The sequence below is a fragment of the Pelophylax lessonae genome (assembly GCF_965119305.1).
Source record: "Pelophylax lessonae genome assembly, chromosome: 11".
In the NCBI taxonomy this organism is placed as follows: Eukaryota; Metazoa; Chordata; class Amphibia; order Anura; family Ranidae; genus Pelophylax; species Pelophylax lessonae.
The window spans coordinates 230,457,817-230,746,174 of NC_138778.1; the positions used below are offsets into that span (position 1 = coordinate 230,457,817).

A 288,358-nucleotide genomic window follows, 5' to 3' on the forward strand; every position below is an offset into this window, starting at 1 on the left:
GGATGAAAAAAGGACAAATGGACAGCATGTGTGAAAGGGGCCTTATTGTATCTAAGTTTTCTTTGTTGTCGTGCTTCAGTTTTGTTTATTGTTGCGTTTCAGTTTTGTTTCTTATTGTATTTTAGTTTGTTTATTTTTGTGTTTTAGTTTTGTTTCTTTTTGGATTTAAGTTTTGTTTGTTATATTTTAGTTTTGTTCCTATTGTATCCAAGTTTTGCTTGTTGTCGTATGTCAGTTTTGTTTCTTAGCGCCGGTTCACACTACCGCGACGCTATTTCCCGGGGCGACCTCCGAGATCGCGGTGCGAGCAGCGCGCCGCGACCTCGGAGCGGCCGCCATGGACTTCATAACATTGAAGTCTATGGCGGTTGCCTCCTGGTCGCCCCAAAGAAGCTCCGGACCCTTTTTCTAAGTCGGAGCGACTTGTGTCGCTCCTATTAGAACGGGTCCGCAGCTTCCCTATGGGAGGCGACCTGCGGCGACCTGTGAGGTGACCAGGTCGCCTCACAGGTCGCCTTAGTGTGAACGGGGGCTTATTGTATCTAAGATTTTTTTGTTGTTGTGTTTCAGTTTTGTTTATTGTTGTGTTTGTTTTGTCATTGTATTTCAGTTTTGTTTCTTATTGTATTTTAGTTTGTTGTTGTGTTTTAGTTTTGATTATTATGCTATTTTAGCTTTGTTTATTGTTGTGTTTTAATTTTGTTTGTTGTTTTTGTTGTTGTGATTTAGTTTTGTTTCTCATTGTATTTTAGTTTTGTTTGTTTTTTGGTTTTGTTTGTTGTCGTATTTTATTTTTGTTTGATGTCCTGTTTTAGTATTGTTTGTTGTCGTGTTTTAGTTTTGTTATTGTATTTTAGTTTTGTTTGTTGTTGTGTTGTAGTTTTGTTTGTTGTCATGTTTTGGTTTTGTTTATTGTTGTATTTTATTTTTGTTTGTTGTCGTGTTTTAGTTTTATTTTGTGTTGTGTTTTAGTTTTGTTATTGTATTTTAGTTTTTTTTGTTGTTGTGATTTAGTTTTGTTGGTTGTCGTGTTTTAGTTTTGTTTCTCATTGTATCTAAGGTATGTTTGTTCTCATGTTTCAGTTTTGTTTATTGTTGTGTTTCAGTTTTGTTTATTGTTGTGTTTTAGTTTTGTTTCTTACGGTATTTTAGCTTTATTTGTTGTTGTGTTTTATTTTTCTTTGTTGTTTTTGTTGTAATTTAGTTTTGTTTCTTATTGTATTTTAGTTTTCTTTGTTGTTGTGTTTTAGTTTTGGTTTGTTATGTTTTGGTTGTGTTTCTTATTGTATTTTAGTTTTGTTTGTTGTTATTATTATTATTATATAGGATTTATTTAGCGCTGAAAGTTCATGCAGCGCTATAATACAGTAGGAATCAGAGGGCCCTGCTCGTTATTGCTTACAATCTAAGAGAGTTTGTTGTCGTGTTTTGATTTTGTTTGTTGTCGTATTTTAGTTTTGTTTCTTATTGTATTTTAGGTATGTTTGTCGTGTTTTAGTTTTGTTTGTTGTTGTGCTGTCGTATTTCAGTTTTGTTTCCTTTGGTATTTTTGTTTTGCTTGTTGTGTTTTAGTTTTGTTTGCTGTTGTGTTTTAATTTTGTTTTTTGTTGTGTTTTAATTTTGTTTGCTGTTGTGTTTTAATTTTGTTTGCTGTTGTGTTTTAATTTTGTTTGTTGTTGTATTATAGTTTTGTTTGTTGTGTTTTAGTTTTGTTTGCTGTTGTGTTTTCATTTTGTTTGTTGTTGTATTATAGTTTTGTTTGTTGTGTTTTAGTTTTGTTTTTTGTATTTTAGTTTTGTTTGTTGTGTTTTAGTTTTGTTTGTTGTTTTGTTTTAGTTTTGCTTGTTATTGTTGTTTGTTATTGTGTTGTGCTTTGTTCATCATTGAGTATAATTGTATCTTAATCATTTCTCTTCGGGATTAACCACCTGCTGACCACTCACAGTAAATATCCGACACCCATGTAAGTCTCTCTACTCTTACAATTCAGTGGCTCACTCTGTGTTAGGATTGGCTATCCATAATATCTGACATGCTTAGAAAAAAAAAATTCGAATAACCCAATTTTTTGGGAAAACGATATTATGACAGCCTGCCCATTATATTATATATTGAAGAAATTGCGTGTTACTCGTAATGTTTAATCAAAAGTCAAACTAGGTCAGGGGTGTCAAACTCAATTTCATCGCAGGAGGCATCAGCATTATGGTTGCCCTCAAATGGCCGGTTGTAGACCATGTTACTAAAAGTATTGGGACACCTGCCTTTACACACACATGATTTTTAATGGCATCCCAGTCTTAGTCCGTAGGGTTCAATATTGAGTTGGCCCACCCTTTGCAGCTATAACAGGTTCAACTCTTCTGCGAAGGCTGTCCACAAGGTTTAGGAGTGTCTATGGGAATGTTTGACCATTCTTCCAGAAGGGCATTTGTGAGGTCAGGCACTGATGTTGGACGAGCAGGACTGGCTCGCAGTCTCTGCTCTAATTCATCCCAAAGGTGTTCTATCGGGTTGAGGTCAGGACTCTGTGCAGGCCAGTCAAGTTCCTCTGTGACGGTGGCGGGTATCAGATACCTGCCCTTCTCACTAACTCATGACCAAGGACCAGCCAATCTCACACCCTGCCTTCACTTGCGTAACAATGCCACTCTCAGCTGCACCCGGCACATAGATTTTCCAGCTTGCGGGACCACAATCTAGATGCCAGCAGGCTGAGAGCGATTGTCACCGGCTAATTAAGCAATTAACCCTTTCACTGCCACCACCGCTACGTTATGAGCCCAACGGACGCTCGTAATTTTAGAAATACCAATTATGACTTTAGAATAATCATCTGTAACATGCGCTGTCACAACAGACAGGAATGTTCAGAGGGTTTATTCTATACAGTAGCACTCTTCAAGAGACAGGTTCGTTGTTAGTTTGCATTAGGAGCTTTGGGACAAGATTAACACTTGGGGACTAAAAACATAAAAGCACAATACACGTTAGGAGGGAAACCCTTGGGGGAATCAAAAATGGAGAAGGATCTGGGAGTCTTGGTTGATGATAGATTAGGCAACAGCATGCAATGTCAAGCGGCAGCTGCCAAAGCCAGCAGAATATTAGCATGCATAAAGAAAGGGATGTATTCTAGAGATAAGACTATAATCCTTCCACTTTATAAAACTCTGGTCCGACCGCATCTGGAGTATTCTGTCCAGTTCTGGTCGCCAGTCCTCAGGAGGGATGTGTTGGAGCTGGAGAGAGTCCAGAGAAGGGCAACTAAACTAATTAGGGGATTGGAGGACCTTGACTATGAAGAGCGTCTACAATCGCTCGATTTATTCTCCCTGGAGAAGAGACGTCTGAGGGGGGACATGATAGCAATTTATAAATATCTTAATGGGGATCCCAGCTTAGAAAAAAAGCTGTTCATTCGAAGGGATTGCATGAGGACTCGAGGGCATATAATGCGATTAGAGGAGAAGCGTTTTAACCTCAGGCAACGTGGGGGGTTCTTTACTGTTAGGGCTACAAGATTGTGGAATTCTCTACCACAAGAGGTGGTTTCTGCGGGAAGTATGGTGGCTTTCAAAAGACTCTTAGACTTACATCTCAAGGATCAGAACATTCAGGGGTATGTGAGATGATTACAGCCACACACACCTACACAGGTTGAACTGGATGGACTATTGTCTTTATTCAACCTCACCTACTATGTAACTATGTAACACTTTTCCGAATAAAGGTTAATAATAAAAAGGTTAAAATTGGTGCAAATAAAATATTTACAGAAAAGGGTGTTTCAAAGAAATAGCGACATAATTCAGCAATTTAGAAAAATAAGATATAGAATTGAGAAGTAAGGATACTTGCATTCAATGTCCTTGGTGTTACCAGAGTTCAGAAGCTGAGCCAGTGATCGGTTCTCAAACTTGATAGATATTCTTTCTTGATGTTACCATGAGAACTCCTAACCCTGTCTGCTTCTATTTTTTTCTCTGAGACCGCACTACTTTACTAGGCTATAGGGACGCGCTTTCCTGCGTTACCCAAGCCATGTGGTGTGTGCATGGCGTACATGGGTGCATGTGCCGCCGTTGCCATAGAGATCGATGACGTAGCGAAGGGGAGTGGGGAATGGAGATCAGATGGAGACGGAGACACATGGGCTCGGCCACTGGTGATATTCACACTACTTTCAGTTTATTGCTCGAAAGGACAAAAATATTTGTGTGAAATGCACACTATGTCCAGGCGACAAGTTTCTTTCAACTGCTGCCAACTCAATGAGCAACCTTTCTAAGCATTTGTCAGCCCAGCATGGCAGTACAAAACTTGTTGCAAAAGATCTTGCTGATCGGTCACTTGAAGGAGTCACTCAGCCGACCCCCGCCTAAACAAGCTAAGCTTTTCTCAAGCCTTGGAGCACAGCAGGTAACACAAAACGAAATGAACAGGCTAGTTGTAGGGTTCATTGTAGAAGACATGCTTCCCCTGTCAACCATTGAATTGCCCAGGCTTAGAAAAATAATAGATAAAATACCCACTGCTCGCAGTCGCAAGCCAACGTCCGACAGGAAAACATTTTCACGTTACATGGATAAGTGTTATTCCGACATGGAATCGAAGCTTAAACCACTTAAGCCCCAGAGGATTTGGCTGCTCAAAGACCAGGCCCTATTTTGCGATTCGGCACTGCATGATTTAACGGACAATTGCGCAATCGTGCGACGCTGTACCAAAATTAAATTGACGTCCTTTTTTTCCTCACAAACAGAGCTTTCTTCTGGTGGTATTTGATCACCAGTGCAATTTTTTTTTTTTTTTTTGCGCTATATACAAAAAAAGAGCGACAATTTTGAAAAAATAACAATATTTTTCACATTTTTTTATATGAAATTCTCAAAAAAAAATGTAAAAATCCAAATATTTTAAAATTTTAGGCCAATTTGTTTTCTGCTACATATTTTTGGTAAAAAAAAATCGCAATAAGCATATTTTGATTGGTTTGCGCAAAAGTTGTTGCGTTTACTAACTACGGGAAAGATTTATGTAATTTTTATTGTTTTTTTTAACTAGTAATGGCGGTGATCTGCGACTTTTTTTTTGTGGAACTGCGACATTGCGGCGGACAGATAGGACCCCTGACTGACATTTTTGACACTTTTTGGAGTACCAGTGACATTACTACAGTAATCAGTGCTATAAATATGCACTGTTACTGTCAAAATGACACTGGCAGGGAAGGGGTTAACTTTATTGGTGATCAAGGGGTTAAGTGTGTCCCTAGGGGCGTGATTCTAACTGTCAGGGGCGTGGCTTGTTAGATCATCACAGAGACATACGATCCTACATAGCAGGATCACATACACCTCTGTGATGATCTAAGGGAGAATGACAGACGGCTGTGTTTACATCAGCCGTCTGTCTTTCTCCCTCTCCTGAGCGAGATCGCGAGTGGCCGGCGGACATCGGAGCCGCTGGTCACATGCGTGGGGATGGCAGGGAACGAGTGGGGGCGGGAGCGTGTCGCCAGCGGCGCGCGCTCACCCCCTAGAGGCTCGTGGGCAAGCGACGTACCGACATGTCACTTTGCCTGTAGGGGGCTGACTTCCGCAGTATATAGTCGTGCGGCAGTCGGAAAGTGGTTAAAAGAATGTTCGAGTCCCTGGATCATGTGTGTACCACTGCGGACATTTGGTCCGCCAACAACAAAAGTTATTTAGGAATGACGGTGCACTGGATAGACAGCATTAGTTTTAAACGTAAAGAAGGCTGCTCTTGCCTGCAAGAGAGTGAGAGGAAGACACACTTATGATGTCATAGCTAGCGAAATAGAACAGGTTCATTCATCCTTTTGACTATCACACAGGGCCGCCATCAGGGGGGTACAGCCCATACACATGTAGGGGGCCCGGGTGTCCTGGGGGGCCCCAAACAGGGTAGGGTTGCCATCTGTCCTTGCAATACCATTCAATTGTAAGCTCGGCCAATCCCTTGCAGACTGGCACAATGTAGGGGGTCCTGCCTCACTAGCCCTCACACACAGCTGTAGACCCTGCCCTCCCCTGTTCTCCAGCTGTTCATGCCTGGACAGGAGGGGCAGCATTTACTAGAACCGTTCACCTTTATTTTCCTGGGATGGAGACAATGGAACTGGAGGAGGAGGAGGACATGGGATGAAAGAGGACATGGGAATGGAGGAAAAGTAGGACATGGGATTGAAGAAGGATGACGACATGTTTGGCGGGCCCTGGGGAATGTTGGTGGTTAGGTCCGGGGGGGGGGATGGGGGCCAGCCCTAAAACTGTGTCACTGATAATGGCAGCAATTTTGTAAAAGCCTTTAGAATATTTGAATCCCATCTTGATGATGGGTCTGACTCTGACGAGCCATCTGATGAGGAGGGGGAGGAGGTCACTTTTACTGATGTTGCCGAAGCACTCTCCACAGAATCAGATGAGAGATTTTCACTGCCGCCTCATCTGCGCTGTGCATCACGTACACTAAACCTCATCGCAAAACATGACCTGGAGAAATGGCTGACCAGTAACAATGACTGTAAAGCAATTTACAGAAGTGCTCTTGCCAAGTGTGTGTAATGTTCCGGTACCTCTGGTACCCTTGCTTCCATATTTCTCCTCTCTTAATTGCGTCCCATCTTGTATAACAAAGGACGCATATACCTTTAAGACCGGATGACATCACTGTTCTGTTTTTTTACGGTTTTGTACCAAATTTATAGAAAAGATGGGGCTTTACGGGCCAATGGGAGGAGAAGGATCAAATAACAACACAAATATAACTAAAAAAGTAATTTTATTTTACATATTTAAAACAGTGCATGGGCATGGGTGCCCGTATCAAACACAATTAAAAGTGACAAACATATAAAGTCGCATTGTAGAAATACTTCCCAACAAGGGAGAGCTGATAGCCTGGGTCACAGGATGACGTAAGGGTCTCAGATGGAGCACGGTCTAAGGGTCCCCAGCAAGCCGACGCGTTTCGCACAAGGCTTCCTCAGGGACAGAGAGACCAGAACAGACAGATATTTCCGATGCGACTCAGGTACTGGCAGGCAGGACAAAATGCAAGAAGGTGTCGAAAACAAAAATGGGTATAATTCCTGTATAGTTTCCCCAAGTGACAGCAGTAATACTGAAGCTTTACTGAAACAGCATATATGCATATGTATCCATCTCCGTATTCAGGGCCTGACTGGCTACTTCATAAATCTATACAGATGGTATACAGCCACAACATATGGGGGCATCCCAGCAATACGATATATCAAAACTCCTATGTATTATAGGCTCCATAAACAGCCAGGGCCGTCTTTAATATTGTTTGGACCCTGGGCAAGCATTTTCTTGGGCCCCCCTGACCATGCAATTTCGCTGTCTACCCCAAAAAACAACCACATACTCTGTACCCACCTGTCCACAGCCACCTCTGTATCCCTCCCGTCCACAGACACCTCTGTACCCCCCTTGTTCACAGCCACCTCTGTACCTCACTTGTTCACAGCCACCTCTGTACCCCCCCTTGTTCACAGCCACCTCTGTACCTCCCCCCCATCTACAGCCATCTCTGTACCCTCCCTTCCACAGTCACCACTGCCACCCCCCCTTTTCCACAGCCACCACCACTGTACCCCACCCCCCGTCCACAGCCACCTCTGTATCCCCCTGTCCACAGCCACCTCTGTTCACCCCCTCCCCTTTCCACAGCCTCCACTGTACCCCCCCTGTCTACAGCCACCTCTGTTCACCCACCTGCCAACAGCCACCTCTGTATCCCTCCCCTGTCCACCTCTGTATCGCTCCCCTTTCCACAGCCACCTCTGTATCCCTCCCCTGTCCACAGCCACCTCTGTATCCCTCCCCTGTCCAAAGCCACCTCTGTATCCCTGTCCACCTCTGTATCGCTCCCCTGTCCACAGCCACCTCTGTATCCCTCCCCTGTCCACAGCCACCTCTGTATCCCTCCCCTGTCCACCTCTGTATCCCTCCCCTGTCCACCTCTGTATCCCTCCCCTGTCCACAGCCACCTCTGTATCCCTCCCCTGTCCACCTCTGTATCCCTCCCCTGTCCACAGCCACCTCTGTATCCCTCCCCTGTCCACCTCTGTATCCCTCCCCTGTCCACAGCCACCTCTGTATCCCTCCCCTGTCCACCTCTGTATCCCTCCCCTGTCCACAGCCACCTCTGTACCCCCCCGTCCAAAGCTGCCTCTACACCCCCCCGTCCACAGCCGCCTCTGTACCCTCCCTGTCCACAGCCACCTCTGTACCCCCCTGTTCACAGCCACCTCTGTACCCCCCTGTTCACAGCCACCTCTGTACCCCCCCCCCCCGTCACCTCTGTACCCCCCCTTGTCCAAACTCACCTCTACATACCCCCTGTCCACAGCCACCTCTGTACCCCCCATGTCCACAGCCACTGAAAATGAAAACCATTGAACTAGTTTAGTGTGTAACAGGGTTGAATTGGATTGGAAATCAAACAGATCTGCACTTTTTTTTTTCTATTTTGAATAAATACACATGAACGTTTATCCAGTTTACATAATGTAACGCTCTGGGTTCTTAGTTCAATGGGGCTGGATCTACAGCTGCAGAATTCCACTCAGTAGTCTTTTAGAGATATGTTAAATCACCTGATCCAACACTCTTGACTCATCACAGTGGTTCAGCCTGATTCAGTATGCACATACACAAACACTCAGTTAATGATGTTGCAGGAGTGATAGGTAATTATGCAAGTAGTAGTGAAATGATACACTGAAGGTATAGGCTTTGAAGAGTGACAGTAGATGAGGATAAGCACTCAGATAGTGATGTTGCAGGAGTGATAGTAGATGATGATAGGTAGAAGTAATAGTTACAATGGATAACACAGGTATGTTAGTCTCTTTGTAGGTGTGTGGAGGTAGGTTGGTAACTGATGCGAGAATCGGATATAGCTGGTAACCGATGTGAGAATCGGATAGGGCTGGTAACTGATGTGAGAATCAGCTAGGCTGGTAACCGATGTGAGAATCGGATAGGGCTGGTAACCGATGTGAGAATCGGATAGGGCTGGTAACGGATGTGAGAATCGGATAGGCTGGTAACCGATGTGGGAATCGGATAGGCTGGTAACCGATGTTATAATCGGATAGGCTGGTAACCGATGTGAGAATCGGATAGGCTGGTAACCGATGTGAGAATCGGATAGGCTGGTGACCGATGTGAGAATCGGATAGGCTGGTAACCGATGTGGTGTTCAGAGGTATGCACAAACAGAGTTGCAGGGTAACAGATAGCAGTAGACACAAGAGCTAGCAATCTAGTTCAGTAATGCAGGTGATAGATACTAGAAGGCATGTATCCTAGAGCTAGCAACAGTTCTGTAATGCAGGTATTAGTTAGCAAGTGTTGTTGATAAGAGGGGGTCCCCTGTGGGGTACTTATCAATAGCCAGTAGTGAGGGAGTGCAGGACAAGGTAGCGAGGCTCCGGTCAATCCAGGTATAGGGTATGTAGCTGGAAGATTCGGCAGCGTCAGGTTAGGCAGGTATCAGGAGCGGTTGCACGAACAATGTGTGAGTGCAGACCGTCAATTGAAATAGCCACTCAGTGCGGCGCCTGATGATGATGTCAGCCCTGTTAAAGGAATACACACCTATATGCGTTCCACCTACCTGAGTGGTGGAACGCAACCCGGAAGTGAGGAGATAGAAAGGCACTGAGAGTGCCAGGATCTTACACATAGAATGCTACAAAGCCAAATCATGTTTTTATGGGTTCCTAAATTTTGTGGCTTTCTCAAGACAGTTCTGCATGGAAATATTCAGGAGAATAAATGATTACAGGGAAATAAATGGCAGTTTTAAACCTTTAATATGAGGCAACATGGTTTTAAAGCTGAAGTTTAACCATTATAAAACTCTCTCTCACTTTAGTTAGCTAACCTGTCTGTTCTGAAGGATGTCCCATGTCATGCAGGCAGCTAGATCTGGGGAAATATTCAGAGCAGGAAAAGATTTTAGTACCCCAAATATCCACAGCCACCTCTGTATCCCTTCCCCCCATGTCTACAGCCACCTCTGCACCCCCCCCCCCCACCCCTTTACAGTTCTCACCTCTTTTCACAAATTCACCCCATTCCACTCACAGTTCTCCTCACAGTCAGTGCAGAGATGCTGCCTGCACAGTTCTGTTATGTGTGTGCTCGTGCTCTTTTCCCATCACACACACAGTGCAGTCTCCGCCTATCAGAGCAGCCACAACACTTCACGTTCTGTGCTATTGAACTCTGAGAAGAGGAGGGGGGAGGAGGGGGAAGCACGGAGAGACGCTCTGCCTCACTCCCTGTCAGCTGAGCCAGCTCTTACACATAGAGCCCGCAACTGTCCTTCTCCTCTCTCAGTGCCTTTCTTGTGCAACAGCAAACGGGGGAGGATGGGACAGCTTAATTGACCGCTACAGAACTATTCAAGGCTCCAGGGGCAGCAGCTTTTTGGGCCCCCAAAAATGACAGGGCCCTGGGCAAATGCCCCTTTTTGCCCTATGGTAAAGACGGCCCTGTAAACAGCATATAGCAGACATGAGGCAGGTAGCACTTCAAAGTGTATCAAATATCAACAGTAGGGGGTCCTTATAGACGCCAGGGCCTCTAGCGTGTCCTCCGCATGTGTGCCTGCCTGAGACTTTCCCAAAGCCTGTGTTTTGAAACGTGTGTGTTGACATCATTTTAAAATGACCCCACCATAGCCTTCTTTATCCTGTTGTTTCTGGATTTTACGGTGAGGCATATTTCTTTGTGCAGGAGGGGATATTGTTCTTTCATATGGTTCAATATTTATACAATAAACTCTATGCAGAAAGAGTAAATGTTTGTCAATGTATCTTCTTCTACACGGTAAATTAAGAAAGAGGAAAGTAAAGTAATAAGTAGTGAAGTTACTTTTCAAATGCAGTAACTAGTAAAGTAATCTCATTACAATTTACAGAAGTAACTAGTAACTAGTAACTAATTACATTTTTTGAGTAACTACCCCAACACTGGTTCCCAGGTTGATGAAGGGAATAACATGAGCCTAGGGGGCTGACAATAACGGACAAGAAACTAGCAGTCATGTTCCCACAGCTGCAGCATACTGCCAAGTTTGCCCCAGTGACGAGGAGGGAGGGAATGATGAGGTAATTGACTGTACTTGGGTGCCTGAGAGAACAGAGGAGGAAAGTGAGGGGAGGAGGAGGAGTTAGCACAACTCCAACAAGGCAGGATGTGCTCCAGGGGCCACCAGAGGAGTAGCTAACCTATTGCATCACACCACAGAGCTTCACAGGTGCAGGCTGCTGCAAACGCCCCGCAGACTTCCAAAAGTTCATTAGTGTAGGATTTTTTCAACACATGTGCAGTAGACCGCAGCATTGCTGTTTGCAATATTTGTCTGAAGAGGATCAAGTGTGGCCAGAACACCAGCCGCTTGGGCACCACATGCTTGAAAAGACATATGACGACCTGCCATGCAACAGCACCTGAAAGAGCTACAAGATAAAAACAAGCACACTTCACCTTGCTCCTCATCTGGGATCTCTAACCCTACTATACCTCATGTCTTCTCAAAAACCTGCATTGAGAGGGATGATGGTATAGCAAGTGCCACAGATACTTGCACCCAATCTGCTAGCAGTACACCACCTCTTGATTTCACCAGAAGGAAAATTTCACTACCCCAGTTGCTGAACCGTAGAAAAAATACTGTCCCAGGCATCCACATGCTCAGCGTCTTAATGCTAGCTTGGCCAAATTGCTAGCACTACAATTGCTAAGCAAAAAATTTGGGGGAGCATACCCATGTATTTCTTAAGCTGGTGCAGCTATGAACCAAAAGACATGTATATTAAAAAAAGAGTAGCGCACACATGCAAAAGAAATTACTACCAAATTTGAAGACAATCCATAAATAAAAATGGGGATTTGGTCCCACCATATGGCCATATAGTGCTCAAGCCCACCACTACGTCAAAGTACCCCATTATCAGTGGGTCCTACACTATCCATGAAAAAGAGATGAATCCAGCCTTTCTAACCCTTGGAGATAATACTCCTTGCTGGGAAAGATGTGCAAATGCACTACAGGGGACTTCTCCTATATCCACTTGATAGTGGACACTGATAGAGTACAGGTGTGTATGGGGGGTGGGATGGGAGCACTATATGGCCATATGGTGGGACCAAATCCCCATTTTTATTTATGGATTGTCTTCAAATTTGGTAGTAATTTCTTTTGCATGTGTGCGCTACTCTTTTTTAATATACATGTCTTTTGGTTCATAGCTGCGCCAGCTTTAGAAATACATGGGTATGCTCCCCCAAATTTTTTGCTTGTTTATTATGTATTCAGTCTGACCAGACTACTGAGGTTGAGCAACCCATCCCACCCCCCACACACACCTGTACTTTATCAGTGTCCACTATCAAGTGGATATAGGTGGAGTCCCCTGCAGTGCATTTGCACATCTTTCCCAGCAAGGAGTATTATCTCCAAGGGTTAGAAAGGCTGGATTCATCTCTTTTTCATGGATAGTGTAGGACCCACTGATAATGGGGTACTTTGAAGTAGTGGTGGGCTTGAGCACTATATGGCCATATGGTGGGACCAAATCCCCATTTTTATTTATGGATTGTCTTCAAATTTGGTAGTAATTTCTTTTGCATGTGTGCGCTACTCTTTTTTAATAAGCACTACAATTGCTGCCTTTTCATCTGGTAGACTCTGCCCCCTTTTGTGAATTTGTGGAATGTGCTGTACCACAGCGGCAGGTTCCAAAAAGACATTTCTTTTCGCATAAAGTCATTCCAGCTCTCTACCATCATGTGCAAGGTAATGTTTTGGCCTCACTGGACAGAGCAGTCAGCAGGAAGGTTCATATCACTGCTGACTCTTGGTCCAGCAGGCATGGGCAGGGACGTTACCTTTCCCTCACGGCGCACTGGGTAACTCTGCTGGCAGCTGGGAAGGATGCAGAACAGGGTTCAGTGCTGGAGCTTGTTTTGTCACCACGCCTCCAAAAAGCTAGTGCTAGTTCTGCCACATCTAACTACTCCACCTCCTCCTCCTCTTCTTCCTCTATGTCCTCTCCTGCGGAATTGCCCTCTGAAGCAGCAGTGCTCCCTATGCGTTCAAGGGGCTATGCAAGCAGTCAGGCTAAAAGATGCCATGCAGTGCTTCAGTTGGTCTGTCTAGGGGATAGGAGTCACACCAGGGTAGAGATACTGTCAGCTCTGCAGGGGCAGGCTCAGAGATGGTTGACGCCACGACAGCTTGAGCCAGGAATAGTTGTATGTGACAATGGCACCAACCTTCTCTCCGCCCTCCGACAGGAACACTTGACACATGTTCCACGCTTGGCACATGTCCTGAATTTGGTGCTGCAGGGTTTCTTGAAAAGATATCCGGGCTTACAAGATTTCCTGAGGCAGGCCAGAAATGTCTGTGGCCATTTCTGGCGTTCATACAATGCCAGTGCTCGGCCAACTGACATTCAATGGGAAGTCAACCTGCCCACCAACCGCCTCATTTGTGACATGCCCACCAGGTGGAACTCAACATTGGCAATGCTGCAGCGGCTTCAAATGCAGCAGAGGGCCATCAATGAGTACCTGTGTGAGTATGGCACAAGGACAGGCCAGCTCAGGGGAGCTTGGCTTCTTTTTACTACGCCAGTTGCTAATGATAAAGGATGCATGCACTGTCCTGTCACCATTTGAGGAGGCCACAAGGATGGTGAGCTGGGATGATGCATGCATCAGTGACACTATCCCTCTAGTCTACCTGCTGGAGCGCATGCTTCTTGGAATCATGGACAGGGCACTTGAGGCAGAACAGCGGGAGGAAGAGGAGGACTTCCTTTCCTCACAATGCACCCTTTATGCAGATATCATTCCTGCAGGGACACAAAGCACAGAGGAGGAAAAGGAAGAGAAGGATGAGGATTGTGGCAGCATGGATGTAGAGGATAGCATACAGCAGTCTTCAAGGGATGGTTTTCATTCCCAAGAAATCTCAGGAGTTGGGGAGAGGTTGCTCCTGACAATGTCATCCTTAGTGACCCTGAGGACTCAGAAGCTCATGAATCCTCAAACTTACGTTGCATGGGCTCCCTGATTCTGCAAAGCCTGTGAAAGGATCAGAGGATTTGTGGTATCAAGGAGGGGAATAATTACTGGTTGGCAACCCTTCTTGATCCACGTTACAAAGGTAAGTTTGCAGTGTTCATCCTGCCTTCGCAGAGGGAGCAGAGGATGAAACATCTTGAGGATGCCTTTGAGGAAAAATTTGTGTAACACCTTTCCAGACACTGGGTGGTTAACATTCTCTGGACGTGTTTCTGAGGCATCGTTCAGCCAAAGGAGGAGTGGTGGAGAAGGCAGCCGGCTGACCGATGCCTTTAAACAGTTCTTTAGTCCTGTCAGGTTTAAGCAACCATTGGCAGTATCTCCATCATATGGTGCATGATTATCTAGGGCCAAGAGCAGACTTTGAGACCTTTCCAACTGAGCATCCACTGGGTTACTGGGTCTTGAGAATGGACCACTGGCCAGAACTTGCTCAATATGCAATGAGGCTACTGGCCTGTCCTGCTTCCAGCATACTTTCCGAGCGGACATTCAATGCTGCTGGAGGTTTTATAATGGACAAAAGAGTGCGTCTGTCCACAGACTCTGTTGACCAGCTGACTTTTATCAAAATTAATCAGTCCTGGATCAACAGCAGCTATCAAGCCCCTGATGCTGATGTAACTGATTGAATTTGCTAGGGGTCTGCCAGACCTTGAAGACTGCATATGCTGCATATCCTATTCCTCAATCTTGATTCTGCTAGCTTCCAACAATGTTTTTGGTTTAGGTCACCACCAACACCCAAGGCCTAATTTTTCTGCACTTGTATGACAGGTGCATACAATTTAAATTTCGTATGTCATTTTTAACAGCAGGCCCTGTCCCTGTGCCCTGCGCCCAGCAAGAGTAACTGAGGGGTTACGGTGTTAAGGCACCACCAACACCAAAGGCCCAATTTTTCTGCACACGTATGACAAGTTCATGCGATTTCAATTTCGTATCTAATTTTTAACAGCAGGGCCTGTCCCTGTGCCCAGCAAGAATAACTGTGAAAAATTACGGTGTTCAATTTTTCTGCACCTGTATGATAAGTACGTGCAATTTCAAATTTGTATAGAATTTTTACCAACAGGGCCCGTTCCTGCGGCCAGCAAGAGTAACTGTGAAGGGTTGGGGTGTACAGGCACCACCAACAACCAAGGCCCAATTTTTCTGCACCTGTATCACAAATACGTGCAATTTCAAATCTAATTTTTTACAGCATGGCTAGTTCCTGCGCCTGCGCTTTTTATTTTAATTTTTTTGGTGAGGGTTCCCCTTAATATCCATACCAGACCCAAAGGGGCTGGTATGGACTAGTGGGGGGGGGGGGGGACACCCCACGCCGTTAATTTCATTTTTTTTATCTCTATTGCCAGGAGCCGACAATACATTACAGCCGGGAGCAAGTTTAAATGACATAAACACTGCACTGCACTGATTATTTATTTGCGCAGCACTATTTATTTTAAATTGTCTACACTGTTATGAGAAGTGGAGAGTCTGCAGCAGATAGCCTATTAATTTAGAACCTTGAGGTTGCTCGCAGGATCTATTCATTTACTAAGTTTAAATGAATTTTTTCCTTTAGGGATGTCAGTATTGCTGCAGCAGGATCCATACATCGTACAAATGCGCCACTTTACAGGAAAATTAAGGGGGCCCTCCAGGCACAATATTTAAAGGAATTTTTTTATTTTTATAGTTTCACTTTAAGCATCATTAAAATCACTGCTCCTTTAAAAATGATAATTTTTAAAAAAAAATGTTTAAATTGTTCCCCAGGTCAGTACCCGGACCCCCGTACACTTTTTTTGGGCAATAACTTGCATTTAAGCCTTTAAAATGAGGACTTTCGATTTTTGACGTTCGAGTCCCATAGACTTCAATGGAGTTCGATTGTTGGACAAACTTTTCCCGTCCGCGGTGTTCTGGTGCGAACTGAACAGGGGGGTGTTTGGCTCATCACTAGTCATTGCACACCCTGACAACAGCAGCCGCCTTTAAAACATCACGTCGCCTTAGCAGGAAATCCACTTACCTTGCGAGTGGGAGAGGATTAAACACACGGCCACCTTGATCCTCCTATACCACCATCTGTTTGGTTTCCTCACCCAGCACAGCGCCATCTGAGGTCACATGACTTGGACACAGATGTGTCTGTGATGTTGGCGCAGCTCCCAGAATCCTCGCTGGGGTCGCTGTTCTCATTTTTTTGTGTGAGCCGAGAACGTCCATCAGAGACAATTCTCATATTGTGAGGACCTCCAGCCCAGAACGGTCTTACACATTTCATCCACATTCTTCATCTAAAGGTTGGATGGATGAGGAGCAGAGGAAGCCAGGGCCCCCACATCCCACCACCACCCCTCGAGAGGGGGAACTAAATCAAAGATTTTAACATTTGCACAGATTGGACAATCATAGCATTCATTGGACAATCACAAGGACTGGCTGGCTCTCTGGTCAGCAGTGGCGGTTGGTGCTCCATCAGTCAGGGGGGGGGGGCGGCGGGCGGCAGACGGACCCCCCAATCACTTCAGCCCGCACCACCATATCCCCCAGTGCCAGTTTACTTACCTTGCTCCGAGGGACTGACAGGCGGCGACGGCTTCCCCCTCAGTCTCCATGTTCCCTCTTGGCAGCCATCTCCTCCCTCCTTCTTGGCTAAAAGGATGCCTTCTCCTTTCGGCCAATCGGGAAACAGGTCTCAGGATCTGCTTCCTGATTGGCCGGGAGGAGAATCAGTGTGGCAATAGCGAATATTCATTCGCTATTGTCACACATCTGGGTGGGCTCAGGGCGCAGTGCTCTTCACCCCGAGCCCACCCTTTTTTGAAGCCTATTAGAGCCTCTGGCTCCAATCACGTTCTTTAAAAAAAAATAAAATTTTAAATCCCCCATTGGAATCCATGCATCCGGTGCCCTGCATGTAGATTAGGGGGCCGGACGCGTTGATGGGGGGGCAGCACCCCTGCGCCCCTAATGGATGTGAGGGCCACCACTGCTGGTCAGCATTGTGCAAGTAACAAAAGGTCAGAGATAACACAAATCCTAATTGTCTCATTTTACCCTTGAGCACTATCCAGACCTATGAATGTTTTTTTTTTTTGTCACTCGGTATTTGCGCAGCGGTCTTTCAAACGCCATTATTTTGGAAAAAATTAATTTCACTGCATTAAAAAAAAAACTAAACGGTAAAGTTAGCCTAATTTTTTTGTATATTGTGAAAGATGATGTCAGGCCGAGTAAATAGATACCTAACATGTTACGGTTTAAAATTGCGCACACCTGCGAAATGGCAACAAACTACGGTCAATAAAAATCTTTATAGGCGACGCTTTAAAACATTTTAATGGTTACCAGTTCAGAGTTACAGAGTAGCTCTTTTTTAAATTATTGCTCTCGCTCTGGCGATCGCGGCGATACCTCACATCGTAATTTCCGGTCACGTGCCTAAAGCTAAATTAAATAAGTTTCAGACTCTAGTAGATATACAAAAATTTACTCATCAAATAAGCCTCAAAAAATATTTTATTCAGATCCCCATTGTGAGAAATAATGTTGAGGCTACATATCAACATACTACAATTAGAAATGCTTCTTTGATGAATCCACCTAATAGTGGTAACCATCATATTAATGTTTTCAAGGATCTAGTGATGAAAGACTTGGAAAAGATTCCTATTAAACAAATTAGGAACAACACCGAAGACAAAATAGGGCTTAAAAAACTATTAGACAGACACGACCTCGTAGTGAGACCGGCGGATAAAGGTGGAGGCAGCGTTCTATTTGATAAACCTGATTATATCAACAGAATACAGAACATGTTAAACAATTCTTCCACTTATACATGCCTTCTAATAGATCCCACAAACAAATACAAGAAAATTCTCACTAACTTGATTAAATATGGATATGAACAAGGGATTCTGAATAAAAAAGAAAAAGAATATTTGGTACCCAAAGCTCCCAAGATTCCTATTATATACTTCTTTCCAAAGATACACAAAGATTCGAGAGATCCACCTGGTAGGCCCACAATAAGTGGGATAAATTCCCTTACAGCAAGAGTAGGAGAGTATATAGATTTTTTTCCACAATCTTTAGCAATACAAACCCCAGCATGTGTGAAAGACACCCAACAGGTCCTCAACTTATTAAATTATATAATACTAGATGAACATACTTTTCTGGTTACAGCAGACGTAGCGTCTCTGTATACGAACATAACACATGAGGATGGGTATAGAGCAATGAAAAGATATTTAAATGATAGTAACATCCCGAGATTACAACAATAATTTATCTTACAGCTCTTGGACTTTTCAATGCATCACAACTATTGCTGGTTTAATGGTACATAGCTTTTACAGACAAAGGGAGTTGCCATGGGTGCTAAATTTGCCCCAAGTATAGCCAACCTATTTATGGCAAGCTGGGAACCATTTTTGGTAAAGAATGGAGTAATTTAATATTCTATAAACGCTATATAGACGACATTTTACTGTTGTTTAGGGATGATGAGGATTCTTTAACAGATTTCATGTCTCACCTTAATAATAATTCTCTCAACATTCAATTGTCATTTACAGATGATAAAAAAGAAATACACTTTTTAGATCTAAATTTATTTAACATGAATGGGAGAATAGGTACAAAATCTTTGTTTAAAAGTAAGATCGAAACAGCTATATTCCTATAGAGAGCTGCCATCATCCTACATGGCTTCAAAATATCCCTAAGGGACAATTCTTACGTATGAGACAAAAGTGTCAAGCTCTTGAAGATTATCGTCTGCAAGCATCTGTTTTGGAGAAAAGATTCTTAGAAAAGGGTTATAATGCTGTTTCTCTAAAACAGACGATTGAAGAGGTATCTCTTTTAGATAGAGATTCTTTATTAAAACCAAATAATATACATCAAAAGACATTTTTTTTTTGCCCATTTATCACCAATTTCTCTATTCAACATTATCAAATTTAAAAAAAATCATTCAGAAGAGATGGAATATATTACAAGCAGACCCTGTCCTCAAAACCTCACTACCAACTAAACCTGAAGTTTTCTTCGGACATGCACCCAACATTAGAGATAAAGTAGCTCAGAGTACCATTAATCCTCCTGTTAAACCTACATTTTTTTGCTGAAATAAAAGGCTTTTTCCTTGTAACAAATGTATGATTTATACAGTCAAAAATAGTAGAAAAAGGAAAATTACTAAATTTTCTTCCACTGTCACCAACAAAGAATATGACATCGATGATTTTATATCATGTGAATCGACTCACGTAGTTTATCTTCTTGAGTGTCCTTGCCATAAACAATATAGAAAGAAAGATTATATAATGAAAGATTAAGAGAACACGTTTATACAGTAATATTAGAAAAAGCTACAGACACCATAGCCTTTCTCTTTATGATAGAACTTGTCATAACAGAGATCCGAGTTCTCTCCAATTCATAGGGATAGCTAAATGATAACCACACTGGAGAGGATGCCATCGAACAAGAGAAATTTCTAAAATGGAGATGAAATGGCTACATGAGATTAAATGTTATTCTCTGATATTATCTAATGTAGTGTGGGATGTGAATTGTTTCATTGACACCCGTTAGCAACCATGTCCCATTTCATATAACGTATATATTTTTCATTTTATTTTTATTTTATTGTGTATAGCTTATTTATATTTGCCCACCTTTTAAAATAACACATATTTTAATATATATTTTATATGTATATATTATATATAATTTTTTATGCTATATTTTTATATTTTGTGTTTGGTTTTTTTCACCTGGCTCCAATATTTATTTTTTTGCTATTATATACCTTTTTTTTTTTATATTTCATTACAATATATAAAAAACTTTCTTCTTACATCTAGTTATAAAAAATGTAATATCACAACCACACTGTTTGTTGGTTTATATTATACTTGAGCGCAGTGGAGGTAGATTCCTCTGCCTGCTTTTTTGCGGAGTGGAAAGGATGTTTACATCGGAAGTGTAGAAATCATTGATAGTTACGTCTTTGTTATTGTCAGCAGAACCGGAAGTGACGTTCCGGCCGCGGCTCTACATTTCCTCCCTCCTCCTACCTCTGAGTAGAAGGAAGTAATGTTAACAAGATGGCGGCGGAACCGGTGTTCCGTTAAAAAACCCTACCCATGAAAATTCCCTACCCTCGTCACTTCCGGTTAGGGTATGTCATCAGCTGAGCCGCTTCCCAGTGCACATGCACGCACAGTAAATGATCTCGGCTTCCGTGAAAAAAACCTACCCTTGTTCCCAGTCCTTAAAGCGGCGGCTTCCCATCAAAATATCCTACCCTCGTTCCCCGGCGGGTCCAGAAAAATTTAAAAGTGCCTCCTAATGGAGGAAAATGTATATATATTAGTCGAAATGGAATGATAAAATATATATATATATTTAAAATTTTCCTCCATTAGGAGACACTTTTACATTTTCCTCGACCCGCCGGGGAACGAGGGTAGGGTATTTTCACGGGAAGCCGACATCATTTGCTAACCCAGCGCTTTAAGCACTGGGAACGAGGGTAGGGTTATTTCAAGGGAAGCCGTTGTAACTTTAAAAAACCCTACCCCATGAAAATTCCCTACCCTCGTCACTTCCTGTGTGAGCCGATCATTTACTGCCTGAGCATGCGCACTGGGAAGCGGCTCAGCTGATGCATGACCTACGTGCACCGGAAGTGATGAGGGTAGGGAATTTTCACGGGGTAGGGTTTTTGTAACGTTACACTGAAAATGATGTTCCCGGCCGTTGCCCTATTTTCATCCTCTTGCTATTGCTGATGAATGGGCGGCAAGATGTCGGCGGAACCAGAAGTGGTGCTCCGGACGCCGTCAGTGTCCACATCACCCAAATTGAGAGCCAGGTGGAACTACCTTATATATACCTGCACCTTGACATGCACCCTTAATGCTCCTGAAGAAGCGAGTGGCACGAAACAGCCGAAGAGCAGGGCTACATGTCAGAGGTCCATAAGCCACCATTCTTACTGTCTGGTGGCTTTATATGTAAGTGCTTTTATTTACATTTGCACCATATGGATCTTTATTTGGATTTTATATCCAGCTTGTATTAGCTACTTTTGATGCTTTTATTAATAAATATTACACCATGAGGAGATTTCTTTTCTCTTATGCCTGGTGATTTCGTATACGTGTTTGGTTGTAATATCTGAGGAGAATCTGTCCTCTTGAGGAACAAGGAGATCACTTCCCGCCTGATCTATCCTGCTTTGTCCAACACCCGGTACACATATTCCATACGCAAAAGCTGTCCTAATAAGACAGCATATTGGTCTGGTGAGTCTGCACTTCTTACTTTGGTGGAGGTTTACATGGTGGTGTCTGTTTAAATCACATTGACACTTAATACCATCACTTTTATAGATATATTATTTGATGGACTTTATGTTTTTTGATGGCCTGGATCATCATATATTATCTATCACATTAAGTTACTATTTTAGCGCTGCAACCTTATTTTATTTGTATAATTTAGTAGGGAAAGTTCCACCTTTTCCTGTAAAGGCATATTCTACTAGAGGAGTAGGTGCCTTTTGGGCACATCGACATCAAGCCTCTATGGCTCAGATTTGCAAGCCATCTGATGGCTTGGTCGTCGGTGCATACGTTCATTCATTTCTAGTGGATGTTGGGACCCAGGAGGAATCTGCATTTGCAGTGTACTGCAGGCAGCGGTGTAATCCTTTTTTGGGGGTCGGATGGCGGTATTTTTTGATGTCCCCCCTCCCCTCAGATACATTGCTTTGGGACATCCCATATGTTATAATTATGGCTCTGTGTCCCGTGATATACAAAAAGAAAACTTGATTTTTTAATACAAACCTACCTGTAAAATTAATTTCTTGAAGTACATTATGGGACACAGAGGTCCCTCCCGTCTTTTATGGGGTCTTTATTGCTTGCTACAAAACTGAGGTACTTCCTGTGTGGGAGGGGTTATATAGGGGGGCATCAATTCTGATTGGTTGCCAGTGTCCTTCACCTAAAGGTGGCTATATAACCCAAATGTTATGATTTATGGCTCTGTGTCCCATGATGTACTTCAAGAAATAGATTTTACAGGTAAGTCTATTAAAAAAATCATTTTTTTTACTTTCTGCTATAAAACATACCCATAAAAAATGAAAAAAAAAAAAAAAATCCAATTTCTTTATAAATTTAGGCCAATATGTATCCTGTTTGTTTTTGGTAATAAAAAATCCCAATAAGCGTATATTAATTGGTTTGCGCAAAAGTTATAGCAGTATATACTTTTTAATTTTTTTTTATATACTAGTAATGGCAGCGATCAGCGACTTATAGTGGTATTGCGCCGGACAATCTGACACTGACACTTTGCAGGGACCAGTGACACTAATAGAGTGATCAGTGCCAAAAATATGCACTGTCACTGTACTAATGACACTGGCTGGGAAGGGGTTAAACATCTAGGGTGAATAAAGGGTTAACTATGTGCCTAGCCAGTGTTTGTGTGTACCGTACGCTGCTTTCACTGAGGGATGTGATGGATTTCATTCCCTGTTTCGAAGGGAAAGAAAATCTATCACCCCCCCCCCCCCATCAGAACGTAGCTCTGCCTTGATTACCAGGCAGATCCGTATTCTGTGCAATTTTCCAATGATCGGCGGGTGTCGGCAGACATCCATTTGCTGGCACCTGCTGATCGGCTTCTGCTATGACACGGCAGAAGTGGGGCGGCATGCTTGCGCCCCCTACCTGGAAGTTCCAGATCATATACTAGGTACGTGATATGGCACAGAGAAGCCGCTTTGCAGTCCTACATCCTCGGGATGCAGTCGGCATGTGGTTAAATCATTCAGTCTATTGGTTAAATGCAAGCAACTAAGTATGGTATCAGCCCCTGGCAGTCCATGTACAGCAGGGCTGGAGTGTGAGAGAAAGAAACATGCTGATAGAAGGAGAGAGCAGAGTGACAGATGGATGAGCTCATCAGTCTGCGGTTTCCCCTTTTTACCATCCAATCACAGGCTGGGGACAAGACCTGTCAGTGTTACTGAACTGCAGCAGAGAAAGATCAGGTAGACAGTTCTGTGCAAATATGAGGACTGCATGGACAGAAATTCCAATCCTTTGCCAGAGAAAATCATTCCATTATATATACAGTATATGTCTACTGGGTATTTCACAGTTTGTCCAGAGCTCAGCTTTAAATGTCCTCACTGTTCAGTTGCCTCCAACTGAACGATGATTCCAGGTGGAAGTCTTCCTTCTCCTGCAACTTGGCCAACTCAAGGAAAACCTGGGAAGAAAACGGCAACATTTACAGATGAGACGGCCTTTTCCCACACCTTCCATCCCATAATACAGCCAGGCAAATCAAGCAAGTCAGCAAAGCTTGTTGTGAGATCCCTCAACCATCTACCAGATCAGATCTCCGGGGCCTTCACAATGTCATCTGCAGATGTCCTCATCCTCCCATAGCCTGCATAGGTACTACCACACTACATACAATCCATCTCTGGAATGGTCTAATAAATTACATATTTCCATATAAAATACCACGTTGAAGGAAATTTCATTTTTAAGATCTACAGAAGATTCAATAGCAATGAAAAAGAAGAGATGTTCTCTCCAAATCTGTGGTGTCACCTGCTGGAGGGTGGCCTGGGAGAAGCTGTACTCCTCGATGTTATACGTCTTCTTAGCTGTAGAGAGGAAGATACATGAAGGAAAGTCAGTGCCACATCCTGAGGATTCCTTTACATCATGGTCATCCTCATCACAAAGTGTAGTGCCTTACCTTTCTCCAGCTGCAGGAAGGCCTGGGACAGGGACTGGACGTTATCCATGGGGATGTTATAGACCAACAGCGAGGAGAACCTGCCGAGTAAAGGCTGACATAAGTTCACATCCCATCAAACAATCCTACTAGTCTAAGAAAGCTAAGGGGGACTTTTCACCTACCCAACAATTATGGCACTTTTCCACTGCAAGTACCGGCTTGGCTCCACTTGGCACTGCTTGGCCCAGCTCGGCTCAGTTTGCTTTTCCACTGCGTGGTACGAGTCAGCACATTTCAGCACTGTATAGGCTCTACTCGGCTCGGTTTGCTTTTCAACTAAAGTAGTAAGTGGGTGGGATTACAACGATTCTCTGACCAATCAGTGGCTAGTAGTGACAAACAATCAAGGCTGCATGCAAAGGATTGTGGGATATGGTATACGTACGGCCCGCTTGGAACCCCAACCGAGGTGGTACTGTTTAAGCGAGCCGTACCGAGCCGTACCATGTAGTGGAAAAGCGCCGCTGTACCAAACTGCACCAAACCGTTAGTGGAAAAGCGCAGCTGTACCAAACCGCACCGAACCGTTCTAACACGTACCATGCGGTGGGAAAGCGCCTTTAGACTACTACCAGGGGCTGACTGGCAACTTTCGGCACAGGGGGCAAGTACAAACCAGAGGCCCAAGATGCAGCGACTCGGCCCCCCATCCACTCTCCCTCTTATCTGCCTCCTCCTCACCCTCATTCCAGGCTGAAGCTACGTTACAGGTACTCTCTACCCACCGGCCAAATCCGGGTTCCTGACCTGGCCAGCAGGGGGCAGTTAGGGGGAGCTGGGACAGCTCAGTCGGAGCTTGCCTGGGGAGGAGAGTCTCCAGTGGGGCATGGAACTGGCCTCTGCTCAGACACAGTTTACACCATCATTGCTGGGGGGGGGGGGAGAATCTGTCCACAGGACAACTATTAGTCGTGCGCTCCACAAATCTGCCCTTTATGAAAGAGTGACAAGAAGAAAGCCATTGGTGGAAGAAAGCCATAAGAAGTCCTTTTTGCAGTTTGTGAGAAGCCATGTGGGGGGGGGGGGGGGGGGCACAGCAAACATGTGGAAGAAGGTGCTCTGGTCAGATGAGACCAAATTGAAGTTTTTGGCCTAAAAGAAAAACGCTATGTGTGGCAGAAAACTAACACTGCACATCACCCTGAACACACCATCCTCACCGTGAAACATGGTGGTGGCAGAATCATGTTATAGGGATGCTTTTCTTCAGCAGGGACAGGGAAGCTGGTCAGAGTTGATGGGAAGATGGATGGAGCCAAATACAGGACAATCTTAGAAGAAAACCTGTTAGAGTCTGCAAAAGACTTGAAACTTGTTTTTTACTGTTATGTGAGGCTCCATTAGAAAGACTTTCTCCTAATTTCAGTCCTGCTGACAACGGATACACCAGACAGGGCATTAAATCTCCAACTGTGCCACCAATAGAAAAATAAACCTTACAGGGGTTCAAGCCTTCCCCTATTCTACCAAAGAAGAGCATTTTTATTTCCATCTACTGGTTTCAAATTGTCCCATCAGTGTCCTAAAACTATCATCCAGTGACAGTTACATTTACCTTTCGCATTAATTAGCGAATTTAGAAGGATCTACAAAACTATTTTTTTAGAATAAGATTGTAAAGTTTAAGATGAGACATTACCAAAAGTTGCCCAAGATTAGCCGCATTACCTGTCCTTCTTGGCGGCTTGTGGGAAGAGGCGGAGGACCTCCTGGTGGATCACATTAACCTGCTGGGTGTCCTTCAGTTTGATCTCCAGGAGGTAACCTTTACCGAATTTGCTCTTCAGATGCTGGATGGATCCGATACACCTGAGAGATAAAATGCTGCCATGCATTATCACTTTCTACGATACCCTTACACATCAAATGGGAAGTCAATGAGCCACAGTTCAGGGAACCCCTGTCATCCTCTATAGGAACCCTTGGGTCCCTGTAACCCTGGTTGAGAATGGCTGCACCAGGGGTACATGGCTTAATACTGTTTCAGATTGATTCTCAGTGCATTACTGGCGTATCACCTGAACTCGGTCCTAAAATTCATTTTCTCACCTGAGGTTCCCTGACACCATGATTGCCACGCGGTCACACACAGCCTCCGCCTCCTCCATATAGTGTGTGGTCAGGATGGCACCTCTCTCCTTGTTTTTGAAGGCCGCTCGGATTGCTCTCCTTCAGTAGATAAGAAACACGGTGTCAAAGTGACTATTGGTTGTAGACACCAATGATAGGAAAGCGTCTTAAAGCAGAGACATTAGCTGCTAAGCCCTATGACTTACATAGAGAGAAGTAAAGCATAGATCAAGAACCTGGAGTGCCAGGTGGCCATGATGACCACAAAATGAACATCTGTAGGGTAAACAGGCTTTGGTCTGGTCTGCTGTTTGGCACCCGATTCCAACATCTCTGAATTAGAGCTAGAGGATGCCCCACCGCTGCTTGCATTGCCATGTTCTGTTGGCGAATTCATCAACATGGATGAAGTCTGACCTTCCCCATGTGGGGTAAAGGGTGCCAGAATCAATGGACTTGATTTATTCAAAAGCGGACACCCCCTTAAAGGTAAGTCCTTCATCTGCCTGAGACCAGACTCACCAAAGCCTTTGCTGACCTTTTGGATCCAAACCAGTTGAAGGTTCGTCCAGGAAAACAATGGTGGGATTACCCAACATGCTGATGGCAAAACACACCTAAAAAAGAACAGAGAAGATTCAAAAGGGCAGTTCCAGCTTTTATCATGTTTGTTTTCAAATGCAACTGTGCCAAAACTACTCAGTCATAACATATATGCTAACAGGAGAACAGGCTTGAACCAGTTCTGTACAGGAAAGCCACCACTTTGATCCAACACCATCCAAGACAATGACGCACCTTTCTGGAAACCCCGGCTGAAAGCCTCCTGGTAGGTTTTTGCAGATGATCCTTCAACTCCAGAGCTTCAGCCACCCTACAAAGAAACCAATAGCAATTTAGTTACCCTTTATAGGACCAAGTCATTGATGAATTTGTTTATACGTATGGAAAACAAAATATACAATGAATGGGAGTACAAGATTGTGAGCCATCTGAAGGAAGGAGACGGCGGGACAGAACTCTTTGACAAAAATGAGCAACAATAAGTCAAGAAAGACATACAGTCAGGTCCATAAATATTGGGACATCGACACAATTCTAATCTTTTTGGCTCTATACACCACCACAATGGATATGAAATGAAACAAACAAGATGTGCTTTAACTTCAGACTTTCAGCTTTAATTTGAGGGTATTTACATCCAAATCAGGTGAACGGTGTAGGAATTACAACAGTTTGTATATGTGCCTCCCACTTTTTAAGGGACCAAAAGTAATGGGACAATTGGCTGCTCAGCTGTTCCATGGCCAGGTGTGTGTTATTCTCTCATTATCCCATTTACAAGGAGCAGATAAAAGGTCCAGAGTTCATTTCAAGTGTGCTATTTGCATTTGGAAACTGTTGCTGTCAACTCTCAATATGAGATCCAAAGAGCTGTCACTATCTGGCTGAAAAAACAAAACAAACCCATCAGAGAGATAGCAAAAACATTAGGTGTGGCCAAATCAACTGTTTGGAACATCCTTAAAAAGAAAGAACGCACCGGTGAGCTCAGCAACACCAAAAGACCCGGAAGACCACGGAAAACAACTGTGGTGGATGACCGAAGAATTCTTTCCCTGGTGAAGAAAACACCCTTCACAACAGTTGGCCAGATCAAGATCGCTCTCCAGGAGGTAAGTGTATGTGTGTCAGATCAAGAACACTCTCCAGGAGGTAGGTGTATGTGTGTCAAAGTCAGGAGAAGAGTTCACCAGAGTGAATACAGAGGGTTCACCACAAGATGTAAACCATTGGTGAGCCTCAAAAACAGGAAGGCCAGATTAGAGTTTGCCAAACATCTAAAAAAGCCTTCACAGTTCTGGAACAACATACTATGGACAGATGAAACCAAGATCAACTTGTACCAGAGTGATGGGAAGAGAAGAGTATGGAGAAGGAAAGGAACTGCTCATGCTCCAAAGCATACCACCTCATCAGTGAAGCATGGTGGTGGTAGTGTCATGGCGTGGGCATGTATGGCTGCCAATGGAACTGGTTCTCTTGTATTTATTGATGATGTGACTGCTGACAAAAGCAGCAGGATGAATTCTGAAGTGTTTCGGGCAATATTATCTGCTCATATTCAGCCAAATGCTTCAGAACTCATTGGACGGCGCTTCACAGTGTAGATGGACGATGACCCGAAGCATACTGCGATAGCAACTAAAGAGTTTTTTAAGCAAAAGAAGTAGAATGCAATGGCCAAGTCAATCACCTGACCTGAATCCGATTGAGCATGCATTTCACTTGCTGAAGACAAAACTGAAGGGAAAATGCCCCAAGAACAAGCAGGAACTGAAGACAGTTGCAGTAGAGGCCTGGCAGAGCATCACCAGGGATGAAACCCAGCGTCTGGTGATGTCTATGCCTTCCAGACTTCAGGCTGTAATTGACTGCAAAGGATTTGCAACCAAGTATTAAAAAGTGAAAGTTTGATTTATGATTGTTAATCTGTCCCATTACTTTTGGTCTCTTAAAAAGTGGGAGGCACATATACAAACTGTTGTAATTCCTACACCGTTCACCTGATTTGGATGTAAATACCCTCAAATTAAAGCTGAAAGTCTGCAGTTAAAGCACATCTTGTTTGTTTCAAATCCATTGTGGTGGTGTATAGAGCCAAACATATTAGAATTGTGTTGATGTCCCAATATTTATGGACCTGACAGTAAATGGTTTATTTAGGCCTCTGTGTAGATAAGATAAGGGTGAAGCCTCGGTGTAGATGAGATAAGGCTAAACCCACATCATATTAGTTAGGGGAACCATTAATGACAAACAATATGGAGGAGGAGGAGAAAGAGGAAGTGGAGTCAGGTAACGGTGCATGACTCAATATACCGTTTAATAGCGCAGACTGTGTCCTCCTTATTCATGCCCCTGATGGCAGCGTAAATCTCCAGATGTTCCTTCACGGTGAGGTTGGGCCACAAGGAGTTGTGTTGGGGGCAGTAGCCCAGTGTTGCAGAGTCTCCTGCATTGCCCAGTAACACCTGTAGGTGGCAGTCAGGGAAAGTGAGAAAAGAGACTTCAAGAGGGCCCATAATTAGAATTGCATGTTAGTTGTTCAGTATGTGAAAAATTACTTTTCTCCAGCCACCTATCTTTTTAGGGTCATTTATCCTTTTTTGTGGGGTCAGTTAGTTACTGCTTTGGTCTACCTCATAACCGTGACAAGTCTTAGAAGTTCCCCCAGCACAAGCCCTCCACTCCTACCAATTTCCCATCTCACCTGTCCAGCCGTTGGCTTCATTTCTCCTGCCAGAATCAGCACAGATGTGGTCTTCCCAGCTCCATTGGGCCCCAGAAGTCCCAGGACTTCGCCTTCAGGAGAAAAAAAACGAAATAAAGAATAAAACGAATAAAGAACTGATGACAATCTCATTGGACCTCTTTTACAAAAGTATCTGAAATGCGAAAGATCTCTATTTCATTCTAGCATAAGGTGACCAGACGTCCCCGGTTTCAGGGGACAGTCCCCAAAATGAGGAAACTGTCCCCGGCCAAGTTTTTCCCTGGTTTTGTCCCCAGATTCATGGCCAGATTATTATAGACAGGGCACCCCATGCTGGCTGAGAAACAGCCTGGTGGCTCGGATGCAGACGCCCCCTGCTGGACAGTTTCACTGCCGCTCCTGCTGCTTTTCAGTGGAGGAGAGGCAGAGCCAAAAATTGACTGTGTAGAGGGCTGAGACTGGGAGGTGAGCAGATTGGGGGGGGATCAGGTACACAGGTGAGGGCAGTGGGGGATCAGGGGGTCAGAGCTGATGCGGCTGAATGGAGAGATGGGGAGTTTAGCTGTTGTGGGGGAAGGGCTAAGAGGTGGCTGCAGAGATAATCTGTGTGAGAAGGGTGCAGAGGTGAGCTATGGATGTGGGGGCAGAAGTGTCCTCTGTGCATAGCAAACCTCTGAACACTGCGCTCTATGCCTAACACCCTCCTGTATATTATGCAATCCTGTGCCCAGCGCTCTGTGTATTATGTAGTCCTGTGCCCAGCACTCTGTGTATTATGCAGTCCTGTGCCAAGCGCTCTGTGTATTATGCAGTCCTGTGCCCAGCGCTCTGTGTATTATGTAGTCCTGGGCCCAGCACTCTGTGTATTATGCAGTCCTGTGCCCAGCACTCTGTGTATTATTCAGTCCTGTGCCCAGCGCTCGGTGTATTATGTAGTCCTGTACCCAGCGCTCTGTGTGTTATTCAGTCCTGTGCCCAGCACTCTGTGTATTATGCAGTCCTGTACCCAGCGCTCTGTGTGTTATTCAGTCCTGTGCCCAGCACTCTGTGTATTATGCAGTCCTGTGCCCAGCGCTCTGTGTATTATGCAGTCCTGTGCCAAGCGCTCTGTGTATTACGTAGTCCTGTGCCCAGCACTCTGTGTATTATGTAGTCCTGTACCCAGCGCTCTGTGTGTTATTCAGTCCTGTGCCCAGCACTCTGTGTATTATGCAGTCCTGTGCCCAGCACTCTGTGTATTATGCAGTCCTGTGCCCAGCGCTCTGTGTATTATGCAGTCCTGTGCCAAGCGCTCTGTGTATTACGTAGTCCTGTGCCCAGCACTCTGTGTATTATGCAGTCTTGTGCCCAGCGCTCTGTGTATTGTGCAGTCCTGTGCCCAGCGCTCAGTGTATTATGTAGTCCTGTACCCAGCGCTCTGTGTATTATGCAGTCCTGTGCCCAGCGCTCTGTGTATTATGCAGTCCTGTGCCCAGCGCTCTGTGTATTATGCAGTCCTGTGCCATTTGCCAATAAAAAAAAAAAGTATATCCCCGGATTTAATTTTAAAAATCTGGTCACCTTATCCTAGCAACCAGTTAGATACTTTGCTTCATTCTACTAAAATAATGTAAGGGCAGCAATCATCTTTTCATTATTTTCAGATATCAGTGAAGAAGGGAAGAGCTCCAAACAATGGAGGGACATTTCCTTTCCATGTCCGGGGTCAGATTGTAGGAGGAATTTACCTTTCTTGACGCAGAATGAAATGTTCCTGATGGCCGTCCTCTTCTTTTTCTTCCTACAACATCTGCAGATGCCTGACCTCTCCTTAAACTCTTTGTGCAAGGCGTCTACCAGGATGGCGGGGCTCTAAAAGGGGAATAATCAAAATTTAAAGTAGAAGTCCAGGCAAGAACTAAATAAGCTTTAAACTGTCTCTGCCTCCTTCTAACTCCGATACTATCTACCCTGTAGAAGGAAGATGCTTATACTTACCCATTATGAGGGAGCTCCGGGTCACATGATCACCCCAGCGGCCGGATTGAGGGGAGAGGTGGGACAGCGGATGCCCCATAGTAGACCTATGAGTGATGTCATCTCACCACACCCTGCTCTCTCCTCTCACCTGAAGCCGGCCGCTGGGGTGATCATGTGATCAGACCTTCACACCTTGAGAATAGGTAAATTTATGCTTCTACCTTCTATACCAGGGGTCTCCAAACTTTCGAAACAAAGGGACAGTTTACTGGCCTTCAAACTTTAAAGGGGCCAGACTGTGGCCAGCGGGAGTACAGAATGCCCTGGCATCAGTGGGAGTAACTAATAGGTTTGTTGGTCAGTGTGAAGAATAGTGACCCATCATTGGTGTCAGGGGGAGAATTAGTTCCCCATCCCAGGTGTCAGTGGGAGATAGAGCGTCCCATTATTCATGTCAGTGGGAGGAATAGTGCCCCATCATTATTATCAGTAGGAGGAATAGTGCCCCATCATTATTATCAGTAGGAGGAATAGTGCCCCATCATTATTATCAGTGGGAGGAATAGTGCCCCATCATTATTATCAGTAGGAGGAATAGTGCCCCATCATTATTATCAGTAGGAGGAATAGTGCCCCATCATTATTATCAGTAGGAGGAATAGTGCTCCATCATTGGTGTCAGTGGGATAATTAGTTCCCCATCTCTGGTGTCGGTGGGAGGGACAGTACCCCAATGAAGGTGGCAGTGGGAGGAAAGGAACCATCTTTGGTGCCAAGGGAAAGAATAGTGACTGATCATTGGTGTCAGTGGGAGGAATAGTACCCCATTGTTGGTGTCAGTGGGTGAAATAATGCCCCATTGTTGGTGTCAGTGGGATGAATAGTGCCCCATCATTGCTGTCAGTGGGAGGAGTAGTTTCCCATCATTCAGCTTCGGGTGTGGCTGCTGGAAGGTTCTCTGGCTGTGTGTCTGTTGCTGCTCCAGGTGATCTGTGTAAGAGGGTGTGAGGTGAAATCCCTCCCAGCTCTCCTGGCCCCCTTCTGGGGAAGCCATGGAGGCCAGCAGGGCCTCTCCTGCTGGAGGCTCTCAGACATCCCCTGGGCGGATGGATGGCACCCCTGCTCCTGTGCAGCCCGTGGTTGGTGATCTCTCTGCACCTGGTGAGGATGAAGATGCTGGATCCATTCGGGAGCGAGTGGTGGCCGGGATCAAAGTCCTCAATAAGGAGAGAGACAAGCTCTACAAGCTTAGAGCGGATTTAAAGCGCCTGAGAAAGCAGCGTGAAGGCTTGTTCAGCAAGAACCGTGGATCAATGGATTCAGAGGTCCAATTAGCGAAAGTCCGTGTGGATCATCAAGAAACTATCGTGGCCATGATGGAAGGCAGGGATGGTCCCTTCAGGGAGAAGTTTTGCAATGAACGGAGGTTTGCAAAGATGGAGGTGGAGGAGGAGACCCCCGGTTCTGACCCCCTTCCCCCTCAAGGTGAGGTAAGCAGCCCATTGCCATCTCAGGGCTCAGGAGGCATGTTGAAAGTTATACAGGTAATGGAGTCTCCAATGCAGGAAGATCAGCTGGTGTTTGGTGATGTGGAGGACTTACCTGAGAGTGTGCCTGATAAAGTAAAGTATATAAAGCCCCAGCTTACAGATAAAACAGTTTTTGTGCCTTTTAGCACCTTGCCTAATGATGGGTTTCCTAATGACACTCCGGGTGATTCCCCTATGCTCAGCAATGTTGTGCCTGCTGCTGATGTCTCTAAACAGGAAAAGTTGTGTTTAAAAAATGACATTTCTGCTGAAGAACCACAAAACCCAGAAGAGCCGATTAACCCCCCTTCTGCTGAGCTTAAAACTATTTCAGTCACTGTTGAACAGGACTCTACAGCGCAGCAGCAGGAAACATCTGGTACTGCATCAGAAACAGTTATCCCTAATAACATTGCAGGCATGGTGGATCCCACCATTATATGTGGAACTGATAATGCTGCTTGTTTAGGCCAAGCTGGTAAAAATAATAATAGTAGTGTACCTGATAATGTGACATCAGTGTGGGGTCTTGGCCCTAATAAGCCTACATTTGCACAGGTGGTAAGCTGTGCTCCTGGCAATATCACCAAGCCAGGGTTACAATCAAGGAGGAGCTCTGCTTCTAATCAGGGTTTTCCCTCGCGGGCTGCCACTATGAGCACCATTGGATCTGGTATTGGATCTATGGCTTCTGCTGGGGGTCCAAGGCGGAACGTAGTCCTCCTTAAATGGGAAGGTGGTGCAGTCCCTCTAGCAAGGCGTATGGTGGTGGACCTGATCTTAGATATGGGTTTTGGGGCTAATGACCTATATGCCCTGATACATGTGGCTGGAAGCCGGGAATACACAGTTAGTTTCACCAGACCAGAGGGTCTTGACTTGTTCTGGGAACGATATATGGCTCGGTGCAGGTCAAGACCCGAATGGGAAGGTCTGGTGCCAGTGGCAGTTTCCCAAAGGTCAACAGTGAAGAAAATTACTATTGTCCTTACAAATGAGAGTGTTCCTGCTCGGGACTTAGAGGTCTGGTTGAGAAATTATGGGGATGTTTTGACCAGGCCGGATAAAATTCATGATGAGCGTGGCATCTGGACCGGGGGTTGGTCGGTAACGGTCAGGTTGGCTAGGGATGGGAATGTTGTCCGTCACCTGCCCTCCTCTGCCTTTATAGGGAGGGATAGGATGACCATTTTTTATCCCGGTCAGCCAAAACTGTGTCACCGCTGTGGAGAAAAGGGGCATTTTAGCTCCTCTTGTTCAGCTCTGATCTGTTCAGTGTGTCGGGGGCAGGGTCATGTGGCCAGGGACTGCACCCAGGCGATAAGGTGCAACCTGTGCCTGCGCCTTGGCCACCCCTACAGCCGATGTCCTGAAGCCTGGCATAATATGGATAGAGAGGTGATAGATGATCTGTTAAGGCTGGACAGGATGGAGGATGAGGCCCCTGTTGTACCACCCTCCTCTGCGGTGACTGACCCCCCTGGTCTTGTGCAGGATCCCTCCCTAGTCCCTGTGCCCACCCCTCCTGTATCTGTAAGTTTTCCTTCTGTGTCTGTCCCTGTGTCCCCCCAGCCTACTGTACCGGCTCCTCTTGTGTCAGAATCTGCCAAGTCTGTGCCCCCTGAGTCAGTTATTCCCGATCAGTCTTCCCTTCCTAAGTGTGACCTTAAAGAAGCCCCCCACCCACCAGGAGTGGTAGAGGGTACCAAAAAGGGTGCTGCTGCGGCTTCCTCTGTAAAGAAGTCTTCTGTGAAGACTTCAAAGAAGAAGAAGAAAACAAGAGATGAAAGCATCTCTGAATCTGACCTTCAGTACCTGGAGGAGAGAAGGAAGGTTGTGAGGCGGAAGAGACAGACGGTGAGGACGGAACAGGGACAGGATGCCTCAGTGACTGTCTCCAACCGTTCTAGGGCTTCTGCTTGGGATATCTCCTCATCTGGGGATTCTTCTGAGCAGAATTCAGAAATTGAAATGGAGTTGGAGGAGGCTTCAAGAAAGAGAGAGGCTTCTGGTGATGAGCAGCAGAGGGGAGCTAAGAAGCAATCCACCCAATAACCCAAATGGCGGTTCCCCCTCCGTTAAAAGTGGTGACAATAAATGTCGCCAGCATTAAGTCGGTAAGAGCTCGTTCTATGGCCTTATTTTTGTTCAGCCAATTAGATGCTGAAATTTTATTTTTGCAGGAGACTAGGCTCACCTCCTTGGCAGATATTCATATGGCCAAGAGAGAGTGGAGGTATGGTCCATCTTACTGGTCTCTTGCGGCCGAGCCTTACGGCGGGGTGGCGGTGTTGTTTAAAACCGGCATGGTAACTGTCCGGCGGGTTATTGAGGTGGAGATTGGGAGATGTATGGTCTTAGACGTTCTTGTGGGAGGGCAGGACCTGCGCCTAATTAATATCTATGGGCCGCACACAAAGTGGGACAGGAAATGCCTTTTTACAAGGATCAAGCCATTTCTTTTTACATCCCGGCAAGTGGTTTTTGGAGGTGACTTTAATACTGTGACTAGGCCCAAGGACAGGAAGGACTTCAATGACCGGCTGGGATATGATAGCGTTTTTTTAAATAGTATGGTTAGGGATGCTGGTCTTGTGGATGTGCACATTAAGCACCTCCCGGATGACACAGGGTTCACCTTTCATCGAGGTAATAGTCAGAGTAGGATAGATAGGTTTTTTTTGAAGGAGGCCTCTGCTTTCTCACCCCCAGTGGTGCAGGCGGTGGAGTTCTCTGATCACTGTATGCTATCTGTGGTCTTGAATGCTTCAGATTTCCCTCAGAGGGGCAAAGGCATCTGGAGATTAAATTCGACTCTCCTTGAGGAAGAACATGTTAGACAATCCTTTGAGGAATTCTTTCAGGCACAGGTGACCATCCTGGACTTTTGTAGCAGCAAGGCTGAGTGGTGGGAGCTGACCAAAAAGAGGATTGCTGGATTCTTCAGGGGCCTAGCCAATAAAAAACAGTTTAATAGATACATGACCTACCAACGTTTGCGGAGGAAGCTGGATATTCTTGTCTCGAGAGGAGGAGATCCTGGGGCAATCTCTGAAGTGAAAATCCTCCTCAGGAAGTGTCAATATGACCGGCATACCTCTTTGGTTCTGGAGCGGGACTATGGGAAATACCACTCGCCTGACCCCTACCAGAACTGCAAACAGGGTGTAGCTGTTAAGATGGTCGTTGGCCTTAAGGATAGTACAGGTTCCTTGACAAAGTCCAGGTCAGGGATCCTGGAGGTCGTGAGGTCTTTTTATGCTGAACTTCTTGGGAGGAAGGAGCTTGACCGAGACAAGATGGAAAGCTTTTTGGACTCTATTCCAGGTCTAAATGGTGGAGATGTCCCTTTGATGAATTTGACAGAAGAGATCACAGTTGAAGAGGTGACGAGGGCAATTGAACAGCTTGCCATCAAGAAGTCACCTGGACCGGATGGTCTGACGGCTGAGTTTTACAAAGCCTTTAAGTCTATTCTGGCCCCACATTTGGTAGAGATTTTTAACAGTTGTCTTGCTGAGGGGGTGCTTCCCCCTTCCATGAGACACTCAGCTGTGATTCTTCTTTCAAAAGGTAAAGATCCTTCGATGATTGAGAATTGGCGCCCCATCAGCCTTCTCAATGTCGATAGAAAGGTGCTGGCGAAGATACTTTTCTGGCGCCTATCGGCAGTAGCAGAGTCTTTGCTTTCTCGCCATCAGCACTGTTCGATCCAGGGTAGGAGCACCTTCACAGCGGTTTTAGCTGTCCGGGAGGCCTTGGAGCAGTGCAGGGCTGCAGGCTGGGGAAAGTATCTACTGGCATTGGATCAGGCAAAGGCTTTCGATCGTGTCAACCATGAGTACCTGTGGTTGCTCTTTAGTAAGTACGGTCTGCCGGGTGGTTTTGTCGATTGGTTAAAAGTTTTGTATAAGGGGGCAGAAAGCTTCCCTCTTGTTAATGGTTGGGTTGGACAGTCCTTTGAGGTTGGTTCTGGGGTGCGCCAGGGTTGTCCGCTGAGTCCCCTGCTCTATGTGTTTGCAATCGACCCCTTCATCAGGAGGCTAGAGAGCAGCATGTTGTGTGGGGTACCAGTGGGAATCCCGGGTGAGCCGCCTTTGAGGGTTGTTGCCTATGCGGATGATGTGTCAGTGATTGTCACTGGGACAGATGAAGCGGAGGAGGTGGTCTCTCTGACATCACGGTACTCTGAAGCATCAGGCTCCAAGATCAATCAGGAAAAGAGTGAAGTTTTTTGGATGGGAAAGGAAGGTGAGGGGTTTGATCTCCCGGACACTTTTCCAGTGCCCCAGGAAAAAATTAAGATATTAGGCATTGAATTTGGACCTGGCGATTATGGCCTCAAAAACTGGGAGGGCAGGCTGGAAGTTGCCAATACTAAGGTGGTCAGCTGGAAGAGATGGAAGTTATCTCTGAGGGAAAGGGTTGATCTGATTAAGACTTACCTGATACCGATCTTCTTGTATGTCAGCCCTGTCTGCATCTTGCCAGTGTCTCTCTATGCTAGGATCTATAGTGTGTTCTTCCAGATGCTGTGGGGGAACAGACTGAACCCCATCAAGAGGAATGTCACCTATCTATCCAGGAGGGAGGGTGGCTTAGGTATGGTCAACCCCGTTCTTTTCTTTTCACTGCTATTTCTCAGGTTTAACATTGGTAGTATGCTTGCAGTGGAACCTCCTGGATGGGCAGGCATGTTTAGATCTTGGTTTAGGCCTTTTCTGCGACTTTGGGAAGAAGGTGGCCAAGTGAAGAATCTCAGGGGTCATCGTGGTCAGCTCCCAGCCTATGTCGCTCCGTGTCTGAAGTTGCTGCGGCAGTGGCGACTGTCGGCTGAAGATCTCAGATCCGCTCCGAGGAAAGTCCTTATGAGCCGAGTCTTGAGTGAAGTCTTTCATGACCCACTGGCCTTAAGGGATTGCCCAGGCCCAATTTTGAGGGAAGGGTTAAGATTGATTAATTTGGCTAGAGTCCCCCTTAAATTCAGGGATCTGGCCTGGTTGTGCTTCCACGGGAGGCTCTATGTTCGGGGCAATTTGAAATTCCGCAGTGGGATGGATCGTGGTTGTCCTCGGGAGGAATGTGCAGGTGAGGAGGAGACTATGGACCATTTTCTGCTTCGTTGCCCTTTTAACATAGAGGTATACAAACAGGTTGGGCGGGCCCTCGGTGTTCCTTTCCTCTCCAGGCTGGGTTATGCTGAGTGGGTGTACGGAGCATTCAATACTGGTGGGGGCTTTTGTTTGGATACACTTTTTTTAGTTAGTTTAGTAGTCCGTTATTACACATGGAACGCACGGTGTCAGGTCACCCTTCGGCGTAAAATCCTTCCTGTTCAGGTGGTGGTGTGTGACATTCTGCATGAGGTGGGGAAGATTCGGGCGCTTGAGAGAGACAAGTGGGGTCAGAGGGCTTGGCTGAAGGCGTGGAGGGGTTTCAAGCCTCCCTGACTGCCAGGAGTCTCTTTCCCGGGTGTGGCTTTCTGTCTCTTATCACCCTAGATTTTTTCTTAATGCTCAGTTTTTGATAAATGGCTGCATACATAGGTGATGGGTTGTGCCTCTTAGGCCCTCTCTGCTGCTTTATGTAAATAGTTTTCTAAGAATGTTGGAAGTGGATTATGTATATATTGTATATATTCTGCACATGGATGTGAATTCCTTTGTTTTTTTTGTTGGAATATTGTACTATAGTTCTGTTTTTTACTTTTGTATAAAATATGTTGCTTGATTCTTTTCAATAAAAGATCAATAGTGCCCCATCATTAGTGTCAGTGGGAAATTGAATCCACCATCATTGGTGTCAGTGGGAGGAATAGAACCCCATTGTTGGTGTCAGTGGGAGAAAAAGAACCCCATTGTTGGTGTCAGTGGGAGGAATAGAACCCCATTGTTGGTGTCAGTGGGAGGAATAGAACCCCATTGTTGGTGTCAGTGGGAGGAATAGAACCCCATTGTTGGTGTCAGTGGGAGGAATAACGCCCCATTGCTGGTGTCAGTGGGAGGAATAGTGCCCTATCATTGGTGTCAGTGGTTGAATTAATCCCCCATCATTGGTGTTAAGAGGAGGATTAGTGCCCCATCATTGGTGCCAATGGGAGGAATAGTCCCCCATCATTGGTGTCAGTGGAAGGAATAGTACCCCATTGTTGGTGTCAGTGGGAGGAATAGTACCCCATTGCTGGTGTCAGTGGACGAATAGTACCCCATTGTTGGTGTCCGTGGAGGAATAGTGCCCCATTGTTGGTGTCAGTGGAGGAATAGTGCCCCATTGTTGGTGTCAGTGGAGGTATAGTGCCCCATTGTTGGTGTCAGTGGAGGAATAGTGCCCCATTGTTGGTGTCAGTTGAGGTATAGTGCCCCATTGTTGGTGTCCGTGGAGGAATAGTGCCCCATTCTTGGTGTCAGTGGAAGGTATAGTACCCCATTGTTGGTGTCAGTGGAAGGCATAGTACCCCATTGTTGGTGTCAGTGGAAGGCATAGTGTCCCAAGGGCCAGATAAAGGTAAGCAAAGTGCCACATCTGGCCCAGGAGCCACAGTTCGAGACCCCTGTTCTATAGGGTAGTTAGTATAGGAGTTAGAAGGGGGGTGGGAACAGTTTAAACTTTAGTTGGTTCTAAGCCCAGACTTCTATTTTAAGGGAATATTTTCCACTTTCTTCAGTTGCTCCAGTTTATGTCCATCATGTTAACTGGAGAAGAGAGACTACCCTTTCCTGAGGCCGCAATTATTTCTATATGTTGTCTCCTCCCAAATCATGTCTATAGCCGGTGTTCTTCCATAATAATGCACTTCACCAGGTGTGAAGGAACTTTGTTTTACCTGATTAAGAAATGAGACGGAGTGTTGTCACCCAGCAAGCCGTGCAGCCACTCCCACTGCAAGCCTGATGTGAACATTCAGATGGTGTGCAGGGCTGAAGCTCAATATAAAGCAGGGTTATACGTGTTTGTACTAAACATGTACAGTAGATTATGTATAAATATTACCTCTTCCTCCTGATTTGTCGTTTTCAAGGAGTTAACCCTTTCTCTCTCAGCCAGGACCTCCTCATCAGCATCGTCCAGTTGCTCGGGATTCTGGGTGAAGGGATGTCCTCTTTTGGTGAACCTGATTGTAGAGAGGAAAGTATCAGGCCCCCGTGTTGGCTGTAGGGGCTCCTCCAGTTGAGGTTCCCCCAATTACCATATCAATATGATGTTTTCTTCACCCACCTGAACACCGGATCTTGTTTCAGGCTCCTCGTTCCGAATTTCCATTCTAAGAACCACAGAAGGCCCCCCAATATGACAATCTGAAGGTACGGCTGAAGGGAGAGAGAATCACTTATTTGACTTCTCTAGTGCAAAATTAGATTTCTTTTAATGGGAACTGTAACGGAACCGTGACCCCACAATGTGCTTGTGTGCTTCCGTCAGAATAGCTCTTCCTTCAGTCTTGAACATAGATATCAGATATTCTAGCCGCCCTCCCCCCCAATACAAAACTAGCCGAGAATAGCTTGTATAAGAACAAACATCACACCGAATATATACCCCACCAGGTCAGGTGCCTGATTACATTATCCTATGCAGATGAAATTGTGTACAGAGATATAATTAACATATCTAAGGAACAACCAACACAAACAGTATTCTACTTTCCCACTAGCAACTAATAGATGACAGTGATTTAATTCACTTAAAGCGAAGTACCACCCAAAAGTGGAACTTCCGCTTTAGGCAGTTCTAACCCCCTGACATGCCACATTTGGCATGTCATTTTTTTGGGGGGGGGAGTGGGTACCTAGTTTTGACAGGTACCCGCTCCCACTTCCGCTCGGAGCGCCGCGGTGCCCTGAGCGGAAGTTCTCCTCTCCCCCTCCCTCCCTGCAATCTTCTGGGACATGTCAGAGGTCCCAGAAGATTGCCAGCCAATCACGACGCGTAGCGCAACTCGCGCATGCGCAGTGCATACCTGGCTGTGAAGCCGAAAACTGTCAAAGCCGGGTGCCCACACCAGTGATGCCGGCGCCGCAGACAGAGAGGGAGAAGAGCGAGGCTCCGGCGGCCGCATCGCTGGACCGTTGGACAGGTGAGTGTGTGTTTAGGCTGGAACTCCGCTTTAAGCTAATTAACTAGCAGACTTGCCGTCATTGAGCTCATGAAGTACAACACACATTATTATAACTGTAAACACATCCCCACAGTAGACAATAGGTGAGTTATTCAAAACAATCATCAATGTGTGGAAGACAGATGGTTGAGCTGGTGAGATTAGCATCTGCCATGAGTCTGACTTTGTGGAGCAGTCCCCCTATTGGCCATAGGCAGCCAGGCCTTTAACATGGATCCTAGGCCTAGAGTCCCAGAGTCTGTGTGTCTTGGGGAGATGTGGAATTGAATGCAAAGTAACATTACTCCAAAGGTCCCCCCCCCCCCCCAGCATACACCCCACAAAGAGCAGTGTTCCCTCACAAGTTAGGGCCCATAGTCAGTAGGCAAGAGGTTAGCCTGCAGTCCCCTCCAAAAGCCCCTGCCCTACGCGAGTTTGTCACAGGAACCCTTTGTGATGTCCATGGGAATTTCAACCGAAATTTGAATACAAATTGAGTTTGAATCAAATTTGAATCGAATTTGAAAACAAGAATAGAATAAAATAGAATAGAAAAATAACAAATAGAATAGAAAAGAATAGAATTAAGTATATAAGCACAGCTTGGAAACCCCACATGACCCCCTGGGGATCTTTAACCCCTTTCGTGCCCACGCTATAACCAAAAGTCAGCTACAGCACGGGCCTATATTGCCGGGAGGGTGTCCATGTAGGTCCTCCCAAGCATGCGCTGCCTACAAAACCTCTTTGGGGCGCGGCAGCGCCTTCTGTGCTCAGCGAGTCCATGAGGCTTGGCTGATCACAGATCAAATTAAGGGCCCGATCCCGCCCCCTTATCACGTGATCAGCTGTCAGCCAATGACAGCGGATTGCAAGATGTAAACAGAAGCCGGTAATCAGCTTTTTTTTTCAGCGTCAGGAGTAAAAAAAAAAGCCAATTACTGACTTGTGTAAATGCGACATTGGTCCCGCAGACGGAGAGATACTGCCGCCTCATCAGTGCCCACCAGTGCTACCTACCAATGCCCACCAGTGCCACCTATCAGTGCCCATCAGTGCTGCCAATCAGTGTCCATCATCAGTGCCATCTACCAGTGGTGCCTATCAGTTTTCCCTACCAGTGCCCATCAGTGCCATCTATCAATGTCCTTCAGTGCCGCCTATCAGTGCAGCCTAATTAGTGCCCATCAGTGCCACCTATCAGTGCAGCCTCATCAGTGCCTCTTGATCAGTGCCCACCAGTGCCGCCTCATCAGTGCCCATTAGTGCCACCTATCAGTGCCACCCTATCAGTCCCACCTACCAGTGCCCATTAGTGCCACCTTAACAGGGCCTATCAGTGCCCATCAGTGCAGCCTATCAGTGCCCACCAGTGCCACAAATCAGTGCCCATCAGTGCTGCCAATCAGTGTCCATCATCAGTGCCATCTATCAGTGGTGCCTAACAGTTTTACCTACCAGTGCCCATCAGTGCCATCTATCAATGTCCTTCAGTGCCGCCTATCAGTGCAGCCTCATTAGTGCCTATCAGTGCAGCCTCATCAGTGCCTCTTGATCAGTGCCCACCAGTGCCACCTCATCAGTGCCCATAAGTGCCACCTATCAGGGCCACCCTATCAGTCCCACCTACCAGTGTCCATTAGTGCCACTTTAACAGGGCCTATCAGTGCCCATCAGTGCAGCCTATCAGTATCCGTCAGTGCTGCCTATCAGTTACACCTATCAGAGCAGCCTCATCAGTGCCGCCTATCAGTGCAGCTTCATCCGTGCCTCTTGATCAGTGCCCACCAGTGCCGCTTCATCAGTGCCACCTATAAGTGTCCATCGGTGCCGCCTATCAGTGCCCATCAATTCCACCTTATCAGTGCCTATCATTGCCCATCAGTGCCACCTATCAGTGGTGCCTATCAGTGCCACCTATCAGTGCAGCCTCATCAGTGCTTCTTGATCAGTGCCCACCAGTGCCGCCTCATCAGTGCCCATCAGTGCCACCTATTGCCCATCAGTGCAGCCTATCAGTGCCCATCAGTGCCGCCTTATCAATGCCTATTTGTGCCCGTAAGTGCAACCTATCAGTGCCCATCAGTTCAGCCTCATCAGTGCACATCAATGAAGGAGAAAACTTACCTGTTTGCAAAATTATATAACAAACTATATAAACCTTTTTGTTTTTTAAATTGTGGTCTTTTTTTGTTTGTTTAGCAGAATCTAAAAGCCCCAGTAGTGATTAAATACCACCAAATTAAAGCTCTATTTGTGTAAAAAAAATGATAAAAATGTAATATGGGTACAGTGTAGCATGACCGTGCAGTTGCCCGTTATGGAATGGGGTAAATTATTCCAGGTATTTTCGCATCGCATGGAATGACATTTGGTTTGCTCTGTAAATCCTTGCTCTCACTTACTTTTTCATCCTTTGTTACATCTCAGTACTGCTGATCTCATGTGGCCCCTTTACAGCCACTTCCTGTCTACATGCACTCCAACAATGGCTGCATTGCACGGGTTTCCTGACGGTGACAATGGTGGGCCACACCTTTGTAACTTCCGGTGAAATAGCCTCTTGGAGTGTCCCAGAAACATGGAAGCAAACATACCATACCCACCCTCAACTGCAAATCCAGCTTGGAGCCAGTGCTCTGGATGGGGTTTCTCCAAGTTCACATAGCGAAACCCATAGTAGGTTCAAGCCAGCTACTTAGTGTAGCCCATAAAATGTAAATCTTTATTAGCTACGTTCTAAAACACAACTAACGCGTTTCGACTATAACAGCCTTCCTCAAACTACAGTTTTTGTGATGCGCGAAACCCGTTAGCCTGACACAAGTTGTATTTTGGAATGTAGCCAATAAAGATTTACATTTTATGGATTACACGAGTAGCCGGCTTGAATTTACTATGTCCTGAAAGCACCTCCTAGGCCTCATGTACACTGCAGCTGCTGAGCTCACGTTTAGGAGCAGTCGGGTTTTATTTCAGCCTGACCTCTCCTCCATGTTATCTTATGGCTCCATGTACACTCAGTCCTTTATAGGAGTTTAGAGGAAGTTGAGTTTACTGACGTTTTTTTGGAAGCAGATAAACCATGTTCAGCACTGTAGATTACTGGCATTTCAAACGCCAAATGGTTGTAACCCGCATTTATGCGCATTTGCGTTTATAAGCATTTTTAAAGCGGAACGTGTAAAAACCACAATTTTCACCACATGAAGAGAGAGAGATGGATGGAGATGGATGGCAACTTGCCATTGCCGCGATGCTTTGTTTCACGGCTGTGGCAGAAATGATACCCCTTGATGAACGAGAATTCAAGTGAATGGCTCCGCTCTGCATTGCATACGGTTACAGGGTGCTACTGCAGGATTGAAGGGGTTAGAGCAGGCGGTGAGGAGGTGATACAACACCTCCTAACCACCATTTTTAACAGCCATGTATTTGATACCTAAAAAGACCCTTGATGTCTGACTTTTGAGACACAGAAAGGGATTGAGGACATAGAATCCTCAATTCCTTTCTCTCCTGTCTCATTTGCACTGAATGAATGAACTGGAAGCGCTCTGTGCAGGTACTCCCTTTTCATTTACAAACTGAAGCACAGTCTGACACAGCCTGGGAGTGAAGCTGGCTGTGCTGCAGGGGGAGCCACAGAGGGATTGATTTCAGGGATTGCCCTGATCCCATTCCAGCTACTCCAATCCCCCTGTGCTCCCCCTGCACCAGCTGAAATCTGATGGGAGGAGGAGGGAGTGAAGCTGGCTGTGCTGAAGGGGGAGCCACAGAGGGATTGGTTTCAGGGATTGCCCTGATCCCCTTCCAGCTACTCCAATCCCCCTGTGCTCCCCCTGCACCAGCTGAAATCTGATGGGAGGAGGAGGGAGTGAAGCTGGCTGTGCTGCAGGGGGAGCCACAGAGGGATTGGTTTCAGGGATTGCCCTGATCCCCTTCCAGCTGCTCCAATCCCTCTGTGGCTCCCCCTGCACCAGCTGAAATCTGATGTGAGGGGGAGGGAGTGAAGCTGGCTGTGCTGAAGGGGGAGCCACAGAGGGATTGGTTTCAGGGATTGCCCTGATCCCCTTCCAGCTGCTCCAATCCCTCTGTGGCTCCCCCTGCACCAGCTGAAATCTGATGTGAGGGGGAGGGAGTGAAGCTGGCTGTGCTGAAGGGGGAGCCACAGAGGGATTGGTTTCAGGGATTGCCCTGATCCCCTTTCAGCTGCTCCAATATCTCTGTGGCTCCCCCTGCACCAGCTGAAATCTGATGTGAGGGGGAGGGAGTGAAGCTGGCTGTGCTGCAGGGGGAACCACAGAGGGATTGGTTTCAGGGATTGCCCTGATCCCCTTCCAGCTGCTCCAATATCTCTGTGGCTCCCCCTGCACCAGCTGAAATCTGATGGGAGGGGGGAGGGAGTGAAGCTGGCTGTGCTGCAGGGGGAACCACAGAGGGATTGGTTTCAGGGATTGCCCTGATCCCCTTCCAGCTGCCCCAATCCCCCTGTGCTCCCCCTGCACCAGCTGAAATCTGATGGGAGGGGGAGGGAGTGAAGCTGGCTGTGCTGCAGGGGGAGCCACAGAGGGATTGGTTTCAGGGATTGCCCTAAAACCCTTCCAGCTGCTACAATCCCCCTGTGCTCCCCCTGCACCAGCTGAAATCTGATGGGAGGGGGAGGGAGTGAAGCTGGCTGTACTGCAGGGGGAGCCACAGGTTCAGGGATTGCCCCCACCACTCTAATCAACACTTGTTTGTCAGGTGCCCAGGCCCCCCCTATCGAACTGACAGGGCCCGGGCCTTGTACAGGAGGTGCTGGCTGTACTGCTCTGGTTGTCACCCTATAACAGGAAGTACCTAAACAAAGATTTTTGTGGCAGGACCACCAGGAAATCATTCAATGACAATGCAGATGTAAACCTACTATAAAAAACATTAACATATGAAGGTTTCTATGAGGATTTAGTGATGAGGTTTTTCATATAGTTTTAATGCTGAAAGATCAAAACGGCTGCTATACTTACAATTAGCAGATGAATGTACAGCTTTCGTTCGGTTTGCAGATGAATGTACAGCTTTCGTTCGGTTTGCACAGTTTCCATATACACGGCCTAAAAAGATACGTCACTTTATTATATCTGGTATACAAAGAAGTCCTCGCTGCACATATCTTACCAGACCTCAAAAAAGTGTACCTTTCCCCCCGAAAAAAATGCAAATACTGTGGGACATAAAAAATTGTGTAAGATGAAAAAATTGCGTAGGGTGATGTTACGCCAAGTAAATCGATTTTACACGTTTTCACTTTACTTGGTAACATTCTTTGTAAACATACCGTGCATCCGGAAAGTATTCACAGCGCTTCACTTTTTCCACATTTTGTTATGTTACAGCCTTATTCCAAAATGGATTCAATTCATTATTTTGCACAGTAATTTTCAGATCTCTCCAGATATGTTCAATCAGGTTCAAGTCTGGGCTCTGGCTGGGCGACTCATGGATATTCACAGAGTTGTCCCATAGCCACTCTTGGCTGAGTGCTTAGGGTCGTTGTCCTGTTAGAAGATGATCCCTCGCCCCAGTCTGAGGTCCAGAGCACTCTGGAGCAGGTTTTCATCAAGGATGTCTCTGTACATTGCTGCATTCATCTTTCCCTCAATCCTGACTAGTCTCCCAGTTCCTGCTGCTGAAAAACATCCCCACAGCATGATGCTGCCACCACCATGCTTCACTGTAGGGCTGGTATTGGCCAGGTGATGAGCGGCGCCTGGTTTCCTCCAGACATGACGCTTACCATTCAGGCCAAAGACTTCAATTTTTTGTTTCATCATACCAGAGAATTTTGTCTCTCATGGTCTAAGAGTCCTGCAGGTGCCTTTTGGCAAACTCCAGGTGGGCAGTCATGTGCCTTTTACTGAGGAGTGGCTTCCGTCTGGCCACTTAACCATACAGGTCTGATTGGTGGAGTGCTGCAGAGATGGTTGTTCTTCTGGAAGGTTCTCCTCTCTCCACAGAGAAATGCTGGAGCTCTGTCAGAGTGACCATCAGGTTCTTGGTCACCTCCCTGACTAAGGCCCTTCTCCCCCGATCGCTCAGCTTGCCAGAAGAGTCCTGGTGGTTCCAAACTTCTTCCATTTATGGATTATGGAGGCCACTGTGCTCATTGGGACCTTCAATGTTGCAAAAATGTTTCTGTACACTTCCCCCAATCTGCGCCTCCATACAATCCTGTCTCGGGGGTCTTCAGACTATTCTTTGGACTACTTTGCTTGGTTTGTGCTCCGACATGCACTGCTAGATGTGGGACCTTATATAGACAGGTGTGTGCCTTTCCACATCATCTCCAATCAACTAAATTTACCACAGGTGGACTCCACTCAAGTTGTAGAAACATCTTAAGGATGATCAGTGGAAACAGGATGCACCTGAACTCAATTTTGAGTGTCACGGCAAAAGCTTGAGAAGTCCTGCAAAGAAGAATGGGAGAAACTGCCCAAAAATAGGAGTGCCAAGCTTCTAGCATCATACTCAAAAAGACTTGAGGCTGTAATTGGTGCCAAAGGAGCTTCACCAAAGTATTGAGCAAAGGGTGTGAATACTTATGTACATGGGGTTATTTCATTTTTTATTTTTAATAAATTTGCCAAGATTTCAAACAAACTTCTGTCACGTTGTCATTATGGGGGATTGTTTGTGGAGTTTTGAGGAAAATAATGAATTTAATACATGTTGGAATACGGCTGTAACATAACAAAATGTGGAAAAAGTGAAGCGCTGTGAATACTTTCCGGATTCACGGTATCTTTCTTTTGTTCAATGAACTTAAATTGTGAAAAAAAAGATACCAAACATGTCACGCTTTAAAATTGAGTACGGGAAACGGTACCAAACTATGGTACCCGAAATTCTCCATAGACGGCGCATTCAAAGCCTTTACCAGTTACCAGTTTAGTGTTACACAAGAGGTCTGGTGCTAGAATTATTGCTCTTATTGTGACGGCGATACCTCGCGTGTGTGGTGCGATCGCTGTTTGGATATGCGTGCGCGACCGATGCGTGCATTTGCCTTTGCGCGGGAAATTTTATAATTTATTTAAATTTATAATTTATTTTATCTTACATTATTTTTTAGCCCTTTCATTTCTTTTTCTTTATCAACTTTATTGCTATCACAAGGGATGAACAACATCCTATGTAACAGCATGGTCCGGGACAGGTCCTCTTTACGGAGTCTATCTTTTTCTGGCACTTTTTGTTTACAAGTTTAAATAGGTATTTTTTGCTAGAAAATTACTTAGAACTCCCAAATATTATACATTTATTTTTTAGCAGAGAGCCTAGGGAATAAAATGGCGACCGTTGCAAAATTTTTATGTCACACCATAATTGTGCAGCAGTTTTTCATACACATTTTTTGGGGAAAAAATACATTTTAATGAATTAAGAAAAAAAAAAAAAAAATAAAACACAATATATACCATATTTTTTTTGTAAAATGTGAAAGATGATGTTAGGGCAAGTAAATAGATACCTAACATGTCACGCTCGTGGAATGGCAACAAACTACTTAAAAATCTCCGTAGGCAACGATTTAAATGCCTTTAGAGTTACAGAGGAGGTTTACATAAAGGATTACCATGCAGGAGGCTTTCTCTTATTGATGAGAGCTCCAGCCATGGACAGATGGTGCCCATGATTGTTATATCTATTACCTCCCTGCCTCAACCCTGTATGGGATAATATTGAGTATATATCTCCTTTGCGTTGGCACCCACCACATTTGAAATGAGGGTCAGCATTCGGATGAGCGCTTTATAAGGCTACTTTAGCCTACTACAAAATTAAGGAGTTATGCGGCCATCGTTATTGCTATATAGAGGAAAGTCACTAATATTTGGATATATGGAGATCTATGTAACCATTTGAGGATCAGATCAGTATAACTGTTGATACTGCTGTTAGCCATTTGAACTTGACATCTGGATATAGGGACCCTGTTGTTCTATCCTGCCACTCGTATCTTTGCGCGCAGCGCGAAATATCGGTCTTGTTCGGTCTCTTTGGCCCTGACGAAGCCTTATGCGAAACACGTTGGCTTATTGGGACCCTCATCAGAGACTTGCATCAACATCTGCATAAAAAATTCCATATTTCCTGGTTTAGGAAACATATTTCTGTACTACGCTTTTTATCCTATTTGTTATTGTTGTATGGGACTCTTTTTCTGGGGTCCCTTAATTTTGTACATTGTTTTAGACTAATAAAATTATTTTATTGTATATGATTGCCTTTGGTCCTCCTTCTCCCAAGTGGCCTTTAAAGCCCCTACTTTTTCTCTTTTTTTCGCATATGTATATTTGGGGTATGGGCCTACCTACACGGTAAATCTGGTTTATCGCTCTGGTCCTCCAAGGTCATAGAGGCGATCAGAGGTGCTTACTCTTTGACCACCTATGTGAGCAGCTGGCTGCAACGTTGGATCGTTTCTCGGGCGGAAACGGTAAGTCCAAAAAACAAACATTGGTGAGCGGCAAAGGAGGGGGGGGGGGATGGGGTCAGAGTTGGGGATGTGTCAGGACATCTCCTCCCATTGCTTTGGAAAATGTTTCACGGCTCATGAGAAAGCCAACGGCTACAAAAAATGATACTGGGGTTATGGATGATATCTTCAGCCATAATCCCAGTACACCACTTGCAATCCACAACATATATTGATTTACAGTCTGTATTGCGGTCTGCAAGTGGTAAAACCCCAGATCTCTCCTCTGGCCTCCAATGCAGCTGATCAGATGCCGGCTGATTTAATTGGCTGCTTCACTGGCCAGTAACAGGCCAGTAAACAAAGAACCCAAGCCGGCAGTGATGAAATCCTCATTACTCCCGGTTTCTGATGTTACACATTGGGAGGAACAGCATCAGTTCCTCTCACTGTGTTCAGTGAAGTCAGGACTCAGGAGCACGTGGCAAAGGCGGCAGTGAAGGCGGCGGTGGGAGGGAGGGTCCCCCTTCCACTGCCTGTAAAAGTATTCCAGTGGCTCTACAGCTGCAGCGATGACCGAGATATCACCCTTCCCGACCAGCGATGTGTCGGTACGTCGCATGGATGGGAAATAGTTAAGGAATATGAAATTTACACATCAGTACTTACCAGGTGTGAATAATAACCCATGAGGTTGGCGGGTGGCACCAAGAACAAGTAGAGGAAGTAGATAGCCTCCATGCCTCTATCATCATTGGGGATGAAAGCTTCCATCAGAATCTGGATAAGGGTAGACTGCAGGAAAGAGAGATGAGGATAAAGTATCAAACGTATTCCTAGAACACACGGACAGGAAGCACCAAAAGAATACTAATAGAAGGCAATAGCATACTGACCAAAGCTGGGGACATTATGTTGCACTGAGATAAGAGGAGCAATAAAACACAATTATATAATGCGCTCAGGCTGAGCAGAAGAGGTAGTTGTAAAAAAAAGGCAGGATCTGCAACCTATAATGCTGAAGTTGTTCACAGGTCATAGGGAGGGGCACTTTGGCCTTTTTTTCCTTGGGTGCTTGAAGACCTTGTCCCATCACTGACTGCCCTGCTAAGCAGACACCACAGCAAGGTTGTGTACTGAGCAAAGACTATGGCACTAAATATGGGCAAAGATTTCGTAAGGACACAAACAGCTTTTCGAAGACAGTGGACAGTGAAGGCCAGGAGTAATCAGATATGAATCTGAGCCATGTCTGCTGAAGAATCATTTTATCCTATAGATCTCCTTCAAGAAACCACCATAATCTGGGCACCTGACATCTTATATACTTACCAAGATAAAGAAGAAAGACCATCGGTCATTATTAATTTTTTTCTTCCCAAGAAGTGATGCAATTACGTAAACATTAAGGACCACGGCCATTCCGTAACCCAAAATTTCCATAATCTAAAAAAAAAAAAAAAAACAACTGTAATTGAAGATATGGAGAATATAAATGGAGGGTGAAAATATGTAATACATAAAGTAAGCATGCAAATCCCAAGAAGAAAAACCCCAAGGTGAGCAAGAACACTCTTAGGTGAGTGGGCATCTCTGAAGACGGGTGGGAACACCCCAAGGTGACAGAAAACATCAAGATGTGCGTGAAAACCTGAGGGGAGTGGGCACCTCTTATGGCGAGTCGGAACACTCCAAGATAAGAAAGAAAATCCCAGATGATTGGGCACATCCAAAAGATAAACAGACACATCCCACAATGAGCTGGCACCTCCCAAAGGTGAGTGGGAACACCCCAAGGTGACCAGAAATACCCATAGTGAGGAGGAACGTCCCAAGGTGTTCAGGAACAAACCAAAGGGAAGCAGGAACATCCCCAAGGTAAGTAGGAACACTCCGATGTGAGTGGGAACATCCCAAGGTGAGCAAAAACACCCAAAGGTGGGTGGGAACATGTCAAGGTTAGCAGAAAAATCCTAAGATGAGCAGGGACATCCCTAGGTGAGCAAGAACACCCCAGGGAGTTCAGGAACACTCCAAGATGAGTGGATACATCTCAAGGTGTGCAGAAACACCCAAGATGGACAGGAACATCCCAATGTAAGTGGGAACATCTGAAACTGCAAACATTTCAAAGTAAACAAGAACACCTCAAAGTAAGTGAAAACATCCCATGATGGGCAGGAACCCCCCTTGGTAAGCAGGAACACCCCAAGGTGAGTGGGTACATCCCCAGGTGAAAAGGAACACTTCAATCTGAGTGGGGACATCCAGAGGTGAGCAGGAACACACCAAAAAGAATGAGAACACCCCAAGGTTAGCAGAAACTCCCCTAGTGAACAGGAACACCCCAATTTGAGGGGGAACCCAAAGTGAACAGAAACATCCCAAGGTGAGTGGGACCCCCCTCCCCCCAAGATTAGCAGGAACATGCCAAGGTGAGCAGGAACATTGCGAGGTGAGCAGGCCCCCCCTTCTTTCTCAAGGTGAGGAGAAACTCCCCTAGCGAACAGGAACACCCCATTTTGAGGGGGAACCCAAAGTGAACAGAAACATCCCAAGGTGAGTGGGACCCCCCTCCCCCCAAGATTAGCAGGAACATGCCAACGTGAGCAGGAACATTGCGAGGTGAGCAGCCCCCCCCCTCCTTTCTCAAGGTGAGGAGAAACTCCCCTAGGTGAATGGGAATACCCCAGTTTGAGGGGGAACCCAAATTGAACAGAGATATCCCAAGGGGAGCAGGAACTCACCTAAGTGAATGGGATCACCTCAATTGGAGGGAGCACCCACAGTGAACAAATACTGTACATCCCAAGGTGAACAGGACACCCCCTCCCAAAGTTGAGCAGGGACATCCTAAAGTGTGTAGGAACACTACAAGGGAATCTGGAACATCCCAAGGTAAGTGGTCACATACTAAGGTGAGCAGGAACATCCCAAGGTGATCAGAAACGTCCCGATGTGAATGGGAACATCACAAGGTAAGCAGAAACACCCTGGGCTCAGCAGGAACAACCCAAGGTGAACAGAAAAGTCCCAAGGTGAGTGGGAACACCCCGTACCCCATGCTGGGCAGAACCATTGGGAAAGGAAGGGTCAAGGTTTTTGTCAATGGACTTTTCAAGAGATGTAAGTGGCCAGACTAAGTGAAATATCAATGATGAATGGTATGATCCTTTCCTTTAAGAATTTTCAATTTTGGAACCTAAGACAATTACAGGACTATGGAAACTCACAAGCAGCCCAAGCTCCCAGACTGGATGAAGCCCTGCATAGATCACATAGATGATGGTGTTAACGAGGAAGAGCAGCAGCCAGTAGAGGGCGACGTCCACCAGGGCTTGTCCACACCAGTACGCGGAGGGGAAGAGGCCAGACAGACGCATCTGGGAGCGAACTTTATTCTGGAAGAGAGAGGACATCATGGCATTGGGTGGTGGCCAACAAAGAGAAACACAATTCATTATATTGCTGACATTTATTGTAGGATTCACTTGTGCAAGACCAGTGATCTCCATTCATCAACAGGAATGCAGCTCAAATCATACATTTATGAGGGAACATTGTAGAATATTTGACCCATGTGGGTAAGAGGCTTAAAGCAGAAATTTGGACTCTGGGCAAACAAACACACAGATGAAATACATATGTGGAAGCCGTTTTACCTGCTCCCTCAATGCCCAATCACAGGCTGGGGGCAGGGAGGTGACCAGGCTGCACTGCTTAACTGCAGTAGAAAAAAAGTCTGGTCACCAATCTGGCTATTTTTTCAGACAGAGCTTTGTAACGCTCAGAAGTGGATGGACAGTCATACGAATCCTTTGGCAGACAAAACATTTCCCATATTTGAGGTTCCTCTGTGTATTCAGCCCAGAGTTCAGCTTGTGAGTATCAATCTAGCGATGGATTTATAAATACTTTCACTCTAGAAGTTGACGGATGGGGGTACTTACTTTTACATCCTCCATGCTGCTCATTGCAAAGTGGGGGGGAAGTCCAGAGGCAAATATTAACAGCAAAGATGTTATAAAACGAAACTCATTAGGCAAATACCACTGGCCCTGGAGAAAGAAAGAAGAGGTCAACAATGTGGCTTTGTAGATGACATGAAAGCAGACTGAGCTTCAGATTTTCTCATGAAAAAAGTAAAACACTACGTAATTATGGATGGTCTAACGGTCTAAATGGCCTGAGCATGAGTTTGGGCCGAACAATTGCCTGTTCAGCCGTTCGCCGAACACCCGAATTTGCAGAGTGTCCGCCGGTTGTGCGCCCTGACGAACACCCTTCAGTGCACGGTGTCCACTGCCAGCTGATCACCATGTAAACACAAGACGGTTATCGGCATTCCTTTCCTCACACTGACAACATGAGGAGAGGAGAGCCAATAACTGGCTTGTATCAGGGCACTAATTATCAGTGCAGTCCCAACAGTGCCCATCAATGCTGTCAAGCAGTGCCCACCAGTGCTGCCAATCAGTGTCCACCAGTGCTCCCAATCAGTGCCCATCAGTGTAGTCTCATCAGTGTCGATCAGTGCTGCCAGTCAGTGTAATCTCATCAGTGTCCATCATTGCCACCTATCAATGTAGTCTCATCAGTGTCGATCAGTGCTGCCAATCAGTGTCCACCACTGCTACGAGTCAGTTCCCATCAGTTCAGCCTATCAGTATAGTCTCATCAGTGTCTATCAGTGCTGCCAATCACTGTAGTCTCATCAATGTCCATCAGTGCTGCCAATCAGTGCAGTCCCATCAGTGTCCATCAGTGGCACCTATCAGAGTAGTCTCATCAGTGTCCATCAGTGCTGCCAATCAGTGTAGTCCCATCAGTGCCACCTATCAGTGTAGTCTCATCAGTGTCCATCAGTGCCACATATCAGCGTAGTCGCATCAGTGCCACCTATCAGAGTAGTCTCATCAGTGTCCATCAGTGCCACCTATCAGTGTAGTCTCATCAGTGTCCATCGGTACTGCCTATCAGTAAAGTCCCATCGGTGAACATCAGTGCCCCCTATCAGTGTAGTCTCATCAGTGTCTATCATTACTGACAATCAGTGTAGTCTCATCAGTGTCCATCAGTGCTGCCAATCAGTGTAGTCTCATCAGTGTCTATCAGGGCTGCCAATCAGTGTAGTCTCATCAGTGTCCATCAGTGCCACCTATCAGTGCAGTCTCCTCAATGTCCATCAGTGCTGCCTCAGTGCTACCTATCAGTGAAGTCTCATCAGTGTCCATCAGTGCCACTTTAAGTGAAGTCTCATCAGTGCTGCCAATCAGTGCTACCTATCAGTGCACTCTCATCAGTGTCCATCAGTACAGCCTATCAGTGCAGTCTCATCACTGTCCATCAGTACCGCCTATTAGTGCAGTCTCATCAGTGTCCATCAGTGCCACCTATCAGTGAAGTCTCATCAGTGCTGCCAATCAGTGCCACCTATCAGTGCAGTCTCATCAGTGTCCATCAGTGCCACCTCAGTGCCGCCTATCAGTCCAGTCTCATCAGTGTCCATCAGTGCCACCTTTCAGTGTAGTCTTATCAGTGTCCATAAGTTGTAGCTGTTAATCTGCAGTTTTCTCTTCTCTTCATGCATCTGTTCAAAGTGCTGAATTTATAAAGCTTGTCTGAGAGTTCAGGAAAAGGGGGTCGGAGAGCCGAAATTACACTCTACAGAGCTCAGTGAGGAAACTCTGAAAGCTGATTGGCGGAAAGAGACACCCCCCCCCCCCCTTCACACAGCTCACAGGAACAGCACTGAGGCTGTCAGTCTGCTGGAAGTCCCTCCCCTGTCACCATTTTTCTCCTGGTGTCAGGAAAACTTTTCACAAGTGGTTCATGCTGATAGCAGAGGAAGGAGGCAGCAGACAGAAATGACACTTAGTGCTCTGGACTGAGACAAGTGCACACTATAGAGGGATATGCTCTCCTCAGATTTCATGTCTGAGGTTTACAACCACTTTAAAAAGAGTACAGAGCCAAATATGAGGTCACAGACTTCCCAGGTTGCTGGGTAACTGGGGAAATTTGATTGGCTGTGGAAGATTCCCCCCCACCCCCCAACATCTTTATGGGGGTGCTCTGTGTTTTTAGGGGAACCAATTTTTAGGTATGTTGGGGTTCCAGTCTCAGCATTGAGGAAAAGACAGAAGTGTTGGGGAGCCTCCAGAGAGGTACTCACAGGTACGACGGGGTCACTCCACACCCTGATCCTCTCCGTGGAGTTATAGATCCTCATAAAGGCGTTACTGATAATATTAACCAATACCGGGAGGATATTGTGTGCTCGGGGGTTTCCGATTATTCTGAACCCGTAACCCTGAAAAATAAACATTGAAAATGTGATCAGTGATCTCTGTACAACACCACAGTATATGTCAGAGCTATATATATATGTATATATATATATAATAGTGTGTGACTGCGGGGAGACATTAGAGTGTACATTTTTGTTTATTAAAAAACTTACAAACATAATAAAAACAAATTTACATATATACAAAAAATACATAAAAATGAATATATACATAAATAAACAAAACCCAACAAGCTTACATCAGCAAATACCAGAAAAGAAAATGTCTTTTTTCCCCCCGAAAATAACATAAATAGAACTACAGTATCTCAGAAAAGTAAGTACACCCCTCACATTTTCTTAAATATTTTATTCTACCTTTTCATGTGACAACACTGAAGAAATGACACTTTGCTACAATGTAAAGTAGTGAGTGTACAGCTTGTATAACAGTGTAAATTTGCTGTCCCCTCAAAATAACTCAACACACAGCCATTAATGTCTAAACCACTGGCAACAAAAGTGAGTGCACCCCTAAGTTAAAATGTCCAAATTTGATCCCAAAGTGTCAATATTTTGTGTGGCCACCATTATTTTCCAGCACTGCCTTAACCCTCTTGGGCATGGAGTTCACCAGAGCTTCACAGGTTGCCACTGGAGTCCTCTTCCACTCCTCCATGACGACATCACGGAGCTGGTGGATGTTAGAGACCTTGCGCTCCTCCAGCTTCCATTTGAGGATGCCCCAGAGATGCTCAATAGGGTTTAGGTCTGGAGACATGCTTGGCCAGTCCATCACCTTTACCCTCAGCTTCTTTAGCAAGGCAGTGGTCGTCTTGGAGGTGTGTTTGGGGTTGTTATCATGTTGGAATACTGCCCTGCCCCCCAGTCTCTGAAGGGAGGGGATCATGCTCTGCTTCAGTATGTCACAGTACATGATGGCATTCATGGCTCCCTCAATGAACTGTAGCTCCCAAGTGTCGGCAGCACTCATGCAGCCCCAGACCATGACACTCCCACCACCATGCTTGACTGTAGGGAAGACACACTTGTCTTTGTACTCCTTACCTGGTTGCCGCCACACACACTTGACACCATCTGAACCAAATAAGTTTATCTTGGTCTCATCAGACCACAGGAGATGGTTCCAGTAATCCATGTCCTTAGTCTGCTTGTCTTCAGCAAACTGTTTGCGGGCTTTCTTATGCAGCATCTTTAGAAGAGGCTTCCTTCTGGGATGACAGCCATGCAGACCAATTAGATGCAGTGTGCGGTGTATGGTCTGAGCACTGACAGGCTGACCCCCACCCCTTCAACCTCTGCAGCAATGCTGGCAGCACTCATACGTCTATTTCCCAAAGACAACCTCTGGATATGACGCTGAGCACGTGCACTCAACTTCTTTGGTCGACCATGGCAAGGACTTTTGTCAGTGGAACCTGTCCTGTTAAACTGCTGTATGGTCTTGCCCACCATGCTGCAGATCAGTTTCAAGGTTCACCATCACTGGCCTAGATCATCTTTGTGTAGGGCAACAATTCTTTTTTTCAGATCCTCAGAGAGTTCTTTGCCATGAGGTGCCATGTTGAACTTCCAGTGACCAGTATGAGAGAGTGAGAGCGATAACACCAAATTTAACACATCTGCTCCCCATTCACATGCGAGACCTTGTAACACTAACAAGAGCCATGACACCGGGGAGGGAAAATGGCTAATTTGGCCCAATTTGGACATTTTCACTTAGGGGTGTACTCACTTTTGTTGCCAGCGGTTTAGACATGAATGGCTGTGTGTTGAGTTATTTTGAGGGGACACCAAATTTACACTGTTATACAAGCTGTACATTCACTACTTTACATTGTAGCAAAGTGTCATTTCTTCAGTGTTGTCACATGAAAAGATAGAATAAAATATTTATAAAAATGTGAGGGGTGTACTTACTTTTGTGAGATACTGTTTATACAAAGGAACATTTTATTATTTGTAAGCAACTAAATGATGCAAAACGCAACCCTACTTCAAGCTAACAACCCCCTCAGGCTAAGGAATTATTACAAATTTAACCCATGCATGCAGCCTTTTTCCCCCCAAAAAATCTAATCATAACAAAATGTAGGGGGCATGAAAGGAGAGAAAGAAAAGCTGCACACCCAGAGACTGACAGACAGCAGCTACGGGGACCTGACATTCCTCCACACCTTTATCCAGGTCCCAAATCTTCCCAACCTCATCCAGAATACTGTACACAACCACCTTGACAAGAAGAGTGGAAACCTGACACTATGCACTCCGCGGGAATTAATGGACTACTAAGCTAACTAGAGAAAGTGTCTTAAAATCAAAATCCCAAAGGCTCCGTATGACCCCCAGGACAACGTCAGATTGTGACAAAACGTATCAGGTTGAGTGACGTGCTGACGTCACCGCGCATCTGTGATCATGGTAGGATGGGCGTTTGTGTACATCTAGCTGGCTTTTTGTCTATACATGCGTTTTATGCTATTTTCACTGTAAGTGCCATCTTTTATACCATTATTAAAGTTCCGTACGATATCACACTATGGCGAGTTTTTATGTCTTTTGGGGAATGGCAATTAGTGTGATCTTGAGTCTTGCGATTTGAGGTCCGAGGAGGGCTACAGCTGTGATTGCATATTGTTTGTTTATTCTACGTTCAGTGCAATTTGTGAGTGGTGGGATTTGCCAAGTCTTCTTTTTCCGTGGATGAATCAAGGCCCTGGCTGGGCTTGGCCGTGGGTGTTTTTTGACCTTGTCACGGAAGCATGAACCAGACGTACAACAACAGATAAGTGAAAATAAGCAAGCTTTATTGAAAAACAAGCTATAAAGCAAAAGTCCAAACAGATGGCGAAACCGATGCAGAGTCTTTGCGAAGCCAGGGATCAGGAACCAGCAGGGTAGTCAGACGAAGCCAGGATCAGGAACCAGCAGGGTAGTCAGACGAAGCCAGGATCAGGAACCAGCAGGGTAGTCAGACGAAGCCAGGAACAGGAACCAGAAGCAGCAGCAGTCTTAGAAGCATGTGAACACAGGAGGACCAAGCAGGGAACTGAAGCCACAGAACTCCTATATATATGAGCTAGGCATCCAGCTCCTCCCAGTGGGAAGGAGGAGCCGCAGGGTGGGAGGCTACAAGAAACCCAGAAACCAAGATGGCCGCCAGCACATGTCAAACGAAGGAGAACAGCAAGAAGGTAAGACCATGACAGTACCTCCCCCTCAAGTGCCCCTCCTCCGCGGAGTAAAGAACGGTTTCTGAGGGAAGCGTGCGTGGAAGGCTCGGAGCAAGGCAGGAGCATGGACATCTGCGGAGGGAACCCAGGAACGCTCCTCTGGACCATAACCACGCCAATGAACCAAAAACTGCACCCGACCGCGGACCAGGCGTGAGTCCAGGATATTGCTCACCTCATACTCCTCACGATTGCCCACTCGGACCGGACGAGGCCGAGGAACCGAGGAAGTGAAACGATTACACACCAGTGGCTTCAACAGGGAGACATGAAACACGTTGGAGATCCGCATGCCAGGAGGAAGCGCAAGGGCATAGGCTACCGGGTTTACCCTGCGAAGCACTCAGAAGGGACCAACAAAGCGAGGCGCCAGCTTGGGAGTGGGCACTCGAAGGTTGAGGTTGCGGGTGGACAACCATACACGGTCTCCGGCCTGGTAGGAAGGAGCAGGCGCTCGTCTGCGATCAGCCTGGAGTCTCTGGCGCTGCGCAGAGACCTCAAGGGACTTCTGGATCTGTACCCAAGAAGCACGTAGGACGGAAAGGTGATCCTCCACAGCCGGAATATCCTGGGGAGAGAATACCTCCGGTAACACGGCAGGTTGGAACCCATAGTTGGCCATAAAGGGAGACGTCCCAGAGGAAGAGTTCACCGCCGTGTTCCTGGCAAACTCGGCCCAAGGCAGGAGGTCAACCCAATTGTCTTGGTGATCGGAGACATAGCAACGAAGGAATTGCTCCAAGGCCTGATTGGATCGTTCTGCGGCCCCATTGGACTGAGGGTGGTAGGCCGAGGAGAAGGAGAGATGAATCCCCAACTGGGAGCAAAAGGCGCGCCAGAACCTGGACACAAACTGACTCCCCCGATCCGACACAATCTCCTTGGGCAAACCGTGCAACCGGAAGACCTCCCTGGCAAAAATCGTGGCCAACTCCTGTGCAGAGGGTAACTTCTTGAGAGGAACACAGTGGCACATTTTGGAAAACCGATCCACAATCATGAGAATGACCGTATGGCCTCGGGATGCAGGGAGGTCCACAATGAAATCCATCCCCAGGTGTGACCATGGGCGCTCCCCGGTGGCTATGGGTTGCAGAAGGCCCAACGGAAGGTGCCGAGGGGACTTACTCTGGGCACAAACGGAGCATGCCGCTACATATGTGGCGATGTCGGAACGTAGGGAAGGCCACCAGAACAGACGTGAAACAGCCCAGGACAGCTGATTCTTTCCAGGATGCCCCGCGGTCTTGGAGTTATGGTAGGTACGCAACAACCGAGTGCGCAACTCCTCAGGCACAAAACATCTGCCGTTGGGTCTCCCAGAGGGAGCACCAGATTGAGCCGCCAAAATCTGCTCACCCAGGGGAGAGGTCAGGCTGGTGCGAATGGCGGCCAGGATCTGATTCGGAGGTATGACCGAAGTCGGAATCGACTCCTCCCTGGACAGGTCGGAGTACTGCCGTGATAAGGCATCCGCCCTGATGTTCTTGGAACCGGGTAGGTAGGAGACCACGTAATTAAAACGTGACAAGAACAGAGCCCATCTGGCCTGACGTGGTGTCAATCTCTTGGCCTCAGAGAGGTAGGTCAGATTCTTGTGGTCCGTCAGGATGAGGACCGGAACCACCGAACCCTCGAGCAAGTGCCTCCATTCTTTAAGAGCCTGCACGATGGCCAATAACTCCCTGTCACCAATCTGGTAGTTGCACTCCGCGGAAGACAGTTTCCGGGAGTAAAACCCACAAGGAAGCAGAGGACCCTCTGGTGTTCTACGCTGAGACAGAAGGGCGCCTACTCCCGTCTCAGACGCGTCCACCTCGAGGACAAAGGGCAACCCAGGGTTGGGATGCGACAGAATCGGAGCCGACACAAAGGCGGACTTTAGAGCCTCAAAAGCTCGGATGGCCTCGGGCGGCCAGACCTGGGAATTACTGCCCTTCCTGGTCAGCTTCGTGAGAGGCTTGGCTAGCATGGAAAAGTCCCTGATGAACTTCCGATAATAATTGGCGAAGCCCAAAAAGCACTGCAGGGAGCGAAGACCACTGGGTTGGGGCCACTGTAAGACAGCCGAAACCTTCTCAGGATCCATGGAGAACCCCTCAGCGGAAATGATGTAACCTAAGAAGGTTACCTGGGATCGGTGAAATTCGCATTTCTCAAGCTTACCGAACAGCTTGTTCTCTCGTAACCGTTGCAACACTCGTTTGACATCCAGAATGTGGGTCTCCATGGACTCAGAATATACCAAGATGTCATCCAAATAGACCACCACACACTGCTGCAACAGGTCACGGAAAACATCGTTGATGAATTCCTGAAAGACTGCGGGCGCATTGCACAGCCCAAAGGGCATAACCAAGGATTCATAATGACCGGTCCTGGTGTTAAACGCGGTCTTCCACTCATCGCCCGCCTTGATCCTTACGAGGTTATATGCCGCCCTCAGGTCGAGTTTGGTAAAGACCGTGGCCCCTTTAAGGCGATCGAACAGCTCGGAAATCAAGGGTATCGGGTAAGCGTTCTTGATCGTGATGCGATTGAGACCCCTGTAATCGATGCAAGGCCTCAACTCACCGCCCTTCTTTTTCACAAAGAAAAATCCAGCCCCTGCCGGGGACGAGGATTTGCGAATGTGTCCGCGTGAAAGCGCCTCCCTCACGTACTCCTCCATGGCCTCATTCTCCGCTACCGACAGTGGATAGACCTTGCCACGAGGAGGAACGGCACCAGATTGTAACTCGATGGCACAATCGTATGGGCGGTGCGGAGGTAGGGCAACCGCGCGCACCTTATCGAATACATCCCGGTACTCCTCGTATTCAGGGGGCAACAGAGAGTCCGAGGAAGTACACAACAACTTGACAGGCCCATGGATGCAACTAGCCCCACACTGCGGTGACCACGAGAGGATCTCGGCCGATCTCCAATCGAAAATCGGATTATGCTTCTGGAGCCAGGGGTACCCCAAGACCACCGAGTAGTGTGGAGACGAAATAACCTGGAAGCAGACCGACTATCTGTGGACGGCACCAATGGCTAACCCCACTGGAAGGGTCTCATGAGTCACGTGTGGCGGCAGAAGGGGTCTGCCGTCTATCGCCTCAAGAGCCAGAGGAGAACCTCGAGCCTGCAGAGGAATGGAATTGGCGGCAGCGAACACACTATCAATGAACAAACCACCAGCACCAGAGTCCACCAACGCCTGGGTCGTCACCGAGCCCCCGACCCAGGAGAGGACAACAGTGATCAGTGGTTTGTCAACACGGGAAACCGGGGACGAGGAGACTCCACCCAAGATCTGCCCCCGACAGGATCTCAGGTGCGAGCGTTTCCCGAACGGTTCGGACATGCCAACCGAAAATGCCCACCGAGACCACAGTACATGCACCGGCCCTCGCGTCTCCGGAGTACCCTCTCCCCCTCGGACAGGCGAGCAAACCCCAGCTGCATGGGTTCACCCCCAGACAAGTCATCCCCAGGAGGCGTGGGAGGAGAGGGAGGCACGGGTGGGACAGCAAAGGTAGGCGCCAATCTGTTAGGAGGCCTCCGCAGACTCTCCTTAAAGGAAGGTCTCTCCCTGAGTCTGGTGTCAATCAATATCAGGAAAGAAATAAGAGACTCGAGCTCCACTGGTAGGTCCTTAGCTGCAACCTCATCCTTCAAGGCATCCGAGAGACCATGAGAGAAAGCAGCGACCAGAGCCTCATTATTCCAGCCCACCTCTGCTGCCAGGGTACGAAACTCAATGGCGTATTCAGCTACGGATCGTGAACCCTGTCTGATGGACATAAGGAGCTTCGCAGCAGAGGCAGCACGAGCCGGCACATCGAATACCTTCCGAAGAGAAGCAACAAAACCGGAAAACTCGGCAACCACCGGATTGTTGTTCTCCCATAAAGGGCTGGCCCAGGCCAAGGCCTTGTCCGAGAGCAGCGAGATTAAGAAGCCCACCTTTGATCTCTCAGTAGGAAAGGCATGTGGCAGCAACTCGAAATAAATGCCCACCTGGTTAAGAAAACCTCGGCACTGAGTTGGCTCTCCCCCAAAGCGCTGTGGAAGGGGGGCAGAACCGGACATACCCCGAAACACCGCAGGCGCAACAACAGGTGTCGGGGTAGACTCTGGCGCAACAACCGGAGCGGCAGTAGGAGCGGGCCCAGGAGCGACAACCGACCCATCGGCAACGGGAGCGAAATGAGCCGTGCGTTCAAGCAGGGTTTGCAACGCCACGGCGAACTGACCCAACAGGTGATCCTGCTGATCAAGTCTGGCAACCAGCGTGGGTAGTGAGGATGGCCCTGTACCGTCAGAATTCATGGCCTGTGGTACCGTGCGTTCAAGCAGGGTTTGCAACGCCACGGCGAACCGACCCAACAGGTGATCCTGCTGATCAAGTCTGGCAACCAGCGTGGGTAGCGAGGATGGCCCTGTACCGTCAGAATTCATGGCTTGGTCCTAATGTCACGGAACCATGAACCAGACGTACAACAACAGATAAGTGAAAATAAGCAAGCTTTATTGAAAAACAAGCTATAAAGCAAAAGTCCAAACAGATGGCGAAACCGATGCAGAGTCTTTGCGAAGCCAGGGATCAGGAACCAGCAGGGTAGTCAGACGAAGCCAGGATCAGGAACCAGCAGGGTAGTCAGACGAAGCCAGGATCAGGAACCAGCAGGGTAGTCAGACGAAGCCAGGAACAGGAACCAGAAGCAGCAGCAGTCTTAGAAGCATGTGAACACAGGAGGACCAAGCAGGGAACTGAAGCCACAGAACTCCTATATATATGAGCTAGGCATCCAGCTCCTCCCAGTGGGAAGGAGGAGCCGCAGGGTGGGAGGCTACAAGAAACCCAGAAACCAAGATGGCCGCCAGCACATGTCAAACGAAGGAGAACAGCAAGAAGGTAAGACCATGACAGACCTTTTGAGGTCTCTGCAAGCTGGTAAGAAGGCAATCTTTATGGTGGCTTTTCAGTGGCTAGTAGTGACTGCATGCAAAGGATTGTGGGATATGGTACTGGTTATGGTACCTGTTGGAACCACAATCGAGTAGGTACTGTTTTTGAGAGCCGTTCGGTTCCATGCAGTGGAAAAGCAACGCCGTACCGTACCGAACCGTTCCTACACTATACCATGCGGTACCAGCAGTGGAAAAGCACAAAAGCGAGCCGAACTGTTCGGTTCCATGCAGTGGAAAAGCGCCAATAGAGTCTGCCATGGAATGAGCGCCAGGCCAAATCCCCAAACTTTAAAGGAATTCTCTCCAGATTAATCAAACGTAGACCCTCCCTCATTACAGGGTCTGGGCAATCCCTCGAAGGCCAGTGGCTCGATAAAGGCAGATTCAACAACCCTCCTCTTTGGGGACCTTCCTAGGAATAGACTTCAATTTCCTCCGCCATCATTCGCCACTGCCGAAGCATTTTCAAGCACAGGGCAACATAAGCGGTGAGATTACCATGTTGGACCCTCAGGTTTTTCACTGTCTCACCATTTTCTCAGCTCTGCAGAAAAGGCCTAAACCAGGACTGAAAATTACCAATCCAACCAGGGAGTTCCTCTGCCAGCATGTTACCAAAATTATGTTTCAAAAATATCAGAGAAAAGAAAATCACCAGGTTGACCATACCTAGGCCACCCATCCACCTGGCAAGGTAGGTCACAGACCTCTAAATAAGGTTCGGTCCATTCCCCCATAACAGCTGGCAGAAACAGCTGTAGATGTAGTGGTGCAGAGACTGGTCAGAATTTGGTTTGCCTTTCGAAACACATACTAATAAACTAATAAAAAGTTGCCTTGCCTTATTATCATGAGTGACCTCTATAGCTCCATTGTAGGCTGTAGTGTTGTCCATGTCATATGGACCATCCACAACATCCACAGCGATATCTTGAGCTGTGACACCATAAAGGAAGTTGTCGATGGGGACACCTATGAAGGGGAGACAGTACTGTATGTTATGATGACAGTTACATTTATGGAGATATAAGCGGTGATGATAATGGATCTATGGCATTCCTTACATCCTGGTACTGTTTTCTCCAAGGCGATTCACAGATATTGTATGTATGTATAAGTATTTTTTTTTACCAGTGTTGTTGTTGACCAGAAGTTTGGTGTAAAATTTGTGTTCCCGTTCTCCAGGTCTCCGGAAATAAAGGTGCGGAGTCATCTCCCAAGCTTGGTAGGAGGTATAAACTTTTGTCAGTATGATGTTGGTGACCATAGGAAGGATGAAGAGAGCCAGTAGAAGTAGTCTGAAAATAGACATGTTATGTTAATACATGGTGGGGGGGTGTTATGTGCATGGAAGTCTCCTCTAGAAATTGCTTCCTCTAGTTTCTGAAAAGTCATGCGGTTTAAGTTAAACAATTCCACCCATTTGAAGGACATATTTTAATATGCATGCCTGTTCCTAATATGACCACTCCAAAATCACCATGTCCTAACTGTGCACACCCCAAGATTTCCATTTCCTAACCATGCACACCCCAAGATCTCCATGTCCTAGCTGTGCACACCCCAAGATCTCCATGTCCTAACTATGCACATCCCAGGATCAGAACATGGAGATCTTTGGGAGTGCATAGTTATATGTACTGTAAATATAACTATGCACTCCCAAAGATCTCCATGTTCTGACTATGCGCACCCCAGGATCTCAACATATAACTATGCACACCCCAAGATTTCCATATCCTGACTATGCAAGCCCCAGGATCTCCATGTTCTAACTATGAACACCTAATCTAATGATCTCTGTGTCCTAAGTACCTAGACCCCAATATCTCCCTGTCCCAACTATGCACACCCCAGGATCTCCATGTGCTGGCTATGCACACCCCAAGATTTTCATGTCCTAACCATGCACACCCCAGGATCACTTTATCCTAATTAGACACACCTCATGATCTCTGTGTCCTAAGTACATAAAACCCATTATCTTCATTCCCCTAACTATGCACAACCCAGGATTTCCATGTCATAACTATGTTCACCCTAAGATCTTGTGTTCCAACCATACATGCTCCAGTACCACTATTTCCTAACTATACATACCCCAGACCCTCCTTGTAACTATGCATCCCCTGACACCTCCATCTTCTAATTATACACACCTCTTAAATTAAGTATACAAAAGAGTGATGAGGACTACTTACAGCTGGCTAAGTGTATAAGTGCAGTGACCACTAGTAATTGTATTTTTCAACATCGGCAACACCAGATATTATTGGAGGCCAATGACATCACCTACTATACGTACATGGATCGAAAAGTTTGCATGTTATGTATAAGCTTCAAGTATCGAATCCTTGCCACAGCCAACACCTGCTGTCTCCACAGTGCCATACCACTAATGGTAGGTGTACCGGAGTCTGACATCAGAAGGGTTGAATCCTCTGGCTCTGAGGAGAAGTGATCCCGGTCCTCTTCATCATTTTGTTCATGGGCAAAAACACTGTAATCTGACAGAGTCAAGAAAGTAAGGGTAAAATGTATCAACTATCCTATGTTATAATCACCTGTAGACCGGAAAAAAAGAGTGGAAGTACCAACGCTGTATTTCAGTGCACAGTTCTGCCATCCTTCCATGTTTCAGGCTGTGGGGGCTGGAGGGGGAAGTGTTTAGGCAGCTTACAGGAAGATTGAAAGTAAGGAGGACACAGCAATATGATTATGATCCTTCATGGCTGAAAGTCTATCTTAAATCACTGAGCTGGGGGGATGTTTTGCCTTTGAAGTGTTGAACATTTAAAACACATAAGAACATTGCTCACCTCCTTTTTCAATCTCATCCTTTCCTTCCAGTTTCAGGAACACATCATCCAGCGTGGTGATAGAGATGCCATAAGTCACAATTTCCCGTCCAACGCGTCCCTCCAGGTCAGAGAGCAGAGCTTCAAAAAACAATTCAAAGCATTTGAAAATTCTCAAAAAGTAGGTGAGAATCCATGATATGGTGGTACGGTTTCAATGCACATTTGCAAAGAGCCTTTCTGCTTTTTTTTATAGCAGGTTTTATTTAGACCTCCTCTGCCAGCTGGGAGGGTAAAGCAATTTTGTTGTGTTCCTGTACCTGGGAAGGTGTCTATGTCCTCAAAAGGTAGGGTGAACGTCACATCCTCGGCATTCTGCATGCTGAGTTTGGCATTGGAGACGTGCTGCGTTATGAGTGATGTGATGGCCTCTGTGTCACATGGCGGGGTCACCTGCATCCTGATCACCCAAGGAGACACAATAAATAGAAAGGCATCAGACAACATTTTCCACCAATATTAACCCCTTATTCCTGAGAAGACATCAACCCTTTAGCTGGGCAAATAGGTTTCTCTAAGATTGCAAAGCTATAAACAAAAAACTGACCTAAGTCAGTAATGGCCGGAATACACGATAAGAAAATCGGCCGAAAATTTCCATTCAGTGGAGGTTCGGCCCATATTCTACTCGTTAATGCCCAGCCATCAGTGACCGATATCGATATTGTGAACGAAAAATCCTGTTTGAAAAAACCGAAAAATTCTGTCGTCTTGTTTGCGAACGAACGATATTCTATACGTTGGTGTTAAGGTCGTTCATTTAAAATCTGTCGAACATCATCACGCATGCACTGTTTCGATGGTCAGCGGTCAAACGGTCTGGCGATATTCGGCCTGTGTATGTTGGCAACGTTTTCGACCAACGAACACTTTTTCATAAGTCGGTGGTCGAATGATCGGCGATATTCGGCCCGTGTATTCCAGCCATAAGTCAGCGCTCACTGACTCACAGTGGAAGGTAAAATGCATAGACCATATGTGCAAAAAACACACAAGCATATATAAACATATAAAATGGTAAGGCAAACAATTCTAAAGAAAGAGGGGGGGGGGGGGAATGTATATATAACAAACAAGTCAAAGATGGGAGTGCAAAAACCTCATTTATGAACGAAGTCCTTCAACAGTCCGGAAAAAATCACAGTGTAGATATTTCCTTGTAGTGGATGGTCATGGAGTCCAAATCAAGGTGTATGTGGCATATAGAGTGCAGGCAGCTCCTCTGGAAGTGAGGGACCCTCCAGGCATATAGCAAAAAAGGAAGAAGACAAAGGGCGCAAGGTCACAATATAGTATGAGAAATATGACAATTTATTGTAGTGACTTACATGTACAAACGATCCAAAATACAGCCGGTAAACCATGAACAACGGTCCTTGCAATGGGACACATCCGGGATGATCAGATTCGGGGACCTGCTGAGCGATCCTGTGCTGTGTGGCAGTGTCTATGATACAGGTGCCGGTTGCTGCTGTAGGTGGCGCAGGCTCCCTGGATGGGCAGTCCTCCTCCTTCATCAGGCCTGATGAAGGAGGAGGACCTCCGAAACGACGTTGCGGCCCGCCCTCCACACTCTATCCAGCTCTCTGGTTCCTGTCAGATTCCGTGGAGGAACTGACAGGTCGCTGACATCACTTCCGGTTCCGGGTCACTGCTTTAATCGACCCCGCTGTACACAGACATCTGCAAGGCTGCCCATCCAGGGAGCCTGTGCCACCTACAGCAGCAACCGGCACCTGTATCATAGACACTGCCACACAGCACAGGATCGTTCAGCGGGTCCCCGGATCTGATCATCCCGGATGTGTCCCATTGCGAGTACCGTTGTTCATGGTTTACTGGTTGTATTTTGGATCGTTTGTACGTGTAAGTCACTACAATAAATTGTCATATTTCTCATACTATATTGTGACCTGGCGCCCTTCGTCTTCTTCCTTTTAAGGTTGCAAAGGTCACATTTTAAAGGGACCACATTGCACCTGCAAAACCATCAGGAGATCTGGTTTGATAGCAACACAATTGATGGTGTGTGCCAGAATGACCAAAGGAGACTGGGACTTGGAATCCAAAAGTGTCTATAAGGAAGGACTGTCTGTGATTCTCACCACAACTAAGAAAATGTTCCATTTTGTGGGACGAAACAAAACCTTCCTTCAGTTATGAGGCCAGTCATGTTTGCCAAACCCCTTAAAGGGATTGTGTGAATCCTCTGCTAAATCCCACCACTTTACATTCTGCAAGTTCCTTTCTGAAAGGCTTTTCCTCTAGGTTTTGGGTGCTTACCTCAAGTGATAGCCAATGCCCCATTTCCTCTTCAGAAACAAGGAGCTTCCAACACATTTCAGCCTTCCTTTGGAAAGCACGGCCTTACGGTCTGCAAAAAATTCAGACGATGACTATGAGATGTTGATAGAGGATTAACCTTACATTCACTGAGGGTATTCTTGTAGGAGCAACCATAATCCTATCTATGGGTGGGTGTTAGGTGTTAGCATACATGTAATAAAGAACTATGTTTCTTCCTAGTCTCCATAAAGATTGACCGAAAAAAATTGTTGGACAATTTTGTGCTGTATAACAGATATTCTACTATAGAACAATCTATATACCATTGCTTAACCCTCAGAAGTCATGGTACTGAAAACGTAAGAAGATTTTTTTTTTTTGTTTCTCTTGTGCCTGTGAGAAATATAAGACCTTTTGGTCTTCTAAAGCTAACATAAAAATATGGAAGGAATTTGAAAGAAAGAAAAAATGAAAAAGTAAAGGAATTGATAACTTGTGCCACTGATGCGGTTGTGCATGTACTTGAGTGTCCGTGCGGCCTTTAGTATGTCGGCTGCACTTCAGACAACTCCAAGTCTGACTAAGGGAACATAGTACCAACATTAAAAAAGGTGAAAAGAATCATATGGCGCTTTTCCACTGCATGGAACCAAACGGTTCGGCTCGCTTTTGTGCTTTTCCAATGCATGGTACGGTGTTGGAACGGTTCGGTACGGTTCGGTACGGTACGGCGGCGCTTTTCCACTACATGGAACCGAACGGTACGGCTCACTTAAACAGTACCACCTCGGTTGTGGTTCCAAGAGGGCCGTACCGGTACCATATCCCACAATCCTTTGCATGCAGCCTTGACTGTTTGTCACTACTAGCCACTGATTGGTCAGAGAATTGTTGTTATCCCACCCATTTACTACTTTAGTGGAAAAGCAAACCGTACCAAACCGTACCGAACCGTCTCAACACCCAGTGGCGTAGCGTGGGTTGTCAGCACCCGGGGCAAGGCAAGTAATTTGTGCCCCCTAACCCGCGGGATTTTAGCACTCGAGTCTCTTCCACTAGATTAGTTAAATAAACCCTTACCCCCTAAGCACATGTATTGTTTGTTATGAAAATACTGATGTAATTAAAGTAAAATTAATCTAAATACAAGTTTGAATGACCAGCGTGCCCACTTTCAATGCAGAGAGACCAGCGTGTCCCCTTTCAATGCAGAATGACCAGCGTGCCCCTTTCAAAGCAGAGAGACCAGCGTGCCCCCTTTCAATGCAGAGAGACCAGCGTGGCCCCTTTCAATGCAGAATGACCAGCGTGCCCCCTTTCAATGTAGAATGACCAGCGAGCCCCCTTTCAATGCAGAGAGACCAGCGAGCCCCCTTTCAATGCAGAGAGACCAGCGTGCCCCCTTTCAATGCAGAGAGACCAGCGTTCCCCCTTTCAATGCAGAGGGACCAGCGTGCCCCCTTTCAATGCAGAATGACCAGAGTGCCCCCTTTGAATGCTGAATGACCAGCGTGCCCCCTTTGAATGCAGAGTGACCAGCGTGCCCCCTTTCAATGCAGAGTTACCAGCGTGCCCCCTTTCAATGCAGAATGACCAGCGTGCCCCCTTTCAATGCAGAGAGACCAGCGTGCCCCCATTCAATGCAGAATGACCAGCGTGCCCCCTTTCAATGCAGAGAGACCAGCGTGCCCCCTTTCATTGCAGAGAGACCAGTGTGCCCCCTTTCAATGCAGAATGACCAGCGTGCCCCCTTTCAATGCAGAATGACCTGCGTGCCCCTTCCATTGCAGAGACCAGCGTGCCCCCTTTCAATGCAGAATGACCAGCATGCCCCCTTTCATTGCAGAGAGACCAGCATGCCCCCTTTCAATGCAGAATGACCAGCATGCCCCCTTTCATTGCAGAGAGACCAGCGTGCCCCCTTTCATTGCAGAGAGACCAGCATGCCCCCTTTCAATGCAGAATGACCAGCATGCCCCCTTTCATTGCAGAGAGACCAGCGTGCCCCCTTTCAATGCAGAATGAACAGCGTGCCCCCCTTCAATGCAGAGAGATCATCGTGCCCCCTTTCAATGCAGACAGACCAGCGTGCCCCCTTCAATGCATAGAGACTTACCTGCAGCGGCGGCTTCTCCTCAGTTCCCTGCATCTCCTCGAGTCCTCCTGCCTCCTCCTCGGCCAATGGCATGCGTTCGCCTTTCGGCCAATCATGAAGAGGGTCTCGGACCCACTTCCTGATTGGCCAGGAGGAGGATCCGTGTGACAATAGCGAATTTTCATTCACTATTGTCACACAATGGGTGGGCTGCTCTGCGCCCTGGGTCCACCCTTTTTTTGAAGCCTATTAGAGCCTCTGGTTTTAATCAGGTGATTAAAAAAAAAAAAACACTCTGTGACAGCGCCAGCCTGCTGACTCATTCGCTGCTAAACTGACTGAGCAGTGAGGAGAGGCGGCATAGGCGGGGCTTGGCTTGCAACGCCACCCAACTCTACACCAATGGACAGGTGAGGCACAATCCAGCCCCACCCTGACCCGACCCGCCATTTTCAGCATTAGGGCAGCCGCGCTGGACATCTCCCAGCCTAAAGATGGAGGCAGCAGCAGACAGTGTGTGAACTGTGTATGTCAGAGTCAGACAGACAGAGTGACACTGCGGATGCGCCCCCCCCCCAGATGTTGCGCCCGGTGCGGCCGGCCCCCCCTGCCCCTCCCACGCTACGCCACTGCCAACACTGTACCATGCGGTACCATGCAGTGGAAAACCAAACCGAGCCAAGCAGGGCCGAGTGGAGCCGAGCTGGTACTTGCAGTGGAAAAGTGCCAATAGTGTGTCCAAACATTCTAACCAATGTCATAACAAGGACCCCCACTGGTTTTAAATTCTGGGGAATCGAGAAAGTTGAAATCTTCTTCAAGCAGTAAAAGTGATTCTAAAGGCTCAAGGTTATTCAAGGTAAAAAAAAAAACGTCTCTGTGCAGCAGCCCCCCTCAACCCCCTATAATACTTTTTTGAGCCAAATCTCGATCCAGCGATGTGCACGAGTGCCTCAGCTCTCCGGGGACTCTGCCTCCACATTAGCTGAAACAGCAGCAGGAGCCATTGGTGAATGGACACGCAGCTTGGAAGTGAGCGTGCTCGGGTGCCCCCTTTTTAAGCTGCTTCTCTGGGGGCACTTGGCAGGAGGGAGGGGCTAGGAGCGTCGGTGAGGGACCCGAGAAGAGGAGAATTGAGGCTGCTCTGTGCAAAACAACTGCACAGAACAGGTAAGTATATATGTTTGTTATTTAAAAAAAAAACAGAGACTTTAATATCACTAAGTCATAGAGAATCTTATTGGATTCATAGAACTAAAGTACTTGTCCCTAATGATCTTAATATAGAATTCGATTGACATTTTTTTTTTTCATCAGTGACTTATGAATTGCAATCTGGTTTCAAAACATTTTTATCTTTTTCATAAATCTTACCCAGTTGCAGACTTTGAATGTGTGACACGAGCCCAAAAAAAAAGGCCATTATTGTACACAGGACATGTGTAGTACATCTAGTCCTTCAGCCCTGCTTCCGAGACCTCCCCTGTCTCGGTACTTAGCAATTCAGCTCTGATTAATCAAAGTAGCATTGCCCAGTACAAAGAGAAGGTCCTGACAACTGGAGCTGTCAAAATAAAAGCAGTCTGAAAATATTTATCAACAACATTGCTCAGCCACCAAAACAGAAGGGTAAAAAGAAACAATGTTTCATTTGTGTCTTTCTGTTTATTCCTTTGCAGATGAAATCAGTTAAAACACAAGTAAAAAAAGTTTTGTTTTTTTAAATTAAATGTTTCTGTTTAACCCCTTTGTTTACTCCAATCAGGCCTAATTAACTCTTTATTCTCCTCCATTCAATTATTAAGTAAGGGCAATATACCAATTCCTGCCCCACAGCAGCAGGATCCACACTGATTGGCTTCTGAATGCCTTTTGAATGCACAGTCTGTGTCTCTGTCAAGGTCTTACCTTGCCTTCCTGTTGGCAGCCATCTTGGACATGTGTCGCTCAGAGATGATGTTGCACACATGACTATATATTACCTGATGACTTGCAGTCCTTGCCCTTGTTTGTGCTCCAAGGTGCATCACTGCTAGCAGTCTTCTGTTCTCCGTGTTCCTCCATGCATGACCTGGCTTGGATGACGACTTTCCTGGCTCTCGATTCTGTATCGGCAGATGACCCGGCATCGACAGATGATCCGGCATTGGCAGACTACACGCTACTGGACTCGACCCCGGCATGGATGACTACCCGCTTCTAGACTCGATCCCAGGTTGGATGACTACCCGCTTCTGGAATTGACCCCGACTGTTCCAGATTTCTCTCCACACTCTTGCTGTACGTTTATTGTTGTTGACCTAATAAACTGCTTTATTTTACTTGCATCTTCCTGTGGTCTGGTTTCCTGGCACCCCAACAGTCTCTTAATTAATGCTACAGTCCATTCTGCCATTACTTTTGGTTGCAGATGACTGCTTTCCAATTTCCTTATCACTATCTCCTAAATTTATTCATCCCATTGAAGTTTAGATCTTCCTTTAAGACATCGTTACAGCTCAGTTAATAGAACTTTATATGCAGGGTTATTCTGTAGGAGGACTTTACCATACCTAAGTCCAGTCAGGGAGATAAAAAAAGGACAGGACGTTTTTCCAAACTGGTTTGGGTCTCTGTTTTCATAACAGAAATGTTTGTAGGCAGGTGCCTACAAGGGGAATGTTTTATGCTAGCAATTTTGACAGACTGCCCAGGTTAGGTAAGGGTTAAGCTGTGAGATGCCAGGTCCCTGGGCTTTTTGGGTACTGCCTTCTTTTCCAGGTGCCTGGGCTCAGGGAACTGCTGCTCCATAGGGTCTTCCGGGAGTCTGTGGGGCACTGAGTCACTGTTCAGGACCGCACGGGAAGCAGCTGGTCTGCATTACAAGGGAAGATATAAACCCGTAGCAACCTTCATCTGCCACCCTCAAGTGACTCACCAGGAATAGACACTATTATACATGGACTTCTTTCTTTCCAGGAATGCCTGGACAGCCACAGAATTGTTAGTCGGGAGGACTGTGTTACATTTTATTCTGTACTGTTGCATAGGCTCCAGCAGAGTTCTTTGAAATGTTTTAAAGCCTGGTCAGAAATGTATAAAAGGGGTGAATGATGGATTCTGCAGTATGAAAAAACAAGGCCTGTAAAGCACACGTGAGGTATGAAAGCAAGGCCTCTACAAAGGGTTAACTTGACAGAAGGCATGGAGGAAGAGAACAGTGGCCATGGGTAACCAAATACTGGTGGAAAGTAAACGGCAGCCTGAAGCCTGACAAAAAGCATGGTACTTGGCATGGCGATGGGTGTCCTGGTAGTGAGGGGGGTCAGTATCCTGGCTCTATCCCCAGCGTCAGTGCCCCAAAAGTTAGGGACCAAACCCACGTTACGGAGGCCCACGGCCTGGCCGCATGGTATGGGAGAGCAGCAGGAGTTGTTAGGTGCATGCATGAGGTCCACACTAAGTGCACGGCAGGACCCCATTCTGTGAATTGGTGTAAGGTGACAGAGGTATGCTGGACAGGTGGAGAGGACATGGGCTTAGCAATACATTTAACATAAATGTTCCTTTTGAAATGGCCCCCTGAACCATGCAGCAGGATGTTTTACACTAGACCCATACCTGCCAGGATGTCGGCTTCATCCATAAACTGCGTGCTGAATAAGGTGACGTGACCAGCCTTGCGCTCTTTGAGAACAGACCATACGTGGTGCCTGGAGAACGGGTCAAGACCGGACGTCGGTTCATCCAGCAACAGAACCTGGAAGAAGAGGAAGTTTAAGGGAAATTAGGTTTTATATAAGAGATGTTTTCTTTAGATAATTCTGCAGACACCTAAAAACACTTATAGGGAGATTTAAAAAGTTATTGTGCTCAATTCATTAAATAAAAAATATTTCAGGAAGATCACCTCGGGGTCGCCTAATAGTGCAATCGCCAGTGTCAGTTTTCTCCTCTGACCTCCACTCAGTTTCCCAGCTTGCAGATGTTGAAAGTTAACCATGGCCAGGTCTGAAACGACCGCTTCTACCTAGAAAATACATCTTCTTGGTGAAGATATCTACATTCTCAGTATGTCTGTATTTAACACATATTAATATTTATCCTACCTGAGATTTAATTTTTCTGTTAGGAATTCCTTTAATCTTTGAAAAGACCTCCAAGTTCTCCTTTACTGTTAGAAGGTCAAAGTTTACATCGAACTGCGGACAAAACCCGATCTTCCTCTGGATCTCCTGCCGTTGATTGAAGTCTGATAACTGATAATTATAAATGGTGGCAGATCCTACAACAAAGAGGCAGATGGGATTGATGGAATGAAAGGTTACATCCAAAACTGATACTTATTATTTGGACAGGTACCTGTGGCTTGGTTCACATTTTGGCTTACTATATAACTCTTGAAGACCTCTGTGACCTTACTAGCCTCTAATACAGCAATTTTTCAACCAGGGTTCCGTGGAGCTAAAGGGTTCTTCCAATAGTTGCTTGAGTTGTGGTTGATTGACCTACCATTTCATGGTGTCTGCATAGTTCTAAGACCAAAGCCACTTGGCAGAACCAGCAGCATGACACCGTTGTTCCTTTTATCTGTCTGTAAGGTTTGCATTCCTCCTACTGACCACCAATGTAAGGGTTACATTCTTATTACTGATCACCAATGTAAAGGTTGCATTTTTATTACTGATCACCAATGTAAGGGTTACATTCTTACTACTAACCACCAATGTAAGGGACATTCTTCCCACTGACCACCAATGTTCCCAATTTTTGTTTATTAAAAGTCTTGCAATTAATAAGCATAACATCAACATACATAAATAAATGTATACATATTTACATGACAGGGGGAAAAAAAATACATAGCAAATTCTGCTCTCAAACAAAGTCTGCCTTTACAGCAAAAACAAAACTCACATCATGAACATGTCATTACCGAGGAAAGGCAGGTCTGATATTCCTCCACGCCCTTATCCAGAATGCTCAAGGCTCCCTGCCCTTCTCAAGACCACGAATCTTCCCAACCTCACCCAGAATATCGTACACCACCACCTCGACAGGGAGGACTTTCTTCCGCAGGGTAATCTGGCACCGTGCATTCCACATGAAGTAAGGACAACTATACTAACTAGAAAAAGTGTATCCAAATCAAAATCCCAGAGAGTCGGGAATGCCCCGTACACCCACTCTGCATAACTCATGCGATAGAGATGCCTAGAGCCCTCCCCACCCTTTTATACACCTCTATGTTAAAGAGACACTGGAGCAAAAAGTGGTCCATAGACTCCACTTTACCAACACACTCCGCTCTAGGACTTTCCCGATCATCCACAGGGCGACGCTTCAGGTTCCCTCTCACATAGAGCCTTCCATGGAAAGCTAGCCAGGCTTGATCTCTAAACTTCAAAGGGATTCTTCCCAAGTTAATTAAACGCAACCCCTCCCTCATTAAGGGGCCTGGGCAATCCCTTAAGGTCAGCGACACACTGAAAGCAGAGCCCAAAATCCTCTTCTTCAGAAAGTTCCTGGGGAGGGACTTTATATCCCCCACTGTCACCTGCCACTGCCAAAGTATTTTCAGACATGGGGCAACATAAGCCAGAAGCTTGCCATGTCGAACTCTCAGACTTTTCACTGGCCCGCCATCTTCCCATTATCGCAGAAAAGGCCTAAACCAAGATTGAAAAATACCCACCCATCCCGGGGGGGTCTCTGCTAACATATTACCAAGATTGTACTTTAAAAAAAGCAGAGAAAAGAAAACTATAGGGTTGACCATTCCTAGACCATCCTCCCGCCTGGACAGGTACGTTATATTGCATTTGATCAGGTTCAGCCTATTTCCCCATAACAGTTGCAAAAAGCAGCTGTACACCCTTGCATAGAGGGATTCCGGCAAGATACAGGCAAAGCTAATATATAAAAAGATTGCAATCAGGTAAGTTTCAATCAAGTCAACCCTTTCCCTAAAGGAAAGTTTCCATTTCTTCCAGTTTGCTACTTTGGCATTGGCATTCAGCAACCCGCTTTCCCAATTTCGATGACCATAGTCACCAGGACCAAATTTGATGCCCAACACTTTAATTTCCTGCTGGGGCTCTGGGAAGGCACCTGGAAGTTCGAAGCTTTCACCCTCCTCACCCATCCAGAAAACTTCACTCTTTTCATGATTGATTTTAGAGCCAGAAGCCTCCGTGTACTGCTCTATCACAGAGACCACCTCCTGCGCCTCCTCCATTCCAGAGATAATAACAGACACATCATCGGCATAGGCCACGACCTTCAAAGGCGGCACACCAGCAATTTCCAAAGTCACGCCGTACAACGATCCACCCTCTAACCTTCTTATGAAGGGGTCGATTGCGAATACATATAGCAGGGGGTTCAAAGGACACCCCTGGCTCACACCAGAGCCAACCTCTAAAGGCCGTCCAACCCAACCATTAACAAGTGGGAAGCTCTCAGCCCCTTTGTATAATGTTTTCAGCCAATCTATAAACCTCCCCTGCAGGCCGTATCTACGAGGTAGCAAATACAGGTACTCATGATTGACTCGATCAAAAGCCTTCGCCTGATCCAATGCCAGCAAGTTCTTTCTCCATCCAGCAGCCCTGCATCACTCCAAAGCCTCCCGGACAGCTTAAACTGCTGAAAAGGTACTTCTGCCTTGGACCGAGCAGTGCTGATGATTGGACAACAAATCGCCTGCTACTGACGACAAGCGCCAAAAAAGAATCTTCGCCAAGATCTTTCTATCAACATTGAGAAGACTGATGGGGTGCCAGTTCTCAATTATTGAGGGGTCTTTACCTTTTGACAGAAGAATCACAGTGGATTGCCTCATGGAGGGAGGGAGAGAACCCTCTTCTAAACAGCTGTAAACCTCCGCTAAAAAAGGAGCCAGAATGGACTTAAAACACTTGTAAAATTCAGCTGTCAACCCATCTGGCCCAGGCGATTTTTTTGGTAGCTAGCTTCTCTATAGCACAAACTACCTCATCCGCTGTAATTGGTTCTGTCAAATCCATTAAAGGCAATGTACCATTTCCCAATCATGGAGTAGAATCCAGAAAGCTTTCCATCCTGTCCCGACTAAGGTCCTTTCTTCCCAGAAGGTCTGCGTAATATGACCTGAAGATCTCCAGGATCCCCATACTTTCCCTCAGACCTATGACCGTCTTAACTGCTATGCCTTGCTTACAGTTCTGGTAAGGATCAGGTGAGTGAGTGGTATTTCCCGTAATCTCTCTCCAGAACCAAGGAGGTATGCCGGTCGTATTGACACTTCCTAAGAAGAAGCTTTACCTCAGAGATCTCCCCTGGATCTCCTCCATATGAGACAAGACCAGGGCTTTTTTTCAGCTGGAACTTGGTGGAACTCAGTTCCACCACCTCTGGCTCAGGCCCTCTGTTCCCTGCTCACCACTATCAGTTGTAAATACAGAAATCCAGCTTTTGTGTTTACAAGTGACAGCTTGTCTCCCAAATGGCTCCCATAGATCTGATCTCCTGAGTGGCTCCCACTAAGTGCAGGATGGGGACAAGAGAGATGCAGGTGCCTGTGGTGCAGTGCGGATGCAAACACCCTCACTGGATAATCTCCCTGCAAGTGAGAGAGGTGGAGCCCCCTACAGTGTGTGGGGAGGTACTAGAGCTGGTTGGGTGCTTCAGCTTAATGTAACAACAAAAGTAAGGTGGAATATGGTGGAACTTTTAAGGAGGAGGAGAGTGGAGGGGGGGGGGGGGGTTGCATGCATAGGTCATAGCTGAAGAGATGTGGTTAGGGAACGCAGAGGTAAGCAGCGATGGAAGAAGGCTGAACACTGCATTCTGTGTGTTGCACACCCCTGAACTCTGAAAACTATATGCAGCGAACAACTGAACAACTGAACTCAGCACTCTGTACATAATGCATCCTCGAACTCTGCACATAGTGCACCCCTGAACTCTGCACTCTGCATATAATGCACTCCTGGTATTTAATACCCCTTTAAGACCCTTCCACTGTTAGTGAAATTCGACCACAGCCTCTATTTGATGCGGCTTTGGGAGTGTGTGTGGTGGGGGGGGGGGAGGTTTTGGGGGGACCGTGGTTGAGTTCCTGCACCTATTTTCTGAGAAAAAATACCCTGGACAAGACGATTAAGCTTCCGCTGCAAATGCTGGTAGGCAATATACATACCAAGCTGCTTCTTACTTATGGTCTTGAAAAGTTCAATCGCCCTTTGTTTCACAAGCTCCCACCACTCTGACTTACTGCTGCAAAAGTCCAGAATAGAAACCTGTGCCTGAAAAAAATCCTCAAAGGATTGTCTTACCTCTACATCTTCCAGGAGAGCCGAATTCAGTTTCCAGGTACCCCTTCCCCTGGGTGGAGTGTCCGAGGCATTCAGAGTCACAGACAGCATACAGTGGTCAGAGAACTCCACTGCCCTCAACTCAGGTCCAGAAAGAGTTCTCCTTTAAAAAAAAAAAACCTATCTATCCTACTCTGACTATTCCCTCTCTGAAATGTGAATCCTGTGCTGCCAGGGCAGTGCTTAATGTGCACATCTACCAGGCCTGCTTGTCTAACCATATCTCTAAGAAAAACGCTATCATAACCCAGCCTGTCTATGGAGACCCTCCTGTCTTCAGGCCTAATTATGGTGTTAAAGTCACCTCCAAAGACAACCTGCTGGGATGTAAAAAGGAAGGGCTTGATCTTTGTGAGGAGGCATTTCCTGTCCCATTTTGATTGCGGTCCATAGATATTGATCAGGCGCAGGTCCTGCCCCCTAACAGAGACGTCTAAGACCATGCATCTCCCCATTTCTACCTCAATTACCCGCCGGCACGTTACCATATCGGTTTTAAAAAGAACCGCAACTCCGCTGCAAGGCTTAGCCGCAAGAGACCAAAAGGAGGGACCGCATCTCCACTCCCTTTTTTGCTAGATGGACATCGGCCAAAGTATTGAGCCAGGTCTCTTGCAAAAATAAAATTTTAGCATCAAACTCACTGAGCAAAAATAAGGCAATATCACGAGCTCTTGCAGATTTCATGCTGGCGACATTAATGGTCAACAACAGGAGGGACAGACTCGGGGACCACATCACCATGGGAAACAGACACAGGAGGGGCAAGTTTCCTCCCTAACTTCAGCTACTTCATCTTCTATATCAAGCCTCTGCAGCTCAGTCTCCAATCCTGGCAAGTTATGCAGTGCCTCTGGGCACTGGCTATATGGATGACCCAGCTGCTGGCACAAATTGCACCGAATCTGGGTGCATTCTCTGGCCAAATGGCCTAAATCCTGGCACAGTGAGCACTTCTTGATGGTGCAGGATGATGCAAAGTGGCCTTTATCACCACATTTATTGCACAACTTAGGCTGACCTTGGTAGAAAATGGTCAGCTTATCCCTTCCCAGAAAGGCTGAGCAGGGAAGGTGCTGAACTACATTGCCCAGCACCCCTAATTTTAGTGACACTGTCCAGGCCCCTGTCCATATCCCATGCTCATCAAGAGCTTCCGCAGTGGAGTGAGGACCTCGCCATATCGGCGTAGCCATACTATTAAATCAGCCTCTGGTATGGATTCATTACGCACCAAGATTGTCACAGACTTTATCAAAGGCTGCCTTGAAATCACTTTTGGCACCAAACCACTCCACTGCAGAAGTCCCTTGCACCTCCTAAATCTCTCCCAGAAGAGATCCAAACTTTCAGGTTTCACAAATGACAAATCAAATTCATAACTGCCCACCGGGCAAATTAAAGCAAAAATATCACAAGCTTTAAACCCCATTTCCAAAATCAACTCAGCCACCCTCCCCCTTACTGGTGGGGTTCCATCCCCCTCCCAACTCAACTGAACCACATTCCTCCTCCTATACCCACTAACCAGCCCCCCACCAAACCTCCCTGAATGGTGATTATTAACAAAATTACCACCGTGCGACTCCCCAAAACTGAAACATAGCTTCCTATATTCCTGCCAGCAGAAGATCCATCCGTTTGTTTTTTAACATCTGACACACACCTAGCAGATAACGATTGTACAGATCCGGGATTGATCTGTACAATTGATTAATCATTCCTCTACTGAGCAGGGGGAGAAATGTCATTTTTATTTTTCACAGCAATATTAACCCCTTCACCACCACCCACCACATCCAATGCTTTAGCAATATTACTGCTGTCATTTTCTGGCACATCCATAGTTCCTGCTGTCTTCACAACAGTGTCCATACTCACCGCTGTACTCATAATGATTTCACCTCCAACAGGTATCTTCTCCTCCACCAGGACAGGGCTTTCAGCTGATGATAGTGAAGGCTGCTCCAAAACAGCAACAGGAGAAACATTACTGACAGAGACTTCCATGGCTGCCTCCACTGCACATGGTGCACTGTGCTGAGCCCCTCCCCCACCAGCCCTGGAACACAGGGAAGCTCATCTGAAAGTAATGCAGATTCTTTGGATCTGGCAGCCTACTTTCCACATGCAAGTTTAGAGGCACTACTGGTCTCAGCAGACACATTAACAGAGAAAAAACGTATCTGCAGTGTTTGCTGCAGGCCCATCCGCCTTCTTCTGATGCATCTCTGTCAGGGGTTTTCCTTCCATGTCTGTACAGGGATCTTTCACTGCAGAAAATTCAACAGGCAGCTGTTTGCAGAGCTCCTTCTCACCTGGGACACCATCCATCACAGCAGGGGGGGCAGACTTGTTAGAAGGCAGCACGGTGTACTGTGATTTCTCCACCAGTAATGCCTTAGCTGGTCTGTACCTTCTCTGCCCATCCTCAGGGACTTCTGAAGGGTCGTCAGTAAGGGCAAACGTGTCTGCTGTTAGGGGTGGCTCCATCTGCTGAATGAAAGTCAGGGTGCCATGTTCACTCTCAACCCCCTAGCTGGTTGCCCCTGGCGATTCCCAGGCCTGACATGGGGGGAGAAGCCGATGGAGTCGGGTCATCCCTTACCTGAGGCTGCTGATCCACAGAGCTTGCTGGTGTCTGGCTAGCAAATCTCCTCTCATTATTAAACATTTCTGCAAAAGCTCCACTCCTGTCTTTCAGCTTTTCCAATAATAAAGATTGTTTCTTTACTTTCTCTTCCATTTGCTGTAATCCCGGCTTCATGGCCAAACGATTCTTACTCCAGGCCTGGCAGTACTTTGCTCTGAAGTTTTTATGTTCAGCTTTCAAACATTTCAGTTTCTCCTCAGCTCTTCCAATCGCCCAAAAACGGTCAATGATCTTCTGTCTGTAGTCATCCACATCCTCCCCAGGGCCTGGACCCACAGTCAGGTCCTCCACCTCCTCCTCCTCACTAGGCCCTGTGTCATCAGGGGGATCCCTCCCAGGGCCTCCCCTAGGATCAGGCATTGTTCCTGGGCCAAGCTAGCAGGCAAGGCCCAGGCTTGAAAAAAGGCTGGTTCTCAGAGAGAGCTCCTTCAGTGTGTCCTCCTCCTTCTTCCCACTGACCACCAATGTAAGGAACATTCTTCCCACTGACCTCCAATGTAAGGAACATTCTTCCCGCTGATAACGAGCATTCTTCCCGCTGACCACCAATGTAAGGAACATTCTTCTCACTGATCACCAATGTAAGGAGCATTCTTCCCTCTGACCACCAATGTAACGAGCATTCTTCCCGCTGACCATCAATGTAAGGAGCATTCTTCCCTCTGACCACCAATGTAACGAGCATTCTTCCCTCTGACCACCAATGTAAGGAGCATTCTTCCCACTGACCACCAATGTAAGGAACATTCTTCCCACTGACCACCAATGTAAGGAGCATTCTGCCCACTGACCACCAATGTAAGGAGCATTCTTCCCACTGACCACCAATGTAAGGAGCATTCTTCCCACTGACCACCAATGTAAGGAGCATTCTTCCCACTGACCACCAATGTAAGGAGCATTCTTCCCACTGACCACCAATGTAAGGGACATTCTTCCCACTGACCACCAATGTAAGGAGCATTCTTCCCATTGAACACCAATGTAAGGAACATTCTTCCCACTGACCACCAATGTAAGGAACATTCTTCCCCCTGACTGCCAATGTAAGGAACATTCTTCCCCCTGACTGCCAATGTAAGGAGCATTCTTCCCACTGACCACCAATGTAAGGGACATTCTTCCCAATTTTGTTTATTAAAAGTCTTGCAATCAATAAGCATAAAATCAATATACATAAATAAATATATACATATTTACATGAAAAGGGGGGAAAAAAATACATAGCAAATTCTGCTCTCAAATAAAGACTGCCTTTACAGCAAAAACAAAACTCACATCATGAAACACATCATTACCGGGAAAAATAATCTTAATAAGACTCACACCACCACACCAGACATCAAACCTGTGAGGTCAAGAAACAAAACCACTCCCATTATGCATGCAGCCCTTCTTCAAAAATGAAGATATTAACTAACAAAAGCTAAGGGCGTGAAAGAAATAGCATAGGAAAAAAGCTTTTCACCCAGAGATGGACAGTTCACCAAAAGCAGGTCTGATATTCCTCCACGCCCTTATCCAGACCGCTCGAGGCTCCCTGCCCTTCTCAAGCCCCCGAATCTTCCCAACCTCACCCAGAATATCGTACACCACCACCTCGACAGGGAGGACTTTCTTCCGCAGGGTAATCTGGCACCGTGCATTCCACGTGAAGTAACGGACAACTATACTAACTAGAAAAAGTGTATCCAAATCAAAATCCCAGCGAGTCGGGAATGCCCCGTACACCCACTCCGCATAACTCATGCGATAGAGAAAGGGGATGCCTAGAGCCCTCCCCACCCTTTTATACACCTCTATGTTAAAGGGACACTGGAGCAAAAAGTGGTCCATAGACTCCACTTTACCAACACACTCCGCTCTAGGACAATCCCGATCATCCACAGGGCGATGCTTCAGGTTCCCTCTCACATAGAGCCTTCCATGGAAAGCGAGCCAGGCTTGATCCCTAAACTTCAAAGGGATTCTTCCTAAGTTAATTAAACGCAACCCCTCCCTCATTACGGGGCCTGGGCAATCCCTTAAGGTCAGCGACACACTGAAAGCAGAGCCCAAAATCCTCTTCTCCAGAAGCTTTCTGGGGAGGGACTTGATATCCTCCACTGTCACCTGCCACTGCCTAAGTATTTTCAGACACGGGGCAACGTAAGCCGGAAGCTTGCCATGTCGGACTCTCAGACTTTTCACTGGCCCGCCATCTTCCCAGCATCGCAGAAAAGGCCTAAACCAAGATTGAAAAATACCCACCCATCCCGGCGGGGTCTCTGCTAACATATTACCAAGATTATACTTTAAAAAAAGCAGAGAAAAGAAAACTATAGGGTTGACCATTCCTAGACCACCCTCCCGCCTGGACAGGTAAGTTACATTGCGTTTGATCAGGTTCAGCCTATTTCCCCATAACAGTTGGAAAAAGCAGCTGTACACCCTTGCATAGAGAGATTCCGGCAAGATACAGACAAAGCTGACATATAAAAAGATTGGGATCAGGTAAGTTTTAATCAAGTCAACCCTTTCCCTCAAGGAAAGTTTCCATTTCTTCCAGCTTGCCACCTTGGCATTGGCATTCAACAACCTGCTTTCCCAATTTCGATGACCATAGTCACCAGGACCAAATTTGATGCCCAACACTTTAATCTCCTGCTGGGGCTCTGGGAAGGCATCCGGAAGTTCGAAGCTTTCACCCTCCACACCCATCCAGAAAACTTCACTCTTTTCATGATTGATTTTAGAGCCAGAAGCCTCAGTGTACTGCTCTATCACAGAGACCACCTCCTGCGCCTCCTCCATCCCAGAGATAATAACAGACACATCATCGGCATAGGCCACGACCTTCAAAGGCGGCACACCAGCAATGCCCAAAGGCACCCCACACAACGATCCACTCTCTAACCTTCTTATGAAGGGGTCGATTGCGAATACATATAGCAGGGGGCTCAAAGGACACCCCTGGCGCACACCAGAGCCAACCTCAAAAGGCCGTCCAACCCAACCATTAACAAGTGGGAAGCTCTCAGCCCCTTTATATAATGTTTTCAGCCAATCAATAAACCTCCCCTGCAGGCCGTATCTACCAAGTAGCAAATACAGGTACTCATGATTGACTCGATCAAAAGCCTTCGCCTGATCCAATGCCAGCAAGTACTTTCTCCATCCAGCAGCCCTGCATCGCTCCAAAGCCTCCCGGACAGCTAAAATTTCTGAAAAGGTACTTCTGCCCTGGACCGAGCAGTGCTGATGATTGGACAACAAATCGCCTGCTACTGACGACAAGCGCCAAAAAAGAATCTTCGCCAAAATCTTTCTATCAACATTGAGAAGACTGATGGGGCGCCAGTTCTCAATTATTGAGGGGTCTTTACCTTTTGACAGAAGAATCACAGCGGATTGCCTCATGGAGGGAGGGAGAGAACCCTCTTCTAAACAGCTGTTATAAACCTCCGCTAAAAAGGGAGCCAGAATGGACTTAAAACACTTGTAAAATTCAGCTGTCAACCCATCTGGCCCAGGCGACTTTTTGGTAGCCAGCTTCTCTATAGCACGAACTACCTCATCTGCTGAAATTGGTTCTGTCAAATCCATCAAAGGCAATGTATCATTTCCCAATCCTGGAGTAGAATCCAGAAAGCTTTCCATCCTGTCCCGACTAAGGTCCTTTCTTCCCAGAAGGTCTGCGTAATATGACCTGAAGATCTCCAGGATCCCTGATCTGGACTTAACCAGGGAACCCGTACTATCCCTCAGACCTATGACCGTCTTAACTGCTATGCCTTGCTTACAGTTCTGGTAAGGATCAGGCGAGTGATATTTCCCATAATCTCTCTCCAGAACCAAGGAGGCATGCCGGTCGTATTGACACTTCCTAAGAAGAAGCTTTACCTCCGAGATCTCCCCTGGATCTCCTCCATACGAGACAAGACGATCAAGCTTCCTCCGCAAATGCTGGTAGGCAATATACATACCAAGCTGCTTCTTCTTACTTATGGCCTTGAAAAGTCCAATCGCCCTTTGTTTCACAAGCTCCCACCACTCTGACTTACTGCTGCAAAAGTCCAGAATAGAAACCTGTGCCTGAAAAAAATCCTCAAAGGATTGTCTTACCTCTACATCTTCCAGGAGAGCCGAATTCAGTTTCCAGGTACCCCTTCCCCTGGGTGGAGTGTCCGAGGCATTCAGAGTCACAGACAGCATACAGTGGTCAGAGAACTCCACCGCCCTCAACTCAGGAGCCGAGAAAGCAGAGTTCTCCTTTAAAAAAAACCTGTCTATCCTACTCTGACTATTCCCTCTCTGAAATGTGAATCCCGTGCTGCCAGGGCAGTGCTTAATGTGCACATCTACCAGGCCTGCTTGTCTAACCATATCTCTAAGAAAAACGCTATCATAACCCAGCCTGTCTATGGAGACCCTCCTGTCTTCAGGCCTAATTATGGTGTTAAAGTCACCTCCAAAGACAACCTGCTGGGATGTAAAAAGGAAGGGCTTGATCTTTGTGAAGAGGCATTTCCTGTCCCATTTTGACTGCGGTCCATAGATATTGATCAGGCGCAGGTCCTGCCCCCTAACAGAGACGTCTAAGACCATGCATCTCCCCATTTCTACCTCAATTACCCGCCGGCACGTTACCATATCGGTTTTAAAAAGAACCACAACTCCGCTGCAAGGCTCAGCCGCAAGAGACCAAAAGGAGGGACCGCATCTCCACTCCCTTTTTGCTAGATGGACATCGGCCAAAGTATTGAGCCAGGTCTCTTGCAAAAATAAAATCTCAGCATCAAACTCACTGAGCAAAAATAAGGCAATATCACGAGCTCTTGCAGATTTCACGCTGGCGACATTAATGGTCGCCACCTTTATCAGAGCGGGCACTGCCATCAGGATGATTGGGGTAGTCGTTTCTTAACCCCCACCACACTCTCATTACCCGAGACAGCTCTTTTTACACTATGTGACTCCCCCTCATCCATAGATGAAATGGATAAATCGGATACTAACTCCTCCCCTGATAACACAGAAAATGAGTTGCCAAGAGGAACCCCTCCTGGCTCTAACTGTAAGGAGGAAACGACCGCTTTACTGGTTTTCCTCTTTTTCTTTTTCTTCCTCCTTGTCCTCTCCCACCCCTCCTCATCCGAATCCTCCACAACAGAGGGTGAGACATGGGACATGGACACCCCTCCCTCAACCCCATCGACCCCACCACCATCCAGCACCCCTGCACCCTCTTGGCCGCGTTTGCGGTGTCGAGAGACAGGGACTGGAGGTGGAGTAGGCCGAGGGGGAAGATCCACTATACCCGCCCCCCCAGCAGCTTCCGCTAGTCTGGAGGATCTACGCACAGTAGATGTAGGAACAACCACAAGAGGGACAGACTCAGGGACCACATCACCAGGGGAAACAAAATCTGACACAACAGACACAGGAAGGACAGACTCAGGGACCACATCACTAGGGGAAACAGAATCTGACACAACAGACACAGGAGGGGCAACAACAATTTCCTCTCTAACTTCAGCTGCTTCATCTTCTTTATCAAGCCTCTGCAGCTCAGTCTCCAATCCTGGCAAGTTATGCAGTGCCTCTGGGCACTGGCTATATGGATGACCCAGCTGCTGGCACAAATTGCACCGAATCTGGGTGCATTCTCTGGCCAAATGGCCTAAATCCTGGCACAGTGAGCACTTCTTGTGGGTGCAGGACGATGCAAAGTGGCCTTTATCACCACATTTATTACACACCTTAGGCTGACCCTGGTAGAAAATGGTCAGCCTATCCCTACCCAGAAAGGCTGAGCAGGGAAGGTGCTGAACTACATCGCCCAGCACCCCCAATTTTAGTGACACTGTCCAGGCCCCTGTCCATATCCCATGCTCATCAAGGACCTTCCGCAGTGGAGTGAGGACCTCGCCATATCGGCGTAGCCATACTAATAAATCAGCCTCTGGTATGGATTCGTTACGCACCAAAATGGTCACTGATTTTATCAGAGGCTGCCTTGAAATCACTTTTGGCACCAAACCACTCCACTGCTGAAGGCCCTTGCACCTCCTAAATCTCTCCCAGAAGAGATCCAAACTTTCAGGTTTTACAAACGACAAATCAAATTCATAACTCCCCACCGGGCAAATTAAAGCAAAAATATCACAGGCTTTAAACCCCATTTCCAAAATCAACTCAGCCACCCTCCCCCTTACTGGTGGAGTTCCATCCCCCACCCACCTTAACTGTACCACATTCCTCCTCCTATACCCACCAAACCTCCCTGAATTTTGACTAATAACAGAATTCCCACCACCCACCCTGGTGTGACTCCCCAAAGCTGAAGCATAGCTTCCAACATTCCTCCCAGCAGAAAATCCATCAGTTTTTTTTAAATTATCTGACACACACTTAGCAGATAACGATTGCACAGATTCGGGATTGATCTGTGCAATCGAATCTTTCCTCTGCTGAGCAGGAGGAGAAATGTCATTTTTATTTTTCCCAGCATTACTAACCCCTTCACCACCACCCACCACATTCATTGCTTTAACATTGTCATTTTTTATACTTGCTGGGATATTTATTATTGCTGTTGTCTTCACAGCAGAATCCATAGTTGCTGCTGCACTGGTAAGAACTCCAGCTGTCATCTTCTCTTCCACTAGGACAGGGTTTTCAGCTGTGGAAATAGCATTCTGTTTTAACACAGCAGCAGGTAAAGCATTGCAGGATATTTCCATTGCTACTTCCACTTCACTTCCAGCACTATGTTGATCCCCTCCCCCACCAGAAATCAGCTGGTCAAACAGCACTGGAAGACTGGGAGGCTCAGGTGAACATGAAGCATGCTCTTTGGAGCTGGCAGCCATTTTGCTTGCTGTGGGACTACTGGTCTCAGCCAGACCAGCAAAATCCATGCCTGGGGTGTTAGATGCAGGTCCATCCACATTCATCTGATGGTCCAGGGATTCCTTGGTCAGGGATTTTCCTTGCATGTCTGTCGGTTTCTCCACAGCGGTAACTCCAATAGGTAGCTGTATGCAGAGCTCCTTCTCACCTGGGACACCATCCACTACAGCAGATGGGGCAGACACGTTGGATGGCAGCATGGTATACTGGGATTTCTCCACCATTACTGGCTTTGCTGACTTGAATCTCCTCTGCTCATCCTCAGGGACTTCGGATGGATCATCAGAAAAGACAAACCTGTCTGCTTTCAGGGGTGACTCCATCTGCTGGATGAATGTCAGGGATCCATGTCCACTCTCAACCCCCTGGCTGGTTGCCGCTGGTGATTCCCAGTTCTGGCATGGGGGGAGAGGTGCAGAGGCAGATGGAGCCGGGTCATCCATTAACTGAGGCTGCTGATCCACAGAACTTGCTGATGCTTGGCTGGTAAAATGCCTCTCATTGTCAAACTTTTCTTTAAATGCTCCACTTCTATCTTTCAGCCTTTCCAATAATAAAGATTGTTCCTTTACCTTTTCTTCCAATTCCTGTAACTCAGGCTTCATGGCTGTGCGATTTTTACTCCAGGCCTGGAAATACTTGGTTTTGAAGGATTTGTGTTCAGCCTTCAAAACTTTAAGTTTTTCTTCCGCTCTTCCAATCGCCCTAAAACGATTGATAATCTTCTGGCTGAAGACATCTGCATTCTCACCGGGGCCTGGACCCACAGACAGGTCCTCCACCTCCTCCTCACTAGGCCCCGTGTCATCAGGGGGATCCCTCCCAGGGCCTCCCCCAGGATCAGGCATTGTTCCTGGGCCAAGCTAGCAAGCAAGGCCCAGGCTTGAAAAGGGCTGGTTCTCACAGAGAGCTCTTTGGGTGTGTCCTCCTCCTTCTTCCCACTGACCACCAATGTAAGGAGCATTCTTCCCATTGAACACCAATGTAAGGAACATTCTTCCCACTGACCACCAATGTAAGGAACATTCTTCCCCCTGACTGCCAATGTAAGGAACATTCTTCCCCCTGACTGCCAATGTAAGGAACATTCTTCCCCCTGACTGCCAATGTAAGGAGCATTCTTCCCACTGACCACCAATGTAAGGAGCATTCTTCCCACTGACCACCAATGTAAGGGACATTCTTCCCACTGACCACCAATGTAAGGAGCATTCTTCCCACTGACCACCGATGTAAGGAACGTTCTTCCCCCTGACTGCCAATGTAAGGAGCATTCTTCCCACTGAACACCAATGTAAGGAAAATTCTTCCCAATGACCACCAATCTAAGGATTGCATTCTTCCTACTAGCCACCAATGGAAAGGGCAATATTCCCATTGACCCTCTTAATGTACTGCATAAGGGTTTCCAAGAGCCAAAATATTATTTTAAAGGATCCTGCAGGGTAAAAGATTGAGAAAGGCTGCACTCATGTAAATGAATAAGATAAGTTTTCATGCTGAGAAATAAATATATTTCTGGTGGTCCTGATATTTAACAAGAGGAAACTTTTACCGCTAGTGGCTCCGCACATCCCGCTGAGTATATTCAGCAATGTTGTTTTTCCAGCTCCGCTGTGACCAAGTAATGCTGTGATCTGTCCCTCATAAACGTTGAGATCGAGACCTGTGGGTACAGAACACTTAAAGGTCTATTTTAAAGCATTTGCTAAGTGAATGTCTCAGCATTTGCATAGCTGTCATGAATAGTCTCTGTAATGTGTCTAATATCATTAATTTCCTATGATCGTCAGCTCCATCTACTGACCATAATGTTGTATAGTCCTGAAATAACCTAATCATGAAAATACAGCTTTATAGCCACTAGATGGAGCTGATAAACAAAAATATATTATGGATGCAGGATATAGAATTACTCTTCCACTATTCTTTATTCTATTATTTATATTCTTGGATAAAAAAAAAAGGTCATTTAGTTTAAATTAGTAAAAAGTAAATACGTATCTATATGGTCATGAAATGATAACACATTTAATGTGTGATGAATATCAGTGGTCTTCAAACAGCAGCCATTAGCTTTTAGCTTGCCTTGGGACACCATTCCTTGCACAGATAAAAGGCACTATTGCTCCTACTGACACCAACAGTAAACTGGCCCTCTGTTTAGAAAGTTTAGCAGCTCCTTCTATACAAGATAGAAAAAAATGAATTCTATTTTATGCCAAGGATCCAATGTTCATCTTGGGAAATGCTCATTTTTATTTCAGCGTATCGTTTACCTTCCTTCTTTTCTGCATTCTAAAAATAATCAATAAACTAATCTTTGAAGACACCAGCTTCACTATGAACCTTCTCCCTCACATACTATCAAGTGTTCCATGGAAGAATGGAGGAGAGCCCTTCCTCAGTTTGAAATGGTGGATCTCCAATAATAAAATACCAAGCCTTATTCAGCTAGCTCAAGGTACAAGGCTGTCATCTCCTTAAGGTTAGGGACACTGAAGTAGACACTTATTGACCTTCTACATGGAAGAACTTGTACTGTGAGATAGGGAACCTCGAAAAACAGGCAACAAAAGTCACGTCACCTCTTAGCGCCTCTGTCTTATCATCCTTGTCGATGTAGATTTTCTTAATGTTGAACATTCTGTAAGGAAACAAGTTTTTGAAATTTAATGAATCAAGAAGTATTACATTGTTGGCAGCCACAAAAACCTAACAGAGCTTCTTCTAACCCTCCCAAAATTGATATGGTTTTGGCTGGCATGATCTTTAAGGTAGACCTGCCAGGCAGTGGCGTAGCGTGGGTTGTCAGCGCCCGGGGCAAGGTAAATAATTTGCGCCCCAAACACAAACCTACAAGACCAATACAAAGACCACTACACTAACACCTACACTGACCTAGCTGACCACTACAGAGACCTACCTTATTCCTGCACTAACCGACCTGATCACTACACTGACCCCTCCACAAAACCCTACACTGACATTCCTGAATTCTACACTGACCTACCTCACACCTTCACTGACACTTTCACCAACCTCCTCTACACTGACACCCCCTACACTGACACCCCCCCATACACTGACACCTACACTGACCCCCCCTCCCACACTGACACCTTCACTGACAACTACACTGACTCCCCCATACACTGACAACTACACTGGCCCCCCTACATTAACACCTACACTGACCCCCCTTCACTGGCTCCCCTACACTGACCACCCCTACATTCCCACATACACTGAGACCTACACTGACCCCCTATTCTGACCTCCCTACACTGACCCCCATACACTGATAGCTACACTGACCCCTACACTGACCCCCCCATACATTGACACCCCCATACCCTGACACCTACACTGACACCTACACTGACCCCCCCATACACTGACACCCCCTACACTGACCTCCCCCTTACACTGACCCCCCTACACTGACAAATACACTGACCCCCCATACACTGACACCTACACTGACACCCCCTACACTGACCCCCCCCCATACACTGACACCTACACTGACCCCCCCCTACACTGACACCCCCCTACACTGACAACTACACTGACCCCCTACATTGACCCCCATACACTGACACCCCCTACAGTGACCCCTCCACTGACCCCCCCATACACTGACACCTACACTGACCCCCCCATACACTGACACATACACTGACCCCCCCCCATACACTCACACCCCCTACACTGACCCCCCTTACACTGACACCTACACTGACACCCCCTACACTGACACCCCATACACTGACACCTATACTGACCCCCCCCATACACTGACCCCCTACACTGACAACTACACTGACCTATCTCCCCCCTCCCATGTCCACTTCCCGGGGCCCCCGGTGCAGGCAGCACATCACTCACCTCTTTCTGTGTTCAGACACTGTAAACTTGAAGAGGGGATCTGGAGCGGAGGAGAGACACAGCGTGTCAGCAGCAGCAGCAGCCAGCATGGAGGCAGCCGGCCTGGACTGCAGGGAGAGACTTCAAGAGCGGTGCTGCACATGCACCGAGCCGCCAGCTGCCATCTTCACCGATGACCAGCCCCGTCCCCTGGCTGCATGCTACACCTTCAGCGTCCGCCGCTCATCCTGCACAAAGAAGCAGGAAAGGAGCCAAGTGCAGGAAAGAGCGGGCAGCGCCGGGCGAGCGAGCGGGCAGGCTGGCCGGCCGGGGCATTTTCACAATAAAGGGATGGGGGACACTATGATCTTGCAGATGGCGGGCGTGGGATGCGCCCCCCTAAATGTTGCGCCCGGTGCCAGTGGCCCCCTCTGCACCCCCCACGCTACGCCACTGCTGCCAAGATCAAAAACTTGGGCATTTTGATTGATTTGCTTCTTCTGGGAATACTAGTTTGCCTGGCTGGCATGTTGTTTTCTGAAAAAAATGAGGTTGAAGGATTATAAGAGGTGCATGAAAGTCAGCCAGCCCGCAGTCTGATGTACTCACCTTCCAGTCTGTCACCAACCAAGTAGACCTGTCTCATGATACAAAGAACAGGGGTTTAGTTGAAACACATTTGCAAACGCATGTGTAAGCTGCAGAGCCACTACACGGCACCCTGTTTTATCTGCAGTCCTAACACTTTCTAATTTAGTGTCTCCACACTGGGAGCACATGGCTGCTAATGGATGGATGGGGGAACAGGTGGAAGGGAGACATCCCAACCAGTGCCATCTTAAGAGCCTTATAGGCCCCTGGGCAATGCAGTGCACTGGGGCCCCCTGCCTACACAATCACGCACGAGAATAAAAATGCAAGTTATCGATAAGGTGATATTTATTTTTATTGGTACCTCAAACAAAATCAGTGTTTAAACAGAGTAGGGTATATACTCCAGGTAGTAGTTGTACTATATACACATTACAGGGAACACTATATACTACAAGAGAGTACAACTACTACCTAGAGGATATATACCTTACTATATACATATTACAGGGACCAATATATACTACAAGAGACAACTACCTGGAGTATATACCTTACTATATACATATTACAGGGACCAATATATACTACAATAGAGAGTACAACTACTTGGAGTATATACCTTACTATATACATATTACAGGGAACACTATATACTACAAGAGTCTCTTGTAGTATATAGGATTCCCTGTAATATGTATATAGCAAGGTATATACTCCAGGTAGTTGTCTCTTGTAGTATATATTGATCCCTGTAATAGGTAATTAGTAGGGTATATACTCCAAGTAGTAGTTGTACTCTCTTGTAGTATATATCGGTCTCTGTAATATGTATATAGACTATATACACATTACAGGGAAAACTATACTACAAGAGAGTACAACTACTACCTGGAGGATATATACCTTACTATATACATATTACAGGGACCAATATATATAGAAAGGTATATCATCCAGGACAGAGTTGTCTGTGTCTTGTGTCATCGATTCCATCATTATCATTGCCAGCCATGAGAGAGTTAAAAAAATAATATATATCATCAGATTCAGCCTGGCAGGCTGTGGGCCGTGGCAGCCTTACCTTTAGAACGGCTCAGCTGCACATGGGAGGAGGTGGTGGAGGCGGAGCCAGTCGGGTCGAGACGGAGCCGGAGGGAGGAGAGGAGGACGAGCCGACAAGGAGGAGGATCCTCCTCCGAGTCCTCCGCTGCGGCGCCATGCATCCTGGGTCTGCTCTGCTAACGTCACTGGTTGCTAGATGCCAATTGGGCTGGCCTTGGCAACCAGTGTGCACTGCAGTGCAGACTCAAGCCACGGCCGCCGGCGGGCGAAAGCAATAAGGGGGGGGCCGGGCCGGCGGACAACATAACGGGGGGGCCCTAGACCACCAGGGACATTCCACCATCCATGTGGGGCCCCTTAGCAAGTGGGGCCCCCGGGCAACCGCCGGGCATGCCCAGTGGAAAAGACGGCCCTGATCCCAACCTCCCCCAACCCACACCCATCCATGACTGGTCTGTTGTCTAAAAACTCGAATAACTAAGTTGTAACGATGGTACAAACTGGAAAGGACCAGCTGAGAAGCATACACCTCAATCCCCTTGGTGGATGCAGTATAAAGACAAATTAGGGAAATTAGGGATTGAAAGGCATTGTGCTTTACAGGCCATGCCCCATATATAAAATCCCTATTTGTCTTTATACTGCATCCACCAAGGGGATGGAGGTGTAATGCTTCTCAGCTGGTCATTTCCAGTTTGTACCATCGTTACAACTTAGTTATTTGAGTTTTTAGACAACAGACCAGTCATGGATGGGTGTGGGTTGGGGGAGGTTGGGATGTCTCCCTTCCACCTGTTCCCCCATCCATCCATTAGCAGCCATGTCCTCCCAGTGTGGAGACACTAAATTAGAAAGTGTTAGGACTGCAGATAAAACAGGGTGCCGTGTAGTGGCTCTGCAGCTTACACATGCGTTTGCAAATGTGTGTCAACTAAACCCCTGTTCTTTGTATCATGAGACAGGTCTACTTGGTTGGTGACAGACTGGAAGGTGAGTACATCAGACTGGGGGCTGGCTGACTTTCATGCACCTCTTATAATCCTTCAACCTCATTTTTTTCTTGATACAGGGATGGAGACGCCCGGCACTACCTGCTGGGGTCTCACTTAAAGTCCCACCTAGCCTATTGTGTTTAGGCATGTTGTTTTCCTAGCTTACATAGGGACTGAGTTTGAGTACTTAGATCAGGAAAAACAAAAGGAAAAGTCAGCAAGTGAAACTCCAGCATTGATTAAAGAGGAAGTAAACCCGCTGAAAAAAAAACGTGAATAAAAAAAAAAAAAAAACCCTGTAAAGACAAAGGCATAATGAACTAGTATGCATCGCATACTAGCTTATTATGAAGTACTTACCTAAAAACGAAACTCCCGCAGTGCCGACAGGATGGCCGACATGTTCGGCCGTCCTGTTTCCTGGATCGCGTCCTTCGGCCATCCGATTGGCCGGAGGCGCGATTAAATCACTTCCGCGCATGCGCGCGGGAGCCGCCGTTCACGGCACTCGGCTCTGAAGGAATGGCACTGGTGGCCGTTCCTTCAGAGCGCATGCGCCGATGACGTCATCGGCTGCGTGCACAGTAAATATCTCCTAAACAGTGCATGTTCAGGAGATATTTATAGCACCTATAGGTAAGCCTTAATATAGGCTTAACCAAAAAACATGTGTATAATCCTCTATAAAGTCAATGCATAAGAAAATTCAACACATAAGCAGCGCTTGAGAACCCTGTACAAAAGTCCACATCAGTGAATGAGACAAAGTCCATAGGAGAGTGAATCCACGGATGAAGATATAGGAAAAAAAACTTCCACCACACCACGTGTCCCCCTCAGGTATTGCTCACTCACCAGATAATAGAGTAATACGAGCCATTAGATATCCTCCTGAATCACCAGATGCTTGTCACTCCACGATATTTTTGGCACAGAATCTCCCCAATCCGTATACCATATATCTAGCGATCCAACTCCAGTATATGTATCAGGCAGTGAATACACAAACAAGAAAGGGGCTCATAGGGCAGTATATCAATGCAGAATTTATTGTTAAAAACCCCCCTAATCCCTCAATCAGTGCACTCACAGAAAACAAAAGTAAAACTCTCATATCACATTTGTCATTGGGCTGATCGAGACCTCACCGCTCAGTGTCACTCCCGCTGCTCTGTGCCTCTGTATCACAGACTTCAGCTCACAGCCGGCAGGGTGTGAAGATAAGTCTCATGCAGCCGATGGAAGATGATGTCGGGGTGTCCAAGTGCTCACGCCCTGACATGTTTCGCCAACAGACTGGCTTCTACCGAGGGCATGAGCACGCTGTACACCGCCTCCCTTTATTAACCTCCTCTCCGGACCATTAACCCCTTGTAGCGGCTAACTATCATTACTGACAGTCTGCCTGAGGATAACAAGTCAAGGGTCATAGGAGGATATACAAGCTTATAAAAAACTCTACATAAGTCAATATTTATATGTGGCTAATTGGCTAGATATTTTGTATATATAACATAGCGATTAAACATCGTATATTTTTTGGGGAGATAACATACCAAGGTCTAATACGCTAATTTAGCCAGCAAACGGGCTGGGCAGATAGAACCGTTGTAGGAATACACAAACATCCCAATGTCTATATTTTTTAAATTAGCTGCAAATCCATAAAAACTGTATCTATAGATTATAGCCACATATTCAAAGTTGACATAGAGCTGTACACCACCGATCATATAGCAATCTGTGTGAATGATAGTAACATTTATCAAATGTGCTACATAAATATCAACATGAATGCAAAAATAAGACACAAACCCGTGTCAATGTAAACAGGCTACATGTCCTATAGCCAAAAATAAATAAACAAAAATTGCATACTAGAATTTAACAGTTAAAATACATTAAAACCAAACCGTTAAAATCTCCTTGGAATACATATGCACGTTAAAAGGCATAAACTAATTAAAACGCACGGGATACAAGTGGTATTATCATACAACAATTTATATATATAAATAAAATAAAATTCCTGTAGTAAAATCAGGAATAAAGACAGGCTATACGTCAAAAGTCACTAATAAAGCAATTAACGTCAAAAGTCACTAATAAAGCAATTAACGTCTAATTTGCGCTAGAGACAAAAGAGGTTTTAGGATCTAAAACTTTCTTTATCACCTGATCCCCAAATGAGGGAGATTTCCGATAAATAAACAATGGCTCAGGTGGAAGAAAGTTTTAGATCCCCCGATGAGACCCAAATTATTTTGGGACAGGGTCGGTTTTTATTCATGCCGCAGGTGTACATGTTGTAGACAAGTAAAAGAGATACAAAGAGCTAAAACCTCTTTTGTCTCTAGCGCGAATGGCAAAACTTTTGAGATAAAGAAATTTATCTCATGCCAATCTACGCATGTAGTTTATTGCCTGGAGTGCCCATGTGGGCTTATTTATATAGGCCGCACCAAACGGACATTGTGTAAAAGGGTCTCAGAACATCTGGCCAACATAGTGAAAGGCTTTAAATATCACAATGTTTCTCTTCATTTTAGATTGAAACATAATAGAGACCCTTCAGGCCTTAAATTTTGGGGTATAGACAAGATAGATCCAGTGTGGAGAGGAGCTAATTTGGTTAGGGATCTCTCCAAACGTGAGACTCACTGGATCTATTTAACCAACTCTTTAACACCTAATGGCTTGAATGTGGAATTAGACGTTAATTGCTTTATTAGTGACTTTTGACGTATAGCCTGTCTTTATTCCTGATTTTACTACAGGAATTTTATTTTATTTATATATATAAATTGTTGTATGATAATACCACTTGTATCCCGTGCGTTTTAATTAGTTTATGCCTTTTAACGTGCATATGTATTCCAAGGAGATTTTAACGGTTTGGTTTTAATGTATTTTTTTCTCTTGGTCTTTTGAAATGTAATATGTATTGTCATATGTAATTTTTGTATTGTCTACCCAATTCCATATATCCCTAAATTATGTAAATGAACTTTGAATAAACTTATATACCTTTTTCATTTTTATACCTTCTGGAAGTGTGGAAATATTTTTATTTTTCATATTGGTATTCGTGGCACACTCAAACCCCTAGGGTTAATGCTTTGGACTGTACTCCTTTGGTGTGCAGACCAGCATAGGCCCATACCCCCTACATACAATGTATGATAATACCACTTGTATCCCGTGCGTTTTAATTAGTTTATGCCTTTTAACGTGCATATGTATTCCAAGGAGATTTTAACGGTTTGGTTTTAATGTATTTTAACTGTTAAAGCGGAGTTCCAGCCATTTACTCACCTGTCCAACGGTCCAGCGATGCGGCCGCCGGAAGCCTCGATCCTCTCCCTCGGCGCCGGCATCACTGCTGTGGGCACCCGGCTGTTACAGTTTGCGGCTTCACAGCCGGGTACCCACTGCGCATGCGCGAGTCGCGCTGCGCGCCGTGATTGGCCGGCAATCTTCTGGGACCTCTGACGTGTCCCAGAAGATTGCAGGGAGGGAGGGGGAGAGGAGAACTTCCGCTCAGGGCGCCGCGGCGCTCCGAGCGGAAGTGGGAGCGGGTACCTTTCAAAACTAGGTACCCGCTCCCCCCCCCAAAAAATGACATGCCAAATGTGGCATGTCGGGGGGTCAGGACTCCCTAAAGCGGAAGTTCCACTTTTGGGTGGAACTCCGCTTTAAATTCTAGTATGCAATTTTTGTTTATTTATTTTTGGCTATAGGACATGTAGCCTGTTTACATTGACACTTCCCGTGTCTTATTTTTGCATTCATGTTGATATTTATGTAGCACATGTGATAAATGTTACTATCATTCACACAGATTGCTATATGATCGGTGGTGTACAGCTCTATGTCAACTTTGAATATGTGGCTATAATCTATAGATACAGTTTTTATGGATTTGCAGCTAATTTAAAAAATATAGACATTGGGATGTTTGTGTATTCCTACAACGGTTCTATCTGCCCAGCCCGTTTGCTGGCTAAATTAGCATATTAGACCTTGGTATGTTATCTCCCCAAAAAATATACGATGTTTAATCGCTATGTTATATATACAAAATATCTAGCCAATTAGCCACATATAAATATTGACTTATGTAGAGTTTTTTATAAGCTTGTATATCCTCCTATGACCCTTGACTTGTTATCCTCAGGCAGACTGTCAGTAATGATAGTTAGCCGCTACAAGGGGTTAATGGTCCGGAGAGGAGGTTAATAAAGGGAGGCGGTGTACAGCGTGCTCATGCCCTCGGTAGAAGCCAGTCTGTTGGCGAAACATGTCAGGGCGTGAGCACTTGGACACCCCGACATCATCTTCCATCGGCTGCATGAGACTTATCTTCACACCCTGCCGGCTGTGAGCTGAAGTCTGTGATACAGAGGCACAGAGCAGCGGGAGTGACACTGAGCGGTGAGGTCTCGATCAGCCCAATGACAAATGTGATATGAGAGTTTTACTTTTGTTTTCTGTGAGTGCACTGATTGAGGGATTAGGGGGGTTTTTAACAATAAATTCTGCATTGATATACTGCCCTATGAGCCCCTTTCTTGTTTGTGTATTCACTGCCTGATACATATACTGGAGTTGGATCGCTAGATATATGGTATACGGATTGGGGAGATTCTGTGCCAAAAATATCGTGGAGTGACAAGCATCTGGTGATTCAGGAGGATATCTAATGGCTCGTATTACTCTATTATCTGGTGAGTGAGCAATACCTGAGGGGGACACGTGGTGTGGTGGAAGTTTTTTTTTCCTATATCTTCATCCGTGGATTCACTCTCCTATGGACTTTGTCTCATTCACTGATGTGGACTTTTGTACAGGGTTCTCAAGCGCTGCTTATGTGTTGAATTTTCTTATGCATTGACTTTATAGAGGATTATACACATGTTTTTTGGTTATTGTAATATTTTAAAGCAGCAGCTATATGTCAAGCCACCATTTGTAGTTTTGACATATTTTATCAATTTCTTTCCATAAAGCGCAGGGTGATTGCGATATTTTGGTGATACGGTCACTATTATCTCAGTCTTGGTGTTTCATTGTTTTATTTTGTTACCCTGCAGCTATGGAAGCTATTTCTTTTTTAAAGAATAGACCAATGAATTTGGAGGATGTTTTTTCAGATTCCTCTGTTCCCACAGAGGATGAATCCAATCTGAATTCCAAATTAGTCACATTGGGCAATCTTTTAGATAAACAAGTACGCACGTGGTGGGACATCAGTACTTTTGAGAAGTATCTCAAGGATAAGATCATCATGAGGAGTCTGCAATGGGAAGTAGCTCCTCAGGATGGTCTTGACGATGAGGCGTCCCAGATTGAGTGGTTGGAATTTTTTAATAGTATGGGATTAAAACTCCAAGAATTGATTTTAAAAAGGAAAAAGATAAAAATGACCGTGTTAGAGAAAAATATATCGGCTTTAACATCTAGTTTAGACACTGATAAAGATAACCCCTTAGTTATCAAGTTTAATGCTGATACTAAAAAGAGGTTAGAAAAATTAGATAAGGATACACTTAAAAAGAAAGTCAAGAAATACCGTAGGGATACGGAAGATTTCAGGACAAAACAAGTGTACCTTTGGCAAAGTTCCGTAATTGAGGATATTACTGCCAACCTTGCATCCAACAGTATTGATGGGGTGCAGAGGAGACAGTCTACGGCCACACAGCCTGGAACACCATTCCAGACTAAACGAAGTAAGAAAGTTAAGAACAAAAAGAGTGCGGGTAATTCTGGTGCCCATTCAAGGGGCGATGGTAACCCCAATCAATCTAAGAATGGTCCAATCCAGCAACAAGTTTACCAACATCCTAATGAACGTATGAACGTTAATAATGGTAACACAGGAAGGAATGGAGGGCAGGGCCCTAATGATTTCTATGCCATACCAACTAATAATAGGTTTGAACCCCTTACCCCACAAGCTGATAATTGGAACCTAGCCCCGGTGCGTCCTTTTTTATGGAGGGGCAACAGAGGTCGGGGAGGAGGGAGAGGGGGGAGACCCTGGAGAGGTCGGCCACCGAATCATCCCTCCACGTACACGAACTCGTGGAACCAGGATCAACAGTGGTCTCGACCTCCACAGCGACAAAAACCACAGGCAGACCCTCATCAAGGGGATGCCGTGCAGGGAGGAGACTCCAAAAAAAGAAGGAGGGTGGACGAGGATTAGACGGCATATACAATTTGGCTGGGATTTCTTTGTCAAATAAAGAAGTCAATATTCTTAACGCAGGGCTTAAATGCGCTGCAAAAAAACCAGTGAGCAAGTTCGACGTATATATGGATATACACAAATATATACGTAAGATTAACATGAAACGTTATTTCCTTAACCCAAGCAATGTGAGAAACCGCAATCCACAGAAGGGTATCACGGACAGTGGCGGCCGGCCCATAGGGGGCGCAGGGGCGCCGCCCCCCCCCCCCCCAAAAAAAGAAAAAGAAAAAAAAAAGATTTAAAAAAAAAAAAAAAAAAAAAAATTTTTGCCCACAAGGGGCGCCCGTCTCATTGGTGCCTATGGGGGTGGGGTTTTCCACCCGCAGAGGCGCCGATAGACGGCCTTCTGGGGCGTAACTGTAGCGCAGAGCTCTGCGCTCCACCACCCCTCTTTCGGCGTCCGCCGCATTGGTGCCGATGGGGGGTGGGGTTTTCCACCAGCAGAGGCGCCAATTGGCGGCCTTCTGGGGCGTAACTGTAGCGCAGAAAAATGCGCTACACCACCCCCTTTTGTGATGTCTTGGATCATGATTGGTCCAGACTCCAGCCTGGACCAATCATGATTCAGGACATCCATGGTGACCTCGTTGGGGGCGGTGCCGGTGCGTGCATCAGTCACTCACCGTCACCGCCCGGTCACTTTCCCGCCGCAGCCCGCGAAGAAGAGGAGTCGCGAGGAGGGGAGAAGCCGCCGCCAGGAGCCGAGCAGAAGAGGACGGACATCAGAGTCGCGAGGAGGGGAGAAGCCGCCGCCGGGAGCCGAGCCGTCGCCAGGTAAGTGCCTATTCCACCACCTGCGCCATGCCTGTGCCATGCCTATTCCACCACCTGCGCCATGCCTGTGCCATGCCTATTCCACCACCTGCGCCATGCCTGTGCCATGCCTATTCCACCACCTGCGCCATGCCTGTGCCATCTGTGCCATGCCTATTCCACCACCTGTGCCATGACCTTACCACCACCTGTGCCATGACCTTACCACCACCTGTGCCATGACCTTACCATCACCTGTGCCATGCCTGTACCATCTGTGCCATGCCTATTCCACCACCTGTGCCATGCCTGTACCATCTGTGCCATGCCTATTCCACCACCTGCGCCATGCCTGTGCCATGCCCATTCCACCACCAGCGCCATGCCTGTGCCATGCCTATTCCACCACCTGCGCCATGCCTGTGCCATGCCTATTCCACCACCTGCGCCATGCCTGTACCATCTGTGCCATGCCTATTCCACCACCTGTGCCATGACCTTACCACCACCTGTGCCATGACCTTACCACCACCTGTGCCATGACCTTACCATCACCTGTGCCATGCCTGTACCATCTGTGCCATGCCTATTCCATCACCTGTGCCATGCCTATACCATCTGTGCCATGCCTATTCCATCACCTGTGCCATGCCTGTACTATCACCTGTGCAATGCCTGTACCATCACCTGTGCAATGCCTATTTCATCACCTGTGCCATGCCTGTACCATCACCTGTGCCATGCCTGTACCATCTGTGCCATGCCTATTCCATCACCTGTGCCATGCCTATTCCATCTGTGCCATGCCTATTCCATCACCTGTGCCATGCCTGTACCATCACCTGTGCAATGCCTATTCCATCACCTGCGCCATGCCTATACCATCACCTGTGCCATGCCTATACCATCACCTGTGCCATGCCTATACCATCACCTGTGCCATGCCTATTCTACCACCTGTTCCATGCCTATACCATCTGTGCCATGCCTATTCCATCACCTGTGCCATGCCTGTACCATCTGTGCCATGCCTATACCATCACATGTGCCATGCCTGTACCATGACCTCAAAGTCATGCAATTTTTTTACCTCGTTTTTTGCCGCGAAGCAATACCTATTACATTTTTGTTTTTGCGCCCCCCCAAAAATTTTGAGCACCAGCCGCCACTGATCACGGATACTGTGGGAATTGAGAGTGGATTAAGGAATAAGTCCCTTTTTAATCCCCCTCAACCTTCAAACCAATGTGTGGAAATGTTTAAACAATTGGTCATCAAGGACTTAGAGTCAATTAAACCTAAAAGGGATGTCAATCCTAAACATGTGCAAGATGGTTTGGATTCCCTAGAAAAAAGGAAAAACGTTGTCATACGCCCCGCCGATAAAGGCGGAGGCGTAGTGATTATGGATAAAGCCTATTACGATGACCAGCTATCCTCGATGTTGGCGGATACATCTACGTATGGCTTATTAAACAGTAACCCAACAAAAAAGTTTAGGAAGGAATTAGACGAACTTGTACAATATGGCTTCTATAGAAGAATCCTCACCAAGAAAGAAAAGAGGTACCTAATGCCTAGTTACAGTCGCATACCGACTATTTATACACTTCCCAAAATCCATAAGGATGTTAACGCCCCCCCTGCAAGGCCAATAGTTAATAGTATTAACTCGGTCACATCCAGAGTAGGAGAATATTTAGACAAATTCTTGCAGGGTAGTGTGATTCACACTCGCTCCTACTTGAAAGACACAAAGGACTTTCTGCAGGCCTTGAATAATGTGGTATTGTCGGAATCGGATGAGGTATATCTGGTGACAGCGGATGTAGCGTCACTTTATACGATAATCCAACATGATGACGCATTATTGGCTCTTAATTGGGCCATGTGTCAAAGGGAGGATATACCTGACCCCCAAAAGAGGTTCCTAGGCCGGGTGCTTGACTATTGCTTATCCCATAATTATTTCTGGTATGGGAGCCAATTCTATATTCAGAAAAAGGGCGTTGCTATGGGCGCCAAGTTTGCCCCGAGCCTAGCGAACCTCTTTATGAGTGAGTGGGAGGACAGGTATATCTACTCCGCACAGAGGAAGGAACTGGTCATCTATCGGCGCTACATAGATGACCTGTTCTTTATCTGGAAGGGGTCTGAACCATCATTGAGAGATTTTACAGATCGTCTCAATCAGAATACCAATAACATCAGGCTTGAATGTAATTGGAGTAAGGAGAGCGTCCATTATTTAGATGTTGAAGTGGTCAATCAACATGGGCAGCTCAGCACAAGGGCGTATTTCAAGCCTACTGACCGGAATGGTTATCTGCCTACGTTCAGTGGACACCATCCGAATTGGCTGAAAAATATCCCCAAGGGACAGTTCCTCAGAATCAGGAGGAACTGTACCAAAGACTCCGATTACTATATGCAGGCCTTGATTATTAAAAACAGATTCATGGAAAAAGGTTATGATAGTTCCAGATTGGATAAAACGATACAGGAGGTTGGCCTACTATCCCAAGAGATCTGTTTGCAAGATAGGAATGCCCCAGCTGACACCAAACATGAATGGGGCTTTATCACCCAATTCAATGAGCAATATAAGGAGGTGGAGGGTATTTTCCATAAACACTGGGGGGTCCTTTGTATGGACAAAGTTTTAGGTCCGGTTCTTCCACCTGAGCCATTGTTTATTTATCGGAAATCTCCCTCATTTGGGGATCAGGTGATAAAGAAAGTTTTAGATCCCCCGATGAGACCCAAATTATTTTGGGACAGGGTCGGTTTTTATTCATGCCGCAGGTGTACATGTTGTAGACAAGTAAAAGAGATACAAAGAGCTAAAACCTCTTTTGTCTCTAGCGCGAATGGCAAAACTTTTGAGATAAAGAAATTTATCTCATGCCAATCTACGCATGTAGTTTATTGCCTGGAGTGCCCATGTGGGCTTATTTATATAGGCCGCACCAAACGGACATTGTGTAAAAGGGTCTCAGAACATCTGGCCAACATAGTGAAAGGCTTTAAATATCACAATGTTTCTCTTCATTTTAGATTGAAACATAATAGAGACCCTTCAGGCCTTAAATTTTGGGGTATAGACAAGATAGATCCAGTGTGGAGAGGAGCTAATTTGGTTAGGGATCTCTCCAAACGTGAGACTCACTGGATCTATTTAACCAACTCTTTAACACCTAATGGCTTGAATGTGGAATTAGACGTTAATTGCTTTATTAGTGACTTTTGACGTATAGCCTGTCTTTATTCCTGATTTTACTACAGGAATTTTATTTTATTTATATATATAAATTGTTGTATGATAATACCACTTGTATCCCGTGCGTTTTAATTAGTTTATGCCTTTTAACGTGCATATGTATTCCAAGGAGATTTTAACGGTTTGGTTTTAATGTATTTTAACTGTTAAATTCTAGTATGCAATTTTTGTTTATTTATTTTTGGCTATAGGACATGTAGCCTGTTTACATTGACACTTTATGTGTCTTATTTTTGCATTCATGTTGATATTTATGTAGCACATTTGATAAATGTTACTATCATTCACACAGATTGCTATATGATCGGTGGTGTACAGCTCTATGTCAACTTTGAATATGTGGCTATAATCTATAGATACAGTTTTTATGGATTTGCAGCTAATTTAAAAAATATAGACATTGGGATGTTTGTGTATTCCTACAACGGTTCTATCTGCCCAGCCCGTTTGCTGGCTAAATTAGCGTATTAGACCTTGGTATGTTATCTCCCCAAAAAATATACGATGTTTAATCGCTATGTTATATATACAAAATATCTAGCCAATTAGCCACATATAAATATTGACTTATGTAGAGTTTTTTATAAGCTTGTATATCCTCCTATGACCCTTGACTTGTTATCCTCAGGCAGACTGTCAGTAATGATAGTTAGCCGCTACAAGGGGTTAATGGTCCGGAGAGGAGGTTAATAAAGGGAGGCGGTGTACAGCGTGCTCATGCCCTCGGTAGAAGCCAGTCTGTTGGCGAAACATGTCAGGGCGTGAGCACTTGGACACCCCGACATCATCTTCCATCGGCTGCATGAGACTTATCTTCACACCCTGCCGGCTGTGAGCTGAAGTCTGTGATACAGAGGCACAGAGCAGCGGGAGTGACACTGAGCGGTGAGGTCTCGATCAGCCCAATGACAAATGTGATATGAGAGTTTTACTTTTGTTTTCTGTGAGTGCACTGATTGAGGGATTAGGGGGGTTTTTAACAATAAATTCTGCATTGATATACTGCCCTATGAGCCCCTTTCTTGTTTGTGTATTCACTGCCTGATACATATACTGGAGTTGGATCGCTAGATATATGGTATACGGATTGGGGAGATTCTGTGCCAAAAATATCGTGGAGTGACAAGCATCTGGTGATTCAGGAGGATATCTAATGGCTCGTATTACTCTATTATCTGGTGAGTGAGCAATACCTGAGGGGGACACGTGGTGTGGTGGAAGTTTTTTTTTCCTATATCTTCATCCGTGGATTCACTCTCCTATGGACTTTGTCTCATTCACTGATGTGGACTTTTGTACAGGGTTCTCAAGCGCTGCTTATGTGTTGAATTTTCTTATGCATTGACTTTATAGAGGATTATACACATGTTTTTTGGTTATTGTAATATTTTAAAGCAGCAGCTATATGTCAAGCCACCATTTGTAGTTTTGACATATTTTATCAATTTCTTTCCATAAAGCGCAGGGTGATTGCGATATTTTGGTGATACGGTCACTATTATCTCAGTCTTGGTGTTTCTTAATATAGGCTTACCTATAGGTAAAAGTCTTTAAAGTGGGTTTAAAGAACTTTAAAGAAAATTTCCCAGGACCTCCAATAACAGGCTCTCCGAAACTCTTCTTGGCACCTTTATTCTGAGACTTGAGTATAAATCACACAGGCATAAAAGGAGACAAAGTTACATTCCTTTTGTCTTTTCTACCTTTATTGCTACACAACTTCTATATAAAAGAAGTTATAACATGTTTGCCATGATATGGTTAGCTGTGTGGATACATTTCAGAGAAATTTGTTGTGTTGGATGTCTACTATAGAGCTAGAGGAGGCACAGTGGTGTAGTGGTTAGCACTTTCACCTAGCAGTAAAAAGGGTCAAATCCCAACACATCTTTACCTGTCTGGAGTTTGCATGTTCTCCCTGTGCCTGCATGAGTTTCCTCCCACACTCAAAAGACATGCTGGTAGGTTAATTGGGTCCTATCTAAATTTGCCCCAGTATGTATGAATGTGAGTTAGGGGGCCTTAGAATTGTAAACTCCTTGAGGGTAGGGACTGATGTGAATGTACAATGGATAGACAAAGCACTGTGTAAAATTGACAGTGCTATGTAAGTACCTGAAATAAAATAAATAAAAAAATAGAGGTTCCTACACCATGAAGATGAATACCTGATCACATCTTTTCCCAGCAGATCAGCAGGAACCTTTTCAGCATGGTCCCCCCAGTCAGGCTCGGCCCTTCCTTCCTCTCCGAACGGTACGGGGGTCATTTTCTTCTTCAACCAAAATGAAGATCTCAAGAAAAACAGGGGCTCGTGCCTCAATCCGTATTTATCTAGTGGCAGAAGACATGTTCAAAGTGCATTTCCAGACCAAAATAAAACGAAGCTTTTAACTGCTCGTGTTGTTCCTTCAGAATTTGATCTATTTTCTGTTAGAGTACACTTTTTACCCCAAGACCTGTTTCTCTAAATCCATTTCTCCACTACTTGTATGTAAGTGGCATCAGAAACAGGGGTTCCCAGATCACCAGATTGCATCGAGCCAATCCTGGATACGTATGCATCTCAATAGATCAAATAAAAAGAAATGGGGCCTTTAAGAGCTGTGACTTTACAGTAAGCACTGCTTACTAAGAGCAGTAGTAAATCGACAAATTAAAATGTACCTGTCAAGACTCCGTTCATGAACCAGGTCTTTAAACTCTTTTACTAATTAGAATGGGAGTGAGACCTGGGGGAGGCTAAAGAGGAGGACGTTTGGTTATAATGGTAGACCATGGTGCACAAAGAAATCCTTAATACTTCCCTGGTGGAGGGAAATTATAAAGTATTGTCCTGATGGTATCTCGTTCCAGCAGCTAAGATCTACCCCAAAGCCCTACCCCTTTGTTTCAGGAGGTGCAGGCAGGAGGGCAATATGTTCCATATTTGGTGGACGTGCCTGAAGGTTCAAAGGTTTGGACTAGAATATTTAATCTGGTATATTCAGCGATCGGGATGTATAGCCCATAACATGTTAAGACGGCATAATTCTCTGACCTATCGAGTGAGTTACCCAAACATCTCAGAACCCTAGCCTTCTTTATCTTTCTTGCAGCTAAAATCACCATAACGCAAGCATGGAAATCCCCTGTGATTAACCTCGCGCTAGTCAAACACAAAATCTCTTTAATCATGATTAATGAAAAATTGGCCAGTGTCCTCCAGGACAAACTACTTCACTTTGAAAAAGTTTGGAAACCAAACCCTGGATTAGATACCTCCAGTCTCTGCCAGGACAAACACCATACAGTGTACCATGGCTCAGAAGGCTTAGTAGCTATGGTTCATCATGCTTTGTTTGATCTGACAAATGTTATAGATGAGCAAGTTTTAATTTGGTTGAAGTATTGCTTATCCTACAGTCAATGCTTCTAATTCCTAATGAAGGGAGACCCTCAAAACCCTCGACATGTGTTGGCTTATCAAATAGGAGTTTTTATGGTTAAATAAAATATACTTGGACTCTCAATTGTTGGTGTGGCACTCCTATTCCACTACATCTCATAGATGTTTCTTGCACAAGCTGGGACACAGGCTGTATACTGGGGATTCACCGAAGTTCTTCAACTAAATCCTTTAAAAAAGAAAAAAAAAAATATTAGCAAACTACCATTACCTGGAATTATCTTATCAAAGTAGAGAGTGAGGACGATATAAATTACAGAGTCTATAGTCAGGTAGATGATGCTGGACATCCATGAGGTCTGAGAAGAAGGAGCCCAGAAGGTCATTTTCCATGTGCATGCCCTGAGAAGGCAGAGAAGCCGTAATTAAACACACACATTTCACACCAATAATACAAGAGTCATTCCAAACATAACAGGACCTTAAAGTGACTATTTTGCTAGAGATTTACTGCGAATGACAGTTATCCCACCTAGCAGTGAGGAGGATGGTGACTCTGTTCTCTACACTGGCCAAAGAACCTTTGGAATCCAACAAACTTCCAGGTGTCCTCCATTGTGTTTTTGTCCATCTGTTGGTTGCCACATCACTTTTTGTGACCCTGCAGAGGTGTCATAGCTGAACCACAGAATTCAGCAGGGGGAATAGGAGACCTTCACACCTGGAATAACGTTGGATGCTGAAGACTCATTGGATGGTGTAGCTCTGCAACAGAACAAAGATCAGAGTCACCACCCGCCAGACTGATGAGTGTTAGAACTACTGTGTTGTACTGTCAGGACCCGGACTTGAACCTGGGACCTCCATGGTGTCTAGCAATGACTCTACTCGCTGAGCTACCTGGACAGCTCCTCCCATGAACTTCCTGATATAATCCATGTCTTTGCACTTCCTGGTTGCCACAATATTATGCCTTCAACAGCCGATATCTCGCTAGTCTCTCCTGCTGCCGTCCGTATCTTTGCTACCATCCGTTATCGACACTTGGCTTGTTCCTCGACTACTCTTCTGCTTGATCCCAACCTGCAACTTTTGGTTACCGACCTTTGGCTACTCCTTGACTACGCTTCAGCTTTATCCCTATCTGCTACTGGACTCTGACTTGCTCACCTCCTGGTGGGGCGATCTTGAGGACCGCGACCTGGTGCTAACACGCAGCAAAATCCATCTCCACCTTCAGGAGTGCTGGTGAAGACCGGTTAGTACTTAGACTCCGCACCTCAGGTGAGCCTACGTCATCTGCCTGGGTGACCAACCAGTGTTCCTATCCTGCTGGTTCCTGTGTGACCTGCGACTGCTATAGCTACTGGTCTTCGAACCTGACCCCGGATCTGACCACCACCAATGTAAGGGACATTCTTTTCACTGACCACCAAAGTCAGGGGCATTCTTCCCACTGGCCACCAATGTAAAGAGCATTCTTTCCACTGACCAAAAATGTAAGGAGCATTCTTCCCACTGACCTCCAATTTAAGGAGCATTCTTCCCACTGATCACCAATGTAAAGAAAATTCTTATCACCAACCACCAACGTAAGAGACATTCTTCCCACTGACCACCAATGTAGGGGGCAATCTTCCAATGACTACTAATGTAAGGGGACATTCTTTCCACTGACAACCAATGATCTTTCTAGATATCTGTAAGAGGGTGGGGGGTTCTTTCCTCTGAACACCAATGTAAGGATGATTCTTCCCACTGACCACCAATGAAAGGGGATGTTCTCCCCTCTGCCCACCAATGATCTTTCTATATATTTGCAAGGAGGATTCTTCCCACTGACCACAAATATAAGCATTATTCTTACCTGAGTTCCCTGAGACTAGTAAGTTATTACAATGGTTCCTCCATGTTTAGATCCTGAGAAAGGCTGGTCTAACAAGTGACCATGAGCTGATTTTATATAGTATCTTGAATCGTACACAGCCCTCAGAGCCGTAGGCAATTTGTTAGATATAACCTTTTTGGGGCTAAACAAAGCACAGGCAGACAGTCTGTTGATTCACTGTACGCTGCTTTCTCCTTCGGAGCAGGAACTATACTTTTTATTACTCTTTTGAGGCATAGACAAAACATGAACTTACAAATGTAACACTGCCATCTAGTGGTCATACAATGTAATAGGCACACAGCAATGACATACAGTGGTTGTTGCTGATTAAATACAAACCTTGTATGCTAACACCCCCACTCAACAACTACTATCTATGTCAATCCCATTTCTGATCTAAGATCCACAAATCTGGTTCTAGCTAGTGGCTTTGTCAAAGCATCAGCAATCATTTTTTCCGACTCACAATACACAAGTACAATCACTTTCTGATCAACTAAGTCATGAATGTAATGATGTCTGACATCGATGTGCTTGGTTCTTCCATTAATTTTCTCACTTGTTGCAAGCTTAATGCAAGCCTGATTATCCTCAAATAAGACGGTAGGTTCTGATGTTGCTTCCCTGAGATCCTTGAGTAATTTCTGTAACCACACAACTTCTTGACTGGCATAAGCTGCAGATATGTATTCAGCTTCTGTAGAGGACAATGCCACTGACATCTGTTTCTTGCTGGACCATGATATAGGACTGTCTCCCAATTTTAATAAGTAACCACTTGTGGATTTGCGTGTGCTGTGATCACCTGCCCAATCGGAGTCCACATATCCCACGAGGTTTAAACCACCACTTGCTGATAGTTTCAAATTTAAGTCTTTTGTCTGTTTCAGATATCTCATAACTCTTTTGATCGCATTCCAGTCTCTTTGACGTGGTTTATCAACTCGCCTGCAAAGAAGAGACATGTTGGCTGCAATGTCTGGACGTGTAGTGGTTGCAATGTAGAGAAGTGCCCCCACTGCTTGTCTGTATTGTTCATTGGATGTGAGAAGATCATCTTCTCCTTCTAACTTTGGATAGACTGTATCCATAGGTGTGCTTGCTCCTTTCGCCTCTGTCATATTGAATTGCTGAAGAATAGATTCAATTTTTGCACTCTGATTCAACAGGAAACTTCCATCTTTCTCACGCTGGATGTCAATTCCAAGATAATATGTCACTTCACCTAGGTCTTTAGTTTCAAAGTGCTTGTTGAGTACTCCTGTTAACTTTGCAATTTCATTGTCGTTTTTGTGAGAAATGATCAGGTCATCTACATAAATTAGCAGATACATCCACTCAGTGTCTACTTGTTTAGCATATAGGCACGGATCAGCTTTGCTTCTTGTAAATCCTTCATTTAGTAGCCTCGGATCCTCCCTGTAAGGGGCGTGGCTGAGGATATGGCGCCGTGAGACAACTCGTGGCGGGGCTCCGTGTGCGCTGGTGAGCGGCCGCTCTGGGGAAAGAAGCCGGCGTTCCCTACAGGACACAGCAGTTGCTCAATCCAGAGGAGTGAGGGGAGAGAACGGGAGTCAGACAGCCTGGTGAGCCAAAGGAGCAACCCGGGATCCGTATCGCCCTGCTGTTAAACACAGAGCCGAATCGATCCCTGGAGGTCCGCAGCGAGCCGTACCTAGTTAGAGGAGAGTCTGATGCCAAGGTGATCAGAAGCAGCCCCAGACATCACTTCGGAACTGTAAGTGAATTTCCTTAAAATAATATTTCTCTAAAAGGGGGAACTGACTCCTGAGAAAACAGCCGAAGCAATACACTGGGTGGACAAAAGCTGTATTCTGGTCTATGAGTGGGGAAGGGGAGAGAGCGGCTGTTAACACGCCGGTGAGACATACAGACATTTCTCAGTACTTTATTCGAACCCCCCCCACACAAGAAGAAAGTGTTTCTTATTCCAAAATGGCACAGACACGCTCGGGGTCGGCTAATATAAATGCCTCAAAAAAAACTGGCAGTAATCAACGGGAACCTGCTGAAATCCCATTAGGGAATCTCAATCAGCAAGGGACGGACAAAAACACGCAGAGAACTGACTCCCCTACCCCCCAAAACTCCCGAACACAGGACAGTTTAAACGTGGAGTTGAAAGACTTATTGGCAGCTATACCCACAAAACAGGACATGTCGGAAATGGCATCCTCAATTGTCCTGGCATTGACACAAGAAATCAATTCTCTTAAAGGACAGATGGATGCAATGTCTAAAAAAATAGAAACGGTGGAAGTGGAGACAAACGCTTTAAATGCTAGAGTGGTTCATATGGAAGACACACATAAAAATTTAGCTAGGCAATTACTGATCTTGAAACTCCAACAAGACGATGGGGAGAACAGAAACAGAAGGAACAATATACGCCTTCGGGGGTTAACGGACGCAGTGCAAGGCCCAGATTTAAAAACTAAAGTAATGGCTATATTAAATATATTCTTAGAAATCACTCAAAATGAGGAGATAGAAATAGACCGAGTCCATCGGGTTAAAGCCCCCAGAAGCATGGGAATAGACTTTCCCCAGGACGTCCTTATAAGGATCCATTACTTTTCAATTAAGGAAAGAATTATGAAAAACGCATGGAGAAAAGGCCCACTTGATTATGAAGGTTCAACAATACGGCTGTTACCGGACCTATCAAGACAGACACTTAGGATGAGAGCAACCTTAAAACCAGTTTTGGAAACCATACAGAACGCTGGGGCCAAATACTATTGGGGCCACCCTTTCCATTTAATTGTGGTTAAAAAAGATAGTTCTTACATTCTACGGTGGCCGGATCAACTACCGGGTCTTTTTACATTTCTCGGAACCCCCCCTGTAGTGGTGCCGGACTGGCTGGAGTTGCAGGGATACAAAGACTCCCTGGGGCTCCATATGCCCGGGAAGGGCCTATAAGAAGGGGCTAACACCCCGAAAGGGGTGAGACCCCACATTGGGCCGTGGAAATGAAGTACACACCGAGGGGGATTCACCCCCGAATAGAGGGACCTAAAATGTTGTGTTTTCTGTTTTTGATTTCCCTTTTTAGCCTAGAGGGAACAGGTAATATGGCTTGGGGAGCAGGAATAGCACGAAACAGACTAGAATTGGGTATTTTGTACCGACCATAAGGGGGGGATAGACCTTTAATTGGCCAGATAAACAATTGGATAATTCCCCCTCAATGAGGGACCATACGTATTGGGCTTAAATCAATCTTTTTAGACATCTTTCGTGCTGTCCTGCTCTTCATAAATAAGTAAAGTCGGAGCGGCTGCTCGCCGGTCCTCAGGGAGCAACGCTTATAGTTTGAAGTGGGAAGACTATTGTATTGGGTTGTTTTTTCCTGTGATTTTTTTTTCATTTTTTTCTTTTGTCTTCTCGCTTCCTATAAATAGTATAGGTCCCACGGAACGACCTTCTCACTCGCCCCGAGAGTAGATAAGTGCATAGTTGCGCTTCGGTCAAGGTTTGACAATTAGGGAAAACAGGAGATTAACAGTGAGGATCGAGCATTGATATATCCCATCCCTCCATTTTTTTTTTTTTTTTTTTTTTTTTTTCTTTTCTTTCTCTCTCTCCCTCCCCTCTTTCCCCCCCCCCCCCCCGCCCCCTTATATTGAAAAGGTGGAATAAGTTAAAGTTACTGGGGATTGAGGAGGGGGAGGTAAAATGGCCAGGGCGGGCAGAGCAGGTTTAAAGATGACCTCATTAAATGTAAGGGGTCTATCTACCCCCGAAAAACGCATGCGGGTATTGAATGACATAAGAAAGGGCCATACGCAGGTAGCCTTCTTCCAGGAGACATACTTTAAAACTGATAATATACCTAAACTGTGCAATAGATTTTATCCATGGGCATACCACGCCCCCTCACCAATATCAAAATCAAAAGGGGTCAGTATGGTTATAGCGAAGGAAGTAGACTGGATACACCGGGAATCAAAGATAGATCCACAGGGAAGATACCTTATGATAAAGGGTACAGTGGGACAAAAGGTAATAACACTGATCAATGTATACTTCCCAAATGTGAATCAATTAACATTTTTACAGCAGCTATTACCGATGATCCTTGATTTTCGGGAAGGAATACTGATAATGGGCGGAGACTGGAATTATGTGGCAGAACCCCTACTAGACACTTCACGAGGCTCCTCCCACCTGTCTTATGCAAAACTCAATGGTCTGAGAAAAGAACTTTCTCTTCTCGATTTGATTGATCCGTGGAGGATTATGCATGCAGGTGAAAAGGACTTCTCGTATTTCTCCGCATCGCATAACATGTATTCAAGGTTAGATAGATTCATGATCCCTCAGAGTGAACTGGGAAGGGTTAAAGCTACTGCAATTGGAACGCCTATTATGTCGGACCATGCTCCAGTACACATAGTACTGGATTTGGACTCTGTACCATCAAAACCCCCCACATGGAGATTAAATGAATCCCTTTTACAATCCACGGAAATAAGAACAGAAGTAGAACTCGCTTTGACAAATTACTTCAAAGAAAATAATGGAACGCAGATGTCACCGTCTATGACGTGGGAAGCACATAAATGTGTTATTAGGGGGACGTTAATGATGTTAGGATCACGGCGTAAAAAAGAATATGAAAAGAGAATATCGGAATTGTTGACACAGCTAGGAAAACTTAGTTCAATGCATAAAAAATCATTAGCGCAGGTACATTTGCATGATCTTACTAAAACTAGAGAAGAACTAAATACCCTTCTATATCAAAAAACAATCAGAAGTTTAACACTCATGAGGAGGCAAATATATGAATTCTCCAATAAACCGGGGGCCATGTTGGCAAGGGCGCTACGTGGACCTCAAAAAAAAACAACAATTGCTCAGATACAAACAAAAAAGGGTGAGAAAGTTGTAAGGAAAGAAGAAATTGTGAAGGAGTTTGGTAATTTTTACCAATCTCTTTACAATATAAACACAGGGGGAGAAGTAGATAAAGGAGACAGAGATCAAGTTATAAGAGCAAGGGAATATGTGGAATCTTCTGGGATGCCCTCACTAAAGAAAGAACAAATAGAGGCAATGGAAGGAGACATTTCAGAGGAAGAATTAGATTATGCTATAAATCAAAATAAACCCCACAAAGCTCCGGGCCCGGACGGTTTAACCTTACCATACTATAAACAGTTCTGGTCCCAGTTAAAACCCCCCTTATTAGCTCACTTCAATAACATTTCTAAAGGAAATCAGGTCCCTAGAGACAGCCTTCGAGCATACATTTCCTTAATACATAAAGAGGGTAAAGATCCCTCCTTATGTGGAAATTACCGCCCTATTGCGTTATTAAATCTGGACACAAAACTTTTTGCTAAGATCATTGCAAATAGAATTATAACATATATCCCACAGCTAGTGCAATTCGACCAAGTGGGATTTATCCCCTCAAGAGAAGCAAGGGACAACACAACCAGAGTAATCGATCTCATATCTTACGCCCAGCGCACACATAGGCCCTTAATGCTCCTATCGGTGGATGCCGAGAAGGCCTTTGACAGGGTGGCCTGGGATTTTATCGAGGCCACCCTGTCACATATTGGGCTGGGAGAGGGAATGAGAACAAATATCATGGCATTGTATTCTGGACCTACAGCTGCAGTGAATGTAAACGGATGGAGATCAGATTTTTTCGAAATCAAAAACGGAACAAGGCAAGGCTGCCCGCTGTCGCCGTTAATCTTCATCCTGACGCTAGAGCCTCTTTTGTGCTTAATCCGCAAAAACACAGAGATCAAGGGGTTACACATGGGGGGAGGGTACCATAAATTAGCGGCCTATGCGGATGACCTAATTTTCTTTACAACAAACCCAGTACAGGAGCTGCCTTTAATTTTAGAAACAATGCAGAAATATGGGAAATTTTCACAATTTAAAGTAAACCTAGCAAAATCAGTGGCAATGAATATTACAATTCCAACGGAGATTTGGAGGGAACTGCAGCCCTCTCTTTCCCTTCAATGGACAACAAAGTCATTTATATATCTAGGAGTGCATATCACACCCCGAACAGAAGATCTATTTGAGGCTAACTTTCCCCCTTTCTTGAGAACACTTAAAAAAGATATTTTGAAGTGGCAGACCCTGGCTTTGACGTGGTTTGGTAGAAGCAGCTCTTGGAAGATGAATATACTCCCAAGAGTGCTCTATTTATTACAAGCTCTGCCAATAGAAATTCCAGAATATTTTTTTATGCAAATGAATACCTTGATGAGAACTTTTGTCTGGGCTAATAAAACTCCAAGAATAGGAATAAACATTCTTACCCGGCCTAAAATCCAAGGGGGGATAGGTCTGCCGGATTTGAAACGCTATCACAGGGCAATACATCTTACAAGGGTGCTTGACTGGCATTGCAATGAGAAAGCTAAACAATGGGTAAGCTTGGAAAATGCGTTGACAGAAAGCCCAGTTCCCTGGGGCCCTTGGGTACCGATATCTTCTGGCGACCCTATCTTCTCGCACCCGACGATAGGGACTACAATGAAGGTATGCAGAAGTATACAAAAAAAAGTACAGATTGCACCTCCAATATCCCCTATGTTACCATTAGTAGGAAATAGAGAGTTCCTGCCGGGTCATAATAAGGGCATGATCAGAATCCTATCACAGAGAGGGAAAACACGACTGGTAGATATATGGACGCAAGAGAATCCCCCTACGGTGAGAGAGATTATGACCGGGTCAGAGGAAACGATGGATATATTTTCTGCGTTCCAAATTAGACATTATTTGGTGAAATTACAGAAACAGGGATATTCCCCTCGGCCCCTGACATCTTTCGAAACTCTATGTAAAGGAGGTAATACAATTCCACATGCTCTATCGTTCTTTTACTCCCTTCTGACCAAGGAACAGGACGAACAAGCATTACCCTTTATGGTCAAATGGGAAAGAGAACTAGGAACTAATTTTAACCCGCAACAAATAAAAAAAATATTAGCACTCGCACATAAGGCCTCTATAGCTAATAGATACCAGGAGATTAGTTATAAAATTATGACGAGATGGTACAGAGTCCCAGTAGTATTGCATAAGATGGACAAAAAAAAAAACCCTGACAATTGTTGGAGATGCGGAGAAACGGGGGGATCAATGCTTCATATCTTCTGGTCTTGTCCCCGGATCAGAGGCTATTGGTCAGAGATAGCGAGAGTGATTAAGGATCTCACTACAATCGAGGTGGGAGAAGATCCGGCTTTATGCCTATTGCACTTGACAAAGTTATCAACCAGGAAATATAGAAATTCCCTGTTGATCCATTTGCTTAATGCGGCCAAGGCGTGCATCCCTGGGGTATGGAGACAAATTACACCTCCATTATTACAAACTTGGTTCGCTAAGGTAAACGAAATATACCGGATGGAGACATTAATAGCAGCACGTAACAGTAGGGAGGAAAAAGCCCGCATCTGCTGGCAGCCCTGGACCATTTATACAGCCTCGGAAGAGTACCTGAGACTGCGAGAAGAGGAGATGGGAAACGGAGGGTAGGGGGGAATGTCGTTTTTCTTCTTTTTTTTTTTTTTTTTCTTTTTTTTTTTTTTTTTTTTTTTTTTTTTTTTTTTTTCTCTCTTTTTGCAGGATGGGATATATCAAGTGTATCAATTATTTTAATTAGGAGAATAGTTATGGAGGATAGGAGATTCAAAGTGTCTGGGGGAATATGAAGGTGGAGTTTTTTTTTTTTTTTTTTTTTTTTTTTTTTTTTTTTTTTTTTTTTTCCTAAACACTTGGGGTAACTGAATAGTAATATACTGAAGGGGAAGAGATAGTATATTTGATTTATGGTTTTAATATGTAATCACGTTTATGTTCTGTTAGATTTGTATTTTCCACTGGGTGGAATGTGGTAAGGATGAAGTGTATCACTAATAATTGATGTGCAGGGAGGGGGGGTGGAACAAATGGGTAGGTGCCTGTTTGACCTACCCCCCCCCCCCCCCTTTTTTTTTTTTTTTTTTTTTTTTTTGCTCACTTTTTGAGCACTAGGGGTAACTAAATAACAAACATATGGAAGAGAAAGAGAGAGCACATTTTGACTTATGGTTTAACATGTAACCACATCTATGTTTTGTTAAGATTTGTAATCTTCACCGGGTGGATTGCGTTTTGAAAGTAGGGTATCACTACTCACTGAAGTGAAGGGGAGAAGGAACAAAGGGGTAGGATTTTGTTCAATCCTACCCCTTTTTTTTTTTTTTTTTTTTTTTTTCTCTTCTCTCTCCCCCTCTCTCTCTCCCCCACTTCTGTAGAAACTTGGGAGAATCTCCTTTAGGGATTTATATGTTGATCAGAATGGACATTTATGCAGTAAGCTTTCTGAATATTATGAACATCAGATATTGTTTGTATGTGAACGTGTTGTGTGGAAAAATAATAAAATATTGGAATTAAAAAAAAAAATCCTTCATTTAGTAGAACTTGATTAATCTTCAGGTTCCATGCTCGAGCTGATTGTTTAAGGCCATAAAGAGATTTATTCAACTTGCAGACAAGATGCTCTTGTCCCTTTTTCAAATATCCTTCTGGCTGTGACATGTAAATTTCTTCTTCAATATCACCATTAAGAAAAGCTGTCTTAATATCGTGATGTTTCACAATCATTGTACGCATGGCAGCCACTGTCATTAGTGTTCTGAAAGTACTTTATTTAGCAACTGGAGCAAAAGTAGCATCATAGTCCTCACCGAACTTCTGTGAGTAACCTTTAGCAACCAGCCTTGCCTTGTACCGACAAACTTTCCCTTCAGAGTTACATTTGGTTTTAAAAACCCATTTGGATCCTATGGCATGTTTACCTTGAGGTAGCTCTGAAAGTGTCCATGTCTGGAGATCTTTGAGTGATGTCATTTCTTCATCAGCGGCTTTATACCATACTTGTTTCTCATGCATTGGCAGTTTCTGCATCTCTTTCCATGAACCTGGTTCAGTTTGAACAGCTCTGCGAGCTATGTAAGATAAACGTTCAGCTGGAACACCTTTATTGATTCTGGTTGATTTTCTGACTGAAGGTATTTCTGGTTCAGTTTCTGATTCTTCTGCAGTTATTTCTATTTCTGTATCACTTTCCTTATTTTCTTGAGTGACTGATGTTGATTCTTTCTCAGTTTGAAAAGTTTGAGTCTGTTGTTCAAACTTTGAGCACACAGAACTTTCATCAATAATCACACTTCTGCTGACTGTTACTTTGTTCGTGTCTTGATGTAAAATCCTGTATCCTTTTTGAGATTCACTGTACCCCACAAGCACACCTTCTTTTGCACATGCATCCCATTTTGTACGTTTTTCTTTTGGAATGTGTACATAGGCTTTACTTCCAAAAATTCTGATGTGTCTTAAATCTGGTTTCCTTTTGTTCTACAGTTCATATGGAGTTTTTGTTGTTGCTTTTCCCGGCAAATGATTTTGAAGATGGCATGCAGTTGTGATAGCTTCTCCCCAGTATGTAGTTGGCATATCAGCATCAAATAGCATGCTCCTCCCACTTTCACACAGTGTGCGGTTCATTCTCTCCATTTTGCTCTGGGTTATATGGAACTGTTTATAGAAGGAATAGGGACAATGGACTTTATTGGCACTGACAACCAGACAATTACGTCGTAAAAATAAAAATATTTTATTGAAAAAATCATTAAAAGACATATATAAGTATGTGTACCACCACAGGTGCAAGACATAAAAAATAAATCAAAAAACATACACATTCAATACAAAAAACATACATTTAAAAGGCATGTATAAACTCAATAGCCATAGCCTCCAAAACCCTCTACGTAAACCAAAAATACCGTGATAGAGCTATACAAACTGGAAGTTGTGGAAGAGCCCTAGGGCCATTTCTGATACAGTAGTATAAAGCTTGTGAGCCAGTTCATCAACGGTAGAGGTAGGGAGGCTTAGTATTTGGGTATTGAATTCGGTCAGAAAAAACTCTACATGTTTCGCGCAGTTAGCGCTTCTTCAGGAGTTTAAGTATTAGCTGAACAATTCTATAAAAGTATAGAAAAGAAAAAATGTCAGAATTATATATACACATATGCCATTAAACAAATATGCACATACATATGTATGTTATATCGTCTTCCAAGGAGAAAGAAAAGGGAATGAGAGGGGAAGAAAGGGGAAAAAAAACCCACAAATTCGAACATATGGGCCTTCCTAGTGGCAAGTGTCAGTGACATCAAAAATACCTGCTTTAATAGAGGTATTTCTAACCTTACTAAACTACAACTACAAGCACTATCCACCCTTAAGAAACGGATGGGCATTGTCATAAAACAAGCAGATAAGGGAGGGAACGTGGTGGTTCTGACGCAGGAATATTATGTAACCATGTGTATGGACATTCTCAATAACAAGGAATGGTACACGAGAGTTTCTTCGAGCAGAACCACCCGTTATATTCAGGAATTAAAGGAAATGATCGGTGGGGCCTATCACCAAGGCCTCATCGATCAGAGTACTTATGAATTCTTGAATATTCAACATCCACGTGAAGCCACCTTCTACGCCCTCCCTAAGATACATAAAAATGCCACTAGACCACCGGGAAGACCAATCATATCTGGCATTGGCTCTGTGACAGAAAATGTGAGCAAGTTTATTGACTTTTTTCTAACCTCACACGTAACGGGACTGCCGTCCTTTGTGAAAGACACCTTAGATCTTTTGAAACAGATAGAGGGCCTCTACGTCCCTGAGGGTGCCCTTCTGGTCACCCTGGACGTAGAGTCCCTCTATTCAAGTATCCCCCATGACAAGGGATTGGATACCATTAAAATGTTCCTGAGAGAGGAAGATAGAGAAAAATGGGAATTCAATGATTTCATCATTGAGCTTTTGAAATATATTCTTACACATAACTGGTTTACGTTTGCGGGCTCCCACTACCTCCAGGTACAGGGTGTTGCGATGGGGACATGCTGTGCCCCATCGTACGCCAATCTGTACCTGGGGGGGTGGGAGCGCAAACTCTGGACAGACGATCGTTATGCAGAGTACATCGATTCGGTGCTTTGTTGGCATCGCTACATAGACGATGTGTTTGTCATTTGGACAAACACGGAAGAACATCTCAGGAAATTCGTCGAACAACTTAATATCAACAATCACAATCTAAAATTTACACTCGGATTTAACACAAAATCTGTGGCCTTTCTAGACCTACAGATTTTTATAGACAGGGACCAGTGTATCTATACCGCAAGGAGTCTGCTGGCAATACGCTGCTCCATGCGAACAGTTCCCACCCATCTGCTCTTGTTAAAAGTATTCCATATGCGCAATACGTTCGATTGCGGAGAAACTGTACCTATATTGAGGACTTCAAAAAGCAGGCAAAACAACTTCAATACAGATTGCTCGAAAGAGGATACAGTAGATCCCTTTTACGTAAAGCATATAATCAAGCATTACAAAAAGACAGAAAAACTTTGCTCTTTTGTCCAAAAGATCGGAATAAAAACCCTCAGACGGTTAAATTTATCACAAAATTCTCCTCTCAGTCTCAGCAACTGCGAGACATTCTTTCAAAAAATTGGCATATTCTCAGACAAGATAATATTCTCGCAAGATACACTAACACCTATCCCGAAGTTATTTTTAGGAAAGCTCCTTCTATCCGTGACAAACTGGTATCTTCCCATTATAATCCAGAAAAAAGTTGTCAACGCAATCCGTTTGGAATATACAGATGCAATAGATGCGAATTCTGTCCATGGATTAGGCAGGGTCAGCAGTTTTGTCTACCCAATGGTGATGCGTTTATTCCCCGGTTCTTTGCAAACTGCACAACACAGGGATTAGTGTATCTTGCGTCTTGCCGGTGTGGAGCATTCTACATCGGCAAGACCATCAGAATGCTTAAACAAAGAATTAATGATCATGTATATTATTCTGGGAAGGGCAAAATGATTACCCCTATAAGTCGCCATATTGACCTCTACCATAGATATGATACTTCTTGCATATCCTTCATAGTATTGGAGATCATACCCCCAGACCCCAGAGGGGGCAACTGGGACAAGAAAATTTTGCAAAAAGAGTTTTTTTGGATCGAACGTTTAAATGCAACAACACCACCCGGCCTTAATGAAATCTTGTCATATAGACCTTTTTTATAGAAAATAATATTTGATGCTATTAGCGTTATTCCATCTCTTGCGATTTCAACAAACATGCATAACGCATTATTGATATGACCTCTTATTATTATTATTTTTTTTAAAACGTTTTCTTTTTCTGGTTTCCCTTGTTTTCTTTCTGGTTCCCCCCTTTCTCTCCTCCCAACTTGATTATTAGCTTATATATGTAATAAGGTTTATTCTGTGTTGAAATATTGTTGAACCCCAGGAGTTTTTGGGGTGTTTTCACTTTTTTTTCTTTTCCTCCCCCTCTTCTCCTTTTTCTTTTTTTTCTCTCCTCCCCCCCTCCTTTTTCCCCCTTTTTTCCTTTTTCACCTGTAGTATTTCCTTTTTTAGGGTTCTCTATATACTGGTTCAATACCAATATCCTTCTCTTTTCTAATTTGTACTGAAAGTTTTTTATACTTGCTCCTTATTTTGGCAATTTCAGCCCTTTTCTGGGTTTTTAATGCCTTTGCCTGCGGAGTCAGCATTTTGGGATGGCTCTTCCGTTCTTTTGCCTGGAGGTGCGGCTGGTGGCGCCGTCACCTCACAGGGGCTTTGCCTCCCCTTCCATCTCCGCTTTAGGGACACTTCCCTTTGCCTTTACATCTGGGGCGGCTCGTTGGTGGGGATAGCCCGGGGCTGTGATTGGGAGACTTCCGCCCCTGTCACTGCTCCGGTCTTCCTATTAGTGGACGGCGCGTCATGAGAGGCTGACCTGTTCGCCTCTCGGACCCGCCCTCTTCCCTGCTGCATCGGTGAATGGTCATTTCTCTGCTATGCCCGCCCCGAGCAGCATCAGAGGGCGGTCTCGTTGCCGGGCTGCGATGACGTCACACTCCATCCCGGCGTGTCGACTCACGCAGTTGGGGGGTATTTAGCCCAGACCGAAGCTAGTATTCGGTCTGGAGCTCTCTGAGGTCACGGCCGTTCCAGCCGGCGCTCCCCCCGGATTTAGGGTAAACTCGTTTAACATAAATACAGGTGAGTACTCCTTTTGGGACTGTGCCATTTCCGAACCCCTCCCTTTCTTTCTTTGGCCCCTTTGTTGTAACATGGTTATACACCCTTTCTATGCTCTTTGGTATATATCTATATACCTTGCCCTAAAAGTTCCATTTGTATATATTGTACCCCTAGGAGTTGGTTCCCTACTCACCAGTAGGGGCCCATCTAACACAGAGCAAGACATCACTGTACAAGCTACCTAGGTATCCGGGGTGATTACGCTCTACTATATACTTTAAGGTATGTTTGTGGCATCCTTCCCCCCCCCCCCCTTTTTTCTTTTCCCTCCCCCTTTTTTTTTTTTTTTCTCCATTCTGCCCTCTGTACATTGAACAAACAGGATATAGTATGGTGCAGTCCTTTATAGATGTACATTACATTAGCTGGTTTTTGTTGTACATTGCTTCCCCGTTGCTTTGCTGTTTCCCCTTTAATATTTGTTCACATTCTCTGGTTGCGATACTACCCTGGCGCATTGGCTCTGTTTACAGGGAATTCTGAATTACCGCTTCCGGGACCTGTTTGTGACTGCATCTATACAAAACAGCATCCAGCTATATTTTTCGTGACCTCATTTACACTGCCTTATTTGATTGGGTAAGAGACTGGATATTAATATCCCTGCTCTCGTACATGTTTACCAATATACCTTCCAATAATTACGAGCAATTCCCTTCCTTCCCCTTCCTCTTTTCCCTCCCCCCTCCCTTTTTTCCCCCCCTCCCCCCTTTTTTTCTTTAATTATCATTAATTATTACATTCGTGTTTCTCTCTTACCAGATCAAGGACCGTGTTCCTAAATATCCCCCCACCTCCTTTATACATACCTCTTTCCGTTGTGTCTGGGGTGTGTTTTGAGGCAACTTTCGGACAGCTGCTCCTCTTTGTCTGCTCTGCAGGCACAGGCATTTGAACCTTTTTAATAGAAAACAGTGCCTTTTGTGCACTTTGCTACTAATTCTGTTATATCGGTAAGTTAAAGTACAATTCACCCAGTCAGGTCTTTGTAATTATGGACATTACCCGATTGTATGTCTTGTCTTCTCCCATTCTTTTCCCTTTCTCTATCTCTTATTTCCTATCCCCTTTTTTTTTTTTTTTTTCCCCTTTCTTCCCCTCTCATTCCCTTTCCTTTCTCCTTGGAAGAAGATATAACATACATATGTATGTGCATATTTGTTTAATGGCATATGTGTATATATAATTCTGACATTTTTTCTTTTCTATACTTTTATAGAATTGTTCAGCTAATACTTAAACTCCTGAAGAAGCGCTAACTGCGCGAAACATGTAGAGTTTTTTCTGACCGAATTCAATACCCAAATACTAAGCCTCCCTACCTCTACCGTTGATGAACTGGCTCACAAGCTTTATACTACTGTATCAGAAATAGCCCTAGGGCTCTTCCACAACTTCCAGTTTGTATAGCTCTATCACGGTATTTTTGGTTTACGCAGAGGGTTTTGGAGGCTATGGCTATTGAGTTTATACATGCCTTTTAAATGTATGTTTTTTGTATTGAATGTGTATGTTTTTTGATTTATTTTTTATGTCTTGCACCTGTGGTGGTACACATACTTATATATGTCTTTTAATGATTTTTTCAATAAAATATTTTTATTTTTACGACGTAATTGTCTGGTTGTCAGTGCCAATAAAGTCCATTGTCCCTATTCCTTCTATAAACATTTGATAAGGACGTGGCACGTACTAACTCAGGTGTCCACAGCGTCATCCTGTGTTTACACCATTTCCCTTTTAATATATGGAACTGTTGTCTGGAACATAATTCCATGCTTCCTGAGAATGGCTTGTGTTTTACCACTTGTATATTCTGAGCCATTATCTGTTCGTAGTACTCTGGGCATTCCGCCAAAAATATTATTTACTTGAGCGAGATACTCTTCTAATTTCTCTGGCACTTCATCTTTATTGTGAAGTAGAAATACTGTGGTATACCTGGAGTAATCATCAATGAAGGTCAGGAAGTATTTTTTTCTTTCCTGGAGTCATAGTTTTCATTGGACCACAAAGATCTGAATGTATTAAGTCCAGAGGTTTTTGGGATTTGCTGTTGGTCTGCTTGGGAAAAGGTGTCCTTGCCATTTTTCCTTTAATACAGCTGGTACAAATCATTATGTGATCACATGGATTAATCTTAATACCACTTACATAGTTATTCTCAACTATTTTCTTTATTGTATCAGAATTTCTGTGCCCCAATCGTCTGTGCCAAGTGTGGATGCAGTTTGAATGTTTATCCTCTTTGGCTATTTTAACCATTTCACTGCAGTTCAGCTGATACAGTTCATCTATGATTTTAGCCTTTGCAAGCAAGCAATCCCCTTTTGTTATGATACAACTGTCACCCTGAAATGTGACTACATTGCCTTGGTTAGTGAGTTTCTTTACTGACAAAAGGTTGCTTTCAAGATCTGGCACATACAGAACATTCCTCATATGGATCTTTTTAGTGATATCTGAAGAGATAGGACAGTATAGAAAGCCATCTCCTATTCCCACTGATTTCATAAATTGTCAATTAGCTGTAGTTATCCCTTCTGTTTTGCTTTCATCAAGCTGAGTGAAGAAACTTCGGTCATTTGTCATGTGACTTGTAGCACCTGAGTCCACATACCATGCTTGCACAGAGGTGACACCATTTTTGGATCCGAATGCATACTCCTTTGTTTCTATGACATTCTTAGCTTGTTGTAATGCACTTTGTTTTTGCATTCTAGCTTTCCAGATTCTACAATCTGCTTTTAGGTGTCCTGGTTTCTTGCACACAAAGCATTCCCGCTTTTCTGGCTGCACGTTACTGTGTTTATTTTTGAATTTTGTCTTTAAAGCTGTCTCTGAACACACACTCACATTACTCATGCTTTCAGTTTTGCGCTTGTATTCATCCACAAGCTTGCCTTTAACATATTCCAGTGTCAGATCATCATCTGGACGTGCATCTAGTGCTGTGACAAGTGTCTCATAACTTTCAGGAAGTCCACTTAATAACAGTGCTGCAACATGGAAATCTTTTATCTCTTCTCCAATCTCTCTCAGTCTCTCCACCATCTCTAAGGTCTGTCTTATATAGTCCTGCATGTCCTGGTCTTTCTGTAGCTTAGTTTGATAGAGATTTCTGATTAAATACAGTTTATTGCTGAGATTAACTCTTTCATGTGCTTTCTATAACTCTTCCCACATGTCTTTAGCAGTCTGACAGTTACATATATGTATGATTTGATCATCATCTATGCACAGGGAGATCGTGCTCTGTGCTTTCTGATCTCTGTCTAACCACTCCTCTGTGGGCTGTGCAGGTCTTGATTCATTTATACATTTCCACGTACCTTCTCTTATAAGCAGCATTTTCATCTTGAATTTCCAAGATTGGTAGTTCTGATTTGTCAGATTTGCAATGGAGAATTTGCTGAGGGGATGGCAGCAGCCATTTCTGCTGTTTGTCTTTCTGTTGCTGTCTCCTGTACTCACTTGCTTTAGCTCACTGTATCTGGCTATATACAGCGGTAATCTGTATTATATCCTGGGCTTCTGTAACATGTCCTGGGCCCATAACCTGTTAGATATAACCTTTTTGGGGCTAAACAAAGCACAGGCAGACAGTCTGTTGATTCACTGTACGCTGCTTTCTCTTTCGGAGCAGGAACTATACTTTTTATTACTCTTTTGAGGCATAGACAAAACATGAACTCACAAATGTAACACTGCCATCTAGTGGTCATACAATGTAATAGGCACACAGCAATGACATACAGTGGTTGTTGCTGATTAAATACAAACCTTGTATGCTAACACAATTGACAAAAGTTAATAGATACAAACAGTTCAGACAAGTTCAGTCCATCATCTGGAAGTTAGAGGACAACAAACTATCACTCTAGGGGCTGAAAACCAACCATCACCTATCCACAAGCTGAACAGCCAGGTTGGGCTGCTCTGATGATGTTTTATGTTCGGGAAGCCCAGGTGAGGATGAATGATCATATGCATCTGGAATATTTGATGACCTGTGCCTGTGAAGTCATAATTGAGCAGATACAAAGGTGAATGTTGTTTGGCATGTCTGTGGAAGCATTGGATGCCTTAAGTCAATAGACAGTATTTCACTACACAACAAATCTTTGGCAACCTTACTGCTTCATCATTTAAAGGTTCCTCCAGCAATCTGTAGGTTCCTCTGTTCTCTACATAGCTGGATGTTCTCCCTTGACAGAGCTCTTAAATTTGCTTCCACAATTACTTTTTTTCTCTCATTTGAGATATAAGATGGCCAATTTTGAGTCTGGGAAGGGGAACAGCTCTGTCGTCAGAACTGTAGAAACCACCAATCAAAGAGCGATCTGCAACTGTTTAGCGAGACAATTTATATGTAACAAATAGTTGGGGGGATCCTTTAACAAACTGGCAGACAAAAGGCAGGTACGCACTCATTACGGGCATCCAAGCAGAGTTGGGTAATGAATGAAAGCTGCTTTCTGATTGGTTGATGATGATAGACACTATTCTGTATTCCTACTTCCGGGCCTTTTAGCTGCCTTTGATACCGTTGGCTTCCTCCTCATAAACTTTTACTCCTTTGGTCTCCATGACTGTTCTCTTCGCTGGATCTCATCCTACCTATCCCACCGCATTTTCAGTGTGAGTAACAACTCTACTTCCTCCTCTCCTCTTCCTTTCTCAGTCGAGGCCCTCCACGATTCTGTTCTTGGACCTCTCGCATTTTCAATCTACACCTCCTCTCTGGGTCAGCTGATCATGGCTTATAATACCATTTCTACACTGATGACACCCAAACCTATCACTCTAACCCTCAGCTCACTCCATCAGTCTCCTAACCCATCACTAATTTACTAACAAACATATCAGCCTGGATGTCACACCACTCCCTTAAACTCAACCTGTCCAAAACCAAAATCATAATATTTCCTCCCCCATGTGCCCCTTCCCCTGACTTCTTTGTCAAGAGCAATTGCACAACTATCAGCCAATCCCCACATACCAGGGTGCTAGGTGTAATCCTGGATGCTGAACTCCCCTTTCAGCCCCACATCCAATTACTTTACAAGGCTTGTCGCCTCAACCTCTGCAACATATCCAAAATATGCCCCTTCCTAACCAACGATACCACAACGCTTCTAATTCACTTCCTGGTTATCTCTTACCTCGACTACTACAACTCCCTTCTCATTGGCTTATTTTTAAATAGGTTATCACATATTCAGTCAATCATGAATGCAGCTGCCAGGCTCATCCACCTTACTAATCGCTCAGTGTCTACTACCCCTCTCTGCCAATTCCTCCATTGGCTGCCACCCATCCAACTAATTAAATGGAAAATACTAACAACAACTTACAAAGTCATCCACAACTCCCAGCTACCTCACTCATTTAGTCTCAAAATATCAACCAAAGTTCTTGATTCTCTTCGTTCAGGGGAGGACTGGGAAGGGGGGCAGGGTGGCAATTGCCCCCCGGGCCACTCTGATGCCGGGTAAAAAGGCCGCACTCAGGGCTGGATTATTGTAGGGGCCAGACACTGTATACAGCTGCTGGTCACCGCTACACAATGTTATATTTGCAGAGCTGCAGCGGAGCGGTATGAATGTGCAGAGTACGAGTTACCACATTGCATCATGTTTATCTTTCTTCATAAAATCAATATCCTTTATAAAATCAGGTGGGCATGGATGGTGAGCTGATTCAATGATTCAATGGGCCACTTGACTGGACTTGGCCCCCAGGCCTAAGGCTGCCAGCCCTCCCCTGTCTTCGTTCCTCCCAAGACCTCCTGCTCCCTAGTTCCCTCATCACCTCCCCCCATGCTCGCCTCCAGGGCTTCTCCTAAGCCTCTCCCATCCTTTGAAATTCCCTACCCCAATCTGTCAGGCTATCTCCTAATCTATCCACTTTTAGGTGATCCCTGAAAACGTATCGCTTCAGAGAAGACCATCCTTCCCCCACCTAACAACTGTACTTTTATTTTCACCATCAGCTCATCCCCCACAGTCATTACCTTTTGTGTCACTTGACCCTTCCTCCTAGATTGTAACCTCTGATGGTCAGGGCCCTCTGATTCCTCATGTATCAAATTGTATTGTAACTGTACTGTCTGCCCTCAAGTTGTAAAGGTCTGTGCAAACTATTGGCACTATACAAATCCTGTATAATAATAATAATGACCGTAGAACACTTGGAGCTGCAAATTTAGAATAACGAGTTATAATAAACAGTTATTTACCGCGGTGATTCCAACAGAAAAGGAGAAGGGGTGAAAAATGCTGAGGAAAACTTCCAGAGATTTGGGTATGGCTTTCAAGAGTGGAAGGAGGCCCAGGGCGGACAGGAAGGTAGTGATGAAAAATCCAGAAATTGCTGTGAGATGATGCTTCCTGAGGAGGGCGCTCAGCATGCAGTTAAAGCAGACCTGGAAGTAAGGATAGGGCATTACTTAGTGAGATCTGTTTCATTTCATTAAAAGGAGCTTAAAATGGACCTGCATTCACAGGAATACATTGGTCAGACCTACCGTTGCAATGCCATAGAAGCAGAAGAGCAGAAAAATAACTCCGAAGGAACTTTCCAAAAACACATAAGTGGTGGTAATCAGAGTAACGAAGACGGCAATGATGATGGCACTGACAGAGTACAACAACCCCCAAGATAACCTAAAATACAAAATTGTTTTACCATATTAGAGATCTTCCAGGATAGGACAACTCCAGGACCAGGACCAGTTTATTCAACAAAAGGTTTTGAAAAATGGGACAGGTCCTCTTACGGTCCCCCCACTCTGCAGTGCTATAGGACTACATGGCCTACAGAGGGCGTATCCAAGACGAGTTTTACGAGACCTAATTTGGAAGGAGGAGAGGCTAGTTCTTTACAAACAGGCATTTACTGGAAAAAATGTAGCCCCTATCTGTTTGAAAGATGCATTTTTCCCCGGAGGAGGTGAAGACACAAGGACACAGGACAAAGTCGGCAACTGGGTTAACTTCAAATAGCGGTCTTTCGTTATTGAAATTGAATTGAAATTATTGAATTGCATGTATACAGTTGTAAAAAAACAGCCATCGCGTTTCTGTCGTCAAGCCTTAGTCATGGTACGATTGTGCCAAAATGCGTTGGACGTTGGATTATGCATTGCAGAGGCATCGGAAGCCTCTACACCTTCTGCGTCCAGCATACAACGCTATAACGTTCCTACAATGGGTAGAATTTGGGTTGACACCACTCACCAGAATGCCAGATCCTTCACTCCCATCATCCTCATCAGCTCTCTGGTCTTCCTCCTCTCCTGGGTGATGTGCAGCGCCATGACATATGACAGTGAGATGAAACACATGTTCAGGAGAAAAGTGAAGGAGGTCATGTGCAGAGTTGACCGGTTTCCAATAATAACTGACTTCATCTTCACCACCGTCATGGTCTCCATAGACTCCCATATAGATTTATTTGTGATGTGCTGCAAAATATTTCACTTTATTGTATTTTTAAAGCCGAACTTTAAACAGCAAAATAAATATAATTGAAATATACAGTATATTACCAAAAGTATTGGGACGCCTGCCTTTACACGCACATGAACTTTAACCACTTTAGCCCCAGCCCTATTTCGGACACTTTTTGTTCACAAGTTAAAACCAGTATTTTTTCCTAGAAAACTACTTAGAACCCCCAAACATTATATATATTTTTTTAGCAAAGACTCTGGAGAATAAAATGTCGGTCATTGCAAAATTTTTTGTCACGCGGTATTTGCGCAGCGGTCTTTAAAACGCCATTTTTTTGGAAAAAATTTGAAAAATCACATTTCACTGCATTTAAAAAATACTAAACAGTAAAGTTAGCCCATTTTTTTTGTATATTGTGAAAGATGATGTCACGCCGAGTAAATAGATACCAAACATGTTACGGTTTAAAATTGCGCCCCCCCGTGGGATGGCGACAAACTACGGTCAATAGAGATCTCAATCTGCGACGCTTTAAATTTATTTAACGGTTACCAGTTTAGAGTTAGAGTGTAGCTCTTTTTTTTTAATTATTGCCCACGCTCTGGCGATCGCGGCGATACCTCACATGTGTGGTTTGAACAGCGATTTCATTTGCGGCTCGACTTGCGTATACGTTTTTTTTTGTGCGCGAGCTAACGGTGACGGGGACGGCTAAATTTTTTTTTTTTTTTTTTTTCCTATTTATTTTTTCTTTTTTTTTAAACTTTATTACAGGTTTTTAAAAAAAAAAAAATCTGATCACTTTTATTGCTGTCACAAGCAATGTAAACATCCCTGGTGACAGCAATATGTCGTGACAGGTACTCTTTATGGAGGGATCGAGGGTCTAAAAGACCCTAGACCCCTCCACTACACTTCCCTGTATGCAAAACGCCGAAAACGGCATTTTTGCATACAGCCGTTTTTCAAATCTGCCGCCTTTTGCAGCACAGTAACCCGGACGTGACGTCATGGACGCCGCCTCCGGGTTACGTCATCGGAGACCCGATCGATGCCGTTTCCGGCATTCATCGGGACTCCATCCAGCCGGCGGACGTGCCGGCTGGGTGCTCGGGGCTCCCGGTGGGACGGTAGCCCCGAGCAAAGCCGCGGAAGGCGGCGGGAGGGGGGGGACGTCCCCTCCCGCCCCCCCGGGTAACGATCGAGCGGCTCCCGAGCCGCATCGATCGTTACCGACGGAAAGCCGACCGTCGGCTTCAAACAACGGTACCGGGATGATGCCTCTAGCTAGAGGCATCATCCCGGTATAACCCCGCAAAGTCTGATCACGTAGAGGTTACGTGACTGGTAGTAAAGTGGTTAATTGCATCCCAGTCTTAGTCCGTAGGGTTCAATATTGAGTTGGCCCACCCTTTGCAGCTATAACAGCTTCAACTCTTCTAGGAAGGCTGTCCACAAGGTTTAGGAGTGTCTATGGGAATGTTTGACCATTCTTCCAGAAGGGCATTTGTGAGGTCAGGCACTGATGTTGGGCAAGAAGGCCTGGCTCACAGTCCCCATTCTAATTTATCCCAAAGGTGTTCTATCGGGTCAGGACCAGTCAAGTTCCTCCACCCCAAACTCACTCATCCATGTCTTTATGGACCTTGCTTTGTGCACTGGTGCTCAATCACGTTGGAACAGGAATGGGCCATCCCCAAACTGTTCCCACAAGTTGGGAGCATGAAATTATCCAATATGTCTTGGTATGCTGGTGCCTTAGGAGTTTCCTTCACTGGAACTAAGGGGCCAAGTCCAACCCCTGAAAAAAAACCCCACACCATAATCCCTCCTCCACCAAATGATTAGGACCAGTGCACAAAGCAAGGTCCATAAAGACATGGATGAGCGAGTTTGATGTGGAGGAACTTAACTGGCCTGCACAGTCCTGACCTCAACCCCATAGAACATCTTAGGGATGAATTAGAGCACCGCCAAAGGATTTGTGTTTCTGTCCATTACACACGTGCACTTCATATCATTTACAAATCGAAATTCAGATTAAGATCTTTTTTATTCGGAGATTTGGATGTATCCAGATATCCAAATCACAACAGTAACGAATTTAAACAAATCCAAAACAAATTATAATGAAATTAATTCTCCGAATTTGAATTTGAAATGAGAACATATTGCAATAAATACAGTAAGTAATAAAAGTGAAATATGATGATTCCTATTTATCTGCTTTATAGAATTGAATCATAGGTGTGCGCATCCTATTGCATTAGGGTGTGCACCCCAAAGTTCAAACACACATGTGCAGTAGGGCAATGGATGGTGGCAGTAGAGCAGAGGACGATGTCAGTATGGATGAGATTGGTGTCAGTATTTTTTTGTTTTTATTTTTATATTTTATTTTTTACAATTTTTTTTTTAATAATATTTTTTTATTATTTTTTTTTTTACAATTCCTTAGGAGCCCTATTGAGGGGCTTTGGTGAAATAGAGAAAAATGGACTGAGGACAGAGATCCCCTAGGCCTCAGCTGCCTTGGGGGGGGGGGGGGGGGGGTTGTAGGGGCGTTTAGCAGGGGGAATCTGCGTCACACAGTGTGACACCATGTGCACACACCTATGAATAGAATATAATAAAATAGGATAGAATAGAACAAAATAAAAAAATAGAAAAAAATAGAATAAAAAAAAACAGAATGGCAATGGCAATTAAAAGAATTGAATAGAACAAAACAGAATAGAATAGAAAATGAAGGAATAGAACAGAACAGATTAAAACAATAGAAAGGAATGGAATAGAACAGAAAAGAATAGCAAAAAAACAAAATAGAATAGAAGATAAAGGATTAAAATGGAATAAAACACAATAGTATACAAAAGAAAATAATAGAATAGAGTAGAATAGTAAAGAATATTATTAAAAATAAAAAAACGGATTAAAATAAAATAGAATAAAATAAATGAATGTAGCCGATAAAGGAGGCGATGTCCTCCAAAACATGTTGCATTTTTTCATGTGCATGTGAACTGTCAGCGTGAATGAGAAAAAGCACAGCGGCGACTGCATTCGACCCATATGCTGTCATATCCACACTGTCAGCTGGACCTCCTATTGGGGGGGTGAGAGGATTTTGGTGCACAGAACCGTGGTGGGGAGATGTGATTGATAAGCTCTGATTCTTTTTTTCTTGCGAGTGCATTTTATGTAGTTTTTATCATAAATAAAGGGTATTGCACCAGAGCCTGCATGCTCTTCTCTTTTGTTTGTGTATTTATAGATCTCAGCATCCAATTTTAGTAATCTATGGCCCTTGTATGCCTCTGAGAGGTTTCTGATCCCATAAACTGTACATGTATAGATCTCAATGTCTGGTTGCAATCAATCAGGCCCCTTGGTTGCCACTTGGGAGGGTCCTGATTCCATTCCTATTCATAGATCTCAAGGTTCAGTCAGAGTCAACCGTGGCCCCCATGTGCCTCCCAGAGAGGGTTCTGATCCCATATACTGTACATGTATAGATCTTAATGTCTGGTTGCAATCAACCAAGTCCCCTTGGTTGCTACCTGAGAGGGTCTGATCCCTTTCCTATTAATAGAGCTCAAGGTTCAGTCAGAGTCAACCGTGGCCCCCATGTGTCCGTATCCTATTCATAGATCTATCAATCAGGCCCCTTGGTTTCCACTTGGGAGGGTTCTGATTCCATTCCTATTCATAGATCTCAAGGTTCAATCAGAGTCAACCGTGGCCCCCATGTGCCTCCCAGAGAGGGTTCTGATCCCATATACTGTACATGTATAGATCTCAATATCTGGTTGCAATCAACCAAGTCCCCTTGGTTGCTACCTGAGAGGGTCTGATCCCTTTCCTATTAATAGAGCTCAAGGTTCAGTCAGAGTCAACCGTGGCCCCCATGTGCCCCCCAGAGAGGGTTCTGATCCCATATACTGTGTATGTATAGATCTCAATGTCTGGTTGCAATCAACCAAGTCCCCTTGGTTGCTACCTGAGAGGGTCTGATCCCTTTCCTATTAATAGAGCTCAAGGTTCAGTCAGAGTCAACCGTGGCCCCCATGTGCCTCCCATAGAGGGTTCTGATCCCATATATTGTACATGTATAGATCTCAATGTCTGATTGCAATCAATCAGCCCCCTTGGTTGCCACTTGGAAGGGTCCTGATTCCATTCCTATTCATAGATCTCAAGGTTCAGTCAGAGTCAACCGTGGCCCCCATGTGCCCCCCCAGAGGGGGTTCTGATCCCATATACTGTACATGTATAAATCTCAATGTCTGGTTGCCCCCTTTAGAAGGTCCTGAATCCATTCCTATCCATAGGTCTCAGCATCCAATCATACACATCCATGTCTATGTAGCTCACCTCCACAATGGCGGAGTCAATGGTGGCTTGTAGAGACAGGAACCCCGTGCTCAAGTACCGCAGTGAGTGACAGAAAATTAAATGATCTCCACAGGAACCTGAAGGAAGGGACACTGAATTAGCTTTTCATAAAATTTGATTGGTCAGCTGATCTCTGAACTCTTTTCTTATCTTTTTTTCTCTAGATGTTCTCCACTTCACCAATATAAAAACAGAAGAAAATAAATCCCCGAAGCGTTAAAACATCAAATAGAACATCTGAATTTTTATCCCGATAGAGTGGGCCATAATGGAAGAAGAAAGGGTCAAAACTGTACAATGATGCCATTTTATATAGGAGTGACAGTATGAAAGTAAACTTCTTCTGGACCAGCAGGAAGAACAGGAAGACCAACATGGAATTTGTTAGGGGAACAATTGTTGGGGGCTTGGAAGGTGTGTGCAAGTTATACAATGTGCAATTTTTGAGTCTGGCAGGAGAACTATTGTAAACATTAGCACTGGCTGTGTCTTGGACCCACCCCTGGCTGGGGAGCTATTGTGAGCATTAGCACTGTCTGTGTCTTAAGCCCTGCCGCCAGCTGGGGAACTATTGTAAGAATTAGAACTGGCTGCGTCTTGCCCCCCCAGCTGGGGAGCTATTGTGAGCATTAGCACTGTCTGTGTCTTAAGCCCTGCCACCAGCTGGGGAACTATTGTAAGAATTAGAACTGGCTGTGTCTTGGCCCTGCCCCCTGGTGGGGAGCTATTGTAAGAATTAATACTGGCTGTGTCTTGGCCTAACCCCCAGCTGGGGAGCTATTGTAAGAATTAATACTGGCTGTGTCTCAACCCCGCCCCCAGCTGGGGAGCTATTGTAAGAATTAATACTGGCTGTGTCTTAAGCCCTGCCACCAGCTGGGGAACTATTGTAAGAATTAGAACTGGCTGTGTCTTGGCCCTGCCCCCAGGTGGGGAGATATTGTATAATTTTGCATTGCCTGTGTCTTGCCCCCCCCCCCCCCCCCCGTAGCTGGGGAGCTATTGTAAAAATTAGCACTGGCTGTGTCTTGACCCAACCCCCAGCTGGGAAGCTATTGTAAGAATTAATACTGGCTGTGTCTTAACCCTACCCCCAGCTGGGGAGCTATTGTAAGAATTAATACTGGCTGTGTCTTAACCCTACCCCCAGCTGGGGAGCTATTGTAAGAATTAATACTGGCTGTGTCTTAACCCTGCCCCCAGCTGGGGAGCTATTGTAGAAATTAGCCTTGGTTGTGTCCTGGCCTTGCCCCCAGCCAGGGAGCTATTGTAGAAATTAGCCTTGGTTGTGTCCTGGCCTTGCCCCCAGCCGGGGAGCTATTGTAGAAATTAGCCTTGGTTGTGTCCTGGCCTTGCCCCCAGCCGGGGAGCTATTGTAGAAATTAGCCTTGGTTGTGTCCTGGCCTTGCCCCAAGCCGGGGAGCTTATGTAAGAATTAGCACTGGCTGTCTTGGCCCCACCCCTGTCTAGGAAGTTATTGTAAGAATTATCACTGGCTGTGTCTTGGCCTCACCCCCAAACTGGGGAGCTATTGTAAGAATTAATACTGGCCTGCAGTATATAGGCAAAACCAAGTGCCCCCTTTCTGTTCGTATCAATGAACTTATCGCTAATATCAGGAAGGGCTTTAAAAATCATTCTGTATCCAAACACTATCTTTTGAAACACAACAAAGACCCCTCTAACACCATTTTTTGGGGTATAGATAAATTCAGCCCCCCATTGGCGGGGGAACCATCAGTCAGAGGTCTATCTAAATTAGAAATGGATATATAGGGTGAAAACCTTTATACCTTTTGGTCTAAATGTGGACATAGATGTAAACGCATTTACTGATAACTCTTAAATTTAGTGAATATAATAACTATTGTAAATGAGGAAAAATAGGTGCGCGAACCTAGTGACAGGATAAAAAAAGATGAAAGCAGCACTGTAAAGTAAATTGATAGTGAAGGGGTAGTAATATATGAAACATAAATTACAAAAGTGCGCTAAACAAAATAAGAAGAACACAAATGTTCATGTGAAATGTCTGCTTGGTCAGCAGTGAGTGCACAACCTGTGTATCCAAAAGACAATGAAAAATAAGAAAATATATGAAAATATATAAAGTCTTTCAGTCCAAAAAAGGTGAAGGTTAGGGAGTGATGGGAGGTGGGTGGGGCCTCATCCCAGACTGTGATCCAAAGTGAATAAAAGTAATCTCAGATGCACTGTGAACACCCAGTGATAGGAGTGGACTCTTACCACAATGTGGAGAGATGTGAGTATATACTGTATTTGTCCGGAGGTCCAAACTTCTCAAATAGATGATACGATTCTCAGGAGAATAGATCAGCTAGCTGCTTCCAGATTGAGAGGATCTATAGGCTTCCAAGCAGGGGGATAGTGCCAAAAGATCGTGCCCAAAAAAGAAGAGGGGACTATAGTGCATTACCTTCAGTTTATTAGCAAAAGCAGGTGAAATGACACTTACAATTTCCAGATGAAAAAACAGCGTGTACAGGATAGTCCCGGACGTTTGCAGTACGGTCCGAGACTGGTGACAACACGGCTAGCTCCCCCCGACGCGTTTCCACTGATGAGTCGGCTTCTGGGACTGGAGCTGTAGCCGTGCTGTCTACATCTCTCGTAAATAGTTTGGCTGGTGGAGACTTCCGGTGCGGCCGCGGCGGGGACCCGGAAGTGTAATGACGTACTTCCGGTCACGGGGTCAACCAATCAGAATGGATCAACCCGAGGACCCGGAAATATTATGACGTCCTTCCGGTGTTCTCCCTGGCCAATAGCAGCAAATGTAAACAAGATATCTTGTCAGTGACACCGGGATATGGAAAGAGCAAACTTTTGCAATCTTGCGATGCTCAAAGTGTCTTTTCCAAAGCGGAGGCAAGCGATGTAGCCATATCTTGCCTTCTTAATTAGGCTCTTAAAGAAATATTTTATTTTATTAAAAGGCAAAAACTGTATATATTTAGATAAAAGCACAAACTGTAAAAGAATTAAAAGAGTATAATTTTAAAATTATTAAATAATCCTTGGGGAATTTACCTCAAAGGAGTGGTTAATGACATGGCCACAAAAGTATATATAGGCACCATGTGAAACAATGGTTCAAATGTTTGAAATTATTTTAAAAAATTAAAAAATTTAAAAATAATAAAAAATATATATAAAAGGCCATAAAGTTTGGGCAATTGGTTGGAATGGGTCGCAATGAAAATCTCCACCCTCCAACCCTTGTATATATCACTAACATTGGAATTCCAGTGACAAAAATCACAGACATCAATTTATAGACATATACAAAAACGCCACTAGTTATGGTTTAAATATCTTAAAGGAGAAAGGAACGGGGAAGGAAAAAAAGGTAACCAGAAGAAAGACAGTGGATAAGAATGTTATCATGCCCAATATGTATAAGGGGACTAATCATTATTGATGTGGGCATTAATGTCCCATTCCACATTCATACCCCAGGGCTGGTAACATTTTAGTTCATGTATCCAAAACGTTTCACGCCTAGAGATGGTTCTCTTCATGTCACTTCCCCTCCAATGGGGGGAGTAACCCTCAATCACGACAGCTTTCAATTGTGAATAGCTTTGTTGATGGCATTTGTCGTGATGAGCTGAGAGACTATGTCCAGGGAAACCAGTTGATATGTTGGTGAGGTGCTCCCCGATTCTAATACTTGGAGTCCTGATGGTTCTCCCAACGTATTGCAAACCACATCCACATGTTAGGAGATATACAGCTCCTTTACTGTGGCAAGTGACGAAGTTTTGGATATCATATTCCTTCTTGGTTACAGTCGAGTAAAAAGTTTTCGTTCTTTGGGTTTTTAACTCTTTGCATACACGGCATTTCTTACAAGGGAAAAAACCTTTTAGATTAGAAAACATTTTAGGGATAGCAGGCTTTTCGACTGGAGTAGGGGCAATCAGGTCTTTTAAGTTCCTGGCCCTCTTGTAAATGATGGGAGGTCTTTCGGGAAGATTGGGTCCCAATATTTTGTCTCCCCTGAGAATATGCCAATACTTCCGGAAAGTACGATTAACCCATCTATATCCAGTAGAAAAGGAGGTGATAAAGGCATATTCAAATTTGGAAAAGGCCCCTTTTTGTTTGGGTTTGGGAACCACCAGTTCTTCTTGTAGTAGATCTTTAACTTGAAGGATATTTTGTTCCAAAGTTTCTTTCTTAAATCCCTTTTCCAGGAATCTATCCTTCAGTATGTTACTCTGTACCTCAAAGTCATGGGGGTCCGTACAATTACGGCGGATCCTCCTAAACTGACTGGTGGGAACCGAGGTTAGCCAATTGGGATGATGGCAGCTATCAAGGGGGATAAACCCGTTTTTATCGGTGGGTTTAAAGAATGTCTTAGTGCCGAACTTACATCCTATCCTATAGATGATGAGATCTAGGAAGTTGATGGAAACCTCACTGAACTGGTAGGTGAGGCGAATACCCCAATCATTACAGTTCAGTCGGTCCATAAAAAGTTTAAGGGAAGAGATGTCACCTTTCCACAGCAGTAAGACATCATCTATATATCTTCTCCAAAGGAAGATATTAGATTCTCTGTTCTCATAGATGTTGCGATCCTCCCATAGTGCCATGAATAAATTGGCTAGGCTGGGAGCAAATTTAGCTCCCATTGCCACGCCAGTCTGTTGCAGATAGAAGTTCCCACCATAGTAGAAATAATTGTGTTCCATTCCGAATTGTAATAATTCCAGAATGAACACTTTTTGTCTGACTGGGAGATCATAGTTGTTGTCAAGGAAGGTGCTGACAGCTTCGTATCCCATCTGGTGAGGTATGATGGTGTACAGGGATGAAACGTCCGCTGTCACCATCAATATGTCACCGTCTACCTCCAAACTGGTAAGGTCCTGGATACACTGGGATGTATCTTTGAGGAACGCTGGGGTTTGCTGCACTAAGGGTTGGAGGAAATGGTCGACGTATTTCCCTATACGTGAGGTGACTGAATCTATACCACTTATTATTGGTCGTCCAGGGGGTTTTAATAAACTTTTGTGGACCTTGGGTAAATAATAGATAAGTGGAATTCTTGGGGCTAAGGGAACTAGATGTTCTTTCTCCTTTTCATTGAGAATGCCCTCTTCATAACCTCTCAAGACTAAACGTTCAAGTTTTTTCTTGTATGAATAGGTTGGGTCGTTCGGAAGAATCCGATATGTGTCGCTATCAGACAACAAACGGTCCATCTCCTCTATGTAGTCATCTTTCTTAAGCAGCACAACTCCACCTCCCTTGTCAGCTGGGCGTATAATTAGATCTTTACGCTCACATAATGACTTGACTCCTGTCATCAGATCTTTCTGGGGGTGGTGAGAAAATTTAGCTTCATCAAGGTCTTTTAAAACCAAATCCTTAAACACCGTGATGTTGCTACTTTTCACACCTTGGGGATTAAACAGTGAGGCATTTTTTAAAGTAGTATGAGTATATGGAGAAACTTGGTAACTGGTGTAGTTTCTTTCCTTGGCATTTGACAAAAAGTGCCTTTTTACATTTAACTTTCTAACAAATTTGTGCACATCTATAAATGTGTCAAATTTGTTAATGCCTTTCTTTGGTGCATATTTTAAGCCTTTATCCAGGGTGCGTTGTTCTGAGTCTGTTAGTGTGACTCCACTCAGGTTGAAGATGCCCTGCCCTTTCATCTTTTCCTTTTTCCTGGAGTCACCTCCCCTGCACCCCCTTGTTTTTTTCTTCTTTTGCCTTTGTTGTGGCCCTTCCCTAAAAAACCCCTCGGTTTTTGACTGATGGGGGTATTGTTATGATGATTATATTGGTGTTCATATTCATCATCTTCACTCTCATCTGTGTCCTCTTGTAAAGATTCATATCTATTATTGGACACTAACTGTCTTGGATCTTGATAAGAAGGTCCAAGATAGTTACCTTCATAATCTAGAGAAAGTTTTCTAGATTTAGGGGAGGGTGAGGTCCGTTGTCTAGAAGCAGATCTAGAACCTTCCTCCTCCCATCTTAGATTTTTGGTCTGAGGACGGGTGTTCCCTTTACCACTTTTCCCTTTCACTTTAGTAGATTGGGAAAGGGGTTTCTCCTTTAAAGGTTTAAATTTGGAATGTTGAACTCCAGACGTAGAAGGTACCGGATCTCCCGCAAGGGGGAGTTTCCGGCTGATGGAATGTAGATTTTCCTGTGTTTCTCCAGATTTTGGAGTATCACCTTCAACATTGGATAAAGCACTAGTGGCTAAACTAGGTGTCTCCCCAGCGTTCAATTGCCACTTAAACACCTGTAGCCAAAAGACAATGAAAAATAAGAAAATATATGAAAATATATAAAGTCTTTCAAAGTCTTTTAAAGGAGAAACCCCTTTCCCAATCTACTAAAGCGAAAGGGAAAAGTGGTAAAGGGAACACCCGTCCTCAGACCAAAAATCTAAGATGGGAGGAGGAAGGTTCTAGATCTGCTTCTAGACAACGGACCTCACCCTCCCCTAAATCTAGAAAACTTTCTCTAGATTATGAAGGTAACTATCTTGGACCTTCTTATCAAGATCCAAGACAGTTAGTGTCCAATAATAGATATGAATCTTTACAAGAGGACACAGATGAGAGTGAAGATGATGAATATGAACACCAATATAATCATCATAACAATACCCCCATCAGTCAAAAACCGAGGGGTTTTTTAGGGAAGGGCCACAACAAAGGCAAAAGAAAAAAACAAGGGGGTGCAGGGGAGGTGACTCCAAGAAAAAGGAAAAGATGAAAGGGCAGGGCATCTTCAACCTGAGTGGAGTCACACTAACAGACTCAGAACAACGCACCCTGGATAAAGGCTTAAAATATGCACCAAAGAAAGGCATTAACAAATTTGACACATTTATAGATGTGCACAAATTTGTTAGAAAGTTAAATGTAAAAAGGCACTTTTTGTCAAATGCCAAGGAAAGAAACTACACCAGTTACCAAGTTTCTCCATATACTCATACTACTTTAAAAAATGCCTCACTGTTTAATCCCCAAGGTGTGAAAAGTAGCAACATCACGGTGTTTAAGGATTTGGTTTTAAAAGACCTTGATGAAGCTAAATTTTCTCACCACCCCCAGAAAGATCTGATGACAGGAGTCAAGTCATTATGTGAGCGTAAAGATCTAATTATACGCCCAGCTGACAAGGGAGGTGGAGTTGTGCTGCTTAAGAAAGATGACTACATAGAGGAGATGGACCGTTTGTTGTCTGATAGCGACACATATCGGATTCTTCCGAACGACCCAACCTATTCATACAAGAAAAAACTTGAACGTTTAGTCTTGAGAGGTTATGAAGAGGGCATTCTCAATGAAAAGGAGAAAGAACATCTAGTTCCCTTAGCCCCAAGAATTCCACTTATCTATTATTTACCCAAGGTCCACAAAAGTTTATTAAAACCCCCTGGACGACCAATAATAAGTGGTATAGATTCAGTCACCTCACGTATAGGGAAATACGTCGACCATTTCCTCCAACCCTTAGTGCAGCAAACCCCAGCGTTCCTCAAAGATACATCCCAGTGTATCCAGGAACTTACCAGTTTGGAGGTAGACGGTGACATATTGATGGTGACAGCGGACGTTTCATCCCTGTACACCATCATACCTCACCAGATGGGATACGAAGCTGTCAGCACCTTCCTTGACAACAACTATGATCTCCCAGTCAGACAAAAAGTGTTCATTCTGGAATTATTACAATTCGGAATGGAACACAATTATTTCTACTATGGTGGGAACTTCTATCTGCAACAGACTGGCGTGGCAATGGGAGCTAAATTTGCTCCCAGCCTAGCCAATTTATTCATGGCACTATGGGAGGATCGCAACATCTATGAGAACAGAGAATCTAATATCTTCCTTTGGAGAAGATATATAGATGATGTCTTACTGCTGTGGAAAGGTGACATCTCTTCCCTTAAACTTTTTATGGACCGACTGAACTGTAATGATTGGGGTATTCGCCTCACCTACCAGTTCAGTGAGGTTTCCATCAACTTCCTAGATCTCATCATCTATAGGATAGGATGTAAGTTCGGCACTAAGACATTCTTTAAACCCACCGATAAAAACGGGTTTATCCCCCTTGATAGCTGCCATCATCCCAATTGGCTAACCTCGGTTCCCACCAGTCAGTTTAGGAGGATCCGCCGTAATTGTACGGACCCCCATGACTTTGAGGTACAGAGTAACATACTGAAGGATAGATTCCTGGAAAAGGGATTTAAGAAAGAAACTTTGGAACAAAATATCCTTCAAGTTAAAGATCTACTACAAGAAGAACTGGTGGTTCCCAAACCCAAACAAAAAGGGGCCTTTTCCAAATTTGAATATGCCTTTATCACCTCCTTTTCTACTGGATATAGATGGGTTAATCGTACTTTCCGGAAGTATTGGCATATTCTCAGGGGAGACAAAATATTGGGACCCAATCTTCCCGAAAGACCTCCCATCATTTACAAGAGGGCCAGGAACTTAAAAGACCTGATTGCCCCTACTCCAGTCGAAAAGCCTGCTATCCCTAAAATGTTTTCTAATCTAAAAGGTTTTTTCCCTTGTAAGAAATGCCGTGTATGCAAAGAGTTAAAAACCCAAAGAACGAAAACTTTTTACTCGACTGTAACCAAGAAGGAATATGATATCCAAAACTTCGTCACTTGCCACAGTAAAGGAGCTGTATATCTCCTAACATGTGGATGTGGTTTGCAATACGTTGGGAGAACCATCAGGACTCCAAGTATTAGAATCGGGGAGCACCTCACCAACATATCAACTGGTTTCCCTGGACATAGTCTCTCAGCTCATCACGACAAATGCCATCAACAAAGCTATTCACAATTGAAAGCTGTCGTGATTGAGGGTTACTCCCCCCATTGGAGGGGAAGTGACATGAAGAGAACCATCTCTAGGCGTGAAACGTTTTGGATACATGAACTAAAATGTTACCAGCCCTGGGGTATGAATGTGGAATGGGACATTAATGCCCACATCAATAATGATTAGTCCCCTTATACATATTGGGCATGATAACATTCTTATCCACTGTCTTTCTTCTGGTTACCTTTTTTTCCTTCCCCGTTCCTTTCTCCTTTAAGATATTTAAACCATAACTAGTGGCGTTTTTGTATATGTCTATAAATTGATGTCTGTGATTTTTGTCACTGGAATTCCAATGTTAGTGATATATACAAGGGTTGGAGGGTGGAGATTTTCATTGCGACCCATTCCAACCAATTGCCCAAACTTTATGGCCTTTTATATATATTTTTTATTATTTTTAAATTTTTTAATTTTTTAAAATAATTTCAAACATTTGAACCATTGTTTCACATGGTGCCTATATATACTTTTGTGGCCATGTCATTAACCACTCCTTTGAGGTAAATTCCCCAAGGATTATTTAATAATTTTAAAATTATACTCTTTTAATTCTTTTACAGTTTGTGCTTTTATCTAAATATATACAGTTTTTGCCTTTTAATAAAATAAAATATTTCTTTAAGAGCCTAATTAAGAAGGCAAGATATGGCTACATCGCTTGCCTCCGCTTTGGAAAAGACACTTTGAGCATCGCAAGATTGCAAAAGTTTGCTCTTTCCATATCCCGGTGTCACTGACAAGATATCTTGTTTACATTTGCTGCTATTGGCCAGGGAGAACACCGGAAGGACGTCATAATATTTCCGGGTCCTCGGGTTGATCCATTCTGATTGGTTGACCCCGTGACCGGAAGTACGTCATTACACTTCCGGGTCCCCGCCGCGGCCGCACCGGAAGTCTCCACCAGCCAAACTATTTACGAGAGATGTAGACAGCACGGCTACAGCTCCAGTCCCAGAAGCCGACTCATCAGTGGAAACGCGTCGGGGGGAGCTAGCCGTGTTGTCACCAGTCTCGGACCGTACTGCAAACGTCCGGGACTATCCTGTACACGCTGTTTTTTCATCTGGAAATTGTAAGTGTCATTTCACCTGCTTTTGCTAATAAACTGAAGGTAATGCACTATAGTCCCCTCTTCTTTTTTGGGCACGATCTTTTGGCACTATCCCCCTGCTTGGAAGCCTATAGATCCTCTCAATCTGGAAGCAGCTAGCTGATCTATTCTCCTGAGAATCGTATCATCTATTTGAGAAGTTTGGACCTCCGGACAAATACAGTATATACTCACATCTCTCCACATTGTGGTAAGAGTCCACTCCTATCACTGGGTGTTCACAGTGCATCTGAGATTACTTTTATTCACTTTGGATCACAGTCTGGGATGAGGCCCCACCCACCTCCCATCACTCCCTAACCTTCACCTTTTTTGGACTGAAAGACTTTATATATTTTCATATATTTTCTTATTTTTCATTGTCTTTTGGATACACAGGTTGTGCACTCACTGCTGACCAAGCAGACATTTCACATGAACATTTGTGTTCTTCTTATTTTGTTTAGCGCACTTTTGTAATTTATGTTTCATATATTACTACCCCTTCAATATAATAACTATTGACTTTATGTGAGTTTGTTTTTGTTTATTGATCTATGTGAACTTCGTGTGAGCCACAATATTCTCATTTTTTGGATTTGTTCTTGTCTATTGCTATACTCTTACATCGGTTCACTGGGCATATACTAATTTACTATTTTTTGACTGAGTTTTCCTTGACTCAGGCAATGCTAATATAAGTATTTGGGGTTTATATGCTGCAATAGAGGATCAATATGGCTGATCATTAATTGCTTAAAAGATTTTGGTTGTCAGCTTACCAACATACAATATGCTGTTTTGTTTGGTATCAGGGAATTTAAATTTGTACTTTTATGCCATTACATCATTATGGTATATTTTTATCATTGTATGCCAGCCCTGAGATTTTTACATGGTTACATAGTTGCATAGTTAGTGAGGTTGAAAAAAGACATCAGTCCATCCAGCTCAACCTATGATGTGTGTGTGTGTTTGCTGTTAACTGTACATTGTATACCCCTGTATGTTTGATCTTTTTATTAATCATTTTTAATTTGATTATAATTTATCATTTTTAATAATCAACTCAACTCCAGTTGGGGTAGCATGATTGACACCATTATGGCACCATTGGCTGTTCTCATATGTTTTTTTTTATATTGCCTGGTCATTTTGGGTTATTGCCCTAGATTATTGAGTTTAATGTAATCATTTTTGTAGTTGTAATTTGACTTATTTAACCACCAATACTGTTTTTTTATTAATATGGGCAAATTTCCCTGATCAAACATGGCGCCCGATAATATGCACTGCCATTAATATCAGTTTACAATTAAGGTGGGTTGATTCTAATTATATCACGTTGCTGCATGATGGCCGTATAATCATAACTTCTCCTGGCCTTGTGAAGCGTCCCAATTGCAGCACGGTTGTGGATATTTACGTCTACCGCAAGTACTGGCAATGTTTCCATTTTCAAACATGGCGCCCGTGGAGTGTTATTGTGGCTCAGACGGGGACGGTACTTGTCCTTTCTCATCGTATATAAGTGGTGTAGTCAGCACGCCGCTCGTACCCCCAGGAAGACGTCAGCTGTGACGAAACGCGTCGGACCCGGCGTGCTGACGTCACCACGCAAAACCCGGAAGGACGGGCGATAGTGTATCTGGCCGGCTTTCTATGAATATAGCGCTATTTTATCTGCTGAATGTGAGTTCCTTTCCTTTTACTATTAAAGTGTTGTTTTACATATTACACTATAGAGGCTCTTTTATTCCTTGTATGTTAACCTCTGAATGGTTGCTGCCTATGCCATATATGGTCTGAGTGCAGTACATGGTGGAACATCTACCCAGTGATGGTCCCTGGCATCACCTGACCCATACCGGCTCCTCCATCTGGACCCATTTGAAATTTATGCTGATTGGTGTATTTATTACCGTTATCTGGTAAGCACACTGGCATGCTTTATTGACAGATGCACCGTAGAGGAGAACCTTAACCTTCTGCTGTGGTGGAGGATTTATACCTTATCTATATACTTTATACACAGAGTGTTTTCGGGACTTTTATTACCCTTAACCATTTTGCGTTATTTGTGCCACATTTTTTATTTTTCCATTTTTCTGATTTTGTCACTTTATTGTTTCGTTACTAGTGAGCACATATATTTTTATATATCTATTTTTATATATACATTTGGGTTTGGCACTATATTATTTATTTAGTGTGCTCACTTATTGGTTGAATATATATATATATATTTATTTATTTATTTATTTATATATAGTCACTTATAGTGCAGCTTTACTTTGCTTATTTTTGCCCAGGTGATATCCCACTTTCTAGTTGCAGCTTTGTTTTTCGTTTAACGCAGTTATGTTTATATTATAATTTAGCATTGCCTGTGTCTTGCGCCCCCCCCCCCCCCCCCAGCTGGGGAGCTATTGTAAAAATTAGCACTGGCTGTGTCTTAACCCCGCCCCCAGCTGGGGAGCTATTGTAAGAATTAATACTGGCTGTGTCTTAACCCCGCCCCCAGCTGGGGAGCTATTGTAAGAATTAATACTGGCTGTGTCTTAACCCCGCCCCCAGCTGGGGAGCTATTGTAAGAATTAATACTGGCTGTGTCTTAACCCCGCCCCCAGCTGGGGAGCTATTGTAAGAATTAATACTGGCTGTGTCTTAACCCCGCCCCCAGCTGGGGAGCTATTGTAAGAATTAATACTGGCTGTGTCTTAACCGCACCCCCAGCTGGGGAGCTATTGTAGAAAATAGCCTTGGTTGTGTCCTGGCCTTGCCCCCCAGCCGGGGAGCTATTGTAAGCATTAGCCTTGGCTGTGTCTTGGCCCCGCCTCCAGCTGGGGAGCTATTTTAAGAATTAGCACTGGCTGTATCTTGGCTCCGCCCCCAGCCAGGGAGCTATTGTAAGAATTAGCCTTGGTTGTTACACAGCTGGGGAGCTATTGTAAGAATTAGCACTGGCTGTGTCTTGGCTCCGCCCCCCCCCCCCAGCCAGGGAGCTATTGTAAGAATTAGCACTGGCTGTGTCTTGGCCCAACCCCCAGTTTGGAAATCTAGTATAAGAATTAACACTGGCTGTATCTTAGCCCCACCCCCAGCCAGGGAGCTATTGTAAGAATTAGCGCTTGGCTGTATCTTGGCCCTGCCCCCAGCTGGGGAGCTTGTGTAAGAATAAGCACTGGCTGTGTCTTGGCCCCACCCCCAGCTGGGAAGCTTGTGTAAGAATTAGCACTGGCTGTGTCTTGGCTCCGCCCCCAGCCGGGGGGGGCTATTGTAAGAATTAGCCTTGGCTGTGTCTTGGCCCCGCCCCCAGCTGGAGAGCTATTGTAAGAATTAGCACTGGCTGTATCTTGGCCCCGCCCCCAGATACATATTTGTTATAATCATTGCCCCTGGCTGTGCTCCAGGCTATACCAGCAGATATCACATGCACTGACTCACCTCTCGTAGCTTTGTAATCATTTGGGTCAATGAGGAACCAATTTGGGAACCTGAGGGCATAGTTCAGTTCATTCTCAGAAAAGACCACGGTGCCAAAGTGGTATTCGGATTTTGCACTCATAGCCTCAGTGGCATTCGGATATTCCTCCACTGATATTCCTAAAAGGAGGAGACGTGACGTTGGTAAAGAGGATTACAACACTTTCCCCAGCCTGCAGTTCTGTAGTCCCAGTGCCTCTTCCCCACCCAGGGCCACTAATAAGGCAGAAGAACCGGTCCTGTTGTACTGGGCCCAGGCCTCAACAGCTAAACCGGGGGGGGGGGGGGCACTTTATTGAGCAGCTTTATTGTTCTTTTCTGCCTATGTGAATACATTGATTTTACTAGACCACAACCCCTGCTCCGACTTACCAGGGCTTAAAGGCACAAGGTACATTCTATGCATGAAGGTAAAAAACCTTCTGTGTGCAGGAGCCCCCCCCTCCCCAGACCCCCTATTACTTACCTGAGCCCCCTCTCAATCCAGCAATGTCCACGAGAGCCTAGCCTCTCCGGGGGCTCACACTCCTAATTGGCTTTTGGCAGCAGCGGGAGCCAATGGCCAATGTCAGTCGCAGCCAGTGAGCCAATCAGGAGATGGAGGAGGTGGGGCCGAACCGCAGCTCCATGTGTTAATGGACACAGAGAGCAGTGGGTCGGGAGTGCGCCTGCCCTGCTTGGGTGCCTCCAGTGTAAGATGCTGGTTGTGGGGGCACCATGCAGGAGGGAGGGGCCAGGAGCAACAGTGAGGGACCCGAGAAGAGGAGGATCCATGCTGCTCTGTGCAAAAGCACAGCACAGAGCAGGTAAGTATAACATGTTTGCGCAAAAGTTATAGCGTTTACAAACTACGGGATAGATTTATGGACTTTTTATTTTTTATTTTTTATATATAAGTAATGGCAGCGATCAGCGATTTTTATCGGGACTGCGACATTGTGGCGGACAAATCTGACACTACCCGTGACACTTTTTGGGGACCAGTGACATTAATACATTGATCAGGGCTAAATAATATGCACTGTTACTGTATAAATGACACTGGCAGGGAAGGGATTAAAACTGGGGTTGATCAAAGGGTTAAATGTGTTCCCTATTGTGCTTACTAACTGTGTGGGGGATGGGTTGGACAGAGGCAGAGATCGGTGAGCTTAGCTGAATCACACAATCTTTCCCTGCCTCTCTGATAGGAGAGCCGCCTTACGTTGTTTACATACCAGGCGGCTCTCCTGTCAGCTTTGCGGAAGATCGCGGGAGGCCAGCAGCGATCGTGCCCGCTCCTCCTGCGTTCTGCCTCCTGCTGTGTCTTATCACAGCGGGAGTGCGGCTTAGGCGCCGTCGAAGCCGCGTGCACATAAGCACGTAGATCTGTACTGTACTGCTGAACAATCTTCGGGGCCCTTCCTGGCACCCCCTTTTGTTCCTATTCTTCCGGGTCCACTGCATGGCACCCCCTTTGCTGTTAAATGTGTTCCCTATTGTGCTTACTAACTGTGTGGGGGATGGGTTGGACAGAGGCAGAGATCTTAGATGAATCACAAGATCTTTCCCTGCCTCTCTGATCGGAGAGCCGCCTTACGTTGTTTACATACCAGGCGGCTCTCCTGTCAGTTTTGCTGAAGATCGCGGGAGGCAAGCGGCGATCGTGCCCGCTCCTCCTGCGGTCTGCCTCCTGCTGTGTCATATCACAGCAGGAGTGCGGCTCAGGCGCCGTCAAAGCCGCGTGCACATAGGCACGTAGATCTGTACTGTACTGCTGAACAATCTTCGGGGCCCTTCCTGGCACCCCCTTTTGTTCCTATTCTTCAGGGACAACTGCACGGCACCCCCTTTGCTGTTACACTTCCTGTGTGTGGCTCCTTGATCCCCCTGACTTCTCTGGAGTGGTCCCCTTTTTCCTACTGAGGAAGTCGAGTGTCTGATTGACGGATGACGTAACGCGTATAGGGGGGCGGAGTCTTCACCAGCAACCTGGAAGCTTACAGCTAGTTTGCTGCTCTATAATTGCAGTTTCCATGCACTATCAGTAGTGCCTGTACATGTGAGTTTTTTACCCCTTTTCTTAGGCAGACCCTTAGGCAAATCTCCTGGTACTCACGATACTGTTTTTCCCGAGAGACTCTGCCAGCAGCTCAACTTGTCAGCACTCTGGATCCTTCTGGGGCTCAGCTCCACACCTGGTTCACTAGGCCTGAACCACCTTCCTAACACCTGCAGGAGGAGAGGCAGTCCTCCACCTCCTCCTGGGACTTGATGCCCTGTCACATGTCCCCTCAGTATTTATGGTCAATCCCAGCATGCATTGCAGGAATGCCCTCCCACTGGGACTATCATAAAACCTGATGCATCACTGGCTGGGTTTCGTCCACTGTCCAACAAGCTCCCTCATTGGATACAGTGGGGACACTCCCTCAGACCCAGTGAATCACACCTGGAAACATGTGACAGGCTAAACTAACAGATCAGGCTCCCCTGATAAGCAGAGGGAGCAAAGAGATGCTTTTTTCCTAGCACCTACCTAGGAGGGTGCTACACTAGCAAAAAAAGAAAAAGTGGATTTTTACATGTAGGAGCGGAGTGCCAGAATTGGCCGGAAAGTGGCTAAAACCCCCCCCCCCCCCAAAAAAAAAAAACTAGGCTTTATAATCACTTTCATTTACATTTCCTTGGGCCCCATCATGTCAACAGGGGGGCAGAGGAGGTGGGTGTAGAGGAGGGACTTTTTTCTAATTTTCTTGGCATAGGCGGATAAAGTTGGTGCCGCTGTTTCTCTGCACCTCGGGAAGGTGGAGGCGGAGGCCATCAGGAAGGCTGTACAGAGCCCGATAAATTCTAAGAGCAGCCGTGGCCCCCACACCCTGTCTAACCCCACCCCCCTCCTCCCCCAGTAACATCGCTGGTGATACCCAGCCTGGACTTTTTCTCCTACAAGCCCACCTCCGAAACGTCCCCTTTCCGCCCCATCAGCTTACACAACTCTTACTGCCAGCCTGATTTTGGCTTTCAGCCATAGGTGTAACTAAAACCTTCAGGGCCCCGGGTCCAAGAAACAATGATGGGCCCCCCCGGACCCCTGGCCAGGGCCCTTCCCTTCAAGCCTTGGGCTCTTCCCATTGATCCTGGGGCCCTTTACTCTCGTTGCGGGCCCTTTATTACGGTCCCCCCAGCCGGACCCTTTCACAAGTTCTGCAGTGGGCCCCCTTCCTGCCATCTTGGGGCCTCCCCACAGTGGTGGAATGCCAGGGCCCGGTCGCAAGTGTGACCTTTGTGATCCTAGAAGTTCACCCACTGCTGTCAGTAGTTTTTATTTTTTGGTACTTTAATTGCATTATTTTTTTTATTTTTTGTATTATTTTTTATCATTTTATTTGATTTTTTTACAATGTCACTGACTATGACTCTGTCCATTCAGAAAAGGAAGGAGCTGGTAAATTACATATTTTACCGACCCCTTCCTGGTTCTCTGTTGTGACACATCACCTGCAGCAGCCGGCAGGAGAGGGTAGGGGGCACAGTGGGAAGATGGAGGGGCAGCACAGTGGAGGGGGGGGGGACCAGGGGGGAGCACACAGGGGCCCAGAGACAGCAGAACACAAGTGAACTGGATAGGAGGAGTGGCGGGGGCAGCATACAGAGGAACCAATCTCCTCCATTTTCCTCCTGCAGCTACAGAAGGAAAAAGGAGGACAGTGATTTCTCTACATGATGCCCCGGCCGCCCCTCCCATCCAGGTGTACAGGGGAGCCGCACAGGCCCTCTGGAGCATGGGGCCCGGTTGCAATTGCAACCCCTGTAGTTACGCCCCTACTTTCAGCTGAGCTTGCAGGTGACAACAGAACCTACCTGGGATGTTGATGCTTCTGTTGACCCGCTGCATTATGCCCTGGACGGTCGGGCTGCCAGGGAAGTAGCCAACTTGGTAAGGGAAGACTGAGACGTTAAGGTAAAAGCTAAAATTCTCTAAATGATTGAGTCTCCCCAGGACCCGGGCTGGGCCGTACCTATTCCAGGCCATGTGCGCCACATCCTGGGACTCAGCGATGATGAAGAACACCAAGAAAACCAGCGCCAAATGCTGGAGCCACTCCTGAAAAACCAAATACAGAGTCAGCGACAACAACCATTAAAAGAAACACATCTACATCATAGAGAGTTCACAGATCTCTCCTCTGCTACAGGTAATCCCATTTCTCTACTTCATCAGCATTTCGGGAATTATTCCACCAGAGGAGTGAGACCTTCTGCAGTGCCACCCTAGAAATAAGTGCCACAGGCTGCCTTGTTAAAGTGTCATTAAACCCAGACTGCAAAAAACTCTCATTGCATGCTATATAACAGTGTTGATACTCACAAATCCACTTTGTTTTGTGTAGAGTGAAATATACCTGGTTGATCCTGCCTTCAGCTGTCCCCTCCCACCTTCTCTGCGTGCCCAGTGCAGCCTGATGTTGTTTAGACCAGCTGGTGTCCTCTACGGAGCATGCTCCAGTTTCAGTGCCCATATAAGCTCTGTAATTTCCTCTTTTTTCTTATCTGTGCAGGCCAGGTGACCATAGAGTCACACATGTGGGCACATACACAGTGGCAGTGGCAGTGGCAGAACTACCAGAGTCACCAGGGTCGCATATGTGACAGGGCCCTGACGTTCTGCCACCATGGGGAACCGGCATTTCCCCCTGCACCCTTGGCTGGCAGTTCACTATGCAGTGGGGGCGATCACTCCTGTGTTCATTCTTAACCGAAGCATAGTAAACTATGTTTACTATGTTTCGCTTTGTCCCCGGTCCCTGTCACTGCCCAGTTCAGCTGAGGCAGCAGAGAAAGGGGCCCGGGGAAGCTCTGTCCTCAGTGTCCCATTGTCTCGGTTTAGACCCCTGATCATTCACCAAAACCCCCCAACTGGGCCCCTAAAAATATTGTATAAAATAAAAAATAATAATAATATTGCAAAAAATAATAAAAAAATAAATGTAAAAAAACTGACAACACCACTGCTCTACTGACACCTTCCACTACTCTACTGACACCGTCCACTGCTCTACTAACACCGTCCACTGCTCTACTGACACCATCCACTGCTCTACTGACACCGTCCACTGCTCTACTGACACCGTCCACTGCGCTACTGACACCGTCCACTGCCCTACTGACACCATCCACTGCCCTACTGACACCATCCACTGCCCTACTGACACCATCCACTACTCTACTAACACCGTCCACTGCTCTACTGACACCATCCACTGCTCTACTGACACCATCCACTGCTCTACTGACACCGTCCACTGCTCTACTGACACCGTCCACTGCGCTACTGACACCGTCCACTGCTCTACTGACACCATCCACTGCTCTACTGACACCGTCCACTGCTCTACTGACACCGTCCACTGCGCTACTGACACCGTCCACTGCCCTACTGACACCATCCACTGCCCTACTGACACCATCCACTGCTCTACTGACACCGTCCACTGCGCTACTGACACCGTCCACTGCTCTACTGACACCATCCACTGCCCTACTGACACCATCCACTGCCCTACTGACACCATCCACTGCCCTACTGACACCATCCACTGCTCTACTGACACCATCCACTGCTCTACTAACACCGTCCACTGCCCTACTGACACCATCCACTACTCTACTGACACCATCCACTGCTCTACTAACACCGTCCACTGCTCTACTGACACCATCCACTGCTCTACTGACATCATCCACTGCTCTACTGACACCGTCCACTGCGCTACTGACACCGTCCACTGCTCTACTGACACCATCCACTGCCCTACTGACACAATCCACTGCCCTACTGACACCGTCCACTGCCCTACTGACATCATCCGCTGCTCTACTGACATCATCCACTGCCCTACTGACACCGTCCACTGCTCTACTGACATCATCCACTGCCCTATTGACACCGTCCACTGCTTTACTGACACCATCCACTGCTCTCCTGACACCGTCCACTGCTCTACTGACACCGTCCACTGCTCTACTGACATCATCCACTGCTCTACTGACATCATCCACTGCCCTACTGACACCGTCCACTGCTCTACTGACATCATCCACTGCCCTATTGACACCGTCCACTGCTTTACTGACACCATCCACTGCTCTCCTGACACCGTCCACTGCTCTACTGACACCATCCACTGCCCTACTGACACCGTCCACTGCTCTACTGACACCATCCACTGCTTTACTGACATCATTCACTGCTCTGCTGACACCGTCCACTGCTGTACTGAAAAAGTCCACTGCTCTACTGACACCGTCCACTGCCCTACTGACACCATCCACTGCTCTACTGACACTATCCACTGCTCTACTGACAAAGTCCACTGCCCTACTGACACCATCCACTGCTCTACTGACACCATCCACTGCTCTACTGACACCGTCCACAGGTCTACTGACACCGTCCACTGCCCTACTGACACCGTCCACTGCTTTACTGACACCGTCCACAGCTCTACTGACACCGTCCACAGCTCTACTGACACCGTCCACAGCTCTACTGACACCGTCCACTGCACTACTGACACCGTCCACAGCTCTACTGACACCGTCCTCTGCCCTACTGACACCGTCCACTGCTCTACTGACACCGTCCACTGCCCTACTGACACCGTCCACTGCCCTACTGACACCGTCCACTGCTTTACTGACACCGTCCACAGCTCTACTGACACCGTCCACAGCTCTACTGACACCGTCCACTGCACTACTGACACCGTCCACAGCTCTACTGACACCGTCCTCTCCTCTACTGACACCGTCCACAGCTCTACTGACACCGTCCACAGCTCTACTGACACCGTCCACTGCACTACTGACACCGTCCACTGCTCTACTGACACCGTCCACAGCTCTACTGACACCGTCCACAGCTCTACTGACACCGTCCACTGCTCTACTGACACCATCCACTGCTCTACTGACACCGTCCACTGCTCTACTGACCCCGTCCACAGCTCTACTGACACGGTCCACTGCTCTACTGACACCATCCTGTGCTCTACTGACACACAGGCATGTGTGTTTGTGCTCTGGGCTGCACACCCTACTGCAATAGACACGCATTGTTCTTCATGCACACATTCAAGATAACCGGCATTTCAGTGATGATGGGTGCTGTAATGACCATAGGCTGGGACCCGTGGATAATCAAAGTGAAGAAATGTCATCCGCACACCAAAGATTCCTCTGAAGGGTTCACAGCTTTATTCCGCAGTCATATAGTAGATATATATAGCAAAGTTTCAGGAGCCACGCAGGGCCCCTTCATCAGGCAATTGACGTCATACCAACTGATGCGGCTAATCAACCGCTTAGCCATTATCACAAGCAGCTGGAGGGGACGCCCCCGTCCCACGCCTTCCACCACTCTTCCTGGGTCTCTCGTCACACCGGGAGGCCCGAGCGACCAGCCGACACTTCTGCCGACTGGCCTGAGTCCCAAATGAAGCCGGAATCGGCTTTGATCAGGTCTCCAATGTAGTAACCCGGAAGTAACGTCACAACGTCACAACGTCACTATGTCACTTCCGGTTTACTCGGCAGCCAATGGCGCCGATTTTTATAAAAGCCACAGTATACCAATTTTGAATTCTTTAAAAGTGCAGAGGAGGGGACCCCAGATCTCTCCATAATGAGGACCTGTCACTGCCTATCACTGTTAGAAGGAGTCCTTGTGACAGCAATAAAAGTGGTCTTTTTTTTTTAAAGGGACAGTGTAAAAAAAAATAAATAAATAAATAAAATGATAAAAAAAAAAAATAATTTAAAGCGCCCCCGTTCCTGCACGCCAAAAGAAAATGCATACATATGTCACACCCGCAAATGTAAACAGTGTTTACACCACACATGTGAGGTATCGCCGTGATCGTCAGAGTGAGAGCAATAATTCTAGCCCTAGACCTCCTCTGTAACTCTAAACTGGTAACTGTTAAAAAAATTTTTTTAACATCGCCTATGGAGATTTTTTTAGTACCGTAGTTTGGCGCCATTCCACGAGTGTGCGCAATTTTAAAGCATGACATGTTGGGTATCTATTTACTCGGCGTGACAGCTGCTTTCACGATATATAAAAAAAATTGGGCTTGCTGTACTATTTCGTTTTTTAAAGTTCAGTGAGATGTATTGAGATAGATAAGGGGCTCTTTACCTGGGGTATTATTACCCACTGGAGGGCATGGGAGGGGCTCCCTGAATCATTAACCTCTTCAGCCCCAGAAGGATTTACCCCCCTTAATGACCAGGCCATTTTTGCAATTCAGCACTGCGTTATTTTAACTGAAAATTGCGCGGTCGTGCAACGCTGTATCCAAATAAAATTGATGTCCTTTTTTGCCCACAAATAGAGCTTTCTTTTGGTGGTGTTTAATCACCTCTGCGTTTTTATTTTTTGCGCTATAAACAAAAAATTACTGACAATTTAAAAAGAAAAAAAAAATATATATATATATATATTACTTTTTTTGTGCTATAAAACATATCCAAAAAAAATGTAAAAAATCAAATTTATTCACCAATTTAGATAAAAAAAATTAAAAAATAATCAGCGCAAAAATGTGAGGGGTGTACTTACTTTTGTGAGATACTGTATAATACTCATCGTCCATCTGCTCTCTCCTCCTAACAGCATGCTCCTTGTTAGCACATGAGCACTGCAGCACACCTGATTGCCCCCAGTCCAGCCCAGCCCCATAACATTTTGGTCTTGCAATGTGACTTTGAACTTCCGAGAAAATGTGACTCCTCCAGGAAGGATCCATTTCCTAGTACAGCCCCCTCCCTCTTTGCAAGTCGTAGCCCCAGGGACAGGACAAGGGGTGGGCAGGAGGGACGATCGCCCTGGATGCTGTGTTATCATGTGAGGTGGGGTGTAGGGGGCGCCTCAAGGAGATTTGGGGTGGGGATGGGAACCACAGGGGGTGAGAACAGTTTTAGGCTGGGAAATTTGGGGCTGTGTTGTGCTAGGAATGGTGATTTGGGGTGATTTGTGTTAGGAGAGGTTATGGGGAGGAGAATTTGTGTTGGGAGGGGAAATTTGGGGAACCACAGGGGTGAGAACAGTGTTAGGCTGGGAAATTTGGGGGTGTGTTGTGCTAGGAATGGTGAATTGGGGTGATTTGTGTTGGGAGAGGTTATGGGGAGGAGAATTTGGGGAGTTTATGCTAGAAGAGGTTATATCGTAGAGGGGGGGGGGGGGAGGGGATTTGTGCTAGGAGGAGACATTTTTTTTTTCTTTTTGAGGTGGGTTTTTTTTTTGCTAGGAGGGGGATTTGGGGGGTGGGGGGGTTGTGATAGAACAGGTCATATGGTAGAGCGGGGAGGGAATTTGGGCTAGGAGAGCAAATGTTTTTTTTTTTTTTTTGGGTGGGGGGGGATTTGTGCTAAAAGGGATGATTGGGGGAAAATAAATGGGGGGGACGGGGGATGGTTTGGTGCTAGGGGGAGATCTATGCTGGGAGGGGAATTTTCTGAAGAGGAAGAGGATTTGTGCTAGGAAGAGTGAGTTTTTTTTTTTTGGGGGGGGGGGGTTGTGCTGGGGGAATTTGGGGGAGAGAGAGGATTTGAACTGGGATGGGGATGGCGGGAGGGGCAAAGATTTCTGCTTGGACGAGGGGTGGGTGCTGTGAGAAGGGGAATTAGTGCTCAATTTTCTTTTTGGGGGGGGGGGATTTTTTGCTGACACATGATGCTTATATATCTTGGAAGAGGGGGAGGGGGCACAGTTTGGCATGTTGGCTGGGCTTTACACGACCTTGTCCCGGCAAGTAGCAAGCAAGTGGCCTCCTTCCTTTTCTGGGAGTGTCTAATTACTGACTGTGCTGGCCCAGCTCTTCTCACCTTCCAACATATTATTTTATAGGCTGTCGGGAGGGGGGGAGGGGGTGAAATAGAATAATATAGGGTGTCACCTAGGTCAGTCTGCTGACATCACATCCAAGATGGCAGCACCCAGCACTGCAGCAGTCTCTGGGCTTTGGATGGTTAGGGAGGATTTTACAGGTAAATATAATGAATAAAATACATGAAATTCACAGAACCTGATAGGAAGATTGGAGGTGAAATGAACAGTCTGGTATCCCTCATGTTATATACGTACCAGTATGACGTAGCCCAGCCGCCTCCATTGTTCCAGAATGTTCTTCCTCAGTAGAGCCAACGTCTGCTGGATAAGACCCGCCTCCTTCTGTGTCCCTCCACTCATCTGCAACACAGGATATCAATACTGACCAATAGAAAGGAGGTTTCATACAGGAGTTTGTGTCTAAAAGTGCCCATTGGATGCTCCTCTGGAATGGGTATTGAGGAGCGCCCAGTACAAAAGTTCATGGCGTCATATCAAAATGCTTGCTGAATAAAAGTATCGGCGAGGCCAACGCATTTCAGGGGGGGAATGCCTCCTCCTTCCTCAGGGCTAGAGTAACGAAAAACAAAAACCCCATTGGGTCTGCCTGAAAAACTGACAGATGGACTCCATCGATCCGCCCATGTGAAAGGGGCATAAGCAACAGAAAGTGACAAACTAAAACCAAAGTAATACAAAGTGACAAAGTAAACAAAAAGTAATAAAAAAATGACAAACTAAAAATAAAGTAATACAAAGTGACACAGTAAACAAAAAGTAACCCAAGACGACAAACTAAAAACAAAGTAATACAAAGTGACAAAGTAAACACAAAGTAATACAAAGTGACAAACTAAAACCAAAGTAATACAAAGTGACACAGTAAACAAAAAGTAACCCAAAACGACAAACTAAAAACAAAGTAATACAAAGTGACAAAGTAAACACAAAGTAATACAAAAAGACAATCTAAATACAAAATAATACAACACGACAAACTAAAACCAAATAACGCAAAGTGACAAAGTGGAAACAAAGTAAGATAAAGTGCAAAAACAAAGTAACATAGCAGTAACAAAAAGTAACACAAAGGTGAAAAGTAAAAACAAAGTAACACAAAGGTACAAAGTAAAAACAAAGTAATAAAAAGTGACAAAGTAAACACAAAGTAACCCAAAATGAAAAACTAAAAACAAAGTAATACAAAAAGAGGAACTAAAAACAAAATAATACAATATGACAAACTAAAATAAAAGTAATACAAAGTGACAACATAAAAACAAAGTAACACAGCAGAAACAAAGTAACACAAAGGTGGAAAGTAAAAACAAATCAGCACAACGTGACAAAGTAAAAACAAAGTAAAATAAAGTGACAATGCAAAAACAAAGTGACGCAGCAGTAACAAAAAGTAACACAAAGGTACAAAGTAAAAACAAAGTAACACTAAAGTGACAATGCAAAAACATAGTGACACAGCAGTAACAAAGTAACACAAAGGTAAAAAAGTAAAAACAAAGTAGCCCAACGGTACAAAGTAACAGTACAAAAAGACAAACCTAAGACAAACTAATACAAAGTGACAAAAAAATGTAATCAAAGTGACAAAGTAAAAACGAATGCCTCGTTTCCAGTAAGCGGTTACGGTTCAGTACACCTTGATCAGCCTTGCGTTTCCACCGCCAACAGTACCTAAGCTCAACAGTATAGCTCCACCCTGTTGGTACGGTTCTAATGTGCTTGGTACCCCAATGAAAGGGTACCATAAATGTGGTACGGTACGGTACGGTTCGAAATTAGGGTACTATTTACAACTTTTGACAATGGAAATGGCAAAAATTGCCTACCGTACCGAACCGTACCGTACCGCTCAGTGGAAACGGGGCAAAAGTAGCACTAAATGACAAACTAAAAACATAGTAATACAAAGTGACAAATTAAAACTAAAGTAATACAACATGAGAAACTAAAACCAAAGTAATAAGAAAGTCACAATGTAAAAACAAAGTGACACAGCAGTAATAAAGTAACACAAAGGTGAAAAGTAAAAACAAAGTAACTCAAAAGGCACAAGTAAGGGCTCTTTCACACGGGCGGTCCGATCAGATCCGCCTGTCAGTTTTTTAGGCGGATCTGATCGGATCCTCCATGCAGCTCTATGGGGCAGCGGATGTCAGCGGAGACACCTCCGCTGACACCCGCTGCCATCCGTATCCGATCCTGTCCGTGAAATCTGGACGGATGGAAACCCTATTTTTCCATCCATTTAGGGATCGGATCGGATGAGAGCGGACAGGCGGTCCGCTCTCATCCGATCCCCCATAGAGCTGTGACACCTCCCTCTCCGCACTGCAAGCGGAGACGGAGCTGTCATCCGCCGGCTCAGCGGGGATTGGCGGATCGATCCCCGCTGAGCAGCACGGATCCGCCTACGGAGGCGGACCGTGTGAAAGAGCCCTAATACAAAGTGACAATGTAAAAACAAAGTGACAACAGGAACAAGTAACACAAAGGTAAAAAAGTAAAAACAAGGTAGCACAACGGTACAAAGTAAAAACAAAGTAATACAAAAAGACAAACCCAAAACAAAGTAATACAAAGTAACAAAGTAATACAAGGTGACAACGTAAAAATAAAGTAACACAGCAGAAACAAAGTAACACAAAGGTGAAAAGTTAAAATAAAGTAACACAGCAGGAACAAAGTAACACAAATATGAAAAGTAAAAACAAAGTAAAACAAAAAGACAAACCTAAAACAAAGTAATACAAAGTGACAAAGTAAAAAAAAAGCAAGCCCCGGTTCACACCGAATGTCGCTTTGAAATCACACTACTTCAGCGTGATTCAAACCTGCTGCTCGGTGCGATTTCATGCGCCGATGCCAATGCAAGTCGCACATGAAATTGCCAGAAACAGTGCAGGGATCTTTTTAAAATCGGTGTAATTCAGAGTCGCAATATCCACAAATAGCATGCGACTTGTCATGTGATTTTGAACAGTCAAATTACATGACAAGTCGCATAGGTGTGAATGGGGGCGTATACAAAGAGACAAAAGTAAAAACAAAGTAATACAAAGTGACAAAAGCCAGATCATTATTTGATATGGACTTATATATATATACAGTATATTTTCCTGAGATCATTCTTCTAGAAAATTCAGTGGAATTAAGTGTAAAAATCCACCATGCCTCTCTTCCTAGTAACCTTCTCTCCCTATCGCCCCCTCTAGGTGAGTGAGACAGCCATTCTATTCCTCTACAATGAAATGAGGAAAGATCCCCCCCGAGGGAATCTCCTAAAGTGACGTGTTGCATTGGAAATATTTCTAACATTTAAATGATTGTGTCAAAGTAGTGTCCCCCGATTCTGGTTCTCAGGGGACGTGTGGTGCAGCCCATATATTGCAGGTCACATAATGTACAGATAATCAGACTACAAAATGTTTGCCACAGTTGACATATTGTTGTATGGTACACTCATCCCCCATAGCCGTGGCAACAAAAGTTTTGCCCGGCACACTGGGTGGTCATAATGTTGTGGCTGATTGGTGTATGCCACTGCCCCACTTGGCAAAACCGGTCCTCAAAAAGCTTGGGAGATGTTCAAAATGACAGGTGTCCTTAACCACTTGCTGACCGCCGCACGACTATATACTGCGGCAGTCAGCCCCTCCTGGGCAAAGCGACTTACCGGTACGTCGCTCACCCAGGAGCCTCTAGGGGGCGAGCGCGCACCACCGGAGGCGCGCTCCCACCCCTGCTTGTTCCCTGACATCCCCCCGCGAGTGACTGGCGGCTCCGATGTCCACCGGCCACTCGCGATCTCCCGGTGCAGAGGGAGAAAGGCAGGCGGCTGATGTAAACAAAGCCGCCTGTCATTCTCCCTGGTGTAACTGCAGAGATCATACGATCCCGCTATGTAGGATCGTATGCCTCTGTGGCTACATCACAAGCCACGCCCCTTTACAGTTAGAATCCCGCCCCTAGGGACACACTTAACCCCTTGATCACTAATAAAGTTAACCCCTTCCCTGCCAGTGTCATTTTTACAGTAACAGTGCATATTTATAGCACTGATTACTGTAGTAATGTCACTGGTACTCCCAAAAGTGTCAAAAATGTCAGTTAGGGGTCCGATCTGTCCGCCGCAATGTCGCAGTCCCGCAAAAAAAAAAAAAATCGCAGATCGCCGCCATTACTAGTTTAAAAAAAAAATATATAAAAATGACATAAATCTTTCCCGTAGTTAGTAAACGCAATAACTTTTGCGCAAACCAATCAAAATCCACTTATTGCGATTTTTTTTTTACCAAAAATATGTAGCAGAAAACAAATTGGCCTAAAATGTTACAAAATTTTGGTTTTTACATTTTTTTTTTTGAGGATTTAATATAAAAAAATATGAAAAATATTGTTATTTTTTCAAAATTGACGCTCTTTTTTTGTTTATAGCGCAAAAAATAAAAATCACACAGGTGATCATATACCACCAAAAGAAAGCTCTGTTTGTGGGAAAGGACGTCAATTTCATTTGGCTATGGCGTCGCACGACTGCGCTATTGTCCGTTAAAGTCACGCAGTGCCGAATCGCAAAATAGGCCCTGGTCTTTGAGCAGCCAAATCCTCCGGGGCGGAAGTGGTTCACTATGAAGCTTACTTGGGCCCTAATGACTTACCTTGTGAGGAGGACAACGCACGCAAGAAAGCCCTCAATGCGCTCAGTGGCCGAGGTGAATGCGAAGTCCCGGGTTCCCCAATAGGGTCGTGATCCTCATCTGAAGACGGTCCCTGTGTGATCTGCCCAATCACCAACAATCCCTGCAGATGTCCAATCGGTTTTCCATGAACGCAGCTCACTGGCAATCAGAACGTCCCTGAGGAGATCAGCGATAGGAAAGGAGAAGATTGGCGTAGATTACTACAATTCAGTTAAAAGACTAAAAATGAAGACTTACGCTTTCTATTATGTTCATCCCCGGACAGTCTCTGGCAGTTCTTCTTTACGGTCCAGAAATATCCGGCAATCCCCTATTCCCACCTCCCTCACTATACGGGGGGGGGGGGGGGAATTCCTTTCTGACCCCCAGGAGGATCAGTTGGATCCATATCCTGGATGTTGGACGTAAGAAAACATTCCAAATATCGTATTCAATCCCATTATCAATCCAGATGTTTCTGTCTCTTGGTGGGGGGAGGATTATTTTCCTTCTTTGGATTTCCGGGTGGCAGGAAAAGACGATTTATAGAAGAAGGGGCAGAAAAAAAATAAGAGTTTCATAACTCAAGAAGGAAATCATGAAACACGAACAAAATCCCCAGATATGCATTTTGGCCTTTTAAAATTTGTTACCATGTTAACAAAAATATACAAAAATATACATCCACCGACCATCTATTAGATCCACCGACCATCTATTAGATCCACCGACCATCTATTAGATCCACCGACCATCTATTAGATCCACCGACCATCTATTAGATCCACCGACCATCTATTAGATCCACCGACCATCTATTGGGTCCACCTTGCTAGTAGCGGGTTGGACCCCCTTTTGCCTTCATTCTTCATGGCATAGATACAAGGTGTTGGAAACATTCCTCAGAGATTTTGCTCCATAGTGACATGATACCATCACACAGTTACTGCAGATTTGTCGGCTGCACATCCATGATGCCAATCTTCCATTCCACCACATCCCAAGGGTGCTCTATTGGATGAGATGTGGTGAGTGTGGAGGCCATTGGAGGACAGTGACCTCATTGTCATGGTGAAGAAACCAGTGGTGAGATGATTGGAGCTTTGTGACATGGTGCATTATCCTGCTGGAAGGAGCCATCAGAAGATGGGGACACTGCAGTCATAAAGGGATGGACATGGTCAGCAACAATACTCAGGTAGGCCGTGGGGTTTATACAATGCTCAATTGGTACTAAGGGGCCCAAAGTGTGCCAAGAAAATATCCCCTGCACCATTACACCACCAGCCTGAACCATTAGCCCCCCCCCCCCCCACACACACTATTACACCACCAGCCTGAACCGTTACCACCCCCTCCTCCCCCACACCATTACCCCACCAGCCTGAACCCTTACCACCCCCCCCCACACCATTACACCATCACCACCAGCCTGAACCATTACCACCCCCCACCCCCCACACCATTGCACCACCACCACCAGCCTGAACCATTACCACCCCCCACACCATTACCCCACCACCACCAGCCTGAACCGTTACCACCCCCCCCACACCATTACACCACCACCAGCAGCCTGAACCGTTACCACCCCCCCCCCCCACACCATTACACCACCACCACAAGCCTGAACCGTTACCACCCCCCCACCTCCCCCACACCGTTACACCACCACCCTGAACCGTTACCCCCCCCCCATACCCCACACCATTACACCACCACCAGCCTAAACTGGTGACACAAGGCAGGATGGATCCATGCGCCAAATTCTGACCCCACCATCTGAATGTCGCAGCTGAAATTGAGACTCATCAGACCAGGCAACGTTTTTCAAATCTTCTGTTGTCCAATTTTGGTGATCCTGCCGAATTGTAGCCTCAGTTTCCTGTTCTTAGCCGACAGGAGTGGCAACTCATACAACAGGAGGAGAGACAGCCATCACCCTCCTCCTGGGACTCTGCTTCCCGCCAAAGACGCCCTGTCACATGTGCCCTCAGCTTTTATGGTCAATCCCAGGATGCACTGCAAGGGTGCCCTCCCACTGGGACTGCCACAAAAGCCCGTTTGCCACTGGCTGCATTTCGTCCACTGTCCAACAGGCTCCCCTATTGGATACAGTGGGGACACTCCCTCAGACCAAGTGACTCACACCTAAAAACATGCAACAGGCATAACTAACAGATCAGGCTCCCCTGATAAGCAGATGGAGCATAACAATGCTTTTATCCTAGCACCAATCTAGGACAGTGCTACATTCACCCCCCACCAAAAATGAGCCAAGTCCTATTGGCTCTGGGGCAGCCGCCCCCTACAAAAATCCTACAAAACTTAGGAGTATCCCACAAACCTGGAAAGGTGGAAAAGGGAAGAACGAATATACAAGAAAAAATTAGTTGAAAAAAAAATATGTTTCTCTGCTATACAATATAATACACTTTGAGTGCATGATAGGCAATGCACCCCCACCAAACAAATCCTGTTTTGGTGAGTGCTCTATATACATAGCATCCTAACTAACTGACGCTAGAATTCTACACAACCTGGAAAAGAAGAAGGAAAGGTAAGGCACTTACACAGTTACATACAATATTTTGCAGGTTTTAAATCCTAACTCAAGATGATGAGAAGACCCTCCCCGCGGGGGCGGAATTCTCATCCAACATCACTTTCTAAAATTATCCATTTCTCTGGCAGTCTTGACCCGGTGATCAGCCCACTCCTCCAAGGTGGTCCTGAGCCCTATCACTGACTACCTACAATAGTCCATTATGTTTCTCTCCGCAGGAGTTCGGTTGCTGAAGCCCGAGCAACCCGACAGTCCCATGGGAAAAGAAAAAAAAATGGTCTCTTCAGGGGCCCCTGATGACACCAGGGCACCCCCCCCCCCCCCATGCTGCCCACTTCTTCCTAGGCGGCTGTTTGTGAAGTTCCAGTTCTGGCCTGTTGGCCCAAGTAGTCCATCTGGAACTTGAGGTAGGGTTTCACTTATTTCTTTTTGTAATCCATGACCCCGGCCTGACGGCCCAAACGGTCTCTGAAACACAAGGTTAAATTGTTCAAAAAGTTCTCCGGAGAGGGATGGCCCTCTAATGTGAGTCCATTCCTTGGTATCTTTTGTTTTCCCAACTCCTTCTGCAAGGATAGAAGGGGAAGGGGTAATGGGAAAAGGGGGAAATACGCCCCAACAACAACTGAATTTGAAGAAGACACAGACCTCTTACTTTCTGGTTTCAGTCCATAGAAACAAGCTAGTCAGCCTTACTTGAAAATTTCCCTTACTCTCCTTTAAATTTAGAAGTCAGGATGAGGAATCCTCACTAGTTTTCCATTGTCATCTCGGATGCGGATTGACCAGGCCTGGCCACTCCATCTGGGCGGGGGACCTCTACTCGGTCCAGGTAGATAGACCGCTCATGGTTCCACTGAGTTTTACCAGATAGAAAGTTCTTCCATAAATCCATCCTGGATGAGTTTCTATATGGTTTGGGGACAAACAGGAAGTCCCATGTGGCTTTGTCACACCAGGATTCCCTCTTGGCTTCAATTTCAATTATGACCTCCCGTGGAGCATAGGGGTAATTGTACCCATACTCCAAGGCCACTTTCTTCTGCAACCACCAGTGCATCCGAACTGTAAAGTGAATCACTCTTCAGGGCCCCGCTTGGCACACCCTTTACCCCACCTCTTCAGGGTTCTACTTGGCACCCTCTTTACTCTGGCATACTGTGTGAGCTGACCTTTATCCTCTGACTTCACTGGAGTGATCCCCCTTCCTTGGCAGACCCCTTGGCAAGCCCCCTGGTACTCAAGGACACTGTTTTTCCTAGGTGACTCTGGCAGCAGCTTCACTGTCAGCTCTATAGGATCCTATGGGCTGAGCTCCACATCTGGCTCACTAGGCCGACTGCCTGTGACCACCTTCCTCATGCAACAGGAGCAGAGACAGCCTTAACCCTCCTCCTGGGACTCTGCTTCCCGCCAAAGATGCCCTGTCACATGTGCCCTTGGCTTTTATGGTCAGCCCCAGGATGCACTGCAAGGGTGCCCTCCCACTGGGACTGCCACAAAGCCTGTTTGCCACTGGCTAGGTTTCCTCCACTGTCCAACAGGCTCCCCTATTGGATACAGTGGGGACACTCCCTCAGACCAAGTGACTCACACATGGACACATGTAATAGGCATAACTAACAGATCAGCCTCCCCTGATAAGCAGACGTAGCACCAATCTAGGAGGGTGCTACAACTAAAAGAATATTACAGAGCATATAAAAAAAAAACAACCACAGATAATACTTTATGTAGCACCACCCCCGCAGGAGCTGCTGGTTAAGTTCTTGGGTCTACGTCCTGCCTACCAACCCCTGAAATTGGCTCGAACCCTCCCTAGGCACAACTGACACGAAATGGGACTATAATACCAAATGGCTACAGGAGAACACAATTCAGGATATATCACCCCAATAAGTGATAATAACTTGTTACCTTTCTCCAGCTGCAGTCCCTCTGGGTGACACAAGGTGCAACACACAGACTTTTGCTTAACCAAAGTAGCTTTACTGAGAGTTAAAGTACAAGTTGACTCCAAAAGACATCACAAGAGTCAACTAAGAAAGATAAAGTTATTGACACAATAATAAACAATATGATTAAGATAGCTATTTTTGTATACTTATGCAACTAAAAGATAACTCATAAGCTTTCTTTTACCCAATTCAGGCTATACTTTACACTCGTCTAGTCTCTTGTATCAGGTAGGCAGAACCTATTTGAATCCCACATACAGTTCCTTCCTTTTGGTTTGGAATCTTCGCTAGCAATCGTTGGTGCACAAGCTATTTGTAATCCAAAAGTAAGGATATATAGTCAAAAAGGGTGAGGGAAAAAAAAAGGTTACAATCACCCGCAATGTTACTGCGTAATTGGGCGTATGAATCTTCTTAATGGTGCATATATAGGCCCACTGACACCTTATGTACTTGTGTTTAAATGCTTAGTCTCCTGGAAGGTGCACTAGGCCGCTGAGTGTACTGCGTACTATCTGCAGTATAGTTAGCACCGGCTAAAGTTACTGTCTTCCAAGCGAGAATCAGATTTGGGCATGTGCCCTGCTCACCAAACGGCCTCTTTCTTCAGGAGCTCTCCACCTCCGATTTCTGTCACCAGCCGCGCTTGTGGTTAGATGTGGGCGACACCAGTCTCTGCAGAGCATTGATGGGTTCTCTGGGAAAGCTCCTTTACTGAAGATGAAATACTTCCACTCAGTCACTTCAGGCCCAGGCTTCAGGCCTAGTCCGCAGCATCAGCCCACAGCACTTGCTTCCTTCTAGGTGTTGTGTGAGGAGACAAGAGAGAGAGCCTGGCTCCTCCCTTCCTTTATAAAGCCTCCCCCAGAAGGCTGCACGGTGAGGCAGTGCACTCTGGTATCACAACTGCAGTGTGGGTAATGTAGTCTTCAGTCAGTCTCCCAGAGATTGCAGAGCCTGCAGTATAACCTTAGCACCACTAGAGGGGGCCGAGTTCCTGAAAATGTCCAGCAGCAGTCTTTTACAACTTGTATAAGGGGAAACCTCGCTACACACTCCCCCCACTTGAAAACTTTGGTCCCCAAAGATAACGACAGTATGTATCCTGTCACATACGTTGGAAAAAAAAACAATTAACTCATGCACAATGGTAAACCATGTCCCTTATCAGAAGCAGAGTTCAAACCCAACAACTGCACATTAAAACACAGGGCCGACAGCGGAACCTCCCACCAATTGTTGGGGGAGGGACGGTGGTTCTGTTCACAAACCCCCGACACTTGAGTGGCTTGTACAGATGTGCCTGGGGGTGAGCTAGGGTTGTCCTCCACTAAATCTGCAGTGGAAGAACTAGGCTGATCAAGAGTTCTCTTAGAAGTAAGGACTAGTGTTGAGCGAACACGGACTGTATTATTCGTGTTCGTACCGAATAATTGGATTTTTTTTACCCGAACACGGACACGGACACTTTACTGTATGTTCGGGTAAAAATCCGTGTTCGGTCGTTTTATTTCCGGGTTTTGCATGCTTTGGCGCTCTTTTCATGGCGGGCTTTCAACAGCCAATCAACAATCGTTTAACTGGTGTGCCTTAAGCCATCCCAGCCATGCCTGCAAATGTCTTAGTAGCTGTGATTGGCCGTCTGAAGCATGTGACCAAGTCTTTATAAGTTCGAGGCAGCCGCCGCAGCAGCGTCATTCTGCTGCTTAGCTAAGGGACAGAGCACACATCAATGTGCTGGCTGCTGATTAGGGAAAGATAGGCAGGAAAAAACCATTTGTGTCCGGATAGAATTGAGGGACAGGTCGGAGTGTTTAGGCAGGGCGAGTTGTAGGCATTTTAGGGATAGAGTCTGCTGAATTATAGGGTCAGTGTCTTCTACAAACTACAATCGATATTGCTGTGTGGGGGGTGGGGTGAATCTGCACTCAATCCTGATCTACGATCTCTTCTCAATCCTGTTAGGGACAGAGTCTGCTGAATTTTAGGGAAACTGTGTTCTACAAACTACAATCGATATTGCTGTGTGGTGTGGGATTGGAGATAGGCAGGTGTCAGTGATCCACATCCATTTTTCTGTGTGTGAGCTGCAGTGAACACAATCTTTTTGGGCTGCAGTGAACACAATCTTTTTGGGCTGCAGTGAACACAATCTTTTTGGGCTGCAGTGAACACAATCTTTTTGGGGTGCAGTGAACAAAATCTTTTTTGGGTGCAGTGAACACAATCCTTTTTGGTGTGCAGTGAACACAATCTTTGTGGGGTGCAGTGAACAAAATCCTTTGTGGGGTGCAGTGAACACAATCTTTTTGGGGTGCAGTGAACAAAATCCTTTTTGGGGTGCAGTGAACAACATCCTTTTTGGGGTGCAGTGAACACAATCTTTTTGGGGTGCAGTGAACAAAATCCTTTGTGGGGTGCAGTGAACACAATCTTTTTGGGGTGCAGTGAACACAATCTTTTTGGGGTGGAGTGAACAACATCCTTTTTGGGGTGCAGTGAACAAAATCCTTTTTGGGGTGCAGTGAACAAAATCATTTTTGGGGTGCAGTGAACACAATCTTTTTGGGGTGCAGTGAACACAATCTTTGTGGGGTGCAGTGAACACAATCTTTTTGGGGTGGAGTGAACAACATCCTTTTTGGGGTGCAGTGAACAACATCCTTTTTGGGGTGCAGTGAACACAATCTTTTTGGGGTGCAGTGAACACAATCTTTGTGGGGTACAGTGAACAGAATCTTTGTGGGGTGCAGTGAACACAATCTTTGGGGGGTACAGTGAACACAATCTTTTTGGGGTGCAGTGAACACAATCTTTGTGGGGTGCAGTGAACACAATCTTTTTGGGGTGGAGTGAACAAAATCATTTTTGGGGTGCAGTGAACAACATCCTTTTTGGGGTGCAGTGATCAAAATCCTTTTTGGGGTGCAGTGAACACAATCTTTTTGGGGTGCAGTGAACAAAATCCTTTGTGGGGTGCAGTGAACAGAATCTTTGTGGGGTGCAGTGAACACAATCTTTGGGGGGGTACAGTGAACACAATCTTTTTGGGGTGCAGTGAACACAATCTTTGTGGGGTACAGTGAACAGAATCTTTGTGGGGTGCAGTGAACACAATCTTTGGGGGGTACAGTGAACACAATCTTTTTGGGGTGCAGTGAACACAATCTTTGGGGGGTACAGTGAACACAATCTTTTTGGGGTGCAGTGAACACAATCTTTGTGGGGTGCAGTGAACACAATCTTTGGGGGGGTACAGTGAACACAATCTTTTTGGGGTGCAGTGAACAACATCCTTTTAGGGTGCAGTGAACACAATCTTTGTGGGGTGCAGTGAACAACATCCTTTTAGGGTGCAGTGAACACAATCTTTGTGGGGTACAGTGAACAGAATCTTTGTGGGGTGCAGTGAACACAATCTTTGGGGGGTACAGTGAACACAATCTTTGTGAGGTGCAGTGAACACAATCTTTGTGGGGTGCAGTGAACACAATCATTGTGGGGTGCAGTGAACTCAATCTTTGTGGGGTACAGTGAACACAATCTCATACTTCTGAAGATTTGAGGGTGCTGCCTGTTCCATACTCCCCCTACTCCTCATCTAGCCTTTTAGGGGTACAAACAATAGTAATTGGGGCCTAGTGTGGTTGTGTACGTGTGATATACATACACTTTTTTTGGATCATATTTTCTATTCCGCTATTTAATCAAAAACCTTTGGGGATCAGTTAAATTGGGGGATAGTCTGTGTTGGTACGTGTGAGAGAGATCCACCTTTCCAAGTTGTTGGGGTTCATCTCATACTTCTGAAGGTTTGAGGGTGCTGCCTGTTCCATACTCCCCCTACTCCTAGCCTTTTAGGGGTACAAACAATAGTAATTGGGGCCTAGTGTGGTTGTGTACGTGTGATATACATACACTTTTTTTGGATCATATTTTCTATTCCGCTATTTAATCAAAAACCTTTGGGGATCAGTTAAATTGGGGGATAGTCTGTGTTGGTACGTGTGAGAGAGATCCACCTTTCCAAGTTGTTGGGGTTCATCTCATACTTCTGAAGGTTTGAGGGTGCTGCCTGTTCCATACCCCCCCTACTCCTCATCTAGCCTTTTAGGGGTACAAACAATAGTAATTGGGGCCTAGTGTGGTTGTGTACGTGTGATATACATACACTTTTTTTGGATCATATTTTCTATTCCGCTATTTAATCAAAAACCTTTGGGGATCAGTTAAATTGGGGGATAGTCTGTGTTGGTACGTGTGAGAGAGATCCACCTTTCCAAGTTGTTGGGGTTCATCTCATACTTCTGAAGGTTTGAGGGTGCTGCCTGTTCCATACTCCCCCTACTCCTCATCTAGCCTTTTAGGGGTACAAACAATAGTAATTGGGGCCCAGTGTGGTTGTGTACGTGTGATATACATACACTTTTTTTGGATCATATTTTCTATTCCGCTATTTAATCAAAAACCTTTGGGGATCAGTTAAATTGGGGGATAGTCTGTGTTGGTACGTGTGAGAGAGATCCACCTTTCCAAGTTGTTGGGGTTCATCTCATACTTCTGAAGGTTTGAGGGTGCTGCCTGTTCCATACTCCCCCTACTCCTCATCTAGCCTTTTAGGGGTACAAACAATAGTAATTGGGGCCCAGTGTGGTTGTGTACGTGTGATATACATACACTTTTTTTGGATCATATTTTCTATTCCGCTATTTAATCAAAAACCTTTGGGGATCAGTTAAATTGGGGGATAGTCTGTGTTGGTACGTGTGAGAGAGATCCACCTTTCCAAGTTTTTGGGGTTCATCTCATACTTCTGAAGATTTGAGGGTGCTGCCTGTTCCATACCCCCCCTACTCCTCATCTAGCCTTTTAGGGGTACAAACAATAGTAATTGGGGCCTAGTGTGGTTGTGTACGTGTGATATACATACACTTTTTTTGGATCATATTTTCTATTCCGCTATTTAATCAAAAACCTTTGGGGATCAGTTAAATTGGGGGATAGTCTGTGTTGGTACGTGTGAGAGAGATCCACCTTTCCAAGTTGTTGGGGTTCATCTCATACTTCTGAAGGTTTGAGGGTGCTGCCTGTTCCATACTCCCCCTACTCCTAGCCTTTTAGGGGTACAAACAATAGTAATTGGGGCCTAGTGTGGTTGTGTACGTGTGATATACATACACTTTTTTTGGATCATATTTTCTATTCCGCTATTTAATCAAAAACCTTTGGGGATCAGTTAAATTGGGGGATAGTCTGTGTTGGTACGTGTGAGAGAGATCCACCTTTCCAAGTTTTTGGGGTTCATCTCATACTTCTGAAGATTTGAGGGTGCTGCCTGTTCCATACCCCCCCTACTCCTCATCTAGCCTTTTAGGGGTACAAACAATAGTAATTGGGGCCTAGTGTGGTTGTGTACGTGTGATATACATACACTTTTTTTGGATCATATTTTCTATTCCGCTATTTAATCAAAAACCTTTGGGGATCAGTTAAATTGGGGGATAGTCTGTGTTGGTACGTGTGAGAGAGATCCACCTTTCCAAGTTTTTGGGGTTCATCTCATACTTCTGAAGATTTGAGGGTGCTGCCTGTTCCATACCCCCCCTACTCCTCATCTAGCCTTTTAGGGGTACAAACAATAGTAATTGGGGCCTAGTGTGGTTGTGTACGTGTGATATACATACACTTTTTTTGGATCATATTTTCTATTCCGCTATTTAATCAAAAACCTTTGGGGATCAGTTAAATTGGGGGATAGTCTGTGTCGGTACGTGTGAGAGAGATCCACCTTTCCAAGTTGTTGGGGTTCATCTCATACTTCTGAAGGTTTGAGGGTGCTGCCTGTTCCATACTCCCCCTACTCCTAGCCTTTTAGGGGTACAAACAATAGTAATTGGGGCCTAGTGTGGTTGTGTACGTGTGATATACATACACTTTTTTTGGATCATATTTTCTATTCCGCTATTTAATCAAAAACCTTTGGGGATCAGTTAAATTGGGGGATAGTCTGTGTTGGTACGTGTGAGAGAGATCCACCTTTCCAAGTTGTTGGGGTTCATCTCATACTTCTGAAGGTTTGAGGGTGCTGCCTGTTCCATACCCCCCCTACTCCTCATCTAGCCTTTTAGGGGTACAAACAATAGTAATTGGGGCCTAGTGTGGTTGTGTACGTGTGATATACATACACTTTTTTTGGATCATATTTTCTATTCCGCTATTTAATCAAAAACCTTTGGGGATCAGTTAAATTGGGGGATAGTCTGTGTTGGTACGTGTGAGAGAGATCCACCTTTCCAAGTTGTTGGGGTTCATCTCATACTTCTGAAGGTTTGAGGGTGCTGCCTGTTCCATACTCCCCCTACTCCTCATCTAGCCTTTTAGGGGTACAAACAATAGTAATTGGGGCCCAGTGTGGTTGTGTACGTGTGATATACATACACTTTTTTTGGATCATATTTTCTATTCCGCTATTTAATTTAACTGGGCCTCCATGCGAGACCTGTGTGCCTTGTTGCGCTGTTTTGAGTACTCCACCAACATGGCCAGTGGCAATGACGCCGTTCTCAGCTTAACTATCCCACTTCTATGCCTCCTTGAAAAAACAATTCGGGCGATGATGGAAGAGGATGTGGCACAGGATGAGGAGGAGGAGGAGGATGAAGAGGTAACATTTCCAAGGCTTTCAGGGCAGTCATTCGCAAGGGGCTCCGAGGGTGGGTTCCTGCACACGCAAACGCCAGGGACGCAATTGTCCAGCAGGGGCACAGTTCTGGAGGATGAGGAGGATGAGGAGGAGGAGGAGCTGGAGGAGGAGATGGAACCATGTTCACAGCAGGGTGGCACCCAGGCCAGCTCATGGCCATCACTGGTGCGTGGCTGGGGGGATACAGAGGACACGGACGATACACCTCCCACAGAGGACAGCCTTTCGTTGCCTCTGGGCAGCCTGGCACACATGAGCGATTACATGCTGCAGTGTCTCCACAACGACCGCCGAGTTGCCCACATTCTAACTTGTGCTGATTACTGGGTGGCCACGCTGCTGGATCCCCGTTACAAGGACAACGTACCGTCCTTAATTCACTCACTGGAGCGCGATCGCAAGATGCGCGAGTACAAGCGCACGCTGGTAGACGCCATGCTGCTGGCATTCCCATCTGACAGCGGGGCCACAGTGGAAGCACAAGGCAGAGGAGGAGGAGGAGGAGGTCGCCAACGCAACCAGGGCACCGCCAGCACCTCAGAAGGCAGGGTTAGCATGGCCGAAATGTGGAAAAGCTTTGTCAGCACGCCACAACAAACAGCAGCACCAGCAGCTCAGATGGAACGTCTTAGCAGGAGGCAGCATTTTACCAACATGGTGGAGCAGTATGTGTGCACACGCCTACATGTAGTGAATGACGGGTCTGCCCCCTTCAACTTCTGGGTCTCCAAATTGGGCACATGGCCTGAGCTTGCCCTTTACGCCTTGGAGGTGCTGGCGTGCCCTGCAGCCAGTGTATTATCTGAACGGGTATTTAGCACGGCTGGGGGCGTTATAACAGACAAGCGCAGCCGCCTGTCCAGAGACAATGTGGACAAGCTCACGTTCATTAAAATGAACCAGGCATGGATCCCACGGGACTTTTCCGTACCTTATGCAGAATAGCAATGGATACCGACCTTACCCACCCATTGTTCCATTTTTGCTCTTTCTCACTCTTTTGGGGTGTACCCTCATTTAAAATTTTTGAAAAGAAGCAGTGTTGGCTACCTCGTCCTCCTCCTCAGGGCCAGATTAATGTAGGGGCTATTGGAGCTGCAGCTCCAGGCCCCTACCTTTTATATAGGCCCCGGGTTGGCCATATTCACTGTTACCGCTCTTCTGTCACTTGTAAACACAGAAGTCTGGCTTCTATGCTCGCTTCCCCAGGCAGCACCCTCAGAACCTCCCCACACAGCGTGAAGGCCGGACAAGGAGGGACAGTTGGCGATGCATGGATGTGTTTATGGGCTTCAGAGACAGCATCCCATGTTGAATTAGGCATGCATGGCTGCACCCTTCCTCCTCTGGGTGCATGGCAAGGCACGGCCCTTAAGGCCCTTCAAAATCCTCAGCACCAAGCCCATGATGCTGTTAATCCGGCCCTGGTCCTCCTCCACCGCCGCTTCCACCTACACCGCCCATAGGTGTGCGCAGCCTATTGCATTAAGGTGTGCACCCCAAAGTTGAAATACACATGCATGTGTTTGCCAGCAGGGAGAGTAATGTATCGGGGCCATGTACCTGTAGGCAAGGAGAAATAGAGCAGAGCAGGTCCCAGGGAGATCTTTCCCATCTCCTCACTGGCAATGCTATGTGCCCTAGGTGATTAGGGTGTGCCCAGGCACACCCAGCACACCCTGTGCGCACGCCTATGTCACCGCCACATCCACCACCACCTCAACCTCCCTCCTACTCCATATGGGCCTCGTCCTTCAGAGATGAAGAAGAACATTGTTTTATTTTTCTGTTTTTTTTTGTTGTTTTAAGTTATTTCCCTATCCACATTTGTTTGCAGAGCACTTGCCATGCTCTTAATTACGTTTTGCTGCCATTTGCAGCACTCTAGCCCTTTCCTTTGGTGTTTTAGAGCCATTTTAGTGCCTTAAAGTTCGGGTCCCCATTGACTTCAATGGGGTTCGGTGTCCGGGAAAAGTTCGGTAAAAGTCCGGGACACGGACCCGGACTTTTTTTAAAGTTCGGCCGAACCCGTCGAACACGGACATCTAGGTGTCCGCTCAACCCTAGTAAGGACAGCTTCTTCCGAGCATTCCCCCAATTGGTCGTAAGTTAGTCTTTTGGGTGGGTGAATGACTCTTCTTTCCCTCTGTTCTTTGGGAGTCACAATCTTAGAAGTGCTGGAACCAGCCGCTCCTGGGGATTCTTCCTCCTCTTGTTCCAACGCATTGGACTCTGGGGTTTCAGAAGCAGTTAATTCTTCTTCAGAGAAAGGTGCAACCTCCTCCTCAGGATCTTCACCATCAGCTACTTCTTCTGTAAACATGTGGAAAGGCACGAATTCAGGAGCTTCTGGCCGAAGGGCCACACGGTCAACCATATCAGGTAAAGGCAGACAAATTGTCATGGGTTCTAGTGATTGCGATGACCACATCCAGCTAGGTATCTCCTCATCATCCTCCATATCCACACTTGTGGAATCTCCATCCCCTCCATCTGGAAATGCTATTTGAGATCTGGTGACTGGCCTGTGCCCTTGAGAAGTTGAAGGGGCTTCATGTGAGACTGGGACAGGAGGTAGGCGAACTGCTTCTGAGAGAGGTAATAGGTGGTTCCTATGCCAAGTCTTCAGTGGGCCCACTCTCCCTTCCGGCCTAATCTGATACACAGGAAGGTTTGGCAGCTGCTTACAGATGACATAGGGCTGGGATTTCCAACGGTCAGCCAACTTGTGTTTCCCAGGGATACCCAAGTTCCTCAACAACACTTTATCCCCTGGCTGCAAATCCTGGATCCTAACTTTCAGGTCAAAGTTTCTTTTATTTCTCAGCCCCCGTTGATCAGATGAGACTTGGGCTTTTTCGTAGGCCGTTTTTAGGCTCTTCCTCAACCGGTTCACATACCCCTTGTGAGATGCTGCTGAGGTGTGATCAGGTGATATGCCGAAAGCCAAGTCCACTGGCAGCCGAGCCACCCGCCCGAACATTAATCGGTATGGGGAGTATCCTGTAACATCACTGACAGTACTATTGTAGGCATGTATGATGGCAGCTACATGTTTACTCCAGTGCTGTTTCTTTTCTGAGCTCAGGGTCCCCAACATGTTCAAAAGAGTCCGGTTAAACCGTTCAGGCTGAGCATCCCCTTGTGGGTGGTAGGGAGTAGTCCTAGTCTTTTGGATGCCTAACAAGTCTAACAACTTCTTAATCAGCTGGCTTTCAAAGTCTCTTCCCTGATCTGAATGGAGGCGTTGTGGTAAACCATAGTGCACAAAGAACTTTTCCACTAATACTTTGGCCACTGTTGTGGCTTTCTGGTCTTTTGTTGGAAACGCTTGGGCATATCTGGTAAAATGGTCTGTTACCACAAGGACATTCCCTTGACCACCCAAGTCAGGCTCTAGGCAAAGGAAATCAATGAAATAAAGAGCAATAAATCTGTGCGCTACCACTACAAAAAGAGAGGGGAAAACTTAGGAGGAGACAACGATGAAGTGGAGCACCCGGACCCTGCTGCCAATTCCTTAGTGTCACCACATACAAAATCATAAAAAGTAAAATATGAATCAGCGCACGGTGTCCCTACTGGATGAACCACAATCTATCTAATCAGAAATATAATGTAACTGTCAAAATGCACTTGCTCAACACATAAGTGTTCAATGATGAATGTATCCACAATAAATAGAAAACAAGTGAAAAAATATCAAAATGAAAAAATCCAATAAGTGCCCTCTGAAAGGTGAACCACTAAGTGGTGTGTGAAATAGTGAAATAATAATGTAAGGTGAACTAAATAACCAGGAACGTGGAACACACGCCCTCTGAAAGGTGAACCTCTACAAAGGATAAAGTGAAAAAAAAAATGTGCAAAAAATTCCAGATACAAATAAAATGTTCACAACTGATAAGAAATAACAGAGCAGAGGAAAAATGTCCAATGCTAGAGTGTCGCTTTGTGAGATAACTCCTGTGCCCCAAAAAAACTAAGGGGTGGTGAAAATACAAATTAATAAATAAATGTCCATATAAAATTCAAAAGGTGAAGTGAAGAACAAGGTGCTTCTGATGGCAACCCAGTGCAGGTGACTTTCGTGAGCTAGGGGATCCACACAGGTGTGTAATGGCCGCTCACCTCCAATAACACTCAAATGAGTGTTTTCAGGTGTATGTGGTCAACCTGCAGACCCTCTTACACCAATCTCGGATCGGTCAGGCTCCTCCAATCAAAAATGGATGCACTGGAATGAGGCGATGTATTTCTTCCTAATAGCCTCCAATCAGCCTCCGATATATGGGGAAAGCCTTATACTTCCTTTAAATACTGGCAGTATTTCCTAGTGGCCTCCAGACAAAGGGGATAATCAGATGTTTTCTAAAATGTTCGTTTCTCAAACAGTAAGGAAGAAAGGGACCCAAATGGTGTAGTATGTAAACACAGTTTTTAATAATATCACATAAATCGCACTTACAGTTAAACAGTATAAAATCAGCATCCGTAGTAATATAGTGTCCCGCTGTTTGCAGTCTTTTTCCTATGCTTCCGGTCTCAGCCGTAGACCGGAAGTGACGTCACCACGGCTTTTTCTGACGCGTTGCGTCACAAAAACATGTGACTTTTTCAAAGGTAGGCCATTAAGTAACAGTCTCGGATATATATAGCGTCCCGGTAACTATGGGAACCGTGACGAACACCATTCAGCAGGTAACCCATACGCAGTCTGTGCTAAACTCGGTATCTGCATAGCCACAGTATCTTGAATCCACCTCAGTTCCCATCATAATTAACTAATGGTGAAACCATAAGGTGCATCAAACAAATTCGATAGCGCTCTTAATCCCGCCACCTGATGTAAAGTTAATAGATACTACTTCAAACTAGGAGCCACAATGCGCCACCTAGTGTTCAGGAGAGGCAACATTAAGGCTGTATGTTAATTCACGGAGCAAGGAATGCCATCTAGTGTTCAAATAACAGATGACCTCCATGAAAAAGTTGTATATATATATATATAGGTAATTCCAAGTAACCTAATAAATGCATGATGGGTTAAAAACATGATGGTATAAAATCACTAAAAATACAATATTACATATAAAATATAAATATTCCGTATATTAAAAATCAAAATCAAATAGAAAATATCATATAGAAAAATCACATCAATGGGTCATATTGCTGCATGTAAAAGGAGGAGAGACATAAAGTAGGTGGAGCTAAAAATGGGGTGGAGATAATAAACAAGACGGATTGAAATTGGCGGAATAAATAAAATTAATAATCAGAAATAAAACAATTCAGGTCGAATTCAAGGGAAATCAATGCACACCAGTTCCATAGGCCCCTGACTTTGCAGATGGCCCATTGGGGCTGCTTGACGTGGCAAAGTTTTCCTCTGGCTGTAGCGAGCACAAGACCGACAGTATCCTTCAACTTCACCCGGCATACAGGGCCAGTAAAACCTGTCTCTCACAAGTTGAAAAGTCCTTTCAGGCCCCAGATGACCATGATTGTCATGGAGAGCAGCCAAGACTCCTTCCCTGAATTTAGCTGGTAGGAACAGTTGCCACTTCTCTTCCAGATCATCAGAGGGGCCCATTCGGTAGACCACCCCTTGGCGTATCTGTAGCCGGTCCCATTCTTTATGCAACAATCGGCTTCCCGAGGGGAGTCTGTAAGAAGCAGCTCCGGGCGCTGAGTCTCCATGGCCTTCAGCAAAAGTTTCCCCAAAGGGTCTTTTAACTGTTCTTTCCTCAAGTCCCCTTTTGATAGCCTAGGCAAACCTTCTTCAACCTGGGTCACCCTGCAATAACACCTGGGTACTCCAGAAGCTGAGACCCCAATCTCTTCGGCTCTTGCTCCTCCACTGGATCGAAATTCCGTTCCCTGACATAGGGCGCGCACTCCCTCCGAGGTCAAGTGGGCCGATTCTTCAGTAGGATCGTTGGGGGCATGAGACCTTCTGGAGAGGGCGTCTGCATCCCTATTCCCAACTCCTGGTCGGTATTTTAAACTGAACATAAAGCTAGAGAGAGCGTCTAACCACCTATGTCCTGTAGCGTCCAGTTTGGCAGTGGTCAGCAGGTAGGTAAGTGGATTATTATCCGTTTTGACTATGAATTCTGCTCCATATAAGTAATCTCTCGGTTTGTCTACTACAGCCCACTTCAAGGCCAGAAATTCGAGCTTGTGTGTGGGGTAATTCCTCTCGGAAGGTATCAGACTTCTGCTCACATAAGCAACGGGCCGCAGGTGACCATCATGCTCCTGGTACAACACCCCACCTAGCCCATCTCTGCTGGCATCGACATGTAGTTCGTAGGGTTTTGAGGGGTCTGCGTAGGCCAACACAGGGGCAGTGGTCAGGCTCTTCTTCAACTGAATGAAGGCTTCCTCACATTTCGAGGTCCACTGATCCTGAATAGATTCCTTAGGCTTTCTAGGCCCCATGGCGGGTTTCACTGGTTTGACTAGTTCTGGAACATCATCTTCCCCTTCGGTTCTGAGTAATTCATTGAGGGGTCGGGCAATTTTGGCAAACCCTTCCACAAATCTCCTGTAATAGGAGCAGAAACCCAGGAATGATCGGAGCTCAGTCACATTTGTGGGTCTCGGCCAGGAAGTAACAGCATCCAGCTTCTCTGGGTCGGTGGACACTCCTTCTGCTGACACAATGTGACCCAGGTAATGGACTGAGGACTGGTAAAACTGGCACTTCTCCGGAGAAAGTTTCAGGCCTTCTTCATATAACCTCTTTAGGACCTTTTCCAACCTCTCTTCATGCTCTTCGAGGGTTCTGCTGAACACAATAATATCGTCCAAGTATACCAGTACCTCTATCAGGTTCATATCCCCAACAGTTCTCTCCATCAGACTTTGGAAGGTGGCTGGGGCTCCTGACAACCCTTAAGGCATGCGGTTAAACTCAAAGAACCCCACGGGGTGATGAAAGCTGTCTTCTCCCTATCCTCAGGGTTCATGGGGATCTGGTAGTATCCGCTCTTCAAGTCCATCACACTGAACCACTTGGCCCCTGACAAACTTTGTAAAGCGTCTTCAATCCGGGGGGTGGTATACTGGTCTGGAATAGTCCTTCTGTTCAGTGTTCGGTAGTCGATACAGAGCCTCAGGGACCCAGTTTTCTTCCGGACTACCACTATTGGAGAAGCGTACGGGCTCCTGGATTCTCGAATAATCCCTGTTCTCTTGAGTTCCCCCACCTGCTCCCGTAGATCTTCTAAGTCACCCAAGGGAACCGTCGGACTCTCTCCCGAAAGGGTTTATCTTCATGTAGGCGGATATTATGGGTGGCACTCTTTGCACACCCAACATCGAATTCATCTCTAGAGAATATTTCTTTCCATCGAATCAGTTGGGCCCTGGCTCTCTTCTTCCATTCCGGTGGGCCGTATTTCCAGAGCAGAGCTCCTCTATGGTGATTTCGCCCCCATCTTCCCTCTTCAAATCCGTTGGGGCAACTGGGGTGGCCGGGTTCACCTGGCCCAACAGCACCCTGGCCGACACCTTCACCGGAGTAGTAGCAGTATTTCTGACACTCACCAAAACGTTCCCATGACTTTTCTGTAATGCCTTCAATGGGATCACTTCGGGGATCACTTCTATCCCTTTCTGTGCCTCCGATGGGCCTGATTCAAGAACCATGAAAGGGCCTGGCTGCTTCCAAGTGAGCTTGACAGAAGCCCTCAAGCAGGTCACCTCTCCCGGCTGCAACACCTTCTCTGTTTTATCCAGCTTCCAGATCTTTCCAACTCCTTCGGCAGGGGCCTTCTGTTCCAGTCCTAGACGTTGATAGGCCTGCCTTAACATGGGATGAACTTTCAGAGTTGGGGCATCCTGTCCCTGGACTAGTTGTGTCAGCAATCGCCTGACTAGGTCAGTGTTGGTCCCTATAATGAGGGAACTCTTATTGGCCCCTGGTGGGCGAGGGCATACCACTGCTAAAATATCGAAGGTTTCAGCTTTGCCGGCCAAGGAGGGGTCAAAAGTTAATTTGATTGGCAAATACCCGTCATAGGGAAAACTTTGTGTTCCAATACCCCATATCTCCAGGTCTTCCAGCCTCTGCAGGGGCAGATGTTTGAGGTGTCTATCGTAGAAATCCCTATACAGGAGAGTCACCTGGGCTCCTGTGTCCAGTAAAGCCTTTGTATAAATTCCTTCCTCTTGGATTGAGACTACAGGGGAAGGCCCCACTAGCTTGACAGGAAATTCTTTTGGAGTAGCCCTTCTGCCGGGCTCAGCTATCTGCACCCGTACTCCTTTCCTTTTTGAGTTTCTACTGGGCCTCATCTCCTCCTGGGCCTGGTGTGCATTGATTACCCGCCTCTTATCGGCCCAAGTCGTGGAATGAGAGGCATTTAAAGAGGGCCTTACTCCCTGACTGTGGCTCTTGAATTTATGGGATCTCTTGGAGTCCGTTAAAACTGTTGGGCGCCCGGTTGACTCCTTCACCGGAGCCCTCTGAAGTTTTCCGCCGGCTTGCGGTGTTTGAAGGCAGCCTCCTCTGGACTGGGACATACTCCTCTGACATGCCCTACCCCTCCACAATTGAAACAGGTTATCGGCCTCCTAGGTTTCTGTTCTGGTTCAACACTGGAACTAGGGTGTTTAGCAGGCTTCTCTTCTGTGTTTCTATTAGATAGAGCAGATGCCTGACTGTTCAGGATGGATACCATTTCTATTAGCTGTGACACCTGAGTCTTTAAGAGCTCAACTAGTGAGTCGCCTTCTTCCGCACTTATCACTCTAACTCGGGCGGTTGTTTTCCGTTCTTGGCTCTTCCTTTTGTTATCCAACATGACCTCTTCTTCCCGGACCATCCTGATCAGATCAGGGTACTCCAGGATGCCACCGTCCTGGCACGTTCGCAACAGTATAGCAATAGGGTCTAGAGGTTGAGCTCCCCTCAGCACCTGTTGTGCTCGAGTCTCATCCACCTTCCGGGGATCCAACCCTTTTTTTAACAGAATCTGATGTATGATCCTATCCAGATGCCCGATGAATTCAGACAGTTTTTCTCCTTCCTTCTGGTAACAGTGCTCCAGTTGGTAAAGAAGTTCAGTAACCTTTTCTGTCCGGCCAAACACATCTTGTAGAATATCCAGATAGTCTTGTGCAGTACAATCCTTCTTGCTTAGCTTGAGGTTGCGTATGGCCTCCAATGCAGGCCCCTTCAAACTCTCTGTGATTCGCTGCTTCTTTTGCTGTTCTGGTATCTCCCACTTCTCCAAGGCCTGAGTAGCGTTATCTAGCCACTCCTCGAATCCATCTTCCACTGAAGGTACAGGTTGCTTCCCAGAAAAAGTCCTGAGCTTCCTGTATCCAGCCATCAGATAGTTTGGAGGATCCTTGTTACATTTGGCTACTATTTCCCCCAGGACAGCGCATAGTTCTGAGCTAAGGGTAGTCAAAGGTGGTGCACTGAATCCCTCCTTTTTGGCACTTTCTTCTGTGCTCAGTCCCCCTGTAGTAGTGGGTATAGGGTCTTCCTCTGAACCTTCTGGATGTATCAGAATTAACTCTACTTGATCTATAGTTTTTATGCTGGTGCCCTTGAAGTGATCTGGGACCCCCTTCTTCCATTCACACAATGCGTAGGTGCGTTGATTGGTGGTATCTGTCCTCATGTCCATCACCCAAAGTTTCCTGTCCTTGGAGTATGTTCTCAGAACTGAGAGTAGTTGTTCCTCTGTCCAGTTCTCTCCTTTGATTCCAATCACCAGACCATGGCCGATAAGGACATTTTCTTCTCTGCACCACCGGGCTGCAGCGGCAGGGTCCATTTCTGTGCAAACAGGGATTTTGTCACTGAGAGGGAACTGTTGCAGGACCGTAGATATCCCGGACGAGCCCCCACGTGTAGCACCACCCCCGCAGGAGCTGCTGATTAGATTATTGGGTCTACGTCCTGCCTAGCAACCCCTGAAATTGGCTCGAACCCTCCCTAGGCACAACTGACACGAAATGGGACTATAATACCAAATGGCTACAGGAGAACACAATTCAGGATATATCACCCCAATAAGTGATAATAACTTGTTACCTTTCTCCAGCCGCAGTCCCTCTGGGTGACACATGGTGCAACACACAGACTTTTGCTTAACCAAAGTAGCTTTACTGAGAGTTAAAGTACAAGTTGACTCCAAAAGACATCACAAGAGTCAACTAAGAAAGATAAAGTTATTGACACAATAATAAACAATATGATTAAGATAGCTATTTTTGTATACTTATGCAACTAAAAGATAACTCATAAGCTTTCATTTACCCAATTCAGGCTATACTTTACACTCGTCTAGTCTCTTGCATCAGGTAGGCAGAACCTATTTGAATCCCACACACAGTTCCTTCCTTTTGGTTTGGAATCTTCGCTAGCAATCGTTGGTGCACAAGCTATTTGTAATCCAAAAGTAAGGATATATAGTCAAAAAGGGTGAGAAAAAAAAAAAGGTTACAATCACCCGCAATGTTACTGCGTAATTGGGCGTATGAATCTTCTTAATGGTGCATATATAGGCCCCTGACACCTTATGTACTTGTGTTTAAATGCTTAGTCTCCTGGAAGGTGCACTAGGCCGCTGAGTGTACTGTGTACTATCTGCAGTATAGTTAGCACCGGCTAAAGTTACTGTCTTCCAAGCGAGAATCAGATTTGGGCATGTGCCCTGCTCACCAAACGGCCTCTTTCTTCAGGAGCTCTCCACCTCCGAATTCTGTCACCAGCCGCGCTTGTGGTTAGATGTGGGCGACACCAGTCTCTGCAGAGCATTGATGGGTTCTCTGGGAAGGCTCCTTTACTGAAGATGAAATACTTCCACTCAGTCGCTTCAGGCCCAGGCTTCAGGCCTAGTCCGCAGCATCAGCCCACAGCACTTGCTTCCTTCTAGGTGTTGTGTGAGGAGACAAGAGAGAGAGCCTGGCTCCTCCCTTCCTTTATAAAGCCTCACCCAGAAGGCTGCACGGTGAGGCAGTGCACTCTGGTATCACAACTGCAGTGTGGGTAATGTAGTCTTCAGTCAGTCTCCCAGAGATTGCAGAGCCTGCAGTATAACCTCAGCACCAGTAGAGGGGGCCGAGTTCCTGAAAATGTCCAGCAGCAGTCTTTTATCACTTGTATAAGGGGAAACCTCACTACATTTACATATGGTCTTCCTTGGTATTCTGTATCTTTCAGCTGGGCTCTATGGGAAAGAATAGCAAAGAGAGCAAAGAGAGAAATAATTCTAGCTGGTGACTGCTTTTAACGGCTTGCCGACCGCCGCACGACTATTTACGTCGGCAGTCAGCCCCTCACAGGCAGAGCGACGTAGGGCTACGTCACTAGCCTGTGAGGGTCTAGGGAGCGAGTGCCGCCGCCGGAGGCACGCTCCCGCTCCCATGCGGTCACGGACCCCCCGCACGTGTCACTCGCGATCGTCCGTTAGAGTGGGAGAAAGGCAGGCGGCTAATGTAAACAAAGCCGCCTGTCATTCTCCCCTGTGTATGAATGATGATCATACGGTTCTACTATGTAGGACCGTTGATCACTGTTCATACACCTCAAGCCACAGCCAATCACAGTTAGAATCACGCCCCTAGGGACACACATAACCCCTCCCTCTTAAATACAGTTAACCCCTTCACTGCCAGTGTCATTTTACAGTAACAGTGCATATGTATAGCACTGATTACTGCAGTAATGTCACTGGTAACCCCAAAAGTGTCAAAAATGTCAGTCAAGGGTCCGATCTGTCCGCCGCAATGTCGCAGTACCGCAAAAAAAATCGCAGATCGCCGCCATTACGCGTTAAAAAAAAAAACAACAAAAATTACAAAAACCTTTCCCTTAGTTAGTAAACGCAATAACTTTTGCGCAAACCAATCAAAATACGCTTTTTGCGATTTTTTTTTACCAAACATATGTAGCAGAAAACAAATTGGCCTAAAATGTTAAAACATTTTGATTTTTACTTTTTTTTTGGGGGGAATTTCATATAAAAAAATGTATAAAAAATATTGTTATTTTTGCAAAATTTACGCTCTTTTTTTGTTTATAGTGCAAAAAGTAAAAATCGCACAGGTGATCAAACACCACCAAAAGAAAGCTCTATTTTTAATTTAGAGAAAAAGAAAGCTCATAAATGTAATTTAGGTACAGCGTTGCATGACCGCGCAATTGTCCGTTAAAGTCACGCAGTGCCGAATCGCAAAATATGGCCTGGTCAGGAATGGGGTAAAACCTTCCGGTCATAAAGCGGTTAAAAATATGCTCATTGAGAATTTTTTTGTCAAAGACATGTAGCTAAATACATTTTGGCCTAAATATATGACAAAAATTGAATATATTGGATATTTTTTAACTGTCAAAGTAGAAAAATATTGTTATTTTTTCCAAAATTGTAGCGTTTTTTAATTAATATCGCAAAAAATGAAAATCGCAGAGGTGATCAAATACCACCAAAAGAAAGCTCTGTTTGTGGGAAAAAAAGGATGTAAATTTCGTTTGGGTACGGCGTTGCATGACCGCGCAATTGTCAGTTAAAGTCGCACAGTGCCGAATCGCAAAAAGTGGCCTGGACGTAAGACAACAAAATCCTCCGGTGGTAAAGTGGTTAAAGTCCACTCAGACACCACTCACATAAACACCCACTGTCTGCTTCTCAAAAGACGATCCATAAGAGGCCATCCTTCCGAAGCATCAGGAAGTATCTTATCTTTGGAGGAAGCATGGTATAGTCCCCACTAGGGGCGCCATCTGTCCAAGAATCACTGTTTTTGACCCGGGTAATCTTCCAGTAACAGCTGGCCTTTGGTGTTGGTATAACCTCCCCAGGAGATCTTATCTGAGGCTCCTCCACCCCCATACCTCACAACAGGAGGCCTGTGCGAGAACATCCTGTGAGGATATGAATTCCCATTTATGACTCCTTGTCATGGACACCCTGCTGGGTAAACTTGCTCTGCTGGCATTTCAAGCCAGGTGTCATCAGATTTCAACCATATAGAAACATCTGGAATTAGAACAAGAAAAACATGTTGCCTTCCGACAGGGTGCCATTGTCTAGCCTGTAGAGGTCTGTGCGTCCCTCCATGGATATGGCTCCCCAGACCATCACTGACCCCCCACCCAACCAGTCATGCTGAACGATGTTACAGGCAGCATAATGTTCTCCACGGCTTCTCCAGACCCTTTCACATCTGTCACATGTGCTCAGGGTGAACCTTCACAGGGTGCCAGTGGTGGACCTGCCAATTCTGGTGTTCAATGGCAAATGGCAGACGAGCTCCACAGTGGCAGGCAGTGAGTATAGGACCCACTTGATGACGCCGGGCTCTCAGGCCACCCTCATGAAGTCTGTTTCTGATTGTTTGGTCAGAGACATTCACACCAGTGTCCTGCTGGAGGTCATTTTGTAGGGCTCTGGCAGTGCTCATCCTGTTCCTCCTTGCACAAAGGAGCAGATACCGGTCCTGCTGATGGGTTAAGGACCTTCTACGGCCCTGTCCAGCTCTCCTAGAGTAACTGCCTGTCTCCTGGAATCTCCTCCATGCTCCTGAGACTGTGCTGGGAGACACAGCAAACCTTCTGGTAATGGGACGTCCATGCAAATAAATAATCTTTCTTCATAATTTTAGTCCAAAATGTATTTTAAGTAATTGTTTTTATTAATTTTATTAAGTAATTTTATTAATTTATTAATTATTTTCATTAAAAAAAAAACAAATCAGTGTTTATTATTTAGTCTGCCGGAAAATTACTAGTCCACAAGCAATGGTATATATCTGAAAATCGACTGACAAAATCTAATTTCTTGAGGCCCTAAAATGCCCTGACAGTACAAATACCCCTCAATTGCCCTGACAGTACAAATACCCCTCAAATTACCCCTTTTGGAAATTAGAAAATCTAAGGTGTTTAGTAGGAGGGATGGCAAGTTTTTTTAAATTGTAGTTTTTCTTTTTGTCACAAAATTTTGGAAAATTATAAAAGTAAACATTTTTTCTTTTTCAAAAAGCTTATGTTTTACCAAGTTATTTCTCACGCACAGCATATGCATACTTATATTTACACCCCTTAACCTATCTTGCTATGCCTCCCATAAATGGGGATATCACATCTGTGAGACTTCTTCACAACCTTGCCACACAGAGGGACCAAAAATTCCAAGGAGCACCTTGAGCCTTCTAGGGGCATTGTGACAGGAGTCACTTTGGGTGGGGGGGCTCGTGGAACCCAGATTACTTTAGAGAGGTCTGGAAACTCCTTGTCCAGCTTCCCTGGCCCCTCTTATGTGTAAGTCACCCTGTGTCTATTAGGGGCACAGGGTGACCAAGAACCCCAGTCGGGTCTGCACTAATCAGACTCGCTGTACAACCACACAGCATTTTGTGTTACCCCGGTTATCCTGGGTTCTATAGGTGTGGTTTGTGTTGAAATGAAGGGCTTCTTTCACTTGGGACGATAATATTTCTGGACAATATCCCTCAAGAAATATATAAAGATAAACAATTTGAATTTTTAGATTGCTTGAATATTGTTGGAGTCTCTCATAGACCCTTGCTAGATAGTGAGGTGGGGTGGGGTTTGTTATTGTTAAGTGCCTGTATCCCATTGTTCTATTGTTTCTGTCTGTCTTAAGATCAACCTATTATGGGATGTATATATGTATTTGGATTGGCTGCTAAGGGGGAGGGGAGGTTGTCCTACAGTGTATATCTCTTTGTGCCTGTGTTTGAATAAACAGTTCTTATTCTGGAAGGTTCCAAAACTTATACAGGCTAAGTTGTCGGCTAACTTTGTATGTAGGGCGGCTGGGAAAATCTGATATTTATGTTCACGACTGGAAGGAAGCCGTATACTGACGGAAGTCCACAAGTACAGTGTGGGTTGCGGTTCCGTTACAGGCATAAATTACACACAGAACAGTAGAAACCAAACACGTACTATTCAAAAAAATCAGGATGTTGGTGGCCATTGTCCCGATCAATTCAAAAAACAAAACCCCCCTAGGGTGGGACTATGAGGGCAACCAGACGTCCACAAATCCTATAAAATATATATATTTTATTCAGTCATGATAATTAAAAGCGAAAAAAAATACAACAACGACACATGTATAAAAAAGTTAGTCACGGCTTATGCACAATACTTTGCAGATGGTGGAACTTTGTTGCAATAGAACTACTTGAAATTCGACGTGTTTCAGGTGCAACACACCTTTCATCAGGGGTATTTGTTGTGGAGCTATGTGGTATACAATTTCGTACACTAGCATGATGGAAAAACAAATTATGAGACTCTGAAAATGTAGAAAAACTCATAATTTGTTTTTTTCATCATGCTAGTGTACGAAATTGTATACCACACAGCTCCACAACAAATTCCCCTTGATGAAAGGTGTGTTGCACCTGAAACGCGTCGGGTTTCAAGTGGTTCTATTGCAACGAAGTTCCATCATCTGCAAAGTATTGTGCATCAGCCGTGACTAACTTTTTTTTATACATGTGTTATTGTATTTTCATTCGCTTTTTGTGACAAATATGTCTCTTTTAATTAACATGACTGAATAAGATATGTATTTTTTATTACAATTTGTCTGGTTGCCCTCATAATCCCACCCCAGAACAGTAGAACACCCAAAAAAAGACCACTTAAAAAAAAAAAACCAAGATATTTTATAAGAGGCATGAGGATTCTTTTAACCACTTCCTGCAAAACGGCATACCTGTGCGTCACTTTGTTGAAGTGATCGTACCGGAATGATATCTGCAGCTGCAGGCTTCACCCCAGTAGCAGACGGTCGGCTTTCATGTGATAACAATCATTGCGGCTAAGTAGCCGCTTGGCCGTTATCACAAAGAGGAAGAGGAGACGTCCCCCCTCTTCCCCTCCCGCCACCTTCCGAGCCTTCTGTCCGCTGACTGGTCGGAGTCCTGAACAAAGCTGGAATCGGCTTAGATCGGGTCTCCGATGTAGTAACCCGGAAGCGACGTCACAACGTCACTTCCAGTTTACTCGGCTGCCAACGGCACCGATTTTGAAAAATCCAAAGTATTCAAAAAATGCTGGTTTTTGGCGTTTTGAATATTTTGAAGTGCAGAGGAGGGGTTTGGGGTCTTTTAGACCCCCCATTCCTCCATAAAGAGTACCTGTCACTGCCTATTACTGTTACAAGGGATGTTTACATTCCTTGTGACAGCAATAAAAGTGATTTTAAAAAAATAAATAAAATAAGAAAATGATAAACTTTTTTTTTAAATAAATAAATAAAATAAGAAAATTATAATTTTCTTTTAAAGTGCCTTCTCCCCTACGTACTCAAGCACCAAATAAAACACATTTGTAAGTTGCGCCCGCAAATGTAAACAGTGTTCAAATCACACATGTGAGGCATCGCCGCGATCGTCAGAGTGAGAGGAATAATTCTAGCACGAGACCTCCTCTGTAACTCTAAACTGGTAACCGTTAAAAATTTTTTTAAAGCATCACATATGGAGATTTTTAAGTACCATAGTTTGTCGCCATTTCACGAGCGTGCGCAATTTTAAACCGCAACATGTTGGGTATCTATTTACTCGGTGTAGCATCATCTTTCACATTATACAAAAAAATTGGGCTAACTTTACTGTTTCTTTTTTTAAAATTCAGTGAAGTGTATTTTTTCAAAACCAATTGCGTTTTAAAGACCGCTGCGCAAATACCGCGTGACATAAAATATTGCAATAATCGCCATTTTATTCTCCAGAGTCTCTGCTAAATAAATATATAATGTTTGGGGGTTCTAGTAAAAAATACTGATTTTAACTTGTAAGCAACAAGTACCAGAAATTGGCCTGGTCCTTAAGTGGTTAAAAATTTCTTTTTTGCCCCAAAAAACAGGAAAGAAAATGAAAATTTATTTTTTTTTAGTCAAAGTTGTTGAATAATAAGTTATTTCTAACACACATCATATCATACTTAGAATTAAACAGCCTAGCCACATAGAGGGTGTCAGGACTTGTGCCATTGCCTGGGTCACCTGCTATTGTGCCCGGAGTCAAAGGGCGCAGTTCAGGTGGCCACCAACGGGTGTTTTCCAGCAGCTGGGCTGTCCGAGTAATTAGGTTGCACCTGACATGGGCTGCTGGAAGGTATATACTCCCGCCCGAAGGTATATAATTCAGCCCTTGACTGAAGTTCAGTCTTCAATGTTCGTCCTGTGAGTTTGCTCCCTGTCTCTGTCCTGACCTTGCCCTGCTCGGGTGTGCTCCCTCCATTTGTACATAGCCAGTTAGGTTGTTATTTGGGTTGCTGCACTTTTTCATGTTTATCTGTCACTTCTATTGTATATGGTTTATTGGTGTTGGAATTGTATTATTTGTCTTAAGAAACATCATTTAACTTCCTTCAGCCTGATTTTTTAATTTCTTAAGGTACAGCCCACTGATCTGGTCATCCTTGCTGGATACCTAGATATCTGGATACAGGGGCAAAACCCAATATTCCTCATGCACACATTCATGGAAATGGCTGTAATAATGCTGGGTGTTGTAATGACCACCAGCTGGAAACCACAGACAATCTGAACGGAGAAATGTCAAGAGCAAATGATCCCAAGCACTAGCCTCTCTGGCAATCCACACTGTATTCTATCCCCAACTATTCAGGTACAGCCATCAGAATAAAGTACAAAATGACCATCCAACAAGCTACCAGTGGAGACAGCGCTATCCGGATATAGGTCAGGGGAGGACTAGGCCAGGGGGCAGGGGGGCAATTGCCCCGGGGCTGCTCTGATGTCCTGTAAAAAGGCTGAACTGCTTTTGCCACAGACATGCCTAAATGATTCCTGGTGAAGAGAAGTAAGAATTCCCCACTGCTTACCTACTGAGTGCAGGATGAAGAAAAGGACAGAGCACAGCCCCCCCCCCCTTCCCCAGCATGGATTGTGTAAACTGTTTCTGAGCAGAAGCCTGTTCTATGCCCCACAGGAGACTCTCCCCCGGCCAGCCCCAACCGAGCTGTCCCAGAGCCCCCCCCCCCCCCCAAAACGTCCTCTGCTGGCCAGATTGGGAACTCGGATTCGGCTGGTGGATAGAGAGTACCTGGAGAGGAGCTTCAGCCTGGAATGAGGGTCAGAAGGAGGCCGGAAAGAGGGAGAGTGGGAGGGGGGGCCGAGTCCCTGCACCATGGGCCTCTGTATTTTACTTGCCCCCTTGGCCGAAAGTTGCCAGTCAGCCCCTGATATAGGTGATGTAAATAAAGCTTCCAAATGGTAAAGAGCCAGTGAAAAGGTTGAAAGTATTTATTGAACAAGCACTTATTGGTATACGGTAAAGGTAAAATACGATACCAGGCCGGCCTGCCCGTTATTGAACAAGCAGGGCAGGCCGGCCTGGTATCGTATTTTACCTTTACTTTATTCCAATAAATGCTTGTTCAATGAATACTTTCAGCCTTTTCACTTGCTCTTTACCATTTGGAGGCTTTATTTACATCATCTATATCCAGATAGCACTGTCTCCACTGGTTGCTTGGAGAAATGTCATCAGCACACCAAGGATTCATCGGAAGGGTCCAAAGCTTTATTCACATGGTCACACAGTACACACATGGCAAGGTTTTGGACCCACGCAGAGCCCCATTTTCAGGCAATTGACGTGCCTAACGAAGGGGCCCTGGTGGCTCTGAAGCGTTGCCGTATGTGTACCATGTGAACATATGAATAAAGCTTTGAACCCTTCTGAGGAATCCTTGGTGTGCTGATGAGATGACATTTCTCCATTTAAAACCCTGACAGAGGGATCCAAAATCCAAGGAGCGCCTTCAGGCTTTCTAGGGACATAAATTACACATCTAATTTCTTCACTACATCTAATTTCCTCACTACCTATCACATTTTTGGAGGCCCTGGAGCACCAGGAAAGTGGAAACACCCAGAAAAATACCACATTTTGCAAAATAAATGCCCCAAGATAATAAAAGGCATAGTAATCCTTTTGAACACTTTTTTTTTTGCTAAAGGTTTGGCAAAATGTGAAAAGAAAATGAAAACAATTTTTTTTTTTTTCAAAATCTTCAATTTTAATAAGATATTTCCCACACACATAATGGACATACTTAGAATTATACCGCAAAACACATTCTACTCCTCCTCATCCCAAGTATGGCAATACCACACGTTTGAAACATTTTTCAGTTTCTGCACTGATTATGTACGTAGGGACTGCAGATGAACTTGGATTCCCCACTCGTTCACAGCCAGGCACGCTGAATTTTCACAAGCACCCCGAGTAAAAGAATACATTGTATTGTTTTGTGTTTTTATTTGAGGGTTAATAACTTGGATAGGAATGGGAGGTTATGGGATGCCCACTTGATTTCAGCAAAATTTCAGGGACATCTTCCTATATACACCAATATACAGTCTCCTCTACTTTCCTCCTGCACATTCACTTGTTTGCTCCAGCTGAATCACTCTGATTTTTCTGACAGGTTCCTAGTCAGATCAGCAATATCCAGTGCTGTATCTTGGCCTAGGCCAACAAGGCCCAGGCCTAGGGCAGCACTTTGCAGAGGGGTAGCAAAAAAGCTGCACCCTGCACAAAAGAAAACCCCCAAAAAAACAGCCTCCTCCTGGCTCCCGCACGAAAAGGGTCCCCTGCCGGCTTGCACTACACTTTTAGTATAGTGCCAGTCTTATGGGGTGAATTGGGCCAGAGGGCAGGGTCCAGGAGGCAAGTAAGTCTGGCACCCACATAAAGCACTCACACTGCTACCTACCAGTATAATAATACCGGCAGGTGAGGACATTCGGACAGACCCCAGGCCGCCGGCCACACTTAATACAACTGACCCGACGGCCCCCAATGCTAATAAGTGTGGCACTGCAGCCTAATGCTCCGCCTACCCTCCTCCGCCCCCAGGTATGGCAGCCATCATGTCAGTAATATCATTTCATTTCTTTAAACATCCTTGTCCTTGAGCGAGAATATTGAATTGTATATGATGGCAATAATATTTTGGACCTGCTCTCCTCATATGTACTATCGCAATATGTCCCTGGATGAGTAAGATTACTCCAATCTTATAAGATATTTGGACTTGTGTTTCCTGCCACTGATTATTTAACTTATTTATATAATGACTCCGGACTTCCTATTCATTATAAAAATACGTGAAATATTCCTATAATTACAATCAGTGGCAGCAAACACAAGTCCAAATATCTTAGGCTGCACTAATGGGCACTGATAAGCTGCGCTGGTTGCCACTGATGGTGCTGCGCTGGTGGCCACTGATGGGGCTGTACTGATGGCCACTGATGAGGCTACACTGATATGCTGCACTGATGAGGCTGCACTGATGGGCAGTAATGAGGCGTCACTGATAAGGCTGCATTGATGGGCACTGATGAGGCTGAACTTATGGGAACTGATGAGGATACGCTGATGGGCACTGATAAACTGGTTGTGGTCCGTGGTTTACAGATTACAGAACGGGTCATAAACAGGATCCTTGCAGCACTCAAGCCCCGGCCCAATGCAGGACACCCCCCCCCCCCTTCTAGACTAGGGGGCACCCCTGAGGGCCATCGAAGACTCCTCGACACTGTATCTCCACCTTCCACCCGACTGCCCTGCTGGCAATGCTCATGTCTATTTATGGAGTGATCTCAGCCCTCTACCAGCCTACCTCTGAGGATTTGCCAAGGCTCCATAAATATTCAGGGCAGCTCCTCCTAATCTCCACCCTCTAATTCTAGATGATTCTCTTACCTTCTTGACCAGGGGGAGGCACTAGAGAGCTGCCAGGAGGAGTGAACCAGCCCTGAACTTTAGTAAACCCCTGGCCCAGATTCAAAAGACTAATTTTATCATGAGCCAGGATATTTACATTCACTAACTTCTAGCACACACTAGAGGGTGCTACATATCCCAGAAAACAACCAATTTTATCAGAACCAACGTACTGTAACGGTCACCTCTGTAAGAGTGGAACACTGTTGCTGACTACACTGTGTCTGGTGACACTGTACTAATGTGGTCATAATCAGGGACACTATTGCTCACACTGGCACTAGTGTGGCTAGCAATCAGAACACTGTTGATGGTGTACACTGGTCTTGGCGTGGCAGCGATCAAGAACACTGCTGATGACAACACTGGTCTGGTGACACTGAGACTGGTGTGGTGGCAATCGGGAACACTGTTACTGGCAGACATTAGTCTGGTAACATTAGGACATGTGTGCTGGCTGACAGTGGTCTGGTGATACATGGACTGGTATGGTGGTGATCAGGAACACTGTTTCTAGCCTACACTGAGACTGGCGTGACGGTGATCAGAAACACTGTTGCTGGCTGACACCGGTTTGGTGATACTCGGACTGGTGTGGATTGCAATCAAGAACACTGTTGCTGGGCTACACCGATCTGGTGTGTAACGGAGCCGCAACCCACACTGTACTTGTGGACTTCCGTCAGTATACAACTTCCTCCCAGTCGTGAAAGATAGATATCAGATTTTCCAGCCGCCCCCATACAAAGCTAGCCGACAACTTAGCTTGTATACGTTTTGGAACCTTCTCCTTTCTTGAACAGTTTCACACTCAATTTATACACACATGAGCACATCCCCCTTCTTATCAAATTACCCCATCAGGTCAGGGGTTGCCTGATTACATTATCATATGCAGATTAAATTGTATACAGAAATAGAATTAACCTGAACTAATTATCTAGCCACCTGGACAGAAACAACATGTGAGTTCCAGTTAACAATGGAACAGACAGGCTTAACAGAATCCACATCACACCTCAATAGACAGACAATAGGGAGAGCCTGTCTCTGACATTGAAGTTCAATACACATTATCGTAATTGTAAACACATAACCCATTTGAAGCAATCCAAACCATTTGGTATCTGTCTTTCAATCCCAGTGACGGTAAGTACCATCACATGGTGACAATGTGACTGGTGTGGTGGCGATTAGGAACACTGTTGCTGGCTAACACTGGTCTGGTGATACTCTGACTGGTGTGGCTAGCGATCAGGAACACTGTTGCTGGTTTACACCGGTCTTGTGAAAATGGGACTTGTGGGGTGGCGATTAGGAACACTCAGCCTTTCTAAACTTTTTCAACACAGAGGAACCCTTGAAATACATTTCTGGTCTTGAGGAACCCCTGCTAAAAATGAAAAATCTACCACTCATGACACATTAGTATGACAGTCAGTGGGAAGAATGCTCCTTAGTCTTGTTATCATTGGGAAGAATTACCCCCCTTACAGATAGCTAAAAGGAACAATGGTGTAATTGGAAACGTATCTGAAAGGCAGAAATTGCCCATAGCTCAAGGAACCCCTAGCAACCTCAGGAGGAACCCTGGTTGAGAAACCCTGGGAACACTGTTGCTAGCCTACACTGGTCTGGTGACAATGGGACTGGTGTGGTGGCAATTAGGAACACTGTTGCTAGCCTACACTGGTCTGGTGACACTGGGACTGGTGTGGTGGCGATCAGGAACACTGTTGTTGGCTGACACTGGTCTGGTAATTTTCGGACTGGTGTGGATAGTGATCAGGAACACTGTTGCTGGTTTACATTGGTGTGGTGGCAATTAGGATCACTGTTGCTAGCCTACACTGGTCTAGTGGCACTGGGACTGGTGTGGCGGTGATCAGGAACACTGTTGCTGGCTGACACTGGTCTAGTGATTCTCGGACTGGTGTGGATAGGGATCAGGAACACTGTTGCTGGTTTACACTGGTCTGGTGACACTGGGACTGGTGTGGCGGTAACCAGGAACACTGTTGCTGGCTACATGGGAGACACATGGTAGAGGAGGAGGTGGCCAGGACACAGGCAGTACAGATCGGCAGACTTACATCTCTCAATGGCCATATAGCAGTGACATTTGTGGGCTGTCATTTAATAATGGATTCCCGATCTGGAGGTCCTATTAGCCACACATTTCACCACAGATCACAGAGGGAGGGAGGATGGCTTTCTGTGAACAAGGGGCTCTGATCAGTTCATCAACTGATATTGCGACATGTGTGAATGACTTTAAATCTATTTAATTATAAACTGACAGATGATTTTTTTCCTTGGCCTTATATAATATACATGGAGACGGGGGGCTGATATACTGAGTTGAACTCTTATTATTCTGTAATTCATGTTCACAGACTTTGGAGAAGTCTGCGGAACCCTGGTTGAGAAACCCTGGGAACACTGTTGCTAGCCTACACTGGTCTGGTGACACTGGGACTGGTGTGGTGGCGATCAGGAACACTGTTGTTGGCTGACACTGGTCTGGTAATTTTCGGACTGGTGTGGATAGTGATCAGGAACACTGTTGCTGGTCTGGTGACACTGGGACTGGTGTGGTGGCGATCAGGAACACTGTTGCTGGCTGACACTGGTCTGGTGATTCTCGGACTGGTGTGGATAGGGATCAGGAACACTGTTGCTGGTTTACACTGGTCTGGTGACAATGGGACTGGTGTGGTGGCAAGTAAGAACACTGTTGCTAGCCTACACTGGTCTGGTGACACTGGGACTGGTGTGGTGGCGATCAGGAACACTGTTGTTGACTGACACTGGTCTGGTCATTTTTGGACTGGTGTGGATAGTGATCAGGAAAACTGTTGCTGGTCTGGTGACAATGGGACTGGTGTAGTGGCAATTAGGATCACTGTTGCTAGCCTACACTGGTCTGGTGACACTGGGACTGGTGTGGTGGCGATCAGGAACACTGCTGCTGGCTGACACTGGTCTGGTCATTTTTGGACTGGTGTGGATAGTGATCAGGAAAACTGTTGCTGGTTTACACTGGTCTGGTGACAATGGGACTGGTGTGGTGGCAATTAGGATCACTGTTGCTAGCCTACAATGGTCTGGTGGCACTGGGACTGGTGTGGTGGGGATCAGGAACACTGTTGCTGGTTTACACTGGTCTGGTGACAATAGGACAGGTGTGGTGGCAATTAAGAACGGGGGGCTGATATACTGAGTTGAACTCTTATTACTCTGTAATTCACGGTCACAGACTTTGGAGAACTTGAAGGAATGGTCTCCCAAGTATGACATTTGATGATTGGATGATTTGGATGTGTGGAAGCGTTGCACTTTGATGTTTTCTGATGTTTATCCGGAGCTCAGCTTTAAATGTCCTCACTGCTCAGTTGCCTCCAACTGAACGATGATTCCAGGTGGAAGTCTTCCTTCTCCTGCTCCTTGGCCAACTCAAGGAAAACCTGGGAGAAAATCAGACAACATTTACAGATGAAACAGAATTTTCACACACCTTCCATCCCATAATACAGCCAGGCAAGTCAGAAAATAAGCTTTTTCCTCCTGCTGTCCCCCGGAAGTTGTGTGAGATTCCTCAACCATCTGCCAGATCAGATCTCTGGGGCCTTCACAATGTCATCTGCAGATGTCCTCATCCTCCTATAGCAGGGATCTTCAAACTATGGCCCTCGAGTTGTTCAGGAACTACAATTCCCATCATGCCTGGTCATGTCTGTGAATGTCAGAGTTTTACAATGCCTCATGGGATGTGTAGTTCTGCAACAGCTGGAGGTCCGTAGTTTGAGGATCCCTGTCCTATAGCCTGCATACAGTGGGTACGGAAAGTATTCAGACCCCCTTAAATTTTTCACTCTTTGTTATATTGCAGCCATTTGCTAAAATCATTTAAGTTCATTCTTCTTCCTCATGAATGTACACATAGCACCCCATACTGACAGAAAAACACAGAATTGTTGACATTGTTGCAGATTTATTAAAAAAGAAAAACTGAAATATCACATGGTCCTAAGTATTCAGACCCTTTGCTGTGACACTCATATATTTAACTCAGGTGCTTTCCATTTCTTCTGATCATCCTTGAGATGGTTCTACACCTTCATTTGAGTCCAGCTGTGTTTGATTATACTGATTGGACTTGATTAGGAAAGCCACACACCTGTCTATATAAGACCTTCCAGATCACAATGCATGTCAGAGCAAATGAGAATCATGAGGTCAAAGGAACTGCCTGAAGAGCTCAGAGACAGAATTGTGGCAAGGCACAGATCTGGCCAAGGTTACAAAAAGATTTCTGCTGCACTTAAGGTTCCTAAGAGCACAGTGGCCTCCATAATCCTCAAATGGAAGACGTTTGGGACGACCAGAACCCTTCCTAGAGCTGGCCGTCCGGCCAAACTGAGCTATCGGGAGAGAAGAGCCTTGGTGAGAGAGGTAAAGAAGAACCCAAAGATCACTGTGGCTGAGCTCCAGAGATGCAGTCAGGAGATGGGAGAAAGTTGTAGAAAGTCAACCATCACTGCAGCCCTCCACCAGTCGGGGCTTTATGGCAGAGTGGCCCGACGGAAGCCTCTCCTCAGTGTAAGACACATGAAAGCCCACATGGAGTTTGCTAAAAAACACCTGAAGGACTCCAAGATGGTGAGAAATAAGATTCTCTGGTCTGATGAGACCAAAATAGAACTTTTTGGCCTTAATTCTAAGCGGTATGTGTGGAGAAAACCAGGCACTGCTCATCACCTGTCCAATACAGTCCCAACAGTGAAGCATGGTGGTGGCAGCATCATGCTATAGGGGTGTTTTTCAGCTGCAGGGACAGGACGACTGGTTGCAATCGAGGGAAAGATGAATGCGGCCAAGTACAGGGATATCCTGGACAAAAACTTTCTCCAGAGTGCTCTGGACCTCAGACTGGGCCAAAGGTTTACCTTCCAACAAGACAATGACCCTAAGCACACAGCTAAAATAACGAAGGAGTGGCTTCACAACAACTCCGTGACTGTTCTTGAATGGCCCAGCCAGAGCCCTGACTTAAACCCAATTGAGCATCTCTGGAGAGACCTAAAAATGGCTGTCCACCAACGTTTACCATCCAACCTGACAGAACTGGAGAGGATCTGCAAGGAGGAATGGCAGAGGATCCCCAAATCCAGGTGTGAAAGACTTGTTGCATCTTTCCCAAAAAGACTCCTGGCTGTATTAGATCAAAAGGGGGCTTCTACTAAATACTGAGCAAAGGGTCTGAATACTTAGGACCATGTGATATTTCAGTTTTTCTTTTTTAATAAATCTGCAACAATGTCAACAATTCTGTGTTTTTCTGTCAGTATGGGGTGCTATGTGTACATTCATGAGGAAGAAGAATCAACTTAAATGATTTTAGCAAATGGCTGCAATATAACAAAGAGTGAAAAATTTAAGGGGGTCTGAATACTTTCCGTACCCACTGTAGGTACTACCATACTACATACAATCCATCTCTGGAATGGTCTAATAAATTACATATTTCTATATAAAAATACCATGTTGAAGGAAACGTAATTGTTAAAGCGTAACTCCACTTTTGTTGGGAAAAAAAAACCTTCCCCTCTGGGTGATCTCTGTACATTGCAGGGATTTTAACAAACTTTGTTGCAGATTCCTACCTTTTGTAATTCTGAAGAAATCACTGTTTGTTCCTCTGTGCCCCTGTGTTGAGTGAGTCTAATGGGAGTAGTTTCAGAATTATCAATTAGCTACTGCACCTGCAGGGCTCTAATGAGGGAAGTGTTAGGGTCTGCATCTCTTTAAACGTGATATCCTATAGGGAACATCTTAACAAAAAATTTTTGTTGCAGGGGATGCCAAAAATCTAACTTTTATCTTAGTGCAGACTTCTAGGAATATTGGTGAGCCAATCACACAAGCAGGAAACAATGTTTCTGACGGGTGCTCTGTATACCATCTGTGTACAGAACGCCTCCAGGTGGCCATATTGCATTTTACAGAAAATTACAGAGCTGCAGATTGAAAAGGAAAGGTAATTTTTAACCACTTCCATACCGGGCCTATTCTGGCACTCCTCTCCTACATGTAAAATTTATAATTTTTTTTTTGCTAGAAAATTACTCAGAACCCCCCAAGCATTATATATGTTCTTATAGCAGAGACCCTAGGGAATAACATGGGGGTTCTTGCAACTTTTTTCATGTCACACGGTATTTGTGCAGCACTCATGGATAAAAAAAAAGACAATACGGTGCCTTGCGAAAGTATTCGGCCCCCTTGAACTTTGCGACCTTTTGCCACATTTCAGGCTTCAAACATAAAGATATAAAACTGTAATTTTTTGTGAAGAATCAACAACAAGTGGGACACAATCATGAAGTGGAACGAAATTTATTGGATATTTCAAACTTTGTTAACAAATAAAAAACTGAAAAATTGGGCGTGCAAAATTATTCAGCCCTTTACTTTCAGCGCAGCAAACTCTCTCCAGAAGTTCAGTGAGGATCTCTGAATGATCCAATGTTGACCTAAATGACTAATGATGATAAATAGAATCCACCTGTGTGTAATCAAGTCTCCGTATAAATGCACCTGCACTGTGATAGTCTCAGAGGTCCGTTTAAAGCGCAGAGAGCATCATGAAGAACAAGGAACACACCAGGCAGGTCCGAGATACTGTTGTGGAGAAGTTTAAAGCCGGATTTGGATACAAAAATATTTCCCAAGCTTTAAACATCCCAAGGAGCACTGTGCAAGCGATAATATTGAAATGGAAGGAGTATCAGACCACTGCAAATCTACGAAGACCTGGCCGTCCCTCTAAACTTTCAGCTCATACAAGGAGAAGACTGATCAGAGATGCAGCCAAGAGGCCCATGATCACTCTGGATGAACTGCAGAGATCTACAGCTGAGGTGGGAGACTCTGTCCATAGGACAACAATCAGTCGTATACTGCACAAATCTGGCCTTTATGGAAGAGTGGCAAGAAGAAAGCCATTTCTTAAAGATATCCATAAAAAGTGTCGTTTAAAGTTTGCCACAAGCCACCTGGGAGACACCAAACATGTGGAAGAAGGGGCTCTGCTCAGATGAAACCAAAATCAAACTTTTTGGCAACAATGCAAAACGTTATGTTTGGCGTAAAAGCAACACAGCTCATCACCCTGAACACACCATCCCCACTGTCAAACATGGTGGTGGCAGCATCATGGTTTGGGCCTGCTTTTCTTCAGCAGGGACAGGGAAGATGGTTAAAATTGATGGGAAGATGGATGGAGCCAAATACAGGACCATTCTGGAAGAAAACCTGATGGAGTCTGCAAAAGACCTGAGACTGGGACGGAGATTTGTCTTCCAACAAGACAATGATCCAAAACATAAAGCAAAATCTACAATAGAATGGTTCACAAATAAACATATCCAGGTGTTAGAATGGCCAAGTCAAAGTCCAGACCTGAATCCAGTCGAGAATCTGTGGAAAGAACTGAAAACTGCTGTTCACAAACGCTCTCCATCCAACCTCACTGAGCTCGAGCTGTTTTGCAAGGAGGAATGGGCAAAAATTTCAGTCTCTCGATGTGCAAAACTGATAGAGACATACCCCAAGCGACTTACAGCTGTAATCGCAGCAAAAGGTGACGCTACAAAGTATTAACTTAAGGGGGCTGAATAATTTTGCACGCCCAATTTTTCAGTTTTTTATTTGTTAAAAAAGTTTGAAATATCCAATAAATTTCGTTCCACTTCATGATTGTGTCCCACTTGTTGATTCTTCACAAAAATTACAGTTTTATATCTTTATGTTTGAAGCCTGAAATGTGGCAAAAGGTTGCAAAGTTCAAGGGGCCGAATACTTTCGCAAGGCACTGTATACTAAAGTTAGTTTTTTTTTGTATAATGTGAAAGATGATGTTATGCTGAGTAAATAGATACCTAACATGTCACGCTTTAAAATTGCGCACACTCGAGGAATGGCGCCAAACTTCCGTACTTACAAAATCTCCATAGGCGACGCCTTAAAAATTTTAACAGGTTAAAAGGTTAGAGTTACAGAGGAGGTCTTGCGCTTTAATTATTGCTCTCACTCTAACGTTTGCGGTGATACCTCACATGTGTGGTTTGAACGACGTTTACATATGCTAGCACGTAGGGACGGGACGCTTTAAGGCTCCGTTCACATGTAGGCGTTTTGGGGCGTTTTTGGGGCGTTTTTCTGCTCTAGGATCAGCTCTCAAAACGCCCAACAAGACAAATCCTATTCATTTCAATGGCCCCTGTTCACATCTGAGCGTTTTGAAGCTGTATACAAAACGCCCAACGCTCAAAAAAGTACATGAGCTTCTTTTTGGGCAGATTACAGGCGTTTTCCATTGATCTCTATTCAATCTAAAAACGCCTGCACAAAAATCGCGGCAAAAATCGCGGTAAAATCGCGGTAAAAAACGCCGCAAAAATCGCGGTAAAATCGCGGTAAAAAACGCGCGAAAAACGCTACGCTCAGGTGTGAATGTAGCCTTAATGTTTTTTTTATTATTGTTTATTTTACTTTTATTTTTTATTTTGACACTTTCCTTAATTTTTTTTTCTTTTTTTTTGATCACTTTTATCCCTATTAAAAGGAATAGGGCATGATAGGTCCTCTTTAAGGAAAGATCTGGGGTCTTTAAGGCCCCTTTCACACAGGCGATCCGATCCGCCTTTCAGTTGTTCAGGCAGACCTGATCGGATGCTCTATGCATCCCTATGGGGCAGCGGATGTCAGCTGCTATCCGATCCGATCCTGTCTGTGAAATCCAGATGGATGGAACCCCTATTCTGCATCCGTCTGGAGGATCGGATCAGATGGGATCGGAGGAGAACGGACAGGCGTTCTCATCCAATCTCTCCATAGAGAACAGTGGGGAACACAGAGCGGAGACAGAGCTGTCACCTGCCTGCTCAGCAGGGATCGGCGGATCGATTCCCTGCTGAGCAGAACGGACCTCGTCGGGCAGCGCGCCGTGTGAAAGTACCCTAAGTCCTCGAGGATGGAAAGCCAGAGATAAAAAAAAAAAAAAAACGATCTCGGGCTTTCCAACTGAATAAATGTCCATTTTACATCTGCCGAGGCCGGATATGATGTCATATCATTGTGCCCGGCCTCCGAGAGTCATAGAGATGACTGGGGGCTATCTAGTCCTTGGTCAGCTCTATGGTAAATGGCCGCCGCCTGTAAAAACAATCAAGAGGCTAAACAGCTCAGGCTTTCCAACTGAAGAAACTTCAGTTTTACATCTGCCAAGGCTGGACATAACGTCATAACATCGTGCCCGGCCTCCGAGAGTCATAGAGATGACTGGGGACCATCTAGGCCTTGGTCAGCTCTATGGTAAATGGCCGCCACCCCCTCCCACCGCCTGTAAAAACAATCAAGAGGCTAAACAGCTCAGGCTTTCCAACTGAAGAAACTTCAGTTTTACATCTGCCAAGGCTGGAAATAACGTCATAACATCGTGCCCGGCCTCCGAGAGTCATAGAGATGACTGGGGACCATCTAGGCCTTGGTCAGCTCTATGGTAAATGGCCGCCACCCCCTCCCACCGCCTGTAAAAACAATCAAGAGGCTAAACAGCTCAGGCTTTCCAACTGAAGAAACTTCCGTTTTACATCTGCCAAGGCTGGACATAACGTCATAACATCGTGCCCGGCCTCCGAGAGTCATAGAGATGACTGGGGACCATCTAGTCCTTGGTCAGCTCTATGGTAAATGGCCGCCACCCCCTCCCACCGCCTGTAAAAACAATCAAGAGGCTAAACAGCTCATATGATTGTTCTTACGATGAAGGGAATCACTGGCAGAAAAAGATATCTGAATGATGCCTGCAGCTTCACCCGTCATTCAGATATCTCCACTGAAAGCCCAGGACGTCATATGGTGTCCACCGAAGGAGAAGTGGTTGATAGCATTCAATTACAATATGACTTGTGTCGCAATTGTATACGCTATATTATTTTTTTTTTATTGGCTATTTTTTCCCCTTGAAAGTGGAGTTAACCTTTACATTCTAGATAAGATTTAATAGGAATGAAAAAGAAGAGATGTTCTCTCCAAATCTGTGGTGTCACCTGCTGGAGGGTGGCCTGGGAGAAGCTGTACTCCTCGATGTTATACGTCTTCTTAGCTGTAGAGAGGAAGATACATGAAAGAGGGTCAGTGCCACATCCTGAGGATTCCTTTACATCATGGTCATCCTCATCACAAAGTGTACTGCCTTACCCTTCTCCAGCTGCAGGAAGGCCTGGGACAGGGACTGGACGTTATCCATGGGGATGTTATAGACCAACAGCAAGGAGAACCTGCCAAGTAAAAGCTGACAAGTTCACATCCCACCAAACAATCCTACGAGTCTAAGAATGTTAAAGGGGACCTGCCACCTATACATTGATCCAGGGCTGGGACAAGGGGTGGGCAAGAGGGATGGCTGCCCTGGGCGCAATGGCTTATTGCAGGGATGGGGGCGCCCTTACCCTAACCGTAAGGGAAGGGGGGCACAGTTTGGCATCTTTGCCCTGGGCCCTGGATGACCCTGTCCCGGCACTGCATTGATCGGATTACTAAGTGGATGGAATAAAGCTGAGTTTTAGGGGTTGATTTATATCGTACAATACTGCATTAAGCCACTAGATGGGGCTAAGTATTATATGAATTTTCTATATTACTTAGCTCCATCTAGAAGTCAAATGCTGTATTCTCCATTTGAAACCAATGATTTATATTTGAGGAGCACAGGATATAGCCTATTTACATTTATTTTTTTCCCCTTTTCGCAAAGAATGAACGTACACACACTGGGCAAATGGCCATGCGAATCCTTTATAAATGCAGGGCTTTTTTTCAGCAGGAATTGGGGGGGGGGGGGGGTCGACGCAGTTCCGGCACCTCCAGCACTGGATGTATGTAATGACAAGAAGTGCTGGGGTATGCTGCATGCTGGGGGATCTATTGCTGGGGGATCTGTTGTCACTGGGGGGTATCTATTGCTGCTGGTGGGGGGATCATTTTTTGCTGGGGATCAATTTTTATATGGAAGAGACCTACTATTGAGGGAGCGGTTTATTGTTGCTGGCTACTGGGAGATCTACTGTTGTTGGGGGGGGGGGTCTATTGTAGCTGGGGATCTATTGTTGCTGAGGGGGGTCTGTTGTAGCTGGAAGGGATCAAATTTTGCTGGGTTGTGAGAGGTCTATTGTTGCTAAGAGGGAATCTGTGTTTTTTGGAGGGGGGTTTATTGTTGCTGGGAGGGATCTATTGTTATTGATGAGTGGTCTATTGTTGCTGAGAGGGATTTATTTTTGCTGGGGGGTCCATTGTTGCTGGGAGGGATGAGGAGCATTTACAAGCGCTCAATTTATTCTCCCTAGAGAAGAGACGCCTGAAAGGGGACATGATAGCGATTTACAAATACCTCAATAGGGATCTGCGCATAGAGAAAAAACTATTTAGTCGCAAGGATTGCATGAGTACTCGAAGCCATTCAATGCGATTAGAGGAGAAGCGATTTAACCTCAAGCTACGCAAAGGGTTTTTTACAGTATGGGCAATAAGATTGTGGAACTCGCTTCCACAAATGGTAGTAACGGACTCTTGGATGTACATCTCCAAGATCAAAACATTCAGGGGTATGGGAAATGAATACATCCACACACACCTACACAGGTTGAACTGGATGGACTATTGTCTTTATTCAACCTCACCTACTATGTAACTATGTAACTATGTCAGATTGTAAGATTGTGAAGTTGAAAGTGAGGTGTTACTGATAATTGCCGCAGATTAAACACATTACCTGTCCTTCCTGCTGGCTTGTGGGAAGAGGCGGAGGACCTCCTGGTGGATCTCATCAACCTGCTGGGTGTCCTTCAGTTTGATCTCCAGGAGGTAACCTTTACCAAATTTGCTCTTCAGATGTTGGATGGATCCGATACACCTGGAGGAGGAATGCTGTGAAATATTATCTCGTTCCATTGTAACCTTATACTGGGGCAGCCTTTCTCAACCTTTTTACTCCACAGGAACCTTCAAATTAATTTTTAGATCTCAGGGAATCCCTGCTAAAATGAATTAATCTTGGATTAGTGGGAAGAATTCCCCCCTTACAGACAGCGGAACAAGAGGGAGTAGCAACAAGTACATCAAGCCAACACGTTTTCGGGAGAGAAGGCTCTCCCTTCTTCAAGGCTGTTGCTGCATGCTATTACAGTGCCTTGAGAAAGTATTCGGCCCCCTTGAACTTTGCGACCTTTTGCCACATTTCAGGCTTCAAACATAAAGATATAAAACTGTAATTTTTAGTGAAGAATCAACAACAAGTGGGACACAATCATCAAGTGGAACGAAATTTATTGGATATTTCAAACTTTTTTAACAAATAAAAAACTGAAAAATTGGGCGTGCAAAATTATTCAGCCCCTTTACTTTCAGTGCAGCAAACTCTCTCCAGAAGTTCAGTGAGGATCTCTGAATGATCCAATGTTGACCTAAATGACTAATGATGATAAATAGAATCCACCTGTGTGTAATCAAGTCTCCGTATAAATGCACCTGCACTGTGATAGTCTCAGAGGTCCGTTTAAAGAGCAGAGAGCATCATGAAGAACAAGGAACACACCAGGCAGGTCCGAGATACTGTTGTGGAGAAGTTTAAAGCCGGATTTGGATACAAAAAGATTTCCCATGCTTTAAACATCTCAAGGAGCACTGTGCAAGTGATAATATTGAAATGGAAGGAGTATCAGACCACTGCAAATCTACGAAGACCTGGCCGTCCCTCTAAACTTTCAGCTCATACAAGGAGAAGACTGATCAGAGAGGCAGCCAAGAGGCCCATGATCACTCTGGATGAACTGCAGAGATCTACAGCTGAGATGGGAGACTCTGTCCATAGGAGAACAATCAGTCGTATACTGCACAAATCTGCCCTTTATGGAAGAGTGGCAAGAAGAAAGCCATTTCTTAAAGATATCCATAAAAAGTGTTGTTTAAAGTTTGCCACAAGCCACCGGGGAGACACCAAACATGTGGAAGAAGGGGCTCTGGTCAGATGAAACCAAAATCAAACTTTTTGGCAACAATGCAAAACGTTATGTTTGGCGTAAAAGCAACACAGCTCATCACCCTGAACACTCCATCCCCACTGTCAAACATGGTGGTGGCAGCATCATGGTTTGGGCCTGCTTTTCTTCAGCAGGGACAGGGAAGATGGTTAAAATTGATGGGAAGATGGATGGAGCCAAATACAGGACCATTCTGGAAGAAAACCTGATGGAGTCTGCAAAAGACCTGAGACTGGGACGGAGATTTGTCTTCCAACAAGACAATGATCCAAAACATAAAGCAAAATCTACAATGGAATGGTTCACAAATAAACATATCCAGGTGTTAGAATGGCCAAGTCAAAGTCCAGACCTGAATCCAATCGATAATCTGTGGAAAGAACTGAAAACTGCTATTCATCCAACCTCACTGAGCTCGAGCTGTTTTGCAAGGAGGAATGGGCAAAAATTTCAGTCTCTCGATGTACAAAACTGATAGAGACATACCCCAAGCGACTTACAGCTGTAATCGCAGCAAAAGGTGGAGCTACAAGTATAAACTTAAGGGGGCTGAATAATTTTGCACGCCCAATTTTTCAGTTTTTTATTTGTTAAAAAAGTTTGAAATATCCAATAAATTTAGTTCCACTTCATGATTGTGTCCCACTTGTTGTTGGTTCTTCACAAAAAATTACAGTTTTATATCTTAATGTTTGAAGCCTGAAATGTGGCAAAAGGTTGCAAAGTTCAAGGGGCCGAATACTTTCGCAAGGCACTGTAAATGGGAATGATTCTCACGCCACTTATATATTTGTGAGATTTCAGACTAAAAGTTGACAGAGTGTCAGCTGAGGTTGCAGGGGAAACACATTGGCTTGATGTACTCGTGGCTACTAACTAAAGCCTAACGCTAATTAACGCCTCTTTATCTACCATCAAACTTGTATTCTTTTGGACACCGAGCGCTCTTTCTTTCTAATAATACAAGTTTATGTGGAATTGTGTGTTATGTGGAAACGACCTTAAGGCCTTACGAAAAAGGCAGCAGCCCAAACCCTAAGAGGGTTCACTACCAGTTTCCATAATTGGGCACAACCTACTGGAGGGATATCTCCCAACTTACCCACACAATCACCCACCCAGTGACTGATCCACTCAGCACGGTCTTCAACACAAACAAGTTACCCTGGCTGACAGTGGAAAAACAAGCGGCACTGGTAGCAGAACTATGTTGGCACCACCAAGAAGGAGGTCAATCAGCTGCAGCTCAAGGAACCCCTGGCATTCTCTGTAGGAACCCTGGTTGAGAATGGCTGCATCAGGGGTACATATAATGTTTCATATGAATTCTCTGTGCATTACTGGTGGATCACCTGACTCGGTCCTGATGTTCGTTCCCTCACCTGAGGTTCCCAGACACCATGATTGCCACACGGTCACACACAGCCTCCGCCTCCTCCATATAGTGTGTGGTCAGGATGGCGCCTCTCTCCTTGTTCTTGAAGGCCGCTCGGATGGCTCTCCTTCATTGGGCAAGAAATACGGTGTCAAAGGGTGAACAGGTCCACAAATTCAGAGTTCCATGTGGCCATGATGACCACAAAGTGGACGTCTGTAGGGTAATAGACTTTGGCTTTGTCTGCCACTGGACACCCAATTCTAACATATCTGAAACAAACCTGGAGGATGACCTACTCCCTGCTGGGTTACTTCACAAACAGCATTCCCATTCAAATTCATCCACATGCATAAGGTCTGGCTTTCCCCATGTGGGGTAAAGGGTGCCAGAATCTGGGGACTAGATCTAAAATTTTACTTTATCAGGTATTGACTCCTCCTTCTATCAGCCTGAAACCAGACTCACCAAAGCCTCTGTTGTCCTTTTGGATCCAGACCCGTTGAAGGTTCGTCCAGGAGAACGATGGTGGGATTACCCAACATGCTGATGGCAAAACACACCTAAAGAAAAATAGCAAATGCAAGTGTGCCATAGCTACCCAGCCATAATATCTATGTTAACAAATGTATATGTTCTCTGAGGAAATGGCAGATACAATATATTCCAACAATCCATTTGGTACTTGTTTATGCAGCTTTGCAACTTGTGCTGACCACTGTACTTCACACTAGCACCTCCGTACTGACAGCACTGACTTCACCAGTTCCTTCTGGTGGACCTCAGTGGCATCCTATGCAAATCAGTGATCTATCATCAGACATTGAGATAAAAAAAAACTGAAAGACACACTAGACAGTGTTTAGGGGCTTCAGTCTCCTATCACCTTTATTATTAAATGTTTTGCCTAGATTAACTTTTTTATGGTAAAAAACAGTAAATTAGCTGGCGCCCAGGGTGGTTACAAGAGGTCGGTGTGACCAGCGTATAGTAAGCAATACACTAAAAATGTTAGAAATTCAAATGACAATGGTGCAAGTGTGCGTGGGACATACTGTGAGGGTATGGAAGTCCATCAAGGAAAAAACAGTCTGTAATGAAGGGTAAGCTCCACAACACAGGGAAGTCAAGGCTCTGTGGAAAGGATGAGAAGAGAGAGACGGAGCACCTCTAAGTGCAGTATGTTTTAATCCAAGAATACATACACGATTTAAAAACTCAAATGGGGTCCATTAATGTAAGGCTCAAAAGATGGTGACGGCAGATGGTAGTGGAATCCAGTGGCCGAAGATGGAGTGCAAATGGAAACTGATGGATGAGGCAGGAGGACAAACTAAGCCGGCCGTTGTCTTCCAGGATCCGGTACTTCCGCGTGTCGGGCTGGAACGCAGCGTGAAGCCGCGTGACGTCACCAAAGTCAGATAAAACACGACGCGTTTCAGAGCATGCGCCAAGCTCCCAGCAGGCATACGCGCTCTTTTTTCAAGTGTGAATCCATCTGACTTTGGTGAGGTCACACGGCTTCACGCTGCTTTCCAGCCCGACACGCGGACGACAACGGCCGGCTTAGTTTGTCCTCTTGCCTTATCCATCAACTTCCATTTGCACTCCATCTTCGGCCACTGGATTCCACTACCATCTGCCGTCACCATCTTTTGAGCCTTACATTAATGGACCCCATGTGAGTTTTTAAATCGTGCATATATTCTTGGATTAAAACATACTGCACTTAGAGGCGCTCCGTCTCTCTCTTCTTAACTTTTTTTATGGTGGAGAACATATCTCCATCCAGGCAGGTCAACTTGAATCCTTGGACTCCACATTCAGCCAATTTTTCCTTGAGTTTAGTTTTAAACGCTGAACATTTTCTGCCTTTCCTCTCTCCTGGTTGTCTTGTATCTTTTATCACAAACATTGGTGCCCAGACTTGTATAAAGTACTCGAAATTTCTACTTGAGTAAAAGTACAAGTGCTCGATCAAAAAGTGACTTGAGTAGAAGTGGAAGTGCTCGAAGAAAAAGTTACTTAAGTAGAAGTACTAAAGTATTCAACATTTTTTTTACTTAAGTATTGCAAGTAGTTTTTTCAAAAAATTTGCTACTTAAGTACTAAAAGTAAAAAGTACCAGTAGTTTTGAAAAAAAAATTCTACTCAAGTACTGAAAGTAAAAGTAAAAGTACTGTGTTATGTAGTTATTAAAGAAAGAAGTCAAATGTTTGAACATCATATTGTTTTTTATTATTTCAAATGATTAACCTGTGTTTGTTAGTAGTTTCTTGATGCACTTTAAGCTCTGTAGCACCATTTATTTGTTTGTTTCATATTTTCTTTTTATTAGAAAGATTTGGTATAGCAGCTTTTATTATACACAGCCTTTATTTTCGTATGCGCTGATTTACAAATGACATTATACACATTTTTTTGAGCTTTATGCAACCTGCCATCTACTGTTCTGGCAGTGGTAATTTTTTTAAAAGTAACGAGTAACTATGCAGCACAAAAAAAAAATACTTGAGTAGAAGTATCGAAATCATCGAAAAAATGTAGTGAAGTAAAAGTAGAAGTAGGAGAAAAAAATTCTACTCTAGGAAAGTACAGATACCGCATTTCGGTACTTAAGTACAGTACTTAAGTAGTTCTACTTCGTTACTATACATCTCTGTTGGTGCCTCCCCACCTCACACCATCCCACTCTCTTCTCTGCCTGCCCTTCACTTGGGACATCTTTATCCCCTCTATTCCCAAAAACCATTCAGACAAGGATACGAGGCAAAGTGTACCCAGAGATCCGTGCTGTGAAGGCCTGATGTCCACACTTGCTTTCAATATTCAGAACATAGTACGGTGCCAATGCCAAACCATACAGCACTAAGCCTGAACCAGTCTTCTCCCAGAATACCACCCCTTTCAGCCAACACTATCCAAGACAATGGCGCACCTTTCTGGAGACCCCGTCTGACAGCCTTTTTGTGGGTTTTTGCAGATGATCCTTCATCTCCAGGGCTTCGGCCAACCTACAAAGACAATAGCAAATCTAGTTACAGCCTATAGAACCATGTTTTTGATGAAGATGTTTGTATGAAAAACAAAATCTATAATTACAACATTGGGTACAACATTGTGAAGAAAGAGTGGGACAGAACAATTCTTTGACAATTATGAGCAAAAGTCATGCAAGAAAGTTTAAAATGGTTAATTTTTGCCACCATGTAGACCAGATAAGACTAAAGTTACATCAGATTAGTAGGGGGAACTGTCAATGACAAGCAGTATGTTGGACAGCAGAGGAAGTGGAGTCAGACAACTCCAGATCATGATGAAGATTCAAGGCATAACTCAATTTACCGTTTGATAGCACGGCCTGTGTCCTCTTTCTTCATGCCCTTGATGGCACCGTAGATCTCCAGATGTTCCTTCACGGTGAGGTTGGGCCACAAGGGGTTGTGTTGGGAGCAGTAGCCCAGTGTTGTAGAGTCATCAGCTCTGTGGGGGTCTTTTGCATTGCCCAGGACCACCTGAAGTCAGGTAAGGGGAGATGCATGTCAAATGAGCACATTATGAGAATGAAAAGTTACCTGGTGAGTATCCAAAAAAATCTCTCTTCTCCATCTGCCCAGCTCTTTAGGGTTATTTACTAATTTTTTGCGGGGTCAATTAGTTACCGTTATGGTCCACCCTAAAACAGCAACCAGTCTTAGATGTTCCCCCAGAACCTCGGTACACAAGCTCTAAAGCCCTCCACTGCCGGCCAGTTTACGTTCTTACCTGTCCAGCCGTTGGCTTCAACTCTCCCGCCAGTACCAGCACAGCTGTAGTCTTGCCGGCTCCGTTGGGGCCCAGAAGCCCCAGGACTTCACCTTTGAAAGAAAAAGATTTGAAGAAGAACTGATGCCAATTTCACCGGATGTCTTTTACAAAAGCACCTATAGAGAGAACTGTCTAATTTCCTCCTAGCAACCAATCAGATCCTTTGTTTTATTCTATTGGAAGCAATGTAAGAGGAACTCATGAAAGGAACTAATTGCCCTCACCCAGCGCTCATGTAACACACTTAACAACACACTCACAATCAAACTATAATATAAGCCACTACTATAAAAACAAAATAAAACACATATAAAATATGCTAATGATTCCTTGGATGATCACAGCATTAGCAGCGCCCTAAAAATATAATCACTAATGGTCCTTCATGAATGTCCAAATAAATCACCAGGTTAGTCTTAATTAATCGCAAATAACAGGTAGGCAGTAGATGTAGGTTCAGGTAATCAACAAGTGCTTTCTCCCCGTAGAGATCTCTGCCTGTCACAGTCGGCCTCAGTGACAAATTAAGCTGCCACCTTGGAACCTCGCTCCAAATAGGATATGCTGCCTCTAAAGCGCTCCTCTCCTCAGCAGTCACATAAGGAGGCAATCTCATAGCGTATCTCTTCAACCCACCAGCCCACAGTGATTCCCCTAGAGAGGCGCTCTCTGCCTGTTGTGTAGAAAGCCGCGTGGTCACGCCCTAACACGTTTCGTCATCAACTTAGTCATCAACTTCGAGGGCATGACCAACCGACACAACTCCTTAAATTTATGGGCTCACAGCAGGGATATTCACCCTGTGTGCACCCCAAAGTCTGAGTTAATAATAAACTTAGCCAATATATATCAATAGGATGGGACACCTGGGGAGATAATCGGACTCTAGAACTAGGGATCGACCAATTATCGGCAACACTGATATATCAGGGGCCGATATGCACTTCCCCCAATATATTTGAATCAGCCCCTGAGGTTACCGATATTGCCGATATTTCAGAAAGTGCTTGCACCGGAGTGATGCCTGCAGCTAGAGGCATCACCCCGGTACCGGCGTCCATAGTCGACGGTCGGCTGTCTTGTAATGACAACCGATGCGGCTTATAAGCCGCTGAGCTGTCATTACAAGGAGCGGGAGGGGGCGTCTCCCCCCTCCCTCTGCCTTCCGGGGCTCGCCCGGGTCTCTCGCCCCACCGGGAGACCCGAGTATCCTACCTGCACGGCCGCCGAAGACCCGATCAAAGCTGCATGATCGGTGCCAAATTAAAAAAACTGCGAGCATTCAAAACAGCCAAACTTGGTGTTTTGAATGCTTTTAAGTGCAGAGGAGGGGTTTGGGGTCTTTTAGACCCCTAGATCCCTCCACAAGAGTACCTGTGAAAAAAAATAAAATAAAATAAAAAAATTTTTTAAACGTCCGAAAATATCGGCCAATATCGACCCATACCAATATCCGATGACTAAAATATCGGTACCCGCAATAAAAAGACAATATCGGTCGATCACTAGCTAGAACGATTCTTACATTCAAGGAAATACCCCCATTATAGTTATCAATTTAAGCTGGCACACTGATTGCTCCACGATAACAATCGTAGCACCGGTCGCACATATATATTGTCATGTACCTGACGGCTGAGCCTGATGTGCAGAGGGAAGGCCTCTTGTACAACCCCGGCTTTGGGACCACCGATGTTGTGACAGTGGCCACTAGAGTGTGGTGGTGTAAGGGTGCCTGGAACATCCTTCAGATGGTGGGTGTATCACCAGGGTGGACCAGAAGGTAAAAGCAGGTAGGCAGAACTGGCAGACTTCAGGCTGGTGGCAGCATGCAGAAGGCAGGTGTATGCAGAGTGGGAGACACAGGAAGCGAGGTCAGACAAGCAGATGATCAATAGCAGGCAAAGACAGATGAACTGGAAAACAGCGACAGCGAAACTGAGTTACTTGAAGAACTGAGCTATAGCGATTGGTGGGAAAATTGGTCATCAGGTACGGAAAGTGATGACAGCGACGATTCTGATGTCTTTTTCTGGCACATCACTCCGTTGGAAATTCTGAAGAATCATTTGATAAACTTCCCAAATTCCACAGCGATGTGCCAGAAAGAGACATCAGAATCTACGCTGTCCTCACTTTCCGTACCTGATGACGAATTTTCCCACGAATCGCTATCGCTCAGTTCTTCAAGTAACTCTGTTTCGCTGTTTTCCAGTTCATCTAAAAGCGCCTTTGGGAAAAAAAAAAAAAAAGCTTTTTGGACGCCATGATACAAAGGCACAAAGCACTGGAAAACTTACAGGAGGGGCACTGGAAAAGTCACCAGGTGAAATCCTGTGGTGAAATGGGATGATACGGTGTAATCCGTTAGGATCACAGCTTTCTATCATCTCATTTGGTGTTTTTACACTTTTGAATTTGCTGCCGGTTCCACCCCCCGCGTCGCAACGCTCACAGGGAGGGAACCAGAAGGCATGTGTCGGCATCTGCAGAGCACAGAGCGGAGAGAGAGTGTGAGGACACCGGGGAGGACGGCGGGGAGGCGCAGGGAAGAAGAGTAACATTGCGGGGTAATCCCGAGTGTGGCTCGGGGTTACCGCTTTTGATACTGAAAGTTAACCCCTGAGCCACACTCGGGAATACCGCCAGGGAGGTTAAAGGCCTAGCTGCTTATTGCCAATAAGACACTGCTTCACATAGTCACACTCATAGCAGATGCTATTATCATAAGCTCAACCACCTGTCTTCCACACATTGTCCATTATGCTGATTTACTCACCTATTGTCTACTGTGGGTTCCGTGTTTATACTTAGGATAATGTGTAATGTATTTTGTTGTAGCCTTGTTTCAGTGCTGAGTTATTTAACATGTTAATTGTAACATTGTTTAGATGTGGATTCCCATTCACCTATTGTTTCTGTACAGATGGCTAGGTAATTAGTTCAGGTTAATTATATTTCTGTACACAATTTCATCTGCATAGGATAACATAATCAGGCACCTGACCTGGTGGGATAATTTGTCCTCCTATCTGGTATATATTGGGTGTGAGTCTGTTCAATAAAATTTGTTGTTGGTTCCAGATCTATACAAGCTAAGTTCCAGCTAGTTTTGTATGTAGGGTGGCTGTAATATCTGACATCTATGTTCAGACTGGAGGAAGCGTTATTGTGACGGAAGCCCACAAGCACATTGTGGGGTCGTGATTCTGTTACATCCGTTACAGGCAGCATATCCTATCTGGAGCGAGGTTCCACGGTGGCAACTTATTTTGTCACTGAGGCTAACTGTGAAAGGGGGAGATCTCTACAGGGAGAAAGCGCTTGTACAAAGTATTCACAGCATATTAAATCTTTGTTCTGGTGAGTTTAACATCCATGGGGAGCGGTATTCCATGAGGTGCGGTGACGGGATATATGTTTATTACTTGAACCTACATCTACTGCCTACCTGTTATTTGCGATTAACTAAGACTCACCTGGTGATTTATTTGGACATTCATGAAGGACTATTAGTCATTATATTTTTAGAGCGCTGCTAATGCTGTGATCATCCTCGGAATCGTTAGCATATTTTATAAATGGAAGAGGAACTGTCATCTTTTCATTATATCTAAATGAAGGAGGAAAGAGCTACAAACAACTGAAGCAATGAACATTTTCTTTACATGTCCGGGGTCACACTCTAGGAGGAATTTACCTTTCTTGACGCAGAATGAAATGTTCCTGATGGCGGTCCTCTTCTTTTTCTTCCCAAAACATCTGCAGATACCTGACTTCTCCTTAAACTCTTTGCGCAAAGCGTCCACGAGGATGGTTGGCCTCTTAAAGAAGAAAAGCGTAACTTAATAAAAAAATCTATATTTTCCTCTTTCTTCAGGTTTTCCCTCTGTCTGTGCCTAACATATTAACTAGAGAAGGGAGACTATCTTTTCTGAGGCCACATTTTTTTCTCCATGTGGTTCCCGCCCAAAGCGTGTCTATAGTCTGTTCTTGCATAAAAAATGTAACACTTCACAAGCTGTGAAGGAACTTTGTTTTATCTGATCAAGAAATGAGGCCACCTGTTGTCAGTCAGTAAGCAGCGCAGCCACTCCCACTGAAAGCCTGATCTGAACATTCAGATGGTGTGCATGGCCTAATTTAAATTTTAATATGTAGCACCCTCCTAGTTAGGTAGCTGCTAGGTAAAAGCATCTATTGCTCCTTCTGTTTATCAGGGGAGCCTGATCCATTAGTTTGCCTGTCACATGTTTCCAGGTGTGATTCACTGGGTCTGAGGGAGTGTCCCCACTGTATCCAATGAGGGAGCTTGTTGGACAGTGGAGGAAACCCAGCCAAGCACACATCAGGTTTTATGGCAGTCCCAGTGGGAGGGAATTCCTGCAATGCATCCTAGGATCGACCATAAATACTGAGGGGACATGTGACAGGGCGTCTTTGGCAGGAAGCAGAGTCCCAGGAGGATGTGGACAGCTGTCTCTCCTCCTGCAGAGTGTGAGGAAGGTGGTCTTAGGCAGTCGGCCTAGTGAACCAGGTATGTGGAGCTGAGCTGTAGAAGATCCAGTGGAGCTGACGGTGGAGTTGCTGGCAGAGTCTCTCTGGAAAAACTGAGTCCGTGAGTACCAGGAGATTTGCCTAAGGGTCTGCCCAGGAAGGGGGACCACACCAGTGAAGTCAGGGGATCAAGGAGCTAGCTCACACAGAGAGTGTTACAGTAAAGGGGGTGCCGTGTAGATAACCTTGAAGAATAGGAACAAAGGGGGTGCCAGGAAGGGCCCTGTAGAGTGTTCTGCAGTATAGTCCGGTTTGTCTAAATAGTTCATTAAATACTTCTTCACAGCTACTGACAAGGTGAAGCAGCGGCCTTGCCGCACTCAGCAATATTCAGTCGTCCCAGCAGATTGTGCATAGTTACAAGTTGGAGTATCCCACTCATTCCCTTCTCTCATCCAAGTTGTCAATAAAAACACAAAAACCAAAGCTCCTAGACTGTTTCCTGACTGAGCCAAAAACACTTGAAAAATGCTGAACTGTCATGTTGTTGCTAATGGTAACTGTAACGCTGAGCGCTCCGGTCCCTGCTTCTGGACCGGAGCGCTCGCAGCGTTCGTTCCAGATCCACTCACCTGTGCCCGCTCCGGCTCCCTCCTCCGCTCCCCGCTCACGTGGTTCCCGGCGCGTGCGCCCCTGCACCATAGGGCGCGCGCGCGCCGGTTGTTTGAAATTTAAGGGGCCTGTGCACCAGTAATTGGTGCCTGGTCCAAACCTCCCTTCCTGTTTCCTGTTTCCTGTGACCTGTTTCCTGTTTCCTGTTTCCTGTGACCTGTTTCCTGTTTCCTGTGACCTGTTTCCTGTTTCTTATATAAACTCACTCCCCCTTCCTGTCCTTGCCGGATCTTGTTGCCTTAGTGCCTTGAGAAAGTGATAAGTGTTTGCCTTGCCTGTGTATCTGACCTTCTGCCGTTGACCTCTGACTTCGAACCTTTGCCACCTGCCCTGACCTTCTGCTACGTCTGACCTTGCCTTTTTCTTGTCCTATTGTACCACGCCTGTATCAGCTGCCAGTGAGGTTGAGCCGTTACCGGGGGACACGACCTGGTTGCTACCGCCGCAGCAAGTCCATCCCGCCTTGCGGCGGTCTCTGGTGAAAACCGGTAGTAACTTAGAACCGGTCCTCTAGTACGGTCCACGCCAATCCCTCACTGACACAGAGGATCCACCTCTAGTGCAGTCATCTGCCGCCAGTCCGGACCCTGACAGTAACCCAGGGGAACCCGTAACCAGCAGCTCCCAAGGGAGTAGTGCTACAAATATAAAGCATGGTTGTATGGGTTTAGGCCAAACATGTGCATTTAACCAGACTGCAGGCATTACCTCTTCCTCTTGATGTGTTGTTTTCAAAGTGTTAACCTTTTCTCTCTCAGCCAGGACCTCCTCATCAGCATCGTCCAGCTGCTCAGGATTCTGGGTAAAGGGATGTCCTCCTTTGGTAAATCTAATTGTAGAGATGAAAGTGTCAAACCTCATATTGGCTTTGTGTGCCCCTCTGTCTTTAGTTTCCCTTTTACCATATAAATGATCTTGTTTTAATGACCCACCTGAACAACGGATCTTGTTTTAGGCTCCTCGTTCCGAACTTCCATTCTAAGAACCACAGGAGGCCCCAAACTGTGGCAATTTGAAGGTATGGCTGAAAGGAAAGCAAAGAAAATCATGTTTGTTGCAAAAACTTAAATTTATCGGTGCATGGTAATGGTATGATTATAGAAGGATATATAATCTTACAAGGAGCAGATGGATGTACACTGCTTGTTCGGTGTGCTTATTCTTACGAAAATAATAGATGGCCTATAAAAAGAATGTGTCTGTTATCAGATCTTTTTATCTGCACAAATCTCCTACTGTCATGTACTACTGTATACAAAGATTTCTCATTAAACTGCTGTATTCTGACTACTCTCTGTATTAGGATATGAAATGTACACATCAATACTTACCAACTGCGAAGAAAAGCCCGTAAAGTTGGCTGGTGGCACCAGGAACATGTAGATGAAATAGATTCCCTGGAGTATGGAAGGGGAGTCCCCATAGTCTTGGACCACAACTAACATCACTATAGACACTAGGGAAGACTGTCGGAATGAAAGATGAGGATAAAGTATCAGACAAATTTTGAGGACAGATGGACAAGATGCACTGAGAGAACTTTGATAATATGGTGACCATGCTGGGGGCATAAATAGACGAGCAATAAAACACATTGACGTATTGCACTGCTAAGCTGGAATCCCAGCAAGGTTATGTAGCAAGCAAAGACTATTTGCCACATGTGAACAAAGACTTGGGAGGGACAAAAGCAACCCTTAGAAGAGTGTGAATGGTGAAGGCCAGGCTTCTTCTGATGGGAGTCTGACATCTAAGCCATGTCTGCTGAAGAACTAACGTGTTCCGTAGAATTCCTTCAACAAAACCTCCTTCATCTGGACACCTGGCATATTATATACTTACCAAAATGAAGGAGAAAGACCATCTGTCGTTACGAATTTTTCTCTTCCCAAGCAGAAATGCAATTAGATAAACGTAGAGGACCACAGCCATCCCATAACCCAAAATTTGCACAACCTGGAAAAAACAAAACAAAACAAAACACGTAGTTGCAGTTAAGGAGAATACAAATGGAAGACACCCTACCGTGATCAGGCAAATCACAAGTTGAGCAGCAACCTCTCAAGGTGAGCGGAAACACCCCAAGATAACAAGGATAACCCCAGGTGAGCAGGTACCTCTCAAGGTGAGTGAAAACACCCTAAGATAAACAGGATTACCCTAGGTGAACAGGCTTCTCTTACGGTACCCAGGGATATCCCAAGATAACCAGAAGAACTTCAGGTGAGCGGGCACCTCTCAAGGTGAGCAGGAACACCCCAAGATAACCAGAAGAACCCCAGGTGAGCAAGTACCTCTCAAGGTGAGCAGTCAAAACCCAAGATAACCAGAAGAACCCCAGGTGAGCAGGGATCTCTCAAGGTGAGCAGGAACATTCCAAGAAAACCAGAAGAATCCCAGGTAAATGAGCTCCTCTCAAGGCGAGCGTAAACACCCCAAGATAGGGATCTCTGGAAGGGGGATATACCTGACCTGGATAGAGAGGAATGGGAGGATTGCTTTGAGACCGGTACTAAATTAATGATATCTGCCAGGGACAGACTGATTCAGACCAAATTTTTGCACAGAATCTATTACACCCCCCAGAGATTACATAGGATCTTCCCCCAGAGATCTCCGCATTGCCCGCGATGTCTGACCTCGGAGGGGACTTTCTTCCATATGTTTTGAGAATGCCCTGTGATAGCACAGTACTGGCTGCAAGTCTTTGACGTTATTAATCACAGGTTAGGTATGGCTCTCCTGGTCTCACCAGCGTTGGCCCTGTTGGGTATTGTGGACGATGATCAGAGACCTAGACCCACGAAACTGCTCATCAGTTATCTGCTGTACTATGCTAAGAGGGAAATAATTTTGAAATGGATTGCCCCTTCCCCCCCCCCCCCTCGGTACTCTCCTGGGAACGCTCCATTGATGCTGTCCTACCACTATACAAATTAACCTATATGTTGGGAAATTGTCCTAAGAAGTTTGACAGGGTCTGGCAACCTTGGCTGGCACCTATGAGTTAGGTGCGGTTGCTGGCCCTGGTTCTGCTTGGGGTGTTCCCGGGTGGAGGTGCGGAGGGTGGGCTGAATGTTTTCTCTCCTACATGAATGTCTTGTATTACTGCGGATTATTTGCTCAATACTGTATTTCCTGTTGATCTGTTCTGTATTTGTTATATTTGTGCATGTGTCTTTCCACTTTATTCAATAAAGGAACCGTTTGAATTGTAAAAAAAAAAAAAAACACTCCAAGATAAACACTATAACCCCAGGGGAGCAGGCCCCTCTCAAGGTGAGCAAAAACACCCCAAGATAACCAGAAAAACCCCAGGTGAGCGAGCACCTCTCAAGATGAGCGGGAACATCCCAAGATAACAGGAAGAACTCCGGGTGAGAAGGCACCTCTTAAGGTGACCGGATTAACCCAAGATAAACAGGTTAACCCCAGGTTAGCAGGCACCTCCCAAGGTGAGCGGGAACAACCCAATATAACCAGAAGAACCCCAGATAAGCAAGCACCTCTCAAGTTAAGCAGGAACATCCAACGATAACCAGAAGAACCCCAAGTGAGCAGGCACCTCTCAGGCTGAGCAGGAACATCCCAAAAAAAAAAACAGAAGAACCCCAGGGGAGCGGGCACCTCTCAAGGTGAACAGAAACACCCCAAGTTGAACAAGATAACCCCAGGTGAGCAGGCACCCCTCAAGGTGAGCGGAAACACCCCAAGAAAACCTGAAGAACCCCAGGTGAGCAGGCACCTCTCAAGGTAAACTGGAACATCCCAAGATAACCCAAAGAACCCCAGGTGAGCAGGCACCTCTCAAGGTAAGCAGAAACACCCCAAGATAATCAGAAAAGCCCCAGGTGAGTGGGCACCTCTCAAGGTCAGCAGAAACACCCCAAGATAAACAGGATAACCCCATGTGATCAGGCTCCTCTCAAGGTGAGCGAAAACACCCCACGATAACTAGAAGAACCCCAGGTGAGCGAGCACCTCTCAAGCTGAGCAGAAACAACTCAAGATAAACAGGATAACCCCAGGTGAGCAGGCACCTCTCAAAATAAGTCGGAACATCCCAAGATGACAAGAACCCCAGATGAGAAGGCACCTCTTAAGGTGAGCAGAAACAACCCAAGATAACTAGAAGAACCCAGGTGGCCAGGCACCTCTCAAGATGAGCAAGAACATCCCAAGAAAACCAGAAAAACCCCAGATGAACGAGCTCCTCTTAAGGGGAGCGGAAACACCCAAAGATAAACAGGATAACCCCAGGTGAGCAGGCACCTCTCAAGGTGAACGGGAACACCCCAAGAAAAAAAGGTAACCCAACATTAGCAGGCACCTCTCAAGATGAGTGGGAGCAACCCAAGATAACCGGTAGAACCCCAGGTGAGAAAGCACCTCTCAAGGTGAGCAGAAACACCCCAAGAAATATAGGACAACCCCAGGTGAGCAGACTCCTCTCAAGGTGAGTGGAAACACCCCAAGATAACCAGAAGAACCCCAGGTGAGCAGGTACCTCTCAAGGTGAGCAGAAACACACCAAAATAGACAGGATAACCCAAGGTGAGCAGGTACCTCACAGGGTAAACAGGAACATCCCAAGATAACCAGAAGAACCCCAGGTGAATGAGCTTCTCTCCAGGTGAGCAGAAACACCCCAAGAAAAACAGGATAACCCCAGGTGAGCAGGAATCTCTCAAGGGGAGCAGAATCACCCCAAGATAAACAGGATAACCCCAGGTGAGCAGGCACCTCTCAAGGAGAGCGGAATCACCCCAAGATAAACAGGATAACCTCAGGTGAGTAGGCACCTCTCATGATGTAATAAATATATATATTCAAAAGAATATATTCCTCGCGCCTAGGCGTACCTAATATAACGGGTGGGTACACTAATATGTATGAATTAAAAAGCAGTATATTGGATGAAAAAGCAGCTGCTATAAATTATAAAATGATTGAATAAAAAAAACCCAAACTAGATGGGATAATATAGCGCTTGTTAGTAAGAACAGGTGCAAATAGGGATAAAATACCAATTAAAAAGCTAATATCATAAATAACTAAAATCTATGCCCTTAAAAATGCACAGTGAGACAGTATATATAAATAAATGACAATATAAATAAATAGGTGTAGTAATAGTGCCAAGTGAAGTCCAAAATAGTTCATAAGTGACTCTGTGATAAATAGTCCAAAAAAGGTGCCAGAAAAGGTGCAAGTGCTTGGTGCTGGATCCTCCAATGTTCCAGGAAATCCAATCACAAAGGTGACTTCAGAAGAAAGATAGGGTGTAAACTCACCAGATATGGTGGGTCTCAAATGCCTTACGACAAAGAGAACAGTAGTGCTTTATGACCCTCCAGGTCTGAGAAATGGTGACTGCTGGGCTCTGATCCCCCTAGACCGGAATCCCCCGCGTTAAACGGATAGGGTCCTCGAGGTCCTCCAAGTCGGATTAGGGAAAGAGAAAAGAAGGCTCCGGATGGTGCAGTACCATTTAAAAATTATTTATTGAGGTTTAAAAAGCAAACATGGATAAAAACCGCTAATAGCTGTCCGCCGGTAAAGTGTCTGTAGCGTGGAGAGCGATTTGCGTTCCAGGCTAGACTTCCGGGTTGACGGCGTGCGTTCCACCTGATGCGCGTTTCGTCAGAGCGTATGACGTCCTCTAACGGACCCCTACCGAAGCCTATGCTCCAGGCGTAACGCGTATAGGGAGGCGGAGCCTGCGTGCCTGACGCCGATCGCTCGGGTGCTACTCTCCAACACTGAATGCCATAATAGCAGGCACGGCTGAGTGCCCAACAAATGTGAGTTACCCCTTTATGCTCAATAAAAGCTCATTATTTACATTCAGAGAGCACTAGATCTTTGCTTTATCTTTATCTTTATTTTATGTCCTGGCGACCCCCGGAGGTGAAGGCTGGAGAGGTTACCTGTGATAGTCTGTTTATCCCCTGATATTTATATGAACATTTATGTTTCATCAGAGCACATATGATGGACACTATATTTTGTTGATAACACTTGTTGATTCATGTAATCACTAATTATTTTTGTGCACTTCTGGCGCAGCACGCTTTTTGATTTTTATGTTTTTGTTGTGAGGTGTGGACACAATTTGTGCATGCAGCCGGATTTATATATTGATTTATTCTAGCACATTTAATACACATTTGAATTTCACTTAGTCTTGCGCTGATAGTTTTTTCACTATATACTTTTTTAAGGTATGTAGGAATATATTCAGTAAGTGGAAACACATTAGGTGAGTGGGAACACGCATGCTGAGCAGACACAAAGTTAACGGGAACATCCCTTACTATCAGGGCCGAACTGGCCTACCGGGATACCGGGAAATTTCCCGGTGGGCCGCCGACCCTGGGGCCGCTTTAAGATAGAGCCGCAGCGCCGCTTTAATGATGGCCGCGGTGCTGCAGCCCGGCCCCCGCTCCCGCTGCGCTCCAGACAGAGAGTGACTCTGTGACGCTGTGAGCGGCTACGTCAGCCGCTGTGAGCGGCTACGGCAGCCGCTGTGAGCGGCATGACGTCACATCCGGCGGGGGCGGCTGCGCGCGGTGGATGAAGTCTTGAAGTCTGAGTGACTGGAGTGGCTGCCTGCAAGACTGTCACGTTGCCGACTTCATGATATGGCACATGGGATCATCATCAGGACTCGGAGAAAGGTATGTGAGCACCATACCGCTGGAGGGGGGGCACACAACTTACACTGCAACTGTACTGGGGAGTGAAGGTGGGGGGCTTACTGAGGGGGTCTGTACTGGGAGGGGGGCTTACTGAGGGGTCTGTACTGGCAGGGGAGCTTACTGAGGGGTCTGTCCTGTGAGGGGTGCTTACTGAGGGGTCTGTCCTGGCAGGGGGCTTACTGAGGGGTCTGTACTGAGGGGTACAGGGGGCTTACTGAGGGGTCTGTCCTGGCAGGGGGCTTACTGAGGGGTCTGTGCTGGAAGGGGGCTTACTGAGGGGTCTGTCCTGGGAGGGGGGCTTACTGAGGGGTCTGTACTGGGAGGGGGGCTTACTGAGGGGTCTGTCCTGGCAGGGGGCTTACTGAGGGGTCTGTGCTGGAAGGGGGCTTACTGAGGAGTCTGTCCTGGAGGGGGGCTTACTGAGGGGTCGGTACTGGGAGGGGGGCTTACTGAGGGGTCTGTACTGGAAGGGGGTCTGTACTGGCAGGGGGCTTACTGAGGTGTCTGTACTGGGAGGAGGGCTTACTTAGGGGTCTGTACTGGGAGGAGGGCTTACTGAGGGGTCGGTACTGGAAGGAGAGCTTACTCAGGGGTCTGTACTAGGAGGGGGCTTACTGAGGGGTCTGTCCTGGCAGGGGGCTTACTATGTCATTTTTTCCAGGGCTGGTTTTCATACCCAGTCAGGCCCTGCTTACTATACTTACTTACTATTTTGGAACCCTGATAAAACAGTTACAGGACCAGAGATGTATAGTAACTAAGTAGAACTACTTCACTACTGTACTTAAGTACCGAAAGGCGGTATCTGTACTTTCCTAGAGTAGAATTTTTTCTCCTACTTCCACTTTTAATTCACTACATTTTTTCAATGATTTCAATACTTCTACTCCAATATTTTTTTTTGTGCTGCATAGTTACTCCTTACTAGGGTTGAGCGAACACCTAGATGTCCGTGTTCGACGGGTTCGGCCGAACTTTAAAAAAAAGTCCGGGTCCGTGTCCCGGACTTTTACCGAACTTTTCCCGGACACCGAACCCCATTGAAGTCAATGGGGACCCGAACTTTAAGGCACTAAAATGGCTCTAAAACACCAAAGGAAAGGGCTAGAGTGCTGCAAATGGCAGCAAAACGTAATTAAGAGCATGGCAAGTGCTCTGCAAACAAATGTGGATAGGGAAATAACTTAAAACAACAAAAAAAAAACTGAAAAATAAAACAATGTTCTTCTTCATCTCTGAAGGACGAGGCCCATATGGAGTAGGAGGGAGGTTGAGGTGGTGGTGGATGTGGCGGTGACATAGGCGTGCGCACAGGGTGTGCTGGGTGTGCCTGGGCACACCCTAATCACCTAGGGCACATAGCATTGCCAGTGAGGAGATGGGAAAGATCTCCCTGGGACCTGCTCTGCTCTATTTCTCCTTGCCTACAGGTACATGGCCCCGATACATTACTCTCCCTGCTGGCAAACACATGCATGTGTATTTCAACTTTGGGGTGCACACCTTAATGCAATAGGCTGCGCACACCTATGGGCGGTGTAGGTGGAAGCGGCGGTGGAGGAGGACCAGGGCCGGATTAACAGCATCATGGGCTTGGTGCTGAGGATTTTGAAGGGCCTTAAGGGCCGTGCCTTGCCATGCACCCAGAGGAGGAAGGGTGCAGCCATGCATGCCTAATTCAACATGGGATGCTGTCTCTGAAGCCCATAAACACATCCATGCATCGCCAACTGTCCCTCCTTGTCCGGCCTTCACGCTGTGTGGGGAGGTTCTGAGGGTGCTGCCTGGGGAAGCGAGCATAGAAGCCAGACTTCTGTGTTTACAAGTGACAGAAGAGCGGTAACAGTGAATATGGCCAACCCGGGGCCTATATAAAAGGTAGGGGCCTGGAGCTGCAGCTCCAATAGCCCCTACATTAATCTGGCCCTGAGGAGGAGGACGAGGTAGCCAACACTGCTTCTTTTCAAAAAATTTTAAATGAGGGTACACCCCAAAAGAGTGAGAAAGAGCAAAAATGGAACAATGGGTGGGTAAGGTCGGTATCCATTGCTATTCTGCATAAGGTACGGAAAAGTCCCGTGGGATCCATGCCTGGTTCATTTTAATGAACGTGAGCTTGTCCACATTGTCTCTGGACAGGCGGCTGCGCTTGTCTGTTATAACGCCCCCAGCCGTGCTAAATACCCGTTCAGATAATACACTGGCTGCAGGGCACGCCAGCACCTCCAAGGCGTAAAGGGCAAGCTCAGGCCATGTGCCCAATTTGGAGACCCAGAAGTTGAAGGGGGCAGACCCGTCATTCACTACATGTAGGCGTGTGCACACATACTGCTCCACCATGTTGGTAAAATGCCGCCTCCTGCTAAGACGTTCCATCTGAGCTGCTGGTGCTGCTGTTTGTTGTGGCGTGCTGACAAAGCTTTTCCACATTTCGGCCATGCTAACCCTGCCTTCTGAGGTGCTGGCGGTGCCCTGGTTGCGTTGGCGACCTCCTCCTCCTCCTCCTCTGCCTTGTGCTTCCACTGTGGCCCCGCTGTCAGTTGGGAATGCCAGCAGCATGGCGTCTACCAGCGTGCGCTTGTACTCGCGCATCTTGCGATCGCGCTCCAGTGAGTGAATTAAGGACGGTACGTTGTCCTTGTAACGGGGATCCAGCAGCGTGGCCACCCAGTAATCAGCACAAGTTAGAATGTGGGCAACTCGGCGGTCGTTGTGGAGACACTGCAGCATGTAATCGCTCATGTGTGCCAGGCTGCCCAGAGGCGACGAAAGGCTGTCCTCTGTGGGAGGTGTATCGTCCGTGTCCTCTGTATCCCCCCAGCCACGCACCAGTGATGGCCATGAGCTGGCCTGGGTGCCACCCTGCTGTGAACATGGTTCCATCTCCTCCTCCAGCTCCTCCTCCTCCTCATCCTCCTCATCCTCCAGAACTGTGCCCCTGCTGGACAATTGCGTCCCTGGCGTTTGCGTGTGCAGGAACCCACCCTCGGAGCCCCTTGCGAATGACTGCCCTGAAAGCCTTGGAAATGTTACCTCTTCATCCTCCTCCTCCTCCTCATCCTGTGCCACATCCTCTTCCATCATCGCCCGAATTGTTTTTTCAAGGAGGCATAGAAGTGGGATAGTTAAGCTGAGAACGGCGTCATTGCCACTGGCCATGTTGGTGGAGTACTCAAAACAGCGCAACAAGGCACACAGGTCTCGCATGGAGGCCCAGTTATTGGTGGTGAAGTGGTGCTGTTCCGCAGAGCGACTCACGCGTGCGTGCTGCAGCTGAAACTCCACTATGGCCTGCTGCTGCTCGCACAGTCTTTCCAGCATGTGCAAGGTGGAGTTCCACCTTGTGGGCACGTCACATATGAGGCGGTGAGCGGGAAGGCCGAAGTTACGCTGCAGCGCTGCCAGGCGAGCAGCAGCAGGGTGAGAACGCCGAAAGTGCGCACAAACGGCCCGCACTTTCTGCAGCAGCTCTGACATATCGGGGTAGTTTTTAAGGAACCTCTGCACCACCAAATTCAGCACATGCGCCAGGCAAGGGATGTGCGTCAAACCGGCTAGGCCCAGAGCTGCTATGAGATTTCGCCCGTTATCACACACCACCAGGCCGGGCTTGAGGCTCGCTGGCAGCAACCACTCATTTGTCTGCTGTTCCATGCTCCTCCACAACTCCTGCGCGGTGTGTGGTTTGTCCCCCAAACAGGCAAGTTGTAAAACTGCCTGCTGTCGTTTACCCCTGGCCGTGCTGAAGTTGGTGGTGAAGGTGTTACGCTGTCCGGATGAGGAGGCGGTAGAGGATGAGGAAGCGGAGTAGGAGGAGTTACGAACAGGAGGCAAACTGAAGCGCCCTGCAATCCTCGGTGGTGGAAGGACATGCGCCAAATTGCTATCCGCCTCAGGCCCATCCGCCACTGCATTTACCCAGTGTGCCGTTAGGGAGATATAACGCCCCTGACCGTGCTTACTGGTCCACGTATCCGTAGTTAGGTGGACCTTGGCACAGATGGCGTTGCGCAGTGCACACCTGATATTTTCCCCCACTTGGTTGTGCAGGGAAGGGATGGCTTGCCTGGAAAAGTAGTGGCGGCTGGGCACGACGTACTGTGGGACAGCCACCGACATAAGGTTTTTAAAACTGTGCGTCTCCACCAGACGGAATGACAGCATTTCAAAGGCCAATAATTTTGAAATGCTGGCATTCAGGGCCAGGGATCGCGGGTGGGTAGGGGGGTACTTCCTCTTCCTCTCAAGTGTTTGGGAGATGGAAAGCTGAACGCTTCCACGGGACATTGTGGAGATGGTTGTTGGTGACCCAGGTGGTGGTGTTGCTGACAGATCGTCTGTTTGCGGGGTGGCAGGTGCCGGTATCACTACAGATGTGGCTGGAGCGGCCGAGACTGCAGCAGAAGAGGAAGCAGGATGAGCCAGAGACGTTTCTTGGTTTTGAAGGTGTGTACTCCACTGCAGCTCGTGCTTTGCACTTAGATGCCTGATCATGCAGGTTGTGCTCAGGTTGAGAAGGTTCATGCCTCGCTTCAAGCTCTGATTGCACAGGGTGCAAACCACTCGTGTCCTGTCATCAGCACATTTTCTAAAGAACTTCCACGCTAGAGAACTCCTTTGAGCTGACTTTGGTGCGCTCGTTCCCTTGCTGCGTTGGGCAGTAGCGGGCGTAGTGTCTAGGGCACGGCCGCTCCGCTTCTGCACCCTGCTCCCTCTTCTGCTGTGCTGGTGGCTCTGTGCGACCACCGCCTCTTCCTCCAAACTACTCAGGTCACCTGCATGACGTTCATTCCATGTGGGGTCGAGGACCTCATCGTCCTCCACATCATCTTCCACCCAGTCTTCACCCCTGCCCTCCTTGTCGGTCTCCACAATGCTGAACGCCGCAGCAGTTGGCACCTGCGTTTCGTCATCATCGGAGACGTGCTGCGATGATCCTTGCATGTACTCATCTTGAGAAATAAGTGGTTGGGCATCGCTGCACTCAATCTCTTCCACTTCTGGGGCAGGGCTAGGTGGATGGCCCTGGGAAACCCTGCTGACAGAGTCCTCAAAAAGAATAAGAGACTGCTGTATGGCTTGGGGCTCAGACTGCTGGCCTGATTTGCAAGGGGGTGAGGTGAAAGACGGTTGGACATTGGCTGCAGGTGCCAACTCTGACCTTTCTGCAGTAGACTGGGTGGGAGACAATGTGAAGGAACTGGAGGCACTGTCAGCAGCAAACCAATCTACTATCGCCTCAACTTGTTCTGGCCTCATCACTTCTAGGGGCGTTTGATGCCCTACCAAATACTGATGCAGGTTCTGTCGCCTACTCACACTTGAGGAAGGTGTTTCACTTGTGCGTGTAGCTGGCACAGATCGACCATGTCCTCTCCTTGCAACAGGAGCTCTACCAGCAGCACCACGACCCAGGCCACGGCCCTTATTTGACGGTCTCCTCATATTTCTGTAATTTAAGATCTTGCCCTAGAAAGGTTTTTATTGAATAGCGGAATAGAAAATATGATCCAAAAAAAGTGTATGTATATCACACGTACACAACCACACTAGGCCCCAATTACTATTGTTTGTACCCCTAAAAGGCTAGATGAGGAGTAGGGGGAGTATCGAACAGGCAGCACCCTCAAACCTTCAGAAGTATGAGATGAACCCCAACAACTTGGAAAGGTGGATCTCTCTCACACGTACCGACACAGACTATCCCGCAATTCAATTGATCCTCAAAGGTTTTTATTGAATAGCGGAATAGGAAATATGATCAAAAAAAGTGTATGTATCTCGCACGTACACAACCACACTAGGCCCCAATTACTATTGTTTGTACCCCTAAAAGGCTAGATGAGGAGAAGGGGGAGTATGGAACAGGCAGCACCCTCAAACCTTCAGAAGTATGAGATGAACCCCAACAACTTGGAAAGGTGGATCTCTCTCACACGTACCAACACAGACTATCCCCCAATTTAACTGATCCCCAAAGGTTTTTGATTAAATAGCGGAATAGAAAATATGATCCCAAAAAAGTGTATGTATATCACACGTACACAACCACACTGGGCCCCAATTACTATTGTTTGTACCCCTAAAAGGCTAGGAGTAGGGGGAGTATGGAACAGGCAGCACCCTCAAACCTTCAGAAGTATGAGATGAACCCCAACAACTTGGAAAGGTGGATCTCTCTCACACGTACCAACACAGACTATCCCCCAATTTAACTGATCCCCAAAGGTTTTTGATTAAATAGCGGAATAGAAAATATGATCCCAAAAAAGTGTATGTATATCACACGTACACAACCACACTAGGCCCCAATTACTATTGTTTGTACCCCTAAAAGGCTAGGAGTAGGGGGAGTATGGAACAGGCAGCACCCTCAAACCTTCAGATGTATGAGATGAACCCCAACAACTTGGAAAGGTGGATCTCTCTCACACGTACCAACACAGACTATCCCCCAATTTAACTGATCCCCAAAGGTTTTTGATTAAATAGCGGAATAGAAAATATGATCCCAAAAAAGTGTATGTATATCACACGTACACAACCACACTAGGCCCCAATTACTATTGTTTGTACCCCTAAAAGGCTAGGAGTAGGGGGAGTATGGAACAGGCAGCACCCTCAAACCTTCAGAAGTATGAGATGAACCCCAACAACTTGGAAAGGTGGATCTCTCTCACACGTACCAACACAGACTATCCCCCAATTTAACTGATCCCCAAAGGTTTTTGATTAAATAGCGGAATAGAAAATATGATCCCAAAAAAGTGTATGTATATCACACGTACACAACCACACTAGGCCCCAATTACTATTGTTTGTACCCCTAAAAGGCTAGGAGTAGGGGGAGTATGGAACAGGCAGCACCCTCAAACCTTCAGAAGTATGAGATGAACCCCAACAACTTGGAAAGGTGGATCTCTCTCACACGTACCAACACAGACTATCCCCCAATTTAACTGATCCCCAAAGGTTTTTGATTAAATAGCGGAATAGAAAATATGATCCCAAAAAAGTGTATGTATATCACACGTACACAACCACACTAGGCCCCAATTACTATTGTTTGTACCCCTAAAAGGCTAGATGAGGAGTAGGGGGAGTATGGAACAGGCAGCACCCTCAAACCTTCAGAAGTATGAGATTGTGTTCACTGTACCCCACAAAGATTGAGTTCACTGCACCCCACAATGATTGTGTTCACTGCACCCCACAAAGATTGTGTTCACTGCACCTCACAAAGATTGTGTTCACTGTACCCCCCAAAGATTGTGTTCACTGCACCCCACAAAGATTCTGTTCACTGTACCCCACAAAGATTGTGTTCACTGCACCCCAAAAAGATTGTGTTCACTGCACCCCAAAAAGGATGTTGTTCACTGCACCCCAAAAAGGATGTTGTTCACTCCACCCCAAAAAGATTGTGTTCACTGCACCCCACAAAGATTGTGTTCACTGCACCCCAAAAAGATTGTGTTCACTGCACCCCAAAAATGATTTTGTTCACTGCACCCCAAAAAGGATTTTGTTCACTGCACCCCAAAAAGGATGTTGTTCACTCCACCCCAAAAAGATTGTGTTCACTGCACCCCAAAAAGATTGTGTTCACTGCACCCCACAAAGGATTTTGTTCACTGCACCCCAAAAAGATTGTGTTCACTGCACCCCAAAAAGGATGTTGTTCACTGCACCCCAAAAAGGATTTTGTTCACTGCACCCCAAAAAGATTGTGTTCACTGCACCCCACAAAGGATTTTGTTCACTGCACCCCACAAAGATTGTGTTCACTGCACACCAAAAAGGATTGTGTTCACTGCACCCCAAAAAGATTTTGTTCACTGCACCCCAAAAAGATTGTGTTCACTGCAGCCCAAAAAGATTGTGTTCACTGCAGCCCAAAAAGATTGTGTTCACTGCAGCCCAAAAAGATTGTGTTCACTGCAGCCCAAAAAGATTGTGTTCACTGCAGCCCAAAAAGATTGTGTTCACTGCAGCTCACACACAGAAAAATGGATGTGGATCACTGACACCTGCCTATCTCCAATCCCACACCACACAGCAATATCGATTGTAGTTTGTAGAACACAGTTTCCCTAAAATTCAGCAGACTCTGTCCCTAACAGGATTGAGAAGAGATCGTAGATCAGGATTGAGTGCAGACCCCACCCCCCACACAGCAATATCGATTGTAGTTTGTAGAAGACACTGACCCTATAATTCAGCAGACTCTATCCCTAAAATGCCTACAACTCGCCCTGCCTAAACACTCCGACCTGTCCCTCAATTCTATCCGGACACAAATGGTTTTTTCCTGCCTATCTTTCCCTAATCAGCAGCCAGCACGTTGATGTGTGCTCTGTCCCTGAATCTAAGCAGCATAATGACGCCGCTGCGGCTGCCTCGAACTTATAAAGACTTGGTCACATGCTTCAGACGGCCAATCACAGCTACTGAGACATTTGCAGGCATGGCTGGGATGGCTTAAGGCACACCAGTTAAACGATTGTTGATTGGCTGTTGAAAGCCCGCCATGAAAAGAGCGCCAAAGCATGCAAAACCCGGAAATAAAACGACCGAACACGGATTTTTACCCGAACATACAGTAAAGTGTCCGTGTCCGTGTTCGGGTACAAAAAATCCAATTATTCGGTACGAACACGAATAATACAGTCCGTGTTCGCTCAACACTACTCCTTACAATTATAAAAATTACCACTGCCAGAACAGTAGATGGCAGGTTTCATGAAGCTCAAAACATGTGTATTATCAGCGCATACGAAAATAAATGCTACTGAATGTATAAATAAAAGCTGCATTTTCAGTACTTTCAGTACTTGAGTAACAATTTTTTTTTTCAAAACTACTTGTACTTTTACTTTCAGTACTTGAGTAGCAAAATTTTTAAAAAAACTACTTGCAATACTTAAGTACAAAAAATGTTGAATACTTTAGTACTTCTACTCAAGTCACTTTTCGATCGAGCACTTGTACTTTTACTCAAGAATGGGTTTTGAGTACTTTAAACAACTCTGTACAGGACTATGGAAACTCACAATCAGCAACAGCTCCCAGACTGGAGGAAGCACCGTGAAGCACACATAGGTGATGCAGAATATAATGAAAAGCATCAGCCAGTAGACGGCGACATCCACCAAGGCTTGTCCACACCAGTATGCGGAGGGGAAGAGGCCAGACACACGCATCTGGGAGCGAACTTTATTCTGGAAAAGAGAGAGAGGGAGTCACGACCAGGACTGATGGCCAACAAATAGACACAAAGTCCATAATATTGCTAGAATATTTTGTATACAAGACCAATGATCTCAACCCTTCAACACAAATACAGCTCAACTCAATCAGACATTTATGAGGGAAAGCTCTGGTGTATTTGACCCAAGTGAATTTTCCAGAAATCTTTTAAGTAAATAACTGCTCAATACACAGATGGAATGTACAGTCATGGCCAAAAATATTGGCACCCTTGCCTTTCTGTCAGATAGCGCACCACTTTGCCTAGAAAATTTATGCAATTACAAATGTGTAGGCATTCTTATGTTTATTTCTTTTGTTTGTATTGGTATGACACAAAAAAGTGGAGAAACAAAATCCCAAATCTGACACATTTCAGTAAAAACTCCAAAAATGGACTGGACAAAATTACTGGCACCCTAAATTTTTTATTTGGTAACACACCCCTTGAAAAAAATAACTGAAATGAATGGCTTCCTGTAACCATCAATTAGTTCCTTACAGCTCTCTACTGTAGTTTTGGATCACTCTTCTTTCATTAACTGCTCCAGGTCTTCAGGTTCCTTTTCCCACCTGCTGTTGTAGGATCTCTCCACATGTGCTCTATGGGATTTAGACCTGAACTCATTGCTGGCCAGTTCAGTACTCTCCAGTAGGGATGATCGAACTTTTCAAAAGTTCGGTTCGGCCAGAACATCCGAACTTCCCGAAAGTTCGGCCCGGATTTCAGAACCCCATTGAAATCAATGGGACACAAACTTCGGTAATCAAAAAACACAATTTTGAAGCCCTAAAACCCAATAAATGCCCCTAAAAAGTGCCTAGGATTCTGGGTCATACCCCAGGGACTATTAATCACACAAAAAAAAGTTCTTAAAAATTGTCATTTTTGATAGAGAGCCAATTATTGAAAAAATTAAAAAAAAAAAAAATTAAACAAAAAAATTTCTCTTTGGATTTAGTGTCTGGGGGGTCTAAAAAGTGTACCTGTGAAGTTTCAGCTCTGTAGCATGTCCAGAACCATAAAAAAAAGATTGTTTGCATTAGGTCACTTATCGAACAGGTTAGTGGCTTCTCTCTTTTCACACCTTGCAGGTTTAGTAGCAAGCGGTTTTTTTGGGCATTTTTTGGGGTCTTTTGAGGCAGGCAAAACATCTGAACTTGTGTATATGGGTATATATACACACATACTTATATGTATATATACACCTAGACATATATAGGTGTGATAGTAGCAGAAATATATGCTTGCGCTAATGAAATCATTTACACTAATGGCTGGAATATTGCCCGATCATTCGACCACTGACTTATGAAAAAGTGTTCGTTGGTCGAAAACGTTGCCAACATACACAGGCCGAATATCGCCCGACCGTTTGACCGCCGACCATCGAAACAGTGCAATGCGTGATGATGTTCTACAGATTTTAAATGAACGACCTTAACACCAACGTATAGAATATCGTTCGTTCGCAAACGAGACGACAGAATTTTTCGTTTTTTTCAAACGGGATTTTTCGTTCACAATATCGATATCGGTCACTGATGGCTGGGCATTAACGAGTAAAATATCGGCCGAACCTTAACTGAACGGAAATTTTCGGCCGATTTTCTTATCGTGTATTCCGGCCATAATATGGCTCCGCTCCTATCACAGCTATATATGTCTAAGTGTAAAATACATATAAGTATGTGTGTATATATACACTACTATACACAAGTTCAGATGTTTTGCCTGCCTCCAAAGAACCCAAAAAAATGCCTAAAAAAACGCTAGCGCCAAAAAAAAAAACGCCCAGGTGTGTTGTTGCAGGCATTTTTTTGGGGTTTTTGGAGGCAGGCAAAACATCTGAACTTGTGTATAGTGGTATATATACACACATACTTATATGTATTTTACACATACACGTATATAGGTGTGATAGTAGGGATGATTGAACGTTTCGGGTCCACCATCGGTTCGACCCGAACATTGGCTGTTCGAGGTTCGGCCGAATTTAGAACTTTTTGCCCAAAAAGTTCGGAATTCGGCAACCAGAACCGACCAAAATGTAATGCTTCAGGAAATGGGCTTTAAAAGCCCGTGATTGGACCAGAACCATTAGCAAAAGCCAATTGAGGGGGCAGGAGAATGCTAGGAATGTGATTGGAGTGACTAGGGGGTCCCTAGACCAATCATTAGTGAATACGCCCCCCAGTATATAAGATAGCCCCCGCCATATTCCTAGCATTGTTATACTGGACATGGAAGAGAGTGGAAGCAGTTATGTTAATTTTACTTTAAAAGTGTCATTTAGCTTTTATTAGTGTGAGGAAAGGGATATCTAGTGTAGTTAGAGTGCTCCTTTACACTTAAGTTAGCTTCAAAAATTTAGTTTCTGTAGGGAAAGTGTTAAGTGTCAGGGGGACCGTAGTGTAGTGTAGGGTTAACTGGCAGTGACTGCTATGGCAGGGTGACAAAACTCTTCCATAGCAGGGTGACCGCTATAGAGAAATTATAATTTCTCTGAGTTGCTTCGGCACACCCATATGGCTTCTCACCAAGCAAGCATTTTTTATGCTGCAGGGGCTGCCACTGCCAGTGCTTTTTTGAGGACATGTTTGATGTCAGACATGACATCTGAACATGTGTATAGGGGGTATATATAGACATATATGTCTGTATATATACCCCTAGACATATATAGGTGTGATAGTAGCAGAAATAAATGCTTGCGCTAATGAAATCATTTACAGTAATATATTTCTGCTACTATCACACCTATATATGTCTAGGGGTATATATACATATAATTATGTTTGTATATATACTACTATACACAAGTTCGGATGTTTTGCCTGCCTCAAAAGAACCCCAAAAAATGCCAAAAAAACGCTAGCGTCAAAAAAAAAAAAATGCCCAGGTGTGTTTTTGCTGGCATTTTTTGGGGGGGTTTTGGAGGCAGGCAAAACATCTGAACTTGTGCACAGTACCACTATACACAAGTTCAGATGTTTTTCCTGACTGCAAAGAACCCAAAAAAATGCCTGCTTTGAAACCTGCAAGGTGTGACTGTGTGACTGTGGATTCTTTAGAGTATAAGGAATAAGTCCTGCGAGCGACCCGGAGGCTCTAAATCAATCAGTTATTTGCCGCAGACACTCCACTTCTCATAATAGTGTGCTTAATTGAAATAAATATATAGTGTTGCGCAAATAAAAAATTATTAAATTAATTAATTTGTGCTTAAATTATTAAAAACCCAAAATATTTATATGTGACATAATATTAAAGTGCCAATAGTGCTAACAAAGTTGTAAATATAATATAATATAATATAATATAATATAATATAATATAATACTCATAGAAAAGAGAAAATAAATAGATATAAAAGTCCAGTGTGCAAAGTGCTAAAAGCCAATAAACAAAGTCCAAAATGTAATCCTAAAGTGATCTGTGCTCCCAGAGAGAAGTGACCAGAGTGTCACAGTGGACAGCCAGCCGTGCACCCCCCTGTGAATGGGTGCCCACCTCAAATCTTTAAAAAGAGCGCATAGATTGTTATCCCAAAAAGATCATCCATCCATATCCTTCAGGGCTCCTCTCATTCAGAGGAGTTGCAGCGTCAATCAATGCAGTATATATGCAAACAAAAAGACTTGCAATAGTGTATGAAATCCTTAAACAATCAGCTTTTATTAAATAAAGGTGGATAAATCTCACTCACATTTGTAGGTGCAACACATGCACTTGGACAATAGCATCAAGTGAATGGTGGAAATCGTGGTGGTATACTGGGAGAGACTGAACAGCGCCGCCGGTCTCCACAGCGTGCGCCGATAGCTGACAGCCTCACCTAGACAATAGTGTATCGCTCCGTCCGTCCTGTCCCCTCCCCCTGAGGAAGACACGTGAACCCTGTGTCGTCACGCGTAGGGGAGGGGAAAGGACGGACGGAGCGATACACTATTGTCTAGGTGAGGCTGTCAGCTATCGGCGCACGCTGTGGAGACCGGCGGCGCTGTTCAGTCTCTCCCAGTATACCACCACGATTTCCACCATTCACTTGATGCTATTGTCCAAGTGCATGTGTTGCACCTACAAATGTGAGTGAGATTTATCCACCTTTATTTAATAAAAGCTTATTGTTTAAGGATTTCATACACTATTGCAAGTCTTTTTGTTTGCATATATACTGCATTGATTGACTCTGCAACTCCTCTGAATGAGAGGAGCCCTGAAGGATATGGATGGATGATCTTTTTGGGATAACAATCTATGCGCTCTTTTTAAAGATTTGAGGTGGGCACCCATTCACAGGGGGGTGCACGGCTGGCTGTCCACTGTGACACTCTGGTCACTTCTCTCTGGGAGCACAGATCACTTTAGGATTACATTTTGGACTTTGTTTATTGGCTTTTTGCACTTTGCACACTGGACTTTTATATCTATTTATTTTCTCTTTTCTATGAGTATTATATTATATTATATTATATTTACAACTTTGTTAGCACTATTGGCACTTTAATATTATGTCACATATAAATATTTTGGGTTTTTAAAAATTTAAGCACAAATTAATTAATTTAATAATTTTTTATTTGCGCAACACTATATATTTATTTCAACTTGGATTCTTTGCCTCTTCATTCTTCCTCCAGCCTATAGGACCTTGATTTCCAAAGGAAATGCAAAATGTTCCACAGTCAGTGATGATTTGGGGATCCATGTCATCTGCTGGTGTTGGTCCACTGTGTTTTATCAAGTCCAAACTCAGTGCAGCCCTCTAGCAGGAAATTCTAGAGCACTTCATGCTTCCATCTGCTGACCAGCTTTATGGAGATGCTGATTTCATTTTCCAGCAGGACTTGGCACCGCCCACACTACAATAACTACCAATACCTGGTCACATGATCATGGGATCACTGTGCTTGATTGGTCAGCAAACTCGTCTGACCTAATCCCCCATAGAGAATCTGTGGGAGATTGTCAACAGGAAGGTGAGAGACACCAGACCCAACAATGCAGATGAGCTGAAGGCTGCTATCAAAGCAACCTGAGCTTCCATAACACCTCAGCAGTGCCACAGGCTGATCACCTCCATGCCACACCGCATTGATGCAGTAATTCATGCAAAAGGAGCCCCGACCAAGTATTGAGTGCATACTATACCTGTGGCTGCTGGTGCTCCATGGGCCGCGGGGGCGGCAAATGGACCGCACCATACACCCCCCCTGGACCACACCTGGCTGCGCACCACCCCCCTCCCCCCCCCCCCCCGGCTTTCCTGGACATCTGGACATGTGCAGCAGCAGCAGCAAACGGTGGCGGTGGCTTTGGCTTCTTCCCCTTCAGTCTTCTGCGTCTCCTCCCTCCTCCTTCATGCCCAATGGCATGGTTTCTCCTTTCGGCCAATCGGGAAACGGGTCTCATTTTCATTCGCTATTGTCACACAACTGGGAGCACTGCGCCCCAAGCCCACCCTGGCTCTAATCACATGGTTAAAAGAAAAAAAAAGCCCCATTGAACTCCATGCGTCTGGCACCCTGCATGTAGATTAGGGGGCCGGATGCCTGGATGGGGGGGGCGGTGCCCCCAACGCACCAGCCGCCACTGTACTATGCTGTACGTCGACATACTTTTCACTAAGCCAACATTTCTCTGTTAAGAATCCCTTTTTTGTTATTGGTCTTATGTATTATTCTACTTTTCTGAGATACTGAATGTTGTTGTGTCACTCGCTGTAAGCCATAATCATCAAAATTAAAAGACAGAAATGCTTGAATATATCAGTCTGTGTGTAACACAGCTATATAAAATATAGGAGTTTTACTTTTTGAATTTAATTACTGAAATAAAATTTATTTTTGATGATATTCTAATTTTATTAAATGCACCTGTATGTCATCTGTGTATTTAGCTATTTGCCCAGAGTTTGGCTTTAACCATTAATCGTCTGATGTATTCATGTAATTATAAATGCTACCACTCTATAAAGTGACGGATGAGGGGTTACTTACTTTTATATCCTCCATACTGCTCATTGCAAAGTGGGGGGCAAGTCCAGAGGCACATAATATTAGTAAACGTTCCACATATAAGTACTCAAAATCTTGAAGTGAGAGAATCTCCTGGGGAGACAAAGAAAGAACAGCTCAACTAGATGGCTTTGTAGACTAAAAGTGGTTCCCGCAAGGAGAATGCAGAGCCATATTTGAGGCCACTTGGACACAACTGGCAGGTCATTTCTCAGGTAGAGAGTAAACAGAAGTATCTGGCTGTAGCAGTTATTTTGCCCCCCGTATATTTATAGGGTGCTCTGTGTTTTTAGGGGGAACCAGTTATTAGGTATTTTGGAGTTTCAGTCTCAGCATTGAGGAAGAGACAGAAGTGTTGGGGAGCCTCCAGAGAGGTACTCACCTCATAGACGGGGTCACTCCACACCCTGATCCTCTCCGTGGAGTTATAGATCCTCATAAAGGCGTTACTGATAATATTAACCAATACTGGGAGACTATTGTGTGCTCGGGGGTTTCCGATTATTCTGAACCCGTAACCCTGAAAAATAAATATATAAATTGTGATCAGTGATCTCTGTACAGCACTGCGGTATATGTCAGAGCTATATAAATGTGTAATAATAATAGTGTGTGACTGTTGGGGGACATTAGAGTGTAAGCGAGAGTAGTGAGAGTTTAGTTGACCTTCTGAAAAGTAAAAAACATACTAATAAACTCGGCCATAACAGGGGAAAAAAGTTGCCTTGCCTTATCGTCATGAGTGACCTCTATAGCTCCGTTGTAGGCCGTAGTGTTGTCCATGTCAAACGGACCATCCACAACATCCACACCGATATCCTGAGCAGTGACACCATAAAGAAAGCTGTCAATGGGGAGGCCTATACAGGGAAGACAGCAATGTGTGTTATGATGGATGGATTCTGCTGGGAGTGATACAGTTGAACTTTCATGATATCAGCGAGGTGACATCACAGCCAGAGAGATATGAGTTCCGCTCACTAGTGACCAGCTTCGCACAGCACTCCCCCCTGTCTGTTATTGGACTCCTGTCATGTTAGACTTTCCACACCACAATAATAAAGAAGCACAATAGAAAAGAGATGTTAAAGATAGAGGGCATTGGAGAGTTCTTCTCAAGGCAGTCGCATGCAGCCTGCTCTTTCTGAGTTGTCCTCTACCAAAAAAACTCACATTCATAAATTCTCTAATTTGTTAAGGTTACCTTTCTGTTTCAAGTGATATTTTAGGAACAGTCACTGTATCCTATGGTTATCCTCTTCCCTATTCTTGGTTATCACCACTAAAAGCTGGAGCAGGCAGAAAACTAAGCTGTAACATATTTGTCTTCAAACAGAAAGCTAAATTTGTGGAGAAATACAGTAAATGGGGATGAAAATGGATCTATACATTCCTTACACCCCAGGTCTGTTTTCTCCGAGGTGATTTGCAGATATTGTATGTATGGGTTTCCCTAAACCATCTACCCGCACTCCCCCAACTCAACGTTGTCCCTTCTATTGTTGCTACTGAAGGTCTGGAACCTTGGGTGTTATTTCAGTTTTATTTTACCAGTGTTGTTGTTGAGCAGAAGTTTGGTATAAAATTTGTGTTGCCGTTCTCCAGGTCTCTGGAAATAAAGGTGAGGAGTCATCTCCCAGGCTTGGACAGTGTGAGAAACTCTCGTTAATATGATGGTGGTGACCATAGGAAGGATGAAGAGAACCAGCAGAAGAAGTCTGAAAATAAAACATGTTACAGTAAGTTCATATATGGTGAGGGATGTAGCGAGCATGGAAGTCTCCTCAAGGAATTGCATCTTCTAGTTTCTGTGAAGTCCTGCAGTTCTAATTTACCAACTCCACGCATCTGAAGGACATATTAATGTATGTACATTTCTATTCTTAGTATGAACAATCCAAAAGCACTGTTCTATTTGTACACCCATGAATCTATTTGCCCTAACTATGCATGCTTTAAGTTTTAACTATATATGTCCCAGCCCCACTATGTCCCAAATATGCACGCTCTAGAACCTTGTGCTAGCTACACATTCGCCAAGACTTCCATTTCCCTAATTATCCTTAATATGCAAACCCTATAACCTCTGTGCCCCAACTATAAACACCCCAGGATCTCCAAGCCCTAACAATGTACACCTCAAGTTCTAACTATACATACTGTATCCCAGCACCACTATGTTCCATCTACTGTATACATGCTCCGTAACCTCCTTGTGCTAACTATGAATTGCCCAAGACTTCAATGTCCTTATGAACACCCTATAATCTTCACGCCCCAACTATGCATGCCCCAGGATTTCCATATCCTTACTATGTAGAACTCGAGATCTTCATGTCTTAACAATGAACATTCTATATCCTTAATGCCCAACTATGCACGCCCCAGGATTTCCTTTCTTAACTATATACACCTCAAGATTTCCATGTCTTAACAATGAACCTCCTATATCCTCAATGTCCCAACTATGCATGCTCCAGGATTTCCATGTCCTCCTAACTATGTATGCCTCAAGATCTCCATATCTTAACAATGAGCATTTTATATTCTCCATGTCCCAACTATCCATGCCCCAGGATTTCCGTGTCCTAACTATGTAGACCTCAAGATTTCCATGTCTTAACATTGAACATCCTATAGCCTCCATGTTCCAACTATGTACACCCCAGAATTTCCATGCCCTAACTATGTATACCTCAAGATCTCCATGTCTTAACAATGGACAGTTGGACACCCTATAACAGTGATGGCGAACCTTGGCACTCCAGATGTTTTGGAACTACATTTCCCATGATGCTCATGTACTCTGCAGTGCAGTAGAGCATCATGGGGAATGTAGTTACAAAACATCTGTGGAGCCAAGGTTTGCCATCACTGCCCTATAAGCTCCATGTCCCAACTATGCATGCCACAGGATTTCCATTTCCTAACTATGTACACCTCAAAATTTCCATGTCTTTCAATGAATACCCTATAACCTCCATGTCCTAGCTATGCACGCTCCAGGATTTCAGTGTCCTAACTGTGTACACCTCAAGATCTTCATATCCTAACAATGAACACACTATAACCTCCAGATCCCAAATATGCATGCCCCAGGATTTCCATGCCCTAATGATGTACACCTCAAGATCTCCATGTCTGAACAATGAACATTTTATAACCTCCATGTGCCAACTATGCATGCCCCAGGATTTCCATTTCCTTACTATGTACACCTTAAGATCTCCATGGCTTAACAATTAACACCCTAAAACCTCCATGTCTTAGCTATGCACGCCCCAGGATTTCTGTGTCCTTGTTAGAGATTTAGAGTTTAATATTATTTTAAATGATAAAAGTCTCTGAAATACATATCAATGTTATAATGTAATATGTTAGTTTTGAAGGTTACTTCAATATGTCTTTGTGAAGGACAGAGAAGTCATTTTGCTATGTATGTATATTTATTTTTGAACCTTATGTCAGTATGTTGGGTGGAGTTATGTGTCTTATTATAGACTCAAACCATATATGCAAGAGTGGGTGTTACTTTTATATTTAGAATTACTACCTTCTTGGGACACACTTTTTGCTGACATCATCTTTACATATAGTATAAAAGACAACTATATCTATAGGTCACGCAGAGATGAGAAAAGAACATCCTACACTCTGAAGACACGTAACATCTCACTCTCTCTCCTTTTGACGCGTGAAACCTTTCTGTTTTGTTCTGTTTCGTATGTTTTGCTTTACTTTAAGAAAATAAACAACTTTCCTGAAGTATCGTGACATTTACATACATTCGCGAGTACGGACACAGCCTGGTCAGCTTGGCATGGCACTACTCCTGGTTTTTAACATTGGCGTCTATGGGAAATCTTGGTCAGCTTATGGTTTGTGGTCCCTGTCACTTATGGTTTGGGAGCAGTGCCATGTCAAGCTAACCAAGATTTCCTATTGAGCTAGTGTATTTACATGCATTGAGAAATTAAAAAATGTATTGCTTCATTTTAAGTACATTTTCGTTTTACATACATGCTCTGGTCCCATTGTGTACTAAAAAGTGGGGTATGCCTGTATGTAGTCATCAAGATCTCCATGTCTTAACAATGAACATCCTATATCCTCAATGTCCTTAATATGCACGCCCCAGGATTTCCATTTTCTGATTATGTACACCCCAAGATCTCCATGTCATAACAATTAACTCCCTATAAACTCCATATCCCAACTACAGTATGCACACCCCAGGATTTTCATGTCTTAACTATGTACACCTCAAGATCTCCATGTCTTAACGATGAACACCCTATAGGTTCCATGTCCCAACTATGCACGTCAAAAGATTTCCGTGTCCCCACTACTGTATATATACCTCAAGATCTCTATGTCTTAACAATGAGCACTCTATAACCTCTATGTCCCAACTATGCATGCCCCAGGATTTCCATTTCCTAACTATGTTCAAGATCACCATGTCCTAACAATAAACATTGTATAACCTCCATGTTCCAACTATGCATGCCCCAGGATTTCCATGTCCTAACTATGTACACCTCAAGATCTGCATGTCCTAACTATGAACACTCTATAACCCCCATGTCCCAACTAAGCATGCTCTAGGATTTCCAATTCCTCATGATGTGCACCTCAAGATCTCTGTTTCCTAATTATGCATGTCTCATAGTTCTAACTATTTCCCAGCCATGCATGCACTAGAAGCTCCCTGTGCTAATTATGCACCCCCTGGACCGCCATGTCCTTAATATGAACACCCTAGGTACTCCCTGTTCCAACTATGCAAAACCCAGTAATTCTGTGCCCGTGCTATGCGCACCTCAAGATCTTCTTGTTCTAATTGTATATGCCCCAGATCCACTATGTCCTATTTATAAATATCCCAGGAACTTCTTAATCAAACATTGCATGTCCTAAGACGTCCATGTCCTAACTATGCATGTCCCAAGACCCCTGTGTCCTAACTTTGCACCCCCCAGGGCCTCCTCCCTGTAACTGTACACTGTGCATATGAAGTGTAGAAAATATTAATGAAGACCAACTGCCATTGGCTTAGTGTAATAAGTGCAGGGACCACTAGTATAGCTTTTTCACAATAATTCATTCTATTCAACCCCAGCAACACCAGATATTGTCAGAGGCCTATGGTATCACCTACTGTACATACACAGACAGAAAACTTTGAGTGTTACGGATAAGCTTTAAGTATCGGATCCTTGCCACGGCCAACACCTGCTGTCTCCATAGCTCCATTCCACTAATGGTAGGTGTACCGGAGTCTGACATCAGAAGGGTTGAATCCTCCGGCTCTGAGGAGAAGTGATCTCGGTCCTCTTGATCATTTTGTTCATGGGCAAAAACACTGTAATCTGACAGTCAAGAAAGTAAAGTAAAATGTGTTTTCCTACTGTATATTAAAATAATGTGTGTGTTTGTGTATATACACAGTATATATGTATTGTGATATTTGGGGTGGTTAGCTCAGTGATAGTAGCAATTTTAGTGACTCGTGCCAGTCTGAACTGTAGTTTTAGGACTTGCCAGCCCACTTTTTTAAAATAAAAGTCAAAGCTCAAAAGAACAGTCAAAAACAAGTAATGAAAATAAAACCAATGCAGCTATTCAGCAGCTCTGCTGCATTGGCCTTACCTTAGCTGGTTCCTCAGACCATCTAACACAGTATCTTATGTAGCTTTTCTCAGTACTCCTAGATCTCACAGTCTTTTTGGTTGCAGCATCCTGCTGCACGGGCCCACAACTTGACCTCGCAATAGGATTCTCCTGACACCCTGGGCTCTCTCACTCTTCTGAGACCTCCAGATCCTCTCAGTCAGTCCTCTGGGCTCACCTAGTCATCTCAGCTCACCCAGTCTTCCAGATTTGCTTAGCTGTCTTGACTCTCTCAGCCCTGGACAAGGAATCTCTCTTCTGTCTCTTGAGTGGAGCACAAACCTATCTCCTAACAGGAACCCTGAGCTATGGCCGGGCCCTTCATTATAACGGGTGTGAACACCTGCACTCACAGTCTGCCAGTCTCCTGCAAGACTTAGACACTGGGTTGGGGAATTCTTCTCTCCCAAATCTCTTTAAAATCTCCAAACTCTGGAACTTAATCCACAAATATCAAAACCCAGAGAAAGTTGAAAAAATACCTTTCTCTGTTCAGGATAAATATTCTGTTGCCCTGCATGTAGGCAGGTGCAGTCTATTTTCTCCACAGCAGGTGGTGCTGTCTGTAGTAGAGGAGGAAGCCAGGAGGAACATGGTTCCTCTTTGGTTTTCTGATTCACTGGAGAAGCAATCCGATTGGATGCTGCTGCCAGATGTGACCCTGGTGACCATTTTGGGTCAGGCAGAGCCATTTAAGGCCCTGGCTCCCAGGTTTGGTGCGCTTTCAGCGAGTTGGTAGAATAGGGACTGCAGTAGAGCATGATTCTCTCCCTTTGGAGACTGGGCGGCAGGGCAGTATTCCAACATGATAACGACCCCAAACACACCTCCAAGACGACCACTGCCTTGCTAAAGAAGCTGAGGGTAAAGGTGATGGACTGGCCAAACATGTCTCCAGAGCTAAACCTTATTGAGCATCTGTGGGGCATCCTCAAACAGAAGGTAGAGGAGCGCAAGGTCTCAAACATCCACCAGCTCCATGATGTCGTCATGGAGGAGTGGAAGAGAGGACTCCATTGGCAACCTGTGAAGCTCTGGTGAACTCCATGCCCAAGAGGGTTAAGGCAGTGCTGGAAAATAATGGTGGCCACACAAAATATTGACACTTTGGGCCCAATTTTGACATTTTCACTTAGGGGTGTACTCACTTTTGTTGCCAATGGTTTAGACATTAATGGCTGTGTGTTGAGTTATTTTGAGGGGACAGCAAATTTACACTGTTATACAAGCTGTACACTCACTACTTTACATTGTAGCAAAGTGTCATTTCTTCAGTGTTGTCACATGAAAAGATAGAATAAAATATTTACAAAATTGTGAGGGTGTACTTACTTTTGTGAGATACTGTATATAGCGTGTATCCCAAGTAAACCAGAAACTGAGAGTGGGAGCACCAATGCTGTTAGTGTACAGTTGTATAAATCTGCCCCCCCCCCCAACTCCAGGTCTGTATTAATGTATAGACCTTCCAATATGGGGTTGGAGGAAGTAATGAATCAACTACAAGAGCAGTGACATCACTACCCTGCTGTGGTGGCAGATGGGACTTGTAGTACGTTCACAGGTCCCTGAGAATAGGTGACGCGGCTGAGGAGAAGGAGCCACACACAGCCAAGCTTAATAAAAACAAAGGGGGAACTAAGCCTTGAAGTCGTTTAGCTGCAGAATATCTTACCCTTGAACAGCTGGACTGTTCAAACACCTGCTAGCGTCGCTCACCTCCTTTTTCAATCTCGTCCTTTCCTTCCAATTTCAGGAACACATCATCCAGCGTGGTGATAGAGACGCCATAACTCACAATGTCTCGTCCAACACGTCCCTCCAGGTCAGAGAACAGAGCTGCAAAAAATAATTCAAAGCATTTCACAGGTGGGGATCACTCTTTATAAAGGAACCATGATATGGCGGAACCATTTTAACATATATTTGCAACTATGTGCGACTGAGCCTTCTGTTTTTTATTAAACCTGGTTTTATTTAGATCTCCTCTGCCAGCTGGGGGGGGGATATGGAAATGTTGTTGTGTCGCTGTACCTGGGAAGGTGTCTATGTCCTCGAAGGGTAGGGTGAACGTCACATCCTCCACATTCTGCAGGCTGAGCTTAGCGTTGGAGACGTGCTGCATTATGAGTGATGTGATGGCTTCTGTGTCACATGATGGGGTCACCTGCATCCTGGTCACCCAAAAAAGACACAATAAACAGAACTGCATCAGGCAATGTGTTCCATTAAGATGATTCTCTTATTCCTGAAAAGACATTGGCCATCTAGCTTTGCCAATATGTTTCTCTGAGGGTGCAAATGTCACACTTTAAGGAACAACATTGTACCTGCAAAACCATCAGATCTGGTTTCATAACATCATAATGAATAGCGGATGCCAGAATGACCAAAGGAATTATTGAGAATGGCAAAAGTAGGGATAAAGCTGAGCTACAACATGATCATACACGTGAATGTGCTGTGGGGGTGTAGGATTATTACTACACTGCTGAAAAAAAAATGAAGGCAAACTTAAAGCATCAAGTCAATTAAACTTCTGGGATATTGATCTGGTCAGTTAGGTAGCAGAGGGGGTTGTTAATCAGTTTTAGTTACCTTGATGTTAATAAAATTAACAACAAGGGCACTAGATGGGCAACAATGAGAGAACCTCCAAAACAGGAGTGGTTTTAAAGGAGGAGGCCACTGAAATTCTTTTCCCTACTCATCTTTTCTGACTGTTTTTCAATAGTTTTGCATTTGGCTGGGGTCAGTGTCACTACTGGTAGGGTGAGGAGATACCTGGACCCTATAGAGGTTGCACAAGCATTCCAACTCCTCCAGGATGGCCCATCAATATGTGTCATTGCCAGAAGGTTTGCTGTGTCTCCCACCACAGTCTCAAGATCACGGAGGAGATTCCAGGAGACAGGCAGTTACTCTAGGAGAGCTGGACAGGGCCATAGAAGGTCCTTCACCCATCAGCAGGACCGGTATCTGCTCCTTTGTGCAAGAAGGACCAGGATGAGCACCGCCAGAGCCCTACAAAATTACCTCCAGCAGGCCACTGGTGTGAATTTCTCTGATCAAACAATCAGAAACAGACTTCATGAGGGTGGCCTGAGGGCCCGGCGTCCTCTAGTTGGCCCTGTGCTCACTGCCCGGCACCATGGAGCTCAATTGGCATTTGCCATTGAACACCAGAATTGGCAGCTCCACCACTGGCACCCTGTGCTTTTCACAGAGGAGAGCAGGTTCATCCTGAGCACATGTGACAGATGTGAAAGGGCCTGGAGAAGCCACGGAAAACGTTATTCTGCCTGTAACACTGTTCAGCATGACCGGTTTGGTGGTGGTCAGTGATGGTCTGGGGAGGCGTATCCATGGAGGGACGCACAGACCTCTACAGGCTAGACAATGGCACCCTGACTGCCATTAGGTATTGGGATGAAATCTTTGGACCCATTGTCAGACCCTACACTGGTGCAGTGGGTCCTGGGTTCCTCCTGGTGCACAGCAATGCCCGGCCTCATGTGGTGAGAGTATGCAGCAAATTCCTGGAGGATGAATGAATTGATACCTAGAATGGCCCCCACGCTCTCCTGACCTAAGTCCTCTGGGACATTATGTTTTCGTCCATCTGACGCCACCAGGTTGCACCTCAGTCTGTTATGGAGCTCAGTAATGCCCTGGTCCAGATCTGGGAGGAAATACCCCAGGACACCATCCGTCCTCTCATTAGGAGCATTCCCTGACCTTATCAGGCATGCATACAAGCACGTAGAGGCCATACAAACTACTGAGGACCATTTTGAGTTGCTTCAATTAAATTTTCAGTAAAATTGACTCGCCTGCTGCATCATTTTTTCACTTTGATTTTCGGGGTATCTTTGAATACAGCCCTCCGTAGGTTGATAATATTCATTTTCATTAAACAATGTGCCATCCTTTCATTCCTAACACATTACCCAGTGCATATCAATATAGATGTCCAGCATGATATGTTTCCCCATTCAGATCTGATGTGTTTTCAAAGTGTTCCTTTATTTTTTTTGAGCAGTGTATAAAGTCCATAAGTCCAAATATATCTGTGGCAGCTCCTCCATGAGACTAAAGTTATCTCTCTATATCAGTGGTTCTTAACCTGGGTTTGATTGAACCCCAGGGGTTCGGTGAGTCAGTCTCGCAGGTTCGGCGGGTTCGGCAGGTGGCGGTGGGGGGGGCGTCAATGGGGCAATTGCTCCCCCCGAGAAAATATTACTGATTGTGAGGCCGAGCGCATCCCGGGAAATCAGAGCTGCAGTCGGGACAACTGACAGCCATTACACATAGACACTTGACGCTCCGCCCCCTGTACCTCCCCCAGCAGGTTTCCAGCCTATCTCCTGGGGATGTACCTGACCACGGAGATCGCGCCCGGCTGGAAGAGGGAAATGTGAGCAGCTGAGCAGAGGGAGCCGAGTGAATGTTCCTGGAGGTCGGCTCAGCTAGCTGTACATGGTGGATTAGTTTACAAGCACCTCTATGCTAAGTCTGCTGAGTTACTGCAGCTTAGCATAGAGGTGCTGTTAGCTGACAAATGGAAATGCATGTCCCTTTCATTTAGTTCAATAAAGCATTGTGAATGCCCCCTGGTGTGTGCCCTCCTGATACCCCATGGTATGCCCTCCCAACCCCCCCAGTGTGTGCCCTCCTGACACCCCATGGTATGCCCTCCCAACCCCCCCCCCCAGTGTGTACCCTCCTGACACCCCATGGTATGCCCTCCCAACACTTCCCCCCAGTGTGTTCCCTCCTGATACCCCATGGTATGCCCTCCCAACACCTCCCCCCCCCAGTGTGTGCCCTCCTGACACCCCATGGTATGCCCTCCCAACCCCCCCACCCCAGTGTGTGCCCTCCTGACACCCCATGGTATGTCCTCCCAACCCCACCAGTGTGTGCCCCCCTGATACCCCATGGTATGCCCTCCCAACACCCCCCCCCCAGTGTGTGCCCTCCTGACACCCCATGGTATGCCCTCCCAACCCCCCCACCCCAGTGTGTGCCCTCCTGACACCCCATGGTATGCCCTCCCAACCCCCCCAATGTGTGCCCTCCTGACACCCCATGGTATGCCCTCCCAACCCCCCCCCAGTGTGTGCCCTCCTGACACCCCATGGTATGCCCTACCACCCCCCCCCCCCCCCAGTGTGTACCCTCCTGACACCCCATGGTATGCCCTCCCAACACTTCCCCCCAGTGTGTTCCCTTCTGACACCCCATGGTATGTCCTCCCAACCCCTCCAGTGTGTGCCCTCCTGATACCCCATGGTATGCCCTCCCAACACCTCCCCCCCAGTGTGTGCCCTCCTGACACCCCATGGTATGCCCTCCCAACCCCCCCAGTGTGTGTCCTCCTGACACCCCATGGTATGTCCTCCCAACCCCTCCAGTGTGTGCCCCCCTGATACCCCACGGTATGCCCTCCCAACACCTCCCCCCCCAGTGTGTGCCCTCCTGACACCCCATGGTATGCCCTCCCAACCCCCCCACCCCAGTGTGTGCCCTCCTGACACCCCATGGTATGCCCTCCCAATCCCCCCAAGTGTGTGCCCCCTGACACCCCATGTTATGCCTTCCCAACCCCACCCCAGTGTGTGCCCTCCTGACACCCCATGGTATGCCCTCCCAACACTTACCCCCCAGTGTGTTCCCTCCTGACACCCCATGGTATGTCCTCCCAACCCCCCCCCCCCAGTGTGTTCCCTCCTGACACCCCATGGTATGTCCTCCCAAACTCCCCACTGTGTGCCCTCCTGATACCCCATGGTATGCCCTCCCAACACCTCCCCCCAGTGTGTGCCCTCCTGACACCCCATGGTATGCCCTCCCAACCCCCCACCCCAGTGTGTGCCCTCCTAATACCCCATGGTATGCCCTCCCAACACCTCCCCCCCCCCAGTGTGTGCCCTCATGACACCCCATGGTATGCCCTCCCAACCCCCCCCCCCAGTGTGTGCCCTCCTGACACCCCATGGTATGCCCTCCCAACACTTCCCCCCAGTGTGTTCCCTCCTGACACCCCATGGTATGTCATACCAAACTCCCCACTGTGTGCCCTCCTGATACCCCATGGTATGCCCTCCCAACACCTCCCCCCAGTGTGTGCCCTCCTGACACCCCATGATATGCCCTCCCAACCCCCCACCCCAGTGTGTGCCCTCCTGACACCCCATGGTATGCCCTCCCAACCCCCCCAAGTGTGTGCCCCCCTGACACCCCATGGTATGCTCTCCCAACCCCACCCCAGTGTGTGCCCTCCTGACACCCCATGGTATGCCCTCCAAACACCCCCCCCCCCCCAGTGTGTGCCCTCCTGGCTCCCCCAGTGTCTGCCCTCCCAACCACTGATGTGTGCCCTCCTGACACCCAGTGTGTGGCCTTCGCGTCTCTCCATTGGTGTGTGCCCTCACTACCCTCCCCCACAGTGTGTGTCCTCCTGACCCTTATTTTTCCAATTAAGAAGGGTTCGGTGAATGCGCATATGAAACTGGTGGGGTTCAGTACCTCCAACAAGGTTAAGAACCACTGTTCTATATGAACGAAACAGCAGAGGGCACCAACTAAGTGAAGTATATTGGAAAAGACAGTAAAAATAACAAGTGGCATCTCACAAGATGCATACAAATAAGGGCATGTCATTTACCCAGTGTGGGTATCTGTTGAGCCTCAGTGTGTGGACACCACGAATAAAACCAGAAATCCTGGAGCCACCGGGGCTTGATAAAGGGGCAGTTACACTCTGAAACATGCAGCCACGCTCCCCACCTTGCTGCCCTCCCAGGGGTGAGGACACTTCCAGTCTTGTGCAGTCCATGCGCTCCAGGATTTCTGGTTTTGTTCCTGGTGTCCTACACAGGTTTCTAACAGCGGTATCCACTTCCTGGCTTCTGAAGACACACTGAGGCTCAACAGCTACCCACACTAGGTGGGTGACATGCTCTTATTTTTATACACCTTGTGAGTTGCCACTTGTTATTTTTATTACAGTTTTTTCCTATGTACTACACTTAATTGCTCTGCTTGTTTCCGTTATATATTGGTAGAATTACCAAAGGAGACTGCAGCTGCGTTGAACCATGGAATCCAAAAGTGTCCGAGTAAAGCATTGTGTTTTCCACAAAGACCAATCAAATTGTCCCTTTCGTAGGATGAAACAAAATCTTCCATCAGTTATGGGGCCTTTCATGTTTGCCACACCATATAAAGTGTGTGACTCCCCTGCTGAATCCCACCACATTCTGCATGCTCCTATCTACAAGGCTTTACCCCTCGGTTTCGGGAACTCACCTCAAGTGATAGCCGATACCCCATTTCCTCTTCAGAAACAAGGAGCTTCCAACGCATTTAAGCCTCCCTTTAGAAAGCACGGCCTTACGGTCTGTAAAAAGATTGGAAGATGAGGGTGAGATGTAGATGGAGGACATACCTTATAGTCATTGACGATATTCTTTTAGGAGCCAACATAATCCTATCTCATTGTTGGTGTCATTGGGAGGAACTGTGCCCTATCATTGATGTTATTGTTAGGAATTGTGCCCCATCATTGATGTTATTGGTAGGAATTGTGCCCCATCATTGATGTTATTGGTAGGAATTGTGCCCCATCATTGATGTTATTGGTAGGAATTGTGCCCCATCATTGATGTTATTGGTAGGAATTGTGCCATGTCATTTGGAGGAATTGTGCCCCATCATTGATGTTATTGTTAGGAATTGTGCCCCATCATTGATGTTATTGTTAGGAATTGTGCCATGTCATTTGGAGGAATTGTGCCCCATCATTGATGTTATTGGTAGGAATTGTGCCATGTCATTTGGAGGAATTGTGCCCCATTGTTGGTGTCATTGATAGGAATTGTGTCCCATCATTGGTGTCATTTGGGCCCCATTGTTGGTGTCATTGGGAGGAATTGTGCCCATCGTTAGTTGTTGGTATCTTTGGGAGGAACTGCACCCTTCATTGGTGTCACTGAAAAAAATAGTGCCCCAAGGGCCATAAAAAAAGCAAGCAAAATGCCGGATCTGGTGGCCACTGGTCTAGATCATCACTTGACCCATACAAACCATTGTACTGGAAGAATTGCTTGCAGAAGACTTTGACAGCCCACCATTGACCTTAGCCTAACCCATTATATTAAGTTAAAAATAAAATATTGATCAAGTAAAGGCAATTAAATTGCCGCCTCCACCACAGCAGCAGGAACCACACTGATTGGCTCCTGAATAGCATTTGAAAGCCCAATCACAGTCAATCATTTAATGCTACAGCCTGGAGCCTCTGCAATTTCCCTTGATTGTAGGTGACTGATTTCCAGTATCTACATCCTATCCCCACTGCTCTTACTTAATTCTCTTTTGTTCATTGACGTTTAGGTCTTTTTTCAAGACATCTTTAAAGCTCAGCCAATAGAACTTCCTGAGCAGGATCATTCTGTTTGTAGGCAGGTGCAGTCTACTTTCTCCACTGCAGGTGGTGCTTAACTGCAATGGCATTGCAGGGGGAGAGGAAGTCAAGAGGAACATGGTTCCTCTATGGTTTCATGTCACTGGGGAAGCTATCCAATTGGACGCTGCTGCCCCATGTGACTCTGGCAGCCATCTTGGCCCAGGCAGAGCCTCTTTAAGGCCCTGGCTCCAAGGCTTTGAACGCATTTTGCATGTGGGTAGTGTAGGGACAGTTCACTTATCTGCCAGGGACAGTGATTAGCGGCAGGGAGAGGTTCCAGATGAGTTGGGAAAGGATAGGAGACACACCGTCCTTCTGGAGACCTCCTTTTCTCAAGACAGTAGCTGAGACCTGCTCTGCTACACGTTGCTGATATTGCCTTGAGTGTTCCTGGTGGGGTGCCTTCCCGCCGGGTTGTTGTGAATTACTGGATTCTGCACTAGCACGAGTTCTGCTCTTGGCAACTGGACACTACCACATCTAAGTCCAATCACCGATAAAGGATGGCATTGTTCTCCTGAACTGATGTGGGTCACTGGTTTGGTTTGTAAACAGAAATGTTCCTTTGCATCATATTAAAATGGCTCCATAGCCATAAAGTAGAAAGGTTTACATCAAACCCATAGAAACCCCGTACCTGCCAGGATGTCGGCTTCATCCATAAACTGAGTGCTGAATAAGGTAACGTGACCAGCCTTGCGCTCTTTGAGAATAGACCATACACGGTGCCTGGAGAACGGGTCGAGGCCGGACGTCGGTTCATCCAGCAACAGAACCTGGAAGTAGAAGAACAGAAATTAGGTTTTACTTGGTGATGTTTTCAATAGATAATTCTGCAAATATTTGAAGTTAACCACTTAAGCCCCGGAAGATTTTACCCCCTTGCTGACCAGGGCCTATTTTGCGATTCGGCACTGGGTGTTTTTAACGGACAATTGCACGGTCGCGCGACGCCAGGGCTTTTTTTCAGCAGGAACGCGGGGGAACGCAGTTCCGGCACCTCCAGTCTGAATATATGCAATGGCAAAGGGGTGCTGGGGCCAGTGGGGTGAACTGAATGGTCTATTGATGCTGGCTGCTGGGGGATCTATTGTTGCTGGGAAGAATCTATTGTTGCTGAAGGGCATTTTGTTGTGGGGGGGGGGGCTATTGTTGCAGTGGAGGATTTATTGTTGTTTGGGGGAACTATTGTTGCTAGGGGGCTATTTTTGTTGGGGGGGTCTATTGTTGCAGGGGAGGATTTATTGAGGGGGGGGCGATTGTTGCAGGGGAGGATTTATTGTTGCTGGGGGGCTATTGTTGGGCGTCTGTTGTTGCTGATTGCGGGGGATCTATTTGACTGTTGTTTCTGTTGTTGCAGGGGGAGATTTATTGTTGCTGAGGGGATCTATTGCTGGGGGGGGGGGGTCTATTGTTGCTGATTCCAGAGGATCTATTTTACTGCTTTTCTAGTTATTAACAAACTCTATACAAAAATCCCTAGAACCACAATATGATACTTGGTTCTGTATTCTCTAAAAGGAAGGGGGGGGGGGGGGGTGTACTGGGAGGTGGGTAGAGGGTGGAACCAAAGGACAGTGCTCGGAGGTGGGAAGGGGGTGGAGACAAGGGGTGACTCCGAAGAATGGAGTACCTGCACCTATTCTCTGAGAAAAAAAGCCCTGCGCGACGCGGTACCCAAATTAAATTGACGTCCTTTTTTTTCCCACAAACAGAGCTTTCTTTTGGTGGTATTTGATCACCTGTGCGATTTTTTGGTCATGCGCTATAAACAAAAAAAGAGCGTAAATTTTGCAAAAATAACAATATTTTTCAAATTTTTTTATATGAAATTCCCCCCCAAAAAAATGTAAAAATCTAATTTTTTTAACATTTTAGGCCAATTTGTTTTCTGCTACATATGTCTGGTAAAAAAAAAAATTGCAAAAAGCGTATTTTGATTGGTTTGCGCAAAAGTTATTGCTAAGGGAAAGATTTTTGTCATTTTTGTTGTTTTTTTTTTTAACGCGTAATGGCGCCGATCTGCGATTTTTTTTTTTTGCGGGACTGCGACATTGCGGCGGACAGATCGGACCCTTGACTGACATGTTTGACACTTTTGGGGTTACCAGTGACATTACTACAGTAATCAGTGCTATACATATGCACTGTTACTGTAAAATGACACTGGCAGTGAAGGGGTTAACTTTTTTGGAGAGGGAGGGGTTAAGTGTGTCCCTAGGGGCGTGCTTCTAACTGTGATTGGCTGTGGCTTGAGGTGTAGGAACAGTGATCAACGGTCCTACATAGTAGAACCGTATGATCACTATTCTTACACATGGGAGAATGACAGGCGGCTTTGTTTACATCAGCCGCATGCCTTTCTCCCTCTCTAACGGACGATCGCGAGTGACTGGTGGACATCGGGTCCGCCGGGCACACGCGCGGGGGGGTCCGTGACTGCACGGGAGCGCGCCTCCGGCGGCGCGCGCTCGCTCCCTAGATCCTCACAGGCTAGTGAGGGGCTGACTGCCGACGTAAATAGTCGTGCGGCGTTCGGCAAGCGGTTAAAAAGACTTGAGGAGATTTTTAAAAAAAATGAAACTTGTCTGTGTATTTATAAGTATTAGTGTCATGAGGAGCCTACATAGAAGTTATTAGGATGAATTCACTAAATAAAAAATTAAGAATGTTTCGGGAAGATCACCTCGGGGTCTCCTAATAGTGCGATCGCCAGCGTCAGTTTCCTCCTCTGACCTCCACTCAGTTTCCCGGCCTCCAGATTCTTAAAGTCAGCCATGGCCAGGTCTGAAAGTACCGTTTCCACCTAAAAACATACCTCTACTTGGTGAAAATATCTACTTTCCCAGTACAGTGAGGGGAAAAAAAGTATTTGAACCCCTGCTGATTTTGTACGTTTGCCCATTGACAAAGAAATGATCAGTCTATAATTTTATTGGTCGGTTTATTTTACCAGTGAGAGACAGAAAAACAACAAAAATATTCAGAAAAACGCATTTCAAAAAAGTTATAAATGTATTTGAATTTTATTGAGTGAAATAAGTATGTGACCCCTTCGCAAAACATGACTTATTATTTGGTGACCAAACCCTTGTTGACAATCACAGAGGTCAGACATTTCTTGTAGTTGGCCACCAGCTTTGCACACATCTCAGGAGGGATTTTGTCCCATTCGTCTTTGCAGATCCTCTCCAAGTCATTAAGGATTCGAGGCTGACGTTTGGTAACTCGAATCTTCAGCTCCCTCCACATATTTTCTATGGGATTAAGGTTTGGAGACTGGCTAGGCCACTCCAGGGCCTTAATGTGCTTCTTCTTGAGCCACACCTTTGTTGCCTTGGCCGTGTGTTTTGGGTCATTGTCATGCTGGAATACCCATCCATGACCCATTGTCAATGCCCTGGCTGAGGGAAGGAGGTTCTCACCCAAGATTTGATGGTACGTGGCCCCGTCCATCGTCCATTGATGGGGTGAAGTTGTCCCCTTAGCAGAAAAACATCCCCAAAGCATAATGTTTCCACCTCCATGTTTGATGGTGGGGATGGTGTTCTTGAAGTCATAGGCAGCATTCCTCCTCCTCCAAACATGACGAGTTAAATTGATGCCAAAGAGTTCGATTTTGGTCTCCTCTGACCACAGCACTTTCACCCAGTTCTCCTCTGAATCATTCAGATGTTCATTATCAGACTTCAGACGGGCTGTACATGTGCTTTCCTGAGCAGGGAGACCTTGCGGGTGCTGCAGGATTTCAGTCCTTCATAGTTTGTTACCAATTGTTTTCTTGGTGACTATGGTCCCAGCTGCCTTGAGATCATTGACCAGATTCTCCCGTGTAGTTCTTGGCTGATTCCTCACTGTTCTCATCATCATTGAAACTCCAGGAGGTGAGATCTTCCATGGAGCCCCAGACTGAGGGAGACCGACAGTTATTTTGTGTTTCTTCCATTTGTGAATAATCGCACCGACTGTTGTCACCCTCTCACCAAGCTGCTTGGCGAAGTTCTTGTAGCCCATTCCAGCCTTGTGTAGATCTTCAGTCTTATCCCTGATATCACTGGACAGCTCTTTGAACTTGGCCATGGTGGAGAGATTGGAATCTGATTGATTGATTGCTTCTGTGGACAGGTGACTTCTATACAGGTAACAAGCTGAGATTAGGAGCACTCCCTTTAAGAGAATCCTCCTAATCTCAGCTTGTTACCGCTATAGAAGACACCGGGGAGCCAGAAATCTTGCTGAATGATAGGGGATCAAATACTTATTTCACTCATTAAAATGCAAATCAACTTTTTTGAAATGCGTTTTTCTGGATATTTTTGTTGTTATTCTGTCTCTCACTGGTAAAATAAACCGACCAATAAAATTATAGACTGATCATTTCTTTGTCAGAAGGAAACATGCAAAATCAGCAGGGGATCACATGCTTTTTGCCCTCACTGTATATTTCAATGTAACACATATTCATATTTATTGTACCTGAGATTTAATTTTTCTGTTAGGAATTCCTTTAATCTTTGCAAAGACTTCCAAATTCTCCTTTACAGTTAGAAGTTCAAAGTTGACATCGAACTGCGGACAAAACCCGATCTTCCTCTGGATCTCCTGTCGCTGACTGAAGTCGGACAACTGATAATTATGGATGGTGGCAGAGCCTACAAAGAGGGAGATGGGATTAGAGATGTACATGACGGAAAAATTAATTTAGTTTCTAATTCATTCAATAAGTTAATAATTTTATTACGTTAGAATATTTCTGTAGCACTACCCCCGCTCTGCTGGCAGTGGTAACTGGCTCCGCTATTCCTAAACAGTCATTTAAAGCGGAGTTCCAGCCAAATTTATTTTTTTTAAACCCCCAGAGATATTCTTTTTAATCCATGAAATCTATTTTATATTAGCAAAATATATTTTTGTGTTCTGTGTTATACATAATTTTTTTTAACAAAGTAACTTTATATTTCTCCTGCAGCGGGATCCCATCTTAGATGTGGGCATGTGAAGCCCACATGTACCTTCTTCCGGGAATAGGTGCTGCTAGTTTACCAGAGTCAGAAGACATACTCGAGGGTCGAGGAAAATTTTAATACAGAGCGGACAGTTGACTGAGATGAGGCGGGGCTGAGGTGGGACGGAGGTGCGGCTGTGTCAGTAATGCACGGATTCTAGCTTTTAATGGCTAGAAGCCCTGCATTACTGACACGGCTGCACCTCCGTCCCACCTCCTCTCAGTCAGCTCTCCGCTCTAACAATTTTCCTCCACTTCCGTCCCGTCTCCTCTCTGCTCTCCCATCAGCCCAGCCCCGCCCCCTGTAAGGATACGAAGACGCGCCTCCTCTCAGCTGTCCGCTCTGTATTAAAATGTTCCTCCACCTCCGTCCCACCTCCTCTCAGCTCTCCCATCCGCCCTGCCCCCTGTAAGACGCGGCGGCAACTCCGTTCTGCCTCAGCCCCGCCTCCTGTCAGTAAGCTGTCCGCTCTGTATTAAAATTGATAACGCACATCTCCCAGGAGCCTGTGCGCCGCAGGAAGTGATGTAGCTTGCCGCGGCGCCGAAGGAGGAAGAAAATTGCTTACCCCCTAGCAACAAGGTAAGCCAGTCAAGGAAAAAAAAAAAAGTCGGCAATGCTGTTTTTTAATTGAGGAATGCCAGCAATTTCTAAAAAGTTTAAAACATGGGTGGAACTCCGCTTTAACATGCATTTTTCACTTGCATCCAGCCACAAGAAATCAGTCCCTGGGCTTGTTTCTGTGGATTGTTTTTAGGAAAAAAAACTTGGATAGGTTAGATGGTTTATGGGATGCCCAACCTGACTGGAACAACAGATAGGATGAACTAGATGGACTTGTATCTTTTTTCAACCAGACTAACTATGTAACTTTGAGGACAACATCCCTTCTATGTACAAGAGTGAAGATCCCGGACTGTTCTCCTTGCTTGAAACACCCAGTCTCTTTGGATCAGTGGCAAAGTCCCTTACAGACCAGGAGCTTTTATTCCAGTTTGGAAAATAGTACAAAATGATGCACTCTGTCCTCCTTGCTCCCTGCTGCTCTTATGCAAGATTCCTTCTCAAACTGGACGCTGAAAGGATTCTTCCAAGCCAGCCTGTGCTCAGCCTGGAGGCAAAGCCCCCGCCCCCCAGACCTATGGAACCCCTCCTAGGCAACTGACAGCCTCCTCAGCACTCCATCTTTCACCCAGCCCTCCTGTTGGCTAGGCTCTCCCATATTTAAGAGCTGCTCCATCCATCCTGCCAGGACATTTTGCCTAAGGATTAATGAGACTGCCCTAAGTATGCAGATCAGGACTTCCTGGCCTCCACCCACTAACTTCCAGAAGCTTCTAGAAGCTTTTAGTTCCAGGGGGAGGTACCAGAGACCTACAGAACCATCCAGCTTGACCTGCAGTAAACCCACCCAATTTTAGACTCACATAACTTACCATGAGTCAAAAGCTTAAATTTACCTTCACTAACACTAGTAGCACACTGGGGGAGGGGGGCAAGTGTTATAATTTGTTTTCAGAATTCCTTTTGTACATTCGGATTCCTTTTGTATATCCGTTATTTTCAAATCAATTAGAAATTCAAATTCTTTACTATTCAATTCTATTGTATTTTTTTTTTTTTTTTGTATTCTTTTCTATTATATTCCTTTATATTCTAATTTATTCTATTCTTTTTTATTCTATTTTATTCTATCCTAAGTAGGAATCATCATCTTATTTCACTTTTATACCTTACTGTATTTATTGCAATATGTTTCCATTTTGAATTCCAATTCATTTTTAAATTCCAATTCATTTTCCAAATTCCAGTTTGAATAATAATTTCATTATACTCTATTTTGGATTCGTTGAAATCCATTACTATTGCGATTCGTAAATTCGGATACATCTGAATCTCAGAATAACGAAAATTTTGTCTGAATTTCAATTCGTAACGAAACGAATGGCACATGTCTAGATGGGATTCATGGAATGAAAGGCCAGTTGCATCCAAAACTGAGGCTTATATTTTGGGCAGAGACTGGTGGGTTGATCACTTCTCTAGAAGACTCCAGTGACTTTACATAGCCTCCAATGCAGCCATTCCCAACAAGGCTTCCATGGAACCCTAGGGTTCCTCCAGGAGTTTCTAAAGGTTCCTGTGGCTGACTGTTGACTGACCTCCCATATGATGGTGCCTGCATAATTCGAGGATAATTGCCATGACACCAATTTTCCTGTAAGGGTTGCATTGTTTCTACTGGCCACCAATGCAAGAGACTCCCCCCCCCCCCCATGAACTTGTTTTAGTAAGAGTTCCCTGAGACATAAAATTATTTTAGGGGTTCCCCCAGGGTAAAAAGGTTAAGGAAAGATGCTCTAATGTGAGTGATAAAAAAAAGATAAGGTTTCATGCTTATGGACTGAGAAATAAATATATTAATGTGGATTGCTGGTGGCCTTGATAATTAAGGAGAGGAAAATGTTACCACTAGTGGCTCCGCACATCCCGCTGAGTATATTCAGTAATGTTGTCTTTCCAGCTCCGCTGTGACCGAGTAATGCTGTGATCTGTCCCTCGTAAACATCCAGGTCCAGACCTGGGGGATAAAATAGTAAAATACAGTTAATGTGTGACAGAGGCATAACTAGAACCTTCAGGGCCCCGGTGCAAGAAACCATGAAGGGCCCCCCGGACCCCTGGCCAGGGCCCTTCCCTTCAAGTCTGGTGCTCTTCCCACTGATCCTGGGACCCTTTACTCTCATTGTGGGGCCCTTTATTACGGTTCTGCAGCGGGACCCTTTCACAAGTTTTGCAGTGGGCCACCTTCCTGCCATCTTGGGGCCTCCCCACGGTCGTGGAATGCAATGACCCAGTCGCAAGTGTGACCTTTGCGATCATGGAAGTTCACCCACTGGGGTCAGTAGTTTTTATTTTATGGTATTTTAATTGTATTATTTTTTTATCATTTTATTTTATTTTTTTACAATGTCACTGACTATGACTCTGTCCATTCAGAAAAGGAAGGAGCCGGTAAATTACATATTTATCGACCCCTTCTTGGTTCTCTATTGTGACACATCCCCTGCAGCAGCCGGCAGGAGAAGGGAGGGAGCACAGTGGGGGGTGGGGAGGGGGGGGACCAGGGGTGCACACAGGGGCCCAGAGACAGCAGAACACAAGTGAACTGGATAGGAGGAGTGGCGGGGGCAGCATACAGAGGAAACAATCTCCTCCATTTTCCTCCTGCAGCTACAGGAGGAAAAAGGAGGACAGTGATTTCTCTACATGCTGCCCCCACCACCCCTCCTATCCAGGTGTACAGGGGAGCCGCACAGGCCCCTGGAGCATGGGGCCCGGTTGCAATTGCAACCCCTGCAACCCCTAATGTGTGAATTTCTCACTGCACTGCTTCGGCGAATAATTTCTGTCATGTGTCTTATTTTCTCTGATTCTCAGCTCCAACCAGTGACCATAATGCGGCATATTCCTAAAATACCTCAATCAGGAAAATAGCACATTATGGTCACTAGAGGGAGCTGATTGTCCAATATATTTATATCCTATGACAATCAGCTCCCTCTAGTGACCATAATGTGCTATTTTCCTGATTGAGGTATTTTAGGAATATGCCGCATTATGGTCACTAGAGGGAGCTGATTGTCATAGGAAATAAATATATTGGACAAATTACAGGGTTTACTTGGGTAACTGTGCTATTGCTGAGGGCATTTTTCTTTTTTATAAATAGGCTGCTTAGTTTAAAATGGTAAAAAAAGTAAATAAAATAAATAACTATATGGTAATGAAAATGTAATGTGTGATGAAGGAGAAATATATATTATAAAATAAAATTATTTTTTTTTATTCCAAGGACATGATCCAATATTTATATTGGGATATGCTGATTATTATTTCAGCTTGTGTTTGACTTTCCTTTTTTTCTATATGCTGAAAATATCCTATGGGGTTGATGTATTAACCACTTAAGCCCTGGAGGATTTGGCTGCTCAAAGACCAGGGCCTATTTTGCGATTCGGCACTGGGTGACTTTAACGGACAATTGCGCGGTCGTGCGACGCTGTACCCAAATGAAATTGACGTCCTTCTTTTCCCACAAACAGAGCTTTCTTTTGGTGGTATTTGATCACCTGTGCGATTTTTATTTTTTGCGCAGTGGTCTCCAAACTGTGGCCCTTTTTTAGCTTTTATCCGGTCCTTGGGGCACTATTCCTACCACTGATGCCAATGATGAGGCATTGTTTATTCCCACTGACACCAAGACATTTTCTTCTCCCACTGGCCTCAGTCCAGCCCTCACAGAGTCTGAAGGACAGTATACTGGGCCTTTGTTTAGAAAGTTTGGAGACCCCCTTGATCTAGATGTAGGAACTCGTACTGTGAGCATAAAGAACCTTATACATCAGACAACAAAAGTCACATCACCTCGTAGCGCCTCTGTTTTGTCATCTTTGCCATTGTACATTTTCTTAATGTTGAATATTCTGCAAGAAGAGATTTTCACCCATAGTAAATCAGGAAGCATTAAGTCAACACAGACCTTTGTTTGCAGCCATAAAAAACCTAACGGGGCTTCTTCTACCTTCCAAAAACTGAAAAGGTTTGGGCTAGTGTTGGGCTTTAACCCACCAAAGTCTGTGAACCGCCATTGGTTTGCTTTTTCTGAAAATGCATGTTTGCCTGACTGGCATGTTGATTTCCTAGTTTAAATGAAGACGCGATGTAGGTGCATGGAACAGAAACATCATAAGGAGAAGCCAGCAAGTGCAACTCCAGTTGCATTTAAACAAAAGCCTCCATAATTGGGGTCCCCAAAGCTCTTATTGGCAGCTTTATTCTGAGTCTTGAGTTTAAAGAGGAACTGCAGTCTGCTCACATAATTTGTAATAAAAATATATTTGCCATTCTGAAGCTTTTCTCCAACCACTTTGCATAATATTTTATATATACTGTGATTCTGTACTTGCTAAATATACTGCAGAAATCTCCCTTCACTAAATCTGGCTGCAGCCATTTTAACTGTGGGCAGCTGAAGCTGCTGCCTGTTCACTTCCTGGATTTACACAGACACACGCATATATATACATACAGTATCTCACAAAAGTGAGTACACCCCTCACATTTTTGTAAATTTTTTATTCTATCTTTTCATGTGACAACACTGAATAAATTACACTTTGCTACAATGTAAAGTAGTGAGTGTACAGCTTGCTCATTGTGTTGGGGGGGAGGGGGGGGGGTTACCCTGACTCTGGAAAGACTGCTTAGCAGGAACACAAGATCTCTATCTTCTCCCACATCAGATCGACGTTCTGCCTGTCTCGGAAACGATCGCAGGTGGCTGGCAGACTGGCTGATTGGTTCCCCATCTGTCCAATCAGCGGGCGATCACGCCTCCTCTAGTGGCTGTTGCACAAAATGATGTACAGGTACGTTGTTTCGCGCAATAGAGCCGACTTGAAGCAGTATATATACAGTATCTCACAAAGGTGAGAACATCCCTCACATTTGTGTAAATATTTTATTCTATCTTTTCATGTGACAACACTCAAGAAATGACACTTTGCTACAATGTAAAGTAGTGAGTGTACAGCTTGTATAACAGTGTAAATTTGCTGTCCCCTCAAAATAACTCAACACACAGCCATTAATGTCTAAACCACTGGCAACAAAAGTGAGTACACCCCTAAGTGATAATGTCCTAATTGAGTCCAAAGTGTCAATGTTTTGTGTGGCCACCATTGTTTTCCAGCACTGCCTTAACCCTCTTGGGCATGGAGTTCACCAGAGCTTCACAGTTGTCACTGAAGTCCTCTTCCCCTCCTCCATGATGACATCACAGAGCTGGTGGATGTTAGAGACCTTGCGCTCCTCCACCTTCTGTTTGAGGATGCCCCACAGATGCTCAATAGGGTTTAGGTCTGGAGATATTCTTGGCCAGTCCATCACCTTTACCCTCAGCTTCTTTAGCAAGGCAGTGGTCATCTTGGAGGTGTTTGGGGTCGTTATGTTGGAATATTGCCCTGCCCCCCAGTCTCTGAAGGGAGGGGATCATGCTCTGCTTCAGTATGTCACAGTACATGTTGGCATTCATGGTTCCCTCAATGATCTGTAGCTCCCCAGTGTCGGCAGCACTCATGCAGCCCCAGACCATGACACTCCCACCACCATGCTTGACTGTAGGCAAGACACACTTGTCTTTGTACTCCTCACCTGGTTGCCCCCACACACGCTTAACACCATCTGAACCAAATCAGTTTATCTTGGTCTCATCAGACCACAGGAGATGGTTCCAGTAATCCATGTCCTTAGTCTGCTTGTTTTCAGCAAACTGTTTGTGGGCTTTCTTGTGCATCATCTTTAGAAGAGGCTTCCTTCTGGGATGACAGCCATGCAGACCAATTTGATGCAGTGTGCGGCGTATGGTCTGAGCACTGACAGGCTGACCCCCACCCCTTCACCCTCTGCAGCAATGCTGGCAGCACTCATACGTCTATTTCCCAAAGACAACCTCTGGATATGACGCTGAGCACGTGCACTCAACTTCTTTGGTCGACCATGGTGAGGCCTGTTCTGAGTGGAACCTGTCCTGTTAAATCACTGTATGGTCTTGGCCACTGTGCTGCAGCTCAGTTTCAGGGTCTTGGCAATCTTCTTATAGCCTAGGCCATCTTTATGTAGAGCAACAATTCTTTTTTTCAGATCCTCAGAGAGTTCTTTGCCATGAGGTGCCATGTTGAACTTCCAGTGACCAGTATGAGAGAGTGAGAGCGATAACACCAAATTTAACACACCTGCTCCCCATTCACACCTGAGACCTTGTAACACTAACAAGTCAGGTGACACCGGGGAGGGAAAATGGCTAATTAGGTCCAATTTTTTCAGTGTTGTCACATGAAAAGATACAGTATAATAAAATATTTACAAAAATGTGAGGGGTGTACTCACTTTTGTGAGATACATAGGTATAAAAGGGTTAGGGTAACAGTTATATAATTGTAAATATTTAGAAGCTCTAGGATGCGATAGCCATTGTTGTCATTTATTATTCCCTTTGTCTTTTCTACTTCTTTATGATATAAAGTCTACATACAAGAAGGTATGTAGTAGGGAAGGTTGGTAGTCCATTTTGCTCAAATCTTACTTTTACAAGTTTAATCTTTTATCTGTTGTGAAAATGCACGATAATGAAAGTGTAATTCCACTTTTGTTTGTTGAAAAAAAATTAATGTCCTCTGGGCAAACCTTGTCACAGATTCCTACCTTTGTCACCAGACCTTTTTTTTAACCTTTGTTTCACCAGATACTGAATGGGAGTGTTTGGTTCATTATAATCACCTGGTGCACTCAGAGTTCTGTTAAGAAAAGCATCCCTTTAGAGGTATTTAACCCTTGGGGAGTAACTCACTAAAATGTAAATTCCTACTGCAGAGGATGACTAAAATTGGACTTGTATCTTAGTGCAGCAGACTTCTGGGAAATCAGTGAGCCAATCACACAAGCAGGAAATTATATTTTTGGAGGCGTACTGCACACCAACAATGTAAAGAACCTCCGAGTTACCATGTTGCATTGGATTTTACATAGTACCTGATTGCTTCTTTTCCCAGCAGCTCAGCAGGAATTTTTTCGACATAGTCCTCCGATTCAGGTTCTGCCCTTCCTTCCCCTCCGAAGGGTACGGGAGTCATCTTCTTCTTCAACCAAAATGAAGACCTCAGGAAAAACAGTGGCTCGTGCCTCAATCCATTTTTATCTAGCAGCACAAGAAGACATGTTCTAAGTGCAAGTCCAGACCAAAATGAAGCCTGCTTATGTTGTTCCATCAGAATATGTTTTCTGGTGTTTTATGACTTTTACCCCAAGATCCCTTTCCCTACATTTATTTCTCCTCTACTTCTATGTAAGTGTAACACCCTCCTAGGTAGGTGCTGGTGAGAGAGTACAGTTTTTGGCTCTGTCTGCCTATCAGAGGAGCAGCAGGCAAATCTATATTGCTCTCTGCCTATTAGAGAGCAGGATTTGTTAGTGAGGTCTGCTCATTGGGCTCAGTATGTGATTCATTATCCCTAGACAGTGGGAGGAAACCTGACAAATGGATGCATAGGCTTTGGTACAGTCCTAGTGATTGGCAGGGGCAGGATGCCTCGGTGTATTCTGGGATACTGTATAAAAGCCAGGAGCACATGTGCTGCGGGGGTCTTTGGCTGGAGAGCAGAGTCCCAGGGGGAGGGAGGGTGGTGGCTGCTTCCTCCTCTGTAGCAGTGGCACTTGGCTTCAGGAGGTCGTCCTGAGGGCCAGAGGAACAGAGCTGAACCCAGAGGTCCAGGAGAGTAGACTGAGGGGGAGACACTGGAGACTGTAAAAAAAAAGTATCGTGAGTACAGGGGCTCGTGTCAAAGGGCCTGACCTGAGGGGGGCCATCCTAGTCAGTGGACGGGTGTCGGCAGTTGAGAAAGAGGATACTAAGGAGAGTGTCCTGAAGATAACCTTAGTTCATCAAGTCATCTTAGGAAAGAGACTTAAAGCTAAATCCACCTCAGTGGCAAGGTGGATCAACAGCCTGGCTGTACCGAGAGATAGAAGTCCACCAATACTGTGCATAGTTAATTCTGAGTATCCTACTATTCCCTTCTCCCATCCCTAATTTATAAATAAATATAAAAACAACTACATACCCCTGGACTGATTATTGGATGAGCCAAGAAAGAAAAGAGAGAGACTGTGCATGTCAAGGTTGCTACTGGTAACTCAGGGGGACCCATAAGTGTGACATCTGGCAGGGGACAGTGCTACATAAGTGAGAGCAAGGAGCCTGCATGGTGGGGGTGGGGTTCCTGAGACCTTTCATGGGCATTATAAACAGGGGTTCCCAGATCACCAAATTGCAAAAAAAAAGGGGGTGAAGCAGAGTCCTACAGCAAAGCCTGGAGGAAAACGAGGATGGGGTTCCTGTACGCATCTCATTAGATAAAATGAAAAGCAGAGGCACCTTTATCCACTTGACCTCCAGAAGATTTATTTATTTATTTAATACTGACTAATTCCTGAAATTTTACACAAGTATACCAAGTATATGGCAATAGACTCAGACTACACTGGACGAAGGCTGCGTTCCCTTATGGCACTTTTCCACTGAGGATCTGCATAGTGCCACTCCTCAGCACTATCTTCGAGTTTGTAGGATGTAATGTATAGTATGGTGATACCACTATGTCTTATGTATCATGCAATGATTATTATTTTTTCTTTTTATTATTGATACATATGTAAGTCTTATTGTTCAAATACACTTTGGTACCCTCTATGTATATTTTGTATGTGCTAAAAGTATTCCCCTTTTGTTAGGGGCTTCCTTTATTTTTTATGTCAATCAATAAAACATTTTTTTATCTCACTCTTATCTGTGCCTTTAAAGTCCACCAAATTTCTTCCAATGATTTGATACTATAAATTTCTGATATGAGGCCTCGCCCCTAGGGAATTTGAGGCAAATTGTCTCATAAAATGTGGACTTTTCAAACATTATATTAGAGTATTGTGAGGAATAAAAGTGTCTAATTTGCAAGAAGTTTCTGTGTTCTTCTTGTGGTATTTGATACCTGTTTTGTTGTTGAGAATGACATAAAGGAAGAGTTCCTGGTAAATTTATGGAGGGAGGTTAGATCATGATCCTTCCACCATGAAAAGGCGTCTGCCCTGTACAAGTTCAAAGGGAGTTTGGGGTCTCCCAGGAATGAAGCTTGGGGTGGGGAATCAGAGATTAGTCTGAATTTCATTTTATATAATCTGCAGAGTTGCAATGACTGCAAAACCAAGTGATTCAGGTGTGCAATTTTGCATGGCTGGATTCCCTTGGACCAAAGGAGACCCGAAAGTGAGTAAGGGGCTATAGACTATTTTTCAAATTTCACCCAGGGCACCTCCGGGTTTGAAGCGTGCCACTGTGTTAACTGCGCGAGTCTTGCGGCTAAATAGTATAGCCAAAAATTTGGTAGGCCAAAGCCCCCATTAAATTGTGATGAGTAAAGCACCTCAGATGCGAATCTCGGGTGGGAATCCGACCACACAAACCTATTGACCTCCCTCTGGAATTTGGTAATGAATATTTTATTAATTCTAATAGGTAAGGCTCTAAACAGGTATAGAATCTCGGGGAGAATGGTCATCTTCACAGCTGTCACTCTGCCCAAGAAGTATATACGATAAGACCTCCATACCCTCAACAGATTTCTAAGTTTAATAAATATTGGTATATAGTAGGGATGCACCGATCCGATATTCAGATCGGATATCGGTGCCGATATGACCCTGACAGCTGGGTCGGGGGATCGGTAACATTGACCGATCCACGGGCCGATTCGGTTTTTGCTGAGTAACAGCTCAGCCATCCCTTACTAGGTGTAGTAGTAGTATGGGATGGGAGCCGCTACTTCCTGTATAGTCCCGGCTCACAGGCGGAGTGATATCAGATGCACTCCGCCTGTGAATGGAGGAGCTGTACACATGAAGCAGCGGCTTTGCTCTGTACTGCAGCCGCATGCTTTATGTGTAGGTCCGGAACGGTACCGGTATCGGTATCAGCGATTTCACAACGCCAGATATCTGTATCGGGACCAAAAAAGTCAGATCGGTGCATCCCTAGTATATAGTTTTTGGAAAACAAGTAATCTAGTCGTCGTGTCAAATGAATCCCTAAGTATGGAATGGAGTCTAATGACCATGCAAATGTAAATGAGTTTTTAAGAGAACTGTAATGTAATGCTTGGAATATTTATCGGCATGCCAATAGATTTGGAAATGTTTACAGTAAGACCAGAAAGAGAGGAGAATTCCTCTAACGTTTTGAGTAAGTTTGGAAGGGAAAAAATTGGGTTGGTGAGAAATAAGATCATGTCGTCCACATACATGCTCAGTTTATATGTTGTCTTGTCGGTTGTGTAACCGTTAATATCCGGGTGTGACAGAATCGTTTTGGCGAGGGAGAGAGGGGACATCCTTGTCTAGTTCCTCTACCAGTTTCAAAGAATTCAGAGTTACATCCCGGAATTCTTATTCTTGTTTGTGGACTATTATATAAAGCTTTAAATGCGTGGAGGAATTCTCCACAATTCTCCACAAAACCCATATTTTTGTAGAATAAGATTTAACCACTTAAGCCCCGGAGGATTTGGCTGCTAAAGGACCAGGGGTTTTTTTGCGATTTTTTACTGCGTGACTTTAACGGACAATTGCGCGGTCGTGCGACGCTGTACCTAAACGAATTTGACGTCCTTTTTTTCCCACAAACAGAGCTTTCTTTTGGTGGTATTTGATTACCTGTGCGATTTTTTGATCACGCGCTATAAACAAAAAAAGAGCGTAAATTTTGCAAAAATAACAATATTTTTCACATTTTTTTTATATGAAATTCCCCAAAAAAAAAAGTAAAAATCAAAATTTTTTAACATTTTTCGGCCAATTTGTTTTATGCTACCTATGTTTGGTAAAAAAAATCGCAAAAAGCGTATTTTGATTGGTTTGCGCAAAAGTTATCGCGTTTACTAACAAAGGGAAAGATTTTTGTCATTTTTGGTGTTTTTTTTTTTAATGCATAATGGCGGCGATCTGCGATTTTTTTTTCGGTACTGCGACATTGCGGCGGACAGATCGGACCCTTGACTGACATTTTTGACACTTTTGGGGGTACCAGTGACATTACTGCAGTAATCAGTGCTATACATATGCACTGTTACTGCAAAAATTACACTGGCAGGGAAGGGGTTAACTTTATTGGACAGGGAGGGGTTAAGTGTGTCCTAGGGGCGTGTTTCTAACTGTGTAGGGACATTCCTATTGGTGTAAAAGCAAAGATCAACCGTTCTACATAGTAGAACGGTCAGATCTTCACTTTTACACAGGGAGAACTGACAGGCAGCTTGTTTACACAAGCTGCTCTGTCTTTCTCCCTTCACCGGAGCGATCGCAGTGTGACTGGCGGACATCGAGTCCGCCGGTCACACGCACTGACTTGTCTGTGAACGAGCCGCGGCGGGCGCGCGCCCGCCCGCGATAGGCTCGCAAGTCAGTGACAGGCGAGTGACGTACCGATACGTCACTCTGCCTGGCCGGGGCTGACCGCCGCAGTATATAGTCGTGCGGCGGTCGGCAACCGGTTAAATATTGCCGAGAGACGCTGTCGAATGCTTTGTTAATGTCTAGGCTTAAAAATAAAACCTGTTTCATGTTTAGATTATTATGTTGGTTACTAACCGAATATTGTCCGTTATTTGGCGGCCTGGGATAAAGCCCATTTGGTAAGGGGAAATAAGTGAGGGGATAATTGAAGCCAATCTATTGGCCAATGCAATCGCTTGATTTATTCTCCCTGGAGAAGAGACGCCTGAGGGGGGACATGATAGCAATTTACAAATATCTCAATGGGGATCTCAGCTTAGAAAAACAGCTGTTCAATCAAAGGGATTGCATGAGGACTCGAGGGCATACAATGCGATTAGAGGAGAAGCGTTTTAACCTCAGGCAACGTGGGGGGTTCTTTACTGTTAGGGCAACAAGATTGTGGAATTCTCTACCACAAAAGGGGGTTTCTGCGGGAAGTATGGTGGCTCTCAAAAGACTCTTAGACGTACATCTCAAGGATCAGAACATTCAGGGCTATGTGAGATGATTACAGCCACACACACCTACACAGGTTGAACTGGATGGACTATTGTCTTTATTCAACCTCACCTACTATGTAACTATATACCCTACTATGTAACTATGTAACAATAATCTGCTGAAAATTTTCAAATCGTTGTTTATAAATGAGATAGGGCGATAGTTTTGCGGTAACGTATGGTCTTTGTCTGGCTTAGGAAAGAATGTCATTATATAGTGAGGATAAGTGAGGAACCAGAAGCTGGGAGAATTGTTTATAATATGACGAGGAGAATCCGTCCGGACCTGGGGCTGAGTTTTTTTTTTAAGGGATTTTATGATTTAGGTAATTTCATCTTCTGTACAAGGGGCATTTAATTTTGCAATTTGGCTTGAAGATAATGAGAGGATAGAAATACCCTCCAACCATGATATGTCAGAAGGTGAAATAGAGGAGGTGGGAGTCGATAAGAGGTCCGAGTAAAACTTCTTGAATATAGAGAGAATTTTTTGCGGGTGGGTGAAGATTTGGTTTGAGTTATTCCTAAGTTTATATATATGAGGTGGTTTGATGGATTGTTTGAGTTTGCGAGCAAACATGGTTGAATACGTATTACTTAATAAAAGAAATCTCCCTTTAGAAAGTCTGAGAGCCTTTTCAGCCTTATATGAGAGTAGTGCATCTAGTTAAAGTCTTTTCTGGTTAAATGTTTCCCCAATTTCCTGGTCGTGCGTGTTATAATGTATTTTGTATAGATGTTGGAGGTCTTTAGTTAATGTTGAGATATTCTTCCATCTTTCTTTGTTTTGATCGGCGGCTACTTTGATTAACCACTTGCCTACCGGGCACTTTCACCCCCTTCCTGCCCAGGCCAATTTTCAGCTTTCAGCGCTCTCACGCTTTGAATGACAATTTCGCGGTCATGCTACACTGAACCCATATGAAATTTTTATCATTTTTTTCACACAAATAGAGCTTTCTTTTGGTGGTATTTAATCACCTCTGGGTTTTTTATTTCTTACAAAAAAAAGAAAAAAGTCAGAAAATTTTGAAAAAAAATGTTTTTCTCATTTTCTGCGAGTAAATTTTGAAAATAAATACATTTTTCTCCTTCACTGATGTGCGCTGATGAGGCGGCACTGATGGGCACTGATAGGCTGCACTGATGGGCACTGATGAGGTGGCACTTATGGGCACTGATGAAGTGGCACTTATGGGCACTGATGAGGTGGCACTGATGAGGAGGTACTAATATGCCGCACTGATGAGCACTGATAGGTGGCACTGATAGGCGGCACTGATGAGCATTGATAGGCGGGACTGATGAGCACTGATAGGTGGCACTGCTGGGCACTGAGAGGCGGCACTGACGGGCGGCACTGATGGGCACTGAGAGGCGGCACTGCTGGACACTGATGGGTGGCACTGATGAGCACTGATGGGCGGCACTGATGGGCAGCACCATCAGTGCCCACACTCAGTTCCCATAGTGCTGCTAGTCAGTGCCCATCAGTGCCTAGAGGAGCAGGCACTGATGGGCACTGACTGGCAGCACTATGGGCACTGATTGTGGGCACTGATGGGGGGCACTGATCGCGGGCACTGATGGTGGGCACTTATTGTATTTTATTTACCTTTTGTGTAATCAGGGCACTGGTGATCAGTGCCCTGATTACATTTTTCTGTGTCCCCTAACCGCTGATCGGCTCTGCTCTTCCTCACACGCAGTCTCTGTGTGAGGAAGGAGAGCTGGTGATGAGAGATGATCTCATATGTTTACATATGAGATCATCTCTCATTGCACGGTCCGATCACGTGGTAAATGGCCGCTGTGATTGGCCATTCACCACGATCTGTGATTGGCTGTGTCCAAGGGACACAGTCGACACAGATTTTCCCCGATTCACGCTCGCGGGAGCTCGCAGGGAGCCTGTCACTGGGAGGCCGTTTAAAGACGGCCTCCTGGAAATTAGAGCCCGCGCTGTAGCTGTCTTTCGGCTATAGGGCGGGCGGGAAGAAGTTAAATTACCCCTAAGGACTGCTTTATGAGCCATCCATAGAGTAGAGGGGAGAGTTTGAGGGGAAGCGTTAAGGCAAAAATATTCTTTAATCCTACCAGAAATTTGCTGCTGGCAACTGGTGTCTGTCAATCAGTGCTGTATCTTGGCCTAGGCCAACAAGGCCCAGGCCTAGGGCGGCACTTTGCAGAGGGGGGGCAGCAAAAATCTGCACCCTGCGCGAAAAAAAAAAACAGCCGCCTCCCTGCACAAAAAGGGTCCCCGCCGGCTTGCGCTACACTTTTTATATGGTGCCAGTCTTATGTGGTGAATTGGGCTGGGAGGCAAATCAGTCTGGTACCCCCATAAAGCGGTCACACTGCTACCTACCAGTATGATAATACCGGCCGGTCAGGACATTTTGACAGACCGCAGGCCGCCGACCACACTTAATACACCTGGCCCGACGGCCGCCAATGCTAATAAGTGTGGCACTGCAGCCAAATGCTCCACCTACTCTCCTCTGCCCCCAGGCACTGATGGGCACTCATATGCTGCACTGATGGGCGCTAATAGGCTGTGCTGATGGGCGCTAATAGGCTGTACTGATGGGCACTAATAGGCTGTACTGATGGGCACTTATATGCTGCTTTAATGGCCACTGATGAGGGGGAAATAGTGGGTACTGATAAACTGCACTGATGGGCACTAATGAGGCTGCACTGATAAGGCAGCACTGATATGCTGCACTGATATGCTGCACTGATGGGCACTGATAGGCTGCACTGATGGGCACTAATGAGGCTGCACTGATAAGGCAGCACTGATATGCTGCACTGATATGCTGCACTGATGGGCACTGATAGGCTGCACTGATGGGCACTAATAGGCTGCACTGATGGCCACTGATGAGGCTGCACTGATACTGTGATTGTGGTCTGTGGTTTACAGATGACAGGGCGGGTCATAAACAGGAAGGGGTGTGGCCTTTACAGGAAGGCGTGGATCATATTTAAATTAGGGGTGCACAAGTTTAGTCAGGCCTAGGGCAGCACAAAACCTAAATACGCCACTGCTGTCAATAGAGAATCATTTATGCACCAAGAGTATGGGGTTGTCGAGAGGCCTATACATTTTGGGGTAAAGGAGGATATGTGGTGGTCAGACCATACACAGGGAACTATGGCAGCGTCAATTGCATTCGATAAGATAATTGGTGTACAAAAGATAAGATCTATTCTAGAATAGGAGTCGTGGGGGTTGGAATAAAAGGTGTATTCAGGAGCTCCAATGTTAAGTGATCTCCATGTGTCAATTAATTGGAAGGTATTTAAATTGGTATGTGTGGATTTTGAGAATGCTTTGGAGTGTAGTGTATTTTTGCTGCGGTCTAATGAGGGCAGAGCTACCAAGTTAACCACTTTACCACTAGCCACTGTGCTGCTACTGCGGCACAGTGCCTGGTTATCGACCAGCGACGTAGACCTACGTCGCTGGACTCCTCCCCCTGTAGGCGACGCTCGCGCGCCGCCGGAGGCGCGCTCCCGCTGTTTTCATTCACAGCGGGAGTCGGGCCAGGAAAGGAGCGGCGATCGCTGCTGCTCTTCCCCGATCGTCGGGGAATCTAGTTTGGAGATCCGCCCGCTTGTGTAAACAGAGCGGGCGGATCTCCTAAGTGACAGGGAGTGACAGATTGCAGGGTTCAGCATAGCTGAACATCCGATCTGTCCCTGACTCACTCAGTCACCTCCCCCCCCCCCCCCCACACGTTAGTAAGCACCAGGCATACATTAACCCCTCCCTCTCCAATAAAATTAACCCCTTCCCTGCCAGTGTCATTATTACAGTAACAGTGCATATTTATAGCACTGATTACTGCAGTAATGTCACTGGTACCCCCAAAAGTGTCAAAAATGTCAGTCAAGGGTCCGATCTGTCCGCCGCAATGTCGCAGTCCCGCAAAAAAAAAAATCGCAAGATCGCCGCCATTACTTGTTAAAAAAAAAAAAACACCAAAAATGACAGAAATCTTTCCCTTAGTTAGTAAACGCAATAACTTTTGCGCAAACCAATCAAAATACGCTTATTGCGATTTTTTTTACCAAACATGGGTAGCAGAAAAAATTGGCCAAAAATTAAAAAAAAAATTGGTTTTTACATCTTTTTTGGGGGGAATTTCATATAAAAAAATGTTAAAAATATTGTTATTTTTTCAAAATAAACGCTCTTTTTTTTGTTTATAGCACAAAAAGTAAATATTGTACAGGTGATCAAATACCATCAAAAGAAAGCTCTGTTTGTGGGAAAAAAAGGACGTAAATTTCGTTTGGGTACGGCGTTGCATGACCGCGCAATTGTCAGTTAAAGTCGCACAGCGCCGAATCGCAAAAAGTGGCCCAGACGTAAGACAGCAAAATGCTCTAGTGGTAAAGTGGTTAAAGTCGCCACCCAACATAATATGTGGGGAATGGTAGCGTTGTAAAATATCAAAAAATTGGGTAAAGAAGGAGGATTGTGCTTCACTGGGAGTGTAAGGGGAAGCTATCTTCAGCTCTCTTCCTGACAAGTAACCTTTGATTACAATAAACCTACTATCATCGTCTTTATAAACTTGTTGAACGTCCATTGGAAAAGAGTGATGGAGAAATATTGCAACTCCTTTCGTTTAATTAGAAGCGTGTAAAATGTAAATATATGTACATATATGTACATATAAGATTTGTGAAGGAATGTGGGGATGGTTTTCCCTTGAGAAGTGTGTTTCCTGTAAAAGAATAACCTTTGCCCCTATTTTTCTGTATTTAGTGAAGGCCTTTTTCCTCTTGTTTGGGGAATTGAATCCCTGAACATTATGAGAAATAAATGTTATGGTCATATTTGGAAAAAAGAGGTGGAGCTAACTGGCAGATATAACGGTAGGATCCTGTAAACCTCTAATGAATACTTATTTTCACTCTCTAGTGTACCTCTCCTGACTTCGAACATTGATGGATGAGTTTTCAGTAATGCCCAATTTCCTGTCTGACAGAATGTCAATGCATCTAAACAATGAGAAGTTGTACTGTATAACATAACCCTGATAAAAAAAATGTTTAAGTGCAATAATGTATAACTTCGAAAGAAAAGATAAGATTGTTACAAAGTTTCTGGGGATTGGAAAGGGAAAACCTCCCAACCAACCGACAAAGATTGTGATGCGGATCAGTAGATCCAAAACTCAGCGACACCCAGAAGTCTAATAAAAAAAAATAAGAGATGAAACAAAAAAATCATCTCTAAGAAGGAGGATAACAATAAAACCCCCTTCCAGAAAAATGCCAAAAAAGTGGGCTTATCGCCTTGTGAGAGTGGCTGAGTGGGGGGTAAATCCTGCCCAAGATTAGGGATGATCGAACGGTTCGGGTCGACCATCGGTTCGACCCGAACATTGACTGTTCGAAATTTGGCAGAATTTCGAACTTTTTGCTGAAAAAGTTCGAAATTCGGCAACCAGAACCGACCAAAATGCAATGGGACAGAAACTGGGCTTTAAAAGCCCGTGATTGGAACAGAACCATCAGTAAAAGCCAATTGAGGGGGCAGGAGGATGCTAGGAATGTGATTGGAGTGACTAGGGGGTCCAGAGGCCAATCAGTAGTGAATACGCCCCCCAGTATATAAGATAGCCCTGCCAAATCTCTAACATTGTAATACAGGGCTGTGGAAGAGAGTGGAAGCAGTTCTGTTACTCCTGCTTCAAAGTGTCATTTAGCAATTATTAGTGTGAGGAAAGGGATATCTAGTGTAGTTAGGGTCCTATTTTCCACTATAGTTAGATTTAATAATCTAGTTTCTGTAGGGAAAGTGTTAAGTGTCAGGGGGACTGTAGTGTAGTGTAGGGTTAACTGACTCTGACTGCTATGGCAGGGTGACCAAACCCTTCCATGTCAGGGTGACCGCCATAGAAAGCCATAGAAAAAAGATCGTTTGTATTAGAATTGCAGTAGAGCAGGATAGTGGCTTTGCTACTTTCACACCTGGCCGTTTTTGTTGCAGGCGTTTATTGGGCTTTTTTGTGGACGTGTTTGGAGGCAGGCATGACATCTGAACTTCTGTGTAGGGGTATATACACACACACACACATGTATGTATATATACACATATATAGGTGTGAAAGTAGCAGAACCCTATGCCTGCGCTAATGAAATAATGAGCAGGCATAGGACTTCGCTCCTATCACACCTATATGTGTGTATGTGTATAAATACATATAAGTGTGTGTGTGTATATACCCCTATACAGAAGTTCAGATGTTATGCCTGCCTCCAAAGACGCCCAAAACATACCCAAAAAAAAACGCCTGCTACAAAAACGCCCAGGTGTGTTGTTGCAGGCGTTTTTTTTTGGGCGTCTTTGGAGGCAGGCATAACATCTGAACTTCTGTATAGGGGTATATATACACACACACACTTATATGTATTTATACACATACACACATATAGGTGTGATAGGAGCAAAGTCCTATGTCTGCTCATTATTTCATTAACGCAGCCATAGGGTTCTGCTACTTTCACACCTATATATGTGTATGTGTATATATATATATATACATACTAGGGCTGCAACTAACGATTAATTTGTCTGTCGACGAATCTATTGATTATTTTTACGATTAGTCGACTAATCTAACGATTATTTTTATTTGATTAATTTTTTTTGCTTAATTGAGTGTTTTTTTGATTAGCTAATTAATCCTGTAATTAATACAGACCCCTCAGTAAGCCCCCCTCCTAGTGCAGACCCCTCAGTAAGCCCCCCTCCTAGTGCAGACCCCTCAGTAAGCCCCCCTCCTAGTGCAGACCCCTCAGTAAGCCCCCCCTCCTAGTGCAGACCCCTCAGTAAGCCCCCCTCCTAGTACAGACCCCTCAGTAAGCCCCCCTCCTAGTACAGACCCCTCAGTAAGCCCCCCTCCCAGTACAGACCCCTCAGTAAGCTCTCCCACCTAGTACAGAGGATGGATGAAAGGATGGAGACACGGATGAATGAAAGGATGGAGACACGGATGAATGAAAGGATGGAGACACGGATGGATGAATGAAAGGACGGAGACACGGATGGATGAATGAAAGGATGGAGACACGGATGGATGAATGAAAGGATAGATACATGGATGGATGGATGAAAGGATGGAGACACGGATGGATGAAAGGATGGAGACACGGGTGAATGGATGGATGGATGGAGATGTGGTTGGATGGATAGATGGGGACATGGGTGGATGGTTTGAGGAGTTGCTTTGAATATAATTAATGAATGAAATAGCATTTTTTGGTTTGTGATGCTCACATGCAGTAAGGATCCGTTGTAAAGTGAATCTGTCACCAGAGAAAAATGGAGGCTGTCAAAGCAACGTCACATTCTGCAAATGCTGGTTACTTGGCTGTCATGTTTATCCTCCTGCTTTAATACATGGTATCCTTTATCTGGGACAGGATATACATAGGAAACATACACATCATCTTATCATTGTGACAGCCAGACAACCTGCATCTTCAGGAGTGGATTGGGGATGACAGTCTCCATGCATCTCTATGGATAGGTTTGCTTTAAAGAGACGATAACATTTTGTATATTAAAAAATATATATAATCATGTTGGGGGGACCATGTGACTGAGGGGGGAGGGGGTACTGCCTACTAGAAATGCACAGGAAATCCACCATACAGAGTTTATTGACAAGTAATAAAGATCAGTCTCAGGCAATCACTCTCAGCTGAGTCCAATGAGAGATGAAAATGAGGGTCACATGGCGTTCTATTACACTTCATAGAACAAAAGACTGCGACTTCTCTGTCCGCCCTTATAACAAATGTAAAAAATGTGGCAACAATCAAAAAAAATAAAAAAAGGGCATTTTACTAACTTTTGCACCTGCAGAGCATTGCAACCACATCACTGCCTCAGTGTGCAGAGCGTCGCTCGCCTCCGGGATTTCATGCCGCTCACAGACACTCTGGACTGGAGTGCAGCGGGGGCCGGGGGCGGGGCAGTGCAGCCTGCAGCGGCCCCAATCAATGTAGCGGCCCGGCCGGAATGCGAGCAGGGGGCGTGTGACGTCACGCGTGACGCGTCGACGCCTTTAACGCACGTCAACGAATTTTTGTAGTCGACGTAGTTGTGGCAGCCCTAATACATACATATGTTATGTGTATATATACCCCTACACAGAAGTTCAGATGTCATGCCTGCCTCCAAACACGTCCACAAAAAAGCCCTATAAACGCCTGCAACAAAAAGCCGGGTATGAAAATAGCGGAGCCACTATCCTGCTCTACTGCAATTCTAATACAAACAAACTTTTTTTCCTGGTTCTGGACATGCTACAGAGCTGAAACTTCACAGGTACACTTTTTAGACCCCCCAGACACTAACATTTTTTTTCAATAATTTTTTCAATAATTGGCTCTCTATCAAAAAATGACAATTTTTAAGAACTTTTTTTGGTGTGATTAATAGTCCCTGGGGCATGACCCAGAACCCTAGGCACTTTTTAGGGGCATTTATTGGGTTTTAGGGCTTCAAAATGGTGTTTTTTGATTACCGAAGTTCGGGTCCCATTGATTTCAATGGGGTTCTGAAATCCGAGCCGAACTTTCGGGAAGTTCGGGTGTTCTGGTCGAACCGAACTTTTCAAAAGTTCGATCATCCCTACCCAAGATAAGGTGGGGCGGCCACACAAAACAATTGGTAAGTTTGACTGTGCATCAAGATACATTAAATCAGCAAATCGAACAATGCAAAGATCAGTAAAAATAGAGACCTCTAACCCTAAAGTCACCAGTTATTCTTTGGCTCTTCTAATGTCACTTTTCCAATGGTTGGACTCTTCCTTAAACATAACTCCATGAACATACAAATGGCTCCACAAGTCTGATTACATTCGTTAGGGAGCTTTTTTTTTCCTTCTCCACCATGGAATTGTCCTCAAAGGCGTCTCTACAATTTGGTAGTTAGAAGACGCGGTTCCTAACATTTTTTGTTTTCTTTTTTCTCCCCACACTGCTGTGTTGCTGCAGGAAGAGTTGGTTAATGAATTCTAAAGGCTAGAAAGGTACTCAGGCCTGCCTCATAAAAGTGCTAAAGCCCTGAGTACTGACATTCCCTACCAACCCTCCAAAAAATCACCCTCCCCACAAACTATGCTTAACCCCAAATCATAAAGGCGCTCCCAAAAAAACTTTAAACTCTACATGTTTTGCTTAATAAATAAGCTTCGCCAGGAGTGAAAAATAAATCCACCAAAATAAAAGTGTCAAAGAAATAAGAAAAAGGGGAGGGGACCAAACTATCCCCACATGGTTAGAATCAAAATGGCGGCTTTTCCGCTTCCTTCCCTCTATTTATAGGGTTTTCCCATATCACCATCTAGTGGGGAATAACCAGAAAGCAGGTTCCAAATCAGGGAAAGAGTAAAAAAAAGTCTATCCAAATCCCCGGGGAACCTCTTAAAGGGTACCATGTTAGAAGGTGTAGAGATGATGGATTACCCTATATCCATCTATAAATCACCCTTCCTGATTTACCCAATCTTTTCTGAAATTCTGACCATTTTAACCACTTCCGGCCCGCGCTATAGCCGAAGTACGGCTACAGCGCGGACTCGAATTTCCGGGAGGCCGTCTTTAAACGGCCTCCCAGTGACAGGCTCCCCGCGTGCTCCCACGAGCACGCATCGGGGAAAATCTGTGTCGGCAGTGTCCCTTGGACACAGCCAATCAGAGATCGTGGTGAATGGCCAATCACAGCGGCCATTTACCACGTGATCGGACCGTGCAATGAGAGATGATCTCATATGTAAACATATGAGATCATCTCTCATCGCCAGCTCTCTTCCTCACACGGAGACTGCAGTGTGAGGAAGAGGAGAGCAGATCACCGGTAAGGGGACACAAAGGAATGTAATCAGGGCACCGATCACCAGTGCCCTGATTACAGAAGAGGGGAAAAAAATGCCACAACTGCCCACAGTGCCAACCATCAGTGCCCCCCATCAGTGCCCACAGTCAGTGCCCATAGTGCTGCCAGTCAGTGCCCATCTAGGCACTGATGGGCACTGACTAGCAGCACTATGGGCACTGAGTGTGGGCACTGATGATGCTGCCCATCAGTGCCACCCATCAGTATCCACCAGTGCCACTCATCAGTGTCCATCAGTGCCACCCATCAGTGCCGCCTCTCAGTGCCCATCAGTGCCGCCTCTCAGTGCCCATCAGTGCCACCTCTCAGTGCCCAGCAGTGCCACCTATCAGTGCTCATCAGTGCCACCTATCAGTGCTCATCAGTGTGGCATATTAGTACCTCCTCATCAGTGCACATAAGTGCCACCTCATCAGTGCCCATAAGTGCCACCTCATCAGTGCCCATCAGTGCAGCCTATCAGTGCCGCCTCATCAGCGCACATCAGTGAAGGAGAAAAATGTATTTATTTTCAAAATTTACTCACAGAAAATAAGAAAAACTTTTTTTTTTTCAAAATTTTCTTTTTTCTTTTTTTTTTGTAAGAAATAAAAAACCCAGAGGTGAGTAAACACCACCAAAAGAAAGCTCTATTTGTGTGAAAAAAATGATAAAAATGTCATATGGGTACAGTGTAGCAGGACTGCGCAATTGTCATTCAAAGCGTGAGAGCGCTGAAAGCTGAAAATTGGCCTGGCCAGAAAGGGGGTGAAAGTGCCCGGTAGACATGGGGTTAAACAGTCCAGATCATTCTATGCTAAATTATGTTTGATTTAAAGGGGAACTCAGAATACACACTGCAGAGCCTGATTATCTCTTAATGAAGGGGAAAATAAGTAAAACCTTCATTGAGGCCAGATGGTGCACGCAAATTGAGCCGAAAGATCCACCTTGCCTTGTTTTTAATAAGTATGGACTTTGGAATTGATAAAACACAGTGGACCAACACCAGCAGATGACACGGCTCCCCAAATCATCACTGACTGTGAAAACTTCACACTGGACCTCATACAACTTGGATTCTGTGCCTCTCCACTCCTCCTCCAGACTCTGGGGCCTTGATTTCCAAATGAAATGCAACATTTTCCACAGTCAGTGATGATTTGGGGAGTCATGTCCTCTGCTGGTTTTGGTCCACTGTGTTTTATGAAGTCCAAAGTCAGTGCAGCCCTCTATCTGGAAATTCTAGAGCACCTTATGCTTCCCTCTGCTGACCAGCTTTATGGAGATGCTGATTTCATTTTCCAGCAGAACTTGGCACCGCCCACACTGCCAAAACTACCAATACCTGGTCACATGATCATGGGATCACTGTGCTTGATTGGCCAGAAAACTCGCCTGACCTAAACCACATAGAGAATCTGTGGGGTATTGTCAGGAGGAAGATGAGAGATACCAGACCCAACAAAGCAGAGGAGCTGAAGGCCGATATCAAAGCAACCTGGACTTCCATAACACCTCAGCAGTGCCACAGGCTGATCTCCTCCATGCCACACCGCATTGATGCAGTAATTCATGCAAAAAGAGCCCCGACCAAGTATTGAGTGCATCCTATACTGTACATGGACAGACTTTTCACTAAGACAACATTTCTGTATTAAAAATACTTTTTTTTTTCTTATTGGCCTTTATGTAATTTTCTAATTTTCTGAGATACTAAAGTTTGAGGTGTCACTCGCTGTAAGCCATAATCATCAAAATTAAAATAAATCCTTGAAATATATCACTCTGAGTGTAACACATCTATATAAAATGTAGGAGTTTTACTTTTTGAATTAACTTTTTGATGATATTCTAATTTTGTGAGATGTACCTGCAGTAAATCTGCTATGGGGCGGTCATTAAGTAATAAGAACTTTGACTGCAGAGGAAAAATACGCATGAAAACATGCTCACCTATGTCAATTGCCGGGACAGACAACATGCAGTGTGCCATGGCTCAGAATGCTTTGTAGGCCATTGTACTCTGTATGTTGTTTGTCCCAGTAATTGTTATGGGTGGGCAATTTTTAATTTGTTTGAGGTACCCAATGCTTATTGTACAGTCAATGCACTAGAAGCCCTGTTGAAGGAAGACCCTAAAAACCCCCGACACGTGTTGGCTTATGAGATGAGAGTTGTATGATTAAATAAATACACTTGGACTCAATTGTTGGTGTGGCTCTCTTATTCCACTACAGCTTTTGTATGTTCAGACACAAGGAAAAGAGCGCAATTGCTCAGGACCATGATGTGGACCATAAGGCATCAAAACATGAACATATGGGAGCAAGGTAGAACAATGATATATGAGGCAACAGTAAGTTACAAGTCCAAAAAATCAAAAGTCCATACAGGTTAGGGCAGCCATCCATGGGGACCTGAAGAGAAGTCCTGTCTGTGAAATATGGACGGATGGAAACCCTATTTTTCTAAATACTGCAAAGGATAAAAGAAAAGAGAGGAGGCGCCTCTAAGGGCTCTTTCACACGGGCGATCCGATCAGATCCGCTGTCAGTTTTTTAGGCGGATCTGATTGGATCCTCCATGCAGCTCTATGGTGCAGCGGGTGTCAGCGAAGACACCTCCGCTGACACCCGCTGCCATCCGTATCCGATCCTGTCCGTGAAATCCGGACGGATGGAAACCCTATTTTTCCATCCGTTCAGTAATCGGATCGGATCGGGTGAGAACGGACAGGCGGTCCGCTCTCATCCGATCCCCCATAGAGGGCAGCGGGGGCTGAGACACCTCCCTCTCCGCTCTGCAAGCAGAGACTGAGCTGTCATCCGCCTACGGAGGCGGACCGTGTGAAAGAGCCCTTAGGGTAATAGTACAGGATTTATTGGAAATACGCATTAAATCCACTCACAAGATCTGAGGAGTTGAAAGGCCTGTAAAATAGATGTCCTGTGTGATCCGTCAACTTTTCCTCTGGCCACGGCAAGGTGCGGAAGAGGGGGTCCGTGCTCTGTGTTGTATGTTGTGACGGCCGGCTGTACAGAGACTTCCGGACTTCCCCTCCCCTCTTCCGCAACCTGCCGTGGCCAGAGGAAAAGTTGACGGATCACACAGGACATCTATTTTACAGGCCTTTCAACTCCTCAGATCTTGTGAGTGGATTTAATGCGTATTTCCAATAAATCCTGTACTATTACACTTAGAGGCGCCTCCTCTCTTTTCTTTTAGCTTTTGCATGTTGCACAACCCATGGGATACAAGCGATACCCTGAGGATCTACCTGCATTCTTCAACCAAAAACTTTTATTTTGCTTATAAAAAAAAAAAAAATCAGGAATCTAAAATTACCTGGAATGATCTTATCAAAGTAGAGAGTGAGGAGGATGTAAAGCACGGAGTCTATAGTCAGGTAGATGGCGCTGGACAATATGTGGAAGGAATTCCCAGTTAAGTCTGAGAAGGAGGAGCCCAGAAGGTCGTTTTCCATGTGCATGCTCTAAGAAGGCAGAGAAGCCATAATTAATCACAAACCAAAAATATGAGAGTCATTTCCAAATATCACAGGACTTCAAAGCTAAATGTACAAAAAAAAATGGAAACTGCAAAAGATAGCTATTCTGCTGAGCAGTGTGGAAGGTGCTGACTGTTCTCAGAGCTAGATTGGCAGAAGATCCTTCAGGATCCAACAAAATCTTTTGAAAGATGCCTTTATTCCATTTTTCTTCTGGTATATTCATAGAAAATTTACATTTCAGAGTTTTGTAAAAGGAAAAGGTTACCCTGAAACCAAATGTGGACCGAAAGACACCATTCTACTCAGCCTTTATCATCCAGGGTTCAGAGGAACTCTAGGGTCTCTCCAGAGGTTGCTATGGGTTCCTTGAGCAATGAGCAATTTCTTCCTTTAAAAAATGTTTTATTTTTTTATTTTTTATTTTTTTTACAGCTTACCTTTAAAATCCATTTCTTGAAGTACATCACAGCACACAGAGCCATATTCACTACATATGGGATGTCCTATAGCAATGCACCTGAGGGGAGGGGGACACCACCAATACCAACATCAGACCACAAAAGGTCTACATAGCTGCCAGCAGAACACTGCAGCCAAATGCAGACTCCTCTTGGGTCCTAACATCCACTTAATAGAATCTAGTGAACGTATGCATTGACGACGAAGTCGTGGCTTTGCAAATCTGAGCCATAGAAGCTTGATGGCGAACTGCCCAAAGGGCACCTACTCTTCTGGTAGAGTGTGCCTTTATCGGAAAAGTTGGAACCTTACCTTTTAAACCATACGCCTGGATAATAACCTGGCGAATCCAACGAGAAATCGTAGACTTAGATGCTGCCTGCCCTTTCCTGGGCCCTTCTGGCAGAATGAACAAAAGATCGGTGTTACGAATCTGAGCCAACATTTTCAAGTAAGTCTTAAGAGTACGTACTACATCAAGAGAATGTAGGATCTGGAAAAAAAGGATCTGAGGATCTGGAAAAAAGGAAGGCAGTACAATGTCCTGATTTCAGTGAAATGCAGACAGCACCTTGGGCAAAAAACCTGGGTGTGGACGTAGAGTCACCCTATCTTGATGTAAAAGCAAGAATGGCTCTTACAGCCACTAAGCTAGTTCTGATACACTTCTGGCTGAAGTTACTGCAATCAAAAAGACCAATTTTCTGCTCAAAAGAACCAGGGGAATATGCCCCATGGGCTCAAAAGGCTGTTTCTGTATAACTGCCAGCACCAAATTTAGGTCCCAAGGACACAATGGTGGCTTCACTGGTGGAAGCATACGTAATAATAGTTGAACGAAGGTTTGAACCAAGGAATGTGAAGCGATCGGTCTCTGGAAAAAAACGACACGGCTGAAATTTGCCCCTAAATAGTGCTTAAGGCCAATTTCATATCTACCCTTCTTGCAAGAAAGCTAGAATTCTCCCGATGA

The 288,358-nt window shown here is 45.3% G+C and overlaps 1 protein-coding gene and 1 pseudogene across 2 annotated transcripts in view; both read right to left on the reverse strand.

The window, feature by feature from the left end:
• Positions 1–23,313: 23,313 nt before the first annotated feature.
• Positions 23,314–164,311, reverse strand: LOC309567502 (ABC-type organic anion transporter ABCA8-like; annotated as a pseudogene). The gene is made up of 38 exons (XR_014226122.1): positions 164,238–164,311; positions 159,814–159,918; positions 153,528–153,771; positions 149,646–149,804; positions 136,161–136,258; positions 131,571–131,797; positions 130,859–130,997; positions 130,571–130,756; positions 109,499–109,629; positions 108,008–108,173; positions 91,618–91,676; positions 90,585–90,695; positions 75,235–75,410; positions 75,036–75,155; positions 74,747–74,885; positions 69,049–69,139; positions 67,026–67,165; positions 66,727–66,846; positions 66,213–66,414; positions 65,039–65,205; positions 64,749–64,879; positions 55,581–55,718; positions 53,356–53,463; positions 52,639–52,806; positions 50,738–50,851; positions 50,075–50,200; positions 40,062–40,153; positions 39,837–39,957; positions 31,086–31,209; positions 29,356–29,447; positions 28,965–29,116; positions 26,880–26,955; positions 26,604–26,698; positions 26,061–26,180; positions 25,680–25,820; positions 23,970–24,049; positions 23,819–23,874; positions 23,314–23,468 (listed from the first exon to the last, which is right to left on the reverse strand). The product of XR_014226122.1 is annotated as an ABC-type organic anion transporter ABCA8-like (transcript).
• A 35,304-nt stretch (positions 164,312–199,615) lies between these two features.
• LOC309566413 (ATP-binding cassette sub-family A member 10-like) overlaps positions 199,616–288,358 on the reverse strand; it is a gene marked incomplete at its 5' end in the record, with an annotated part of 118,446 nt that continues 29,703 nt past the window's right edge. Inside the window, 31 exon segments of the mRNA XM_082271559.1 lie at positions 199,616–199,727; positions 206,376–206,431; positions 206,527–206,606; positions 208,097–208,237; positions 210,746–210,865; positions 211,207–211,301; positions 213,677–213,752; positions 214,084–214,253; positions 214,504–214,595; positions 218,246–218,369; positions 220,423–220,543; positions 220,647–220,738; positions 220,834–220,896; positions 221,046–221,180; positions 221,557–221,670; positions 235,469–235,636; positions 241,668–241,778; positions 242,068–242,205; positions 242,415–242,545; positions 243,237–243,403; positions 246,856–247,057; positions 249,078–249,197; positions 249,393–249,532; positions 254,673–254,763; positions 256,469–256,607; positions 258,518–258,637; positions 260,308–260,483; positions 263,308–263,418; positions 265,266–265,324; positions 268,431–268,596; positions 286,761–286,908. Coding sequence (XP_082127685.1) covers positions 199,635–199,727; positions 206,376–206,431; positions 206,527–206,606; positions 208,097–208,237; positions 210,746–210,865; positions 211,207–211,301; positions 213,677–213,752; positions 214,084–214,253; positions 214,504–214,595; positions 218,246–218,369; positions 220,423–220,543; positions 220,647–220,738; positions 220,834–220,896; positions 221,046–221,180; positions 221,557–221,670; positions 235,469–235,636; positions 241,668–241,778; positions 242,068–242,205; positions 242,415–242,545; positions 243,237–243,403; positions 246,856–247,057; positions 249,078–249,197; positions 249,393–249,532; positions 254,673–254,763; positions 256,469–256,607; positions 258,518–258,637; positions 260,308–260,483; positions 263,308–263,418; positions 265,266–265,324; positions 268,431–268,596; positions 286,761–286,908 — 3,759 coding nt within the window. The 3' untranslated portion in view covers positions 199,616–199,634.